The 288,358-nt window shown below is 38.2% G+C and overlaps 1 protein-coding gene across 2 annotated transcripts; it reads left to right on the top strand.

Annotated features, from left to right (window-relative positions):
• Nucleotides 1-1,749: 1,749 nt before the first annotated feature.
• Nucleotides 1,750-227,776, top strand: ZNF804B (zinc finger protein 804B). 2 transcript variants are annotated; one of them, XM_054639562.2, is made up of 4 exons: nt 1,750-2,106; nt 195,380-195,523; nt 217,469-217,599; nt 220,147-227,776. In XM_054639562.2, the coding sequence occupies exons 1-4, from the start codon at nt 1,750-1,752 to the stop codon at nt 223,814-223,816; spliced, it is 4,302 nt and encodes a 1,433-aa protein (XP_054495537.2). In that variant the 3' UTR covers nt 223,817-227,776. The 2 variants fall into 2 exon arrangements, with proteins under 2 accessions (XP_054495537.2, XP_077030819.1); XM_077174704.1 differs by having other exon boundaries at nt 1,750-2,061.
• The last annotated feature ends 60,582 nt before the right edge of the window (nt 227,777-288,358 follow it).

Here is a 288,358-nt window from a genome sequence, read left to right on the forward strand (position 1 = left end):
TTCAGAGGTCTTTTACAGGCATTGTATTACTACCAGGCTTCGAAGCCTGATCTGTACTGATTCATGGGACTGTTTAATCTATGATCCACAACACCCTTTGACAGGAGTCTCACAGCTCAACCACACATAATACAAAGAGCCAAGTCCTTTCATTTATTTCACACCTAAATTTTACCAGCTTAATTTGACCCCCATCTAAAAGTTTTTACATTGCAAAACACTGTATGATGGTTAACATATGGACGTTCTTAATATATTACTTCCACCTTTGGTTCAAAATTCAAAATTATTATGTTTTCTTTATAACAGTGTTAATATATTTATTAATAAAATACATAATAATATATTTGACGATTTGTATATACCATATGACGATATGTATACACACATGTAGTAAAACAATATGGTTATGTGAAACACTATACAATGCTCCATACTAGGAGTGTACAACACCAAGTTACACAAACAGTCAAAAAATAACATTTGATTTGTCATGATCTCTTTATCAGTTTGGTGGATTGTGTGAGATTTTCCTTTTATTTTCATTAGGTTCATAGAAAAAAGCTCTTGAGAATCTAAAATTAGAATGATTGTGGCTTATCAGTTTCATTCATTAAATAACTGAAAGCATATGCTTTTAGGAGATTAATTGAAAAAAACTGAAACAATTCTTATCTACAGTTTAAGGCAACCTACTTCGAAGAAATGAATGATCTGCAGGTGACTACTAAGGCTGTGCGATTTTTTGATTTATTTTATCGACTTAGCAAGCAGCAGAGCAGACATGATACTTGTGACCCGATGAGAAGAAACTGAGTCTGCACAAGTGGGTCCGAGGCACCTCGCACCTCCGTCTTGCAGAAGGGGAGAGGAACAACCTGTTCCAGCTATTTACTGGGGGAAGAATTTCATACCTGCGATTCTGTGTAATTCATGGAGGTGGTAAATGACGCCGCGCACCTAAATTCACGCGCTTTCAGGTGGTTCGATGGAGCCGGGTCCAGGCAGCCGGGCAGCTGCGCGCAGCCCCGCCGCAGTCCGGGGCCAGCCCGGGCTCCCGCCCGGCGCGGCGGCGCTTCCCGGCACCGCGCCTGGATGCTGAGTGCCCGTGGCGTTCACGTCCCCGGCCCGGGACGGCCCACGGGACAGCGGAGGGGAAGGAGGGTCAGGGGATGCCAGGGACAGGTGGGAGCGCAGCCGGAGGCGGGCGGGGAAGGGACGTTACCAGCCGACATCAAGGACGGGAAAGTTGGGCGAAGAGAAGGAGGGCGGTCAGAGCGCCCCGCTGCCTTCCCCCACGTTCCCGGCCGCTCCGCCCGGGGTGCCGGCGTTGCTCCCCTCCCCGAGGCGGCGAGGGGCAATGTCCTCCCAGCCGCCGCCGCCCCCGCTCCGGCCCTACCCCTCCTCCGCCCCCCTCGCACCGCCTCCCCCCCCCGCCGGCGGAGGTGAGCGAGGCGCAGCGCCGACTGCGGCGGCCGTGCGGGAGCAGCGGGGACGGTGCCGGCTGCATCCACCGCCCAGCCCGGCGCTGGGGACAGCCATGGGGAGCAGCCGCCGCTCCAGCTGCCGCGGAGAAACTCCCCTCCGGATGTCGGCTGCGGGTGGCCTGGTCTGAGCAGGAGCGGGAGGAGGGAGAGGAGGAAGGGCCGTAGCAGCGGCGGACTGTGCAAGTTGCGCTCTGCCCTTCTTCTCGCCGGCCCGTCTCCCACCCGCGGAGCAGCATGCGGACTGGCCTCCGCGCTCTCTCAGATGTGCTCTGGCTGCCGCCGCCTTCAGTGCATCCTGCTGCTGGCAGCGCTCACCCGGGCGCTGGATGAGACGGGAGCAGGGAGATCGCTGCTGCGGTCCCGCCCGCTCCTTCATGCGGGCTTCTGCTCCGGCGGAGGTCGCACCGCCGCCGCGGAGGAGCCGGGCTGCCCTCCCGCCCCGCGCCCGCCCGCCCGGGGGGCCCGGATGGCGTGCTACCTGGTCATCAGCTCCCGGCACCTCAGCAACGGGCACTACCGCGGCATCAAAGGCGTCTTCAGGGGACCGCTCTGCAAGAAGGGCGCTCGCTCGCCGGTAACTGCCACCTCCTCGCCCCCTCCCTCACTTGCCCCCCGCACGGTAGGAGCGGTGCGGGCGATGCCCACGCTGGGGGCGGCCGGCGCGGCTGCGGGGGGCGCGGGGCGTGGGCGCCGGTTCGGTCCCGCTCTGCGGGGCCCCGGCGTGGGCGCTGCCTCGCCGGGCGGCTCGGAAAAGTTTCTCCGTCGGCTGCCAGCGAGTGGCCGCGGGGACGGGGCTGGGGGCGGTGCTGGCGTTCGGCAGTGGGGCGGGGGGGCCACGGCTTCGCTGGGGTTATCCGTGGACCGCGTCTCGGGCTCGTGCCCAGGGAGAGGTTAATTTCTGACGCTTTGGTGAGAAGTTGGAGGCTGGTAGAGGGGAAGGCGCCGTGTCGGCTCCAGGTGTCGCGGTTTAGTACCTTGTCCAAGGTTTTGACGCGGCGGAGGAGGGAAGCGATCGCTCTCGTGGATTCGTGTGCCAAAAAATGCACTCGCGAGTTTGTCTAAGGCGCGTTGTGAACTAACTGTCTAGACCGACGTCTAGGTAGAGCACGCGTGAAGTTTGGGGGGTCCTGCGGAGACCGCAGACCCGTCGAGCTACCCTAGACGGTGTCCGTGAGTCGCTACAGGCGTTTCGCAGGGGCGAGCGGGAGTCCTGTGCTGCCGGGGGCAGCGGGTGCCGGGGGCAGCGCGCAGGTGCCCAGGCGGCGGCGATGCCCCCCTGCCTCTCTCCGCCGCTCCGCCGTGGCTGTGGCACCGTAAGCGCCCCCGTGGTCGCCACCGAACTTTCCCTGTCACCGTGCCGGGTGTCGGTGTGTGACACACGGAGGGGTACGGACCTGCCATCCACCCAGCCTGCCTTGCACACCCGTGCAAGGGACAGCCTGAGCCCACTGGTGGGGTTCCCTGAGCTTCGGCAATGCCAGGTTGTGCCTCGCAACACACCTGCACCCGAAATACCTTACGGGAACTGAAGTCTGCTTTCTCTTTCTTGACTTCCAATGAACAAAAATGACACATATTTCACTATGCTTCCAAAATCCCTTCTGTGTTGTGCACTAGCACTCTCATAGAGCGCCTGCGAGTTCTTCCCTTGTGCTGCTGTGCCTGTCGTGTGCAGTGTCACACAACTGCGCCGCAGTTCACCCATACCATCGATCAGTCATTGGCTGAGCTGTGCTTGTCTTCTTTGACCCATGGAGCTCATCCACTTTCCACTTGCATGTGTGGAACCCCAGAAATGCAGGCAACATTTACTGAGATCTCTGTTTGAAATTAGGTCAAATGGAAAAAAGATCTCAAAGATGTAAAATGGGAACAAGCTTGATTGTAAATACTTCTGATTTAGCTGAATTCAAACAACTCATATTCAAGTTGAGTAGTATCAGAAGCCTGGGAAGATACTACTCTCTGAATATTATGTTCCAAATCCTTCACTTTCAAATTTCTTTCCCTTTTTAACTGCCTAGTGAATATGCACACCACTCCTCTCCATCTAAATACTTCATGAAATAAATTTGTCTGACTCCACTAACAAATCATCATTTTCAACACAGGTCCACTAAGAAATAGTCATAGTCCTGCTACCAGGTAGGAGCAATTTTTGTTAGTATGTAAGTAACAGAGAAGAAGACCAATGAAAATTCATGTTCCTTATTCTTTAAAGGTGTATTTTTTTAAAAAGGATTTTGTTTTAAATTGAACCATCTTAGTCTTAAGCCAACCATCTAGGGTTTAGTGGAAAAGGAAAAAAGCTATGAAGTTGAAAATTAATCTCAAGTCTCTTTCACTGTAAAGAAATGCTCTTTCATGTGATTTTTCCAAAGTTTGAAAAAAGTAGCAAGGGCACTTTGTATTACTTTTTACTAAGACAGAACATCTTGTTTCCTAAATTTGTATTACCAGGAGTTGCTGTTTTATATGTTTTGGGGCCATTTCTACAGAAAGGACTGAATTTTAGCAATCCTTAGCTTTCATTCTGAATTCTTGAGGGAAAAAATTTACTTCTCTACATATATTTGCTTTTTAAAAATTTATTCTTTGTTTTCTTCTGCCTTTTTTAGTGGCAACTCTTTGAAGCTAGTCAGGCTTTTGAGGTCATTGGCTAAGCCCTTTGAAGAGGGAGTGTTGGACAGCTCATGGGAGTAAAGGTGCCTGATAAAGTTTTATTAATGCTGGGTAACTGTAGCATTTTCATGTGTAACTTTTTCATGTGTTCGATATTTTGAATTTACTATTTGTTTATATAGGCTATTTTCATATTTTGATACGGAAGTTCAGATTTTAGGAGATAAATAAAGGATGCTCAGTTGGCACAGAGGATAATAGCTTGCTATTAAATACTGAAAGCAGTGAGTAATCTGCATGTGTCTACAAATTTATAACTTTCCAGACCATATCCCTCTTCCTTATCAGTGTGCATAAAGTTGGTTACAGTGAATAGCAAAAAACATCACCTGGATACATTGTTCATTATGGTGTGGGAGTCATGCATATTGAGATTTAGTATTGACTGAGGTAGTAAAATTGTTTTAAACATGAAAAAATGCCCCACACAATGCAAACAAACTCTCCAACTATTGAGTTAAACTTGGGACCACTTCCTTAAGAAGGAAGTCTTAGGCAAGTGGCATTTATTTGTATTCCATGTGCTGTGCTTTTATTCAACCCTCCTGATTATAAATTTGAAAGGTACAAGTTATGTCTTGCAGTCATTTTTAAAATGTTGAATTGGAAGCAGCCTTGAAGATTTGATTTTATCATTTGTACCATTAAACAATCTTCTGTTTGTACACTATGAGTGATCTTATGCATGAGTCTATGTAGCCTTTAATGGATAATATGTACCTTTCTATATTTAAAGTATTCTGTATTAACAGACCATGAAATGTCAGTGGACTTAAGGCTATGCTTTGAGAAATGAGAAAAGTGGTGAATATTTTAAATACCTTTATCAAATTTCATGGTTTTATGAACAAGGATTTTTTCAGTCTGGGTGTTTATGTAGTATTTATTTAGCATGCTTTGCTATTATTGTACCAGAAACAATTCTGGTCCTTCTTCCTGGTATGCAGAGAGACCTTTAGCTGTAGCAGTTTGAACGAGAACAAGATACACAGAACTACAAGGATAACACACTTTGGGTATGTAATGAATTTGTCGTGATGCTGTCATAAAATCCTTTAAAAGTTTAACTTTGGCTTTGCCCATTTTTACATATTGGAGAAGGGACTAGCTGTGAATATCGTGAAGTTAGTAGTGATGAATTCAGAAAGAGTAGAATTAGAAGCAGTCACCAGTAAATCCTTTATCAGTGGAGTCTGATGGAGTTACATGGGGAAGGAAATGCTGAGTTTGAACATGAGGCCAACATTACTGAGGATAATGGACAGTAAGCCAATGAAAGAAGCTGATCATTTTAAAACACAGCTGATTCTGTGCTTTAAGCTTTTATATTTTATGCGAAAAGTTATATTCAGGAGCATATTATGAGCAAATTTTCTGTCTCTGAAAATTGCTGTTTAAGGAAATTCATTATGATCCAGAGATATTACTTACACTTCAGAGTGATGATAGGATTTTTGAGTCCTGAATAGATTACATTGATCAGTGTACCGGTTTTGCTTTTTGAAGGCATGATAGATAACACTGTCACACTCACCCGCAGCCCAACCTGCTCAGAGATTTACTGCCATGCTTCACAAGCGTGGCAAAGCTGGCACTGAAAAGGACTTGCCTGCAAAACTTTTAAAGAAACTTCCAGGATGCAGCAGAAAATGGTACTGGGAATTCAGCAGATGGCCCCCTTGCTTCTGAATAATTTCTAAGCCAAGGATGTTATTAGGGTACACTGTTCTTCCTGTGGCTTTTTAAGATAAGATATAAACAAAGTCTCGTTTACTACTCAGTATTTAAAGATCCCCTTGTATTTTGAAGGAAATAGAAAGCTCAGAAGACACAGTGCCTTAGCCAATTTCTGACTTGGCTAATTATTTTTCTTCCGTTGTTCCCTGCAGCTTCAGCTGAATACAGTATTTTTCATGTACTTCTCTAAGCTGTTTTCAAATAAAGCTGTCAAGCAGCTGCTCCATTGCACTCGGTGCTTGCCTGAGTTCTTTGGGTTGTTGGGGGCAGGAAAGGCTTTTCTGTTACACAGAGTACCTTTAAAAAAGCACAGCTCTCACCCCATGTCCAGAGGCTGCTCCAGCAGTTCTAATTAAGTACATTGCAGGTACTTGGAAATAATGATGGTTTAGTAAATACTGAGCCATAAGCAAGCTGTTTTAGCACTACAGCAAATATAACCAGGACTGACTAGCACCTTAGCACTCTCTGAAGCAGGCAACAACACAAGGCACTTGGAAACTTTGAAAACTTAAGTGAGCCTGAGGACTGAATGACTGTAAATAGAGAACAGGAGGGACATGGCATGGGCAAGCTATCTCTGTCTGCCTGAGATCAATGCTAGAAACACAGGCATAGCCAAGCCTACCACAAAGTGACAGTATTGTATTTGCCACCAGCCGGTGGCAAACACGTCCCAGGCACAGTTGTCAGAAAGCAATTTAAAGGCTAGACATGGTGTATGTGTACCATGTGAAATATGGCTTAGGTGGCAGCAGGTTAAAGGAGGAGCCATCATATACCTGGGTGCTTACTGGAAGACCAAAAAACTTGTGCATTTCTGACTGCATCCTTTAGCACTGTGACTGCACTCTCAACAGCACTGAAAGCAGAGAGGAAGGGCATGCTGCAGCATTACAAGGAAAATGCATGAAAAGTAACATTTAAGTTAGGAAATAGAGTCTAAAGGGGCTGATAATAAACCAGCAACTAATAAATAGTCCTACAAAAGGAAAGGGGGAAAAACCCCAACTGCACTAACAAATTTTGTGGAAAGGAAAAAAGGGAGAAATCGTAAAGAAGATGGAAAATTGTACTTTCACTTTTCTGTGCCAAAAGTCTCTGGCAGCTGCCTCCAGCAACAGTGGCTGCCTGCCAGGGGGGATTCTGTGCACTCTTCTGAAGGCTTGGAGCTGGCTCACAGAGGTATCTGCCTTACACAAACCAAGGGCAGGCACTCCTGCTAACTGTTTCTGATCTCATTGATTCCTGGCACTTTGTGTCTCAGAGTGGGCTGAGTGTGTTTCCTACCAGCCCTCCTGTCTCCACTGTGCTGGAGAATATGAGCATTCCTGCAGCCCACATTGCACCTTACAGTGACCTTATTTCCTGATTTCATGGTTCCTATTATGGTGCTTTTTGTGCAATTCTGCAACATGTGAGAGGCAGAAAGAACTTTCAGAAAATGGGAATGTGCTTTGTGCCACATGCAACCTTGCTGCTCATGACTTGTATTAAACCGGGTTTTTGTGGAATCTATCACTTCTGAGCAATTTTGATTCTAATTCAGTGAGTGGGTAGCACTTTGTATGTAGCATTGCAATTAAATTTAATCATCTTCAACCAATTTCTGCTGGGGCCATTTCCTTCACCCACGATTAGCAATAATGTTAAACAGGTGCTTTATGTCTGACAGCACCTTTCCAGCAGTCTAATATTTTTATTGGTCCCTCAACTGAGTTTGTAAACCCAGATCAATTCTCTGTTATTTTGCATTTGGCAATGCTTGTTTGTCCATTAGTTCCAGAATTATTGCCATTACATCCATTTACATTCTCACTTTCAGTTCATATGCATTTTACTCACCCAGAGCAGTTTAGTGAGTTTTCTTATTTTATTTATTTTTTTAAATTCAGAACTGTGTACAAATTTGAAAATGAATGTAGAGACCTAGTGATTGTGAAACAGGTGCTCCCTTGGATGGTGGTTTGAGCTACCCAGGCTCTAAGCATCAAGGGCTGTTCCTCTGCCTGTTCAGCCCTGTTTTCTGGACTCTTCCCCATGTGTGGTGTCCATGGTATGCACTTGCCTGGCTTTGCTGGGGAGGATGCTCCAGTTCCTTCTGTCTAAATGAATGCTTTGTTTCGACAAGTTTACAAGTAAATAAACTGAGTAACCTCAGTTATGCAAATGCTTGCATGTGAGATTAGATTCCTTGAAAAGAAAACTGTGGTAAAAAAAAATAAATCTCATCATCTGAATCTACTTATTCCCTATCAAAGTTTTGCAAAAGTCCCCTGTAAAAAAACACCTAAAGGGAGAAGGAAAAGAAAGCTTTTAAAGGCTGGCCAGAATGTAGGCATTTTCCCCTCCTTGAGTTTTTCTGGTGCATTGTATAGCCTTGGGTTGCAAGGCTTGGGGCTTTTTAGTTTGAGCATTTTTTTCATGTGTGTGTGTGTTTTTGTGTTGGTTTTTTTTTTTGGTTGTTTTTGTGGGCGGATTTTGTTTTGTTTTGGGTTTTTTGTGTTTTTGTTTTTTTGGGTTTTTTTTTTTGTTTGGTTGGTTTGGTTTGAGTTTTTTTTTTTTTTTGTTGTTGTTGTTTCACTTTGTTTTTTTTTTGTTTGTTTTTTGTTTTATTGTTTTTATTTTTGCATTTAACATGAAGAATCTTTGATAAGTCTTTTTATTATGTCACAACTGATCACTTTAGAAGACTCAATCATTACCTGCAATTTTTTACTCACTTGTCCTAGGGAATATGTTGACTTTTCTGTGGAAAAAAAAAAAAAAGACATTCAAAATATTTTTATCTGCATGTTGAAGTGCTTTAATTTTAAAATCCCAATGTGCTACACTGTGAAAGGTTTAGTTTTACTGCTTTATGTGTCTATCCATGAAAAACAGTGTATCACATTTATTACAAAACAGAGCAGAAGCTGTAGACCCAGTTTTAGAGTTCAAGAGTTAGGATCTCACTATCTAAGTTTTGTGCACCTACCATGGTAAAAAAATGGATTAGGAATAACTTGCGTAAAAGATCAATTTAAATTTATTAAATTTATTAACATCAAGTTAATGTTAAAAAGAAGCACAGATACATGCATGCACTTGCAGGAACCAGAATTCCCAACATAACATGCAGTAGCATTGAAATCCAGTTTGACCCTCCCAAGAATTAAATGTTCATTGGAGAATTAGCCATTTTGTAAACACATGTGCGTGCAGCAGTCTATGCATATGAACATATCTGAATAGCAGTAAGAGGACCCTTTAAAAGAACTTTTTAGCATCCACACTGACAGTTGTAAGCACTGTTTTCTGAAGATTCAACCTGCTCTGCTCTTAGCCTTTGAACCTGCCAAACTCTGAATGAAGAGTACTAAAATGATTTGGTTTATGTTGATAATCTGCATAGGTGATATGGCTACTGCAATATTAGAGCCAGATATCTAAAGTTCAGCCCTGGATTTCTGTATTTTGTGTGGGCACACATTACTGCTTGTCTTGTACAATCAGCTGCAGGGCTCAAGTATCAAGATTAGTCATGGGGTAGGTACACACACCTGAAGATGCTCTTCACTGTGCAGAATGTATTGTTCTGTGCCCAGTCATAAGGCACTTTAATGACAGGTTTTTCTTTTTTCTTTTTTTTTTTAAATACTAGACTAAATTTATGTGCATACTAGATAAGATGTAAACATCATCAAAATTTTGTCCCAGTTTCATAGTTATGCATAATGATAATTGGCAAGTTGTTTCAACTAAAGAAATAGAACTATAGCTGGGGGATTGCATACAGTTCTGAAACAATTCATACATTAATCAACTCTAGTTGATATCAATTTTTCAATTGATGTTTTCCCTGGAACATATTCTAAAACAGATTTAGTGCTTTTGTGTCAACAGAAATATTCTATCAATATTCTGCTCAGACTGAACTGGAGAGCTGTATTTGGTGTCTTTGAGAACACTGTCAGTTGTAATCAGCTGTAAATCTGTAGCCTTCATTTCCAACTTAGACTGCAACATGTGAGGAAGGCTTGAGAAACTAGATTAGAAAGTGTAAGAAGAGAATTCCCTAAAATACACCCTTTGATAGCAAAATATTTTCTAGATTATATTTTGGGGTTAAAATTATAACTGAAATCTGTATGAATACTATGATCAGAGGGTCTGCTAGAAATGCGAATTCTAATAGTTATTAAGGTGCTCTAAGTATTTTTTTCAAAGAAAAGTTTTCATATTCAGATATTTATAGCTCTAATTTTATTAGTTTTATGGGTTCCAGAAGTAACCAGTACAAGTTGTTCATCTAAACCAATCTTCATTTTTCTGTGCTAATCATTACATTTTCAGTTTAAATATGACTTCTGTGAGGTGTGTAAACTCTGACCATGGACTTTACTGGGAGACCTAAGAAGAAGCAGAATGTGTATATTTATGCCACCCTTTGTTAGACACTAAAAAACTCAGTTATGATCTTGATGTATTGAGCCTGCCCTTGAGCAGTCTTTGATTGCAAGAAGCTTCTGGTGATGCATTGCAGGTAGACAGAGAATGACTCTGCAGGATCCTGGCTTGGTTGCTTGGTGAACGTTGGGTCCAAATGCTGGCTGAGGCCAGTGGTCGGTGGCCTGGATGATAACAAGGATTCCTCAGCCTGGGAAAGGCCCTGCTGACTTCCACTGATGGCTCCTCTGTGCTGGGAGGAATTATGGTGTAGGAACACAAAATCCAGGATTCCCACCACCCACGTGGCCGCAGGTCTGTGCCAAACAGCGGCTGAGGCATGAGGTGTCTCAACATGGGGAGTGGCTGCCTGGTCTGATGGACACGGATCAGCATCTGCCCCACAGCTATTGAGGACTAGTTCAGGACAAGAAACGAAAAAACATCATCGTGTAGGTCCCCAGAGGGAACAAACTCACAAGGTGATGTGCATGCAAGCAGTTTGTGTGTACCAAATAATAAATAAACATCCCATAAATGTCACTGAGTACATATGCAGCTTCTCCAAGCTGTCTGAATGCTTAACTGCTGTCCTTACAAAGCTGTACTACTGCTCTTCCTGTATAGAAGTCCAAGGCTGCTTGGTTGTATACATCTACAGGCATTTTTTCCCTTTTGTAATGTTTCAATTTACACATACTTCACTTTAAAGAGAAGATAGCAAAACCCATATGAAACAATAATTTAGTCAGAGAAATGAAGAAAAATCAGGTTGATACTCCATACAAAGATTTCAATTTTCATTTGAATGGTAAATGCATCCTTGGCTATTAAATATGGAAAAGAGGCAATATAAGGAGAGGCAATGTTGGAGACACTGCTTATTCACAAAGAAGTATCACTTTTAAAAAGCTCTTTTTCTGGGAGTGAGTGATAAATTTTTGTGATGACTAATAATGGAAAAATCACAGATATGTGTTCTTTGATGCAGATGTATTCATATCCTATAAACCAAAAATTACATTGCAATAAGTATTGAATATATAAACTTGCTGATTTTATACTTTGTTCATCTTCTGCTGAAGACCTATTTATAATCAGTGTATTCTATACCATGTGCAACAGGAGATTCTTATTGTGTATATATACTGCACAATAGATATGTTTTATTGCTTAGCATTATAATAAGCATCTTTTATAAGTTAAACTTCCAAAATAGAGATCTAATATTCTGGTTATTTATCTCAAAAGTAAACCCTTCCCAAAAAATGAATAGAAAATGACCTTCAAATTTATTCCCTAGAGGACATGTCTTATTTGAAGATGATAACACTTGGTGGATAAAGGTATGCCTTTCATTTTGGCTACATTAATAAATCTTTGCACTGGGCTTTTTATTATATAAAGAAGATATGATGACTTGAAATAGAAGGTTGTATCCATATGCCATGTTATTGCTTTTAATGGGGAAAGAATAATAGAGAAAATAAATTCATTGAGTTCTTTTTTCTTTCTTTTGACAGCTATCTGCTGTTTATATTGTTATTTCTTCACCTTACAGAATCACTGAGGTTTCAGGTGATTGAATTTGATTTCTGTGGGTTGTGGAATCAGCCTTTAAATATTTATGTTGATTTGCATATATGACAGCTTTCATCAGTAAAGACCATTATAAACAGCAAATTGGAAGAAGTTAGAAAATTCCTTTCCTTGAAAGGGATTTAAACAAGTTTACAGAATGACTTAACAGAGCTTGCATAATCTTCACAGTCAATAAAAACCAAAGGTAGAAAAATGTGCTTAAAATCTACAGCAAAAATGTTTTGTTTCCACTGTGTGTTCTCGAAGACTTGCTTTTTAAGCTATAGCAAATGAGGATTACTGATTATGTACACTTAGAAACATCCCAGTAGATGAACAGTTTTCAAGACCTTTCTTTTTAAATCTGAAGTTCATCTGTAAACTTCAGTAATAAGGACATTGAACACCTTTTCCCTCTACTGAAATACAGTTCCTTATCCCAAATATTTCCCAAAACATGTCTCGTAGTAATATTTTTCCCTGATGTTCTGACTAGCACTGTTTGAAGAACAAAATTATGATTCAAAAAGTGCTTGAAATATATAATTTTAAAAAAGCTATTTTAACTGCTGTGATTTATTACTGTACCAGGCAGTAAATTTCAATTAAAAAAAAAAAAAAATCCCAAACTCAGCAACCCCATGCTACCCCAAACCATGCCCCCAAGCATAGTAAAATAATCAGCATGTGAGATCACCATGAACTGATGAATCACTGACAGCCTTTCTTCCTATGTCTGCTCAGGTAAAGTTCAGATCTTGACCTTCTGCTCGCCTGGGAGCCATTATAGAAACCATAACGAGCTTCCTGATGGCCTTTTAAGAGTAATATCTGATTAAGTAATTGTAGCACCTTATGCTGAAGTGTTTTAAATACTCAAAGACTTCTGAGCCTCTTCCAACAGAAAAAGGCATGTCTGCTCAAGTTATATGATTAGAAAGAAAATGTTCCTTTTTATCATTGTAAGAGGACTTCTCTATGTTTATTCTTCTAACCTCTGGCTAATAAGGATGGTGACTGCAGGCATTAGACATTAGACAGCCTTAAAAAGATTGATGCTTCTGATTACAGCATACTATAGGATAAATTGTAGGGTTCAAGTCTCTCATGGAGTTAAAAAGGATATGTGGTACCTGAAGAAACATAATGGTGTCAATTTTCTACTTGATGGTACTAATATATTTTGATAAGATCTGCATATTAAGAAGAGCCCTCAAATACATTGATTTAGTACTGCAATTGTACACTACTTCACAGTGAGGAGAGCAAACAGCAAAAATGTGAATCCTTGCCTCTGCTCTGAAGGACAGTGAACAAGGACTGTGGGCATTACAGCTGGCAGGCGTGGAGAGGACTGCTTTCAGAAGTGATTGGTGAGAGGGACCGAAGGGGGATAGTAAATGTGAACAGGGAGGTTAATTGCAAAGTAAATGGGTTTGCTACAGAAAGCACTGAGGCTCAGATCCTCAAAGGCAGTGTGTGTGCATTAGTAAACAACACCAGGGACTGTGCCAGGCATTGGAGCTTAATCAGCTAAACAATGAAATTGTGAGTGTTGTTTCCAGTATGTGCTGTTCAACAAGTAGCACTGCCCCAAACATTTCTTGGAGAGAGTTTGGGAACGAGGGTAAGGCAGAAACATTAACATTGCTGCAGTTTCAATTCCAAGAGAGTTTAACAGCACTGATGAGCTGCTCAGTGACAGGTAAAAGCCTCCTTTTTTTTAACTGACTTTGAAATCCTACCCGTGTATGGAACTGCTAGCCACCTGCAGGGCAAACCTCTCAGACATTGTTGTTCCCAAAACTGTAACTGTGCTTTGAGACAATGGTGGGTGTCATAAGTCAAAATTGTGTTGGGAAGCATTGTGAAAAAATCAGAAATGATGGCACCACTAGTGCTTGAGCCTATGTCTGTGTTCAGTTACCAGAATAAATACAGCCTGGGCTCCAGCTCCATCAAGCTCTGCAGAAAATGGGACAATGTCTTGGGGTGTTGGGACTTCTGAAGATTGAAGGGTAGTGGCTGGATCTCCTGACAGCAGTCTGGTGGTTGGATCAGATGAAGCAGGTGGGTTTCCTCACAAATCCCATTACAAATCTGTGTTGTGCTCCTGACAGGAGCATTCCCAATAAATGTGATATGCATATGCTGACTGGAGGAGAGAAAGTTCAGCTTCACCATTCAGGCAGCAAACTTCAAAGACAAAGAGCAGATGAGAGAGTATTGGTGAATCATAATGAGCTTCTTGGAGTACTTTTTATGGTTTCTTAAAGAGTTCTTAAAATTCACAGGAAGCAGACATGCATAGCGACTGTTCAGGGTGTAATTTTAGCTTATGTAAATCAATCTGTTAAATTGATTACATCTTCTAAGGCTGTTTTATGCCAGCAGGATTTGGTCCTGAGATTTTATTTAGATTTTGTTTAGTAAGTAATGTGGCTCAAGTTAGTGAATACTAGTTGCTAGGACCTCCAGGGTGGAAGCATCACTGTTATTCAGTTCACAGAATTTCAATTAGAAGGAAAATGCAACTGTGCTCTAAACATAAAACCTTGTTTATTTTTGCTGGACTCTAGAAAGTGACTCTCTTTTCTGGATTACTGAAACACAAACAATGCTGGTTAAATACAAACCATACTGCTATAGCAAAGGTATTCAAGCAGTTAATGTAACACCTTTCTCTTTATGGAGCTCATCTTTGATTTGCACACTTCCCTGAGATAACACAGTTTGACTCAGAACTTGCTGCTACATTCCTTATCCTCATAGCAGGTAGGTGTTCATTCAGAAGGACAATTATGAGTTATTCACTGTGGGATGATGGTGTTATACTAGATATTTTAGAGTCTCATCATAAGTAACATTGGGGCCACTTAATTTTAGGATCCCGATTTCTGGTTGAAATTAACCAGATCTTACTAAAATACACAGAAAAATTACTTTTTATCTTTCCAGAAGAAAAAAAGCTCCTCAGAAAGCAGTTGCAACTTTTGCTGGATTACAAATGCAGAGCAGTGCATTCTTGAGATGTGAATTAGTGATCACACTCTATATCTCAATATTAGCTAATATTAATCCTAATCTAGTATTAACTTAATACCTTAATATTAAACTAATATCCAGTTCTCTGCTGTTACAATTTTTGTGCCTGAGTGAGTGACTAGGCTAGTTAACCAGTTAACCTCAGCTGGTTAGTAAAGTGAGCTTTTGAGCTTGGTGCTTTGCTGGACAAAAGGGATTCACCTTTGAGAGGTCTTACTGCTGTCATGTTCTTGATGGCACCATTCAGTTTCTTATGAAGGACAAGTGTCATTTTCAGGTTTAATTTGAAATCTAATGCATTATCCTTTATTAATATAAAATGGATTTTCTGGATTTGTATGTTTAGCTGCCCTGTTAGGGATTGCTGTTTGCTTATTTTCCTTTAATTACAGTGTTGCAATACTGTTAATTTTCTCTAACATAATATATACCAGAAACTTGCCAACAGTCATTGTCTGTAAGGCTGCTTGGGGAAGAATCCTGCTCTTTAATGGCTTCAGTGGGATCCTGTCCTCTGATAAAACAGGAGGGCTGGCATTTATTTCCACATAAGATGCGTTTCTTCACAGGACTAGAGAGTCACTGTGCAGTTTGAGTCCTGCAGGTGAGTGCACAGGAGGAATGCTGTGGGAATCTCTGTGACTGCAGGTCACTGGTTGCTGGGAAGCTTTTGAGCTTGGTGCTTTGCTGGACAAAAGGGATTCACCTTTGGGAGGTCTTACTGCTGTCATGTTCTTGATGGCACCATTCAGCCAGTGAGAGATCGAGATGTCTTGGTCTCCTACCTGAAGATGGTAAATATTTCCATTGTGGTTCTAATCCAGGAAAATGACTTCTGTGGGTATGCCAGTGGACTTGTGAGACTGCTTCAGTTTCTCCAACTGGGATGGATTTATATGATGACTTTCTGCTGGCCCATTTCTTGGTACATCTTCTAGCAGAGTTACACACGTGCACTGTGGTACCTACAAGGCAGTGCTCTGTCCAAAAGTGCAGGAGGAACCAGCATGAGAATAATGAGGATGGAATGGTGAAGGGCTGGGATACTCATCCTGCCAGAGATGCACTTGGAGTTCATCATGGTTCAGCAGCCAGGAGGTGATGTGAAGAACTGCCTTGGGAAGGTGAAAGGGGAAGGAAAAAAAAAAAGGGGGGAAGCAAAATATGAGGAAACATACTTTTTTTTCCATTGGTTTAGTTTTCATAATGCTAGCAAGCTAGCAAAGGTAGCATCCAGAAGGTATTCATCCATGGCCAAAGGTCTGCAACATGATAGCAGATCTAAAATAATTGACACAAAGAAGTAAAAGCTTTGGAAAGCAGAATTTTGGCAATTTTGAATGAGGATATTTTTGCTCTCCCTGTAGCTAGTTAATGAATTAGTCCACAATTGCAGCTGGAAACAAATCAGCTCTTTCACTGTGATATTTAGCCTTCTGGCACTGGTTTAATCTCACCTCCAAAGCAACTGAAACACAGATACAGATTACATAGGATTTTAGTTAATTTAGGTGTACTTACTCTCTGTGTGTGTATAGGTTACAGGCAACGTGATGGAGGGAGGGCTGGTTTTAGTATGCAGATGGGTGAACTGCCTCCCCTGCATCACTGCAATTCCAGTGTTTTTATTAGTATGTGTAAACTATAAACTGTTGCTCTTTTATCACTGTGAGTGGGTTTATCACAAACTACAAGTTGAAAAAATGCAGCTTTTGTCAGGGAAATAAAGAAGAGTTCCCCTCTTCAGGTATGATGCTGAGAATGGTTTTGAGTAAAGGAAGGAATGAATCAATATCTTTTCTAGTTGCAAGACCACACCTTTTCATGGCAGGTACGTCCCTAGGAAGTGTGGTTTTTAGGCAGGCATGTGCAATTATTTATGTCTGAGCCATTAGTTAATATTGGCAAAGTGTCACAGGTGCTCAAGTGCTGATGGCAGGCTGGGGACAAGAAGGCAGCAGCAGGAGGTCGCTGCTTCATCCCTGCACCAAGGGCTGGCATTTTGCACAGCTAGGGGTCAGAAAGGTACATTATCTACCCTGTGACCAGTGCAGGAATGAATTTGTGCTTCCCTGAGCTCTGTCAAGGAGTTTTACTGAGTTTGACTTTCATGATTTTCAGCAAAATCTCTTGAAAAAAAATGTTTATAGAGAATCCTGGCTCCCATGCAATTACTCTGCCATATGCAGTGGCACATCTTACTCATTCTGTGAACGTTTTATGCTCCCAAGGGGATTTAAGAGTAAATACAATCACAAGTAAAAACTTAAAATACTAAATTAATTTTGTGTTATACACACAGAGTGATGGATAATGTCAGTTCAGGGCTTGATCCTGCATATGTTGAAGTTGAGAAGATTTCTTGGTGTTATTTTGGTTTATGATTGGCACATAAAGGTCTTGATTTTTTTTCTAGTTGTATAAACCCCATGCTATTAAATAAATATAGGCATAGCATATTAACAAAAAAACAATGGCAAATAAGGAATGCTTCAATTAATATGTACTATAGAAGAATATAATACAAAATTTGCCACAGCATTTTTTGCTTTCATGGAGAAAAAAATACATTTGCAATTCTATAATTATGTTCTGAAAGAGAAATTCAGTCAGATTACTTTTGGGTCATTATATTACCTGTGTTAGAAAGTGGTAATTGGGGATTACTCAGTTTCTATGAGGTTTGGCTTAACAGCAAACAAGGTTAACATAAGTGGTTGTATAGCCGAGTTAATTTTAAATGATCTTTTGGGCTGAGATATTAAGGCTGAAATGCCTTTAAAGGAAACTAAATGGAGCTTGTGCTTTGAATGTGATCTGATGTATAATTAGATTTCTCCTACAGAAAGCTTAGAAGCTGTAATCCAGTGCTCAGAATCAACAGCAGAACTCTGTCTTTTTAAATTTAGAAATGTATAAAATATAATGCAAGTTGATTTCAAAGATTTACATGCATGTAAATGTGAGAGCATTGGAAGGTACTGTATTTAAAACATGGAAAAGTTGGGATTACGCAGGATATAGTAAATGATGTGAGTTTTTACTCTAGGTGGTTGGGCTATTAAAGAGTGTGTGTTTGGGCAGTTGGTATTGTTAGCACACCAAACATTATCCATATGAGTTCTTTTAAAGGCTGCTGTACCTTTGCTAATATCTTGTAATTTTTGAAAACTGAACAAACTTAACACACTGCAGAGGTTGGTTAATTGATTTATTGAGAGTTTTTGTGACCAATAACTGACTATTTCTCTGTATCCTTATTAAAGAGATTTTTGGAACTACTTTTTTTTCCCCCTTTTTTTTTCTCTCAAAAGAAGGAAGGCTTAAAATGATGGCAGTTTTATATCAACATTTAGGCCAGCTTCTTTTGGCTGATTGTTGAAATGGGGTTGCTGTGTTCACTCATGAAGAGAGAACAATGTCTTTTTCACATGTACACTTCCCATTCTAAGTCATCTTGAATTAAAGTTGCTGAATGTTCTATGGCAGAAAGAGCTTTGAACGAAATTTGATTTTATCTTTCCTTACTGCAGCCTGAGGCTAAGAGTAGGACATGTAGTGTTTTCACAAAATAAGAGAAATCTTGTGGACATTTGGCCACCTTCCTTTCCCTCTGTATTTATGCAATAATGTGGTAAAAATACATTCAGCAAGCATGGAAAAGGGAAAGTCAGAAGAAAAGGAAGGTTCCAATGAATGCTGTATGCAGGAATTGTGTCCATGTGTTTTCCTGATTGCTCCTGGGAAGCTGCAATGTGCCTTTCTCTTGATGCTTGCTGCGTGCTGGGTCAGTGCAGTGTACACCCACAGCCAGAGACTGACAGAGAAGGGCCAAGAGCAGGAGGTCAGGAAAGGAAGGCACAAGGAGGCCAAGATGACCAAGTCCCCTTCCCAAGGGCACCTGTGCAGACAGGACTGCACCATGCAGCAGCTGCAGTCGTTGGGAAGCTCCTCCATTAATCTTGAAGGGAAGCAGGAGGCAAATGGAGGCGGCCTGTTAATGAACTTCTTCCTGTTAATGAACTGCTTGCAGAAAGCAAAGGGACACTGTGCATGGAAGCACTTAACATGATCCAGTTTCTCGGCCACTATATCTAAATACTGCTGATGTCTTTCCAAGATATAAAAATAAAGTACATTTTCACTAAACCTAGCGAAGAAGTGATCTAGTATTCTCCTGATAAAATATGGTACTGTTACTGGAGAGGGAAGAAATGTGTGTGGGGAAATTAATGTTTAAATTAAAAATGTATATTACATTTCTATACATTCATTTTATGTTAATATTAACAAGACTAAAAATTTATCACATTAATATTATGAGAACAGTGTCAGTAATTTTTGCCTGGGTCCACTGGTAGCATATCTGTACTTCACTTGACACATCTTGGCTTGGAAAATTTTAATGAGATTTCTTCCTTTTCCAGTCAGTGAAATTTCTTGTGCAGCTAAGTGACTAGCTGGTACTTGACTTTGGAAAAAAATAATAATACATCAACCTTAATGGAGGAGAATATTCAGGCAGAACTTGGGTGTTAATCACCTGTATTAAGCTCAGGATAATCTAAAAGTAGCAGGCCTCTGGTACTGTCATTAATTATTTGAAGTAACTACATTGTGAGCAGTCAATCTTAAACCAACAGTTTTGAGTTTACAAGGTGAGGTGCAATTCCAGGCTGGGGCCTTTCAGCACAGATCCCTCAGCCTGGGGCTGTCCTTGAACTCAGAATTTGCAGTTGTAGGTGGGATTCACTTGTGAAGGTGCATTTAACAGGGAGTGTCTTTGAGCAGCTTGCTGGGTGAGATCACATGGTATGTAGCATGTGATTGTTCCTGACCATATAGGCATGATTTCATGTTATTTTAAAAAAATCTACTCCCTCTTAATCAGTGGGCAAAAGAGAAAGTAGATTATGTAGTGTTTGCATGAGAATAAGTGAATGGTTTCGTAAAATCTACCAGAATATTTTTGTTGTTGTTGTGATAGGCAATACTTTATTTCTTGCACAAAACAGTAAAAAAAAGAGAGTAAATATTAAAGGGCATTACAACGTGTAAATGGATTGTTCATATAATGCTACATGACACCTATCCTGGAAATGAAGGGACAGGGGTATATTTTCTAATGTTATATCCTTAATTCTGTCATTTATAATGATAGGAAAGGTAATGAAAACTCCTTGTTGAAGACAGCTCACAAAAATGATAAGTGAGAGCAAATAGGTGACACATTGGAAAGAAGAATTCCTGGTAGTTAGAGATGACAGAGGAGGTCTTATGTGCACTATCTATTGTGGTTCTATGCCTGCCTCCTGGATAACTTCAGCAATTCAATTAACCGATATGAGCCAGTGTTTCATCATCTATAAGAAGCAGATTATACTTACCCACCTCACAGCATCTTTATAATTGATTTTTGTAAAGTGCTTTGGGCTTCTCAGATGAAAGGCACTTGTACTAGTGTCAAGTATTATTATTATTGCTACTAGTAGTAGTAACAGTACTTGTAATTTATACTGCTCTTGTCTGTTCATGATGCTTTAAGTAATGCATTCCTGCAGTGCTCTATGAATTAGGTACATGTGTGATTTTAGAGATGAAGAAATTCAGCAATCATCATCCAGCTTTGCCATTTGCACAGCGTTCCTAAGATTTTGAAAAAAAAACAAAGGTGAAAAATCCTAAAGTATAAACATCTGTGTCATGCTTAGAGCACTTGTGGGAAGGTGTTGATTAGGTTTGGGACTTTTTTCAATTAGAAGGACAACAAAACACACTGCTCACAATTTCTGGGAAGCTTTTTAACCATTGAAGTCCATGAAAGCTTTCCTTCTCTTCCTGTGTTTCTGAATGCCAAAGCATAGCCGTGTTTCACGGGCAGGCTGGATGGAACTCTGAGCAAGTTGTACTACTGAAAGGTGACCCTTTCAGTGGCAAAAGCATTGGAACTAGATGATCCTTAATGTTCCTTCTGACCCAGGCTGACCTGATTCTATGAGTCTATGTTTCTGTGTGGTTTTTGTGCTCTCACCAAGCCTGCGTTTCCAGGCACTTTCAAGAAATGGTGCCTGGCTTGGCAAACGTGGAGCTCAGCCAAAGGTCAGTGCTGGTTAACAGGGAGTCCTGGGAGTGTTCAGGACTCTTGGCAGTGCTCTTAGATAATCTTGAAGTTCAACACATTTTTGCTACTCCAGGCTTAAGATTGATCAAGAGATTTTGGACTGTCTTCTGGTTGAAAGGCTTAAAATCCATTGAATTCTGTTTTAGATACCTAATACTTTGTGTAGGAGTTGGGATTTTTGCTTTGTTTTGTTTTAACTTTACTAAATCTGTCTTTTAGTAATCATCTGAGATTTTAGATTTTTTTTCTAAATGTACACATTTCTTTAATCTGTGATAACTTGGAAAACTGGATCAAATACCACAGTAAAAAATACTTGTCCTCAGTTCCATTGCTGCCTTTGGTGTGGGCTCAACAGCTACAGATGCCATTGCATCTGGACGTGCTGTCTTCAAAAACAGCTAATTTCTGAGATGGCAAATGGTCTTTGATTCACAGCAGCAATGGGCTTTGAGGCTCAGGCATTCTTCCCATGTTCAGCAGGTGTCTAAATGTCACTTACTGGAACTGAGATGTATCTATTGCTACACACATAGGCAGAGATGATATAAATGCATGGTGTGGACTCAGGCAGCAAGCCACAGTTTTAATGCATTTCAGATATAACTATAATCAAACATAAACTCTGTTCAGTTTACGTGGATATAGCGTGATTATACTGACATACCATAGAGAGTATGAGGTATTCTGGTCTGTGCAGAGACTCTTTTAAGCAAAGAATTGGGATGGATATGTGATCTGCTCTTCAAAAGCCTTTTCCTAAGGCTTCACAGGAGGAGAGCTGCAGTGTGATCATGGGCTACAGCTCATGGCTTTATCCCTTGGTTGCCTCTGAGGACTGCACTGATTTTATGGCCCTGCTATGGATGTCCTCCAGTGAGTTTCTACTTGAAACAGAATGAGGTATAAATAGTTTTCAATGCAAATAGCTTTTGGGGTTTGTTTGGGGTTTTTTTTGCAATCAAAAACTGAAATCAGATTTATCAAGAGAACTTGTTGGCCGCTGTGATCCAGGAGACCAGTTGCAGCTCAGGATCATGTATTTGGGATGTACGTGATTTGGGGAGTCGGGAAAACTTGGTTTTGAAAACAAAAGTTCAATAGTTATTTATATGCAGACAATCTCAATGAATCATTTATGTAGCACATTTGTAAATGAGAGCTAAATGGGACTCAGCAGTTTGTGATAAAAAGCAGATACCCAGAAACATCTCATTTTTTAAGTATCGCATTCCCAGGTCATCTCTAATTAGAGCTTTGGAAATCTGGAAGTAAATGTTTCTTCTTTGAGTCCTAAACAATAAAGGTTATCAATAGCAGCAGGCTGCTGAAGTCAGCTTGTATGGCATAATGCTTTTAATGGAAACAGTAACAGGTAAAAACATCCTGAGTTTGAAATTCAGTGCAGGCACATCCTTCAGGTTTGCCTGAGAGGTGAGCTGTCCAGAGACCTCTGTGTTGGTCATGATGGTGAAAAACTGGAAAATGACTAATCACAGAGCAGGTTAAATGCACAATACTCAGGCTTGGGTTCTGTGTGTCTCTGAGACAATCTTTTTGCTTTCTGCAGACTGGCAGGTCCAGGGTTCTGCTACCTCATGCAGCAGAGAGAAGGGTGCAAGAATTAATGAAGTATTATGCATAGAAAGCATAATATAGAGAAAACCAGCAAGACTGCCTTGTGCACCATGTGGGCTCTGCATCTTCCTGCTTCCTTACTTCTGCTCACCAGTGGAGCAGCTCCATCCACTTCCACTGCCATAGGATTTTACTTTTTGCTTCAGAAAAGGGTGTTTCTGTAACAGGTGGTTGTCACATACTCCCTATGCCTAGTTTTCAGGATACTATCTTACTGTACTTTTTGAAAATAAGATTAGCCTTGAAAAGATTACCTGAATCAATAGCTTTACTGGCACAAATAAAAGTTAAATTATTATTTAAAAGCACATAGTCAATGCGCAAAATCATTAGTTTTGATGTAATCCTCATTTCTACGTACAGCATTTTCCATAATTTCTCTTTAAGGACTAGTTATCTCCTACTTTTTAATCAGATATATGCAAATATGTTTTAAAACAAAGTCTGAAACATTTCTTTTGCATATAGCTTAAAATTAACCAAGTTCTAAAATTGCATACAAGTGTTATAATTTAAATACAATTCCACTTTCAAGCTTGTACAGTAAGGTATTTAAAAATCTCTCATGTATATGGACATACAATGTCAAGGTGTGTCATTAAACTGCAGAAAATTGTATTTGATGCTTTCTTGATGCCACAAAAGATGTTTTAAAACTTGTTTAATGATCTTCAACCTCCTTTCAGGTTTAAACTTTTCAGGACAGTTCGGTGCATTAGATCCCATTTGATGAAGTTAGGTGAAATGGAGCTGCACCAGGAGATATTTCTGTGGCTATATTCTATTGTGGGTTTTATATTTTTATTTTTTAATATGATTTCTCCTCCATATTACCTGAGGAGATTAAATTAAGGCACATATTTCTGAATAATTACTTTTTAAATGTACACCGTGAAGGAAATCTCATGCAGGCCATACTTTAATATACAAGCATCAGTTGTCATCTGAATGTTGAATTTTACATTTTTTTTGTTTTAACTTGCATATGGTTTTAGGGCAGCCTTTCATTTGCTATACCATAAAAATAATTTGTCTTTTGTTTGTAATACAATTCCTCAGTTCATAATTTTTCTATAGGCTAACCAGCACTGTATCTACCTTAATATTGATGAAGTCTGAGTGATTCAGGTGTGGTTGTGATGTTTTATATATTTTCCCTTTCCATCAAGACTTGAAACAGGGACTCACTCATCACTTAAAACCATAATTGCTGAATATACAGAATGTTTAATGGCATGAATATTGAAAGTTTTTTTGTGAAAAATGGTCTAGACACCTAAACTTACAATATTTGGTAGTCATTGGGTTCCTAAAATGAACTTATGTCTAGATAGAAAATACATACCCAGAATCTCATCTTGCTTCCTCTAGTTTTATAACCTTGTAGCTCTGTGGATGTCACAGCTGTTTTTCAAGAATATTATGACTATCTCTTAAGTTTGGAGAGTGTGGCTTGCACCCTACTGATATAACTTACATCAGAGTATTATTACCTGTCCTTTAATCTGGCATACTGGCACCTGTGTAGCATGTGAAAGAATATGGGGTGCTGCTGCTGTGCCATCGTAGTGGGCAGTTTTGCATTTTCATGCAGCGAATCTGTATATCCAAAACATTCTGACTGTGCTGGTTTGGCTGGGGTTTGTTTTCTTCACAGTGGCTAGAATGGGGAGGCATTTTGGGTTTGTGCTGAGAACAGCTGACATTTGGGGCTGCTTTAGTTATTGCTAAGTGGGGCTTGCACAGAGCCAAGGCCTTTTCTGTCTCTCACCCACTCCCCCAGTGAGGGGCTGGGGGTTCATGGGAAGCTGGGAGGGGGCACAGCCAGGACAGCTGATCCCAGCTGACCAAGGGATATCCCATACCATATGGTGTCATGGTCAGCATATAAAGCTGGGGGAGGAAGAAGGAAGGGGACAAAATTTGGATTTATGGCATTTGACTTCCCAAGTCACTATTACATGTGATGGAGCCTTGTTTTCCTGGAGATGGCTGAGCACCTGTCTGCCCATGGGAAGAATGAATTAATTCCTCATTTTGCTTTGCTTGTGTGTGTGGCTTTTGCTTTCCCTACTAACCTGATTTTATTTCAACCAATGAGTTTTTCCCTTTTACCCTCACAGTGTCTCCCCTATCCTGCCATGGGGGAATGGATGAGAAGCTGTGTGGGGCTGAGCTCCTGGCTGGGGTTAAACCTCAGCACTGTGGATAAACTTCCTCTGAATGTGTGTGAATCTCCTGTGCAGTCTGCAACTCTCAGCCACTACCAGGCAGGACAAGAGCAGTGGGCAGATTCTCTAAGGGGTTTAGATTACTCTGGAGCTGGGGAAAGAACCAGCTTCTGCCTGAGGACATAAGTTGGGTACAATGTCCTTTTATGGAATCTTTGTAAGGTGTGATATAGCTGAAGAATATGCAACCTTTTAAGACAGGGTAACATACCAGGAATCTTTTCAAGTGATGGAGACAGAGAATTTTGCAGGGTAGAGGTAAGAGCTGCTCCTCACACCATTTACTGTCAGATTTATAACAGATAACAACATAACCTTTTGGTGTTTTCCAGATGCAAGCTTCCACTATTTACAAAAAAACCACTTGAAGCAATAAAGTCATGATCATAATTAAAAACTGATGTGTGTATTAAATATGTTTTGCAATTAAAAGAAGCAGTTTCAGTTAAGTTTGTCATCATCTGCTAGATGCTAAGAGCCTACATAAAATGCTCTAGTAATTGCAGGCTTATTCTTGTGGACAAATGCTTAGAACTCTAGATTACTGTGCAGCACTAATTGGTCTCCTGACTGGAATAGTGTTGTGAAGAAAATAAATGGGAATAAGGAGTAAAATAATCTCTCATCTCTTAGGTAGTTCCTAATATTCACATATTTATTGCTATCTTTTCTGTGATGGGGTAGAAAAATTTTCAAGCTGTTCTCTTGAATCACTTACATCTGCTTTAAATGTTTACATAGGGGATGAAGTTAGTTATTAGAATCCATACACATAATACAAAAGAAATTTAATACTAAAATGCATATAGATTTTTTTTTCTTTTTTTCTTTTCATTCAACTCAAGGGGTGCTTATCTGACTTATTGCATATTGACTGATATGAAAAGCTGCTCCAATTTCAGGTCAGTCTGATTTTTTTTTTTTAATTCTGTCACTCATGCCTAGTTGTAGAAAATCTATCTCCAGTTACATGCTTGAGAACAGGTTTACTAATCAGTGCTTTGGAAGAACCTACTCTAAGGCATGCTGGGGGTCATTAGCAAACAAACTGTTAAGTGAACTCCTGTCCTTCCTCTCCCCCAAGGTCAGTCTAAGCCAGACACCCAGTCTGCCCCTTCCTAGTCTCCAATTCCTCTATGCCCACTGTAGGTCACTACACTCCATCCAACCCAATTCCTCCAGACAGGCAATGGATGGGGCCTGAGAAAGTCTGTTCCACCCTGGCTTGCTGAGGGAGGTAATTGTTTATTGTGAGTAGGATTGTGCCTACAGAAAGAGGAAAACAGATGCAGACACTACTGAATGGAGTGGGAGATGCTGTTTGCTTTAAACCCAGAGGGTAGGGGTTTTAGGGATATGCAGTCTCATAAGAGAGAGCCATTAATTTTTCTAGGAGTCTTTTTAAAAAATGCATTTTACAATGGAACAAACAAATAGTCTTGTCTTGCAGCACTGCGGAAAAGAAAAAGAAAGGTGAGATCTTTTTTCTGTATCTTTGTGTTTTTCATGTCTGGTAAATCCCATGATCATTATGAAATGAAATACTTTTCCAGTTAGCTATGTTGTGATTCTTTTTTTCTTGCGTTTCTTCCAAGTGATTCTATTATGTACTTGTAGGCAGAGTTAAGCTTTTTGTTATTTTCCATCAAACCAAGAAATTGAAGTGGGATGAAACCAGAATAACATGAGTTTAGTTTATGTATTAAAATAAATAGGAAACATTTTTTGTCTATTAGGCTGATGGCAGGAGTAAAATTAAATTCAGCCATAGAGTGCAGAAGAGCAAGATTAAATCTGTGATGCAGTGTGGTTTGTGAGTGGAAAAGAATGATTCCTGCATATGTTTTACAACATCTGAGTGGAAACACTGATTCTGCAGCTTGGGATAGGAAATATAATCAGTGTAGCTGAAGCCAGGCATCTATTTATCTTAAATTAATCATTCTCCAAGTAGGCAGTTGATATCCTAGTGCTATGTGCCATCCTTTTTACATTCACGCAGCACACATTAAACCAAAGAGCTGTTACTGTAGGAGCTGAAATATATTGCAGAACACAGATAGTAAATGTTTAAAAATACACCAACACTTCTGTATGTTCAGTTGGCAATTAAACTGCATTAATATTTTTTTCTTTTAATACTTACAATTATTAGACACTTGGAAGCAGATATACTTACAAGTTCTAACAGTTTTCACAAGAATAAAAATTAGTTTTATGATCTTTAAATAGAGAAGAAAAGCTATGAGTACATTTCAAGCTAGAATATATTTTGTTTATGCTGTTTAGTTCAATGAAATTTAGTTTCGATTTTCTCCAATACGTCAACAAACAAAAATCTTAGAGTTATTTCTAATGTTTGAATTCACCAGGAGTGGATTGAATAAGAGGAGGACAATTTTTTTTCTGTTTCAGTTTGGATACATATAGTTTAATTTAGGAACAAAATAATTCAGTCAATAGCAATGCTAAAGAGAGAACTGCCTTTGAGGCACAGTTTCTCCAAAGCATTTAAATTTTAATTTCATTCTAGGACAGAGCCTGAGGTTTTGTTGGATTTGACCTCAAATGTCATAAGAACAAATGAAATAAAATTATAATTTACTGTGTCCTACTGCAGATGTAGTAATTAGAAGAAACTAAAGGGAAGAGGAGACTCATCATTAAGTAAAAAGCAGGAAATTAAGCAGACATTTTCTCTTAAAGCATAATTTTCTTTCTCTTAAGTATTGATGACATCTGACAGTAATTGCCTGCCAACAAAAGTATTGTAACTGGAATCTTATTTTCTTTGATTTTGAAATCAACAAATTGATTTTTTTTCACTGAATTCTTTTTTAAATCTTCTTCCAAGTTTTCTTTGTTTCTGGTTTTGAATCAAAGCTACTTAGGAAAAAAGTGATAGTAGGATTTAGAAATCCTAAACGGAAATTTTAAAACATTGTTTTATCTTTTAATATTTTCCGCAGCTTTTTATCTGTGCCATGCAGTATGTATGCAGACAAATTCTCATTTTACAGGGAATTTTGCATTTGAGCTATATAAGCTCTCATAGGTATTCACTCTCTTCCTATCCTGACCACTCTTCAGATATGCCACACTGAAACAGTTTTGAAGGACCTGACACCCCCAGATTTTTAACCTTCCTTGGGAGATTTTGACTGGACATTTGGAAGCATCTCTTTACTCAGAGGGGTTGTCTAACACTGGGACAGTCATCCTAGAAATCTGGTCCCTACCACCATCCTGTCAGTGTTTAAGGGGCATTTGAACAATATCCTTAGCAACACGTTTCAGCTTGGTCAGCCCCTGAGTGGTCAGGACTAGATGATTCTTGCAGTTCTTTCCAACTGAAGAACATTATTCTATTCTATTCTATTCTATTCTATTCTATTCTATTCTATTCTATTCTATTCTATTCTATTCTATTCTATTCTACTCTATTCTATTCTATTCTATTCTCCAGAGTTTGGAAGTAAGTGGAGCTATAAGTGGAACTACTCTATCTGCAAGTATTTGAAAAAATAGGTTGTTTAGAGTTTGATGAAAAACCCAAATCAGTGAGTATCTTTATTTTGACTTTTGGATTTTTTACACATACAAGGATGTTGTGAAAAAAAAAAGAATATGGATTTAAGGATATTTCCATTTGTTAGGAGCATGTGCCAAGGAAACCACCCTTTAGAAGAGGAAAAATCAACAATGGAATTTTATCATCCAGGTAACAAAGCAGGTTACCTTGTGTTAATTGTGACTGAATGTGCAAAGCTGCTTAAAGGTCTGTCATATCTGTAGCTGGTCATTGTGATATTTCTTTTGCTTATTCTGGAGGCTGCTGTCAGAAAAGGTAGAAAACATGCAAAATGCAAGTTTTGATGTCAAAAAAGTATCAAAATGCACCCCTCATTGGGCTGGTCTACTCTCATTCTCATATCTGTACAGAGACACCATACAGTTGACTGAGGCAGAGCAGAAAATTATTATGTACTCAAATTAGTATTGCAATGCCCAAGTACACTTAAAAGGAGATTAAGATACAAGAGATCTGATTTATGAAGATCTACTTGCTTAAAAGACAGCAATAATGAGAATACTTTCACCAGACTTGAGACTTTTGGAAAGAGACTCAAATGGAAATGCTGACAGATTTAACTACAGCAGTCTTGAATGGACCTACCAGGATATAAAGGGTGTCAGAAGTCTGCAAAGCATTATTACTCACAGTGATGCAAAGAAAAAACTTTTAGTATCCAACTCAAGGAAACTCATTCATTTGTAGAATGAAAATCACTTAGCTTTTCATGTGCTTAGAAGCAAACTTTGTTTTTGTGATGAAAATGTAGATTGAATGTGTTTTGCCTACCAATGATACTTTGGAAGCAAAGGTAGATATGTAGACATACATTTTAGTAGCAAGAATATCCTTGGCTGTGAGTCTCTTTCCACTGTATATAATGAAAGATTTATACCTATGTGTTCTTTGGTGCATAGAGGACATCATGCACGTAGAAGACTGCAATATGTCAAAGCAAGACAAGGTTCTGCCAGCCTAGGGAGCTTAGATGGCTCAGGTTAGAGTAACTGCATGGCCACAGTCAAGTCTCACATTTCCAGGGCAACTGATTATAAAGTTTAGAATTCTTACACTAATTGAAGAATTTTTCCTTATGTCTGAAGTATAAGTGAAGACTTGTTCTGTGAACAGATGGAAAAGAAAACTTAGACATATTTACTTCCACAAGTTTTCATTTCAGCTGTAACATTCATTTGTAATTTTACACTCCAAGAAGAAGCAAGAAATGGTTTATTTTGAAAACACCGTATTTACTTTTTGTCCTCTACTACATACCTTTCAGACAAGCACAAGGCAAGGCTTTATACATCCACAGCCCAATTTTCAGAATCAGTGAGTACCATAGATTTCTATGACAACATCTGGAGCTGTATGTCTTAAAATCCCTGAAAAATCAAGCCTTCAGACATTATTGCTTCATTTCCTCAGGCAAATCGTCTCAGAGTACCTCACAAAATGAATCAGAAGCGCAGAGTGCTGCAGTTCAATTTGTACTAACATTTATGTCTTTTGAATGTCAGGATGGCTTTTTAAATGTTTCCTCATAAAACTAAGTCCACTGTCAACAGTATTCCTCACTCTGATTAGAGGAAGTACTTTACAGCTTAATAAAATCCTAAACTAAGCAGAGCTGCCAGAGTTTCAGAAGAAAATATGTGAAACCAGCCTTGCTTTTCGCTGAGCTATAGAAAAGTCATGGTGTGGCTAAATGTGTCTACTGAGTTTGTGAGGCAAGGTTTCAGTGGCCAGGGGGGTACTGAGGTGGCTTCTGTGAGATGCTGCCAGAAGCTTCCCCCATGCCCAACAAAGCAAATGACAGCCAGCTCCAGACCAGACCCATTGCTGGTCATGGCCAAACCCATCAGGTGTTGAAGGTGCCTTTGGTATAACACATGGAAGAAATGGGGGAGAAATTGCTGCACAACAGCAACTGCAGCCAGATGAGAGAGGAGTGAGAATATGTGAGAAAAAAAACAACTCTTCAGACACCAAAGTCAGTACAGAAGGAGGGGCAGGACACGCTCCAGGCTCCAGAGCAGGGATTCTCCTGCAGTCTGTGGTGCAGACCATGGGGAGTCAGGCTGTGCCCTGTGGCCCAGGGAGGTCCATGGTGGAGCAAAGCTCCACAGCAGACCACGGTGGAGCCCATGCCAGAGCAGGTGGGAGTCTGAAGGGGTTTGCCACCCCACAGGAAGCCCATGCTGGAGCAGGCTCCCAGCAGGAGCTGGTGGACACGTGGATAGAGGAGCCCATTCTGGAGCAGGTTTGCTGGCAGGGCTTGTGAGACCTTGGAAGGGACCCACGCTGGAGCAGTTAATGAAGAACTGCAGCCTGTGGGAAGAACTCAGAGAAGCTCAAGGACTGTCTCTGATGAGAGGGACCCCACCCTGGACAAGGGGAAGACTGCGAGGGGTCCTCCCCCTGAGGAGGAAGGAGCAGCTAAGATGCCTGTGATAAACTGACCACAGTCCCCATTTCCTGTCCTCCAGTGCTACTGGAGTGGAGGAGGTAGAGAAAACTGGGAGTGAAATTGAGCCTGTGAAGAAAGGACATTGGGAAAGTTGTTTATCAGATTTAGTTTTAGTTCCCATTACCCTACTCATTGTTAATAAATTCAGTTAATTTCTCCAAATCAAGTCTGTTTTGCCTGTGACAGTAATCAGTGATGAACTCACCTTGTCCTTATCTTGACCCAAGAACCTTTCATTATATTTTTTCCCCTGTCAATTGAGGAGAAGGAGTGCTAGAGTGGTCTTGATGGGTACCGGCTGTCCAGCCACAGTCAACCCACCACAGCATGAGGGTAAGCACTATTCTGTCTTTCACCTTGATGTGAAAAACAGCATTTCATGGTAGGCATGCATGTTTTGTCTCTCATTGCCTGTGGACAAGAAAGGGTAGGTGAACCTTCCTTTGATAAATTTTTGCAAGGCATTAGTGGAACACTTTACACTATTAGAATTTCTGTTACTTCTCATAATTTGATCCCTTTGATATGCCATGGTGTTTTTTTGTTTTTTGGGGTTTTTTGTGGGATGTTGCCCTTTTGTTTTGAAAAAGAGTAAAGGGATTCTTTATTATAATTGTACCTGTGAAGTCTTCCTAAGCCACTGTTTTTTCAGGCAATCAAACTGTTTTGCCAGACAGTGTAACATGCATCAGGAGGTGTCAGGCTCTCCAACTGTCCCAAAGAATAAGTTACAACTTCTGCATCCTGCTCAAGTCAGTGCCATCCACGCAGTGATACATATATAAGCCCGCTCTGCTTTCTGTTAAGGAGAGAAGTAGCACAAGTCCCAAGATGTGTGTGATATATATTTTTCTGTTATAGATTAGGGTTTGCTTATGCTCACTTTTCAGTGACTACATGGGAAACCTTTCCCAGGGTGGCATTTACATTCTCCTGTCTGGTGGCTCAGATTTACTCAGAACAATATGTGAAATAATGGCTTTGGTGTGATTGATCCAAGTGTGGCTTTCATCCCAAGTATGTCAAAGCCTTTGGTACGGAAACTTGACTGTCATGATGTAAACATGCCCCTATTCTGGAGTGGTCCACAGGAACATTGTATCCTGTAGGTTAGAGCCAGTCTGCTGTTGGCTGAATGTTGTCCAGAAAACAACTTTCTCCATTAGATGATCAGTGTAATAGCTGTTTGCATCCTCTCCCTTTCTTTTAAGTGAGCACTTTCTGCCATTGAAAGTCTTTCAGTTCTCATTCTCCAAATTCCCTATTCCGCAGGCTCTGGTCCAGAGCCCCTCTTGAGAATATTTCCAGTGCTGGTAGGAGCACTGACAGTGCTTCTGATATGGCTTCTATACAGAGTTTCAGGGTATCCAAGGCATTAGACCTAAAAGGTCTACAAGGAATCAGGGACAGTTTGGTGCTGTTCAAATAATACTTTCAATGTTAACAGTCACTTCCTTCTGCAAAGTGTCTCCGTTCCCTATATGATATGGGCTTGAGCCCATTACAAAACTCTTGTGATTTTACACCTTCAGTTTATAATATACTTATTGTCAGGCTTGAATCCAGAAATATAATAATGTGGTTTTGTATGTGATACCTTTATTGTTATATATATAAACATAGATTATGTATTTGCTAAGGGTAGAGAGGGCAGAGCTCTAGAGAAATAGAGTGGACATGAATATGCAGCTCTTGTTTATATGACTGAGCATAATGCACCCAAGACATGAGGCTGTGATGCTCTGCTTGTGGTGGAGAATGTATAATGAATATAATGCAAATGTTGTGTGAAGGAAAAACTGTACAACAGCACAATGGTAAAAGTCCTATCCAGGAGTAAGGAGCCACTGTATTGCAACTGAATAAAACATACAGAATTATTTACTGGTACATCAGTGCCTGTGCAAGGGCAAAACTAGCAGGGTTAGGAAAAGGGGGAGAAACTCACACCTTTTGTGAGCTTCTTTGGCTCACATAGATAAATACCGGACTATGATTCCTCTTGTCAAAAAGGACAAAGATTCAGTCAAAAATATCATGAAAGATCACATAAATTTAGGAGAATTGAAGAAAATTGGTAAAGGTACTATTAATCAGTTTATTATGTTGGAAAAAAGCAGATAATGTTTCTGGGGGGAGATCTGTCTGGAACTTCTGCTGCCAACAAATCTAAGACATAAAGTAGGTTTAGCTAATGAGACAACTAGAAAAACAAAAATATCCATCATCTGGCCAATCAAGTGAACTCACCAGAGAATGACTTCTTGTGTTAGTTCTCCAACAAATGGTAAGTGCTCCTTTCTTGTGACCTGTGGTTACATAGGTAAGTGTATAGCCCTGAGTCCTTTAGGAATCTCCAAGACTCTAGATACGCATAAAAGAACATTTATTTGTTAATGCAAAGTCTAACATGGCAGGTTAAAAAAGGTGGATGCAGCTGTTTTTCCAGATGCAAGCTGTGTTCTGTTATCAGTAATGAATTGTGGACTCTGTTTAGATTGCCTAACACTGAATTATAAAGAAAAAAGAATGAATATTCATCCTACCTTTTGAAACTATGATTTTAAAATATAATTGATTGCAGTACTGGAGAGCCCCATTTGAGGAAAAAAAATATTATCTTAGAGGATAGAGACATAAAATTGAGAAACCCACCTGTCAAGTGGGGTAATGGTTATTGATAGTGCACAATGTGATGGCTTCAGGATCAAAGAGTGCACAGGAAGATTTGGTCCCATAAAGTGGGCCTATGTCTGGATGAACCAAGGATGTTCCCCTGCCCAGATGGTCAAAAGCATTCCCTGATTTTTCTTTTTTTTCTTTCCCTGAGTTCCGTTAATAGCCTTGAAACATGTTCTACAAGATGGCACAATGGGGAAGATGGAAAAAAAGGACAGCATTCAAAGAAGGATTTAGAAAGATTCTCTGGATATTAGAAGTATTTTAGGAAGAGCAGCACTCAACAGTGATTGAGGTTTGCCAAGGTATCAAGCAGAGCTACTACCACCAGATTAGTAACACTAACAAGGACTAAATGAGGAAAGTGTGAGCCTGTTGCTAAAAGGGTGGGAAAATTAGTGACAGCAGGCAGAGATACAGCTGAGGTGCTCACTGCTGTCTTTGTCTCACACTGTTCACTGACTTGGTGCTAGTGAAATATAACTAATCCAGCTTTGATGACAAAGCTCAGGATGCAGCTGATGTGGAAGTGTTTTCTAGTGTGAGGAAGCTGTTGCTTTCAGAAGATGGTATCTCACACTCTTTAATAGTGGTATTTTAGTGGATTTTTGTTAAAAAGATGTTGGCAGTACATAGGAATATCTTAATGCTTCAGAGCTGGTGCAGCTGTCAAGGAAGTACTTGAAGAAAACAGCTTTGATTGTTGAAATATACTGTGATGCACTAAACAGAGTATTTGCTGTGCTGTGCATGTCCAATCAACCTGCAAAATACACTTCTATCTGATACCTTTATCTTTTTTCTAATTAACACTATTCTACTTGCTCAGCCTAATGCCCTACCCTGTAGGCACACATGTGTGCAGTAGACACATATTTCTGTAACTCTTTATGGACTATGGTAAGCCATGCAGCTGATGTTTCAGTTGAAGAACTACTTCTTCACTCCACCCATGCCATGTGCAGTGTCCTCCAGATGCTTTACTGAATCTAGCCTAAGGACCACGAGTGTGGATTTGTCACAGGAATAGGTGTGTAGCTATTCCTATTCCTCCTAAACTCAGTTTAGAGACTTGTTACTCTGTTTCTTTAGTGAGGGTGGCTAATTCAGCCCCAGGTTTTCCAATCACAATTACTGCCTTTGCAAATACACAGCAGAATAGACCTGCAGAACCTCGGGGAATCAAATACAAATTAATCAGCTTCAACAAATGTGGTGTATATATGGAGGGCTAAATTCTACTTCATGCAAGTAGTGTGCTCTCAGAAAAGGTTGGGTTAAAAAGAGATCATTTACAGGAGAAAAAAAGGATTTTCAAGTATAAGCAAAATACTGGAAAATGGTAATTAAAGTCAAAGCATAAGGAAGAAACAATAAAAAATGTTAAGAATATGTGGGAATGTAGAAGAAAGAACATAGAAGAAAAAAGATTTTGGAAGGTGCAGGGCTGCTGTAGGAAGTCAAGACATTCCCCTCACATGTATGTGCACACCTTTCTCTCATTTGAATAGCTTGGTGAGCTTGGTGTTAAAAGTAGTATCAGCAAAGGAAAGTTTAATCTGTTCATATGGATAAGCCTTTGAGGATCAATAGCTAAAAAAAGTCCTCTGAAAGGTGAATGCAAATCTTTTACAAGATGTGGGTCAAAATTTGGTTTAGAACTTGATATACTGAGATCTGCTGTAAGACCCAAACAAACGTGGCAAAACACAGGAAAAAAATACAGTATAGTTTTTGGTTTTTTTCTGTAGTACGCTTAAAAATTTCCAATGTAATTTGTTTTTTTAAAAAAATTAAAGGGAGCCTACTCTTGTGATAGTTTTGTAGTTTGCATAAGAGTCATTAATAACTTATGCACCTTCCAGCCTAGCTTCTTTGTCTGACACCTATTCAGCTGTAACTATGAAAAATTACTTGCACACAAAGGCTTTTCAGTCCCTGGAAGTACAGACTGAAGTTGAAACCATTAATTTTTCAGGAAATTTAAACTGACTACTTGGCCATTGCCAGATGTATTTTGTAAGGAAGGCTTTTTTCATGAAAAGTCTAGTATTGCTTGTTCTTTTTCTGCTTTTAGAGTACTTTTTAACACCTACATTCGTGGGCCTATGCTAAAAAAGAAGAAAATGGATTTTTTTCTCCCCTCCATAAAGTATTTAAACAGAATATCTTTTTCTGAATATGTCTTATTCTTTCTCATGGAAATATTGGGCAGCAGAAGCTCCAATGTCTGAACATTATTCTGAATCCATCTTGTCTTTAGGGCTGATCTAAGCTATTACAGAAGATGAAATGGTAAAAATATCACACTATCAGCACCAATAAAATCATTTGTGCTATTCCTTTTTTCTCTGGCAAAGAATTGAATGACAGCACTACCCAGTTGTTCAGGTCTTGAAAAGGTCTGAAGCCTTGTTTTTTGTTTCAAAATAATTTTCCTTGAAATTAATTTTGACTTTGTCTTTATATTGCTGGTCAAGAAAGCCTTAAATTTATAATTCAAGGCTGTAAAGCTAAAATATCTCAGAAAGGGCAAGCACAGAGTTTCATTTCAAAACCTATTGACCATGAATAAGAAATACCTTAAGAAATAAACAAGGATATCCTTTCTCTTTTCTTTGATATGATTTACAAAGGTTTCCAGAAAATCTTTTTATTGCTCTCTCATATTGAAGAAATGTTTTTTCTAGTAACTAAGTTTTTGTCATTTGATTTCACTTTTTATCCACTTTTTAAAGTTACTTTCTAGTTCATAGGTTTTCCCATGATGCAATTAGTATTAGAATTAAAAGTAAGATTATGAAAAATATTAGTTTTTCAGAATTCTTGAAAATTTTTCTTATATTAACTGTTTTGTCAAAACCTTAGAAAAGGGATTAGTAAAAAGGTTTTAATGAACTTTGCACTGACTGTCTGTAAGACTTGCTTAGCAAATTACTCTGTGTGGCATAATTTTCCTTACTTATGTATTGATTTCAAAGTCTGTGAAGTTGAATGGACTTGGAATGAGTGTTGATCTTTTGTAGTGCTCTGTTGAATAGCATCATACAATGTGTTCAGGCAGTTTGGTTCATAGAAGCCTATAAATAAAATACTGCAGTCATCTCAAAAATTAAGTAAGTGCTGAATGACGGAGATTGAATTTAGTTTGGGTTGAGGAAATGTTGAAAAGCAATGCTCAAAAGTTTCTTCATTGTTGATCTTCACCGTGTTCTTAAGAAAGGGAGATCACTTTTTTTATTTCAGGGGTCCCCCTTCCATTCTGAGTTTTTGCTGACTGGATTAAATGTTACAACCATGTGTAGATAGTCAGAAATAAAGTAGTCCATTTAATGTTATAAATGGTAGATTATATATATTCAAGACCAAGCTGATGTGGAAGTGTCTATGTTGATTTTTTATTTCTTTTCTTTTTTTTTCCTCTTTTTTGGATAAAATATTCTGAACTTTATGGAGGACACATTGAATCTTTTAAGTTAAACATAAGACCTGTTCTCTAGCCTGTTGACCTTTCCCCCAGCCTTTGTAACCAAGTCTTGTACTTTTTGTGTCAAGCTCTGCACATATTGGGTGGTGGCAGAGTCAGGGAGATGTGCCAGTGAGGGCAGCATAACTGTGCTTGCCTTACTGTCACTTGGAAAGGCTTCTCCTTAAACGAGTTAACCCAGAAGAGCAGGCTGGGCGGCTAATTGTGTTAAGCCAGCTCAGCTACCACCTCGACTTCATCAGGGATAAAGCCACTGAAATGGTACAATGGCACTGCTCTCTGTGTCCTGCTGAGATCTGAAAACGTGTGAGGAAAAACCTGTGGTCAAAGTTTCAAAAGCCAGGGAGAGTTCTGATAAATGGCCTGCATTAGTTCGCTGCAAAGTGAGCCACTGACCAAAGGAATCAGAATGGTCTTTGAACCAGAGAGAGTTTTAAATCAGATCTGCTTGAGATCAGTGAAATCTCAAAACTGTAACTTTCTCTGTGGTCCTCCGTCTAGAAGAGGGAGCAGAAAATCAGAAGTCCAGCCTCAGAAATATTTCTAAATTGCTAGCAAAGTTGGTGCTTTAGTCCTTCTACTCACAGCTGGGCCTCATACCACATCATCACCAGCCCCTAACTACTCTGCTGCCTTTCTGGTTGGCTGGACCACAGCTCAAGAGAGTAAGAGAGGATGGTTTGCTCTTCAGTGCTTTCCATCACTTCTCACACAGATCTCTAAATATTACATAGGTACTTTAGATAGGGATCTTTAATATAGAAAGTAATGAAACCCCTTTTCTAGAGGGAACACTAAGGCTGAAAAGGAAATGAACTCAAGTGTTTAGAATTAAGTATTTTGTCTGAGTTGTGTTTTTTTCTTAGCGTGAGGGGAGAAGAAATAGAAAACCTGTTTAAACTTCTAGATTGTAAAGCTTAAACAGAAACCTGAATTAGTTGGAATGAACTTAATTAAAAAAATTATAAATAACTGTAAATACAGTGGAAGCTATAGTTCATGTAAAAAGTACTTGAAGTCTGCTGCATACGTAAAACCAATTTGTCAAAACATTCAATCTGTGAAAAATGTCATGGTGATGATTTTACTTGTCTGATGCCACTGTAATATAATGAAATTATAAGAGGAAAGTTCAGTGATGACGCAAACATTTTCAGTAAGAGTTTGTTTATATTTAAGGGCCTATGTTTACAAATATGAATTGTATGAATTTCAGGAAGTCTGAGTGACAATTCTGGTAGTGTGGCAGCAGAACTAGTGTAACTTGATTTACTGCTTTTACGTTTTCTGCCTGCAGGAATAGCAGCCCTGTCTATGTAGCTCTCAATGTGGCTTTTAGTGACAAAATAAGCACTAAAATGAATGTGCCCCCCAGGACAGTGCTGTTCCATATGTTGTGTTGAAGAGCACTTCAAGGCACATCCACCTTTACATTACAACTCTCTTTTGTGCCCCTTTGAACATGACATCTCTGGCAGCATGTTCATTTCATTTGTAGCTTCTAAACTGCTTTCCCAAAGCCTCCCCATGTGTGTGGCAGCATGCATGATGATCCTGTTATTAATTCTGTAAGTAGCATGGCTTATTGAGGCAGTACCAGTATGACCTTATCATGGGTTCTGTCTAGTGGATATTATACAGACACTTCCCTGATGTAGCCACTAGTTTGATTCTGTTTCTAGTGCTCATGGAAGAGTATCCATAGAAAGTAGGAACTGGGTGAAAGATAAGAATATCGTGCATTCCTTGGCAGATTGAGAAAATTACAGATGAATGGATTTTTGGGTACATCCTTTATTTTTTTTCCTCTAAGAGGCAAGAATAAAAGTGCATGTACTTTGTCCTTTGTGTGCCACTTGCACAAATTAGAATTTAAATGTACTTCAATTAGAAGTTTTTCTAGTAATTTAAATGAGTAAATAGAAACTTACATTTTTGACTTAACTCTATCAGCAAGGTTGTCCATGCTATTATGTAAATTCAACACAGGTCGCTATGTGATTTTCTGGTTGAATAAGATGAGCTTATGCCATATTTTTACAGAAGCACAAAGGGAAGAATTGATATTAGAGGCCAAATATTAAGGGCTAAAATGAATGAACTAAAAATAAGCTTCTGGCAATATGGAATCATTTAGTGTATTTTGTTGCATAACAAGGGCTCTAATTTTTGGTGTTGCCAAAATATGTAAAATCTTATGTCCTTAGTAGTGAGTCAGAGTCCTCCTACTAGCCAAAACCTTTCATGTAAAACAAGAAACTTGTGAGTTCAAGGTACATTAGAAACCAGCAAAAGCATCTTAAAATACTGAAGCTGATTCTAAGTAGACCATTTTGCCTAGGAAAATTTTGTCAAAATTAAGTGTTTTCAGTGGAATCTCAAATGGTTATTGTTACAGGCTACTTTAGGATGGTATTTGATATATCCAGTATATTTTGTTTACTGTGAAGTATCTTTCTGCTCAGTTGGTTTATTAAGAAACAATGGATGTGGCATATCCTGTAACTCATACCTATGTTGAATTATATTTAAAATTTATGCATGATTTTTTTGTATTTTTTAATATTATAAAATATTCACCTTTTTTTTTTTTTTCTTGAACTTGCTCAGCACTTTCTGTCAGTACACTTTTTGGACAATTTTTAAGCATACAGAAACAAAAGCATCTTCCACAGGTTTGGTAGTTAGTACTAAATAATGACAAAAATGCTCCCCAAACCTATAAATATTTCAGACATGTCTAGCTATTTTATACTTTTGTTAAATGTTCAAGTGTCACATCTAATGCTGTTTATTGGCTGGGTGCATTTTCAACTTCTTGCATCAAGAAACGTGGTCATATTGTGTGTATTATACCAATTGTGCTACAGATTTTTTTCAAAACTAGGGGAACTGAATTTTTCATATAATGGAATTTTATATTGGGATACTGACCTGAGTTGTTTATAACAGGTATCATATACTGTCTATTTATGCTGAAAGAAGTCTCTGCCAGAATATTTTCCTTCAAATGATTCGGTATTAATATGTTTGGGTTTTGTTTGTTTGTTTTTTCATATCAGCTCTTATCCACTAAACTCATGATATGCAGATAGTATTCTTTTCAGAAGTACCAGCCTAAAATCTGATCTCTTGCTGACTTGAGTCAGCAGAACTGCAATAGTCTCATGTTGTCATTCCTCAGAAGCAGGTAGCAGGGTGTCATCATGTGTAGTTTATTACCTTGCTGATGGCGCTGTATCATGCACTCAAAACTTGAATTAAAGCAAGGTTTTTAAAATATAGTGAGAGCATAATACTACAAGATTTTCCTCTTCTAGCTTCTTAATTAAGCCACCAAGGCCATTTGTACTTCAGTTCAAATTTTAGCACAGACATAAAAGTAGTTTTCTCTTCAAAGCTGCTGAAATAGCACCTTCTCAGATTTTAAATTGTTTTTACCTCTTCTCCACATTAAAAAAATTGAAAATTGTTGTTTAAATTCTGGATGATGCTTTTGTTGCTCCTTCCTCCCTGTTTCTTAGATATTGTTCCTGACTTTGTTCCATTTCATTCTGAAGTTCACAGTGACATGGTAAGCAAGGCTGACAATAACTTGAAGTATATGCGAGCATTAAACTGCTTTAGATTTGTTTTCATTTAGGCTGGATAAAACCTTTCTGTACCTTCTGCACAATTAGCCCTCCTCCTTGGGTACTGTGCTCATTAACATTGCTGATACTGAAATCTAATTGTTGTATTAATTTAGATCTGGAATTATTCTTTCTTCACAGAATTACAGAATCAACTAGGTTGGAAAAGACCTTTGAGATCATCAACCAGCCTATGACCTTGTCAGCTAGACCATGGCACTCAGTGCCACATGCAGTCTTTTCCTAAACTCTTCCAGGGATGGTGTCTCCACCACCTCCCTGAGCAGCCCATTCCAGTCACCCTTTCTGTGAAGAAATTCCTCCTACTGTCCAACCTAAACCTCCCCTGGCACAGCTTAAGGTTGTGTCCTCTTGTCCTATTGCAAGTTGCCTGGGAGAAGAGACCTACCCTCACTGGGCTACCACCTTCTTGAAGGTTGTTGTAGTCTGTAGTAAGTTCTCCTAAGAGCCTTCTCTTCTCCAGGCTAAACATCCCCGACTCCCTCATCTGCCCCTTGTAGGATTTGTGTTCCAAACCCTTCACTTGCTGCCTTTCTCTGGACATTCTCCAGCAGCTCAACATCCTTCCTAAGCTGAGATGCCCAGAGCAGGGCACAGCACTCAAGGTGTGGCCTCACCAGAGCTGAGTGCAGGAGAAGAGTGATCTCCCTGCTCCTGCTGGCCACACTGTTGCTGATACAGGCCAGGATGCCCTTGGCCTTCTTGGCCATCTGGGCACACGGTGGCTCAGGTTCAGCCATCTGTCAGTCAGTACCCCCCAGGTCCCCTTCTGCCTGGCCACTGTCCAGCCACTGTCCCCAGACTGTAGGGCTGCAGGGGGTTGTTGTGGCCAAGTGCAGGACCTGGCACTTGGTCTTGTTGAATTTCATGTTGTTGGATTCAGCCCATCTTTCCAGCCTGTCTGGGTCCCTCTGCAGAGCCCTCCTTCCCTCCTGCAGATCAACACTCCCATCCCACTTGGTGTCATCTGCAAATTTGCTAATGGCAGGCTCCATGCCCCCATCCAGATCCTCAATAGAGACATTAAACAGGACTGAGCCCAACACTGATCCCAGGGGGACATCACTGGTCACTGGCTGCCAACTGGATGTTATGCATTCTAATGTACTGTCATGTCAATAAACGATAATGCTATTTTGCAGAGTAATATTTCTATCTTTGATAGGAAAAATATGTCTTTCATCAATGGCACCTTTACACAATACTTTTTATCCCTGACAGGATTACCCTAATGTTTTTATTATGCTTGCACTAGCTGCCTTGAGGTCTGTATCAGTAATTTGAACACCTCCATTTTGTTACTTTTCTTTTTCAGCACTTCACATACTTCCTTTAGGAACTAGCAAATCTACCTTCTTTTCAACTGTGCAGGCTAGGCCAGCTCATTCCCTTCATTATCTATGTTGATTGCATATTTACTGTTCTCATCCACATTAATAGTTTCCTTCTCCTTATTGCACTTTCAAATTTTCCCTGGTAATCATTCTTCTACTGTCATATTCTTACTCATTTTCCTCTTTCTGTAAACTACAGCCATACACAGACCTTCATCTGCTTTTAGAGCTTCACGTGTTTTCCTTTTTCCCTCCACACTGAAAAACCAAGCTAATGCAAATAAGGCAGATCTCTTTCTAATTTTCCCCTGTACTCCTTAATTTAAAACTCATCTCATTAACCCCACTATCATACATTTCATCTTGATTCAACCTTTTCTATGGATTCACATCCATGGAGCAGATACCCATTCAATCAGTAATGTTTTCTGATGTTTTCTGATCTATTACTATCATTTTTCCACAGCACTAAGTCTTGATCTTCATAATTTTCCTGTGCTTCTTCCTTCATTTGAGAAAAATCACAAGAATTTAAATTAAAATTGCCGAGGATTCCCAATGAGAGGCATCAACAGTAACAGGAGTTTTGTCAGCTGTGCTGATATGGTGGATAGTGAGTGGGTTTTTCTGACTCTCATGGGAGTGTTTTTCAGATTCCCACCCTCCTCTAGTGGCCTTGTTTATGTAGACAACATATCCTTTTTTCCATGTGTGTTATAATGACAAAGCCACTTCTTCCTCCTCATAAGAGCAACACTTACCAAATTAGGCAGCCAGAAAATTGATTCTTTTACTATATTTTTTTATCCAACCTCCTCATGTTTTCATAAACCATTCTTACCATTCTTAAATTCCTGAAGCTCAGGGGCTCATTCTTGTTCCCATACACACCTTGACCTTTCCAGTCCTATTTCCAAGGCAGGGATTTGTGCAGGACTGTGTAATAACATCTGTTGGGTAAAACTTAGAAGTTAATGTTTTTAGAAGGAAAGGAAAGGAAAGGAAAGGAAAGGAAAGGAAAGGAAAGGAAAGGAAAGGAAAGGAAAGGAAAGGAAAGGAAAGGAAAGGAAAGGAAAGGAAAGGAAAGGAAAGGAAAGGAAAGGAAAGGAAAGGAAAGGAAAGGAAAGGAAAGGAAAGGAAAGGATTTTTATGAAGTTAATTCATTCTGCAAACCCAATATGCTCCTGAAACCCCATGCCATGTTTGTGTCATGGTCTTTACTAGGAGCCTCAGAAGCCCTTTGTAGGGAATGGGTTGTTTTCCAAAGAAAAAACTGAAGAGTTAAAAGAGATGTAAAATCCTCATCTTGATCAGCTTTATGAAAAGCTTCATATGCCACTGCAACTGCAGTAGCAGCTGGTTGATTAAGATATTTGAGATTAAATAAATATTTTTCTATTTTATATACCTTTTAATTTTTTATTTTGATTAGATAGTTGTTTTATTTATTGTTATTTTTATTTCTTGCATATTCAATAACTGAACAAACAGTAAACATGACTTCTTCTGTACCTAATAATCCAGTATGGTAAATTGCAGTGAGCCAAGACCTTTTCTTTGGCATTTACCCAACATACAAATCATACTAGGTTTAGTGGGAGACTTATTTATAAGAATGTAAGAGTCTTGGTAAAAACACACTCATAGGAAAATATTTTTAAACCCAATACAAACCCAAAGTTGTTTCCTTTATCAACCAAGAAACAAAAAATTTAAACCAGAATATTATTTTGTGGTGAGGCAGACAGTGCACGATGCAGAGAGATTTGTATTTATACTCCATCATTGGCATCAGTGAAATTCCCTCTCTGATGCTTTTTGTTACAGATGATGTTTAAGTGTATAATTGCAGAAAAATTGTTCAGTTTTTGGTGTTTTTTTCAATTTTGACATAAAAGAAGCCATAATTTTTTCTTTTATTTTTACATTCTTTTAACTTTTTATTTGTATAGAACTTTTAGCTACAGCACCTAACAATTTCAAGACCCTGAAGCTGCCACATAGCATGTGCAGTATATGCCATTATTCACTATATTGGTGGCTGAAGAGTTTTCAAACTTCATATCTAGAGAAAAATCTAGCAATTGATGACCCTTTTGAGGGGCTGATTTACAGGGGGAACCACAGCTACTTTAGTATGAGTGTGATGAAGAGATTGTAGAGGAAGATTTCAAAGTGGCTGGCCAAGTTAAGTGAAACAAACTGCAGGAGTAGGGTCCTCTGATTCCCAATTCTCAGGAAAACTTTATTCCTCTAAGGTACAGAGAATTTCTGCTATTTCATGCTTGGAATATTGCTTTGGGCTTGTTCTTCTGAAGTGTAATCTTTTTTTTTTTTCCATTTTTATCTGGTTGACTAGGCAGAAAGTGCAAAAATCCAATTTTCAATGGATGAAAGTAATTCTGCGCAAGTGGGGAGTTATACCTGCTTCATTGGAGGAGTAAGGACTAAGTTTTTTTATTTGTATCCTTGGGGAGAGTCAGTCACGTAGAGGGTGTTTCTAGTCCTTGGTTAGGGTCCTGTTCCTATTCAGGCTCCACTGGTAATCCATGGAGAGGTTTGTCATTTGGGATGGAGGGAATGGCTGCCTCTGTCAGTGAGGCTGTGTCTCCTTTAATGATGCTTTCACTTCTGAGCAGCCACACACTGCAGTGACCGTTCTGACATTTGGTGTCTGACTTAGTGACTGTCCCTAAGACACCCATATCTGCTCTGGGGTGTGACAGCCTTGTGTTTTCTGCTGTATGCTTCAAAATTACTTTTGGGGTCATGATAATCTTGCAAATGTGTCAGGATCCCAAGCTTAGGCTGTATTTAACTTAATATAAGAAAAACAAGGAGAAGGAGCCAAAGACTGTTATTATATATACATACAGGGCTTTTTTTTTTACCTGAACACCAAGCAAAAACACAGTAGAGACTCAATTGTTTTCTCATTTACTTATATTTATTTACATACTCCACATTATCATCAAATCAATATCTATAATGACTGAAAAGATGTTCTCACCCCATAAGAAGTGGTACCATCACTTATAGAATGTACCAGGTCACAAAGCTGGGATATTCTATAACATGCTGGTGAGAAGACTGCTGGAACATACATGTGCAGTTCCTACAACCCTTTGCAGTGCTGCTGGCTGAGAGAGGAGAGGCTTGAGGGCTGCTCAGCAGAATGGGACTGGGGGTGCTGCTTGGAAGCAGCTGAACATGAACCAACAGTGTGCCCAGGTGGCCAACAAGGCCAATGGCATCTTGGCCTGTATCAAGAATAGTGTGGCCAGCAGGATTAAGAAAGTTATTGTCCTTCTGTGCTTGGCACTGGTGAGGCCACGTTTCAAGTGCTGGGTTTAGTTTTGGGCCACTCACTTCAAAGAGGACCTTGAGGGGCTGGAGCATCTCCAGGGAAGGGAGACTAAACTGGTAAAAGATCTAGGAAATATGTCCTGTGAGGATCAGATGAGTTAGCTGAGGTTGTTTAGGCTGGAAGAGACTTAGGGAAGGTCTTATCAACTTTATTATCTTTACAACTACTTAAAAAGGTTGTAGTGAGATGGGGCTTGGTCTCTTCTGCCATGTCTCAAAATGAAAGAATGAGAGGAAGTTTAAGTTTGTGAAAGGTTCAGATTAGATATTAGAAAAAAAAAATCCAGTGAAAGAGTAGTTAGACATCTCAATGACTCCTCCAGAGAGGTGGTAGAGTCACCATTTCTGGAAGTGTTCAAGAGGCATTGAGGTGTGACACTTGGGGATTTGGTTTAGGGGTCATTTTGGTGGTGCTGGGTTGACAGCTGGACTCGATGATCTTGAAAGTCTTTACCAACATTGATGATTCTGTGATTTTATGATTCTGTATAGTTTGTCTGAATAGTGAATAAAGGCACCAAGAGAAACAGGGATTATGTGAGTACTGGGAGGCAGCAATAATGTGGTTCAATTATTTGCATTTGTTAGGATAAGTACTTACTCTGTGCTTACTGCATGTAATATGTGCCAAAAGGAATGTGACTTGATGTAATGAGATATAATTTAGTGAAGAGACAGTTTAGATCAGTAACAAGACAACTACCTGACATGGAGATCTGTACAATTGTGGAAGAGCTTTTGTAAAAAAATTTAAAAGCTCCATCCTTTAAGACATTTAAAATTATAGTGGGAAACATCAGGGAAAAACTCTATTTTGACAGGCAATGTCTCTTTCTTCTACTTTCATTCTAAAGCACCCAGAAGTATTACTATAATACCTGGGTGCTTTAAGATGGACTAATGGGACTTTTGTCTGTAATTCATATAATTTTCTGATATGGTTAGGCTTTTGAGTGGCCTGAGTACTTTTGTGATATAGCCTGTTGATAATGGTTTTCCTCCACTGAGATAATACTTCCTAAATGAACCCTATTTTGAAAATGCAACACTATGTTTTTATAATTTTCTATCAGAATATTTTCTTGATAAAATTTTCAGTGAATGTGTTGTTTAATTTTCTTTCTTTGCCAAATGTATTTTTGTAAGCATATCAGTTTTGCACTTACAAGCACTGTGAAAAGCAGTAAAAGCAGTCATCTTCCTTTCTTCTTTTTCCTTTTTCTTTCTTTTTTTCCTTTTTATGTGTAGGAGTCTAGTACATGTAAACTAGTAGTGTGTAAATATCAGCATGAGCTACTTTTTGATAGGAAGAACTGAAGTGTTCAGTTATGACTGTTAGGTTTATGAAAGGTTGGACTTGATGATTTTAAGGGGTTTCTTCAGCCTAAATGATACTCTGATTCTGTGGAGAAGTATGAGGAGAGATAATTTCTGTTTATTTCCACTAGGGTTGAGGAAATTAATAAGTTTTTATCCAGAGTCTGGTATTTGTGTGTTTTCATGCAATGGCGAGAAGTTGCCTTGCTTTCGAGGTAATTTTCATCTCCAGAAAACATGAAGAAAAACAGAAGCAGACATAAGGAGAACTTGAATGTAGAGTACTGAAAGTACAGAGGGAAAGCAATGGCAGCATGAAGTGAGGGGCATGGGATACCAAATGTTCTGGAGAAATTCCTCCTTGTATTAATGATACAGCATACACCATCCTGCACACCATGCAAACTGCTGCTTAATTACAGGATGTCTTTAAAATAATGAAACTGTGTTAGTATTGTGACTTCTACAAACACTGGAAGCTTCCACAGAACCAGGTTTAAGCTGAGGATGGGCCATTCCAGCTTGGACAACAAGGGCTGCATTTACCCCGGGGATATTTCCACCACTCTAAGCTTCAGCAGTCAGGAAGACCACCTGCCTCCCTGCCAGCACTCGAGTCTCATACCCCAGCAATCTGCTTCCCCTCACACCACACTCACAGCCATCCTCTGGTTGTTTATGTACTCAGCAGCTTTTCCCTCCAGTTACTCTTGCTCTTAGACCAGGTGCTTATTGCAGTAAATTGTTCCTGTCTCCCTTTCTTCTGTTCAATCCCTGTCCAGCCCTTTCAGCCTGTGAAAAGGGTGACAGAGTTTTGTTCTCTTCTTCAAAAATACATGCTGTCACTCCTTTTTTCTTAAATCCTGCCCAGATGATCAGAATAATGCAAGAATTCTTTATATGGTACTGAATCAGATATATATATATATATATATATATATATATAAAATATATATATATATTATATATATTATATATATATATATATATAATATATATATATTTTTATATATATATAATATATATATATACACACATATATATAATATATATATATATATATACTTTTAGATTAGATTTAGTTTGGTAACTTGTATTGAAGCTCTGAAGAAAAGATGGAGTGAGCTCACCAGTTCATGTACTGATTGTAAAACACTTACTTTAGAAAAATACAGGTTTAAATAATTAAATTTATGCATTTTGCTTCCTGTCATTGTTAAAATATCTGGATTTTGCTGCTTTCTGCTTGGGGTTTTGTTTTTGAGTTTTTTAATTTTTTTTCTGGTTATTTTTTTTTTTTTGTTTTGTAGTTTTTCATCTAGCATATACTTCATTACTTCATCTAGTTTACTACTATCTCAAGAGTAAAAGGAGAATCTATCTGTAATTCCTGAGTCTTAACCTTGATTCCTAATACTGTTCTGCCTGGTTTGTGCAGCATTATTTCAAACATTGTAATAATCTTGCTATGATTAGGTAATCAAAGAAACAGAGTGTACTTGACATACTGTGTTATTACTTTATGCAGTAATGCTACCATATCTTCTGATTCACTACTTCTTCCTGTAGAATCCAATTCACCTTTGCTTTTTCCTTTTTTTCTTGTTCTCATCTAAATGTCCTAATGTTTTCTTTTAGCTGTATGTGTCTGTATCCTCCTGGATTTAAGATATATAATTTTCTATTGTTTTCTGTGTTTCTCTTCTTTGGCCTAGGCTTTGTGTTCTGTCCTCCTTTAAGCTCTCTGCTGTGGGTGCCTTGTCGCTTGCTTTGGGTCTGAATGTGTTTCTGTTTCAATAATACTTTTTTTTTTTTATTTTGATACTAATGAAGTCTGCTGCAGATATTTTCTTCAAAATTGTTAATCTGGCCTTGGTCTAGAGTCAATTCTGTCTTAGAATGGGATGTTTAGAGAAAATCAGGATATCCTAATTGTCATCTTGTTTAAATTTGGCAGTATAAAGGCAGAATGTTGTTTATTAGGATATCCTAATTGTCATCTTGTTTAAATTTGGCAGTATAAAGGCAGAATGTTGTTTATATACTATTAGTAAGTTGTGTTTGGTTTTCAGCTGATAATAAATTATTGATCTAATTAAAAGGACAAATTGAAGAAAGGAGTTGAAATTTTATGACTCTTAATTGCAGGTCTCCAAATATTGATATTATACCTAGAAATGAAGGCATTTCTAACTCATGATAATGCAAGTCCGGCCTTGGGTTTGTATATTTGCTTCATAAGCTTTTATAAGAGCTGTGTCAAGAAGTACTCTGTTAGCTCACAATTTTATATTAGACTAAAACCTAGGGATTTACTAAACCATGGAGAAAACCTTCTGCTGTTCTCTTCTGACTGTGAAATCTGATGTGTTATAAGGCAAAGTCCTGTGGAAGGATGTACTCATAACTAGCAATGAACAAAGCTCTAATCAGTTATTCCAAATAAGATCTCCAGTAGACAGTTTTGTATTACACCTCTAAAAAGGAAGAGTGACATGGAAGGTACAGCTGAATATTTTTCTGGTTTCTGTTTCTGTGGTTCTTTCAAGGGACAGCAAAGGATGAGAAGTGAAAACTCTGTCATGAACCCTGTATTTTTCCTCTCCTTTACACAGAAAAACCTTTGCAGCTTCATGGTGAAAACCGTTGAACGTAATTCAGATTAGGTATTTTTATTATTTTTCAATAATACAATGCAAAAGATATTTTAAAAATAAAACTGCCAGTAAACTTGTAATGTTTCACTGTTTTATATCTACTTATGAAGTTTTAACCTATCAAAATTTAATCAAGAACAGATTTTTGTGATGTTGCTGAAGAGTTTTTTTCTCTTGGGTTGTTGTTTTTATAAAAAGCAGTTTTAGTATATCACCACTGTAACTAGGCATCACTTCTCACAGCATTGTGAGGGTTGGAGAGGCTTATTGATTTTAAGAGTTTTGGGGACTGTTGTGCAAGAAAAAATGTTTATTACACTTACTAAGGCTTTCAGAGGTGTGGAAAATAATTTTTATCAACTCAGGCTAATTCAATGTCATCTTTTTAAGTGTAAGGTACATTATTACTACATACAACTTTCTGTGCTGTTTTCGGTGGATGGTTAATTCAGTTCCTAATACACTATCAAAATAGGTACTGATATCTTTAAGGGCACTGTAATTTATATAGATAATTAGAGGATACCTGAGCCAGTACTGGCATAATTTTTTTAAGAAAGAAACAAAAAAACCCAAGCCATGATCAAATTACAAAATTAATGGAGGAAAGGTGTATAATGGAGACAATATATTTACATTCTAATAGAACATTTGATGATGTCTTTCTCAAAAGCTTATTTCAAAAGGGCTCATTTCAGGTTGCCAGCTGCATTTAAACATAGGGGTGTGGAAATGTGTTTCTAGTTGCTAATGAAGTGGCCAGATAAGTGCTGTGGAACCTTGTGTTGGGGTTTTTAACCTGCTCTCTGTATGGCTCTTTGAAAAGTAGGAGAAGATGGTCTGGGAGCTGCTGAGAAAGCACAGGTGGGTCCCCTTCCCCATTCTGGGGCTGTACAAGGGAGCCTATTCTGTGCTGCATGCAGGTGGTCCAGCACATGCTGGGTTCTCCTGGCTGACACAGAGCTGCTATCTTCCTGACCAGCCAGGAGAGGAAAATAAAGGGAACCAGGGCATTTCAAGTGCATGAAGGTGAGTGGCAGGCTGAAAGTATTAACCTTAGGGCAGGCTTTGGAGCAAAGACAGGTCAGTGGCAACCTGAGCATTGTGTTTGGAGTCCAGGAAGCTCCCTCTGCAGGGAGCAGGCTATTGCTGGCAGCAGTGGAAGGAGGATGCTGGAGGTTCCTTGGCTATGGTTAGGCTCTGCTAGTGAGGGAGAGAAGGAAGGAGCTCTCTTGAGTGCAGTCTGTAAATGGGCCTGAGCTTAATGGAACAATAAATAAGCTATGTCAGAAGCTTTTTACATGGAAGATTAGCCTGAGGAAAAAACCCCAGTGTATTACCTGAATCTCTGTGCTTATAAAAAGTGAGTAAAGGGCATATGTAATCAACCTAGCCCTCAGGGTATGGTTGGCAGTCTCATTGTTGCCTGTGGGGAGTATCCAGCCTGCAGGAATTGTTTCTTCCAGATAGAGCAAGATGAGAAACATTGCACTTGATGGCAGATCTTTAGCTTAATTGGTCTCTAACTAGGGAATTGAGGGATCAGAAGGAGAAACTAGGTATCAGAAAAATAATGCTAGTTGGATATGAATGTCTGATAACTAGTGCTGTAAAATCTTAACAGCTAGTGCTGTAAAAGCATAGAATAGAATAAAAGAACATGGTGAGTTGGAATACATCATCGGGATCATTGAATCCAACTCCTGTCCCTGCACAGGACCCATCAAGAATGACACCTGAGAGCATTGTCCAAACATTTCTTGAACCCTGCCAGGCTTGGTGCTGTGACCATTTTCCTGGGTTGCCTGTTCCAGTGCCCAACCACCCTCCAGGTGAAAAATCCTGTTCTGAAATCCAACCTAAACCTCCCCTGACACAAATTCAAGGTGTTTCCTCGAGTCTTGTCACTGGTCATAAGAGTGAAGAGATCAGTACCTGCCCCTCCACTTTCTCTTATGTGGATGTTGAAGACTGTAGTTGTGTCCCCTCTGTCTTCTCCAGGCTGAACAGCCCAAATGACCTCAGCCACTCCTCACTCAGCTTCCCCTCAAGGCCCTTCACCACATTTGTGGCCTTCCTCTGGATGCTCTCTAATAGCTTAGTGTCTTTCTTATATTGCAGCACCCAGAACTGCACACAATATTCAAGGTGAGGCCGCCCCAGTGCAGAGCGGAGTGGGGCAGTCCCCCCCTTGCCTGGTTGGTGACACTGTGTGTGATGTCCCTCCCTCCTGGCTGCCAGGGCTGACTTGTGTCCAACTTGCCATTGACAAAGATCCCAGGTGCTTTTCCATAGTGCTGCTTTCCAGCTTCTCATTTGTAGTTACCTCAGTAATCCCTTCATATTTTTTCAGGTTGCAGTTGTCTCACATTTAAGTCTGAATAAATGTGTGTTGATTACCACAGAGACCAATCAAAGTAGGTAAACCATACTTTAAGATCTATTTAAGATCTATGTGAAGTATCTCAGGCCTTTCCCACAAAACTTCAGGTCAACATCAGCACCTGTGAGGAGTAAAGGATAAATTCAGAGATTTAAAGCAGAGGTGCTATGCACAGGTGAATAAGCACCTTTGCTGTGTCTTGTGATTTGGTCTGCAGGTGACAAATGACAGAAAGCAGAGAGGCCATTTCAGAGAGAATTTTTAAAGTCATGAAAATGAATCAAATATCTGTTGCTTATTCTTCTTCTCTGAGTACCAGTAAAATCAAATGGGATTAAAAATAAATAAATAAAATTAAGAAATAAAATAAATAAATATGTGTATATATATAAATATATAAATCTAATATATTAAATAAAAACTTCCATGGGGACTGTTTCTAGTGCTGTAAGGACAATATCAATAACTTCCTTAGTGGGTTTTTTCCTGTGTTTTTTGTTACACTGCTGAGGTTAGTATTAAACTGTAGACAGTTGTTTGTAGCTGTGGTTGCACATTAACATTATAGATATCCTAACCATTTTCTGTACTAAATTTCAGTAAGCAGAAGAGTTTCATTTATTGTGTTGCAATTTTAGGAAAAGGCTTTAGTGTTATCATTTTAGTATGCTTAGGTTTTGGAATCTGCACACACAAATGTTTAAAATTGGTTAAATATGCTTTTAATTTTTTTATAGGTTATTAGTTTCCCCATTTAAAAACTGTATTATATATATCTTTTGAGTCCTTGAACACCAGGTTTCTGCCAAAGGCCAGATTTTATGGTGGAGTTGTAATATGCTGAAATGAGAGAATATAATGGAAATGCATATGCATTCTTATCAGTTTAGCTGGAGGATGCACACTTGATTAATTATTAACAAGCCATGTAAAAAATAAATAAGGTCACTGACTAAATGGCATCTAATTCATCTAACTGAGCCCTGTTGCATATTGTTAGTTGAGCTGGTCACTTGTTAAACTGGCCATATTATTCCTTGGATTGGGAATTGTACAGATCCCTGTGGTTTAGTGGTTCAAAAAATATGTCTGGATGAGTTAGCTTGTGGAAAGCACGTGCTTGATCAATATAGGTAGGGGAAATTAACCCTGATTTTCTAAAGTGGTTGGTTGGAAGTTAGTGACAAAATTTGAACACTAACATTTATTTAGAATCTTTTTATTTAAAGACTGGTCAAATATGTAATTTGAAAATAATCTGTACTTTAAGTAGTAATTGCCACAAATTTGGTTCACTGTCTTACAATATTTGTGTCTAAAATAATTTATGTAAAAGCCCTGTATTTTACATGTAAATACCATATTTGCAATTAGTATATTGCAAATACACTTTGCAAAACCAAGGTGTACAAAACAGCAGGCAGCAGATCTGTGTAAGAATTCCTACTCCTCGCCCAGTTTGAGACCATCTAAGAGGAAAAATGACTGGGTGTATTTTCCTGAGATCTCTTTCCCAAAAGAGCTCTCTTCCTCCATTCTTCTCCTTTTCCTTCCCTCTGTCCTGTCCTTCTCCTCCCTGATGCCCATTCCTCCACCCACAGCATCCCAGGTGACACTACAGATGGAAAACTCCGAACTGTATTTCTCCAGGGTATGAAGTGTGGAAATGCACAGATCCTGGAAAAGGCAGAACAGTTCTGCTTTTGCTCTCTGTCTTTCCCCCCAGGTAATGTCCACGTTGAGTTTGCAGCACTAATTCCATGAGGGAAGGGGCCAGCACTGCAGGTGGGCATTGACCTTTCTGCCCTCTGGGGGACAGAACACTCTAAACTAATATCTGCTATACCTGCTAGTGCTGCATGCTAAGTGCATACCAGAGTATTTCCTAATAGCCATGCTGCCACAGGAGTCCTTCCAGGAGAGGTGGGTATAATTGAGCCATATATCATGATGAAATTATGCTGGGGTGGTATTTGTTCATGGGAAGATGCAGTGTTTTTCCTTGAAAGAGCCCATCTGCTTACATCTCTGAGGATTTGTGGTAGATGGGCAATGGGTAAAAAATCAACTGTGTACCACATTTTGTGTTACATGCTTTCACAATATCACATAGCAATATTCAGTGTTTCTCCTAGAGCTCTGGCTATGAAATCAGATTATATTCTGAGAAGTCAAGCTTCTCTAGAAAATAAATAACCTTTGCTATTGTGGAAAATGAAGAATTGTAAGCTCTTTCCAGGGAAGATAAGGGATAGTGTTGATTCTTATCTTTAAATCTCATGATTTTTAGGCCTATGTTTTAGGGGCTGGGGAGACTTGATAGTATTATTGCATGTGGGACTGGCAGTGTAGCAGTCCTTTGATTTTGGATGGTCTCTTGAGGTCTATAGAGAGATAATATTGTATTTCTTCTGCAGAAGCTGCATGGGTTTTTAAGCCCTGTGTCATAATCCATGTTGATATTTGAGGTTTAGTGATATATGTTGTTGTGTTGTTGTACAAGATTATTGGTAGCTATTCTGTGAACCCACTTTTCCCCTGTCTAATGTGTAGTACAAAATACAGTTACTTCAAATGTCACAAATGAACCTGTATGCAGTTGTTCTGGGAATATTTGGCATTATATATTATTTGGGGGTTTATTAATTGCTTATGAACAAACAATACAGCATAAATGAGTAACAGTACTTCCTAAAATAGGAAGATTTTTCAAGAAAGCTAGACATTTGTCACTTGTGGTTTTAATTATGAGATTATTTTCCCAGAGATTTTTGATCCATTGGCAAAATAGAAATAAGAAAATTCACTATTCTTCTTTTTGACTACTTGAAATTTTTTATACTGTTTTGCAGATGTATTGGTAAAAGAAAAACTACTTTTCACTAAAGAAGTAATGTGCTAGAATAAATGCTCTGACTAGTTTTAGCAGTTCAGATGTCACAGAAGAGCCTACTTTTCTGTCTACAGAATATTTGGCTGCTGATTGTGGAGTGTAAACTTCATATTTTCATATTCTGAAATAAAAATAGCAGTTTAAGTTAACTTACTTTTACCTTGCTTTACCTCAGAGATGGAAACTGACCAGCAGTATGTTTCGTTATGAAATTACAAGTACCAATGATAATGTTAAGGGCAAATTAGATATAAATTATCTATATAATTGCTTATTGGTTAGCTGTGTTAACAAATCTTAAATTTACTTTGACTGCCCTGAGAAGGAAGAGTAAATGGGAATAGGGTGGGAGGAAAGATGCAGTGGAGTAGTGGTTTGCACTAGAATGAAATGTTTCAACTTATAGCAGTAGTCTTTAACCAGCCTAACACTAGCATCATACATCACTCTCCCCAAAATGTCTGCTGTGTGCCCTCAGCTTTTTAAGGCTGAATGTGACATGTTTGTAGTATAACTAAGTATGCATCTGATAGTGGTGATGTCCTGCTCAGCTCTTGGTATAGTTTTGGATTTCAATATCCTGCTTTGTGTAGCCTTACTATAGAAGAATTTGAGGATATTCTGATAACTCTATTTGGACTTCCTATGTTTCTTCCTCCAAGGTGAAAGGGAAATATATTTTTCTTGAAAGATCTGTGGCATTTCATCTGGGGTATTTAATAATGGTTTCCAAAGCCAGTCCCTTTCCTCCCCGTTCTCTGTAGGTTTAAGATGCCTGCCCATCCTAAACTCAGTCCATGCTGCTAGCTTCATATTTGGTGTCTGAAATTTTTACTTTCCTTACCTGCTTGACCCTCCAAAACTCCTGTGGGTGATTTGTACCAGCATCATGGTTAGGTTATTGGGAAAGGTAGAGAAACTGGCTGTCCCTTGACAGTGCTGTTTGTGCTCTAAAGAGCAGCTATTTTGCTGGCACAGGCATTCTTATGATTGAGTTGTTTCTGTGCTATGGACCTCTTGTAAAGACTGATCAACCTCCCTAATCTCTTGCCACTGCTGCTGCTGCTGCTGAAGTCACCTTTATGTTTCTTCAAAACAGGTGACTGACTTCCACAGACTCTGCCCATTTTCTGTGCTGCTGCTTCCTGGGCAAGGTTGTACAACCCCTAGAACAATGATTTTTGAAGGTTTGCACACCTTTGTTGAGAACGGGAGCGGAAATCAAGATTGTATTGGACCTAGCCCTGAGCTGCACTGCTGGATGTCAATGTATTAACTTTCCCACCCAGGTAGACAAAGCAAGTCAGCCATATGTTTTGGAATGTTTCAAACTTATTTTTATACTCTGGCCTGCTGGTTATTTGACTGTGTATGGTTCATGTCCACTTTTGTAGCCTTTTGTATCCCTTTGTCCCTTATCAGCAAAAACATTCACCTGTGTGTGTGCGCCAAATCCTGCCAGGTGAGCACTAAATGTACTTAAACTAGTCTTGGGTAAGCTTCAGTCATTAAGATTCTACCCCAGTACCTAATGATCATCTACATGATATATAAATCAGAGTAAAAATAGGCCTGATATTTAAAAGGTCAGGCATACAAGCGTGCATGCAAAAATGTATGCGAATTTGCTTTTATAACTCAATGATATTTTGCTAAGGAACTCCTGTACCAATGATCAGTTTGATAAATTAATGGTTGGTTGACTGTAATCATGGTCATTGTGTATGCAGAGTAAATATGTAAATATATACACAGATTCTGTCTGTGCATTTTCTGCCAAACCTCAAGGAAACCAGACAGTTTTATTTCTCTCATAGATGTCTATTTCTGTCTTAAAGCAGTTTCTCCTTTGCAAATCAAGACACTTCTAAGGGAAGCTATAAAATTTTAAGGAGCATACAATTCCTAATAGAATGATATGAAATAGAATTAGAAAAATTGATTGAAAAAGCTATTTTCTTATGTTTTCTACTTCACCATTAACAGCATTACTTGAATTTTTCATTAAAAAGGGACAAAGATCGTTATGCATCTTTAAACAGTGGAAATGAGGTTCTGATTCTTATTTTTATTGTCAAGAGAAGGTCTGACTACATATTGGTGTGTAGGTTTCTCTGAACTACCTTTTTTCTTTGTAATAATGTAGGTAAATGAATAAAGCAAATTCTAAGAGATTAGCTAAGTTTAATGTTCTGTAGCTTGTAATAGGATTATTTTTATTAAATATCATGATCAAGTTCATCTCTCAGAAATGGTATTTCTACAAGTGTTTCTTACTCTCCTCATTCCACGTTTCTTTTTCAGTTGGATAGCATGTACATCTTATGTAGATCATAAGAGAATTTTTAGAATAATATGGCTTGAACTCTAGACATCGTATGTGTTCCAGAGTGTATTTTGCAGAACGAATCAGATTTGCATATTTGCTCAAATATTGTTTCCACTAGTTAGTGATCCTGTAGGAATATGTCTAGACTTCATGAAGTATAGGAATTATTTGCATAATGCATATATTTGAATATATTTGCATCTCATCCAAGCACATTGGGTCATGTTATCTGGCACAATTTTTCATACAGTACATCTGTGTAAACTGAAGTCAGTAAAAAGAAATGGGGATAAAGTCCTTATATTTTTTTCCTATGTCATAATTTAAAAAAAACAGTGTGATTAAAACTGGAGAGATTTTTTCATTGCTAAGGAAATTCAAACAAGCAAAAATTACATAATTACCTACTGTTCTAAATATGAAGCAAGGCACTTCATCCATATCAAATGAAATTTTGAAGGTTTATACCTAAATAATTTTTGTAGAATGAAAAGAATTTTAGTTAAAAAGCTTGAGAGATATATGTTTTGATTAAAAGAAACTAAATTTTACCCATTTTTTCCCAAGTGAATGAGATGAATATTGTTTACCATTGCCATTTTTTGGCATTTTTTTTCCTCTTCTAGTTACTGCAGATAAACCAGACCAGAAAACTCTCATAAAATGTTTAACAAAGTTTTATAATCTGGAGTCTATTTTTTCCCTTTTTTTTTCCTAGCCAAGATGTGTCACTATAGTAGAGGAAATGTATTTGAATATCTGTACAGAGGCTTTGCCCCAGAGGTCCGGGTTGCCCTTGATGGGCTGCAGCTGTGATGTCCTTAATTGGGCTGCAGCTGTGACCAATGAAGATAACTGGGATAAAAGGGGGGGTGGGTTAGCCAGTCAGGGAGAGCCTTGGACTCCTCCAAGGCTCTCCCTGACTGGCTAACTCACCCCCTTTTATCCATTCTCTCCTGAACGGAGAGAGAGCAGCATGCAGAAGAAGGAGTCAGTGAAGATCTGCAGCCATGAGAATACACTGAAGAGGTATGGACTTTAGAAGTCTGATAATATCATTATGGGACTCTAGAGAAATAGAACAACAACATGTCACTCTACATAGTTGAATGCATCCTTACTAAGTTTTTAAATTTTTACATACCAAAAGTGATCAGATTTAATTTGACTCAATAAATATGTAAGAGTCAAATGTTTTTTGTAGTGAAGGGACCAAAACTAGTACTTTAGGTGTGGCTGCACTGGTGCCAAGGACAGTCACTGCCCTGCTCCTGCTGGCTGCACTATTGCTGATACAGGATAGGATGCCACTGGCCTTCTTGACCACCTGGGCACACCCTGGCTCATGTTCATGCTCACTGTCAACCAGCACACCAGGTCCTTTTTAGCTGGGCCACTTTCCAGCTGCTCTTCCCAAAGCCTGTAGCACTGCATGGTGTCGTTGTGACCCAAGGGCAGGGCTTGGCACTTTGCCTTGTTCAATCCCATATAACTGGCCTTGGTACATCAATCCAGCCTGTCCAGACCCCTCTGGAAGGGAGGGTGGAGCTACCCTCCAATAGATTGACATTCTCACCCAAATTGGTGTGTCTGCAAACTGACTGAGGGTACACTGGATCCCCTTATCAAAATCATTAACAATGATATTAAACAGGTCTGGCCCCAGTACTGAGCCTTGGGGAACCCCACTAGTGACCAGCCACTAACTGGATGTAGCACCAGTTCTACACCACTACATTCACCACCACTCGCTGGGCCTTCACATCCAGACACTTTACCATACCCTTACCCATTAAAGAGGGCACCTGTCCAATCCATGGGCTGCCAGCTTCACCAGGAAAATGGTGTGGGAAGCAGTACCGAAAGCTTTACTGAAGTCCAGGTGGACACATCCACGTTTTTCCTCATCCACTTGGCGGGTTACCCAGTTAAAAAAGGAGATCAGTTGGTGAACAGGACCTGAATTTCCTAAACCCGTGCTGGCTGAGCCTGGTCCCCTTGTTTTCAACCCTCTGAAAGTCCAAGGTAGAGGTTTTGTTGATCCCCTTCCTTACTTCACTGAGAACTGAAAATTGTCATTTTGTGGTGGCTATACCCAAGATGGCCTACTGCCTCCACCTCTCCCACCAGCTCTTCTGTGTTCATAAACAGCAGGTCTAGCAGTCAACCACTCCAGGAAGGCTCCTTTGTCAGCTGTGTGAGGGAGGTTTCATAGAATATGCTGAGTTGGAATACACCATTAGGATCACTGAGTCCAAATCCTGGCCCTGCACAGGATCCCCCAAGAATCACACCATGTGCCTGAGAGTGTTGTCCAAACACTTCTTGAACACAGAAGTGCTGTGGCCATTTCTCTGGGTTGTCTGTTCCAGTGCTTAACCCCCTTCTGATTTTTCAAACCTTTTCCTGATACCCAAGCTAATCCTCCCCTGACTCAGCTTGATGCCATTCCCTCAAGTCCCATCACTGGTCACAAGAGTGATGAAATTGGTGTCAGCCCCTCCTCTCCTCCTCATGATGAAGTTGTAACTGCAGGGAGGTCTCTCCTCAGTCTCCTCCCGGCTGAACAGATCAAGTGATCTCAGCTGCTCCTCTTAAGGCTTCCCCTCAAGGCCCTTCACCATCTTCATAGCTCTTCTTTGGACACTCCCTAATACCTTAGTATCTTTTTTTATATTGTAGTGCCCAGAACTGCCCACAGGACTCGTGGTGATCCTCCACAAACTAATAAAAATTGTTTGCATAGTTTGATATAATGTGGGAGTTTTCCTTTCTTTTTCATGTTCATATTTTTTGGTTGTGGAGCTATGAACAATTGAAGCTGTTTTGAAAAATCAAGAGATAGGAGCATATGGTGAGCATCACTGGGGAGGTTGACCAGATCACATAAAGCACAGAGTCTTGCCATTTGAAGTGAAGAAATAATAAGCATTTGAAAACAATTTAGTGTCTTAAATCTTGTGAAGTATGCTTAGGAATTTAGCCTGAGTGATCTGGTGAAGTTCTCAGATTTCTATAACATGATGAAAAGGTTTGTATCATTTAAGTCAAGTTCCTTTGAGCTATCTGTATTTGCAGCTTTGATCAAAAGAATTAAAATTTTTCTTCTGTAATAAAGGTAATTATGTATGCAGCTGTCTTGATTCACTCTGAACAATAAATCCCACTGGGCTGGGCCTCACAGATGGTCTTGTTCAGGGCAAACTGGATCTTCAGGAAGTACTGTGTGATCAGTCCACAGATGCCAATCTTTATGTGTAAACATGCAAGAAAAGGACAGAACACAGTTGTGTTAAATGAAACAGGTGGTGAAGAAATCAGTTTTTGGATGCACTTATGATTGTCCTTATATGAATACATGATTCACTGAGTATATTTTATATTTATTATAAAAATATATATAATTAAACAGCATGAATAAAGTTGGCCTAGCATTTCAGCTTTCTTTTCTTCAGAGCTTCTTAACTTTTGGCTTGTGATATTTTCAAATTTTCAGTATTCTTTCTGAAATAATAATAGGTATTTGGTTGCTAAATTTATCTTTAAAATTTTTAATTTAAGATGTTATAAATCTTTGTTTATTTGGTCTGAAAAATATTGCAATAATAAAGATTTTCTTCATTGTTTGATCTATTTAGGCACATTTATCTTAAGTGATAAGCACATATCTCAAGTGCCTTTCTTGTTTTACTCTGATCATCAAGTGGGTGAAACTCTAACTTACAACTTCTGAGCAGAAGATTGCCAAAAAAAGTAACTGGCTCTTTTTCAGATCCTGGTATTCACTCATGACTTAAAATTAATCCACTGCTATAATCAGTTGCTTTATCAAGCTGCAAATCCTGTAATTACATACTCTAATCTAGATGCAGTTTCCCAGGATGCTTCTTCCTCTTTAATTTGTTGTTTGCTCTCTGTTCAGATACTCTTCTCTTTTGTTTGCTTTTGAACTTTTTAGTGTTGTCCATTCGCTGCACCTTGATTTGATTTTTCAAATCAGTTTTCATAAGCATATTTATCTCTAAGGCATATTTCCTCTTGCTACTCATTTATCCAATCCTTGTTTACTTATACTGTGTCAATTAAATTAATAAATAAAGATAGTACACTTATCCATTCCTCATTGCTATTTCTGGATCTTTTGTTCTATGTTTCTCACCTGCTTGGTTCTCAGTAGTTTCAGTGGTTGCAAACATAAATACTCAAGTTTATTTTCTCTCTATCTGCAGACCATTGGGTGTATATGGCATATTTCCATGTGTCTGTTTATAAGTTACCAATCAAATCTTTCAGTTAATTGGAAAGAAATTGAAAAAAGCAGTAGTCAACAATTAAACCATTCTGAACAAGTTCATAAAAACCCTCCTGGTATTATAATTAAAAATCTGTTAAAGTTTCCTATTAATGTGGAACCATATGAAAGAACTGTTTTATCTTCATGAGGTAATAGCACAAACATTGGAGAATTATCCCTTCAGACTTAAGGAAAAGGATTTGTCAGTTCATAAGCTGTGAAATTCCTAGGTGCTCTTTCTTCAGTGTGAATGAAAAAGAAAAGCTAATAGCTGTCAGGGCTCAGTTTACCTTCTTTCAAGTTTTACTTCCATGTGAAAAAATTATGCTCTCAGTCCTTGGGTCTGAAAGCCAGCTATAAAGGGATGGAGCAACTCTTTTACCTTGTGTTTCCCTTCTCCAAGTCAAACTAGCTCAAAATGTCAGTGCCTCCAAAGTAAGCCAGTCTGTTCCTCATTCTTAAAAAGTCATCCCATTCAAGGGATGATCAGTTCACCTGAATCCTCAAGATAAGAAGTAATTTCTTATCTGTTTCAGGAATGTGAGATTTAGCATTTAAGATTTATATGAGAAACAGCCTTAAAAAGTTCCAGAAAATCACCAATAATATTGGAAAATTATGTGCTCTTCATATATTTTCAATTACAACATTTTAATTCCAGATTATAGTAAGCCAACTGTTAAAGACTGTTTTTCCATATACTTTCTACTCAGGGCTAGATTGAATTCTGATTGTTTCTGTATATGAATTTTTTTTTGTTGTTTCCATATTAGATATTCCTGTGTATAAAACACCTGAGCCTAGGATAATTGGATTGTACTACTGCCACCCTTGAACGGCAAAAATTTCCTGACAAAAAACTATATTCCCATGGAGTTTGGGATGTTTGCATTACATGTGTAATATTCTAAAACTGCAAACAGATACTTGTAGTGATTGGAAGATATGAAGTATCCAAGTTTAATGAGGGTTTTATGGAACGTTAATTTTTCTGCCTGTTTGCACCTCAGCAAGAGAAAACACTGAAACAACCTGTTGCACTGCTGAGATATCCTCTGCCCCATCAGAAGACCACAAAATAGCACCAGTATATGGTGAACATCTTTTTTTTTTGATTTATGGCTGTGCTACTGTCTCTGAGCATCATCACTTTGTCAAAAGGGAGCTGGTGGAAGAAGTGCAACCCCTGAGCCCAGCCTGAGTGCCCTAGGCTCTGTTCTTGTGCAGCAGGGAGGAGTGGGGCCCTGCTAAGCCCTGCCCTGGTCACCTTTGGACCCCACACCAAACACATGCCTTGGTCAAACTGTTGACACAGTGCAGTGGGGAGAGTGGCTGGAAGAACATCTCTGTAGAAGAGGACGAATGAGATTTTCTTTGATGCTCTGTGGCTGTACCTAAAGCATCTGACTTGAACTGCTGTAGTGTGTCAGGTCTATATATGGTCATTTTTAACCATCTAATTTACTTGGGGTCTAATGTCTTCATACAGAGTCTCTTAGATGTCAATTAATACAAATATGCATTTTTAACTGGGTTGCTACAATAATGTCTCTATTTTTCAGTACATTACCGAGACACTGCTCTTTTCTACTTCCATGTCTCTTTTCATGGCACTCGTAGGAAGTTTTGGCACCTTTACCATGGTGCCAATTTTTTGTTAAGCTTGATCTGTGAGTTCAAATTCGTTGTTAAGAGACAAAAAGTGATATTAGATATGACAGTGTAAGTTTGTCTCCTGTAGTAACCCAAAGTAAAAATCTATATTGAAAAGACATTCAGGCTGTAAAAACATGCCCTCAGAGGAAGGACACAGTGGTACTAAGGTTGTTGAGGAATCTGTAGAAGGAGCTGGATTTTTTTCTTCAGTCATTCAAATCTGTCCTCTTAATGTAATAAGAGGATGAAGAAAATTGGGTGCCTCAGCAAAAGCTTTTCAAAGAGATAATATCAGAAGAACTGTTTCAAATACAATTCTGTGTCATTACTGTATCATACCTTTCCATAACTAAAATTCATAAATGTGTAGAAAGATTCTGAATTATGACTATGTTTTTCTGAAATTATTGTCTTTTCAATATCAATATTTTAATTAAAAGTCACATATTTTGGGAAGAAAATATATATGTTCAACAATATATGTGTTTGTGACAATTTATTTTATTATTTGGGGGACAATTTCCATGAGTATTTTAGCAAAACTCAAACCAGAAACTGCATATTCAGAGACCATTTAATATTAATAAAGACCATTGCCTGTATTTAATAGATTGTTCTATTTTTTGCTAAATATTAGGCAAAAATGGGGAAGCATAAAATGAAAAATACTGCTTTCTTTTCAGTTTTTGCCTTGCATGGATTTTACCCCCTTTGAAGATGCCAAATTCTTCCCCTGGGAGGCTTGAAAAATAGAATGAGAAATGCTATTTATTAACTGCAGCCTTCTGTCTTTTACATATGGTGCAAAAAAATAATAATTGCATTTATAACTGTTTTAGGAAAGGCTTCAGCTAAAAATTAACCTGTTAGCTTCAGAATGGATTTTTCTGTTTCACTGTAAAACTGTAATTTACAATGAAATTGATTTTATTTTGACAGAGCATTTCTCCCAACATTGGACTGGATCACCAGCATCACAAACTCTTGGCTGAGACTTGATTTCACACACAAGTCCCATTGTCTTTGAGATCATCTATGTGTATGAACTTAAACATGCATAATTGTTTGCACTTTTATCTTTAAATGATCTTTTAAAAATAGTCTACTTCTAAAATATTCCAGCATCTTGCTTTGCCTTTGATTAATGTTTTAGTGAGTCCAAAGACTGCAAAACACAAAGTAGAGAAAGAAGATACTGGAATTCAACTTTTCACCTGCAGTACAAAGTTACACACATTGTATTTAGTCTTTGTTGCAAGTTTCTTTACTGTCATTGAAAATTTATTTTCCTGGAGGAAGTTTTAAGGGAAATTAAATCTGGCCAAGAAAAACGGTGATACGTTCTTTCAGAACTCCCAGGATTGCTGAAGGACCTCTGGGGATGCTATGAAACACTCTCTACTGACTCCGTCATCCAAAGGTAGCTACAAGAGGCTTCAACTTGAAAAAGCTCAGTGAGCTCTAAGGAGCTCTGCCAGCTGTCCCTCCCCATGGTGGGTTTGGGGCTCTTGCTCCAGCTGCCTTCTAAAGAGGGGGCTGGAGGATCCCTCCCCTGTTGGAGGATCCCTGCAGTGATCCTGGGGAGTGGCCAGCGTAAGAGCCAGGACTTGGCCATCTCCCAGCTCCCAGCTCCCAGCTGCCAGCACCCAGGTAAAGGCCACAGGAGTTTGTACAGGTGGGAGCCTTTGACTTCTGACAGTGGAGGACAATTCCTGGCTGCCTGTGAATCTGTGTCTACTGAGCAGATTCAGTGCCCTGGCTGCAGATGAGGGCCTGGGAGCTGGATGGGATCAGGACAGGGTGGAAACGGAGAGCTGTGAATAATTCCCTGCTATGCAGGATGGAGGCCCAGGTTGTCTGGCTTGATCTGCTATCTAGAGAGCTTGCTGCTTGCTCAGAACTCAAATCCAGGATGTGGAGAGACTTCAGAGGCTTTTCTGGTCTTGGGACTCTGGCACCACTCTCTGCCAGAAGAGATCTGGAGTGTATAAAGCATGACTACAGGGCTCTGGGGTGATTTTCAATGGCATGGGGGCACAGGGGGTCTCTCCTTGATCCTGTTACTGAGGGGCAAGGGCTTCAGGAAATCTAGAAATCTAACAACTGGCTGCACAACTGCTGCTGACACCAGATATTTGGGGGTATATGACCATGGGACGATCTTTGAGGACCAAGGAATTCTAGGAAAAGAAAGAGCTGATAATCTCAGGTCATGGTGACTGGGGGAGGCTTCTGGGGACTCAGACTGTAAATGACAGGCAACAAGGAGGATTTGGGGCCTACAACATAATCAGCCTCACTTGACCTCTGGGAAGCTGATGGAGATGATGGAGCTGATGGAAGCTGGAAACCATTTCCAAAAATATGAAAAAGGGGAAAGTGACTGGAAGTAGTGAGCATGGATTTATGAAGGGCAAATCAAGCTTAACCAACCTGATAAGTCTTCTATGATGAAGTAAGAGTAGGGGATGTCTTTTATCTTGACTTCAGCTTTTATCATCCTCTTAGACAAGCTGATGAAGTACAAACAAATGGATGGTGTTTCTAGACACTTATAGTTAGTTTGGGTAAATACAAGCAAGTAGAAACACTGGGATACTTTGGCAGTATTGAAACTGTATGTGTATAACCTGGATTTTCAGTGATCCTTCTGCAGGATCTTGTAGGATTTTATGTTATTTTCTTTGCAGCAACCTATTCTCTAAGATGTTCCCTGCCTCAGGATGTGTCTGTGGGATATTGCTGAGTTTTGACCTCGTACAGGTCCAAGCATGGAGCAGATTTCAGCCTATGTCTGAAGACACACATTTGATGACATATGACAGTTTTCCTACCTTATTTATGCTCTGCATCCTAAATTTATCTGATATGCTGACACTAGCTTTGATATTTCTGGCTGTATCTTAATAATTTATGACTAGAAGAAACATTCTTCATCTTAATGGTCAGCTGTGGAAATAAGTATGCTTAACTTTCCCATCCTGGTAAGAAGATACCAGGATTTATAGTTTGGAGGACATAGAGATCCTTAGGTTATCTGGAGACAACTCACAGCCATATTCCAAGAAATGCCTTTTGTTCAGCCATAAAATACTGCATTACATTCTGATTGCTGGAGATATGATATTATTTTGGAAGTCTTTGAGGAAAATAGCAATTTTGGATTCTATTCAAAGGTAAGGGAGTTTTCTATTATTATTACTGTAATTTTAATGAATCTAGATTCCTAATCACATTAGTCATACTTGAAACCCTTATGTTGTTGATATGATGAATTCAGCCATAGTATTTCAGCATAAAAGCTACTAATTCACACTCTAAACTCTGACTTTAGCTTCTTTTTGTATTTGTTACCATTGAAAATTGAAAATTGAAAACTATGTTCTGAATTACAAAACACATTTCCTTCTTAGCCTGGTTTTGCTTATTTAAATTAAGCCATCATCAGCTGGGACAGGGAGCTCTGCTTTTTGCTGCATATTGGCAGATGCCAATGAAGATACAAGTTTCTTAGTTTTCACAAAAGATTGAACTTTGCCACTTGGTTTGCCATGACCCTAGTTGCTGTTTCCTTCCTACATTTTTTTCTTCAGATACCTATTGCATTGAAGGAATTTGTTGAATTTCAGAGGGAACATAGAGAGTCTCCGCTGGCCTTATTGAATCTTACTGATCTGCAAGATGGCCAGCAATTTCCCTCTTAGTTGGGCTGGAATATTGTGATGCTTTTTTTGATGGTGGCACCTGCAGAGTTTGGGTTTTTCCGAGGTTTATTTTTCCTCTGCTTTTATTTTTTTCTTTAATGATCTTGTTACTTGAAATAATAAAAGGCTTCATTGCCACATACTGCAATTTAAAATCTACTGTTATTTTACTTAACAATAAGTCAAGACTCTTTTCCCAAAAGTATTCTGATGCATTGGTTGCTTTTGAACGGGCTTGACTCCCTTGTCCATTTACATGTGTTCAAGTCTTGGTGCCTAAGAGTGTATTGGATTTTCAGAGAACTATTAGAATGATGCCTTCCTTTGGATTCTGCTACTTTCAGAGCCATAAAGAATTTTCTGTTGCTTTTTAAATATATTCATTAAATGTACCATTTTTATTATTTGATTCCTTGTATTTTTAATCTGGCTAACCACAGAAAGTTTTTTTGACAAAACAGGGAGGTTGCCTGCCTGTGTTCCAAGGTCCATGTGCTAGTGATTTGACAGTGGTGGATAATTTCATCAGCAGCTGTCGAATGTCCTACCCACTTGTGGATGTTACAATTTGCAGTGGGTGGTATTTTAATAATAATAATAATAATAATATTAACATTGAGTTCCTGTTCTCAGTTTACTGTTGTGGAAGACACTGAAATCTGCCCTTTATTGGTCTGCCTTTAATAGAAGCTTCCAATTCCTTTTCGTTGCCACTGTGCGCCAGCAGCAGTCAGAAGATACAAGTAAACTAGTGTAAAGTTTATTTACACTACTGGTGCCAGACTGGGCCACACAAGACTTTACTGGCATTTGGATTGCTGTCAGCTCTGTGTGTGAGTCTATGAGGAGATCCAGATTCACCCTGTACTTTTGGTGAAACAGCAGGGCTTCTTTAACCCAAATCTTTTCGTACTTCTGGTGAAACAGCTGGGCTTCTTTAATCCAAATCTGTGCTCTACCCATCTTCTGCCTCTGAGTAGGATTCCCCAATTGAGCCTGCTTTTAGGCTGGTCCCTTTGCAAAGCAAAAGGAATTAGATGTGAGCTTGAACTGCTTGTCTGGTACTAATCTTTTTAATTTAGTGCCCCTGTGAGCAAACCTCTAAATTGTGGGGATCTCATAAGGATAAGCAGTCAGAAAGTATGATGTCCTAGCCAAGCTTTGAAGAATTCTTTGATCTCTTTAACATGCTCTTCATGCTTTTAGCATTCCCAAATCCGTCTACTGATTTTAGATCCCAGTTTTTTTCTTGTCCCATTTTACAGACAGTTTCTTACTTTCATCCAAGAGCAACCAGCTTTGATTATCTGGTCAAAGAATTACTCCCTTTGTTGGAGGCCAGACGTTCAGGGATCTCCTCCTTCTTCCTCTGGAGAAAACATGAGAGGGTAGATGTTCAGTAGTTAAAAAACATGGCACTTAACCTGAAGGTCTCCAGAAACCTTCACAACCAGCATGCCTGCTGCCATGAGGGTGTGTAGCCTTTGGTCATACTTTATAGTCTCCTTTATACACTTTATTGTTTGGGTTTAGAGATTTTTAGAGTCCAAACCCCTAGTTTTGAAAAAACTGAAATTTATCACTCCAAGTCATAGTGGGGAATGTCTTACTGGGTGGATGATGAGACTAATTTTAGACTCTGTCCCTTGGGTATATTTAGAAATTATTTCAGGGCTGGACTCTGTGAATTATAGTATGGAAGACAGCAGCCAGAGGATCATTCAGTGGCCTTTATTAATCAGAATGTCAAGCTCGATTTTCTAAGAATGCCTTCTACATTTAAAATAAAAGAAGAGATTAACCTCTAGTAAAATGTAAAAACTTTATTTTAGACACATCTTAAGCCATTCTGTCTCAGTCTGTACTTCTTTAATGCCACTGCAGTGAACAATGCTGGTGTAGTTTGAGAGAACAACATTTGACCTCCCATTTATTGCTTTATAACTCAATTGTAATTCAATTACCACCCTTTGTGTATGGTCTCTGTCACGTTTAATGCTTTAGAGCTGCATGTGTTAAATTGGTATTCTAGAAATCATACAATTCCTGTTAGGTTTTTAAGTTAACCCCTTGCAGTAAAGCTCATTTTATATCAACAGGGCAGCAGATTTAATAAGAAGTTCTGACACTGACTAATACATTTTTTTCTTTTTTTTCCCACTAATTTGATGGAGAAAACTACTGTAGCCTTTTAAAAACTTGTTCATCTTTAGCTGATTTTAAAGGTATGAGTAAACTGTCAAGTTTGGAACCAGAAGGGGGTAAAAAGTTTTTATATTTGACTTGCAAATCAGGACGATTGAAGAGTGCTTTGAATAAGTATTCAGAATATCTGTGCAATGAAGAAATGGATAGGCAAGATAAAAAATTAATATCTACTCACAGCTGTGTCTAGATTTTGTGGCTGGAAGGAGTAGAGAGCTGGGATTGCAGAGAGGTCTAATGTAGCTGGCGGAGTCATTGGAGCAGGCAGAGAAGGGCTGTAAGCCTGGTTTCCTACCCAGCACCTACAGCTTTAGTTCATTTAGACAGGTTCCTTTGAACTTCAGCAGTCTAGCAACAGTCAAATAGCAAGAGTACAGGGTTACTGTAGGATTGCAGTCCATTTAGAGGAAAAGCATTCTGTAGAGCACAGCACTACTTCTGAATGAGAGAGTGAAGGGTGAGGCTAATGATTCCACAATGCTGAATAACAATCTGCAAATGTACATAGAAGCATAGAATGGTTTTGATTGGAAAAGATCTTAAAGATCATCTAGTTTCAACCCCCTCACCAAGGGTAAGGTTGTCACTAGATCAGGATGCTCAAGGTCCCATCCAACCTGTCCAATGCTTCCGGGGATGGGGAAAAAAAAAATATATATATATGGAACAGATGATATGTTACAAAGTTTTGTAAAATGCCCACATTCGTGTAATGTTGTGGCTTGGGTGGCAAGATGAAGTTTTTGAGTCTTACTGTGGGGATTTGCTTTTTAACAGATAAGTCCAGTATTTAAAAAAAGACCCTAAATAGCAAGAGAACTTGTTAGCTGATTTAAGTGGTAGTAACATCCACTGGCTACTTACAGAGTCCTAGTGTGTTTGGGGTGATTACCAAGATCAAGATTACCTTTTTCTTTCTAATAGGTAGATAAGATATTGGATTAGTGGGATAGTGTTGATTCTCCTATGACTGCAGTATAAATAAGCAGTTCTGGGAACTTGTCAGAGCACTGTAGCCTGGGCATTGTGATCTGGAGAATCCATCAGCCTTATCTTTCCTCCAGATCATGTGTCCATATCTTTGAGGATTCTAATGTTAATGTCCAAAAAAATCAGCAACTTAATTCAGGTTAAAATTAAGGGTTTTTTTCTGACCAGATCTAATTTTTTCTGGCCATATCTAATGCTACTACAATTCCCTCCTTGATCACAGCACAGCTTCATAATTGCTTGTGCCAGCAGAAAAAGGTGGGACAACTGTGAATGAGGATGTAGGATCCTTGCAGGGGTGTTGCAGGCCTTGGAACCTCCAGGCATCCTTCTCATGTAAACCTCAAGCCACAAAAACCTGGGAAAAATGCTTTACTGGACTGGCTTGTTCCTATATGGCCATAGACTTGTCCAGATTCCTCACAGAAAGGAGAATGCTTTTCCATCCTTTCACAGGAAGCCCCACAGAATCTTATCTTATAACCTCAAGCCGGGGAATTCACACTGCCCAGCTCTGAAGGCTCTGGAGATCACCTGGTTGTCTATAGAAGCCTAAAAGCTATGATGTGTGGTGTCTCAAAAAACAATTTAAATTAAAGACAATATTGAGAGATACCCACATTACAAACACGATAAAATAAACGGTACCAAAATAATTATTATTGTAATGCTTCCATACATCAGTACAGAACTGAGACTATATTCAGCTTTAGTTTGGGTATTTTCTGACTGTGAGATTAAACTGTGTATGCAGCAGTGTGATACTCTCCAACACTTGGTATGCTACAGTCTGATTCATTACTACAGAAAAATACCCAGGAGAAAGGATCAAATTAGTTTCTATTTTAATATCTATTTGCATTTTCCTGGAATGGAAATGAATGTAGATTCACTGCATTGATTGTAATAAGCTATTTTTCATTAGAACTTTTACTGTCAGGAAATTGGTGTTGATTCCTCAGTATTGTCTCCAACAGCAGGTAATATGGAATATATTTAAAACAATAGGTTTTCAATTATTTGTCCATTAAAAACTAAAAAAATATTAAACATTATGATAATTTGTGTTATTAAAATCTTTTCATTTCTGATTCTTTATGCAGGTATAGAATAGATATGAGAAAAAGTCAATATGAAAGCTTTTTTTTCAGATCTTTTGCTATTCAGCCATAGTGCAATAGTTCTTAAGCTGAATTATTGCATATAGCTTTTATTATTATTATTATTTTATTTATTTATTATTGCATATAACTGTGGGATTTTACCAACAGTATCTGTTTATAACTAAGCTTTTTATTGTGCCTTGAAAGTCTGAGCACATGTAGGTCCTGTTGCAAACATAATACTTCGTAACAAGGCATCTGACACAAGAATTTCCATTCATATTGTGGTTCTCATAGTCTAGGATCTGGCTGAAACAATAGTGTGAAAGTCTTTTTAGAGATTAAGAAGTAGCTGATTGTACTAGTGAGTGACAGGTGAAGTCAACCAGCCACAGCAAAAAGCAAGTATCATTTCTATTTGCAATGGGATTTCCCTGTGAAGCCATAAATCCTTCCATGACAAAGCATAGCCATTGTTAGAAATGCTCTTTTAAAGGTAGCAATAGCATGTGTGTTTCAGGTTGTGCTTTCTGATACATCAACTTTTGGTATAAAATCTTAGGTATTTTAATGCAGTGATTTGACAGGAATGCAGCTGTGGTACACAGGAAATGACTGAGTGGCCAAAACCATGAAAATGAAGATATTTAATGATTAAAACATTTTAAGGTAGACCTCATGAAATAAAAATTGTTGCCAATTAATATTTTCTTCACTGACTTAAATATATCTATTTAAGGAATAATGATCTTAAGCCATATATCATCTTAGGCCATGTTGACTTGGTTATTAACCAAGATACTGTAAAACTATAAATGTATAGAACACTTATTCTGGTAATTGACATAAATTCTGTGAGTTTAAAGTTAAATTTTCCAACACTGAAATGCATACACTATTAGTGAATTATCAAAAGGAAATAAGTGGTGGAAAACATGGTAATTTATAATATAGTCAACCCTTCAAACCTGCATATCCAAGAAGAATTAAACAGCTCCCCATTAAAAGAGAATAAGCAACTATTTACAATTAGCCATACTCATGATCTAGTTAAGAAAACCCTGTAGTCCCATGTTTACCTTTAAAAGGTGTTTAGTTTCATTGTTATTTAGCAGAGAACATAAATGTTCTTTAAATTGTGCTTGTGGATAGTTTTTGTGGATATTTTTCTCTGTGCAGACTCAAAAATTCTTCTGGAGTGCAGCTTCTAGGGAAGGATTGCTGTGACTGACCTTCAAAGATCACGCACTGATGGAGTTGGGGATTATGGGAGATATGGGCCAGGTAAGGAGCAAAATTGGACCCCTGAACTACAAGGAAGCAAGCTTTCAGCTCTTCAAGGAGATGATCAATACAATTCCCTGGGAGACCTACTTTGGGGACAAGGAAACAGAACAGAGCTGGCAGATCTTTAAGGAAGACTTCCATAGAGTAAAAGAGCTGGCAACCCACAGGAACAAGAAATAAGGCAAGGAAGGCAAGAGATGGGCAAGGCTGAGCAGGGACCTGCTGGTCAAAGCAAAGGGAAAGGAGCAAATGCACAGGCAGTTAAAGCTAGAATAGGTGGCCTGGGGAGAGTATAGAAGAGAAGCTTGGTCATGTAAGGATGGGGTGAGGAAGGCCAAGGCAAAGCTGGAACTAATCCTGGCAAGGGACACAAAGAATAACAGGAAAGACTTCTACAGATATGTTAACCAGAAAAGGAAGGTCAGAGAAGGTTTACCTCCTGGTAATGGACACTAGCAAACTGATAACAATGGATGAGAAGTCTGCCTCAGTCTTCATTGGCAAACTCTCTTACCACACCTGTTAACTGGATGGACAGCAGGATGGGGACTGGGGGAGCAAAGTTCCCCACACCATAAGTAAAGATCAGGTTTGTGACCACCTGAACAAACATGTCTGTGGGAACCCATGAGATGCATCCCAAAGTCCTGAGAGAATTAGTTGATGGAGTTGCCAAGTGACTCTCCATGATAATCGAAAAGTCATGGCAGTCAGGTGAAGTCCCAGGTGACTGGAAAAAAGGAAAAGTTGCCATCTTCAAAAAGGGTAGAAAGGAGGAACTACTAACTTGTCAACCTCACCTTTTTGCCTGGTAAAATCATGTATCAAATCCTCCCAGAAGCTATGCTCAGGCACATGGGACAAGGAGGTGGTCCAAGACAACACTGTGCTCTTGTGGAATCCCACCTGGAACACTTCATCCAGCTCTGGAATGCTCAGCACAGGAAGGTCATTGACCTGTTGGAGCCAGTCCATAGGAGGGCCACCGAGATGGTCACAGGGATAAAGCACCTCTCATATGAAAAAAGGCTGAGAGAGTTGGGATTGTTCATCCTGGAAAATAGAATGCTATGGGGTGGTCTGATTGTGGCCTTCCAGGACCTGAAGGAAGCTTACAAGTGAGCTGGAGAAAGCGACAGGACAAGGTGGAGTGGATTTAAACTGAAAGAGAATAGGTTTAAATTAGGCATTAAGAAGAAATTCCTTACAATGAGGATGGTGAGACACTTGATCAGAGGAGTTGGAACTAGATGATATTTTAAATTTCCTTGCAACCCAAACCACTCTGTGATTCTATGATTAAAAATCATCTGGTCCACCCTCCCTTCCATGGGCAGGGACATCTTTTGGTTGAACAGGTTGGTCAGAGCCCCATTCCATCTGGCCTTGAACATTTAAAGGAATGACTGAGCAACCTAATCCAGTGTCTCATCCTCTTCATTGTAAATAATTTCTTCTCTATGTCTAACATAAATTTACCCTCTTTCAGTTCAAAACCATTACCTATTGTCACAGCTTTTTTTGCTGCTTTATTAAAAGGACTCCAGTCATGAAGGAATGCACTAACTGTTCTTGCTTGTATGTACTTTCCTTCTGTACAAGTTCCCCATATCTCAGGGACTCTGCTTTTCCAAGTCTAGGCTAAAACACCTGTCTTCTTTTGAGAGGGATTTTAACTTTGAGGGTTTCAATCACTGGGATCAAAGTTGGATAATTCTAACCTCACTTACAAAGTGATCATGTTATTGTCTTAAGCTATTCCCATTTGAATGGATAATCATTAATATTTAACAGACTTCCCTGATCCCAGCCCTTGAAGATATGTGACACTGACATGTGACTGACATGTGCAATGAGGCACTAAGTGACACAATTTCTTTGTGAGAACAGCTAGAATTCAGAAGGTGAATAAAGAAAGTGTTTCAAATCCTGATAGAAAGCTGAGACCTAGTATTTCAAGGAAAAAAATTCTAGTAGGAAAAAAACCCATAAAAATTAGGTCAAATGGAAAATGGCTTTTTTCAGTGTAATGAGAATATTTTTCTGCTAGTTAGAAATTAAAGAGGAGACATCAGATGCAGGACATATTAAATTCCAATCAAGACACCAATGTTGTGGCACATAGGATGAAAATAATTGGTTAAATGAAAACTAGGGAAAAAATCATATCTGAGGACCAAATGGGTTCATAAAAAGAAGATGGAATAGCTACTTATTACTTGTGTCATGGTATTGCTAAATGCTCAGTTCTTGAGGTAGTGATCAACACTGTATGAAATAATGAACAAAAATAGTTTAAGTCTTCAGATATTTGTATCTGGTGATTTCCAGTGTGTCTCAGTCATCATTATCCCATGTGACTGATGCCTTACTGCATACCTTCTGTTTATCACAGTTCTCTGGTTGTTCAGCTACATGTGGGAACTTAGCAGTATCACATATAAGTACTTATATATATATTTGTATGTGTGTACATGTGTGACAGAATATTTCTGGTGCCTAAAAGGGAAAAAAACCTTTAAGCAGAAAGAAAATATGGAGAGTAAAGAAGAGCTACTGATGAGGTAGAGGAACTTGAAACACAGAATAAAGGTAAAGAGACAGTTAATACTTAAAAGAATATAAATTTTACTTGGAAGACACAAGTTTTACTTGCTGTAGACCAAGTCTCTTTGTGCTTCTGATTGCCACTTGTAAACTGAAAATATTTAGTGACCACTTTGGTACAGTCCTTTGAATATTACTTATTAAAAAAAAAAACAAGTTTGTAATGCCTTGTTCATAAAAGAACATTTCTCCAGGAGGAGTAATGTAAGAGCACAGGGCATGTAGGAAGATGGCTAATGAGTTAGGTGGGTAACAATATCAAAGTTCTATTAAAGACACATGAAGAACAAGATCATAAAAAAGTCAAGAGAAGGGAGAAAATAAGTTAAAGAAAAGAAAATTAAAAAAGAAAAACTGGGAAATAGATGATGCAGAAAAGGAGATTGAACATGAAAAACAAAAGAAGGAATAAGGAAAGGTCAAAAGATATCTTCTTAGCTGGTTTATTTTATTCACATTTTTTCCAAGCTGCCTTCCTAGTCTGCTTTCTGCAACTGATTTACTGTAGAATCTGGTATTTGCAACAGTTACAGTTTTTCTATTCACTCCCAGCAGCAAATGCTTCTAAAAATGCTTCACCTCTAAAGATCCACTGCACTTAAAGGCTAGGCTTTTCCTCTGAAATGTGCCATGAGATCAGGACTGAGTAAAGCTGTATAGAAAAATGCTCACCCCTGCGGCCTGCTTGAGGCATGTTAGCTTGTAAAATTTGCATATAACACAGAAACTGCAAGAATTTCATGTTCCTCTGTAATAGCAACAGGGTTGTCAAGAAAATTAAAGCATTAGAATAAGTGAAAATTGCTTTGTTTTCTCCTATGAAAATGTTAGGTCAGTCAAAAAACATTTGCCATTAATAAAACTTCACACTTCCATCAGTTCAAACTTCATGTTGGGTTGCACAGGATCTACCCTGTGGCATTTACACTCTGTTAAACATGTAGAAATGTCTACCCTCAGCCTCCCACTGTGCTGTCATTTAGCCTTTGCGAGGTTAGAAAATTCAGTCTTTCTTCACAAATTAATCCTACTGGCTCTGTAAGGTCTTCTGGATACTTATTGTCAACAAATTTCTTGGAAGGGCATCTTCAATTACTTCCTTGCCACTTCATCTTCCCTTCCTTAAAAGCTTTCTTAAAAGCTTTTCTTGGAGTGACATCACATTTTAGATTTAAATCTGAATCAATTTGATACTGTTTGATCTGTGTATTGCACGGTTGCCTGTACATTGTCATGGTCCCCTGTACCTTCCCTTTTGTCTTGTCTTTATGAAGTCTTTAAATTTTTACTGTCATCAGAATAGGCTTTTTCAAAGCTGTGGTCTTAAAAATAGGGACTTTTTTTCAGTGTTGCCTCTTATTTTCCCTGTCATATTCGGCCTCTCATATTTAAATATCCTTTTCCTGAATCCCATTTTTTGTTATTCAGCCACAAGGCCCTCAAGCCTTCCCTCTTTGTATCACAGGGATATATTATCTCATTTATCATGCGGCTCACACAAATATTGAAATTCCAATAAATTGCAGTCCTGTATTTAATCTGCTGCCTTTAATTTGTGCATGAAATCCAGCTTAAAGTGTGTCAGGCAATGTGTCATCTGCTCTCAGTTTGTAGTTCATTAAGGAGCTCCTTTGTGCTTTAGATATGCTACTGCTACATCTTTTCATTGGACACAAATGTCAAATTCATTTGTCTTTTCCTAATGAATTTCCTAGTGTATTTTCATTGCAAATTTTTGAATCCCAGAGTTTTATGTATCTTAAACAGCCAGACCAACTGGTAAGAGCCAGAAAGTCTCTTAGAAAGGGTGTAGTTCTGCAAAGGAACTCAGCATTATTAGGCTGTGCCTAGTACTGGTACTGGGATCTATGGCTTGCAGGACATGTGGGCCATAACGTGTTCCAAAAATTCTCATGAAAAATGCAGCCTGTCAAGTTTTGTAGAATGTATGGGCTTCTAAACCACTTTTGATCAGTTAGCTCAAATGTTCTACAAGTTATTTTACTTGGAACATTGTTAATAGGTCAGAACTCAGTAGCTTGAAGCACAGCAGAAGCCCTGAGCCAGCCCTGCTTGGGACGTGTGAAGATGGGGGTAAAGGGGATTTTGAGAAGCACCAGGAGGCAAGAGAGGATGGTGAGATACATGAGAAACAGCAGCATGGGGAGGAAATCTCAACAGAAGTACAACATGCATGCATAACAAAGGGCAAACTAAACTATTGACCTTTCATCAGGCAAAACTCATCTGAGAAACACCTGATGAAAATAAGATACAGCTCTCTCACGGGCAACTAATTTTTTAACATAATATCTAGAATACCATGAAAACAGATAAATTGTAAAACCTATTAAAAAAAAAGGCAAAAAAAAAAGCCTTACATTTTTTCCACAATAGTGGAGAGAAAGATACACGAGGAGGGAACAATTGGAAGCCCTTGCAAGTTTTGACTGCCAGCAAGACAGTCAGAGGGAAACAGGAGAGAGGGACTGCCTCTCTCTGCTATCTCTGACAGACACAGACCTGTCTCATATAAAGTTAATACACCCAAAATTTCATAAGGACCTTGCTGATTTAGATAGATGGACAAAAGAACTTTTGTATATCTTTCCAAGATGCACAATTCTTCTAAAGGCCAGATGTGAGAAAGGGTGCATGTTGCCACACATGTAAAAAAAGTGATTAAGCGATTGATATTCTTGTAAAATAGTATCTTGATGGCCAGTGGGATATTATGCAGTCAGTTACCCATTGCCTTTTACAAATGCTACAGGAAATTCCAGAATTTTTCCCTTTGTTCACCTAGAAATTTAATTTTATTTCAGAAACCTATAATCATGTTCTAATCGTGTTCTCTATTTGCAAATGTTTCAAATTGGGGGAAAAAAAGCATGATCAAGGATTTGCATTTTTTAAGGTCACCTTTTCTGTTCTAGACCTGTAATTGTTCATCATTCCTAATTACAGACTGTAAATTATTCCTAATTGCAGACTGTAAATTATGCAAGTAGCTGCCTATTTTATTCACAAAAACACATGTTCTGTTCAATTGAATTGCACATTTTTGGGACTGTAACCCCTAATCAATAAATGAATGTTAATTTTTCATGCTCAATAACTTATTTCTCTTTTTGAGCTTTTGATTCTCCTCACAAAATATTCATGCAGTCTATACTGAGGCTTTTACTTCAGTGTGAGACATCCTCTATTAACTGTGTAGAAGATTGAGAAGACACATTCCTTGGCAGACCTTTACCTTAAATTCCTGTGTTTTGAGCTTTATGTAGGAATCAGAGAATTTTTTTTCTTAAACTTGATCTAAATTGCAGCATTTTGAGATTTCTGAAGGCACTTCAGATCAACAAGATATAGGTTTTAAAAATGCATTTCAGAGCAACAAGATTACCCTGAAAAATTGCTTTAGGTTTAAAGCTATAGCTTTCCCTTTGATCTCTTCTAAGTATCTGAGACTCAGTGTATGGGGGAACACAGATGCTGCTTGAATATTTTTGAAGTTAAATATTTAGAGGATGAGGAAATGAACCAAGTTGTGGCACTAAAATTAACAGTGTAATGTACTTTTAAATAAACTGAGCTATCAAACTGCTTTTTTGTTAAATTGGGCTAGTCTAGAAAAAATGAAACATCATATAATTTTCATCTGAGAGCAGTGAGAGAAAGGGAACATGTCTTTCCCTGGAAAGTAGCTGTTAATTATTTTGCCTCTTTGTGGTATGTTTATAAAATGTACTCTGGGCAAGTGCAACTCTCTTTGAGCTGACCTGAATTTGTGCAACTGCAGAGATAAATCTAATAATTACTGGCAGGAGAGTTTATCTCAGTTTGTTAGCTTGAGTTTGGAGTTGTGCTACAGTGGTTGCACGGGATTCTTTTGGCTCACAAGAAATTTGGATAAGGTAGTGGCTCTCTTGTTGGACAGTAACATCAGATATCCTAGTGGTGTATCTATACACCAAGAAATGTTTAAAATCTCTGGAATAACACGTCCTACAGGAAAAACAAATTTACAGCATTTTTGAATGCTGTGCTTACATGACTGAAATGCTAAATTAAGATAATATGGTGAACATAACCTTAAGAAGGCATGTTCCTAAATGTAACCTTTCCTTTTCAAGAGCATTAGATGGCCCTACAGGTAGCAGTTAGAGAGGAGCTATGGCTCACCTGATGTGACCCTTTTACATACATGCAAATATGGCTTGCACAAAATACAGAGAACTATGATTTTTGAAAATTATTACTTCTGGAAAATTTACAGGTTTGGTTACACTGCATTGGTGACAGTTATGTCTCCCCAACATTTAATACATCTAGATGTGTGCTTCAGAACTGCTCAGGTTTAGAAAACTAGGATACAGAGGGTGTGGTTTAGGTCAAAGCTTTGACTGCATTGCAAAGAAAATCATCACAATTCTTCAAATGACACGCAACTTTTGTCTGGAATTCAGTGCACGAATCTGTCATAATGAACTGGTTTGGGTAAGAAATGTTGAAAAGATACTGCTCTAATTGTACTAGTAATTAGTGCTAATGTATTTATTAAATAAATTCAGTAACATAATGGTGATAAAAATTAAGAAAAATAATTATGATTGTTTTCATTCATGTGACCTCATTTGCTTTCACTAATGCTGAGGTCTAGAGAATGATACAGTGAATCTCACAATTTAGCCCACACAGAAATGGTGACAGAATTTTATCTATCTTTATAGTGCAATTATTTCCTTTTTGAAGCTCTGAATTCACCACCAGTGAGAAAATTAACATAAAATTTAGCATTCTGCTATTATTTACTATGGCAAACAGCCACAGTTCCACATTTGTATATCTGTAATGCTGAAATGTCAGCTTAGACATTTTTTCTTCTGCCCTATGCTCCTTGAATAATAAAAATATTGGTATTAATACACTGGTCTCACTAAAAGTGCCATATCTTTCAGCTAACATGAGTCACTGACTTTTATACACTGGACATCATATAGCTCTAGAGATCAATTTATATGACAAATTAGCTGTCATTCAAGTAAAAATAAATCTTGGCAGAAATGCCTTCCATGCTCTTGTCCATGTTGACAAGTAATGTGACAGAGATGACAGATAATGTGGGTTCCCATTAGATTTGGATGATGTAGTTGTATCTTATCTTTCAACTTTCTTCAGTAATTTTATCCTATATTCAAATCAGGTTTTACTGTCTCCTCAATATCCACAGCTGCCAGCCTTTGGTCCCTGAAGTCCAAGAGTTACTGTCTGAAGTCAAGAATTACTGGCAACTCTAAGATAAATCCTAACCTTCATAGTAAAATTGCACCTGGCTTTACCCAAGGCATGGCAAGAGAAGCCCTGAGCTCCCATGGGTGAGATAGGCACCTTGTGTGGGAAAATTGCAGTAAGACAGTACTACTCTTGGTGAAATAAATGATGAGGTGTGTCTCCAGCTGCCCCACAGCTTCTAGACTCTTTTCAGAGAATAGAGCTTTGCTGGACATCCTTGTTTGGATTATATTTCTCTTTTCATAGTGAATTTCACTCAATAGTGTTAAATGGTGTCAGTGAGAACACTGGGAAAAATATGTCCTTTAACAGTCAAAAATCATTAGTCAGATATCAAGATATCCTCCCTGTCAGCATGGTACAGGAATCAGCAGAGAACAGACTTGTCTCTAGCAGTGGTGGACAGTCTGATGTCAGAGGTTTCCATTATGATGGTACAGTTGAAGCATGGCCAGAAATTTCTCAAACTTAGCTTGAATACATCTTGTTTACCTGGATAGTAAAAGAAATGGCCAGGACACAATTCAAAGATTAGCAGCTTATCTGAAGTGGTACAAAACATCAATTAAAACTATTTATCTTTAGGAAAGATGAATAAAATATCAAATCTTTTAAGGCATAGGCCAGAAGAAGTAGTCAAAGTACTAGAACAAACAATGAAGTGGACAGTCTGCAAGTTTTTTAAATAGATTAATGCAGAAAGTCTGTATGGATTCATAAAAATAAATCATGTCAAGCTAACTTGAATTCTGCCTTTGATGAGATAATAAGCTTCATAGAAAAGAGGAATAAAGAGGACATATCTCTTGACTTCAGCAGAGCATTTGACATTACTCCACATCAGAAAAAATGTGATGTGGTTAGTGCTTTTGAAATTGTTAGACAGACGGCTGACTAACCACAATTGAAGAGAAATTATTAATGCAGTTCAGGCAAGCTGCATTCAAGGGTTGGTGCTTTATCTAGCATTAAGCAGATACAGATACTCACAATATCCACACAAAAATGGCTGTAGAATGTGCTAGTACCAGCCAGAGGTTTTATGTCACACGGTATGTCCAGTTTCAATCTGTCCAGCACCATGCTACTTGAGATGGCAGATTATAGCAGAGATAGGGGCAGGCAGGTTGGTGAGGCAGAACTGATTAATTATTAATGCTATTGCTAAGCAATCTTTTCTAAGCTGCAGGAGACTACAGCACACATTACTGTAGTTTTCCTAGCAGCAGTTTTAGATCAGTCTTCTGGTTTGCCTATCTACTCACTTCAGTCTGCTCTTCTGCCTTGTCCATTATCTCAGACCCATGAGTTCCCATGAGTTCTTCTTTTCTTGCTGTACCATCATTCATTGTACTTCATTCCTGATCTTTCAATAAGATGTTCTTCTGTCCTGACTTTTTTTCCACTTGGTCGCCTCTAAAGTTCTTCTGTCCCATGAATTCCTGCCTTTAGTGGTGTGTGAGCCTCCTGGTGCGTCAGCGTGCCCTTGTGCTCCTGCTTTCCAGCTGTCTTCCCTGCACCATCTGTGGTGCTCCAGAACCTCCTCCAGGGGTTCAGGGAAGCTCCAGCAGGTCTCCCAAATCAGCTCCACCACCACACGCTGCAGTGCTTTGGGTTAAAGAACTAGATGTTCAGATGTGCTGTTCTGCTTGCTCAGCTGCAGTATCTCTCATCTGAGGCTGGTCCACAGCTTGAAAAGTGCTTTGTCCAACTAAAGCAATAGGAACATAAAAATGTGTTTGTTTGCTATATTGGGTTATATTGCTGAGGATATCAAAGGATACAGAGCTGGTTTCCACAACTGAGGCATGGGTCAGTGTCTTGCACTGTCCAGCAACATTTCTTTTTCATTTCAGTGTGATCACTTTAAATTGTGATCTCCACTGTTACCTCTCATAAGCCTTTAGGGCCAGGACAACTATTCCTCTGGTACCCCATGTATTTTTCATTGTAAGTCAACTTGACATTTTTTTCTCATATAACTTACTACTAGTCCACTGTCACTCATAAAACATCTCAGTCAATTAAAGGGTAGGAAATTTTAATCCTCATCTTTTCTCTAGACACTTTTCTCTAGAAAAACACGTGATTAGGTCGAACATCAAAGGCTGGTGTCGTAAGCCTCTCTTTATTGCTTGTTTTTATGTCACACATTGTAGTTAAACATTTTTCCTCAATAATACCACACTGCAATATTGTTTTACATTTTGTGTTCTGCTTCAACTTTTGTTATGTCCTGCATCACAGCTGTAAATTCATTAAAATGACTGAATGTACAGAGAAATAATTTTGTACTTTTTCCCCTAAGGAGTTTTTTTGTGTTATTGCCCTCCCAAAGATTCAATTTACATGCTTAATGTACAGCATTTGATGAACAATTGATTCACATGAATTCTGAGATAAATAACTGACAGCCTGAGTTGGAGAAAAATATTGAAGAATTCAAGTTTAGTAAAACCCAGTGTACCTTCACATGTGTGCAGATATCAGAGATGTCTATAGGAATGATGTGATGCTCAGTAGATTCACTAAACTGCTGCTCTGCAGACATGAAGAGGGAAAATACTTTTTACATGTGTCTGTGAACTGAACACATCAGACATTAAAAAACATAGTCTATACATTTAAGATGGGCCTGTAGGCACAAATCCTTCTGGTACAGGACCAGAAGTTACTTGTATTCTGATCATATGTCAAATATGGGGTTTGTATTCCTGGTATCGCATGAAGAAATATTTGTCTGGTGGATAAGATTTGAGAAGAATACTTTTTTAGATGTGTTAAAAATCAAAAGTCTTCTCATATTCTGTTAGAATATTGTCCTATAATCAACAACATGATGATATTTATATAATGAATTATTTAATGGTTTTTATTTCAAGATTATTTCCAGTACTCTGTACAAGTGTATTTACATTGATTGATGGAATTTCATTATGTTTTGTCAAAAAAAATGCTTATTGTTGAATGTTGATGATTCTGCCTGCAATACCTTTGAGATTCCGCCCCCTGAAAAAGATTTATGAAATTACATTAAACTGTAGAACTTGGTCTGTGCAGTAGCTAGTTTAAACTATTTTAAACTGAATTTTGGGATTGAAAAGGGGCTAAAATTTCATATAGTATTATTGTGTTCATTCTTCCCTTTCACTTTTCCAGAATTTACAGGCCTCTATTCTCTTGCCTGAAGCACACAACTTCTGTCTGGTATTTACTGTATCATTCTGTTTAGCAGTATCCTTAAACAAGCATTTGATACAACTCACAATTTTTCATCTTTTGATGATGAAGTGTTTCCCAAATAAAGAGGTAAATGCTTAATATTCCACCAGCTGTGCTGGCATCACTCAAAAAAAGCTTTTGTTGCCTGAACCAAATTTAACTATCTAGATGAAGTGCTAAAGTAAACAATTGCTTCCTGGGATATTGGTCAATTACCAGTTTGAGAATTTGTCACTTGTCAAAGTAGCTTGATTGACAGAACTAATATTTAAATAGCAGTTAAACATTTTATGTCCATAATTGCACTATGCTCACATATAAAATTGTCATATGCCAAAGTATCAATTTATGTTTTCACTTCGTATTTAGGATCATGTTGTTGATTTTTATTCAATTTCTCACTGCCTGTCTAGTAGAAAATAAAGAATGGGAATCTTAATGTAGTAAGAACTATGTTTTAAATGCTTCTTGAAAGTTTAATTCACCTTAACTCAAATTCATTTATCAAAAAGTCTTAGAATGCTCAGAGCTTTTAAATAGATTGAACTGTCATTCATGTGGTACTTGGAGTTTAGGTTCACACTGTTTGCTCACAAGCAAGTAACTACTGAATGAACAACATTATTTTGTGATGAAAGAATAATGCCAGTTTTATGAAGGAAAATGAAATTATTATTCTATTAAATATTAAAATATTTATTAAAATAATCTGTAATTTCAATGATACAAGATAAAATTTTTAAAATTTGTTGTAACAGGATAAATAAGGACATGGAAACTTAGATGAGGTTATTACTTAGATTAATACAACCAATTTGATCATGTCTGCTTGATAATCTCTTGTGAGAAAGAATTAATATTAAAGGCTCTTTGCAAAATAGGCCATATATGACCATTTCTATTAAGAAAGTTCATAAAATTTTCACTTTAATTGTTATAGTTTATTTTAAACTGTTAGTCTTACGTATTTCTTTTGGCTTATAACAACTAAGTAAAGCATACTAAGAAAGAGACAGAAAAAAGTGGTATGTGTTTCATCTCAGAAAAAGGAGAGGTGGTCAGTGTCTGGCCTTTTTCTGTAATCCATTTCTCCAGGTGGTGACAATTGTCAACATCCCTGTGAGCGAGTTCTCTTTGTCTGAAATGAGAAGTGAAAGGAGCAGAACTTCTAATCCAGGTGCCACATCTGGGAGAGCTTAGGGAGCAGTGAGGGATGCGGGTGTGGAGGCTCCCTTTGGCTCATCCCACCAAACTGCAGTGGCACTGTCTGCAGGGCAGCCACCTGCAAATGCAGAAATGGACTGCAGCCTTTGTCTCCTGGACCACACACAGAAACTGAGGGCGGGGGCGTTTGAGGATGCTGAAAGGGAAGCCTGGCCAGAGAGAAGGCGGGTGGTGGAGAAAGCAGCTGAGGGACTCAAGTGAAGCATGGGTTTGCTGGCCACAGACCACAGCTAGTGGGACCAGAGCCAGCAGTTTAAACACCTTCTTACAGTGCCTCGTTCCAACACCCACCTGTCCTCCATACTTCCCTGCTCCTGCCTGGACTTTCCCTCCTTGCTTCTTCTTCTGTTGTAGGCAGAACAGAGTAAGGACTGCTGGACCACTCGAGAAGCAGGGTTTCATTTCTATTGTGTTACACTTCCCCATTCTGGCTTAAAGAAAAACCTTCATGGCCATCACTGGCTATGATTTGAGCTTGTTCTTCTCTCTCAGTAGTAGAGCAATGGGAGAAACTTCCTGAGCAACATTTCATATTTTTTTTCCCTTTTCACCTGTGAATACATTAATTTTATATATTTATCTGATTTAGTTCCATGCTTTTTAATGCCAAACTACACTGCCTGACCTCTAGTGAGAAGCTGATCTCTTCCTGGGATTATAAACTACACAACTACACTCTGTATCATCCTTTTTGCAACACTCAATTTTGCTTGGTGACTGGTGCTTTTCCATCTCAGTCCCAGTACCTGTACTGTCATTTATTTTTATCACTTATTGTTTTTTTACAGAATGATGTATGTGGGTGATTTTGTTTTAATATCAAGTCAGAACACTTCAGCCACTGTTCAGCCAACAAATACTTTGCTTCTTTTTATTTGAAGAAGTGAAAGTTGCTGAATGCAGATGTATGTGTCTGATAACATCTTTGCTGTCTGTACATACAGTTAGAAAAAATCTGCTGCCTATGCTATTGTAATTTTTTATTTCCCAGTAATTGCATTCCAGATGCATGTATTATGACCACAGCCAAAGCTGGAACCATTTCCAGTAATCTCTTTTTTAACTGTACATTATCTCAGGCTGGAGTAAATCAATTGCCTATAGGTTTCTCTAAAGCTTTGAAGAAATGAGACCTTCACTGCCAGCTTTTGGGTTCTGCACTACAGTTTGCAGCACAGAGAAGAGAAGAACATTTAAATGATGAATATAGTCAAAGCTATGAATATAAGGATTTGGAAGCAAAAACATTTTTTAATATCTCGATGAGAACGGCAATGTGTGGTCCAGTTTCCATATATTTTTCAAGATGAAAATACATAATCTTAGAATTTCATCTCTGTGAATTTCTAATTCCACAAATGCAGCCAGTCCTGGTTTCTGAAAGCACCTTAGATTCTGCCAATTTATTCTTTTGGTAGAACACAGTCACTACTGGAGAAAAAGCACAGGAAGTGAGAACATTATGTCATGGAGGTTTGAGAGCCAAGTCAAAGCACACAAGGTCAGGTCTTGCTTAAGGCTACCTTCTCTCTGTGAAGATGGATCCTGTTTTCCAACAGGGGTTTAAGGGTCTAATCTAACATCTGCACAGCTATACACTATGCCTACCTCAGCAAGTAGTGAAACAAATGGGAGTGGATTAGAGTAAAGCTACTGGTACTACAGATACAATATCCACACTACGAAAATTTCAGGAATTTTAAAGGATGAAAACCGTAGTTTGTTCCAGTGGGCGTGTTCATCCACTAGAGGTTGGAGTACAATGCAGGCACTCCTGCAATGTGCCTTCAAGTCCATGTGCTTTGAGACTATCACGTGAACTAAAGCTCATTCAGTGACCAGGAGATCTGTTTCGAAAGTGCATTCCTGAACAGAATAAAAACTCTAATGCAGATGCACAGCATGAAATCTTCTACTAGGCCATGAACCTCATAAAGTTTGAGAGCTAATGACATCCTACTATTTGGGGTTGAAGGTGTAGTCTATAATATAGAAGAAACTGAGAGTATACCTTAAATCATGCCACCTCTTGAGTTTCAAGATCATTTTAGAACCTGTACAGTTCATAAGATGCATTTTGTATTGTGCTATATTTTAAGGCCTAATCCATTTCTCCATGGGTGATTTTAAGCAGGAACAGTAATTATGCTAAAGTGCTAGAAGTATTTGAATCACACAGTAGACATTTTCATGTTTTTATGCAAATACAGATCACAACCTATCTCTATAATTTAGAGAACTGCTTTCTTTGCCAAAATGGTTTGGAAATCTGGGACTCCTAATGATACATTTTTTCTGTAATTTGCATTGAGTGTATATGGCATCTTCAGCCCGAAGAAAGAAGGAAACGCAACACTGAGGGCTACCTGAAAATCTGCTCATTTGTGCATCTATTCACATCAGAAATGTCCCCACCCTCTCATCTCTGGTAGGTGAAGGCATACAGCTCATTCCTCTCACACAGGAACTAACATCATTATGGCTCTAGTATTGTCATGTTTGGAGTGCAAATGTGTTGTATTTACAGGTGATCTCTCCACAGTGGTTCATGCCAAGTGGCTTTCATTTCCAAAGTGGTCTGTAAGAAACTGGCGGGGAACTCTTCCCTTTCACCTCAGCCACTCTCACAGGCAGTATTTGGATTTTCTTTTATTCCTGCTAAAGGGATGACAATGGTGGAAGATCAGCCCTCTAGTTCAGTCATGCTAAAGTCTGTGAAATGCACAGTTTAAAGGCAGGAGCAAGGTTGGGAGGGCATAGGGTTTTTGAGACCTGTAAGGCACAACAGATGGGATATGCCAGTTCACACACGTAGTAGCCACAGCAAGTGCTTGCTCCTCTGGCCCCATGCTCAATGCTTGCTCAGACACCAGCTTGCATCCCTGTTCCAAAGACAGGTTGTGTGGGGTCCTGGAAGAAATGCTGGGGGGCACACGTGTCAAATATTAAGAACAGTTCTCCCTCGGACCCATTTAGTCTAAAACATTTGGGATCAATCATGGTGTTTTGGGAAACTGGGTAGGTCTGGGTCTGTAGGGATCCAGTTTTGGTTCTGCACTGCACATGCTGATGATAAAGATGAGGAACATGAAGCATCCTTTGAGCAGACATGTTAGTTTCATAGTAGATGTGTGAGACTTGCTGATGAACAGTCTTTGAGCCCATGTCAATGTTAAGATTTCTCTTCTGGCCAGTGCCACCTTTAGATGAGTTTAGGAGGTGTTTTCCCCTGCTCATCAGTGAATTGGTAGCATTGTGATGTATTTGCTCTTTCACTTCAGAGCATTTTTATCCCTGCTATGAGAAGTTTGAGTGGGGGAGGGTTTCTTGTACACTATTCCAGTTTCATATCCAATTATGGACATTTGCACTTGGGGTGCAGGGTGAACTATGGTCCTTTATATTTCAGCCTTGTGATCGTTGATGAAAATACCGTCTACCTTACACTTGGGATTCCTGTCTTTCCTCACACTGGTACCCAGTCCTGCTGTATAAGAAGCCTTTTTCCATTTATAGCTAAAAATAATAATAATAAGAGTGTTTTCTGTCAAATATTAATGTTGCACAATTCCATCCAATAAGTGCAAATTTATATATGGTTGAATGCTAACTTGATTGCTTTAGATATTTGTATACTTGAACCTCTGAAGTTGCAGGGTTTTTCCACCCATGACCTTGAGGCTTGAAAGGATAATGAGAATATTTTTCTTGCTGTTAGGAGAAGGTTTTCTGAAGATTGTTACTTTTCAAGTTTTTTATACCAGGCTACTTTTTGGAAGTCTTGTCTACACTCACCAGTGTGACTGCTTATTTCCAGTGCTGATCTGTTACAGAATAAGACACAGACAAGCTTGATAAGTTTTTCCAGCTTTAAAGTTTTATTTTCCAACCTGTGTCTTAGTATTCTGCATGACTGGAGGTCTTGACCAGTATTTACAGCCACTTCAGAAGTATGATAATTGAAATTGAACTGAATAATTCTAATTCATACACATTTGCTAAATAGACTTTTGGTTTGTATCTGAATAATGTTTACTAAGTTTTTATGTTGTTTAGCTCTGTCAAGCAGATTAAGACTTGGTAAGATGTATGCACAAATATAACAGCCTTCTAAATTCTTAGGCTAAAATCTGTAAAACAGAGTAACCCACTTTGGTGATAAAAGTGACTACTGAGATAGAACCAGGTTCCTTTGCAAGGTTACTGCCAGAAATTATTTTCAGCTTCTAAGGTGACCAAATAATGTTGAAAAACTCTTAAGAAAATTATTTTGGAATTTTCTCTTTTGTAGTCACATTATGCAGTGAAAAGGCAAGGGTCTTTTTTCTCTCTTCTGGAGAAATAATAATGATAATTGATGGCCCTTAATTATATCCCTTCATTCTGCAAAGTAGTTTTTAAATGGAGAAAACAATCCTATTCTGGCTCATTTGATTTTCATTCTTTTCTAATTTAGTCCTGAAATAAATGAGAAGGACAATGTAGTGAATAGGAGCATGTAGAGTGAACAGAACTAGACCCTTTTTTTCCCAGATATTTTGATTTGGGTAATGCAAAATGTTTTCAAAATGTACACTTCTGCAAATTATTTCGATTTGAAAAGCCTAAGTATTAAGTAAACATATTTTCTAAATTAAATGCTTGAACTATATTAAGAAATAATTTATAGATTAAAACTAGCTGCTGAATGATGTTGACATGCACCAGAAAGTATAAACATAAAAAATGCTTGTTTTGGGTAGAGCAAAATATTTCTTTTGGATTGGCTGTGTTTTAAAATTATCAACTAATCAAAATTATATTCATTGGTCAACCAGAAACAACATTTTGTTATTTCCCTCTATTATTCAAAGGGCTGTTGTTCAATTTCTGTTTAAAAAGTAGACCTGAGTGCCTTCAAACAAGACATATAATTTATTTTCATTACCTTTTTCTTTCTTTTTAAAGAGGAAAAATATCAAGGATCTGTAACTGCCAAGAGTCTTGAACACAGTAATCTGTTAATTCTGTTAATATTTTATGATTCTTAGCTAGTAAATGAAGCAATAGTATATAATACCCAAGAAATGCTTTACTCTGCAAACTACAAACTATGCTATCTAAGTGGGGTAAGGAAAACAATGAAATGTACTTGCTTATTTGGTTTTCAGTTCAGATTACATTACCTCTAGGAGAAATGAAGTTGCAGACTGATATGCCAAGAGAAGAAAGGTGGTAGGTAATGCACGGGTACATTCTTTTACCATCAGTAAAAGTGCTCCTTCACTTTTCCTTCTAGAGCAGATTTTCAAATGCTCTCTTTCACAGCCAATTCAGGGCCTGATATTGTTCTTATTTGAACTACTTTTTCTTAGATGAGATACAGATAATCCAGAGGATTGTATGCTGGTGATTCCTGTTCACCCTTTGACATTCCTACACTGCCATTTCTTCTGTCCTTTTCTCACTACCAAGAAGAGTCACTGAAACCACCTGAGAAAGAAAATAGTGGGAGCTGTGATCATGGTGAGGGTGTGAGAGGCTGCCACTCATCCTTGGTTATGTCTCAGATCCTTCAGCACCATTTTCAAAACATGTCAGATTTTCTCTGGCTTTTGTAGAATATTAATATTGCTTCCAAAGGGCCTCTTTTTTTAATGTATTCAGAGAATACACATGACATATCTTCCTTGAAGAGGATTTTTCTTTTGCTTCTACTTGTGTCAAGCAGTAAAATCAATGAGCCTTATTGCTGCCAAAATCAATGAATGCTGGCTCCTACTGTTTTTTGGGACCCTCATGTTGTTGCAGTTATTGCTGCCCTTGTGACTTCAGGAGCTCTCTACCAGCAGGTAGAGACTGCCCTTCCTAGCATCAAGGGCAGGAGAGCCTTCCTAATTAGACCTGGAAGAGGTTTATTCTGGAAGCTTATTCTGGAAAATATGCTGTTGATGTAAAATATATATAATTTTTTTTTAGTTTCTCCCACTATGGGTTTTTTTTTTCCATTGGAAGAAGCATTATCTTTAAAGTTCTTCTGTCTTTCACTATCCTTGTTTTGCCCCACTTTTACTGAATAAAGCAAAATTTATATTTTTGAGATTAAGGTTTTGTTTTCATGAAAAACACCCCCTTTTTCACTTTTTCATTCTCAGGCTTTCTTTGCTACTGGTAAAAATAACAGAAATAAGGCTTTCAACACACTGTATTTTAATTGGCATCGAGTTCTCAGCACTGAGGAATTCTTACGAATTATATCCCTTCACTCTGCAATGTAGCTTTTAAATGGAGAAAACAATCCTGAGGAATTCTTATGAGTGGGTTACATAGCAAATGAGGAGCTGGGTCCATCCCCTGTCCATCACAGGTAACTGTACAGGAGGTGTCTTGTCCAGAAGGGCTGCTGGGCATGTGCCAGCAGCCCTGTACTTGAAAGGAATGATGGTGATATCATTCTATAAACAAATTGTCCAGTTTTTTAGGTCACTTTAATAAAGAGATGTAAAAAAAGACCTCAGAGTTTCCATAAAGAAAAGGAAAATTATTTTGAGATTTATTTCCTAAATAATTTAAAAGGAATAGGAGGGTTTTTTTTTCTTGTCAGGCTTCTGTGGAATTTGCTTTTGGTTTGCTTTAAAGTTACCATGATCTAGCTTGAGCTACAGCAGCACTGTGCAAACTGAATAGGGTTTAAAGCACTTTGAGTCTTGTGTGAGGGCCTTTCCCATGTGTACCATAAGAACATGAGGTCTGGGCAAACAGCTGGATTATTTGGGCAGTGAGGATAGCAGAGCAGTTCCAGTCCTTCCAAGGCTGATGGTGACAGCAGGGAAGGGAATAAAGATTCTGTCCCCATTAGTCAGAAGGCAGAACTCGTGAGATAAATTATGACTTCAAGGAAAAAATGTGTACTTGCAATGTAAACTGCAGAGACTGTATCCTGGTGGGAAATGTGAAAGTCATTATAAAGCCAACTCCTGTACATAATACATAAATTAATGGATTAATTTAATTATTTATCTTTCAACGTTTTCTCACCTGACAGAATGGAAATGCTGGTAGTAGCTTTGATAAGCACAAAAGAAATCTATGCTATTCTTCCTTTATTAATGACTTTCAGTCACTGGAAAGTCTCAGACTATTAAGATATACAGAGCTATCTTCATAAGAGACAAGAAAAAAACAGAGGGGATTGTTATACATTCATTGATTCAGTCCAAGGCTGATACACATTCTCACATGAAATTGGTACTAATGTTCTAATTCTTCTGAGCTCTTTGAGCTTTCTAGGAATGTTGCTACAATTTTTTTTTCCTTCACACTGTGTTTTGAAAATTGCTCAGTACCAGAAATAACCAATAGCTAAAGAAAAACTCCCAACAGAAGTCTTATATTTCTGTTCATTTTTTGGAGGTTTTTGGTTGCTGTGTTTCAGTTACCCATTCTCCCACTGCTTAGCCCAAATCTTGGAGTCATCATTCCCTCATTTTCTCCTCCAGGGGTTCCTAATGGGATAATTAGCTGGTGTAAAGACTCTGAACACAAACTAACTTGGGTGGGGAGCTGGAGCATGCATGGTGACATCATGTTGAACTGATAATGCTCTGTTGTCACTTCTCAGGTCTGCTCTGAATGTTTCAACCAGAGTTAAAATCTAGAGGGTATTTTTTCTGCAGGACCATGACTTTGCTAATATTCTATGCAGTATTCAATATCCTATAACTGTCTGAGACTGTATAAATAATAGAAGGAATTTGCATGCTGACCTGCAGTTATGTCTGTTTAGAGCAGACAGTGAACTTGCTTGGCTTGTTAATATTCCAGTTCCCCAGCAATCAATCTGCATTGATATTTATGTGAGCCAATAAAGTTTATTTTTCTTGGGTTTTAAATTATGTTGTTGCATCTCCCTTTATATCTCTAAAATGCAGTCTGGCTTGATTTCCATTTGGGTAATAAAATGTGGCTATCATGCCTTCACCTTGCCCTGTAGTTGCTTGCCTCTGTGGGGATGGAGGTTTTACTTTGCTTGCCTGGGCCCTTTGGACATGGTTAATCATTGAACAATTGCAATCTGTTGACCTCCATGTATCCCTTGTGTCTTTCTCAGGATGCTTTCTCCCTTCTTTGGGTTTATGTAATTTAAAGCTCAGATCCTATGTATGGAAATGAACATTTGATACAAAATTGCTACTGTTATTAACAAATACCTCAGCTACTATAAAACAAACAGATAAAAAAATAAACATACTGAGTCAGTGGAAGCTGATAAAGTGCAAACACTGCCTTAGGCTATCTTGTAGGCTTAACCCACCCTTCAGATTTATCTCTTTTTTTTTTTTCCTATGAGGTCACTAATGACATTCTCTGTTTCTAAAAGTAATTTTTGGTCACTGGTGATAATCAGAGTAATCTTTCCCAATATTTCTGGTAGTTTGGAAATTTAACTGGAGGTGCTGGTATGTGAGCAGAGCAGACCTGCTCCTGCTCCCAGAGAGGCAAACTGCTGACTCTGCACCACCTGCAAGCTTACAAGCAGGAGAAGAGGATCCCTTTTCAGACCTTGAACTTTTAATGGCTCTGGGAGGCACTTGAGTAACTGTCTTCTTGCCTGTTAGATGAGATAAATGCTGTGTTTATCTCATTGAAATGTCATATTAGTTTATAATAAATATTTCAACATGCCAACAATTCTAAAGAAGAGTTGGAGAGGTGTACTGTCTGTGATGCAAAAAACGTTTGTATCATACAAGAAAGCATCCTATTAAGTGTTTTAGAGGATGACAACAGGTTGGAAATTGTCCCTCTCTGCCAGCCTGAGGCCTGTGTAATGCTCCTCTTGCACCTTCCCCCCAGCCTTCTCAGGGATGCCTGCAGCAGTCACACTGGGGCTTGGAATGGGTTTGATCCAGCCTCTGAATTTTTGCTCTTATTCTCTTTGTTCATACCTCAGTAGCAGTGGATTAAGTGATAACAGAGACCCCTCTAGAGCAGGACCATGGTGAGAACACACATTTGGGCTGGGCACTCCTTGGAGCTCCTGCCCCAGTGCAAGCAGCAGCTGCTGCCCTGCGTGCTGGGCAGGGCTGGCCACAGCTGAGGGGCAGCTGCCCTGGAAAGGTGTGAGACTGAGGAGCTGGTGACCCAGAGGTGGGATGGAAATGGGCATCCCATCAGCACAAGGAAAGTGCATTTGTGTAAGGGACACAACAGCTCTGCAATTTTCACAGTGCTTATGGTATTTTCCAGGGTCCTCCCAGCTCCCTCTGTACTGGCCCCTGTTGGTCCACCTGTGAAACCTCAGCAGGAAAACAATTACAGCCTGTCTGGATCTTGCTCTCCCCTTTTTCAGGCATGTGTTGCAAACTGGAAATATAAAAGCATTGGTGGACTGTTTCTGTTTTAAGTTCAAAAGAAACAGAGTTTTCTAAAGCTGTTTTGATCTGCCTGGGACAGCATCAGGACAGTTTATTCATCCAGAGGTATGCCTTACACCTTCTCTCAGAGAATTTCTGCTTCCCACATCTTTTTAAACCCCCTTTTTAGTTGTAGAATGACTGAACTGTTCTTTAAATCAGTGGAAAGTTCCCCAAGCAGTTCACTAGAGCAGGGTACAATACTTAGCATCTATTCAAAGACCACAGAAATCACTGTTGTCAATAGAAATCCTATTACCTGCATTGCTGTGCTCCTAAACCCCCACTGGAGAGGAAGGACAGACACTCAGCTAATGTGTATGTAACCTGTTAGGGAAGGAAAGCTTTTGCAGTTTTTCTTCTTTTTCACACAGACTCATTAATTTGCTAAACCAGATGAGCCTGGCAGATCGATTAATCTGTATATTTTCCAGCTTGCCAAACATTAAATTACCAGAAAAGTAAATGGAAGCTCTCATTTACTTCTAGTCTTTAAAATCTCCTAACATGATCTAAAAGTGCTTCAAGCAAGAAACAAAAGGGAATAACCAGAGCCTACAACATCCTTGAGGTTCCATTCATCTCCCCATAAGGGAGCAGCCTTCCTCTTCTGGAGGAGCTGTGTGCACATGTATTAGAGTAATTTCCTCTGACAGTTCTCCTGATAGAGAGGAATATTCCTCCAGTTATCGTATCTCCAGAGGCATCCCTGCATAAAAAGCCTGTCTGCACTATTAGAGGAATCAAGTTAATGGGTCTAAAATGTTTCAGTCAGAGAACTGAAAAATTTAGTGAGGAAGTATAGAAGCATTTTGTTGTTGGGATATGTCCACATGTGAGCTATTGACTCATCTGTGTTTAATTCCTCACAGCCTTTGACTTGAACTTTCACTTGACTCCCTCTCCTGTCATTTTCTTGGAATGAAAAATTTTAGCCTTTCACTTGACCTGTGTGGACTCATAAATTCTGGTTGCTCACACATGTAATCACAGAGCAAACAAAGCAGCTGGAAAAAAGCTCCTGCAGTAGGAACCAAGATTTTTACAGTGCAGAGAGGAGACCGTGCAACATCCTGCTCCCTTCCAGCCAACTTTGGTTTCTCTCACAAACACCCTTCCACATCTCACTCTATGTGCTGTGTTAGGTGCAGCTGGAACAGGCCATGACCTCCCAGTAACCTTGTCAATATATCAATATCTCTCAGTTTAGCCTGGTGTAGTGGTTTTGGTTTGCCAATGTAATTTTTTGGTTTGCCACCCCAGTCTGAAGTATTTTTGAGAGAGATTCTGGGCATTCATTCATCTCTTGGACCCTCTTCTAGACCATACCCTAGATAAAAAGCCAGGAGCATCACCCTTTAAGAAGATATTAGTGTGTATGGTACCTCCCTATTGCTTAAATTGAAAGATGTCCTTTTATTCTGAATTAATTTTTCCTACCTAGTGAATTTTTATACATTCAGGAGTAAAAAAAATCCCAAAAATGTGAGTAAAGAGTTCACAAAAATTCAGAAACAACTGTTAGAAAATCTGTTTGGATTTTCTTCTGGTTGGAAAATTCAGCTGGATAGGCCTATTTCAGTCACTCTTGTCTTCCAGACAAGGATCAGTTTAAAATTCGAGACTGTAATTGTGGTACCCCTATGACCACTGAGCTTACTGGAAACTTATAGAAAAAAAGAAGTTCCAAGAAATATTTGTAGCTATCTGCCTAATTTCTAAGGTTTTTTTATGATCCTTTTCACTGACAGTATGAGACTTGTTATTTCTGCATTTACCAAGTCATTATTTTTAAATTAACACTTCACACAGACGCAAAGGGAGAGGTTGATATATTCAGACCACAAAATAGTTCTTATCAAAAATTAAAGATCAACATCCTTTTCTCTTTTGAAAAAAAAAAAAAAGAAAAAGCTGGCTAATGCATTCTACATTCTTGTATCTTTGCTGTCCAAGGTAATACCTAAAATCACATCAAGCTTTGTGCATTGATTGTCCTGAACTTGCTTGGAAAGGATGGAAACTTGGGATTCATATAAGGAGAGTACTGCTTCTGGGTCCATCATTCATATTATGTGGCTGGTGTTTGTTCTGTGAAAGCAAAAGTCTCATGAACTCTGCAATTTTGGTCTGAAAAATTGTAGCAGGATTGCCTTGACTGCCTAGTGGTAGAGGAGTGAATGAGGAGATTCACTGGAGATGGAGAAATTCAGTTTAGCATGCACCTTGCTCTTTTTCTGAATGAGGCTGCTGGTAAGGACAAGAACATTAATCTTTGGCTGTCACCGTCTAAAATATGCAGATGTAGAAGCCTTAACTTACCATGGGCATTACTAGTTAATTAAGGGGATTCATTGATTTATTCTTGGCAAAGGACTGTTAGCCAATGTTCACTGCTAGGGAATTATTGAATTCAGATAAAGCATAGGACAGGTGAGAAGACATACTTTTCTTCCCTGAAATAATGTTTCTGTCTGATTCTCAAAATAGCAATTATATATCCTTTAAATTATTAAGTTATTAGAATTACTAAATTATTTTAATCTTTAAATAACTGCCTGTAATTTTATAGCAAAATATTAATTAAAATATTTAAAGAAGTATTTATCACTGTTCAACTAAATATTAGTGGGTTGGAAGTAAGAAGTACAAAGACACGAGTCATCTTGCCTCAGGAATGATTTTTGAACCAATCCTTGACACACATTTGGCAGCTCACAATTAAATGTATGCTTTTGAGTGATCTGCTGATGCACAGGACTCCAGATTTCATTGCAGCAATGCCCATGCCTGGAACCCTAACCCTCATGATGCAAAGATGCAAAAATAGAACTAATGCTATTTGTACTGCCTATTTGGCTATGCATGAAATTGTATTGAATAAAAGGCTTGTGTCGAAATCTCTTTCATATTTTCATGGCAAATAATGAGCATACATTAAGAACAAATTATACGTATCTGAACTTAATGGGTGAGTTGACCCAGGCTTTTACAAATGAATATTAATGGCAGGAAGCTGTAATATATATTAAACATTTAATTAACTTTTTGAGCAAGACTGTCAGTGCATGACAGAGTAGAAGCCCATGTAAGAAAAGCAAACAAACAAATAAGACCCAAGCCTGTATTTACAGGTACAAATCCAGAATGGGAAACAAGAGATATTTTAGCAGCTATTTTTCTGCAGAAAATCCTAATACCTTCCTGCTGCAACAGCTGGTACTTACACATGGAAGAAATCCAAATGGGATTGTTCTCCTTTGGCCTCTGTGGCTTTTTTGTTTTCTTTTTCACTAGCACTGGAGACTATGACTGAGATGGCCATAGGTTTACTATGCTGTGCCAGAAGCAAAATTGAAGTGTCTGTCATGTTGTCAGAGGATGGAGCCATAAGGTGCCTGGTTGAGGTCTCTATGTGTATAAATGTACAACCAGAGTTAACCTGCATACAGCGGCCTGAAGTTTTGTAAACCTGCACTGACTGCTGATGCGTAGCTGATATTTTCATCCTGTGCAAGTTGGTGTCATCTGTAAATGGCAGAGAACTGAATTCTGTGTTTGCAAACCCTCTAAATCATTATGAATACATCACATTGTCACAGTAGGAAATGTATATCAAGTACAAATGCTCCAGCTGAAACATTTGACCTCCTGTAAGACCAGCCAGCATCTCAGTGAATGCAGGTGAGCACCAGGAAACCAGATATTTTCCCATGGCTAGGCTAATTCTTCATCATACAAATAATCCATTGCACAGTTTACTATTTCAGTCTGTGGCAACTCAGCCTAAGAAATTTATTTGTGTTGTGAGCAGCCCATTAAGATATCATTAACTAGTATATCTATGACTAGTGATGCAAGAGATCCTTGTAGTGGATCTAATAGGGGACTCTAATAGGGTCTCTAATGAACAATTCTTAACCAGTTCATTACCAAATAGAATATTGTTATTCAAAGAGTTTTTTTCACAGTCCATCCAATTTTTGGCTTAACTACCATTTTTAGAGTTTGTTGTTTGTTAGAGGTGCAATAGTGAAATAATGCCATGTGTTTCTAGGGAATTTTGATTACGTGAGAAGCATGTGAGAGGCAGCTCAAAGACCAAATAGACTGATTACTCCATTTCAAAGCTGAGTTAATCCCCTGATGTTTAGTTGGTGTACAGCTGGGAGTTGATCAGCTGGGGAACTGCAAACAAATGATAAATAGCACCTATTCCTAAGAGCTAAATTTCCTCTCTGTTGAATTTTGTGAGAAGGATTACATTCTCCATTAGTAGCTGTCAATTCCATCTTGGCTCATTTTGTTACATTTGGGAGCTCTGATTTGTGTCTTGGGAGAACAGTTACATTTTGTCAACTATTTCAGAGTGTATGGAGTTTTGGTATAAAGTTTGATCTTTGAATATAGGGTAAACTTCCCATTACGGGTGAGTACACTGTTTGCTGTTGCTGAGTATTCATTTTTGTGCAAAGAAATGTTGGTCTTTTGGGCTCAAACCCCACCATTTTTCGGTTGTGATGACTGTTTTACTACTAATTCAGTAAGCAAAGTATGTCTGCCTGGCCCCACTCCATGTCCTGTAGAAAAGCTGTGTTGGTGTACAGACAGGGAAACAAGACTTTCCAGCCCCAGAGGTCCTTTGTCCTCTGAGGTCCCCTGGTACTTTGAGGACTTGCAGCTTTTGGACTTCCAAACCTTTGCCTGCTAAGGGCTGAGGAGAGGCAAGTCCATCTCTCTGCACTTGTGCCACTTTGCAAACACAAACACACATCCATGTGCACATAAATGGACACCACCTCTCTTTCCAGCTGCTGCACAATAATAATACCACGGACAAATTGCCCTTAATAATCTGCTTCAACATCTGTATAAACTCTACCTATCCTTCTTCCTTGCAAGTGCAGTGACTTGTGTTAACTTTGTGATGTCTGGAGCTTGAACTAAATCTCAGGAAATGTTCACATTTACTGTTCACATGCTCCAGACATAGCAGGTGCTGTAGTCACTGTGGGAAGCAACCTCCGCCCCCAGGGCAGCACTTTCTGCCAGAAATGTGGGTTTGCTTTTGACACATTTGTAAGCTGGGGCACTTGCTGGTTCCCTGTTCTCTTAACTCAGAAAAGGAAAAAAGGTTTTACTTTCTGGCATTAAGTAGAACAAGTCAGAAATGGGATAACACTCAGTTTTTTCCTAGGGTAGGGAAAGGATCTGGTAATTTGCTGAAAACAGTGCTATTCTCCACATCAGTAGCAAGTTTCTAGATACTCATATAGGAATTGGCCCTCAACATTTTCCCATTAGCACATGAGTGTTTGGAGTGAGGCCGAGGGACAGATTCAGTGATTGCAATGAAAATGTTACTGTTGAAGGAGATCACAGCCTCACCACTTGAAATGTGAATTGCATCTTATCAGACTGGCAGAAAAGCCAGCAGATAATAAGTTGCATCCCACTTTGCTTAGCTGGTGGGCAGGAAGCAGTGGTCAGCCTGCTGCCTCATAGCAGACACTTTCTGCAGAATCTGTGGTTTGACTGCCTTTTATTACCATTGGCTTTTCTGCTAGTTTCATAAAATGTGATTTTAAGAGCTTGTGTGACCTCCTTAATTCATCTTGGAGTGCCTGTGTATTTCAGGGACTTCACTATGTATATGTGATCTAACTTGATCAAATACAATGAACTCTAGATGCTGTGACACTTGTGAAGTGGGAAGAAAGACAAATACTGAATGGAAAAAAGAAAGTAAATCAAGTCCCTGCTAAACTGACAAGAGAATTCAGAAAGGGAAAGAAGAAAAACAGTAGAAGGTCGCTTAAAGGGCAAAACTTGCATTTATTATATGCTACAGAGGTCAAGAGGGCAATGATATTTTCATGCGTGAAAATACACATAAAATCATAGTAGAAGGGCTTATTTATTTTAGAAAACTTCATGTTACATTGGCCAGCACAGAGGCTGGAGGAAGATTTCTGTCAGCAAACATGACACTGCTGTCTGCATGCAGGAGTCAGTGCTGGGCTGTGGGAGAGACTGGTCCTGCTGGGCTGTGTGTGCTGCTGGAAATGGTGAGGAGTAGAGCCCAAAGCACCAAAATAAGCCCAGGACTGTACAGCATTTGTCTTCATTGGGAATTATATCAACTTCTGCTGCTAGGTTCAAGCCTTGTGTCAAGACTGGATTTTTCATTTCTCAAATTAAATACTTTCCATCTATAGGTATGCCAGATACTGGCTTAAAAATGTTCCAAACAAGGAAGAACACAAGATGGATTAGAAGAGAAAGTGTAACAGCACTGAGGGAGAAAAAATAGGAAGTAATTGAGTTTTTCCTGTATTTTGAAAGCTGTTTCTTCTTCTAATTTAACTCAGTTAACCTGTGATGAGATGCCTTTGGCTTTCTCTTTCACTGTGAATGTAGAATCCGGTAATATTTCTCCTTCATATAAAAAACATGCATTAAGATTCATTTCAGTGTGGCTTTGCCACATAACTTGTGACTTTCATGGGATACCCCTTAATTTGTGTCATCAAGGATTTTTTTTACAAAGTATTTGCTTAAAATGGTTATGTCAGAAACATTAGAAAAACTTCATTTAATTCCAGCCAAAATATAAACCCAAGCCAAGTAATATCAAATCCAGAACATTTTTACCTTAATGTGTTGAATCATTTAATGTAATGTAATTACACTGTGTGTTGGTCTCCAAAATCTTTACGTTATAATAGGAAAACTTGGTATGAACTAAGAGGAATTTTATAATGTCTATTATTTCAATTAGCATATTATAGTATCATAGAATGATTTGGGTTGGAAAGGACCTTGAGAGGTGATCAAGTTACAAGTCCCTGCGATGAGCAAGGACACCTTGAGCATCTTATTTCACATTGATTTTTTTGTTGTTGTTTTTTACTTCTTGTGACTCATTCTACTGTGTGAAAGTTTGGCATCAAATAACAAAATTATAAAATTGATCAGGTGGAATTTTTCCTATTTGAAGACTATTTTCAGCTGCACTAATAAAATGCCCTAGCCAATAGGAGCTATGGTGTGGTGTAGTAAACAGTCTTGAGAAAGAAGGGTTAATTTAGGATGCAGATGGTGGTGAAAATCAGGTTAAATCAAAGAATCATCAGGAAAAAGCTATTGCTGTTACTGACAAGGTCCCATCTGTGGAACAGAGCTTTTCATAGCACACTATCCCTATTAGCCAGCCACTTACAAATCATGGACATAACAATGGATGGGGCAACATCAAAACAGACTTCACAAGCTGGGCTTGATAAGCTCTGCTCCAGAAAGGTGGGTGCTACCTGGCAGTCAGTAGAGCAGCAGCAGAAAAGGGGTGGCTTCCAGCCCTGAACCAAAGGGTGCCTGATGATCCCCAGGCCCCTGCCCTTCCTATGGCTCAAGGTGCTCTGAGCTCCCCAGGAGACTCTTCCACAGTTTTAGGTGCTCACCCTGCATCCTCAGGCACTACACGTGCTGCTCTCTATGGCTCTGATTCAGCCACTCAATCTGTTGGTTTGAAAGAGAGCTGTGCATGCCCAATCTTAAAATTTCTGGGAGGGCCTTTATTTTCCATTTCAGTAATGGAGTTAAAGTCAGAGTTACAACCTATAAGTGATGAAGATGAGATTCTCACAAGTGCTTGGTATTGGTTTATCCATAACGATGGAAATCAATCTACATTTAATGTTTTCACTAAACAGTGGTGTAGATTTAGGCTAACCCTGAACATCTTTGAAAATCTCAGACATTTTCTGGGAGACAGCATGTTTACTTAGCTTATACCTAAGGTTAGATTCAAAAGTAACTATTAAGAAAATAAAACAAAACTAGCTTGACTTTTCCAAGTCATTGCAAAACCCATTCATTACAGGGTTGTGAAACCCTGTAAAGCAAAGGTACATAAAACCAGAATCCTTGTTTTAGGAAACTGTGTTTGAAGAATATTGCCTCACATCTGTGTACTAAAACACAAAAATGTTTGTTCCAGTAATCTTCTGTATATTGCAAACCATCTTTGAAAAATTTGACAATAAAATAATAAAAAATTAACCATGGGTGCTAGGTTAAATTCTACACAAAAAAATAAAACTGGGCAGACTATCATTCAAATGGTGCAAAAATTCTTGTTGAATTAATAGAGGGCATATCTTGAAGATTTTCTTTCACAGCTTGATGCTCATTTGCAGGTTAACAAACGAGAACAGCTGGGCCCTTCTGCAAAATGTGGCCCTTCTGCACCACATTTTGAACAAACCAGGCTGCTACAGAATGCCTGAGAGCTTGTGAGATACTGTGTGGTGTAGCTAAGTTTTCAGTTGTGGAGAAAGTGACTCCTAGATTTAAAATGCTAATCTGTAGCGTTTTATATCTGTCACAGGGTATCAAATTTTGCCATATAAAAGGCACTGAAGTCCTTAACAAGTTTTACCCTCATTTTGACAAATGCTCTTCTTCTACCTGCTGCTATTTCTGTGTGAAGAGGAAGGTGACAAAATGCTTCAAGTTAGATGACAAAAATATCTTTCCTACTGTTCAGCGACCTCCATGCACCTGGTCTCCATGGTGCTGCAGGATGGGGAGGCCAAGAGGCAGGCAGTTCAGTTATCAGTCTCTTCAGCTTGCCTCTCTGTGTGGAGACAGGGCAGGCAGAGGTTAACCAGCAACATTTCTGCTGCTAGACCAACATCGTTTCCGCTAATGCTTTGGTGTGCAGGTGTCACAGACATCTTTTTGTGAAAATCTTTTCTTTAAGATTTTCCTGCTGAAGCTGAGCAGTTTCAGCAACAAATGTAAACAATTATTATCTGCTGCTATGGAATGCAACAGTTCCACCAGTGACTGGCCCATCTTAGATGTGTATGGTCAGTGGCCAATCGGGGACCGAGCTATCCCAGACGGAGTCCAGGAGAGCTGCCTTTGTTGTCATTCTTTGCTTTTCTATTCTTAGCTTAGCAAGCTTCTGAAGGAACCTTTTCCTTCCTTTTCTTTTTAGTATAGTTATAATGTAATATATATATATCATAAAATAATAAATCAAGCCTTCTGATCATAGAGTCAACATTCTCGTCTCTCTCTTCACCTGCAAACCCCAGTGACCACTGTCACATGCAGGTACAACTGAAGAAAGGAATAATGAAAAGAACCCCAGCAAAATTGTAAAAGCCTTGCAAAGTTCACTTGCAAAGACAGCAAAAGAATCTCTACAATTTGTTTTGCAAAACATTTATAAGAGGAGCCAAATCTTAGAAAATTTCCCTTGTTTTTCACCCCTGTTTGTAGATTGACTGGAGAACAGAGAAGAGGGGATTCTTGGGCTTTTTTCTCCTTTTGAACAAAAGCATTGTCTACACGCTCCTGCATCACGCGCTATGGTTTCTGCATTAAAGTTTTGTTTATTTTCTGCTAAGGTTGGGGTTTTTTTTTTCTCCAAGGCCCTAATGGCCTTTTGTTAATCTAAAATGAAAAGCTTAATATTTACCATCCCGGGGAAGCAGATAGGGCTTATATGGAAGTCACTGTTCCTCAGAGGTACTCACGGCCATGGATGGTGCTGAGTCTCCAGCTCTGATGGAGCACAGCAGATGCATCAGTAGATAATGCAGTTCTGCCAGTGCCAGCCACTGCTTTACTCCCCAAATCCAAACAGTGGCTTGGTAAATCAACTGTGATGCTTATAACTCAGTGGAGGCTGTGCTCCCCTCTGCTAAGCCACTACATCAGGCTGATTTAACTGGCTACTTGCTTTTGTTTTCTTTTTTTTTTTTAAGAATTTCAGCTGTCTTTATTCTGTAAGCTGCATCTACAATGTAAAGGACTCCCAACAGAAGTTGTTTCCTTTATTACATGGGTTATGCTACAAAGTTATTCCTGTCTTCTCAAATTAAACAGAAGGATTGTATGGCAGTTTCCGGAAGAGTAGAAAACATAATTCTATTTTGTGTGGGTGAATTTCCATGGAAGGCAGCTTACTTTGCGTTGGGCAGCATTTGGCAGCATGTTAGTGTCTGTATGGGGAACTTGGCATATATTACCTCTTTATTCACTGGATCTCATTTATAAAAGGGAAAGGCAAGTCCAAAAGCTAATTAAGTCAGACTGAAGTCACAGAGATTGTTTAGATTATTTTAGAGAAGATTCTGTTACAAACTCACATTCCATTTTGGGTTGACATAATATTGTTATATGTTTTCACCATATGTTTATAGTTTTAAACAGCTTGGGGGAAAACAAACAAAAACTATGTCTCCAGCTAGAGGGACCTATTGGCAATATAATCCTGGGCAGAAAATTCAGGTGGTGAATTGTGCCTCTCAGAACATCAGCCCGACCTTTTCTGTAAAGAATGAGCAAACAATTATTTTATTAACTTGAATTTAGTCAATGATTGTGTCTTACTTTCTTAAAAAGAAGAATTCAAGAAACAAATTACCAGTTAAATTGCAATATTTTTTCTCTAATGACATACTTTCTTACTATGCTTTATACTTGTAGTAAGGTTTTTTTTTTAATGTACCATTTTTTACATTCCACACTATTTATGCAGTCCATAATGGGGAACTTATTTTAATTTAAAAATCTTTATGATATACCTCACCTGCCCAAGGAGAACAAAGACAAAAATTTGTATCAGTATTTAGTAACAGAAATACAATGACAGAACTTTTAATCCTCAAACTCTAAATTATCTCTTGAGATTGCTCAGTTTAGAAATTATTATCCTGAGAAACGCTGAGCTATTTTTCAGCTGCATCCCCTCTGTAGTCTTACCTGCAGATGGGATTCTTGGCCAGCTCATCTTATCCCATGTGTCATTGCCTCTAGTGCAGATGCTGTGTCTGGTCCTCACAGAAGTCAAAGTGCTATGCTATACCTGGAGTCACCAGGCAGCTAAACTTCACCTCTTCATTACTTTAAGAAACATTTCCAATTTGAAACTTTTTTTGGTTTTGTTCTGATACTTTTAATGAAAAACTTGCTTGGTTGGAAAACATCTGTAAGTTTTCATCAGCTCAGAATGATGAGGATAAGTTGCACTGATCTACAGAACCCATTCTTGTGAAGCTGGTGTTTCTAAGGGCACCCTCTTCGCATCCTTCTATGCTCACAAAATAACAAAAAATTTAGAGCATTTTGTCATTTTTAATGTCACCTAAATCTTTGCTTGATACTAGAAAAAGTAATGGAAGTTGCTTCTTTGTGCACTATTCCCATTCCTGATGGATGTTTCCTACAGTGGGAAAACAGCTTTGAACAGAGTGTTTGTGCAGTGGGATCTGAAGCAGTGGGAACAGAGAAAACCTTCTTGCAGGAGGGTTTCTACTAAGCTCAGATTAAATTTTCATTCAGAGAGAGTGGGTTTGCTATCAATTTCTTAACATCCCAATTTGACATTACTCCCATGCCTTAACATCTAGAAAACATGTCTGGAGAAAAAAACCACACAGAATTAGGCTTTGGCTAGGAAAGCAGTAAAGGTCCAAGGCAGGAGTTTAAATGCTTTGGAGAACTGGGTCCTTGCAGCAAAGTGCAAATATATACATATAATATATACACACACACACACATATATATATATATATATATATATATACATATTATAGAACTGGAATGCTGTTACCAGGCGCTAAACACTAATTAGCTACAATCATGTACACCTATATTTGGAAAACATACAAATGTGAGATATATAAAACAAGATGGTCTGCCCTATTGACAGACTGTTTCAAATAATATTAGGTGCTCATATCAATGGAAATCAATGTAATAATTAGTGATTCAGAGAAAATTGTGAGAAAATCAGAGTTACTCAGAGCATTTGTAGGGAAAGAATAAAGAACTGAGGTGGACAAATTGCATTTGATGAATGCCACACTTTTCAATACACCTTAGCTGGACTAATAGCAATAAATGAGGCTCTGAGCTCAGAGATTGGTGCCAGGCACTCTTCTAATAACAGTAATTCCAAAATAGTAGGTGAAAATGAGCTTAGAAATAAAAATGGGGAATCAAAATACTGTCTCAATCTTGTTGAAAGAAGTCTTTAGTTTTTTTTAATTTCTAACAAAAATGTTCCCTAAACCAACCCTGAGGAATACAACTTTTTGCTGTATAACTTACCATTCCAAAAATGTGATAAATTTATTACCAAACCAAACTTTGGAGGACTGCAGACTTTGAATCAAGCCTGACAGAAGATTTCAGGGTAATAAATCACTGAGGAGGGTGAGGATCACAGAGGTAGCACCCCTGTGAGTAGCAAAGGGGACTAAAAGCATTAAGAGCATTTGGTGGTCATCAGCAATGTTCTGGCTCTTGGGAATATTTGCATCCAGCTAGCTATTTGACCTGTACTATCCACGTGCTGAGATTCAACAACAATTTTTTAGGGAGTACCTCCCACATGTGGGGGATTTTACAGACAGATTTTGCGGTTTAAAAATTACTAGCCGAAATATTTATGTTCTGCCATTGTACCACAACTAATTTATCAGGAACTTTTGCACAGGTAATAAAGAGATAGGGAGGACATTAACATGTTTCACCTAGCAATATGGTGAATAACTCATCTGCTTTTAGATGCTGTGGATGACTATATTTCTTCCTTAGGTATCTAGTAAATTAAATTGATGAGCATATAACATCTGCTCTACAAGTAAACTTTCATCTGACTGAAAATATTTAGTATCATCACATATTTGAAACAGATAAAGGGTGAAAAGCTGGGGATGTGGGGAGTGGGAATGAATGTGTGTCAGTTGCTGCTCTTCAGCTGCAGATGCAGCACAGGACTGCCCAGACTCCCTCTGTGACAAGGCAAAGAGGAGTTGTTATTTTGATCATCTCCTCTGCCTTTCTGCCCACTCCAGGCTCCTGAATTTCACATTTTGTTCTTTCAGCAAGCCCACAATTTCCCATGGGGTCTGGAGCATTGCTCTAGATTCAGACTTCAGGCTCACCCAGGGTTACCCAGTTTCCCTTATGCTGCTCACTTGGGGAATGCTGCTGCTCCCAGTTTTGTGCCAGCTGGGGTAATGGGGTGTGTTCTGTGTGGAAAATTGTCAACAGAATCTGCACCAGTACATACAGCTTATTCTCTTTACAGATTTTGCTTTTGCTGAGAACAGAATCCTCTCTCTGACTCTTCTTGGGTGAAATTGTGCAGGATTCTTTAAAAAATGTGCTTATTTTGTCCTTGTAAAAATCAACTCTTTTAGGAAAGTAAGTACACCATCTTCAGAAGACACTTCCTGAATGCTTTGTTTCTCCAACTGTTTGAAAAGCCATGATTTACAGTCATAGTGGAATGGCAAATGTAGATAAGGAAACCAGCCTGCAGGCAGTTGCCATCTGCATTTAACTGTAATATAAATGCCAGTTAATGCAAATGATGACAATTTGTTAGATCTTAATACCTATCTGAACAATAACCCAAAAAAGTCAGATGGAACCACATTAAAACTACTTTTTATGTGAGATATAATTCATTGCTTGCACAGAGGGACTTTCCTTCAACAGCCTGGCTATCCTCCAGGTTATGGTTGAGAGGGCTTAGCAGCTGCATTGAGAAGAGGTGGCTGTGAAGGAATAACAGGAGCTGCCAAGTGTGGAAATCTCACAGGTGGAAGGCATTGGTGGGTATTTTCCCACTTGTCCCTCTTTGCTGTCTCTCGGGATACACCTGAAAATACATGGCTGGGGTCAAGAGGAGAATGGATGTGCTGCCCCAGATTCAATTTTTGTAGCAGGAGGTCACAGTCTTTCTGGCTAGCTCTGCAATAACTTTGCTCATAGCCTTCTACCAGTGCTTTTCACTACAGAGAACACTGCTGATCCAGTAGCCTGAGAATGATGCAGAATAAATGGACTTGAGCTGCTGCAAACTCCCTCAGAAAAATACCTATACTGTGTGTAACAGAAGTGCCTGCATGGTTCAGCACTTCCTGATCATGTCAGCAGGGGCTCTCCCAAATCAGAGATACTGCCATAGAAAGGGAGCTGAGAGGGATCTCTCTCTGCAGCAGTGTGGCTGCTGCTGGGTACATTCCACTTTGCTATAGTGGGCAATTTGGAAAAAACAGCAAATGAGAAATCTGGATATTGTCCTCTGTGCTCTCAAAGATATTTTCTGTGTAATCTAGAAGCTCTGAGTATGTGGCTTTGTCTCAGATACACAGGAAGGACAGGTGGTTTAGATTACTAGAAAGAAAAGTGAGTTTATTGAATTAATTTGTTTAGGCCATAGAGGTGTATTGTCACAGCTAAGCTTCATTTAAAAAAAAAACAAAAAAAACCCAAAACCAAACCAGAAGTCTGAAGTAGAGCATCAGTCACGGGTATCTCCCATGTCTTATGTAATCATGTCCATTTAAATTTTACATGCTAAAATTAAGAGATCAAACTCAGCCTGTGCAACAAGCAGTGGTTAATGAGCTCCTAGTACAGAGTAAGCAGGTAGGCTTTATTTTCTTTTAACTACTAACAGTTGTTTTGTCTCACTCCTGTGTCTCGCTCATGATGGAGCAGATTTGAAGCATTGGCAGCTTTTTGTGGCCTGTCCTGTAGCACTCCCTTCATGCTGTCAAATGTGGCATGAAACCAGGCCTCTAGTTTCAGATGGAAGAAGGAAAAGCAGCAGATATACCTAAAAGAGGGGCTTACTTGCTCTTTTTTCTTGTCTTTTGAGGACTGTGGTCACCTATGTAGTGCATATGATGTCAAAATTTTTTCAGCTTATTAAGTCCAAAAACATCAGAGCCTATAGTTAAATGTGCCCATTTAGAGATGCAGGTTTAATTACAACCTGAGTGCATCACAGTAGTGAGTACAAATGGATGTTGCAGGAGGAGGCTGCAGTGACAGACACAGACAGTTTGTCTCCCTCACTTGGCAGCTGTTTGGGAGGGAGCTCCAGGGACAGCAGAGTGTTGTCACCATAGTGTCCTGTGCTGCTGCTAACCCTTAGCCAGGTGGCCTTTGGTGACATGGTGCACAACCAGATGCTACTGGTGAGCAACCCCCTCTGTGCACGAACCTGGGAGAGGTCCCAAGCTCACTGCAGGATAAAAAGCAAATTCAATTGTTTTACCTGGAGCCTGAGGAGAGGATGTGCAAGATCAAAGAAAAAAACACTGCCTTGAAGTTGTGTTTTCCTTGTAGAATTCCGTGACTTGCAGTTGAAGTTACTCCTATCCTAGACCTGGAAGGAATCTCAGAAATGGGGAGCTGCATCTGACTTTGCAATATTGACAAGATAGAACTCGCTAAAACATGCAGCTGTTCTTGGAGCCAGGGCACAGGGAAAATTGCTCTTCTCTCACTCACAGGCAGTGGCAGAAGAAACCTGGCATGCCTTTCTGAGTGGTGTGCTGGCCCTGGGGACCCCAGCCACCAAAGCAGCCAAGTGCCACCCGCCCTCAGCCACACTGGCTGTGGGGAATGCACGGCCTTCATCTGCTGTCCCCTGTGGTGTGAGCTGCCACCACGGCCCCAAGGCTGATTTTGAGAACAGTGACATGTTTCATGAAAAAGACAGCAGATTTAGGCATTTGCTTTACTTAGACATGGCAAAGACAATTAACAATCATGACCTTGCATTTAATCACTGAGGAGGTTAAAAATCCAGTAAAATAAGTTAGATTTTGCAAGAGATAAATAATACAACAAAGAATTCAACAGGTGTACAAAAAGGATCAGTGAGTCTCTATAGAACATTTTTAGATGGCAATAGGTATCATGCACTTGTGGTTATTTTCTCACTTTTTTTCAGTAACTATTATGTTTTGGAGACAGTAAAAAAGCCTTGTATAACATGGCTCCCTATTGCCTCAACACATTATTGAGATTTATTTTTTTGCAAAACCTGGTTGCAAAAGATTAATGCACTAATGGCTGTGATTTGCATGCTTCCTTTTTGAAGTTTGTATTTGATACTGAACCTTGACACAAAAGCAAAAATTGTCAGCATTATGCATTAATCACCATTTCACATATTTGCATTAAAGTAATGTGTGAGTTAATATCATTGCAATTGGTTTATTTATGAGAATATGCTTTTTAATTACAATAAACCTGTATTTTATCTTGGAATAATGAATGGAGATAATTTCCACAAGTCCTACCACAGTTAAGAGTGCCTTTCTTTGTTCTGCATTTTCAGGGGAAAAACTGTGTGGTTTTTACCTCTCTTAGAGAATATATGCCAAAAAAAAATTATTTTCATGATAGTATCATGCTCAGTCCATGAAAAACATTTGTTACCAACTATGTTACCAACAATGTTACCAACTCTTCATGAGTGGAATCTTTGACAAATGCTCTGAATACACTTTTCTGTTTTTCTATGCTACTTATATTTTTTAAATAGCACTACTATCTTGCTCTGAAGATAAAACTCCTTTTCTGCCACACAAGCATAAGAACACAGGTAGATTAACCTTTTCAGTGGAAAATGGTAGGCTTTTTAATCTCACAAGCTGCACAAAGTAAGCCAGTACCTGGAAGCTGTGACTTATGAAATTCAAACTTTAAAAAAGTATTTTTAGCGCTTTTAAAGAAGCAAATAAGTCCTGGTTCCTCAGAGAAATGCTAAATTTTTAGCTGAAAATATGCTCCCAATACAAACAAATGTAATTCCAGGTGTTGGACTGTAGGTAGGAGCTGCACAGGTTCTCTGTGATCACAAGGTTATGCTTACAGATAAGTGAAGGGAGCAGATGACAAATTACTGTGGTTATTACTTTTGCACTCAAATCTATTCATTTATTCTAAGTTCTCAAAATCCTACAAAATCCTTGTAGTTGCTGGTTCTGCTCTCCATTATTCTTTCCTGTGAGCTCTCTAAAGTTGTTAGTTGATCTTTCTTTCTGAAATTTTCAGGATGCAGTGGACTAGACAGCATCCCCAGCAGAGTCAGCCTGGGGATTTTTGTAAGGCAGCTGTTGTTCAGTAGTCAGTGGTTCTTCTATTTGGTTTATGACTTCATGCTCCTGTTTTATATTCTATAGGAATAGATCTACTCAAAGTTGAAGAACAGCTAGTACTTTTTCTTCAAAGCAGTCTAAATGCCATTCTCTAGTGTGATCAGTGACAGTCTGATCACACACTGTCTGTGACTTGTTACATTAGGGGTGCCCAAGCACACACAGCAAGGCAAGGGAGCTCATCATGGCTACTTTGAGCTTGGAAAATTTAAAAAAAATAATCAGAAAAAACAAGTGCTAGTTGAACAACTGGGAAATTTACTGTCTGGTTTGACATCCTTCTGTTCATTACACATCTCAGGGTCTAATATTGTATGTGAGATAAATAGTGTGCAGACTCCTATTTTTTTTTTCCCATACATGGACAATTTTATCATGTGCATCATAACAAGAAAGAATATGAATCACCAGTAAATAACCCCCAATATAATCTAGGAATAAAGGAGGCAGTAAAAGCTTAACATAGCTAAACTGGCATAACACCACTGTAGCATTTGTTGTTTTCATTATGCATCAAATTTGGTTGTTCTTGTGTTATTGCAGATAATAACTGATTGCTCTTGAAAAGTTGAAGAATTTTGAATCTCCACATTGAGAAATAAAGTACACAGGCAGAGGTTTAAAAGGTAAGGTGGATTACTCTGCAGTTGAATTTTTTCTCTACCATAAATTATAGCCATTCCCTATAGCAGTTGCTGCCTCCAGGCCTGAATTGTGCCTGGGATTTGCAGCCTTTCCTGAGGATGGGGTAAGGTCACATTGCTTGGTTTGTCCCAGGCCCCCAGGATTTCACCTCCTCCTCTTGTGCTGATGGCCCTCGTGTCCCTCCCCTCAGCTCCTGTCTGGGCTCTTTTGGGGTCAGGGAGATGCTGGTCACAGCCAGAGCCAGTGGCAGCCTTGTTGTCTAAAAGTTGGTCTCTTTGACAAAAGTCTGTGGGTGTGACTTCTGGGCACACCTAGGAGTCTCAAGTTGGTATTTCTAAGGAAAATTATCTCAATTTTTTTCAGGAAAGAAAAAAAAATATCTTCTGGTAGAAAACTGTAAAGGCACATGTAATAGCAAGGTAGGAAAAACCCTCTAAAAAGTGAAATCTGTGACTGGTTCTGATGATCTATTAGAATGGGCTACTTACATGTTTTAAGAAATTTTGGTAGGTATTTCAATGGATCAGGTCTTGGCTGTGTGTGATTTCTTCTTATACCATTATATTCCTCCCTGTTATTCTTTTATGCAATATAGATTGCCAATAAATCACCGCATTTTCAGTGCCTGGGATTTCATGTGTGTGGAAATGTCAGATTCATAAAACACCATGATAAACCTGCTTTCGTAGATCAATCACAAAAGAGTTTCATTAAGCTCACGGCATTAAAGGAAGGCAAAAGCTTAAAAAGATCCAGTAATAATGAAAAACTAATTGGAAAATATTTGTATGAAAAATGATTAAAAGTCACCAATGAAGTCACCATTGTTTCTTCAAAACACTCCAAACAGACTTTTAGAAACCTGAGAAGTCCATAATTTCTTTTTATTTTTTAAAGCCTCACCTAGAAAGCATCTCGTTCTGTCTGCAGCAGCACTCTTCATTTGTCAGAGTAGCCTGGGATAGTAGTTGGCAGAACTGAAAGAGGAGTTCAGGAAGAAAGTAGTGTGGTGCTATCCAGATTATCATGGCTGCTGAAGTAAAACCGTTTCATTCTCCATTTGTACCACCCGCAAAGCGAAGGATGCTACAGAGCGATACACAGCGCTGTGCTGCTCCCCAGCACTGAAACATCACCATCAGAGACAAGGCTGGGCTTGGTGATCTGCCAAGCTGCAGGAGTTTGCAGCCTGTATCTGGGACCATCTCAGGTTACTGTTTCCTTTTTACAGTTCCTGATGGCTTTGTGGGAGCAGTGGGACCTCGCTGGTGCTAGCCTTTCTGTGAGCCCCAGGGGCTGCACATGAGGTGTAGATGCTTTGTGATATCTGATGTTAAAGTTGCTTTTCTCAGCTTTGCTGGTGGCTTTCCCCCACCTAGCATCCTCAAGGCATTTGGATGAGTACCAATACCTTCTTGTAAGCTGTATCCTGGGCAGAGCTGTCTCAGAGACCAGAGTAGATCTTGAAAACTTCTCTGATCCAGTGAAGGCTTCTCAGGAGCTGCTGCCCCTGGGCTGGGGAGATCATTAGAGGAGTGAGAAAGTGCATACACAGTCCTGTGTCTGTGTGCATAGTCAGCTGCTCTCCATGCTGCATCCATCCTGCTCTGGGTGAGTCTCTGAATTTGGCCCTGTAAAGGTCTCTTTCTATACAACATATTTAATTTAGACTAACGTTTTGTGATAGTTTTTGCAGCTGTACAGGTAAAACCTGATAGTATAAATTTGTGGTTAAAATGATGCAAGTTGTTCACTCTGCAGGATGTACCAGATGCCACAGTCCTGCCTTGGGAAGAGGCAGACTCACTGACCTGATGCTCTGGCTCTGTTACATCTCACTTACATGGTTCTATTTTACTGCACTGAGGGGGGTAGGTTGGGGTCAGATTGTTATCTTGGCTGTCATCTACCTTCCCTTACACAAAAGTAAGCAGGCCCAAGAAATTTTCTGCTGATATTATTATTCTATATTTCAAGCCATTCCACTGTAAGCAGCTCTGAATGTAGCAGTGACCTACTACTTTCAAAATGAAAGATTTCTCAAACCATAGGTTTTTTCTTTATTTTATTTTTTTTTTAAGGTACAGAGATGAAATTAAATTCCCTAAGCACAGCCAGTGTCTTCTGTGCTCCTTTGCACTATTTTCCATTTGGGGCACAAAATAAAAAGTGTATCTTGGCTGTGTATAATTAATGTCATGGAACTGTGATCCTGGCATGACACGAGCTGTATCACTGAGAGCAGAAGGTAAGAAGAAATCATGATTGCTCAGCAATTTACACGGGAGGATGAAGGGGAAAGGCATTTTAAATTAATGGTTCTAAGGCCTTGATGTTGCCCTGCCACATTTCATAAATCTTTTCTGAGCAATATCTCCTGTGAAAAGGACTTCACAGTCACTTAGGGAATACCAAACAGGTACCCATTTCAGGAGGAAACTGTTTTTTTACATTTTGCTTTAAAATGCAACCCATGGAAAGAAGTAGCATCTTATAGAGTAGCACTTAATGTCTGCTGACTGCAAAGGAGAGTCCTGCTTTTCAAAGCCATTTATCTTCCAAGAAACACCTGTACCCTTTGATAAAAGGTTCTCCCTGCTGGGCTTGAGTGCCACAGCAGAGAGTTATCTGAGGGCTGGTCCTGTGCCAGCAAGGGGAAATGCCCAGTGCCATCTCTCAGCCCAGCTGTGAGCTCAGACCCCAGCACTCCATGTCCCTCACTCAGAACATGGGTGGCTCTTGGCTCTGCCTTTACAGGGAGTTCTGAAACTCTGTGTGTCCTGGGAAGTCAGTTCCTCCATGCAAGCACCACAGCCTATCTCTGCCTTCCTTTAAAACCACTGGGGAGCAGATGTGTGTACTTCTAAGGTCTGAGGAACACAGCAGGCGTGGGAAATCCCAGTGTATGAGGTATATTCAGTACTGAGCTTGCATTTGGAGTATTTCAGCAGCAGCTTCTCCATAGTATTCCTCACCCACCCAGCCCCCTGCTGCAAAGCCCCCTTCCCCTGCCCACTCCAAAGCTTTCTTCATCTTCTATCTGGAGTAGATAGCAGGTAACCTTACATGTTATGTATGTTCCTCTCAAAGACTTCAGTGGTGTAGGAGATCAGTCTTTCTGTGAACTGCTTACATTAATTGACATGTACAGTAGTTAGTACATTGTGAGAGAAGGACAGATGAGCTGCCTTAATATATTCAGTAGCTGTTATGTCCCTTATAGTATTGCATCCAATGCAAAAAAAGATTTTACCTCACATAGCCTGCTACTGAGTACTAAAAACACTTGAGTGATACCACAAGTGACTCCCTTACAAGAGTTATTTCCCAAAAATAATTCCTTATGCCTCCCTCCTGACTGTCATTTGCTACAAAATCATTTCCACTATGATCTGTACAGAGCCACTAATGCATTTTGTGACTAAAAGCAGCCACTGCTTAGCACTGAAATCCTGAAAAGATTGCAGAGGAAAAACAAACAGGAGAAAAAGGGCACCATGTGTCCACCAGCAAAGACACAGTGAAGGGGTTGGAATTGGAGGGCAAACTTTCCCCTGAGCTGGCAGGGCTGGCAGCAGCTGTGAAGAAGGTCACAGTGCAGGGGCCAGGGGCCACTGTGCCCTGATGGTCACAGCAGCCACTGCTCCTCAGGGACACACATGGGAGTTGCAGTATCATGCCCAGGAAGGGGAAGGGATACTGAGAGGTTTAATTCATGCTTTCCTGATGAGCCTGGGTGGAAATGGCATGTACCTAACCCTGTACAGCACACCTGAGGGAGAGCACAGCCCTGTCTATAGGTCAGTCCTGCCTCCAGCCATGCCCAGCAATTTCATTTCACCTTCCCACCCTGCTAGCTGAGCAGCTGGTGCAGCAGCTATGGCTCTCCAAATACATTTTCAGACACAATGGAAAAATGATTAATTCTCACTTTATTTAATTGCAGATAAATAAGGTATTGGTTGAATGGTGGTCAATTTGCTCAGTGAATGTTTAATGCTTTCTATTTGATTGAATCTCCATATTATTCACTACCCCCTATTTTTTTCTCGTCAGGCAGCTTTCAGCAATGGCTACCAATCTTTCTGCATTTCAGCAGCCTGCATAATAACAGTCTTAAATAGAGTGATCTGTTACTTGGATAATATACTAATTACTAGTGAAAATTAGGAAGCTTATTTGAGAAATGTGAAGACTATTTAAATAAAATGAACTCCTAAATGAGAACTGGGTTACACATAAAAAATACCCTTCCTTTAAAAGTCAGAATTTACAAAGATACAGAGACTGTAGAAGTTTGATAGGAAAAGTGTGACTTTTACAAGCATATGATACCAGCAGACCTGATTGGGGATGACTGCTTGAGAATGCATTAATACCTGGAAAAAATGAAGTGCAAAACTCCTAGTGCAGGGAATCCCAGGAAACCTTTACTTTTGCTTAAGTGCAAGGGACATTTTGAACCTATGTTGTCTCTAGTAATAACTTCAATGACAGCAGCTAAAATAAGCACTCTGCAAACACAATGGAATTCAGCAGTGTGAGAAGGCATTTGAGTGCAGCATGGTCCCTGTAAATTGGGATCCTGATCTGCTACCAAAATAACTCCCCTCTCTGGTTAGAAAGGCTGTCCCATACTGTAAAAGTCAAATAGATCCAGGGGCCAGTCACTGCCTCTTCCTGAATCTTAACAAGAATGGTCTTAGCAATAAAGGGTCTACAAGGCTGTATAGTCAGATTTTAAGATCCTTCATTGAATATGTAGGCTTTGCCATCAGTATGAAGTTAAGATTTAAAAATAACCTTTTTTTAAAAAAGTTGAAATTGAACATGATTTGGGGATAGTGCAAAAATGGAACAAGAGACATCTTGTGGGAAATACTGTCCAAAATCATAACCATCTAGCTGAGATAAAGTGACTGTGCCAACACATCATGTGGTGATGGTTTTTAACCTGTGACAACACTGTCCAGAAGGAAAATTTTAACAGAATCTCAATGAAGCTGCTGATGAGGCAACATGGAACTCCAAAACTGGCTTTTGAAGGACAAATCTGGATGAGGATACAGATTGGGCTACTCTTAATTCCAGCTTCCTTCTCCCCATTCAGTATTGGTTATGCTGTTCTGTATTGCTCTTCTGAAGCCTCTGCAGGTCCACTGGTGCTTCTCTTGGACCTGGTTACACGAGTGCTTGTGACAGTGCAAGGCTAATGAGCAGGGCTCAAAAAGCCCTGTGGCCACAGCCAAAAAAGCATCCTGCCTGTGCATGTTCCTGGCTTTGGAAAGCAGCTCTGAAAGTCCCTCAGGGTGTACAGCAACCAGCCTGGTGCAGAGGTGAGGGCAAATTCCTCATAGATACTGGAATGAAATGAAGGCAATTGTTTTAAAAATTGTGACCTCTAGAGAAAGCAACATAATTTTGAGGAATTTTATTCAATGCCTGTGATTTCAAGAAGCTTCTGTGGAAAAGATGAAATGGATCTTAAAATTACTATAAAACATTTATAGGAAAATGGAATCTGTCTACATGTACCTTATTAGTAATTAGGAGTAGGAGACTTAGTTAGATGTTTAGATCTACCACCATGCTATCTAAAAACATGGTAATGGTTGATTTTTGAAAGGTTTTCTTTTACCTTCAGTAAAAGGGAGACAATAATGTTCGTGTCATCTCATATGTAGTTTGTTTTCTTTACTGCCTCAGCAGAAGTATTTTTCTTGACTAATTTCTAGGAGCACAAGAACAGAAGCCCTCAGCACTATCACTGTGTTCAAATAATTTATAAAAATAATAGCTCAGATGCTTCCTAATGTGTACAAAGTGAGTTAGTATAGTCTCACGTGAAAAATAATAATGCTGAAAGGCAAGTCTGCAAAAAGAGTTGGCTGAATAATTAATACTTGAATTTGATACATTTTGCTTTTCTCTCCATTGACAGAAAGCCTATATAAGTTGACTATCTCTGCACATTTGTTCTGTTGTTCTATGATTCATTTGCTCTATAGATCTCTTTTGGAGTATTGTCTGTATTGTTTACCTGTGATGGCTGTGTAAGACACATAGTGCTGTTTCTCATTCTTGATAATGAAGCACTAATGTTAACAACCAGACTCTGATACCAATGTTTATAGAAAACAAACATAAAATCCACTTTCTATAAATATTTGAGCATAAAAACTTAGTACTTGCTCTACATGAATATTGATAATAGTAAAATATGGTGTTGTGAGTTTTCCAAATGTTCATGCAAAGTTAAACAAGGTCAAAATCAGATTGCTTGAAAATGTGACTGAACATTTTTCCTAGTTTCAGAGCTCTGACAAAATTTTAAGTAGTGCTGTTGTCAGTGAGAGCTTTTTCTTCTTTCCTCACCTTAATGTATGGTTCTTATATGTGAATGCTGGCATGGGTTTAGAGATGGGTGACTCCACCTCTTAGCACTGATGGTGTAAGGTGTGTGCTAAGGGCACCCAAAACACTACAGCATTAGTTTATATCCCTCAGAGCTGATTTTAAGGAATGGCATGACATCCCTGATGGCAAACTTGCTGCCCCATGTTCCCAGCACAAGCCTGCTGGCAGGTCAACTTCTCAGCTGGAAGTGGACACGATCCCACAACCTTATTGGTATTTTAAGATAACCACTGGAATACCAGCAGTGAGTCACTGGAAAACACATTATGTCTGAGTTCACTCTGTCTATCAGGGGCCCAGGAAGCCCAGCTAAGCTGCTTTTGAAATACCTCCACAAAACCAAATATTTTTAGGTCCCCAAATAGCAAAGCAATTTCAGGAATACAACAAAATAAACAAGGAGAAAAATATGAAAGCAAAACGGTAAGTGTAGGCTGGGTATTCTCTGACAACACCATGTGTTAATCATAGACTGCAGCAAGGAAAAGGGAACCTGGGAAAAATTCTGAGTAGTGACATTTGGTAATTGCAAATGGTACAGTGAGTACCAATAACCTTCATCATACTCAGAAACCTTAGAAACACTGTCTCTGAGTGATGCTTGAGAAAATGAGAAAAAACACTTTTCCTGTAAAATAGAGTGCTTTTCCCTCTTGGTACTCAGCTTCTGCACGAATAGGCTGATGGTGGAGTAGAAGATGCCTTTTGTGAATGTATTTTAGCTCCTGTGTTGCTGATATCATGGAGCAGCATGGTCCAGCTGGCAGCTTCCTGCCTCTGTCTGATGTGCAGAACTCTGCAAGTCTCCCTGCTCACCAGGGCGCCCGGAGAGCAGCACTTCATCTGCTTTAACAGCTGCCCCTGCTGCTGGTGCCCTCACCTGCAGATGGTGCTCAGAGCATGAGCTGGTGCCTTTGTGGCTCTGTGTGTGCATGTGAGTGGTGCAGGGGACAGAGGAGCTCTTCAGGGGACACACATGTTCACACATCTGCCTAGCATCACCAGGGCAGCTATCGCCCCCCTGTCAGTCTAGCCAAAACTGGAGTCTCCTCTTTCTAGAGGCAAAAGCTGCAGCACGTTTGTTCACAAGCAGTATTTCCCCTCAGATGCTTTTCTTAAGGAGAAAAAAAGGTCTTTCTAAGTACACAGAAAAATGAAATTAACCTGAAGTTTTATGTTTTGACCCATGTTATTGGATCTGTGGCGTTTTTGAGAAGTTGCTTGTGGAAACAAATAGGAGCTGGAGGAGCTGACATTTCAAGGATGTCTTTTGTACACATAAGAAATCAACAGTAAATATATTTTGGATTCATGAATTTACATATTAGTAAAAAGATATCTTTCTGATAGAAATATGAGGACAGCAGCTGTATGGATCCTGTGCTGAAATTCAAAATACAGTTTCTGCTGGTGAAGAGCAGGTGCTTTATCCTGTCAAAACACCTGCAGCTTTAGTATGTATGACATTATTGTTCATATTTTGCTCTTAGTTTTTTGTTTTTTGTTTTTTGGGGTTTTTTTTGTTGTTGTTGTTGTTTGCTTATTTGTTTGTTTATGGGTTTTTTTGTGCAAAAGCAGTATGCATTTAAATTAGCATTTTATTTTCATGAAATAATTCCCTGTTAATAATGACAGGGTTACCTGCTCTCTTCTCTAGTTACAGGAATTCTTCCACATTCTAAACAGAAGCTTTTCTCATTGATATAAATACATCAATCTAATTTTAAAAGCCTTAGATAAATTGGCAGAACAAATTAATTTAATTCTGCCCTGCCTTGCAGTTGCAAGGACATTTCTTTTCTGTCAAATATCTATGCATTGCAGGTCATATATCTCGTAAACTCTTTGAATAAATCCTGCTTATTACTAATTACGTTCCCTCTCTCAGTGCCATCAAATTCATTTTCCACTATGATGCTGTTACAAATATTCCATTTTGTTGCTAGCACTGAACATCCTTAAGAAGACATTGTCAGCTTGTTTTTACAGTAACATGTGGCTTATAACAAGATGTCTTATATTAATTTTTGCCATCTTTAAATATCAAGTTGCTTTTACTTTGCCCTGTGTAAGAAACCACTGAATGTAAAGGAGAAGGTTAATGTAATAGGAAAAATAAATCAATTTAATGTTTCAACTAATAGCCTTAATAGTTGGCTAAATGTCATCAAAGTTTTCTGTTTGAGGCTAATTTGATAGTGGGCCTAACATCAAGAAACAATTACTGGCTTGAAAGCGGCTCTTGTTTTTATGTCTCATTTTAGGACACATCAAATGAAAATTAGAAGTAAGGGAGATGGTATAGTTAACAGTAAACTCATAAGCATTTGAGTCAAGTTCAATATGCTTGAATGGCTTGAGAGGTCAATAAAATGTAAGAGCTAATACCTGCCCTTATTGCACTGTTTTTATTAATTACAGTTTATTGGAATTCATATGATTGTTTAGACCAAGAATGGAATGTTTAGAGCTGATGGATCTCTATGTGAGGGAATTTCTTTGTACTTGTTTGAATGTTTTTCCTACAACCAAAGCTGCTAGCTCATGTGTTCTTAAATGGAGACTCAAAGCAAGAAGCTTGTCTAAAATGAGGTATAAGGATATCCCATTTTTGGCTTCATCAAGAAGTTTGCCAGTGCTTTCTCCTGATGAGCATGGTCACCAATCCATGGATGCAGAGAATATTAATTATTTCAGAAATGAACAGATGAGTGTGCAAGAGGTATTGATTTTAACCAGGGACTTGTGTCTCTTCAGACCGTCAGGTGACAGTCCAACTTCCTAGTGCTAGGTGTTCTCTTTAATGATTTTTCAACTTGGTGTTAATTTTCTAGTAAAATGGGTTTTGGGATCTGAATAATGCATAAACAGGAACAGAAACAGAGCTATTTCAGGATCCCCAAAATGGGTGTGCCTTCCCTCCAATGATAAACATCTATCTGTGTCTGTGGAGTTACACACATCAAAATGTCCTTGTGCTGTCTTAAATTCCTAAATTCAAACTAAAATCATACTAATTCTGCAGAGCAGGCAGGATGGGCCAGAGGATCCATTTGTGATTCTGTGACTTGGGCAAAGCATTTGACACTGTCCTGAACATCCTTGTCTCTAAATTGGAGAAGGATGTATTTGATGGAAGGACCACTTGGTGGATAAGGAATTCAAAGGGTTGCACTCAAGGGGTCAATGCTCAAGTGGAGACCAGCGATGAGTGTTTCCTCAGGGATCACTACTGGAATCAGTGCTGTTTAACGTATTTGTTGGCAGCATGGACAGTGGGATCAAGGCACCCTCAGCAAGTTTGCCAATGACACCAAGCTGTGCAGTGCAGCTGATGTGCTTGAGGGAAGAGGTCCCTCCAGAGGGGATTTGACAGGCTGAGAGGTGGGTCTCTGGGAATCTCATGAAGTTCAACAAGGCCAAGTGCAAGGTCCTGCACCTGGGTTTGGTCAATTCCAAATACAAATACAGGCTGGGTGGAGAATGGACTGAGAGAAGCCTTCAGAGAAGGATTTTGGGATGTTGGACAAGAAGCTTGGCATGACCCAGCAATGTGAGCCTGCAGCCCAGAAAACCAACTGTATCCTGGGCAGCATGGGCAGCATGGGCAGCAAGGTGATGGAGGGGAATCTACTCTGCTCTGGTGGGACCCCACCTGGAGTGCTGCATCCAGCTCTGGGTCCCAACATAAGGACATGTTGGAGCAAGTGCAGGGGAGAGTCATAAAGATGTTTGGAAGGGTGGGACGCCTCTGGTATGAGGTGTGAGCATGACAGAGTTAGGGATGTTCAGCATGCTTAGAAGAGAAAGCCCTGGAGTGACCTTACTGCAACTTTTCAGTACCTAAAGGGTCCCAACAAGAATGATGGAGAGGGACTTTTTACCAGGGCCTTTAGGAGTAGGACAAGGGGCAATGGCTTAAAGCAGAAAGAGAGTAGATTTAGATTGACTATTAGGAAGAAATGTCTTACTGCGAGGGTGGAAAGACACTGGAAAAAGTTGCCCAGAGAAGTTATGGATACCCATCCCTGGAAGTGTTCAATGTCAGGTTGGATGGAGCCCTAAGAAATCTAGTCTAGTGGAAAGTGTCCCTGGTCACAGCAGGGCAGCTAGGAATAGAGAATTTTTAGGTCCCTCCTAACCCAAACTGTTCTATGATTCTATGTTTTAACTTGACATATATAAAGTATGGACAAGGACGTGTCACTTTTTTTAAAAACTTGAAGTGTTCCATAACTGATGTGATGAGCCACTGACAATTTTTTTTTTGAGATTTTGAAAAATATTTTATTCTTATTATGATAACCAAATTTGTAATCAGAGTAGCCTTAAAATCTAAGTCCAGACTATTCAGCCATTAATTAAGACCTTGAAAAAAGCAGGAAGGATATAAATGAGAAAAAGGAAAAAGTAGTATACCTGTCAATCTTGAAAGCACAGACAGAAATAGCATACAAGTAGAAGAATCAAAATGAAAATGACAATAACAAAGGACAAAGATAGAAGCTGACTTGGAACTGGTGACAAGTATAATGGAGTCCTACTGATGTTGATAAATTTTTCCCAAACCAGTAAAGTTTTATTTCAGTTCCCAAAGGAAAAGGATAGCATCAAGATACTGCTTTAAGAAATATCCTTTGAAAATTTCTCTGGCATGAGTTAAACTGCAGATCACATTGGATGATGAACCTATCTGACCTTAAAATCTCCAATAGTTCAAAAAAATGTAGTTAAAAAAATAATTGAGGAAATGTGTAAAAGAGTATTACTATGCAGTTTTGCACATTTTTCTTCAATTTAATTTTTAAGGGTCTCTGTTTCACCTCTATAACTGTCCCTCTAGGAGCATGATTCCAACATTTAGATAATTAAAGTTCTCACCATTTGACCTTAGAAGTGCCTCAGTTGTGTAGTGGTCTGTACCTGGTACATCTGCAGGACACCATGCATTACTGCCCTGAAAGCAGTCAGACTCACGTGGAAGTTGCATTGCATCTGAACTAAACATACTACAGGAGTTTTACAGCTGGCTTCATCAGTCCTGTCTCAAGGATTTCTGCACCATCTGTACTACAGGTACTCATGAAATAAGATTTACCTGTTACAGTTTTGGTACTGTAGATGTGTGTGACTAAATCAGAAAAAGTTTAGATGTGGGAGAGAATTTAAATATTTTTATTTGGTTTTATTTTCTGTAGCTATTGCTTTTCTTGTGGTTGTTCATTACAGTTATTCATGATTTACAACATAAGGCCCATTTGTAAACTCTCAGCTTTAATTCTTACACCCAGATTTCAAGAGAAAGATTTGAGGGATGGAAAAATAAAAAAAAAAAAAAAAGAAAACTGCTTTTCCATTCAGGACAGCTCAACAGTTGAGACCTATTTAAAATATTTTTATATAGTCACATACTTTCTGAGTTTGGATAAACAGAGAAAACTGGTGCATATTAACAATAACTTTGAAAGCCTAGTAATTATCACCAGAAATCATCATTAAGCCTCCAGATAAACAATGAAATGTCACTTGGTTTCACAACACAATAGGAATAATTTCTACTAATTATTCCTGTGATGAATTTTGCTCATTATCTTTTACTTGAAGAAAAGAAAACAGAAAAAGCAATATTTCAGCTCACTTTTCTTTAATCTGGGAACTCTAGTTATGTATTTTGCACAGTTTTAAAGGGAAACAGAGGGCAGTCAAGGAGACTAAGAAATATTAAACTTGGAACAAATAGTGATTATCCATAAATGCAGCTGTCATCACCATGCAAACAACTGCTGATTCAGAGGAAATTTTTGTCCCTTACTGTCTTTCTTTAGAGACTCAGTTTTTCCTTTCCCTTAAAATAATCATCTTGACGTCTCTTTTGGATGGATTATCTAGATTAATTTCTGTTTACATTCATCATCCCTTCTTTCTTCCTTTGCTCATATAATGTCTAACTGTAACTATTTTTTCTTCCACATTTGCTATTTAGCTTTGCATTTAGTTTTGCCTTTTTCAATATCATCAGTCAATCCCACCCCTGCTGATGTGAGATCTTTCCTTAGCTGTCTGAACACAGCTAGAAAAGCCAGTGAGCAGCTTACACACAGACATCTTAAGCTGGGCAATCACTTTGGTTGCAAATGTTGGTCAACCCGGTTTTCACTTATACTGAAATTTGATTAACTGGGATGCAAGAGAAGATGTCAGGATTAGGACTGTGATCAGCTGCTTTATGACCTTTAGGGCATTTAAAAGACTCAGTCAAAACATTTACTCCATCTAGAATGTGTAGATGAATTAACGCAAAAATGAAATGCAATTAAGGAAAAAAAAGCATCAGTGCTGTTGAAGGCTAGAACTGATCAGAAATTTTCTGCTGGAATGTTTTGCCCTCTGAAGATCCTGATCTATCAGGAAGAAATGTTCCTATGGATTGTGACACCTGGGGGAAGCCCAGCTTGGTCACCACTGAGCACTTATCCCAACCTCAACCATCTTGATGCTGCCTAGAGCCCCACTTTTTAAGCACATGAGGCTCTGAAATTTTGACCCTGAGGTGAAATTAAAAAAAGTCAAATAATAGGATTGATTTTAGATTATTTTGCTTGTCTAAAGAAAGTTGACTTTAAGTTATGTATAGCAGTCTGTAGTTTTTGCAAAAAATGGGTACATCAGAGAATGGTTTAATCAGTTCTTTTTTTAGGGTACTTTTCTTCAGCAGAAAGAGATCATCCTTTTGGAAAGACTGGTTCCTTCCATTTTTTAGAAAGCCTAAATTAGATTTCAACATAAAACTTTTAGACATGACAGATGGGACAGAAGAATTATTTCCAAAATGACATTTAAAGTCATATATATGTTTATATTTATAATTACTGTTATAGTTGGGTATATGTATACGTATATAAACACATACAAAGATATATACAGAGAGATTAATTCAAATTATGCAAGATATTTTGGTCATTGATTTTCCTTTTTTTTAAGGACATAGTTTGGAAATCTCAATTTCTTGCAAGTGACAGTTAGATTTTTCATAGAACTCTGTGTAAAAGAAATATTTTGCTTTGAAATCTGAAGTCTGCTAACCAGAGATGGGAACGAGGTAGCATTCTAAGAGAGTTTCAGGGAAAATAGAGCATGAAATTCAGAGTATTCCTGCAGTTATGATAGAAAAACAAAACTGTTTTTAAAATGTTGAAAAATAGTATTTTCAAGAGTCATACCTTGCTGACTATATTCAGATATTTTCATCAAAAGACTGCACATACATAGAATAAAAACAACTAAATGCAATGCATATTTTTCAGTCTCACAGTGTGGCTATGATATTATGAGACAAGATGTACACTAATTTTCCATTGCTAGTTGAGCTGTTTCAATGTGACAATAAGTAATTGACCAATAAGTTTGGAAACAGATGTAAAGTGGCAGTGCAAGATCTCCAGTGAGGTTACTACAAAACACTCACTTAGCTTCCAGTATAGACAGCTCTGGACCATATAATCCATCAATGAAATTGTTAACTAAATTAAATCCTGACTCACTTTAGAAATAAAATTTGACTTATGATATTTAGAAGGCCCTTTTAGTGTACTAGCTAAACACCTCACAAACCTCACAGTGGCCTCACTTGCATGTAAGTTGCGAACTGAAAGCTCCTGAGTGAGTTCCCCACACTCATCAAAGAGTTCTGTGACAGAGTGATGCTGAGCTCTCAAGTCTACCTTCACACTAATGGTCTAAGTACAACCTCCTTTGTCTCTACTCCCAGTGGAACAAATATAGTTGCATGCAACTTAAATTTATAGAGAAATTTGATATAGAAAAGTGTAGTAGAGATAAAAGAATCGGTCGGTAAATTCAAAAGCTGAGGTTGTATCTAGGCTGAATATCTTTGTGACAGCAAAGAAAATAACTAGCTGTAGGCAGCTGAAGGACATTCTGCATTTTCAGATATGTATGCTGCTCCAGTTCCCATTCCCAAGGTTGTTTACTATTATGGCACCATGGCTTGTGATATCAAGTCATCTCATATAATGCTACTGACATTTCAGTGCATGTCAAATACATTTTAGGGCTGGATGAAAGCATGAGATTTTCAAAAAACGTATGTCTCAATGTATTCCATTGCATTTCAAACGTCGAGCAAGAGCAGCTTTGGAAATGTGCCTTTGCTACCTTTTAAGAAACAGAAGGCTGAATTCCATGGTTACACCCTGGCATCTGCAGAGTTTTCTCTGCAAGTCTGAGCAAAACTGGGAGCAAAATATTTTAAATCATTTATTGATAACTGGACCATTGTAAGCATTTGGTCCTACTACTGGAGCATAGAGTATGATTAATTGTGCAACATTTGATGCAATCTCTGCCTATTTGTATGCTTATAGCATGGTGAAAATATATGGCTAGATAGAAAAAAGCATCTATATGTCTGATACTTTTGGTTTTTCACTTTTGTGCTTATTTATTTGGCTACAAGTTATGCAATATATTATGATAAATTATGCACACATGACCCATAAATCCATCTCCAGTTGTTTAAGTTATGAAGATCAGGTTAATTAAATTAAATTGTATTCTAAGTTACTATCACAGAATCTCTGAAGTAAAAATCTGTGTAAGGAGGATTATTTTGATTTACCTGAAAACTGATATCTAAAGAGAATTGAGAACAAAAATGTTGTCTTTTGTTGTAATGGCAATAAAAAATCTATGTTTTCAATTGTCTGAATCACACCCACCAGCAGTACTCAGAAAAATGTACAGAATGAGAGTAGCATTAGATCCCAAAGAGCATGTGTTACATATTTTATTTCAGAGCATCAGTTATACTACTGAAGTAGGATATTGAAGTTACCAGCTTATCAATAAATTATGCATAATTTAACTTTTTTGGAAAATTTTGTCTCAGGCCTCCTAGTTAGCTGTTCAGTGACTAAATTTTTAGATTGCTGCCATGAGTTTGGTGCCTGGTTTCAGTACAGTGCTCTAGGAGACATAACTGCCAAATAATGAGATTTGCAAACTGTGCTGAGCTACTTAAGCTAGCCAGCAGGAACTGCTAGGAGCAAAGGTGGGCTTAAGCTGTCCTCCAGTACTTACAACTTTAGTGCCAGTGGGACTCACAAAACTGAAACTCTACTGCATAGGGAGCTACTATTCATTTCTCATGAAATGTATCTGGACAAGCCAATGGTGATCCTCCCATAACCTTTTATCCAATAATTCATGATTAAAGTACTCACCCAGGTTGCAGGAAACGCAGATTCAATTGTCTCCTCTACTTAATAGGATTCAACCCACTCCCCCATGTCCCAGAAGAACATCATAATGGCCACACTATAGGCTATTCTGTGTAAAGGCTTTCTCAGTCCCATGAAAGCTGTTTCATGCTGTCTGAAATAATTGAAACTAGTGCTGGTGCTTTTGCAGTTGTAGTGTTCTAAGAATAATAATGGAAGAAAAGCTTGATGGGGAAAGGTAATGTCTCCTATAAGACCATCCAATGTAGCTGTAACTAAAGGACAAGCTCAGGGTCATCTATGACATTCCCCAGATCTACAGTAGAAATTTAATTTCAAAATAATACATTTTGTGAAAAAGATGTAAGGCTAAAGAGAGAATTATTATGGCACCTGGAAATGCAGACTTTGTTCCTACTCAGTTAAGTACTTAATATCCATCACTTATTCATGGGATTAGGATTTGGCATTTAGATAGTTGAGTTAGATGGCTCTAGCTCCATTGTTGTTATATCCATTCACTGTGTAAAAATGGATAAAACAGGACATGCAGGTGGAAGCTGTAAACTATTACATTTTTTTCCTAGCACAGTTATTAAATAAGCTTCATCCCTGTCAGCACACATAGCTTTATGTCCTGGTAGCTTGGGAAAGATGTCGTCATCAAAGGCAATATGTGAGGTTTGTCAAAGCTGTTTCAGTGAGTTATTTCAGATTGTCTCACCTTTATTTTATGTGGAACACTGTCTCTTTCATGAAATTTCTCACACCAAGTGGCTTCTTTCAGCAAAAAACACCTGTTTTTCACCAGAGTTGCTTGGAAACTGTTTTCTGTTCGGGGCTGGGTGCTCTGGGATCTGCCTTTCTGGGTACTCACCTCCACAGTGGTCACCTGCAGGGCTCTGCAGGTCTGAAGCACCCAGACTGGGTGCACATGGAGCCCACCAGTGTGTCTGCAGGGACAGTGGGTGATGCTCACAGCCCTTTCTCCCAGCTTGGTTCTTCTGATGTCAGTCCAAAGTGGCAGCTGTTACCTTCATCTCTCCTTTTTTCTCCATTATGAATTTTAACTGGAAAATTAAAAAAAGCTCTCCTGTGAAGTCAGAGGCCATGTATGGTCTCCATGAGGGAATAACTCTGGAGGTATTAGCTGAAGTTTGGAGACTACATTCTTACTGTTTTTCAGAATTGCATGGAGAAGGCCAGCTAAACAATGTCCAACAGCCAGGAAAACATCCCAAGGTCTGCAAGTACAGCTGAACTGTTGTCCAGACTGCCAATCCCTCATGTGCTGGTAACAACCTTGTCATTATTGCTAAAAAAATTAACAGTTCACTCTCCTTTATCTTGAAAAAATTGAGTACTCACAGCTGTAGCCCTTAAATTTTTGGGCAACTTATAAAATCAGAGTGAATTCATTAATTTTTGGAAATATATTTTCTCTAGGATTCTTTTATACTTTAGCCTCACTTTTAACTGGTGAAATTGAGTTATATTTGAATTATAAAATTCCTTCTTGACCTGTCCTCTTTTGCCTGTCATTGACAGAAACAGTTATATTATACAAAAAATCACGAGGTGAGGGGAATAAAATACAGATTAGGACAAAACCCAAAAATACTAATTCTTGGTTAATTAGTACAAAAGTTTGGTCAAAAAATAAGGTCATATAGGGAATCTTTTGCTGGAAATTCTATGCTGTAGACCTTTAAAAATAACAGAAAGCATAAAATACAATCAGTTTTGAAGGTCATAATTTTCTTGTTGCAATAGTGCTTGTTACACAAATATTTGTCATTTCTGGTAAGCATTAAAATTAGAAATAAAACTCCATGGATTGGTCAAAAGTCCAGGTAATGTATGTTTATAAAATGTCCAAGGAAGCAAAGAATGCACTTCTGCTTGGCATTGTGGTGTCATTAACAAGGACAGGATTTTGCACAGAGCCTTCTCACTGCTGCCACAGGGCAGCTGTAAAGGAAGAACCTGTTGGGTGGCACTTAACAGTTTCTAGAGTTGGAAACACTTAGGCCACGGGAAGCCTTGTCCCATTCACTTCTCAAAATAATGATACTTCATAACAGGGTGTGATTTCCTGCTTACAGGGATGGCAGATGCAGAAATATTGCCACAGCTTGTGGATGTAGCTAGAGCTGAAACATGCACCAAAAATGGAGTTTTTCTGAGGCAGCATCATCCAGTGCAGGCAGATGCCATCCACACAGCAAAAAGCCTTCTATGAGCTATAACCAAAAATTTTACAGGGAAATGAAGAAACTTTGCACTTGAAAATAGGTTTTTTTGTATTTTTTTATTTCTTATTTTGATCAAACAAGTGTTTAAACTAATCCTCTTTGTACTTCAGAGTGTGTATTAGAGAAAAAAAAATTGCTATGAATCTTCAACTTAATGTAGTTTTATTCTAGTTGCTATATTAGGAGTGTTACACCACATATTTAGAGATGCTTTCACATTGACAGACCACATTGTTCATCTCTATTATAATTTATATTAATTTTTATTTTTCCAGTGCTATTTAAATGCTTTTAACTTTCTGAGATATTTTAACATTAGCAAAGTGTGACAATTAGACAATGATCAAAACAAACAGCTCAATATTTCTGATTCTATATTTCTTGTAGCTTCCATGCTGTGAAAACTGATGATACTTTGACCTTTCTTTCTGATTTAGAAAGAAAACATATTTTTATTTATAAAATTTATTAATCTAAAGGAAACTCCATTTATGTATTGGACCTTGTTGTGACTCATACAATGGGGAGGCAGCTAGCCATCACTTAGAAGAAGCAGACACCTCCAGAAAATGTTTCTAAAATAGGTTTTTCACACTGTTGTGATAAATCATCAGCCAGAGATGATAATTCCCCTGCATTGATTGGGAAATGTGTAACAGCAACTACTTTAAACTTTGGAAGAGCATTTAGTTGTCTGAAGCCTCATCCAAAATGGACCCAGATTCAGAGATAATTTATTTATTTATTACTACTAGAAGTAAGTGACTCTAAGTAGTTACAGTCAAAAAACTATCCATGCCATTGTTTACATTTGAGTAGATGGTGGGAAGGGAGCATTACTTTAATTTAAACTATTTTAGAGTACCCCAGAAGGGTTTCTTTCATTTATTTTCTTTCTATATTCCTTCTATTCCATTCCTCTTGTGGGTTTATATTTTTAAAAATCTAAAACATTGGCTCTCCTGAATCTGTGTTTGCACCACTTCTGATTTTGTCCAAACATCTTTAGGCACATAAATCAACTAATTACCCAAATCCAAGCAATTGCCAGACCTGCAGTAAAGACAGAATTAAGAATCCTGATTAGCTGGTGAGGATGTTGGCTTTCCTGCTTTCTGGGTGTTCTTTAAAAGTGGATTATGTTTCAAAAATAAACAAAGTCATGGGGAGACTAAGCTTTAGAAAAACAGGTTTTCTGATCAATTACTCTTTTCCCAGGAGTCATATATGATAGATGTAATTTTTCTTGAACTGCAGAATCTAAATACCCTTAGCCTTGTTCTACGGCTTCCTCTCTGATTCCATTCAGAAAACTGCTCTGAGTATAATTGGGACCCCTGATGCCACATTGTACTCCAGAGAATTACAGCAAGAACTAAACCTGTGATTTGTACTGTTCTGCATACAGACCGCGTTGTGCTGCGCTATTGTCAGACTAGGACAGCAAAACTTGGGGGTTTTGCCAATTATTTTCTTTCCCAGTTAAGACTCGTGAGTGATCTGAGCTCCTCTGAATTAAATAAAAGATTCCTGGTGGTGACAGCAACTTGGTCCATGGAAAACAGTGCATTCTGTCTTTTTCATATGAGCAAAACCTCACAGCTCCATAAGTCACAGGATTTTGAAGACTTACTTCAGGATGCCACTAAAATATTCTTCTTGATTCAGCCATGCCATCAGCAGTCTGTGCTTCATGAGAAAAGTACATCCAATATTTCATGTAATTTGACTGAGAACACCCGGGGAGAGCAGGAAACTTCTTTTATCTGTGTTTTCACCATTGTTAACTGAAGTACAGAAAAGGTTAAAGATTCCCTATACAGCAAAAGCAGATATACAAATGCTCCAAACGCTGAACCAGGCAGAGTCCCAAATCTGTACAGCTGCATTCCTGTGGCTGGCAGCCATCAGCAGGGCCCAGCTGAGAAGAGGATGTGTCTGGTAAAAGCTTGGTTTCCTGATGGCCAGACTGCAGCTGTGTTGTGGCCCTCAGAGATGAAATATGGACAGAAAAAGACCTGCACTGGCTGCCCTTGGGTCAGCAGCATGCCCATCTGGGATTTCTTAACCACCCACGCAGTCTGTGGAGAATCTGGACCAACTCAGGAAACCTTGTGCTTTGGAAGGTAGCAGTATGCCCATCTGTGTTCATTGAAAGTCTAGGGAAAATTATTTCAGAAAATACGCAGCAACTTTACAGGTCCTGAGAGCTGTTGCAGCATTCATTTCTGAAATATTCTGTAGATGCCCTAATTCATTATGTAAAGCTATAAAAAGCCAGCAATATCAGACACGTGTCAAAGCTTTTAGGCATTTACAGCTCAAATAGAAATGTTTAGCACTGCTCATTAGTGGAGTTACCTGATATGAAAAAGGCAGTCCTGGGGTTCCTTCCTCACATTGCTTGCCTATGATAGCTTGCAAAATTGTTGCTTAAGTAAGCAATTAACTCATTGTGTTTCCCATAATGTGGTTCTAAAATTGAGGGTATACCTGCAGAACAGTCAATCTCTTCCTGCGGAGAGTTGAAATTCTTGAGTTTTTAAGTGGCACTGGGCTCTTGTTTTTCCTTCCAAGACTTGCATTATGTTGGGATATAGCAGCTTTTCAGTGCAGTGGATGACAGGACCATTGTGTTGTGATGGGTGTGTATGTGTGTGTAACCATGGCTACTTGCATTTTTCAGAACATTTTTTTTCTTTTACATCACTGCAGTCATACTTTTTGGGTTACATTATTTGGCTTCATTTCATTCATTTCTGAACAGGAGCCTTTGAAATGGAAGTCTTCTGTGATACAGTTTTCCACCATCTCCTGTCTTCCTGACTTTGTGAAAAGGGGTTAGAGTTGAATTATTTACAATTTGACTGAACCTTTTAAAAGTTGATCACTTCTAGGCAAGTCTCCAGGCTCACATCTGCTGCTGACACTAGGGCTGCTGTTCATGACACCCTTCAGGAGAAGCATCCTTCCTTGAGATAAAGCCCAGCAAAGCCACCTTCACCCCTTTTATCACAGTGTGCAATGGGAGCAGGTCCTGAGCCAAAGTCTGCCAACATCACTTAAATCTTTTCATCTACTTCAGTGTTACTGTTCAAGCCCTACAGTAAGTGAGTCTTTCCCACTGTTAAGCAGCAAGCAGGAGGATCTGAGCTGTGGTAATGCAGAAGTATGGGGATACAGAGCAGTGCTGTGAGGTCTGTCAGTACATTCAGAGGGAATGCCACTTGGGAGACCCTAGCTAAGGGTCTCTTAAAAACTGTTTTTCTGCCTTAGATGTAAAAGACACTGTCACTTATCTTCACCAAAAAAAAAAAAAAAAAGCAAAACCAGTTCTTACAACTCAGTCAAGCAGCAAAACTGTCTAACCTCTGACAGAAAAATACTGAAAGCACTAAAGAAAATTCTGCTGGCTTAATGACTGCCACTGTTTCCTTCAGATCATTTAAATCAGAATGAGACTTCATGTAAACATCAGAGCAAAGCAGTATAAGCCTGCAAAAAATCATCAGAGCTCTTCCAACTGTGAATCTGGCCCCAAAGGCACACTGAAACCAATAACTAATTTTTTTCAGGCTGGCTATTAAGAACAATCTATGACAATGGCTAATGGAAATACCCAGTTCCAAAATGTATTTCCTTCAAAAGAAATTGAGTTAATCAGTTATTACCATTAGCTGCCCTGCTTGGGCACAGCTTCTCCTGGAATGTGCTGTCAGTGTGGATTTGTAAAGCCTACTCTATAAACTAAAGTGCTAAATAGATTGTAGCATCAATTTTCATTCTGTTTTTATAGAGGAATACTTTTTACTTTATTTATACCTACGTATGTTTTATTGATCCCACCTTTTGACAGGACAGATGTCTGTTACCAATAGTTAAAAAACACCATTAAAATATTAGACCAGTAGGAGGTGATAATGTAGCTTATATTGCCTGGCTGTCATACCAGCTTCCTGGCCAGGGACTTGGGAAGATTTGTTAAAGAATAATAATTCTAAATTTGCCATACTCATGAGTGCAATTAACTGAGAACAGACTTCAGGGAATGAGGAGTCTGCTGCTTCTGGCTAGGAAGTGATTAGTAACTGGCATAAAACTTCACTGGTCGGGTAAATACAAGAGTGAGACATTAAAATGCTAGAGCCATCTAAGCTCTCCTTATCACTACTTATGACTACTGACAACAGGCATGTTTGTGATATGACATGAAGCCAGAATTAACTTTACATTTAGAATTTTCTATTCTGCTCACACTTTATGAAGACAGTATTGCTGTCTGAGTGATTGGTTATCAGTGCAGCTTTTTGCTTTGATGCACTCTTCTCAAGTCACATTTGCTTTTCACACAGTCTGTTTTCTCACAGTTCATGCTACACTCATTAGTATTTTAATCAATGCTCAGAAGAAGTGCAGAGGAAACTGCTGGTTAGTTAAAGCTAACATTCAAACACCCTGACCCTGGAGCCATGGTGAATTTGCTTCTGCTGTCCCTTGAGACCTGCTCTGACATTTGATTCCCCAGCAGTACAGACACCTCAGGCAGCAGCCCAGTTGCCTGGCTCTGATGGGCAATGTCCCAGTGTGGTTGCTACCCCATGTGCCCACACATTCCCAGACCCCACCACATCACAACCTCAGAGGCTGTTGAAGGCAGTCTGTGAAGCAGCTGTGGGCATGGAGGTGAAGGAGCAGACTGTGCCCTTACCTCATCTACAAACTGCTCTTCAGCAGTGGTGTGGACAGCGAGCCAAGCAATCTTTTGGCTGTGCTGTAGGTCTGTGCCTCTCTTCCAGAACAATCCTTCTTTGTATGCACAATATCATGCCCAGAATAACGTGCCACTCAAGATGCTATTTTACCTGGTGTTTTATTCATGCTACTGGGGAGCCTTGTTCTAATCCCACTTTCCATAAAAATTCATCCCTAAATATGTTTCTTTCAGCCATAATCACTTCTTTTTTATGTCTTAGTGAGTACCCCATAATTGGGTCTTCTTGCATTCCTTTTTTTTTCAAATATCTTTCTCTCCTTCCTTCTCAGAACAAATTTTTGACTTTTCAGGCACTAGAGACTTCCCCCCTTCCCAGGGTATTTCTCAATATTTTTACCACCATCAACTTTTCTTTCATTTTTCTCTTCCATTACGGAAACTGTCCAATGTTCTTCTCCCAAAGTTTTTTTTTCTCATCTGAGGCTGACTAGACTTTATGATCCGAGGGAAGAATAGTAAATGTTGTGATATCAGAGGGTGGATTGTAATATAAATTTTGAGACAGATGTATCTTGTGAGCCCACTCTGAGCAAATAGGAAAGTAAACACTTATGTGAATAAGCACCAAATTGCCCAGCTTCTTTAAGTGCAAGTGCAAAATGTTTCTGCCCAGATATATGAAAGAATTGTCAGGAGAAACCATGCCAAAATTAGTTCATGGCATGATAAATTACCATTTGTGAAGATGCAGGGACACTAAGGTAGAAAAGTGTAAAGGCAGGCCTGCTGAAGCTGTGATCACCATTTCAGGTGCAGCAGCCTTTTGAATGTGGCTCTGTGCTTGTTGGTTCAGTGCAGACACAAGAAACAGAAACACATCACAGGTAAGCATTGCAGCCCAGCTGGCCCTGAGATTGGGCCAAATGCTTCCTTGCCATGGACTGAACAACTCAGTGTCTGACTGTCCATTCCTGCTACCACACACACATTTTCTGACTAGAAAGCAGCCAGGTAGAGCTTGTAGTGCTGAATGGGCAATTCATTTAGAGCATGACTAATCTATGGGTCTGTGCAAAAGCTTTGGGGAGCATAACTCATTCAGAGCCCTAGTGGATTTGGACACTTGCCAGCTGGATAAATAAATATGTCTTTATGATTGATTTAAGAGTGTGTCTGCTTCTCATTCTTTTCCCCTGCCACCCTTCCCAGACACAACAAATAATTTCCTAAGCTGTCAGGCTAAGTGTTGGCTCTGTCCAGACTACCAGCTGCTGCAAATGGAGACAGTATTTACCCAGGTCAAGCTGCCCCTCTACCTCAGAGGTGCACAGAAACCTTTCAGGAGGGAGAAGTTTCCTTTGGTACACTATGAGGAAGGGGTCAGGTTCTCAGCTTTAGTGACAGTGGCAGGTCACAAGTCTTAGTCTGCCATTCCCACCAGAGCACGGCCAAGGTGAGGAAGGGCAGCAGGGACAAGCAATTCCAGATAAAGGGCAGTGTTATGGGTTTTCCTCTCATGAGAGGTGGTGGAAGCTCAAAGGAAAAGGGTTCTGCAGAAAACAGCCTCAGGAGCATTGGGCTTGCAGTGTGAGAGCCACCACCTGTACAAACCACTCCTGAAATATTTGTCAGTAGACTACTAAGCTAAGATATTTCTCAGTGCAACCAGCTTTTTGTTTCGTAATTCATTAACTATTCAACTATTTTTGGTGCACTGCACTTTGCTTAAAAAGGCATAATTTTCAGAACTCTACTACATGTATTAAATATCAGCTTTTGTCATTTAATTTCCTCTTTTCATACAAGGTGGAGACCTAAAGAAGAGATTGAAATATTACAGTTCTTTCCCTAGAAATCAACAGCCTGTATTATTTTCAATCAATTAATTCCACTGCTCTCTTATTAATAGAATCCAATTTTTTTTCCTAATATTTCCTGGTTTTTAAAGGGAAAAGTCCAGGGAATATTAAAATTATGGAAATTTCACTGAAATTAATAGAGCCATACCACATGTGACCCATAAAAGAACTACCTGCTCCTTTCAGTCCTACAGAATGTCATCAAACATTAAACCTCTTGGGAATACATGAATGATGACAAATTTTTTTATATAGGAAGATGCAAATGTTCAAAGATATTGTCACACATAAGTCCAACCTAAATCAGTAGAATACATGTGTCAAAGCATTATTTGGAACTAGGCTGAAGGGTCAGATCCTGAAATTGTTCCTGGGCTGTTTTCCTCATTTCTTAAGATGACATTATTTTCTCAGAGTAGAGATTAAATAGAAAATCATCCAAAAATTTAAGTATTTTTACAAACTAGGAATTCATGATCATAACTCAAATTCCTCTTAATTGCTACTGGCTTGGTAATAGATGTAATAGGAAAGGATGTCTATATTAGTACCTCTTTAGTCAGTGAATGTAGATGTAGTATAAATTATTACATTTGGAGATACCCTGAGAGTTTATGTGTTTGTAAAGAAAGATATTAATATTTCAGGATCTCTCACAACTTCGCCCTTTAGATCTATACCTGGGTAACTGAGAGCTTGTGTAATACCAAATCATAAAGATGAATCTTGGTATAGATACTAAAAGGAAAAAAAAAATCAAAGTCAGGAAATGCCTTTTACATGGATTTTCTTGGACAGAGAACCCTGCTGCTGCAGTGCAAAATGTGACAGCATGGTCCTCTGTGGCAGCTGCAGCAAAGGTAGTGACACTACAGATCTGTGAACTCAAACAGCTGCATAGGTAATTTCTACAGGGTTTTGTTACAACTGGTCTTTATGAAATGCTTGTCTCAGGCATGTGACATTGCAACAGCTGAGGCCAAACACCCTAAATGCCATAGAGTAGTAAACATGTAGTAAAGGCACTCTGGACCTCAACACTATTTTCTTCACAAAATCTCCATTATGAAAAGTTCAGTAGAACCCTGTGACTGAAGTGACAGAGATAATCAACTCTGAGAGGTAACAACCAAGTGTTGTTACATTGCTGAAATTTGAGACATGGGTATAGAATAGGAATAACAAGAGTTTTAGTGCCACATCATCTCTAAGTTCCAAACTCAATAATTTTCATACTCACCTATCATGTAGATAGAGTTTTCCATCTCCCATTAGAATCTAGGCTCCTCACAATACCTGGAAAGAGCTGGATGACTGGAGAGGAAAGTCTTAGGAGTTTAACTCACCAACAAAAAATGCATTTTGGAGGGATGTTACTTGTGTACTGGCCTCTTTAGGGTGGCAAGATGGTACCTGAGTAATATTCATAGGGTAAAATCTCCTCCACCTAAGATTGCAGTTCTGTCCTCTAACTTGAGTTAGGTGTCAAAGTAATTTCTTTTTAAAAGAAACCTAAAAGAGCAGAAGATTTTTATCCCATGTAACTTGATTAGTACCTCTCTTTGAAGAGGAGTCATAGGAGCAGGTCCTTGCTAGGTCTGATTTAGAGAATGGCTTTGACTCCAAATGTCTCATTTCCCTTTGCTCACTCTCTTACTCTGCTGCTTTTGCCTCCATTATTCCAGGACAGGCCTTACCTGTTCTACATTGCAAATGCAAACCTCAAAAATGAAGGAAATATTTGCACACTGAGGCTGGACTTTCTACTGTGTACCTCTCATTGGTTTGTGTAAATGTTTCCCATTTCCCATGGATGTTCTGCTGAGGGTGTGAAGTGGGAGCAGTGTGTTTAATTTAGGGCTATTAATTACACTGCATCAGAGTACTGAATTTTAAAAATAGGGTTCTTTGTGAATCTTTGACTCTTTAACAGGCTCAGGGAACAGAGCTATTAAGTTCAGGCTTCATATTAGTGAAAAACATGCAATTCACACTGATTTTGGTCTAACGACACAAATGCCAATAACCACCCCCCTGCCCCCAGCCTGTAGCTTGATGAGGATCTTCTCCTTGTGCCCTCACAAAAATTTGAATTAAGCTCTCCTCGCCTTTCAGACAGACAGCTCTGAAGTAGTCCATTTTCATAGCAGAGTTTGAAAAAGATTAAACTTACTGTCTGCTAAAGATCTGAAACATGCTTTAGAAAAAAGTAAATCAATTCTACCACTGCATGCAAATATCCTGTTTAGAAGAAGATAATAGCTATGGATACAGTAAGCAAATCATGTCTTCCTAAGTTTTTAAATGAGAAACTTTTGTTGCCAAGTGCCTATATTCATTTTGCATGTCTCTTCTCATTTGTTTTGACCACCAGCCATTTTCTAAGTATGACACAACATGTGCAAAGCAGCACCAAATTATGGTTTTGATATCAAATCCTAGTTCAGGTGACCAAACTTAAAGACCAAACATGTACAGTAGTTTCCAAGTTAATCATCTACTGTAAAGGGAACATATAATTTCCTTTATGTCAGTCTGTATATGAATGTCAGATTATTTTGAATCAGTGCTTTACAGCTTCTGACATGCAGATTGCCAGGTCTAAGGACTGTTTCTAAATATTATGTGGAGAACATAAGAAACATACCTATTATTATTAGATCTATGTCACCTATTTAGCAGCCTATTTGTTTATTATAAGATTCTTGGAAATGTATGTAATTTTTTTTTGGAAGGCCAGTGTCCAGTCACTTCATCCATGTGCACTGCCAAATCTAAGAGACCTTATGCTGATTTGCACAGAAGTCCTGAGAAACACAAACCAGACATTTTGACCGTGTTTGTACACATACAGAAGGTAGTGTCAGGAAACAGCCATAGGCACTGGATCACAATTATCTCTGCTATTAAATTTCAGAATTATTCCTGGAACACACTTGGGCCCAGGCCAGCTTGCATTTCCCCATGCCGTTCCTGAGCACATTTGGAGAGTTACTGGAAGGAGGAGACCACATTGTTTCTGTCTTGGAAAAGAAGTATTGGTTAATATGGGTATGGGTGGATTCAAGCTAGCCAGTTTCAGTGACAGAGAATGTTCCTACCACACTGAAAGTCATAAACACAGGTAGTCTTTTGGTAGTTATCTTACTTTACTCCAATTTGAGTGAAGTATCCAGTTCCAATCCTCTCTTGTTTATGAGTCTTTGTGTGTCTGATTGAACACCTTTATGGTTTTTACCCTGAGGTGGCTCTCTCCAAATAGCAACAAAGATTACACTTAGGAAAGAGATGTAAATGTCATACATGTTTTTAAGTTCCTACCTCCTTCAGCAAAAAGATTTGACCCTTGCTAGCATGGGTCAAATCTGATATTTATATTGCATATGTTATTTTGGTTCAGATTTTTGTTCTGAGGACACTCCGTTTTCCTATTCTTTCTGAATTGGGTCATAAATAAATTTCAGTTTATAAGCAGACATTTTTACAGTACTTGCATGTTTGTCTATCTTCAGTATTCATGCAATTTGTGCTCAGGTCTTGTATATTGCCCCTCACTTCTGAGCTGTTTTTCCTTTGTAAAACACAAAGAAACACCAGCTTGTGGAGCCAGTAAATAATACAATTTCCATTTGAAAGATGACACACATCGCTACATTAGTTAGAAAGACAAACCACCTTTTAAAATACTTTTAACACAACAATCATACCAAGTTTTGATTATCAAGGCTGTAAATCATAATTTGAAAAACTGCAGTAACAAGAAATTGTGGTTCCTGAAAGGCCACACAGGGAGAAAAGAGGGAGCAGGAGTGGACATTTCAGTAGAGATAAGAGGGAAAGAAAGGCTAGAGGAAGGCAGTTCTTTGCCCTGCATGACAGGATAGCTGTTTCTCCTAAGGTTTGTTACAGCATATGTTGCAGTTGAGACATCCACGATACACAGAGTGTCCTCATAAAATTTCAGAAGGCTTTAAACATTCATCCACACAGAGTAACCACACCTCTTTAGAAGGTTTCAAGCATCTTCCTATGCAGAATCATTTCACCTCAGGAGGCTTCAAGCATCTGCCCTTGTTGTTCTTTAGCCCAGCCTTTTATACCATTCATGTACTGCACCTGTGTGCCCTCTGTTCCCTTTGGTGGCTGGTCAGTGCCCCTGGGCACTCCGTGTGCCATTGCTGTCAGTGCTGCTCACCTGCTCCTCACAGCTGTACCCACTGGGGATGGGGCTCAGTGCCCCTGGGCACTCCATGTGCCATTGCTGTCAGTGCTGCTCACCTGCTCCTCACAGCTGCACCCACTGGGGATGGGGCTCAGTGCCCCTGGGCACTCCATGTGCCATTGCTGTCAGTGCTGCTCACCTGCTCCTCACAGCTGTGCCCACTGGGGATGGGGCTCAGTGCCCCTGGGCACTCCATGTGCCATGGCTGTCAGTGCTGCTCACCTGCTCCTCACAGCTGTGCCCACTGGGGATGGGGCTCAGTGCCCCTGGGCACTCCATGTGCCATTGCTGTCAGTGCTGCTCACCTGCTCCTCACAGCTGTGCCCACTGGGGATGGGGCTCCACTGCAGCCCCACTCCCAATTACCACAAACTGTGTGCCTACAAAGGCTGTCCCTCAAGATTGCAGCTTGCACAAAGGTCTCTTGCCATTTCCTTTCCTCGCTTCAAGCTAAGGACATGCTTGGGACATCATTAAATGACCAACTTAATGAGGAAAAAATAAGACTGTTTCCTTTCATATTTTTGATGGGGTTTCTCAAATATTGACATGTATTATATTACATATGTTGTTTAGCAGTTAGCAAGAAATTTCTGGGTAGTTGAAATGCAAATATGTTCATGCCCAAACCAAAAACAAAGCATAATAGAGCACAGTTTGTGCGACTAAATTTGTTACAATCTATGCCACAGAAAGCAGAGACTTTAAATATCATTTGAACAAGATAAAATTAGTGTAATGAGTTAATAAAATTAATTCTGTGTGAAATTCAGTCCAGGTAAAGGAGCTAAAATAAATCTCTGTTAGTGGTGTACAAGGAGTACATGGGACTTTTGTAGAGAGCAACCTTCATGCCTCGGCAGAATTCAAAGTACTTCAAAAAGATCAGTATTATTCATTTTTATTTATGTTACAAAAGATTACAAAGAGTGTTGAAATATGTGAAGATGTTGTCCTGAGAGGTCCAACCAACAACACCCTGTGCTATCAAGAACAAACTACCAGTAAACAGTGAATCTGTGGCTTAAAAAATGTCAGTACAAACTGAACTATAGAATTCCACACATAGGAAATGTGTAAAAACAAATAAACCCACAACTAATGCACAAAATTTTTTTTCTAAAAATGCTTACAGCTTATACTTCACCTGTTTTGTCAAAGAGAGTTTCCTCTGCAGTGTTACTAAGCTGTGATAGATTTTACATTTTTAATTCTGGAGGGATGAAAAATAATTGTAAGATATATACATATGGGATAGCAGGTTTAGTGATTGTGAAAATACTACTTCTTTTTTTTTTTTTAGCCTGAAAGCACAATATTTAGGTCCACAGGAAATGAACTCCAGATGTACTTGCAGACCATTTGTAGCAATTTGATGTTTTGATCAGGTTCTCTAGGAAAATGCAGTCTTCTTCTAAACATTCTTCTTATTGCACATCTAGAAAATTTTGGAGCTCTTTAGTTCAGTTTTATTCTGTTTATATAATTGCACAGGGTTTCTGAAAGAAACATCTCAGCTTTGGTTGTGTTGTGGAAATTTCCATTCCACAAACTCCTCCCTAAGAATTGGTAAACCAGGTCTTCCTTTGCACAGTAGTTTCTTTAATACATTTGTTATTACAAATTCTAAACACAGTTATTTTTCTAGACTAGTGGGCAACCATAATTATTGAGTGCAAAAGGAGATTCAGAGACATTGTGCGATGCAGTTGTTGTACTTCAGGTAAACCAAAATTTTAAGGTGTAGATATAAAAGTTTCCTACCTAGAAGAGTAACTCAGTATCTTGTGTTCATATTGGAAAAAAGATAGTAAACTCTATAAATTCCTCAGAGGTGATTTTTTTCTTTTGCTGAAGTACACCAGATACTTGGTTAATTTTTGTAGCAAATTAAATTACCTAGAGAAGAAAAGAGACTCCTGTGTTTTGGTTTATGTCTGCATATATAAAATAATTACTGCATTTCTATTGTCCTGTTATGCAAAGAATTTTGTGTGGAAAAGCCATGTTATGTGCAATAATGATAACAGTAGAATCTTTGCATTTCCAGAATTGGTTTGTCAGTCTCAGGACATAAAACAAAAAAGCACATTTTGAAGAAAATCTCATTTTTTTAAAATATAAAAGTTGGAAATACAGATCAGCTTAGGGAGACTGAGCCCTTCTTCAGGAATCCTTCATGCTTATACAGATAATACATTAAGAAGTGAATTATCAAGAAATAGGGCATGTTATTCCACTTCCATTAGAAAAGCTTTTTTGTGTCTTACCAGAATGAACACAATATGTGATGATTGGTAACAAAGTACTCTGTCATAAATTGTTATTATTAATTATTTCTATAGTGCCATAGGTGTGTATAGCATTGTACAGATAAATAAAATCTGACAGATCCTAACCTCAAGGAGCATGCAATCTAAATTGCACATAACACAGTAAGGGATGGCAATAAACAAAGACAGCAGGTGGGGAATGCAGAAGGCAAAACTTCCACGATTGTGAGACATGCATTTCATGTGATACATATCTTGTTTGTTCTTATTTCTTCTTTGCTGTCATCTAAAATGAGTGCATGTGACACAGGAAAATTGTCTGGAATGGCAGCATATGGAAACCATTTGTGTTTCAGCTGGAGAATTCTGGAAGAAGAGATATGAGATGGTCTTTGCAGTAACAAAGGGCAGACAATTTCTGCCCTGGATGCCCTGATCTCTCAGCACAGTGGAGAGTTGTGTTCTTCATGAGATCATGTGTTTGCAACACCTCCTACACCTTCCTGTCGTGTGCTTGGGAGTTGCTTTTGTGCTGAGGGACAGGAAGAGACCATCTAAGCTCAAGAAGAATCAAGAAGAAAGTCTGGCATCGGTGCAGAGAATCAGCAGGTTTCAATAAGGAGCTCCTGACTAAACTGAAACAAAAAAAGGAATCATACAAAGGTGGCAGTAGGATCAGAGCAGTGAGAAGAAAGATAGAGGCACTGTCTGAGCATGCAGGAATGGAGTTAGGAATGGCTAAGCCCACCTGGAGCTGCATCTTGACAAGAGTTATCACAGACACATGCTGGCAGGAAAAGGAAGGCTGGGGAAAATAGAGGCTTCCTGTGAGTGGGCAGTGGTCCTCAGGACAGAGGTCATGCAAAAGGCTGAGGTCCTCAGTGGCCTCCTTTACCTCAGCACTGGTGAAGCCACACTGGAAACACAGTGTCCAGTTCTGGGTTCCTCAGTACAAAAGAGATGTGGACATACTGGAGAGTCCAACAAAGGGACACAAAAATGTTGAAGGGACTGGAGCATCTTTCTCAAGAGGAAAGGCTGAGAGGGCTGGAACTGGTCAGCCTGGAGCACAAGAGGCTCAGAGGCAATCTGATCAATGTGTTAAATACCTGAAGAGAGGGTGCAAAGGTGATGAAGCCAGGGGCTTCTCAGCTTGTGCTCAGTTACAAAGGCAACGGGCACAAACTCAAACACAGGAGGTTCTGTCTGAACATTAGAAAAATCTTTTGTGTGGGTAACTGAGTATTGGCACAGTGATGTCCATCCCTGGACATACTAAAAACCCAACTGAACAGTGCCCTGAGTGTCCTGTTCCAGCTGACCCTGTCCAGAGCAGAGCACTAAATTGGATGGGCTTCATGGGGTCTCCTGGCTTCAGCCCCTCTGTGATACACCAGGCAGCTCTAATGTAGGCAGAATCACAGAGTTTTGTTTCACCATTTTTGGAATAGACTCACCTGTGAAAAGAAAAAAAAAAAAGAGCATAAGTATGATTACTGTTGTAATTATCCATAGAGATAAGATACTATACTATTTGCATAATTAATTTTATGTACAGATGCATCAAAGGAAATTTAGTGTGAAACATTTTATTAGGTTCTGTCAATAGCAATGAAGAGAGTTTTATTTCATTTCACTGCAGTTCAAAAATACTCCTAAGGGTGCTGTTTCTAATTTCCTGTTTGGGAAATCAATTGTGCTATTAGCAAAACAAAATCCTCTATTGTTTTTAGCAGCAATAGTCAGTTTCTATAATGCTTATGTCTTGGGAGATATATGCAGATGTTGAGACGGAGGAGATAAGTCAAGTGACATATAAATCTTCAGAATTAAATCCTGAAAACATGTTTAATGTGATGTTTGCTGTGACACATGGTTTACTGGTGTTTCTAACCTTGTGACACCCTTTTAGTTGCATTCATAATTAATTTGATTTCAGACATATTGTTAGCAGAATTTTATTTAGAAACTATCCAATGAAAATAGTGTTTTATTGGAAAATACAACAGCTCTTCTATCAGCATAGATACTGTAATAATATAAATGTAATTATTTTTCTAAATTAAATGCTAAGGTTGAGAGAGAGAATGACTAAGACATTCTCAGGGTTGGTGTAATTGCCTAGACCAAAAAAAAAATTGAATTGAACCCAATATTTCATCAAAGTGGAAAATTGTTTCTTCTGCATATTTTCTACTGTGTAGATTAAATGAGTGCACTAAAATAACACATTAACATTTGCATACAAGGTAAACAGGATATATATTATATGTATGATGTAGCCAATTTAACAGTGCAGCACGCATATACCAGATATCTATCTGATTAGATATTTAAATAATGTTTGTTTTTATTTCTAGTGCAGTTCTTGAGAGCTAAGTGCACTCAACTGAAGTTTATTTGCTGCTTGAGTCTCTCGAAACTGAATAATTTCTTAGAGAGTGCCTATGAGCTACCCATGCAAAAAGAAAACATTAGTCAGTGTCGGAAAATATTACATGGTAGAATGTTATTTGTCTAAAGACCACGTTGGTGTTTATTCTGGGTGTTTTGTTTGTCTTTGGCTTGTGTTTATTAGGAGATTTTGTCCTTATGACTGTTTTCCTTTAGAGTCAGTTCAGATAAGAATCTTTCTCAGATAATTATGAAAGCTACTGATTAAGTTCAATATAATTTCATTCATAAAGGATTTCTTATTCTCTTGTCTCCTGCGTATCTTCTAAAAGTTGCTGAATTTTTATTGACCCCATGATTATCCAAGCTGTGTATACTTTTGATTTTTTCATACTAGCTTTAGAAAGTGCCCTTTTGAGGGGAGAGGAAATGTACAGTAATATTTTTCTTTCTCCCTTTTGCTTCCTTCCCTTTGTTCTTCCACTATAATTTTTTAGGATAGCAATAAATCTCATATTTAAGCATAAATACATGCCAAGGTCCTGTGGAATCCATTAGCTGTGTGTGTCTGAGTGCTTGTCTTAAGCACAATTAATGTAAAAAATTAAAAATTTAAAAAAACCCACCCAAATCTGATCTTTCAAAAAATGCCCTACAAAATTATTGATAAATGATAAATATTTGCTTCCTTTAAATGCACGTACTACCAATGAATGAAGAATTTGATGCTCATAGCTATCTAAAAGATCTGAATTTGTGGCACTGAATCACCTCAGAAATTGTTCTTACACTTAAGGGCTCTGTTTTGCCCAATTACTAATATAAAATCAGTAAAATTACATAATATTTTACACAAAAATTCTGCCCATTTTTTCCTGCTTTTCGCATTGTTAATGTTTCTCGTTTGAGAATAAATTTTATAAAGGAGAAGTGGCTCAAAAAAACAAGATTCTGCCTTTTTTTTCTGAAGACTTATGAGATTGAATCATGAAAGCCATGACTGGGAGAAGTGAAAATGTTTTGTACTACTTTCAGTTTTACTATGAGTGTGTTGCATACCTTGTGAAATAAAATTTTTTTCTGTCTGTGTTCCTGTCATATTGATTAGGACTTTCACAGGAACCATTTGTTTTATCACAATCCTTAGCCACCAAGAATAAAAAAACCCAGACAATAAAGGAACGGAAAAAAGATGTCAGAAGTATTCCCAGTCTACACTGCTAAACAAAGATTAAGAAACACTCTCTCATGAGACTTGCAGCATTCAAAGCTGTAATTTGACAGACATGGAAGATTCCTAATGACAGCAGATAAAAACAGTTTCAAGGGGGTGATGGCAAGCCTAAAGACCAAAGAAAAGACACAGGGCAAGAAACAACAGTCTTAGGATAAGTATCTTATGGCAGGACCCTGAGGATGCTAATAGAGAAAGTCTAAAGAGATGTTCAGCTGATGGATGTTGAAGGGTTTTGCCTTTTGGGAAAACTCAACAAAATAATCAAAATTATCTTTTCTGTTTCATATTCCAAAGTTGGAGCTCACAGATCCTAAGTTCCAATCTTACTTTCCAAACTCTCACATTATTTTTTTTGCTTCAGAGTCACATGGGTAAAATAACAGAAGAAAAAGTGGTAGAAATAGGAGTAATTGAGCAAAAGAGATGTGATCTCTCTCAGCTCATTTAGAAAAATGAATTATTTTAATTGCAAGCCTGACACATCTTTATTGAGTGCATGAAAATATAGGCCTGGGGATTTTTTTTAAGGTTTGCCTACAGAGGTTCATTCAAATCATTGCTGAACAGCTCACTGAAGCTCTAATTGAAACATTTAATTTAGTACTCCATAAAAATACCTTGAAATACATTTTATCACAGTACCAGCAAATATTAAGTGTTACTTATTACAAGGAGGGAAAAATTATTCTGTGAAAAATTGATTTTTGCTTCAGAGGTGCCAGAAGGAAGCTAATTAACAAAATGCACACTGCATACATGAAGTAAGTCAGTTTTGATTATACAGTGAGATTTTCATTGTTAAAGGACAGTGCATTTTGTCATTGTTTAATAATTCTCTTTTAAGCAGCACGTGGGAGGATCTGTAGCTATCTACATGTACATAATATTGTGCACTCTTTACATAGCAGATATTCATTTAAAACTCAAACAAAGGAATCAAGGACAACTGTACCATAAATCAAGGACACATTGAAGAAAACTGAAGGTATATAAAATATCAGTTTCTTTTTTTTTTCTTTTCTCTTTGTATGTGTGTAATAAAAAATGGCTTTTGAAGAAATTCTTGGTTATGTCTGACATTTCTAGTGATGAATGCTAGTGTTCACTGGGGCATACTAATAGGGAAAACAAGGAACAACTGAATGTCTTGAAGTAAAACGAGGGTCATTTTAAAGATATGCATAGAGGAGTCTTACACACTAATAAATGCAGCCTGTGTAACTCAAGGTTGATAAGAAGATGAAGAGCCACATGTCTGTGAAAGAATGTGCAGAAGTTAAATCCTTCTCCTGCACTAAAATCTCTGGCTACTTTTCCTTTCCCCTAATATTACCACAAAATGTCTAGTCCTGTTCATTCTCAGACTGCTCTGCAGTTTGCTCTGAGCCCAAGAGAGAAATCGAAACAAGACTTTAGTTCTGCAAGCCTGGGGGAGTGTGGGGCTCTGCAAGCACTTCATGAAGGGAGCACATTGCAAAATCACCATTAAAGGTGCCAAGGTGATCTCCTGGAGATGGCCTAGGAACAATGAGTGCACCTCGTTCAGCAATTTACTGCACCAAAATGTTTTTTGTCAGCATTGTCCTGTGAAGTGGTGGTGGCTCAGTCATTCTCAGGAAAATATGTTTTCATTCTTTTTTCATTACAGCAAATTATTAACATTCCTTTAAACAGGTAGTTAATGACTTTGAGGTATTTTCATTCTGCTGTTGCACTTATGAAGATTTACTTAATCAAGTGTGAAATTCCTGTGAATTTTAATGAATTAAAATAGTAATGTTTGACCAATTGATGAGTCATTACTAACGAAAAACAAGAAAGAAACCTTATCCCAAATTGCTTGCTAAAACTCATCAGCTTAAGCCAAAGGATGCTGCAATTGCATATTTTATCGGTATTTCAAAACTGCTTGGGTTAAAATAAGACTGGTGAAAGTAAAAATGAAGAAAATACATTCCAAATTGAAAATAACAAGTGAAATGTCAAATTCCCAGAAAATTTTAACTTAAGATCTTAGAATTGGTTTATTATAAATTTTTACATATATTTATATGGTCAGGAATATTCCTGAGACTTCAAAACTCATAATCTTGCTGTTACTCTGCTTATATTTATCTCAGGTTTTCTGGTGAGAGCATTGTTTATTCTCTACTCTAATATAAGAAAAAAAAATAAGCAGAACGAGCTGATTATGATCAAAAGACATTATTAATTTATGCATGAAAGACTAAAGCTTTAGAATGGCAGGTTTTTTGTTATTTTTCAATAGTTTCCTTTAGACAAGACCAAAGAATTGAACCCTAATATGCAAATTACTGGAACAGGTATAGAAGGTAGTGTATCAGTTAAGTAAAGTATGTTCTGTGAGCAGCAGAATCATGGAAGAATAGATAGATAGATAGATATTGATAAATAGGGTTGAGAAAAACAACAGAGGTTTACATCTTATGTTAAAGAGAAAACTGAAGTATTTTACATTGTTGTAAGCAATCTAGTCTTGAAAAATTTGAAAGTACTGAAATAGCTCCTAAAATTCAAATGGTAAGAGGAACCAGCCACACCAGAATAGCACAAGGCAGGACAAGAAGTAGAAATTGTCAGACATCTAAAATGAGAGGGATAGGGCTATTTTTAACAAAATAAAGTGTAATTTAGTCTTAGAGAAGTTTCAGAAAGGAAGAAAAGTATAACTACAGCCTGCCCTGGTATATCATGCCATCCATTTTTGTGCTCAACTCATGTCAAGATAATAGATCAAGATAAAGGCATGAGTTTTAAGACTGCCTTTTAGAGTTCTTTCACTTTTTTAGGATTCCAGTATGAAAAATCATATCTCTTTATAATAATGAAAATCTTTTACTGTACTCTAGAATTATAGTATTCCTAAAATGAATGTAAATAAAAATTATGGAAAGAAGTATCTACTGAAAATTGAAATATTAATAATGATTTTTCCAGTTGACGTCAAGACCCTAAAGTGATTTTATTTTTATAGAGAAATATTTCCTTTGAAACCATCATAATAATTAAAAATTCTTAGTACAATAATAAGCAATGTTAAATGATTTCAGCTTTTTATTTTAAGTTCAGTAATAAAATTACATGCAGAGGATGCTACACAGGACCATAGATCATACCAAGTAAAAAATGTGTCTCAGTAAGTCAATATAGCAACTCTGAAGCAAATAATAAGTTAAGACTGCTCAAATGTTTCCTGAAAGAGGAAATCTCATTGGTAGTATTCAAATATTGAATCAGAGAATCAAAGAATCATTTAGGTTGGAAAAGTCCTTAAAAATCATCTAGTCTAACCATTAACATTACACTTCCTAAACTTTGTCCCTCAGTGCTGCATCTACACAACTTCTAAACCCCTCCGGGGATGGTGGCTCAACCACGTCCCTGGGAAGACTGCACCAGTGCTTGACAACCCCTGCAGTGAAGAGATTTTTCCTTATATCAAATTTAAGCCTTTCCTGGAGCGACTTGAGGTCATTTCCTGTCTTCTTGTCACTTGTTAGCTGGAGAAAAGACTGATCCCCACCTGGCTACAGACTCCTCTCAGGTAGCTGTAGAGAGGAATAAGGTTCTCCAGAGGCTCCTCCAGGCTCAACAACCCCAGCAACAACCCCAGCTCCATCAGCAGCTCCTCACCAGACTTGTGTTGTCCATCTTCATTGCTCTTCTCTGGACACACTTCAGCCCCTCAATGTCTTTCCTGTAGCAAGGAAAAACCGAACATGACTCGAGGTGCAGCCTCACCAGTGTCCAGTGCAGGGGGACAATCACTGCCCTGGTCCTGCTGGCCACACCACTGCTGGTGATATGACAGAACTCAGAGTATTGTACTAAGATGTGTCAAAATTATATTGGAGCCCACAGGTGAGGAAATATTTTTCTGGTTTACTTTGGTCAATGCTGTTATCAAGCTCTTCGGCTGAAAATTTAAATCAAAATCAAGTAAGTTGTTTTCAGTCTATGGCAAAGTGTTGGACCATTTGCAACAATATGGTAGGACATATGTAAGAATAAGACTTGTGGGAGTCTACATGGGTCAACACTTTGATTTTATTCCTTTTTTTTTTATTAGAAGACAAATATATTACTTTAGATATTTTGAATGCTGTGACAATCTTTAAGAGGCTGCAGTGGAGAAGAAAGTAAAAAACTTATTTGTTCATGTTTGTATCTAAGAAGATAAGCTTAAATTACCACAAAATAAAATACAAGGGAAAAGTGTTCTAAAATGAGTAACCATTGGAATAAGGTTGCTGAAAGAGATGCAATGAGTGATACTGATGGTTTTTGTGATTATAATAGAACAAAACATTTCAGTCATAGCTGCCCTTGTCTTTGAAAAACAGATGAAGACAAGATAAATTATTCTTTTCTGTTCTGGTAGGTCTTACTCCTTCTTTATAAGACATCTAATATATTACAAAGTTCCAGGGTAATTTAAGTATACTAATGACCCCTGTCATGTCAGGCACAATATGTTCAACAATGTTAATAATTTTTTATTTTTCAGGTAGTGTCTGAAAGTGTATTTCTGCTAACACTGATACCAAAGCAATTTGAGAACAACTCAAACTTCTCAGAAAGCCAACATGTAGAAAAACTGTGTTCTGGTATTGCTTTCTATAGCATCAATTTTAAATTAGGCCACCCAAAACCTGTGGGCAAAGAGTAGAAAATTTTTAACATTCTGAAAAGTTTCTAATGTTTCTTTTAAAAATACAGACAAAAACTTCAAGATAGGAAAATGTTATTTTGTTGTGTTTCAGTCCTTAGATGCTATATATCATCTTATGACTTACAGTTTCATGGGTGCTAGAGCTGAATGACTGATCTACCAGTCTGTTCAACTTTTTTTAAAGACAATATATTTCTTTCTGAAAAATGAACATAAACGTTTTCTTTTGTCTTACAATTGGCAATTGAATGTACTCCTGCACAAATTAACAGCTTGAATTTCATATTTTCAAGTGCCTCTTAAGGAATGGTATGTTTTGAACTTCCTCACTTTAAGTTTTATTTATTGGACATTGTGTTTGGGATGGAATTTATAACTTAAAAAAAGAGTTGAATTTTGTTCTGCCACTGCTGCTAGTTAATTTTTCCATCAATTTTTTTATTCTAAAGTATGTATTTTAGCATCAATATCTAACTTCCTTTTTCCTCACAACAATTTTATTAGCCATTAGGCCTTTATTAGTCCACACATTTAGAAGTCTTCTAGCACTGCCCTTCAGTTCAAATAGTTCTTACCTTCCCTTAAGGATATAAACCAGAAAGAAGTCATAATGACTCTCAATTTCTTCCTTCTTGCAACTGAAATGGACAACTTTAATTCTGTCATTCCAGTGAGGTGCCTTGAGGCAAGTAGAGCCTGGCTTTGGGTCCAGGTGGGCTAACCATTGTATGGTCATATAATACTTGACTAGGTGTGACCGTGGTCACAGGGGTTCTTGGATGAGGGAAGCGACGAGAATGTTGACTTCATGATCAGAAGGCTTGATTTATTATTTTATTATATATATATATATATATATATATATTACATTATAACTATACTAAAAAGAAAAAGAAGGACAGGTTTTCTCAGAAGCTTGCTAAGAATAGAAAAGAATGAAAACAAAAGGCAGCTCTCTCAGGCTCTGTCCAAGATAGCTCCATCATGATTGACCATTAATTATAACATCTAAGAGGGGCCAATCACAGGTGGACCTGTTGCATTCCACAGCAGCAGACAATAATTGTTTGCATTTGTTGTTGAAACTTCTCAGCTTCAGCAGGAAAATCCTAAAGAAAAGATTTTCACAAAAGGATGTCTGTGACAACTAGGTCAGCCGAAAACTTGAAAACTTTTTCCTATTCCATTTTTATGTTATCATATCCAAACTGCTGACAAATGTAATGTATGACTATTATTAAACTCTGGCCTTTTTCTTCTGCTAAACTGCTTTGTATAGCATAGCAGTTTTGTTTTTCATCCTGTTTTCAGCTTTCACATCCAAACTGTACAGTTAGGTTGTCCAACTGTACCATTTGGATATTTATTTCATATTATACGCACATGTGGTTTTTACCTGTAATATATGAATGATAAACTTCCAAATTTTCTTATCGCTTGTTACCTGTTGTGTTAAAATTTTCACTGAAAATATCTAACAAGGTCAGGTTTTCAACTGGTCCATCCTGTCCCAGTCTGGAGGGCATCAATAGGCCTGACGTTCCTGCCAAGCTCCTTCTGATGCTCATTTCACTCCCAGAAACATCAGTCCCTGCCAGAGCCACCCTGCAACAGCCCTGGGCTCCTTTTGCTCACAGCTCTGCCCATGAGCCCATATCCCAGCTCAGCCCAGTCCCAGCTCAGTGCCCAATGACTGGGGCAGGGGCCGCCCCCACTGCCCTGCTCCTGTCTGGGGATGGGCCCAAGATGTGGGGTCCTGCATTGCCCTTTCAGAAAAACCCTCATGGCTGCAGATCCCCATCACTCCCAGCCCATGAGCACCCTGAGATTTCCCTAACACCCTCTCTCTAGCCTTGTGAATCCTTTCAGTATAACCATAATGACCACCTTCCTTCCCACTCCATGGCTGTTTTGGCTGAATATTTCTATAACCATCTACAAAGCTACAAGCTTTATAATGCAGTTTAATTTGAAGTTTACCTTGGTATAAAATAGTGTGCTGCCTTTCTCTCCTCTGGGAATAAATCCTGGTCACCACTTTCATCTTGGCTGGCTGTGAACCCCAGAGGAGGAGGACCTGCTGCAAGTGAACCTTCAGAGAGTAAAGGAGTAAAGCTTCTTATGCCAAAGAGCTGCCAGTAACTTTTCCTGTCAACAAAACAAAAAGGCCACATTATGTTAGTCAAAAATATGCTCCTGATGCATTTAGCTTCTGGGTCTCTTTTCAAGCATGGTCCAAAATTGCTGAAGTGATTGGCATTTGACAGGCCATTGCCGAACCTTTTGTTATTTCTTGTCACGCTTCTCTTCTGTATTATATCACTGACTCTCCTGGGAGCTGAAAAAGCTAACCTCCTTATTCTAAAATAAAACTTGATATCAGATATTCAGCAAGAATATTTGGGGTTTGTGCATTTTGGGAAATGGGCAGCAATTCTATGGGCATAACTTAAAAAATGCAAGATGAAATGTCAGTGTTGGAGTGTTTGCATGCTATAGTGGCTATTCCAGCCAGAAAATATTCAGTGTTTCAAAAGTTGTTAAAATCATTATCAGAAAGTTCAGAGAACACAGTTCAGTAAGCATGGTCAAACTAAGTAGAAAAATTGCCTATGGAAGGCCAGAGAATTGGAGTTGGAATAATGTGAACATGGTTTCTTCAAGCTTAAAACTCAAGTCTTTCCAGTAACTTAGCTGATCAGTATACTTAAAATAATTCATGAGCCATCAGAAAGATTTAGGCAACATAATTTTATTGATAACTTTCAAGTGTGATGTGAAAGTCCTTCCAGTGCAAAGTACATGTCTTGAGATGGCCATGTATGCATGTAGGGGAGGATTTATGTAATCTGGATTTAGCCATCTAAAAGTTTTCTTTAGGCATCTCTCCTTCCATGACAATAATGGTGCGAGAGCATTCAAGGGAGTCTTCTTACTAATATTCAAAATCAGTCTTTACACTCAAGTGAATGTTTTTTATTAACTGTAAAGGGGGCACTAATAAATAATAGCCTGGGTATTTATACATTTGTGGAGTAATATTAGGTTAGAAAAATCATGCATCTTGCTGAACACGAAGCTTATCCTCATTGCCTGTTATGCGATGACCCTTTCATCAGTATCACAGTTTATGGGACTGTGATGGTGACAGCAGCACAAGTGTGTTTTATGGAAAGGGACATAAGGAATGGCTGAATTGCACAAAATGTATGGATAAAGATATGCCAGCCTTTAATAATGCATGACAGAAGTGAAATGGTGTGCAAAGCATTTCATTTGCTTGAGAATGACTCATCTTTCCAAAAAATTGCATTGTAAGGGAGACAAATCGCAACCCCAAACCTGAAAAGGTTCATCTATTACAGAATGTTATGGACCATATATGATGAACTTGTTACTGTGTTTGGGACCTCAGTCATCTCAGCCTCAACAGGCTGCTGCACTCTGTTGTTCAGCAAGGAACTTGAAAGGACTGAATTATTTTTCTCTGTTAATTTGTGTGATAAAATTAAACATATGCTCTGCATTGAGACTTTTAGAAGGACAATACTCCTGACTGTCAGGACAAGATAAAATAGCTCTGCTTGCCTGTATCTGTGTTAGTTTCTGTCTTGTATTTGGGATATGGTGGCTGCATTTCGACATTACCTTGCAGTGTGTTCTTGGCATGTCATGGGAAGTCACAAGCACAGTAGGAATATAATAATTAAAGAATAGAAAAGGAAGGAAGTGCTGATCACACTTCAATTTCTTCAAGAAGAGTTGGGACTATCCTCACTCAATTTTTTCCTGTTCAATGTGAAGTTGAAAACATTTACAAACATTATAAGCATACTTCAGTCACCTAGCTAGATATTGAATGGATCTGAAGGCTTTAGATTTGCTTCTGTGTCAACTGTGTGTGGCTCTTGGACACCTGTTTCACTTTGAGTTGCAGTGAAACAGCAGGAAAAAAATCTTCTCAAGCAAAGTTGGACACTTTTAAAATTTGTGAAAGACAGGTAGAGGTTTAATTTCTCACCTTCTGTGTAAAAAATATGACACTTTACTTTGCAAGAAAAGAGTCTGAGCAGTAGATGACAATTATTGTCAGGTGATTTGGCAGGATGTAGCAAAGGTGCTCCAGATCAAAGGATCTTATTCTGACATCCACATAGTCCAGTCATCAACCAACAGTTTCATCTGCATGGGGGACTGCAGTCTGCAGGGTCCTCACTGCTTGGAAGAAAACAGATTCTGCAGCATTCAGCAAACTTGTCTAGTGTGTGGAAATCACCCCACAGCCTGATTGTTTGTGGTGTCCTCAACTCCTTTCCAGACAGGAGGTGGCTTTCACAGAAGTTCAACTTTATAATTCAAATCACTTCTTGTGTACCTGTAGACAGGGTACAATCCAATTGCTGTTAGTGATGAGCACCCTACAGCACTTTACATGTAGATTGTTCTGTAGATTGCCTTGCTGAACAGAATAAGAATTTTTGTCTTTGTATTTGAGATATGTTTGAAGTGCCTGAAAAGGGCAATTTGAGTGGACAATGATGCATGGATAAATAAATATTGATCTAGATTTTCAGTGTAAATTTAAATCTTTCATTATATTTATAAACCATCAGTTAAGTGTTGAGCTTTTTTACTCTTTCATTGCATGCCCTTATATTTTTCTGCTCAAGGAAGGGAAAATGTGTTGAAACACACAAAGAAAGAGCACCTGGTAACTATAATGTGCTAGTGTCTGAAGACATTTTGTGTTGCATTGGCCTGAATATGTCCTTAAGAGACCAGGTTTCTCAAAGCGTTCAGTTAGGACTGAGTAGGCATCTGACCTACAAAATGGCACACAAACTTAAGCAGTAAGAAAAAACATAATCTATAAAAGCCTCTGTATAAATAGAAACTTTAATCCTTCTAAGGTAAAACAAAGACAGAGAGCAAACTGTCTGTCAAAAAAAAGAAAAAAATCTGGCACAGTAAATCTAAAAAGATCTGTCACTGACATTAATCAGATTTCTGGTAGGGTTAAAAAAGTTATGCAACTCTATACTAAAACAATAGAGTGTGTTTTGGTGCATGAACACTGATGTTATGAAAGGTCAAAAAATCCTTCCATCCATATAAGGTGATGGTTATTAAGAGAATTAAAAAAAAAAAGGAAAAAAATTATGAATGAGATAGTGGAGAAAATGAAATATAAACACCCAGGACTTTTCTAGACATTTTCAAATCAAATTGTGCTCCTTGTGAGACTGAGGCCTTATTAGCATCATTTGAAATAATTTTCAATTCTTCGGGATTCATAAAAAATAGTTTATAACTATGATCTGATGTTATTACCATTGCAATTGCGCAAAAGACCAAGTAACTTCCATCACTGAAAGACTGGAACTATAAATCCTCTTTGCCCTCAGTTCTTAGATATTCCTCTTCTCCCGATGCTATTCAAACCATTTCCTATAGGATTAGGAATGAGAAATTGCAGATGGAGTAGTGCAAAATATTCTGATATTAATAACTTTGGCATCAGTAGCAAGGCTGGTCCTACAAAATGCAAAATAATGTTAATATTTTGCAGCAGCTAGGCATAGCTAGACTTTATTCATATCCATGTTATTCATATTCTCACACTACATCCCACACTTTAGTACAATTACACATTATTTTATAATAGGCAGAGACCTCTTATCCTCGCCATTGTTTCAAAAGGAAGTGTGACACGCTAAGGAAAGTTGACATACCTAGACAGGAGAAAGAGAAGCTGCAAAGTGCTTCATTCTAACAAAAGAACCTCCAGAAGCTACTGGAGCACACAGCTTTGATCCTGTTCTATCTGCTTGCTCTGTGTAGTGTATGGAAATCTCAGTGTAGTGTTTGTCTGTGAACCATGTCACACAGCTGAGAGATGTGTTCCTTGCCAGAACTGTGTGACTGTGTTTGTCTCCAGAGACTGGAATGCTGATGAACAAGCTCCTCTAGGCAGTCTGAGAAGACTGTGAACAGACCTCTCTAAAGCAGCTGTGAGAATAGACTCAAAGAGGGAAAAAAGCTTTCCAAAGTTCATGGCATTATATGGTGAAATCAGTGAGCCACGGCAAACAACTCCTGTCCAAGAACAGAGCAAGCAGAACACTTTAAGCAACACAGGAAAGGGGAATTTGGAAGATAATGCATAGGAAAACAAGAAAAATATAACATTGCCTACTGAAAGTATTAGATGATGAGATTAAAGTCAGAACAAAAGACAGAACTCCCTCGGGAATCTTACTTGAATTTATAGCATTCCTTCATTCCCTTTGCTTCTTAGGTGAAGTGGGAGAAAATAATAATTCATAGAAATGCCAGATTTTTTTTCTTTATGCTTGCTGGGAGATGATTAGGGTTAAAAAAGCTTTCTTTTTGTTCATATGATGTAATAGCAAATATTTTATTAAGTGTTTCAGCAAAAATAAATTTATTATTTCTGGTATCATGCAGATATTTTTTCCTATATTTCTGAACTGATAAATTCCCATCCTGGATTAAATACTATGTAAAGAAGCAGGATTCCATCACCTGTTTCAATGCAATACACAGTTCCTTTCAATAGTTCTTAAAATTGGCAATATACCAAACAAATAAAGCATATGAACAACTGATTTACCTAAAATTTAGTCTTGTGACTCACTGATAATCTACAACATATTGATAGGATTTTGCAAGAAAAGATTAGGGCTCTTACTTATACTGGGTTTCAGAAACACAGTTTTTAATGCAGAAAACATATTATTCCTTAGGTAAAGCTGTTTGACCAAAAAAATTTCCCTGAGTGGTGTAAATGCCATTTCTATCTTCCCTGTAGTAAGCCAATTTGCATCAAATGAAAATATTTGCTTTTTCAGATGCCTCTCACAGGAGCAACTATCAATCTTGCAATTGATGTGATTATGCACAATTCTGAATGCAGTCTATCAGCCCTCAAGAAACTTGTGTTCTTTGATAAGGACTGGGAGAACAAAGTATCCTGACATTTATTTATAGAGTGCAGATGGGGATTGGGGTGATGTTTTGTTCATGATTACTCTTGTTTCACCAGGGTAGATTGAAGTGGATGTAATTGAAACATTATGGTGTCTCAATTTTCTCTCTTAGTCGCTACAGGATATTGCAAACTATTTTGCTTGTTTCCAAAATGCAGAATTAGTAGTGGATTAATCAGTTTGGCCATTCATTCATCTATTTAAAGGTGTAGTGCTGGAAAAATCTGGATGAATGACCAAATACTGCCATAATTTGTCTGAGGAAAGGACATATGTGTTTAAGCATGGAATTAAAACATAAATTTCCCATTCTGAAAGTACTTAGAGCAATTTGGAAGCAGCATAAAGGCAATTTGCTAAAGATGATGGAAACAACACAGATGATGGCCACATATTATAAACACATAAAAAAGAAGATAAGCATTTTTACTATGACCTCTTCTTTGGCCTCATCTGCTAAAATTATTAGTGTTATTAATTGTATTAATTATCTAACATTAATTGTAAAAGACTTTTTAATGAAATTTTTTATGTTTATAAACATAAAAATTTGTGTTGAGTTGTGGATGACACTTTCCTTTTCCAAACAAAGGTGCAAATTGGTCTTTTGTGTTCAAGAATTTAATTTCCTCTTAAACTTTTTTAAGTTTTATTTTTTACTGTTAATTATTTTCAAGGTTATTGAACAGGAAATTAATTTGCCTATGCAATTTGCAGAATCCAACATTGGTGGAATGTCCTGCCATGCGAAATATTGTTGCAAAGTGTAGATAAAATAATGTCAAGGAATGAAAACCAGAGCATTTCTACATGCGTATTCTTCTAATATTTTATGTAAATTAAAGGCATTAATTAATACATTTGCAGTTGATTCTATTGCAATTTCTTTCTTTCTTCAGTAAGACTCAGTTTTAAGGGCAATAATAAACTAGAATCAGAATGCTGTAGTTAATTGTGTGTTATGGCTTCTAAAATTGTGTACATGATTCATTTGGAGAACTTACAATGCACTTGCACAAGCCAAATAAATAAAAATAAAGCCCTCCTATTAATAATGAGTTTTTGACACTTGGCACAGTCTTTAGTGTTGCGTGAAAAAATAGACACACAGCTGTTAATTGACAAGAAAAGTAATAATCCTTTGATTACAGTAGCTAAAGGCTGTCCTTTAATGGATTTTACTTGTCACTTTTAATTCTTTTTAATCTTAGTCTGCATTTCATTAGAATGGCTTTATCATTCTGATGGCCCTCCTGTCGTTATTCTGATTGAGTTAATGGGTTGTCGTCATACCACAGAGCTCCAGTATAAAATATAATAGTGTTTTATTTATAGTCTTCAGGGACATTTTAAACATGATTGCTTTGCCAATCAGCTTTTCTGGTTTTACATAGTACATTATTGTAAATGGAGTGCTGTATTTTGCTTTCTCTTGCCTGGTAGGTACTCTGAGCAAAGCTTCTCTCTTAATCTTCCATGACTTAATCTACCTATAAAATTCAACAGCCAGTTGGTGAGGGAGCTAGAAAAGGATTGTTATCATTTTCTGTCCTGCTCTTCAGCTGTGATTTTGGCTTTCTGTTTAAAAGCTACATGCCTGCACTGCAGTTCTCCTACCAGATGATACAGGTACTCGAATATTATTCAAAAATTACCTGTGTTCTCATAATACATCTATTAAAGTAGATTTACTATTGTCTTGTGTGCTCAACTACAACTGTACAGCTGTCTTGTGTGATATTTAGGCCTTTATGCTTCATTTACTTCTCTTTGAAAAAACGAGTGTTCAAGGTACTGTATTTTTTGCTCTATGATATTGAGGAGTCTGATAAACTGCTAATAATTTTAAAGATAATACCATTTAATAATTGTGGGACATGGATTGGGGAGCTCATGATTACTTTTTTAAATTGTAAACTATAAAAAGTATGTTGGTTGCATATAGAATAATATTTGTATGGACAAGAGTATCTTTCTTGTTTTTAGGTTAGAAGAAGCAATATCAGCAAATTATTGTAGAGAATCCATTAATAAAGTATTGATGATTATATTTGTGATACAAATCCAGCTGTGATACCAAGCCATGCTGTTGATATTGAACCATATAATACTGTGGTGCAAAACAGATGTCATAATTAAAATAGGCAATATTTTATGATTTATCTTTGTAAAGTTACTAGAGCATGGCTTATATGACAACCTTGCCAACAAGTTAGGAAATAAGGAAGATATGTGGAAAATAGCTGCCTGAACTCATATACTTTTATGTCAATTTCTGTGTACCTATTTCAATTTTCCCATCTCTGCAGAGACTTTCTAAAATGGGGTGAGGTTTTGCAAGAACATTAGTAGTTATATTTATTGTCAAAAAAAGGTTGATGAAGAATCAAACATATGCTAGCAATATGCTCTATCAGTAGGTCAGATTTTCAGGACAAGAAATAGAAACTCAGAGGAATTTTTAAAAACTGCTTTCTAGAAAGAAAAAATGTATTTTATATTTGAGGTAGTGAGAGTTTGTGGTGTTAACAGCACTTAGAGAGGGATTCTTGCATATCTTGAGTTTCTCAAATCTATTTCTAAGTGTTGTATAAGTGCTGTGTCTCAATATGTATTTATTCATATCTAAATATTGATATATATTTTTATTGCTCACTGCTCTTGCAATTAACTGTTTAATCAGAGAGGGGGAATTAACCATTTATTATATTTTAATAAATTAAGTTTTTCTTTAAGGCAAACTTTCACATTCTATATTATTTCCAGATTTTAGACATAAAACAGGTATGGGACTGTGACCTTTGTTCTTTTGCTTTCCAATGCATTAAGTTGCAGATGTTACAAGCTTGGCAAATCATGTGCTGCTGCTGCTACTTTGCAAGTTTCAGATGCAACTATATTTAACTGTTCTAAGCAGTGACAGAGTCTCCAGAAGAATCTGTATTTTTCTCTTGGAACCCCCAGAGAGCACCCTTGTGGCTGTCTAGTTTTTATCTAATTTCTATTACTATTATTTGCATTCTTATAGTGCCCAGAAACCTGAGCTAGGCAGGCATTGCATTCGAGTTCTCCTATATTAGTCCTGCATAAGAACAATCCACTATGAAATATTTCCAGGACACTTTACAAATTATGTTTCATTGAGTGCAAGAGTAAGATATGCAGGGGTTTTTTATAGTATCCAGTTGTCCCCATTTGAAAACTTTTCAAATATGAATATTTTCAAAACATTATGCTTGGCACCCTGGGTCTTTTCTTCGGTTTTCCCTTATTGGGTAACTGCAGCAGAGTTGCTCACATCAGCATTAGGATATTGCACAGAAGTTCATTTAAGAGCACTCTGATGAATCAAGACATTCTTCAGGTTCACAGGCATTCCTATTCTCTTCTAATTTTTAATGATTTTGAATATTGCACCAACTGTCTAAGCTATTTTCCAATGCCAATATGTCATCAGTTACAGAGATTACTGCTTGACTTGCATGCAATCAGCCTGTCCTGTTTTCTGTAGCTACTTGCTTCAGAAGAGCTGTCTTTATAGCATGCCTTAAGATTGGCACATAGATCTGGATGTATTTGCATTTCTTTCTCTCTGCTATGAATTTGTATTCATGGATGTTGCCAGACTAACTCAGTAAATTTCCTACTTTTCTAGTCTGAGTTAAATGATGGACAAGAGCAGATGATGATTTCATAAGGGAACTATTAAAATGCACTGGTCACAGAACTGTTTTCATTTACCAGAAGTGTTCAAGGAAATAAAATGTCTCCCAGAAATGTTTTCCTGTAGGTTTACTCCACTGAGCTGAACCAGCAGAGAAAAATTAATAAATTTAGAAGTGCTTTATGAAGGATCCACTTGCTCTCAAGAGGTCTGCTGGACTACCCTTAATCTATATCTAAAATGAGAGCTTGTTGACAGGGGTAGGTGAGTGGTGAAATACAAAAGAGACAGGAAAGACAGAATAGACATTTAGGGAAAATTGGAGGCAAAAATTGACAGAAAACAGGGAGGAAGGGGAAAAAAGGAGAAAGAGACTAAATCAAAACTACTTAAAAGTGACAATAGAGAATATATGCAAGTTGAAAACATCAGGATTTTGATTTCAGCTTAGATGGATGGTATTTAATGCCCTAAGTCTCTAGACATCCTAGCAATAGATGGGCTTATCTTTTTTCATCTCTCTCTGATTCAGCACTGCACTATGGGTTATAATTAAAGCTGGTCTAAGATAGCAACAAAAATGAATAAATTATTCATTGAAAACCAGCAACATTTTCTAAATAATGTATTCAATGAATAATATTCAACTAAAAATAGGTGCAATATACACAGTATTCTGTGCAGACTCTGAGCTGGTCCATGGCCCGCATCTTATCATAATGGGTATGATGAAATTGATTTATTTCTTTTTTAGAGGAGACAAGCAAGAAAAAATATTTTTATTTCTAGCCTCATATGATATGCTTTATTAGTGCACTTTGCTGTTAAAATTTTAAAGTTCATTTCAGTATTCTAATGGGCAAAATTAACTAATCCCTGCATGGAACTTAATGGCAGCCTAGACATTCATGATAATGATGATTATGGTAAGAAGAGGAAAATAAAGATAATTCCAACCAGATAAAGGTATATTTGGTGCTTCAGAAAAGCTTTCAACACCCAAAGAAAATAAAGAAAAAATTGTGAGTATCAATAAAATGGTATGTGGAAAATTTTGAGTGTAATTGATATGAAGAAGGATTTGTCTAATAGATAGAAAATTGCATTTCCTTACTGAGCTATCTCTTTCTAAAAGTCCTTTACAGCCCAGTGGCAGTAAAAACGACAGAAATTGTCAATGAAAAGCAATAGGGAGAAAATGGGAGAGAACATAAAAATTAACAAATACACATGGGAGTATAAATTGCAAAGTATTTAAAGGAAGATCAAAGAAGCAGTATAAAAAGCAGTCTGTTGATCTAAGGCCTATGAGATTCAAAGAATACATTATAAGTAAAATACCTTTTGTCCATGTTTTATACCATATAAGTATACAAAAATCGTATTTTGAATATACTTTAAATTTATATAATAAAAAATGATGCAAAGAAACCAAATATAATCAACATGTACTTGAGTAAAACTAATAAGTTAAGTATGAAGTTAGTGAAAGTGAGATAAGAAAGTCTGGTTTTTACCAATCATTAATATAAACATTAAGATATAATCAAAAAAAAAAGAAAAAGAAGAAGAAAAAGAAAGAAAAAAGTATTTTTTTAACCACCCCTATCCTACTCATTGCTAAAAGTCTTCAATCTTGCTGAACCTGTGAAATATTTAAGTAAATATTGGGTGATGAGGGATATTCCAGAAAGCTGGAGGAGTACAGATACTGTGTCAGAATTCAACAAGGCTGATATGTTGTGCCAAAAAAACCTAAGCCAACTTCACTTCTTAGCAAATTAATGTAAAAGCCAGTGTGCAAAGAATTTCATCTCCTCCGCTTTTCTTCTATTTTTCTTTGGTTTCTTTCCAAGAGCAAACATCACTTTGTCCAGCTTATGCTATCACTACAGATTAGCATTCCTTCTTTGTGGTTGCCAGTGCAAAGGAAGGAGTGGTGGAACATATTTTTTTCTTGGTTCTCCTATCCACAGGATGTTTCTGCTTCATTTCTACAGCTCTGATTAGAGAAGACAAGGAATTTAACATAGTAGCTGGGTTAATTATTTTTTTAATCAAGATTTTAAGGGAAGCGCATCAAAGCCAACCAAATTTTTCTTAGCTAAAGGCAGATTTTGCATGTGTGGACATAGAAAACATACAAAGGAAAAAATATTATTTTATCTTGATAGTTTCCTCGTTTTAATTCTAATAAAATATCTTCTTTTTTTACTACATAGGCATGGAAATTCATGTGGAGATAGTTGTCAGTTCTGAATCCCAGTTCTGAATCCCCAGTTCTGAATCTCAGAGGCTGAGATACATAAAGTCATGTTTCATATTATATTCTGATAATTTAGGAGTGTTCAATATACAAGCCAAATGTTAGATATATTTATAACTGTCCCTTTCCCACTGCTTGATAAAAAGTTGGGCATGTTATAACTAGTTTTACATTAAGATTTAAAGTTTAATTACATTACAAAAATATGTGGTTTAGTGCTACCTTAAGTAAATTCATATGTTTAAAGATGCTATCAAAATAATCTTGTTGAAATGTGGGTTGGTGAAGGAGGAGTTATTGAAAATGTACTGAATTTTATTGTCAATTAAGTTGAATACATTGTGGCTTTATTACACAGGAACATAGGTTTCCATAGGTGCCCTTTGGTACAGAAGTCATCACCACTCTACTTGTCAGAACTTTCTGAAATAAAATCTATTAAAAGCAGGAACACTGAAAGTAATTTAGGGAAAATACCTGTGTTTTGGCTCATTCAAATTGCTTTTGTTAAAGCATTTGAAATAAATAGAACCTCTCAAAACTTTCTTGTTCAACAACAATCACTGTAATCTGCACCTATTATAATACTGCGCCTTGTACTCCTTTGACAGCAGAGCTAAGCAATCAATACACTCCTTTTCAGCAATCTCTGCTGAACCAATCTCATATGGCTAATAGCTGGGACAGATGCATTCTATAAGAATTTCACAATTGTACCAAATGCATGTTGGCCTCTTACAGCCTTCTGTTAGCAAGCAATACTGCAATAATGTCTTCCTTAGCTCTTAGAATAATTTAAATGGCACAGCTAAAATCCATATTTTAAATCTAAAAGAAACAGTGGTGTAGAGATGTAGTTTAAAATACATAAAAAGAAATTATTATATAAAACAAGCACTTTCAAAAATCTAAAATGTCAGTATATGCAAATACTTAGCAGAGATACCAAACAAACTGAACTTTATGTAGGCCATAAAGAACACAAACATCCTTATTATATACAGCCTGTGCTTCTAAGTGATAGAAGCACTTTCTTTTACTAATCCATATATCTAGCTAACTGTATTTGTTCCTCTCTTGTGTATAATTTTCCTTGAAGTTTAATTGCCTTTTGTATTTATAATAATGTCTCATTGAATATATAAAAATGTCATATAATAGTTAAGTCTACATAATATATCTGCTCAGTGCTACAGCCATGTGAGGCAGAGAAACTAACCCAAGATGCCCTGAAGTGTTAAACAAGTCTGTACATGATATGTAGAATTGAAGGATTTATCTTAGTTTTAACGTGTTTGATAAATTTTTTATTGTTTCTAATAACTGCATGTGAAGGCTGACATCACAGAATCATAGAACTACAAGATAATTCTGTCTGGAAAAGACCTCAGGAGGTCTCTGGTCCAATCTCCTGCTCACACAGGGTCAGATATGAGTTCAGACCAGGCTGTTCAGGGCTTGTCCATTCTGGTATTGAAAATATCAAAGATATAGAACATTCAACCTCTCTGGGCAGCCTGTGCCACTGTTTTATTCTTTTCATTGGGAGAAAATTTTTCATTACCTTCAGCTTGAACTTCCCTTCTTTCAGTTTATGCCCACTGCCTTCCAGCCTCCCACCACACACTTCCATGAGCAGCCCAATCCATGCCCTTGGTAAGGGCTTTGTTGGGTACTGCTGTTGGGTACCTCCAGTGTGACTGAGCCAAGGCCCTTCAGCTCTCCCTACAGGGAAAGGGGTCCATCTGCACCATCCTGGGTGCCCGCACCCAAAAAGGAAATGTCTTGTAGTTAGGTAGTGCAAATCTTTGGAATTTCCCTGGCAGTGTAACTTGCCATCTTGCTAAGGTATTTTAGCTTTATTATAGAAGGACATTTTGAGAATATTAGCAGTTCTTCCTTTCACTTCTAATCCCTATCCATTGGCTGATGGCTCTATTTGTGATCTTATTTTTCACCTTAAAAATATGAGAAAGAGAAGATTAGAACTGTTTTCAGCAATAACTGGAAAAGAAATTAAGAGATCTTTGGTTCACATTTTGGGCTAAAGAAATCACTAGGGGTGTTATGAATTGTGTAATTTTTATGACAAGAGTAATGTATAAACAATATTGAGTTGCCTAGTGTATTCTGTCTACTAATGCATTTTCACAGGTGAATTACTTATTTAACCTGTTAGGCACTTAGTATTGGGTACACTGAAAAAGTTTTATTTCAATGAAAAATAAAACTTTGTTAAGTATTTTAATATTGAGCTGTACCTTATAATAAAATGATAACCAATTAAGATCATAGCTTCTAGTTTAAGGGTTAAATCAATTTCTTAGTTTGATAGATGAGGCAAAATCATCCTATTCATCTCACAAAAGAATGCACTTCAATGTTCAATGTCTTCTAGAATTATTCAGTGAAGATAGTAATAATTATCATATAATATTTCTGTTTTGTCAAATTTGTGAAATTTACTCTCTGCATAGACCAAATTAATCTTCCCTTTGTTATCCTGGAAAATATTATTTGCCTGATTGAACAGAAGACAGAATTTTTTCATTTGCCACGGAATCCAAATTTTTAAAGATTTTCAGTTTAACTTGGATGTTTGCTGTTATCATTTTAGTTCTGGACATGCCAGACATAGTCTCTGCAAGTCAAATAAAGAAGAATGATAAGCTGGACTGAACTTTAGCTGAGTGCACTTGGACACAAGTTCAAGTCTAGAGAAAAACCCAGAAAGTCATTGAGTTTCTCAAATTCGAGGAACAAGTTTCCATAGTCATTATTCTTTCTTCACAAAATTTACCTAAGCTTTCTTATGCAAGAACACTCTACTCATCTGTGTTTACTCCAGATTTTAATAAAGACTCTTGAGTACTGCTTCAATATAAATAATTAAATAACTAATAATTTTAATTATGCTATTAGTAGAGCTTTGAATGTACAGGTAAGAGAACACTGATATTCGATTTACTGTTGATCTGATTAGCAATCATGCCTTCTGGAAAAAACTGCAAAATGAAAAGTATCATCAATATCACTCTTTTGGCAAAAGAGTTTGTGTTTTTTTCATATTTTCTGCCCTTTTTTGGGAAAAAAACCCTCCCAAAATACTTATTTATTTTACAGTTGCATTTTGTTCTGATATGGCAGCTGCATGAAGGATGAGCAATAGGTTTATGATGTCATGTAAGTCTGGCACCACAAACTGGCGAATAATGTCTATTTTTATTTACTATTTGATTTGCACTTCAATGTGTCACGTAGGGCTTAGAACCAAAATATTTGCACATCTAATTTGATTTGGCAGTTGCAGACAGTACAGATTATGTAAAGAAATAGAAAGTAAGAGTATTGCCAGTTTGGTAAACACTTTTCATGAGAAGTCTCAAAAACCTAATAAATTAATAATGTCAGAAACACAAAAGATTTCTAAATCCAAAAACATGAAATTGAAACTTTAGTCTATGGCAATTGACAAACTACACTATGTAACAAATAAGAGAATCAATGTAGCATTTTTCTCCTTTGAGAATTTCTACTGAGAAAAAATATCTGCCGTTATTGTCATGAATTAAATATTTATTTAAAACTGTGTACTGAAATTAATCTCTTTTCAAATTTTCCTAAAACCACTGGGTAAACTGAGCTATTAAAAATTGTTACAGTGGATTTTAGTTGATTTCAGAGAAGATATTCATTCTGTTAGAGAACTTAATGCTTTGCTGACATATTGGAGTTATGTTTTTGGCCAACTTCCTCAGTAATTTCTAAGCTTTCATGCACTTTTTCCTTATATATGCAAATATTTTCAATAGAAAAAGAGCATTTACATGTAACTGCAGCAGATTATCCAGATTACAAGCTTTTTATTGGTGGAAATAAATATTCCTGGAATTTTAGAGGTCGCAAATAAGTTTGTCATTGCAGCCATCTTCTGTTGGCTCCAAAAATTATAAGGCATGATCAAACAGCTTATTTTCAACAACTTCAACAACAGCAAAAAAACCCCTATATTTCTCTCATTATTAGTAATCTTCATATCATACAGGCCATTTAAAGGAATATCTTTACTATACAACCACTGTTTAATAGCATCTATCAATGTTTTGTTTACCATTGAGTCAAAGAACTAGAACTCATATGCCTATCTTCAAAAAAAATTTCTCCTTCTTTCTGATTAATTTAAAAACAAATTAATTCACAGAAAGTTGAATTCTCTCATTCAGGATGGTGCTTACACACCCTTCTTGATATCCAGTCAAAGCCATATTCTCCTGAATATGTGGTTCTCCTTCCTGTGAACACATCTATGAAGGTGCTGGCAATGTACCAGAATAAATGGGGATGTTCAGTGGGCATTGTCTCAGTCTCAACCTACAAAGGCCATTAAGTTTCCAAATTATGTGTTTCAACCTGTTATCCATGAACTCTTAAATTTTTATCCATTATTAAAATTTTTCCAGTCCTGATATTCAACAATTATGGACCTCAAGGTGTGGACAGAAATGTTGAGATGACCTATGTTTCACCACACAACCATCCTGAAAGAGAGGTAGAAAATTTGGGAGTAAAAATTAAATTTCTTCTCACACAGGAAGAAGCAGGTATAAATCCTTCCAGAGGATCAAAATTAAGTACTTTTAGATTGCAAAACTGGTTGCAAGAGTATTAATAATTTGAAGGTTTACTGAGCTCTAGGGATAAAATATAATTAAAGACTCTACCAGGATAAAAAAATAAAACAAACTGACTGAGGAAGGCAGGTTTGATAGCCATCTATAAAACTTGGCCACACAGTGGTAAACAAAAAGTCACAATTTCCCTATAGAGCATGGTAAACAAAAAGTCATAGTCTCCCCACAGGCCACCCTCACAGCTTGACATTCAGGAGCAGTACTGAAATAGTGGCACAAAGTCTTACACTTCAGGGAAGAGACCAATCCAGACAAACAATCCCAGAAACAGACAATCCCATTTAACTTTAGTTATCTAAAATCAGGTGTCCAATTTTTTCAACCCAGGTCCCAAGCATTAAGAATAGTTTATCTCACCTATTTTAGGACCTCTATTTACAAGGAGCCTTGTTCAGGGGAGAATTATTTCTCCATTGACTGTAAAGGCAGTCTAGAGTGAGTAGTCCAGTCTATGGCCAATTATATTTTTGGATGGTTGAATCAGGGTGGGTAAATCTATCCATTAGTTACAATTCACTTATAGTAGAGCAATATGTTGAATGGATTTTCACCTGTAGGTGTACCATTGAGGGGTAGTTTCAGGAGTCAGCAGTTTCCCATCAGATATGCAGGTAGCAGGTAGGCATTTGTAGGGATTCATATAGGGGAATGTCTGGAGTGGTGCAGAAGCTGCACACCTCATCTGGAGCAGTAAATTCTCATCACACCCAAGGCTCAGGAAATGTGTGTATGTGTATCTTTGTGTGTCTGGATACATACATTTGTGGATAGCCACCTTTGTCTGTCACTTATCATGCACAGTTGTAGATTCAGGAAAAGGCATAAAAATGTTGTAAATTCCTGGTCTCCTCAGAGCATTTGTCTTGACAGAAAAGTCGGATCAATGCTGAGGAAGAGAGTACATCCTGCATGTAGAATTTGTCGCTGATGCCCTGGGGAATTATGAGATTATCTTTATTGTTTTTATTACAGTACCATCTGGGACTACTAGGCTTGGAGCTGGAGCCATCTGTGGCAAGTAACATGCAAACAGCCAGAAGGTGTCTGCCCTGGATTTGTTATAATTTAAATTAAAATAAAAAGGACAGCATACATATATGTAGAGAGAGACAGACAGACAGAAAAAGGAAAATAATTTTTAAAAAAAGGGGGGAGGGAGAGGACAGTGAGGTATTATGGCATTGGTAGCCAAAATATCTGGTTTTGCATTACAGCAAAGGAGAGGCTTCCTGAGGCAAGGATTCTGAATGCTCATAGGTAACTATCTCCCAACATATGGGAGATCCTGAAAGTAAGTGTGAAGGTGTTTTGAAATCCAAGTAACTAATAGATACACATTGATGAGTTCAGAATGTGGCTTAAAGCAAGGAAGAATGAGGTCTCCTGAGGAATAATGCCTAACATGAGCATAAGCTGTGCTGAGCTTTGCCAGTAACAGCAGGTATTTCATGAGGTTCATTCAACTGGACAGATACTATGTTCAAACACATTCAAACAAATGTGTTTATTGCCACATAGTTAGAATTATTTCTTGTCATTCCTTTACTGAAAGAGGAAATCTACCAAACCAATACCTTGAAATCATTTCAGCTTGTTTGTGACTTGAACAACCTCTACTTAGTTACCATGCTCTGAAATTTGTTTTGGGGAAATAAAGAAATAGTTACACAATTGAAGGATGATTAACTGGGCCAAATCCAATAGCTTCATCATAAACCAAGAGTGAAAACATTAAAGGTTTTTAAAACTTACTGAATGTCTGTTCTGGTCTTCAGAGTTTCTTTATAGAAAGCCTAACAGCATGAGAATCCATTTAATGGCCTTGAATTGGAAGCTGCTCCAAAACTGCTAGATTTTTGTGCCATTTAATCAGTTATACCCTCAAGAACATCCTGCAACATAAATGACACAAGGTAATTCAAAGCTGTTAGATAAGGGGATCCGGGGCAGTAAAAGCTTGGGGCTGAATTTTTAAAACATGCCTCTCCTATGTGTTGGACTATTTTGACATACAAAGCCATGCACAGCTGGAAAAAGGGAATACAATAGAGGCCCTTCAGAAAATTATAGGCATTGCTCCTGCAGGGTGAGCTGCTCATTTTGTCTCTGTAAGTAAAGCAGTAGATTAGCATGGAATGTCTAATATCAAACTGAATGTAAGGAATTACCTGCTTTACTACCAATGGCTTTAGTACAACAGAGACAGACTATTATACTCTAATAAAATCATAAACAGAATGCATTCTGTTGCCTTTCTTCCTTTTACTTTTCTCTGAATACTTTAGCCTTTATAAATGACAGGCAAAATAGAGGTATAAGATTAGATGTCTGTAAAATGTTAAAACAGACTAAATATTTTTTTATTTCTTTGTAAAAATTCTTCTCTGATAAAATTGTACAAACAATGTGCAATTCAACAAACATGTAAATTGAGCAGCAGTGGCTGAAATAACACTGTCCATTTTGCAGATTGCCATTCTCTCAGTCTGAACTTCCATGGGTCTTTTAAGGGTACTATGTGCTGCTGAAATATGTAAAGTATGATGAAATATTATTTAATTGACATGACTTTTATTAATAAAACTGAAATGTCAAGTTATTTAAGATTAATAAGTGACTTACTTTTCACTGGCATCATCAACAGTAGTTCAAACAGTGAAAGCACTAGAACTTGTTTTAGGTAGCATTTGTCCTCATTTTAAAATGAAAAGCAAATTAAATTTATATTTTCTAGTGCAGTGTAGTTATTTTTCACATCTAAGTGAGGAAGGAAGGTGAAATAAGGAATTCAACAAAGGTGATGAAGACATGTTTGGTTCTGGCATGAACAGAATATGTAACTTAGTTTGCTGTATCTGAGATTCTAGGAAAAAGCAAGTGAGGTCTGTGGACTTGCTGTTCATCATAGAGCAGAATAAAATATATCTTTTGAAGACCTGGTGTAGTTCACTGAATGCCCACAACAGCAAGCAGCTGTGTTAGTCAAGTGAAGGAGCTTCTGCCTGCCAACACAGATGGAGCACCTGACACGCTCCAGCCCATCCCAAGAGTGTGGTTTGCATGTGCTAGAAGAGCCAAAATTACTGACTGGCAGGAGGGAATCGCTGCACATAATGGTCACATTCAGAACTGGATGTATTTCAAGAGACACTGTAGTTAGTAGCATGATCAGATTGTCCCTGCTCAGCTCTTTGTGGAGACTGTGGAGTCCAGGGGAGCTGCAGAGGGAGCTCTCCTTGGTGCCCTGCCATCCTCTGGCTGTCGTGGTGCTGTGGGCCCTGGGTATACACTGTGAAGTGACAGTGGCTCTGGCATTGAGGAGACAAGAAGTTGGCATGAAGAGTGGCATGGAGAAATCAACTATTATTATTTAAAATTTACTTCTTCTTTTACCTTGTATTTATAGGTTTGCTGTTGAATGACCAGAAATAAAAAGAAGTCATGAAATGTAAGCCAAATAACCGAAGACTATACTAGACTGAAATCTCAAATTTTACTTCCTTAAAAGTATTGAATTACACAAGCAACAACTGCTGGCACAATCAATTGATTATATAGTCATATAGATCAATGTCTTACTTGCCATTTAGCATCACTTATTGATTTGACATCATGGTCTTCATAGGCAGTTCTTAGCATTCATCTAATTATAAATAAGCACTGTGGCAAAAGTATACACTTCTGCATATTCTTTGTCATATTAGTAATGGAAAATTGCTGGGTGGTGGATTGCTAAGGCAGCAAAAAATATGGTTTCTATGGCAGCATTTTTTTGCTGCTGGTAGATAGTTGAACAAGATTTGGCTCTGAAGTAACAACATGTATATGAATTACAAGATCTATATAATTTTCTGTACTGGGTACAGCAGTGACATCTGAGTGGGTGAGTATTGAACTGGTAAAAAACAAAAAGGATCAAAGAGCCTACATGGCCATATCATCACTAGGCTTCATCAATTTCTGAACACAACGTTGTGCCTCATATCTTTTAACTGGCTGGAAAAAGACTTTGGACTGCTGATGGTTTGACTTTGTACTTACACAGCAGCAGCAACACATAGCACTGTCCAATGTTTTCACATGTAGGAACTTCCATGGTGCCATTTTGATTGTATTGATGTGTCTGATGTGCACCTAGAGCAGATTAGAAGTACTAAAGAAGTGATGTTTATTAGCGAGCATTTTCCTAGTATTGACTCACCTGAGGTTCCTTAAATCTTCAAAAGTTTCTGACAAACCATAATTGCATTGCTTATGGGGATATTAGCAGTGGAGCATTATGGTAGGCTTGATATTTTCCTGATGCTAGAGAAAAATGTTAAAATAGGGCTCATTTTTTGCAGCCCAAAAAATGCAGGGGACACAAAGCATGATAGGACCACTCTGAATGGGTGTGTGCACCCACTCCTTGCTCTTCTCCAGGAGTATTAAGAGCTGGTTCCTCTGGCACACTGGTAAATGCTGTGTGGAGCACTGTTGTAGGTCACATTTTGGCTTCAGAAATTATTTTATTCTTAGAGCTCTCATGCTTGGTCATTCATCGAAGTTCAGACATGTCCCTTGTAAGTTTGGTGAGCATTGTGAAACAGACAGGAAAAAATGTGCTTTGGCAATGTACTTCTTAGAAGGCAAATAATGCTGTATAGAAAAAAAGAAGATGGAATTATGAAATGCTGTGAGTTTCATAAACTTTATCACCTCAAACCCTGTCTAATCTCTATGAGGAGAGAAGTATTTCTGTATCTCTGTATGTGCTGATTCAAGCACTTTCAGTATTTTCTAAGGTACTAGAGAAAGAAACAGTAGCAATCACTGCATGTTATCATGTTTTTTATGCTAAAACCATCAGAAATCTGCTGGTGTGTAAAATGGGAAGTTTTATTTTGAAAAATATAGCAACAAGGAAGCATTCAGTATATTGATCCTGTCTCTCCATTATCCTTTCTCATAGGTGCTTCTTTCTCTGCATCATAAGCAGTGAAGCACATAGAGACAGTGTCAGAAACATTCATAGTTACTCTAAGACCAAATCCCATGCAAAAGAAGAGATATTGCCATTGGATTTTGGTTTTTGGGGGTTTTTTTTTGGGTTTTTTGGAACCTTGTTATGTTCTGAAATGCAGTTTTTGATTGCAATCTTTATATTAAAATGACCTACATTTCATCAAGTTCATTCTACAAGTAAAAGAGTCTTTTAACACCAAGACCAGTGATTTTTTTCTCTCCCTCTAACCCCCACTACTGCAATGTTCAATCCAGTGATGTAAGGGAGATACTGAGATAGGATAGCCACTGTGAGCAGTCTAAATAAATTCTCCTCACATGTTTTAATAGTTAAATCTACTTTGCTGGATTTATGAACCAGAAAGGAGAATGGGTTCTTTAAAGGGTTGTCCTTAGCTGCATGCCAGTTTTGTAGTCTGCTGTTGGAAATAAACTTTTACTTACATCAAGTTGTTTGCCTAGTTGCACTAAAGAGAGCTGAGAAAATATAAAAATTGGGACCTATCAGTAAGGAAATGCTCATAAGGAGCATCTGAAGAACTGTCCCAGTTGTGATGTGGAGGCAGAATATTCCTGTCTTGGAATCATCTGGAAGGAAAAATGAACCCTCATGAAAAAGGTAGAAAAAAATGCTTGAAAGTGCTGCCATCACAAAAGATTAAATTAAAAAGCATGACAATATTCAGAAGTTTAATAAAATTACTGAGTCAGTAACAGCCCATTTCTTTGATCCTTTCAGTGCATTTCAGTCACTCCCTTTTTAAAATTAGATTATTTGTTTTCTCTCCAGATTTAGCAAATGTCTAGCTATTTTATTATTGAATTACCCTATGTTTGCTAACTGTACTTTTTTCCCAGGATGTGTCATTTACCTTTTTTTTTGTTCCTCATAGAACTTTTTACATTGAAATTTTGTTCCTGCCTCTTGGTAGTAATTTGTGGTGTTTTACATGATCTTTCTTATGTTCTACAAATGGGTATAGGGAGCATTTCTGAAGATATGAGAAATGAGTGGGGCCCAGCAAATTAACTTCACTAATGAATTATTAAAATTTAGGTAGAACTCTATTTGCCATAGACCACTGAAAAGCTCAGACAAAAATCTGTCAGTGTTTAAGCCTTTTGGAGAACCAATTTTGGAAATGCTGAAGCCAGTGTTACTTCACAGCTTGGAAGCCTGAATTCTGAATACAAGCCCATATTGAAGCATGGGATGAAGAAATCTTCAACTTCTCAGACTGTTTTCAACTCCATGTAACAGAATATTTGGTTTTGGGCAGAGGTTCCAGGAAGGAGAGGTTATTTTTCATTCAGAACACAATTACATAAAATTAAAGAAAACTAGAAATAGCATGTCTAGTATTAATCTCTACAGTATAAAATCTATCTGTCTATCTATCTATCTATCTATCTATCTATCTATCTATCTATCTATTTTCTTAACATTTTACATTTTCAAAAGTGGACTAGTTGTTTTGTGTTGTATGTCAGTCTTCATGAAAAAAGAGAAACCATTTTGGATTGGAATGTATTTGAACAAAATATAACACACCGAGCAAGAACAGAATTTTAAAAAATCGAAATGTGGTACTTCTTTCTTGTTATTATAAAAGGAAATTTGACAATGTAGTTTTGAGCAGTCAAGGTGGCTGAGACTTTAGCAGTCCATGTAGACTACTTAGAAAGTAATGCATATGAAATTGATTTTATCTAGACTATTGTAGGTAGTAACTCAAAATTACCTGCCCAAAGCATAATCATCACTCTCTTGATTTCTGCACTGCTTGCAAGTATTCATAGGGATAAATTGCAGGTATGCTGTGTGATTATATAGCACACACTGAACTCTGGCATCCCTCAAACAGTCCAAAGGAACCTCATGAAATATCAGCAAAACCTGTAATTTGTTGAAAGTCCATTATCTTCTTTTAACCAAAATACCCCGTGGCTAGAATACAGCCACACACACAAATTTATCCTTACAGAGAAAAAATTCTTAAGAGTCCCTTTTTATTATCATTTACTTTACTGTAATAGTGATAACATTACAAGCACCTACCCCCTGTATAAACAGGAGGAGTTCTGGACTTTCTAGTGAAAAAATAACTTGCAGAACCAGGTTTCCATATTATTTGAACACTGATGGGGTCACACTGGTCACTCTCTTTTTAATCTAATATAAAAGAGAATTACATGTGGTGAACCAGCTGCAGGATAAGTGTCATCCCTCACCCATTGTTTGGTTGACAGTTCCATTGTCCCTGTGGAAAAGGACTGTCAAGGGACATCCCACCTGGGAAGAGGTGATTGGTCTCTACTGATGTTAAAAAAATCAAAGTAATAAATGACATAAAAATAAGGATTAAAAAAATAAAGTTGTTTTGTTGGATTTTTTTTTCTCTATTCACTGGATAGTCAGAGAAGTTAAAAGGATAGAACAAGAACAAGTTTTTTACTAACATGCTTTACTAGGAATACAGGCACCTGCAACCTAACATAGAAGAGGGTTTGAAGTTATCAAAGTTTGGGAGTCAAAAAATGAAAAGATCTCCAAATCCATGCCCTAATCTGATGGGCCTGACCTCTTTCCCTTGTCAGCTACAAGTGCCAGCAGAAAATATATGAAAAAGTCTCAGTTTTTACCTTCCCTGCTGTAAGCACTGGATCTACTTTCCCAAATTATATTCATCTCCGTACTGAAACATCTAGAAATATCTGTTTTAGAAATGGGCTATTGACAGGATTCAATTGCATGGGCTTCCTCATCTGATAACAATTTCCAGTGCCCAAGGATATTCCATCTGCTTCCCAGGTAGCTCTTCTAGAAAGGTGTGAGTCTTGAGTGGAGTCCAGTGCATCCAACAATCCTGTATGGATGCAATACTACCACAGGAATCTCAAAAAGAACTCAAAGTCTCCCACTAAGCCTTCGGCCATCACAGGCCATGCAGTCTAGAGAGCAGCTCATGTTGCTCTGAAGTGGATCCTGAGTGCAGGACTTCTCACAGTCCATGCTCTGCTGACAAGATGTCAGCTGCACTCACCCTTGAGAGCATCTAAGGTAAAAGCTACTCCACAGGTGGGAGAGAGGATCTAAAGCAGACATGCTCTGACAGAGCAGGACTAAGCACACTTCAGGTAGCAGTGAACGCTTGTGGGCAGCAGAACCAAACCCCAGCACTCGACTCTGTAACAGGAGAGTCTGGGCAGGGCACGTTTCAACACCTCTCCTTAGGGGTCATAGCCATGAAATTAATACCTTTCTAAGGGCCTGCACTTATGACTACACAAGTTTGTGCTCAGTAGGACTATCTTGTTAAAGTCATCTCCTGTTACTCAGCTGCAAGTAATGCTTGGGCAGTCCATGGGAGCAATCATTCTTACAGTGCTCTCTGCATCACTGCTCTTTGGAAAACTTTCCTTGGAACTGGTAATGAGAACACCCTCCAGGATAATGGAAAACTGAGTGTGGAAATGTTCCATGGGTGCCAGAGGTCAGCATCTGTTTTCTAGCTTTTCTTGCCCTGGTATTGAATCTTTAGTTGGATCTATTTGTGCCTAAACTGAGCAAGCTAATGGAACCATGCAAGCTTACTGCTGCGCAAATAGCAGGCGACTACAGACTGATAATGTACTGCAGCATGCTTCTCTGTGGCCTCAGAAAAATCTAAGGATACAATTCAAAGCTGATGATGGCCTTTTATTGGTATATTTTCTATAAATAGGTCTGTATTTTTATAAATTTTTGTAAATCAGGTCTGTGCTGTATCACCTACCCATGGTATGTGTGGTACATCGTTATTTACATCAGAATTCACCCCGGGCAAAACTACAACTAGTGAAAATTCATTCCTATAACTAGGGTAAAACTGGTCTTATACTACCAATCAAATGTCTATTACAGCACTGCTCCAAGCAAGAAAATATTACAGGGATGAATGGGAAACTTAATTTTTTTTCTCATAGACTATAGGTTGATGTTGTATTTAGGGTATATGAGAAGGACATGGACTGTTAGAGTGAGTCCAAGGGAGGGACACAGGGATGGCTGGAGCACTGGGCATTTCTGTAAAGATAATGAGGGAGTTGGGATTGTTCAGCTTGGAGAGGGTTCCAGGGAGTCCTTATAGCACCTTCCAGTACTTAAAGGGGGCTACAAGAATATACGCCATGTTAGGAAAGGGCTTTAAACTGAGAGAGAATAGGTTTAAATTAGATTTAGATAATAGGGAGAAATTCTTTGCAGTGAGGGTGTTGAGACGCTGGAACAGATCATCTTGGGAAGCTGTGGATGCCTTATCCCTGAAAGTATCAAGGTTGGATAATGGACTTTGGTCTAGTGGGTCTGGTCTAGTGGAGGGCGTCTCTGCCCATAGCAAGGAGTTGGAACATTATGATCTCTAAGGTCACTTCCAACCCAAAACATTCTGTGATATGAGGCTATCATATAGCATATCTAGCATATACTAATTTTGTGTACTGTGCAGCAAACTAAGGACACTAAACATAATTTGGTTAATGAGGATTCTGCCTCTAAATGGTTTTTTGTATCGAATCACACTGTATTCAAAATCCAACTGAATCACTTCAAAATCCACCTGGCAGTACAAATTTCCTGACTGCCTCCAAGCCAGGTTGCCAGCTTTGGACTACAGGAAAGCAGTTGCCTGTACCAAGCCAAAGTGTCCTCCTGCACACAGACATCCTGTGCTGGGGAGATTAAACCCTGAGGAAAATCTTTTCAACATTTCTAAAAATAACATCTTGCTTCTTATTCTTCTCTGCCAAAACAAATTACTAGTATTTTCCCTATGGAAAGACTCCAATAGCATTGCTATTGGGAACTCTGCTGCTCTGAATCTAAAAATCCAACCAATAAATCCAATAAAGAAAACCACAGAGGAGAAAAAAAGCAGGTGTTACTCTAATACAGTTCAGGCACATGGCCAGGCAACTTTCATGTAGTTACAGGGAGATGGACAAGATGACCTAGACTATATGTCTTTTCTTCTTTATCAAAAATTGCTATCGTTTTATAATTACATCAAATAAAATTATTCTTTCTTCAGGCTGCAAGTGGTGCCAAATGTTATCAGTATGGAAAGGCAGGACATTTAAACCACTCAAGCAGGTGAAGTCAGTCACTGATATTATTTTCCTGAGTGCTGATAATGGCTGTTCAGCTAATCCGGTTCATAGACTGCTTTGCTATGTTGTAATGATATTTGCACTCCTGGAAGACAGCCACACACTATTGAAATGATGCTTGATAATGTTTCTGTACCAGTTCCACTTCAATTGACCTGACTGCAGTGTTATCAAAATGTTCAGTTTATAGAACCTAAGCTATATTTGTGTCTCCTTGATGGAAAAGAAAAATCAGTCCCTAAACAGAGTGACCTTATTGTGTAAGTTAGAGATGACTCTTTGCTTGAGTGCAATAGGGGAAAAATTCACTTTGGGGGCTCACATTCTTTCCATTGCTATTTTAAAACTACAGGCTGTCCTTCACTTCCACACAGAGCAGCCCTAGTGTTTGACCCCATCTTCTTGATGACAAGCTGAATGCAGGGTGGACTATGGAGTGAGTGTTTTTCAACATAACTCAGCAAGATATTGTTCTTACTTTTAACATAGAGCCCTCAATCTGGAAAGGTAGAGAGGAGTCTAACAACCCAGCTGTCACCCAAGGAAGAGATGTACAATACAATATGTTTACAAATGCCCCACTGGTATGTAGCTAAACCTTTGTTCTTTACTGAGTTTGGGTGAATCAGGGCCAAATGTGGTAGAGAGTCTGGTAGGGGAAGTTACAAAAGCTACATAAAGTCATATAAGCTGTTCTGACTACCGTGGAGCCAGGCTTTGTCTGCATGGACAGTAGTTCCATTTAGTAGGAGTGGATCTGTAAATTGGAAGGGTTGATTTTGAGACACCTACATCCACCTTGTTCAGACATTTTGCTTTGGACAAGATTCAGGCTGCTCCCTAGAGCAGTGGTCCCCACTACACACGAGGATCAAAGATGTTTGCAGGATAAGTTGGTCTGCACTTTTATGTTTCCATTGTAGTTCAGGCACATTTAGTATGTACCCTGGGCAGTTCTTATGCTGCAGTTTCCCTTGAAAGAAAGCCAGCTGCACACACCAGAGCTGATTTATGAACCAAGCCAACCTGCAGGAAAAGAAGAAGGCTTTTGACTTTGCTTCAGAAGCTTGCTACTGCTCTGATCCAAAATACTAAGGCAGAGGTGGCCACAGTCCCTGAAGAATCTCTGCCTGGTACCTGTTTTGGTTTTTTTTATTTTTAGAATAAATAGATTTTAAAAGTAAATAAAAGACATACCCTCAAATATAGATATTTTAAGCTTCTCAAGCCTGCACTGCAATTCATTTCCTTTTGCCTTGAGAATCTCAAATGGCTTGAATGAGGTGGCCTGGCAGAAGTACAGATGGTGTTATACCAGAGTAATGATTAGACTGTACTTAAATACAAGGTTCCAGAATCTGTTAAGAGCATGTGAGCAGCTTTTGTGATCCTAGAGTCAAACCAACCCCAAAAGTCCTCAAAAACTCAAGGGACTAGAAGAAGAAGTCTTATTTCAATGAAATCAAGGTGAATGCAAATATGGAAGGCCCTGTTGTGCATGAGAATTTCAGAATTTCCTTCTGGTTGTTTAGCATGAGTTTGCAAACAAAGGGGAAAATAAGCTTAAACTCCACATAAAGCTGTCTTTAATTCAGACAAGGTCCAGCCTTTGCCTTTCCTCCAGTAACTTTGAATTTTTTTAAATCTGCACACTGACACTCATTGTAAATGGAATTCAACCCAGTGCAGAACACTAGTCAAGCTCCTAAATTTTGCTCAAGGAGGGGCAGAGAATAGTAATTAGGTTTTCTCTGCAGGGTTGAATTTATTCCAAAATTAGATGCCAGTGTCACATCATTACATTTCAGGGCAATACAACTAATTACCAAATACAGGATCTGAGCAGAAATTAAGTCATTTCTGAAAATGTCTTGGTGGCCAATTAGTGTTTAAAAAAACACAGGTTTTTTTTTTTTTGTTTGATATGTGATAACTTTTCTGGGCAGGAATATAATTTCTGAATTAAATAATGCCTGAAATGGGTTGGGTTTGTGTCTGTTGTATGACTATCTTGTTTGCTTTTTCATTTTAATTTTCGATTATTTTATTGTATGCTGACTATTTTTTGTTTATTGAAAATATAAGCATGACATAATTTCATTATCCTATTCTGCATGCAAGCATGTATAACATTTGCAAATGAAGAAGTGGTAAGGAGAAGCAAATTCAGTAAGAGGGTTTATTATGCATGCATAACAAGCAAGTGCTTGTTTTAGAACAGTACATCTTGAACAGTTGTGATAAGGATTGCCAGGATTTAACTATGACTTTTATGAATAGAAATTTTTAAGTATGTACTGAAGAAAATACTTTAGTTCATGGACCTCTGCATGTTTTATCTGGAGTACCAGCCAAAATTGTTATATTTGTTATTAGTTAATTTGTTATGAGTTAATTAATTTTGAGTAAAAATCTGAAACAGAGAAACTAGGGACAAATGTATTATTAAAAGACTTGTCATAAACTCTCATTATTGCAAGTAGCCTTTTATGGCATCCTCAGTAAAATGAATAAAAACTGAAAAAAGATATTTTTAAACATTAACCATAAAATCAAAAAATATGAAAAAAGGATTTTTTTATATTTGAAATAATCTCAAATACTCATTCCCATCAGCTTTGCAGGCTGCTGTAAGTTTCAAGATATTGAAACTATACAAGAAGTGATGGCAACATATGTTTACTTGAAGTGATTTGTGAAAATGCAGGTGATTAGGGGAACCAAATTGGTAGCAGGGACAGTAGCAACACAATTTCTCCTTATAGCAGAGTATAATGCTGAAGCATTATTTAGATTTAGTGATGCCAAGTTCTTATCACTTATATAGAATAATATCATATATAAATTTAATATATTAATAACATAGTAAAAAAAAATCTAGCAACATATTATTAACATTGCTTTGATGTTATATAGAGAATATTTGCATCACTATTTTGCTACTGTTGTCATAGTATAATAACATGATGAATGTAATATATATATATATTAGATGGAATTATAAAATAGTTTTATAGTTATGTTATATATACTATACTACAGACAATAAACAGAAAAATGTTGAAGAATGTATATCCACATGTTGAGGTTTCTTTTCAGTTAGGTAATTAACATGAAGATTTTCTTTCCATCATCTTCCATGGCTATGTTTTCCCTTGTACATTTCCTTGGGTGCTTTGTCATTTGTTCTTTTATTTTCCAACCATCTTCTTTGTCACATTTTCCCATGCTTTCTAGAAATCTTCACTCACTAAAATTATTGAAGATGTAGCCATGCAGTTCACTGGGCTCAGGCTGGAGCATGGGGTGCTATTTCTGGCACAGCCCAAACCTACAGGCAAATCTTATTCCTGTCATTCAGTGCTTGCTTTCACTTTCTCCACAGTGCTGGAAGTGTACAGGGTTGTACTGAACTCCTTTGTCCTCCTGGTGATTAAAAAAGGGGCATGAATAAATGTAGTACCTGGTTCCCAAATTGAACAGAAAATTCACATTTTAGTGGGCAAGACATGAAAGGGAGGCCACGTTTGCAAGGAACGGCTTAGCTATTTAACTTTAGGAAGGTATCCCAATCCCTGAGGAAGGAAATATAAAGGCTGATTCCTTCCCTTGTTATTTCCAAATGATATCTCATTCAACAAGCTGGATTGACACTGGGCTCACAAGAGGCAGCTGTGATGGCCAATGCAGCCCTACAGGTTCCAGGAAGGTGCAGGCAAGTCCAGTGCTGTAAAGCTGAGCATGATGAGGCCAAAGTCCTGGTTCTGTGCTCATTGTGGAAGGCAGTCATGCTTCAGAATGATGTTTTGAATAACAAATATAAGTTTATGCAACCATAAGACAAATTGTCTTAAAGATGAAGACAGAGGTGACCATATACATCACACACGGATATAGCTGCTTTTTATTTCTCTCTGTTAAACATATACAGCAATTAAGGCAAAACTTGTCAGAGTTATTTTTCTAGAACAGCATAAGTATTTTGAATATATATCTTGTATTGAATTCATAAGTCAGAAGTCACTAGAATAGAGGTCACTGAATATGCCTAAGTGTCCAGCATCTAAGAGCTGTGTTCCTCTCAAAAGGGGAAAAAGAAAATTTTCAGGCTAGCAGTAACTGCTGTTATGAAGTTTAAATCTCACTTGATCACACCTGTCATAATGCAAATGAGCTCCTAATTGCTTTTGAATTACTACAGACTTAACTTCCTGAATAAACTAGTCAAAGCCCTAACAAATCAAGTCAGAACTTCTGCTTTTAGAAATTTCCTGTGGCATAGTAGTTGTATCAAAAAGGGTGGAGACTATCTCTAAATACAGGCAATAAGACCTGACAAAAACATTATTTCCTGTATATTTCTACAGTGCACTTGTGTTATTCCCCAAATGTGTGGGACAGGGTTGTGAATTCTTGCACTAGTGGGAGCCTGTCCCATCAGAGAGCTGTTGATATCAGTGTGAGCCAGCTCAGAGCAATCCAGCTGCACAGAAAGGCATCAAATCTCATCATGGTTGGTCTTCTGTTCCAGACAGTATATTGACAGCATAGCAAAAAGCTGATGAGTGATGAAAGTTAAAGGCATTACACCCAAATCACCCACCATGGAAATGCACTAGAATAGGTTGCTTGGAACCAAAATGTAAACAGTGAAGTGTCAATAGGATGGAAAAAAAATAACAAGGTTCAGAAAAACTGTGGCGAGAGAAAGTTTGTGCAGAAGGCAAGCAATTACAAGAAAAGCACCATATAAATTAATTCCTCCAGGCTGATTAATAAAATTGCTATTCCAAGTTGTTGGTAACTGAGATTATATTCATGGTTTTTTGTTTGTTGCATTTTAGTTAATAACAGACAGTTTACTACATAGGTTTCAAATACTGGAAGGAAATGTCTCATCATTAATTCATTGAGTCATCTATTTTAATTAGATCAAGAGTTAGAGAGCTCACACACTTGTATTCATATTCATTAAGGAAATGCACCATTACCTAATAAGATTGTGCATTGTTTCATGACACAAATGGTTGGAGTAACAGGTTATAAAAATCAAAGTTAGGAACTACTATTCACTTATGTTGCATTAAAATTATTAAATATTCAACACAGAATCACAGTTAAAAAATAAAGAAGAATTCAGAGAGTCAGTAATGGATATAAATGCAATCATTTCTTTAAGACTCATTCTTTGGAAATGTGACACACAGCAAGGCAGGAAATTTAATGATGGTAATCTTAGAGCTGAGAACTCCCCCATTTGTATTTATAATAGGTGATGGTGAAGCCAGAAATATTCTTTCAAGTTGAGAGATGTCAGCCTGGCCCAGTTTTCTGAATTCAAGCACCTCTACATTGCCCTATGTTCAGAAAATTCATGGGATTAAAGGACACCCCGGGAGACCTCATTTTACAGCATCAAACAGCAATCAGCTGCTTGAGTTGTTGTCTCAGGAAGCCTCAGGTCTCCACAGCAGCACTAGAAGTGCTCATTATGTGTGGGTAACATATTCCCAACCAAGTACTTGTGACAGAATTAGTTCTATGTTATATAGTTTATTCATTTGAGGGAAGATGAGGATGGATCATCCTTTATTTGTTAAACAAAGTATCTGTTAAGACCTTTTGTGTCCCAGACACTGACATTTTATTTTAAATTGCATGTTGCGTTATACAGCTCTGTTCCTAATACCAACATGATGAATTCAAGAGCACAGTAGATGTTTGTTATCAATTTTGTACCATATTAGTATTTTACTCACAAAATACCACAGCAGGAAAAAAAAATGTAGTCCTTTAAACAGCCATTTTCTCTTCCACATCTTGATTTGTTTTTGTTTTTTTTTTTCCAAATCTGTCTCTGCAAGAATGTGCTCACCCTCTCTTCTATTATTTTTGATAATCTCAGTAAATCTCCCTGGATCTTAATGGTATCTTCCTTTTTGTTTGTTTTGTTTTCCAGTTTATTATGCTTGTTATAGCTGGATCTTACAGCCTCATTAGAATCAGTTTCAAAGCTTCCATCGAGTCCAGCCTTGCTGGGCCTTACCGGAGCCTGGGCTGGAGATGGGGGCAGATACAGCAGTGTTTGTTCCAGCTTCTAGGAACAGACTTCACCAAGACATGAGGATAGGCTGGAGCATTTCAGGCCAACATTTTCTGATAGCCCTTCATGCCCTTTTGCAACGTGTCCTTAACCTGGGTGATAGCATAGAAAGAGAATTTGGTAACTGGCAAGGTGTCACAACTGATCGTGAGCATGGGCGTTTCTCCACATCCTCATGAAGGCCAGGAATTTGCTCCAAAGATATATTCTGGCAACATTTTTTTCTTCCTATGAATAAGTAATCAAAACTATTGCAGACTGACAGTTGGTTAATGAAGATCACTACCAATTATACAGCCTGGTAAACACAGAAACTGGCAGGAAGGACCAGGATTCTGTCTCTTTCTTAAGTTGTTATGTGAAGGAAAGGAAGGACCAGAAAAATTAGAAGGCAAGAGAACAAAAATGCAAAGCCACACAGGATCACCTGTAAATTGAATAGGACACATACATTGATTCTGTTCTGTACCCCTGGAGTGGTTGTACACTGAGCTTGAAAACTCAAAAAAACACTTGGCATTTGAATACAGGGACTCCTTCCAGACAGTTATTTCCTGCATCAAGGCTGAAGAAAATGGGATGACAGAGAGTTTAACTTTGGAAATTGCCATAAGGGTGCCATCAATCTACAAGCTGAGTATCCAGTTGTATTTAAAAATCAACTAATTTTAATTGCCATGTGTGCTGCAGGGTGAGTTTCAAGCCATAAGCACTTGGATAAAATAGAGGTAGAAAAAGTATTCCTTCCTTCCTTCCTTCCTTCCTTCCTGCCTTCCTGCCTTCCTTCCTTTCCTCTGTTCCTGTCACACTCACGTCTTTCATAGCTCCCTCTTTCTGTCCCTTCCATGCATTTTTTCCAATCAGAATGCAAATATTATACTTTCATCTAAATTAAAGGATTATTTTTTTTTTGCTTTAGGTGAGGTCATGGAATTGTAGCTTGTATAAAACTGCAGTTAACAAAAGAAAGTATATAGAATTTTATAACTCACTTGAACTTTGGGGAGCAGAGGAAGGATATGTGTGTGTGCAAATAAACTTTGTGTTTCCATTTGAACTTCATAAAGCAATTTGGAATTCTTTCTTTTTCCCTTGGATAACCTCAAGTTCTGAGAAAAACAAAGCTTACATAAATCAGTGTTCTGGGCTTCTGTTAAAAAAAAAAAACCAAAAAAAACCCCAACAAAAAACCATGAAAAGATAATGTGCAGAAATGCCCTGATTTCTGGTTAAAAACTTCCCATCAAATGCTACACAATGCAACAATGATGCAGTAGAGTGCAATAGATGAGTTTTAAGTGAAGGTGAGTGGTTATAAATATAATTCAAGTGTATGATTAATGCTTACCCTGTAAGACATTTTCTGAAGTAGATTGCAAATATACATAATATAAGAGATAAATTGACCAATCTGGATTTACTAATAGTTTATTAATATTTTATAATAAAATTAAAAATTATTCTCTGTTGCTATGAGCAAAGAAACCCACTGATATGAGATGTATTGCATAATTTATGATATTGACTAAGTCTACAGGAACTGGTTTTAATATTGTGGTATCTGAAAAGAAAGAGTCCAACAATCTTAAAAGAGAGAGATTTAAATGTTTAATTCTATTGTTATTAAAGACTATAAAGTGCTATCTGATATGATTAGCCTGTATTTTGTGAAAAAGGCACTTAATAAAAATGGTTCTAACAGCTATATATGAGTTGTGTGATAACTATTATTATGCTCATATCAAATGCCTAAAATATTTTCTACACAATTTCCTTAACAATGATCAAAATAATTTTTGAAAAGTGCTTTTATCTAGCTCAGATATGAAAGACACTACATATAAGTTATATACATATATATGTATTTTATAGAAGAAGCCTTTAGGTCAAAAGGTACAAAGATCCTAAAAACCGTCAAGTACATTTAATCTGAAAAGAGGTGATAAAGAAATATATCACATCAATCCATGCAGTGCTAGAACATGCATTGTACTCTAAAAATCACAAGTGGAAAAGCGAGAATAGCCAGGCATAAATGGAGGAATAACTCTTCAGATTAATTGATAATACCTCACTCATCTGAAAAGGAGTAAAAGAAATGATCACCTGAGAGGAGGAGAGAGAAAGTAGTATGAATCAGTGAGTAAATTGAAGGAATCGGCTTTGAATGGAAGGCAGACAAAAACGTCACAATCAGATTCACTGAAGGACTCACATTTGTGCAGAAAAGCAGGACTATAAGGAAGAAGTGAATGATGGGTTTTTTCCTTCCTCTTCATAACAGGAACAGTTCTGTCCAACTTTAAAAAAACATTTCTATTCTATTTACATTTTTCCACAGTCATATTGACATGTAAGGTCAGTGAACCATATCTACAGAGTAGCTGGAAATATACTGAGATTTTCTATAATTTTCTATTTTTAATCTTACCCCAAAAGCTTTTAGAATTTTCTTTTAAATGCCTAGAATATAATCCTAACTGTAAGAAACCCACATCTGTTTCCGGTTACCCCAGAAATTGTTTCAGCCTCTACCACCACAAATTTTGAGAGTTCTGATGCCGTTTGTGTTCTCAGGCTGTCCTTGAATCATATTTCTTCATCTTCTTAGAGCTTTTGCTCTAGTTACTAAATTGTAACATTTTTTGTTGTTCTTTAATGGCAGCGTTTATATTTTGAAATTGTTCTTTAATGACTTTATGCTTGGAAACCCTTTCAAAGCAATAAGTCAAATGATAATGCTAGCATTAATATGGGGGATAGATTAACAATGAGGCTCAGAGATGAAAATCAAGCAACAAGCCATTAATCATTAAAAAGATTTAGTGTAACTTAAGATTTTCCCAAATCTTCAAATCAAATTTAGTCAACCAAATCCCATCATATATTCCCCCTCATAAATATATCATGGTTCATCTTAAAATGACACCTTCAACTTCAATGTGAAAATTGTCCTTACCTATTTTCCACTGATGATGAGAAATCCATATATTATGGATTCCAGCCATAATATATGAATATATTGAAATACTAGTGAATATAATAATTTCAATTTCTATTGTATATAAATGAGCTATACATTTATATCTATCATTTGGTCTTTTTGCCTGAGTGTATTTCCCAGTCTGTATGGAAATTGTTTATTTGCTGTATTCAATTTAATTTCGTTTTTCATCTGCATCTCAGTAGTTGCTTAATACATGGGAGCAGATCCTTTATCACCTTCGTTTACAACTGGGGGGCTGTCCTCACTCAGGTGCAGAACCTTACATTTGGCATTGTTGTACCTCCTGAGGTTCACATGCATCCACTTGATCCAAGCTTGTCCAGTTCTCTCTGGATGGTGTTCCATCCCTCAGGCATGTCAACCCCACCTCTCAGCTTCTTGTCATCTGCAAACTTTCTGTAGGTGCACTGGATCCCACAGTGTCATCTATGATGTTACTGAACAGCACTGGCCCCAGTATGGCTCTGTGGGGACACTTCTCATCACTGATCTCCATTTTACCCCTTGGTTTTCCCAAATTGAACTTTCTTTCCATTTACGCTAGTTCCACTCTATTTTTAATATCCTCTTTAAGCTGGCTTTATTTTATAACTCATGTTTCTGCACTGTATGCAATTCCAGGCAGATTTTTCTCAGCTAAATAAATTATATTTTGATAATTCTTCTGTCATGCTTTAACCCTAGTTGAAAACTAATCTACTATGAAGAAAGTTAACTCTATCCCAGTCAAAACCAGTACATATTTCCTTTTAGATATATCCCTTTGCAATATAAAATTGTGCAAATCCTCAAATTTGATTAGTTGTAAATTTTTCTAAAAATTAAACTGAATACATACAATTTTGTATGCAACTTACAGTTAGGTACCTAATTACCTTTGCAGGTCAACTCTTGATCACATTTTCAGAATGTGATCTCAATTCCACCAGTTTCTGAAAATGAGGAGAAAAATGTTGGGATGTTTGAAAAATGCCCTCTATATCCACAACAAAGATTTTTAGTGGCTGTATGATCCATTTATAATATTGAAAATGAGTATAGAAAATCTCAAAGTTCAATTCCTTTCTAAAGTTACTTTCATTTGTCTTAGAAAATAAAAGATTTTCTGAAGGTCTGAATAGATCTGCTCATGTTCTTTGAATTCTTATGTCCTATAAGGTTTGTTCCAATCAGCACTGATGATTTTGATAGTAAATAGGTTAGGAATTGGTCTGCATGTCCTATTAGTCCCAGCAGGGTTGTACTCTGAGAGGTCTGTAGGACCTGCTAAAAGCATTGCACTTCTCAGCATTCTAGTAGCAAATGGATGTGCAGATAATTGAAAATGTTGCAGTAATTGGCTGAGTGTGAAAAATATGAAGATGTATTTATTTTCAGAAGTTAGGTGTTGCCCTCTATGAGTCAGCTGAGAATGGCAGCATTTACTGTCTTTGAAGAAAAAATCCTTTGCAACACATTGCTCTGCAAATCCTCCCTGTAGCTCCCACAGTGGCAGAAACTATGCATTGAGTTTTCAAGGTGGAGAATGGCAGAACATATGTGAGATAAATGGAAGTGTTCTGTACTGCCAGCTATTGCAGCTGAACAAATCACTTGCTTTTTATTCTATCTCCACAGCTAAACTTCCCTAGGAAAGTCTTTAGGTAAGTGAACAGTCTTCTCCAGGGAGAAAAAACAAAAGAGAGCTTTCAGGGAAAAGTTCATTAATTTCAAACAACCTGATGTTCAGTTACATATCTCAATAGCAGGACATTTTTGTGGTACTCAAGTTTCCCACTGCACACAAGTACTTTGATTACTTCCTGCATTCTATCACCTGCCTGCTGAGTTTTAAAGATAGTTTAAAATCTATCTCACTCTAGCTGCAGAAGGAAACATATAAGGACATTAAAATTATGTGCAGGTATCCCTAAAACTGGTGGATTTGGAAGATGTGGTGAATGAGCACTCAAAATGAAGCTTCTACAACTGCTGTTCCTACACATCTATGTACAGGTCCTGACCACCTAGAGATGTTTTGTACCAGCCTAGGCAGTTCTATATATTTCCCTCAAAAATGTTGTTTACAAGTGCTCACACTAATGATCCAATGAAAATATGAATTACAGATTGGATTTAATTTGCCTAATTTTAAACCCCTGATCCCTACACTTCTGCTCGAGGATCTCTCGAGTACATCTATGTCTTTCTCAAATTGTGGGAAGTAAACTGTCTCAAAGGCTACATCTACATTTTGGTCTTCCCCAAAAAGTACATGCATCCCAGGACAAACTGACCATATGTCCATTTTGCCTGAAGTCTCCTCTGTCTGGTACTGTCAGGTGTGTTTATTATATTTGTTTTTTATTTCAGTCTTTATGATGAAGTGTAAGGGCTACATTAAACCACTGCTGGGGTAGTTGATTTGTGACATGATGCTGCATGTTTTCTTATGGCATGCAAATGTTGCTTTCTTTGACAAAATCTTTTGGGTTTTTGCAAGACTATATAGGGCATTGAGAAGTTTGTGGTGTCTCATCCTTCCTGCCTGTAGAGGGTGGTCCCTGCACTGGATGTTATTCTGGAGCTCCAATCGTTTTTATCTCAAAGGGAACTCTGAAATTAAAAAGCCCAGGAATGAACTATCACACACATAATGGGAATGATAGAGGGTCAGATTCTAGAAGCCAAGTTATTTTCTAGTGTAGATGTACCAAGTAGTATTTTACAGCTGACATTTCACCAATACTGAGTCAAGTGGAATAATTACCCTCAGCATCTTACTTATAACATCACTATTAACATGTCAGAATGTGATTTGCCTTGACTTTCATTGTTGACTTTCATTTGGTTTCTTTTCCACTCTAACCCATGGACCTTTTTTCTTGCATTTGTATTTTTTTATGCAGCTATTCCTAATCTAGCATTGATGAACGTGGTTTCCCCCACCAAACTGCAGCACTTGACAAACATCTTACTGAATTTTATCTTGCTGATTTAAGATTATATCTGAAGATTATTACAGTAATTTTGAGTCTTGATTCAGGTCCCTAAAGCCTTTGTATGCCCTATGCTGTTAATTAGTAGAATTCATAGATTTCATAGATAATCACAATTCATTTTGTCATCTAAATCACGAATGAAAATACATTTAAAAGTCTTAGATGTAGACTGTAATCTGTAGCTAATTCATGTGCTTATATTCATACTATTTCTCCTTTAACCTGTCACCTGAGAACCCCCAAGAGGTACCTCAGTAGCTGCATAAGTATTTAAAACTGGCATTCATATCTAATCTGGTTCACAAAATCATATTTAAGTTACCAAACTGATTGCTTGTGTCCCCGAAGAGGAAGCAGTCTGTCACTTACTGAGCTCTGCATTAATGTGAGTTAGCTGTTCTGTCACTAATTTTGCATTCCAATTTAGAAATAGGTATTTAAAAGTGGGCTAATGATGCTATATTTCTCTCATATTCTATTACAAGTACATGCATTTATTCCACTATATTTATAGAAATCCATGGGTTTGTGGAAAATTACCTCTGTACGTTTCATTGTTATCAAGTGACCTACTTTTCACTTTAGCCCATTTGAACATAGCAGATATATTTACTATCAGTTACTGAGACAAGAAATGTGGTATTGTTTTGTCTAGATCAGCATCCTTTAATGGCCATGCAGTCTATTAAATATATATTACAGACTCTAGATTTAATAAATGATTTCTAATTGACTAGATGTCAGTGGCAACATTCAAGAAAACTCAGTTACATGGGATTTTTCATTGATTTTCCCCATATTAGAAAATGAAATGTCAGCTACCATTAATTGAGTTTTCACAATACCAAGCATACTGCAAAAGTAGCTGCTAAGTGAAAGCACTTCTAACCTAACATGCAAGAGAAGTATTTTTTTAAAATTAATCCAATATATAAACAATTATTGCAGTTATGTGCCTCTGTGGGTCAAATTGACATGAATGCAATTAAAATCTATAATATAGAACCATTTTGCAGGCTTCTAGAAAAAATGCATTTAGAGACATATTCTGCACTTGTTTGTCCTTATCCACTTCCCTGCCTGCATCCAGCACCGCAGCAGTTGGCTAATCCATGGTTTCCAGGAGTTCTCACCTCCAAGGATGGCGCCACCCCTTACATGAGCTTGCACCACCGCTGTCCATGACTCGAAGACAGAACTGCTAACTTATATTGTCCTACAAGTATACACATGTCTACCAAGGCTATGTGCCACTACTAAGGACGGTGTGATCCAGAATAAAGTTTATGAGACTGTGACACATATATTCCTTACCATTGAAGATTCAGAGTTCAAAATGTGTTGGTGCATCTTTGCTGCCTGCCTGTGTCTGCATTTGTGTGATCAGGCCTTCATGATCACGTATGCTTTCTACAGGTGCAGCTCCATAGATTTTCTTCCATGTGATCACATTCACCATGCCAGAATTGACCATCAGTCTCTACAATCCTAGTGAGATGATATTAGAAGTCTGGATGTGAAAATTCATTTGACTATGCACAATTTACAGTAGTGCTAGAAGTTCTTATGTCTTTGTAGAGAAAGAAAAAATCCATGACCTTTCTAAAGTATGTAAGTAGCATTCAATTTCCCTGCATCTGATCGATAAGCAAGCAGGAAGTTATATCTTTTGCCATGGTAGACAAGCATAATTAAGCAATAAGGCAATGGAGGTAGTTGTGATTATCTTAGGATGCACCTGGGAGCTGCCTTGTTGCTATTTTAAAACATCTTTATGTGAAGGAAGCTGTATTAATTTCTGCTGAGAAAGATAAAGTCGGCAGTTTGGAATGCTCATGAGCAGCAGTTTCAGCTGTGCTTTACAGACAGTAATGCAGTGCATTAACCCCAAACAGTTGGGCTTCTCCTTCAGCAGAAGGAAAGATGGAGCAGGCTGTAAGCACTTAATTGACAGTTCAGACCAAGCAAAAAAAAAAAAAGCCCAAAAAAACCCTAAACAAACAAACAAGAACAACAAGAACAAGAACAACAAGAACAAATCAAAAAAACCCCAACCCACAACCCCTCCTGCAAAACAGTTATGCTTTGGCTGGCTTCCAGTGAGTGCAAAACTTACATTTTTACCAGTTTAGAATAAAAATATGTTGCCTCCATCACTTGATTTTCAGGGAAAACATCTCTGCATAATTAATACTATTGCATCCACATTCTAATTTATGCATTTTAATTATATCAAAGGCCTGGTGAATAATTAATGCTAGCAAAACAATGGGTCTGAAGCATAAGCTGAAATGTATCACTTTTTAATGGGCTTTGTAAATTTAAATAACTAATGAAAGCTATTTAACTATTTGATTGTGAGTATATTTCTCCCTGATACAATCAAGGATTAAGTACCATAATTGAGCAGCCTCTCAAGTGGAGAAATGTTAGCTCAGGTTAGTTGTTTTTTTTAGTGTACTATAGTATATTGACCCACCTGAGCTATATGCTTGCAGGAAAGAGATTTATTTGCATGTTTCCCCTCTGGGAGGAACTGGCATCATCGATAGGATGTAAAATCAAAATTCTTGGCACAGCTTTCCCCTTTGACCTCCTGTCTTCAAGTAGGTCAGTTCATGCAAGTTTCATGAGGAGATTTAGAATTGAATCTAAAGAAATACAATATAGAATTTATTATCTTTGAGTTCAGCAATCTAAGAATTAAGGATGTAGGCCAGGTTAGTAATTTAGAGACTTGTAGTGGTTGGAGAGAGATAGAACCTCAGGAGAATTTAATCTCATCCTAAAATGGGTTTTTGAAATAGATGGGATTAATAACCATTTGGCAGTGTCTAGCATTTTTCTCTTTCTTACAGAAGAAGCTTAGGACTGTGTCTTACCTGTACACCTAACTTTTAGACAGCCAAGTTTAGATGAAGTTAATCACACCAGCAAAGGTAGCCTCTAAAACTATGGTGTAAAAAAGACCTACTTACAGCAATATGAGGGTGTAAAGAGAAAAAGAGGCAAAACAGAAGGGCTCACAGCACAGAGCTGTGCAAAGTTCAGTGAGTCACACGAAGAACCAGCATCAGTTGCTTGGCCAAGTCTCATATTTGAATCATGCCACTCTTTAAGAAAGTCCCTCCCCCTCTGAAGGGCTCAAAATGTAACTTCATATTAATGTGCCATACCCAACACCAGCCTCCAGCCCTCTCTGCTCCCTGGAGCTGGGCTGGGCAGTGTGATGTGCTAAGAGCAGGCTGTCCCAGATGTGCAGCGTGTCCTGGCTTTCGTGCACTCTGAGTTTGTCACGAAAAGCGTGGTGAAAGCATGAGGACAGCAGGCAGCACTGACTGCAGAGCATGGAGAGCCTGGCAGCAGAAAGGGCTCCTTTCTCTAGGAGAGTAAAACGGTACAGCAAATGATGAATTACTGCAATCCCTGGCAATATATTACATGCACTCAAGAAATATCAGCTTGTCAATATGAATACAAAATGAATTGCTTCTACCAACTTTTTTTTGTTCTTGTTTTCCATATCAGAATTTTGCACTTTAATGCAAAATGTTTGAGGAAGTGTCATAAAAATAAGAGCAACAGGACTTTTAAAGGAAATAAGATTGAGAAAGGCTGCTGCCAATTTTGCATATCTGGCCCTTTATTTAAGGGCATTGATTTGAGCTTAGTAACTTCTGGTTCCTATGTTTGAAATTTTCTCTTTTTTACCTAATATTATGTGTTGAATTGAAGTGTTTGACTCTCCATAGCACTCACTTGTGTCACTGGGGAGATATGGAAGGCAACTATGTAGGAACTAATTGTGTTTTCCCTGTTTTCAGCTGTGTTTGCATGAGCCTGGGCATTAGCTAATGCTCTCCTCAGTGGCTGTGGCCTGTGTCAGGCAAGCAAGAGTTACTTTAACTTTGGTCAGGCTGGATGGTGTGTCCCTTCATGCACATGTTGGGAAGGACAGGGAAGAACAGAAAAGGCTCTTGCAGAGGGGGCTCTACTCCAGGGAAATCTCAGCCAGCCATAGGAATCTGCTGCCGGGCCCAGTGAATATTCCATAGAAGTCAGAAAGCAGAACACAAAATAAAATCTGCCATAATATCAGATTAAACCAGTTTATTTGTTGTGAGCAACAGTACCTGAAAGAGCAGATATTGGGGCAATGTGGGGCTGAGTTAACAGGGTGGCACTGGGGGTTTACTGGTTCTTCACTGCTCAGTTTTGCTGCCCAGGGGCTCGGCAGTATCCTGGTGGTATTCCTCTGCACCCTGTTCCTCTCTCCTTACAGCAGAACCTATGATGAGTAGTAAGAACAATTCCCCAAGAAGCACAACTCTTTTAATGAATCCCATGTAAGACCAAAACCTGCTTAGCATGTTTGGGATGGAATCTGGTGCTCCAGCTGTCCAGGGCTTGCAATGTGCCTGATAAAAAGAGCTGCTGAGGCAGGAGTTCACGGTCTCAGGTGAAGAGCATCCCTTTGCTTCTGCCTTTGCAGGACTACGCTGAGAAGGAGAAAGCTGCAGCTAAGGCCCTGGAGGATGTGAAGGCTAACTTCTACTGTGAACTGTGTGACAAGCAGTACCACAAACACCAGGAATTTGACAACCACATCAATTCTTATGACCACGCTCACAAGCAGGTAAAGCTGATAAATGTCTTGCATGTTAAAACGGTCTCTCTTCCCTCCTCATTGATTATGGGAGGTTTCTAAATTCACCCAAGTAGAAGACAATTCATCATTTGATGTTTTCAACTTTAACATGCTACTTTCCATTAAAATAAAATGGAAAATATTCACTTTTATCACAATTTCTTTTAAGCTACTCTGACTGAAAGACCCCCAGCTGTAGCTTTAGATACATGCTTAATACTGATGTCAGGACTTAATTTGATAAATTTAAATGTGGAATTACTTAAAAAACCACAGGCAGGGGGAAAGACCACTTCCTCAAATGACAAGGTTGTTCTTTTGACCCTCCCAGTCACAGAAAAGCCTCTCTTCTTCATGCTTTTATCAGAAGGCATATGACCATGCTATTTCAAGCTGGTTGTGCTGTTTCAAGGGCAAAAATTAATTTTGTCTATTTTTTTTAAAGCATCTCTTTCTGGAGTTAAAATCTATGTCTCATAATGTTTCTCAGGCAAAATACATTTTTCCTTGCATACAGAACGATATAAAATAATCCTTGATGAGACATTGGATTCCTGGAAAAAGATAATAAATACTAATTTTTTATCACTTTTTTGGTATCAATTTTATCACATTTGTATGTGGTAGGTATATTTTACCCATATGTGCCTATTAACTTTATTTCCCGAGTCCCAGTTTTCCTCCAATTTTAGCAAAATCCATATTTCTATTGGCAAGATGAAAGGAAAATGCAATTAATTCATATAAACACTTCAGAATTTAAAGAAAATGGTTTGTGAAGTCCAGGAGTGAACGTTTCTGAACCTCTGAAGCCAGAGATCACATCTGCTGACCAGGCATGCTAAGCACATGTTACTGGATTCTGTAGGTGGATCTTTTTCTCCTGTATCTCTGCTTGCATTTAAGTGCTCATGTATTGCGTGCATCCAAGCTGCCAGGGAATTAGTGTCCTCTGTGTGATCACATTTGTGGGTTCATGGGGGTCAGGAGCTACCTCAAAAATATGTGAAACCATTAGAAGTTGCAGGTAATTCTGAAGAGAGTATTAGAAATAATAATGTTGAATAAAATGAGCAATGCTAAACTCCTAGGTCTCCCTGAAAGCAATCTTATTGTCTTCTGCAGTATCACAGAGGATGTAAATCACCCTGGAATTTTCTGTGTGCATCTATCACAGCACTTCATTAAAAAACTGCCTAAGGTCTGCCCACACATCAAATGCTGAACCATCCTGGTGAATTCAAGCACCCCAGGCAGCTATCCATGGGTAATAATGGGACTCTTTTGTCCCATCACTCCCAAACTAGAGTTATGTGCTTATGTATTAAATCAAAAACAATTCCCCTTATCACCATTCTTTTAATTAATCCATAATTTTTTTTATAATACAAAACAAACGCTTTTCCAGATCCTAAACCTGTGACTCTAATCCCTATAAATCCCCATTTGCTGCACACAAGATTTTTTCACCTTTCAGCTGTTTTTTTAAGTCACCACAAATGCATCTGAACTCAAATGGAGCCATTTGTGCTCTTTCCTCTTCACACACTCCCCCTGCAAAAAGCAGTTTATGCTAAATCAAACAGCCTGCTTCATGCACCAACTATGATTGGGTTGTTGGGCAGGGGAGGTTTTTGGCAAGTTTCTGTTATAAAAGGGCTTGTTTAAGCAATAAAACTCTTCTTAATTTTCAGATAAATTTACTGCTTTAAAAGCTGCCAGACATATAGTGCTGGAAACTAAGAGTCTGCACAGAAATGCACGACACATACAGAATATCAACTGGCAGTGCAAGCTCACCTCATCCTGCCCTTTCAGATGTAGTTCAGAGGCTCAGTTAGTGCAGGATTAGCTAGATACCCTCCTGATGTGACAGGGTAATTCAGTCTCTTCTCCCCTCTCACTTCTTACCTGATCAGCCAAGTCTGGAAAAAGAATTAGTTTGCCTCTAGGAATAGTGTAGGTGTTTACTCCGACTTTTTATAGTCAGTCACAGAAAAGCCTCTCTTCATAATTTTATCAGCATAATCTTAAAAAAGGTTAATTTATGGTTTCCTGTGGGTTTAGTTAGCTTTGTTTCAAAATGTTTATTCTGGGAGGGACATTAGCCAACACAAGAGCTTCTTCCTCTGAAGGTAGGTTTTCTGTTTCCCAGCAGTAATTTGAGGGTAGCTTTAGTAATCTGCATGGATATGTTCTAAACATCATTCTTCTAATGGAGAGTAAATTAAAATGAGACACTCTTTGCATCTCAGTAACAATACAGTATACTCCTCCCATGTGATTTCCCATTTAAATGCTACTACTTCACAATTTGTATTAAAGTGGAAATGAGGTTTAGAGAAGATAGTAAGGCAGAAAAAAGGATATTGCACTGAGTGCTTAATCATGTCTTTTGTTTGTCTTCCAGAGGAAACAGATTTTATTCAGAGAATTGTGGCTTTAATCTCCAAATATTGTGGTTTCATAAAATTAATTTTGCAATCCATTTTCTTATAGATGATTTCAACCAGTTGTTATAGCAGGAAGTGCTGAGTCCTGGACCCAGCAGCTGGCATACCAGCCATTGCCCTCCCTGTCCTCAGAGGCTGCAAAATGTTTTGATGGCAGTCTGGCCTAGTTTGCATAAATGGTCTTTCTGCTGTCTTTCTGTGTTAGAATATTCTAAAACAGTATACTCAGACATTGCCTCTCTCTCTCTCTCCCTGCTTGCTACATACCTTCAAATTTATAGGCATAAAAATATGATGTATGTGTACATATATATGCATACAATTTTGACAGCCCATCAAAGATCAATGCCTCTATCTTCATTATCTTCTAACACTATAATGATCCTGGAGAGTTCTAATATTATTTATCTATTTTTGAGTAACATTTTCCCACTATTAAGCAATTCTTATTCCTTTGGTTGTTTGTCAGCATTAGTCTCAACATCTTTCCTGACACACTACAAGAATTTTTCATTGATATTACCTGCTATTGGAAATTAATTTCTTTCAGAGCACTGCTGGATAAAGTGAACACAGAAAATCTGTCTGATTGGAAGTTTGCACTTCCACCCAGCTTTACCTGAGCCCTGTGCTGTTAAACCTGATACTTAACATGGCTGGGGCAGGAGTGGGAGTGACTTTCCTGGGAGAACCTAATCTTTCATCTCCGTACAGCCCTGTGCATGCATCTCTCATTGGCCTACCACATATCAGCTAACCCACTTGAAATCACAGCTTTTTCCTTTTGTGTTTTATTCCTATGACTTTCTGAAGTCAGGGGCAGCAGTCAGGGGGTGCAGCCTATTTGATAAATCTGAGTTTCTCTCCTCAAGCATCAAGGTGAAGGACGCTGGCCCTCGCTTGCTCGCTGTGCTCTCTGCAGCAAAAGTTAACGGCATCAGAACAGGGTACCTGGGCTCTGCCAAAGCTCTCTGAACACTGGAAAGCAAAAGGGTCCTGGTGAGAATTCATTTTAAAGTGATCAGGATGTAGAGAACCAACACAGGCTGCCACCTGAAAAGGTAATTTATGTAGGAGTAGGTTAAGCTGAAAATAATGTACAAGTGTAGTTCTTTTTAACCATGTTTTGTGTGTCTTTAAAATGAAGCCAAAGTTGAGCAGAGATGTCTATTTGGTTGACATTATAAAATGGAATCTTTTAATAAGTCCAGGTCATGCACAGTATTCATGCATTCAGTTAACAACAAAGTAGTTGGAGTTTTCAATTTTTTGCACAAATAATCCTTAGCAATGAGCAAGGCTTTTAGATGTCAGCAAATGAGAAAATCACAAATCCGTTCCATGTACTGCAATATAATAATTATGATGATAAAAAAAAAAAATAATAATAGCTAGAAGCAGCAATGAAAAACAAGACTGTATTGCCATCTTGGGGTTTCTGATGACAAAGCAAGCCTTTAGTTTTGTTGTCAAAATTTAACCATACAGTTAAATGCATCACACTCTCTCCTGTGATAAAAAATGCACAAACTAAAAAACCCATAAAAAGTACCCCACAACATAAATTTTAGTGTCCTTGAAGCAGACAGTACTAAGCAAGCGAACAGAAGTTTCAGTCTACTCTGGTTTACATGAACATACCTGTATTTCAGTATTTGCATCCATGCATACTAGCATTTGGTTGTATTTTTGGCATGAGAAACTGATTTAGTGTGTACAGCTGTTGGCACTTACTGTTAAGCCTTTATGGTGCTTGTGGATTTAAACTCTAATTCAGACAGAGATTTAGTTCCTGTTAAACTTCAAAGCTAGCAAATATGCTTACATTTTAGCTAGCATTGCTGCTGCCACCCAGAAAATGTACTGATAAGTTAACTCAGAGAAAGCTCCAGGAATGAGTGTAAATGCTGAGATCTTGTTAGTTCATCTTGAGGGTGTTTTTTCCAGCATCTCTGTGTTTATTGGAGGAAAAGTAAGTCATGTCTTTTGCTGCCAAGGTAAACCTGTATTACCCAAACAATTTTCATTTGGAGGAAAAATAACTGGTTTGGCAATATCTGAGGAATTTCACCTTAGGATCTGGATGTGGGAAATTAGGCAAAAGTGTTTAAAAAGCTTTTTGTGGGCAAAGGAATGCATATTCAGCTGTAAGAGCACACAAATCATAGACAGGACTACACCAGCATGAAGCTCCCCTACTACATGTGCTTGTGTAGTCTCTGCTTTTTTCCCTTGGAAAATAGGTGGACCCATGGTTCCTCTGGTGCTCCCATGAGGACTACAGGTCCTTCCCTGCAGTCCCTGCTCCTGTCCCTCTGCATCAGGACATTGGCTTTTAAAGGGATGACCCTTGAAAAGCAGGACACTGGCCCTGACTTTGTAGGGCCAAGTTTTGCACATGGGTCTGTACTCTGTGGCCTCCTCAAGAAACAACCTGAGAGGTAAAAGACCTCATAATTTCTTGCTTTCAGTTAGCAAGTGGTGCTGTCATCAGGATTCTGCTCCTGTAACTCACAAAAATCGCCTTGGTTTGATGCTTGTCAAGAAACACATGCATACTTGTAATAAGACTTTCACATTCCTCACATCCTTAGTAAGATTAAAAAAAAGAAGTCAAACAAGAGTAACAGTAATATGGTGGTAGATTCCCACAAACAGCTGGTTTATAAGTGGATTTGAAGTGATGCAAGAATTGTGTGTATGTCATAGTTACTGTCCTCTTTTACTACCAATGAATTTCTATGCTGCAAAGCAACTATCACATACACAAATTTCTATATGTGTGCAATTTAGAGGGTTTAAAATTAGGCCCTGTCCTGAAAACTTTGACCTTTCTAAGAAGTAGCCCTATAAGCAGCGCCCTCAAAAAATAAAATATTTAAATGCATAAAATGAAGAAAGCTCATATGTTTTACAAGAGAGGGGTGTTAGAGATGAAATTACATCAGAATATTGACATTATGATTCAATGCAGTCAACAGTTTCACAGGTTTTTTTCTACAAAGCATTCTTTAATTTCAGTGAAATGCCTGCTTATTTCTAACTTTAGACAAATCTATTACCAGTTTATATTTTAACTATCTCTGCTATACAATTATTTAGAATGATCACCTCGTCCAATAAAACATTTGTTTTACTTCTGCTTCTTTGCAACACTTTTTTTTCCTCTTGAATTTGGGGTTATGGATGCTCTCAATTTTGCTTTATTTATTGATTAATCTGCAATATAAATAACAATTTTCTGTGCTCTGTCCTTTTAAGCACCTCTTTCTCTTCCCTTGGATACAGCATACTCTTGACATTTCTAGTCTAGTGTAGATTCTTTTTATATGAAGACCAAAGTTAAAAGCAAAGAATTAATTTCTGTAGTCTATCCTATCATTTCAGTGTCTTTTTGCCTTAAAGACACTTTTTTCTTGCTCATTGTGAAATTAGAGATTTTCTTGTTGCTACTTATTCCTATGCCATTTATTACATTCTTTAATTTCTGTTATAGCTTCACACTTTCTTAGCTGTTCTTCATACACTGATTTTCCGGTGTATATTCTTGTTCATACTTCCAAAAATTACTTCCACTCTGACTGTAACTCTTCCTGAAGAGCAAGTTTTTTGATAGTTTCTTGCTGAATAGTTATGCTTTTCTCACACTGCCTTTTCCATAATTAAATTTAAAAGTTTTTCTCACTCTTTCAGAATTTTTTCATGTGAATTAACCCCTTCCATCCATCATTCTTGTATCTAAACTAGTTTTGATTACAAACTAGATTACCTAATGGTAGTGGATTGTTAGATACAGAACTGATTGTGATGCTTATAATAAAGGTTTTCAAACACTTTGTGTTTCAAGAACAATCTTTCCCTGGCCCTTGGTTATTGGGCTGAAATTTTGCTTATGGATGACAAGATTTAGCAAATTAACAGTAAAAATACATAGTATTTGCAAAGTCAAGAATAAAGAAGTGAGAAGGCTTCAGAATCAATACTTTTGGGACACCCTAAAGTGATATTTTTATGGATCTGCCCTTTAATGAAATCTTTAATCTGAGGTAGCATATTGTCTTCAGTGAGGAAACATCCCTGACTCAGTACTGAAGATGGACTGTACTTTAGAATTTAATCCCTTTTGTGCAAGGGATGCAGCTGCTGTCTACAAAAGAACTGATGATGTGGAATGAGAGGGAAACAGAAGAACATGTGGGTTTGGGAAGCAATTATGGAAATAGGTGAGGACAGAAACTGCTACAACAGCAAGGCATGCAAATGTCACTAAGAAATTAGAAGACAAGGGAGAAGAAAGAGTTACAAGATAAGAAGGACCAGGAGAAATAATCAGTAAATGAGGAGAAATACCAGGATAAAGCACAGCAGGAAACTCTCAGTGTCAGCCACTTAGCACCACCAATGTCTAAATCATTACATTTAGAGATGAGGAATTGAGTGAATAGGCCACATTTCATGACTCTAATTCTGTTAAAGAGAGTACCATAGATACTGTATTGGCACAGTGTTGCATTGAAAAAAATACAAAGGACTTACACAACATAAAAAATGCTGGGCTCTGGAAAAAAAGCAAAAAACTGAATGTATAATGCTGTTTTCATATACATTTTCATCTTTTACTACTGCTAGATAATATAAGACTAAAATTTCCTTGTCCTGAATGCTTTTTTCCTGTTGTTTAGAGACAGAGATATCCTGCCTTTCAAAAACCATGTTTGCAACACATCTGCTGTGCTTCTGAGCACCTGCAATCCAGCAATTTTGAAATGCTGAAGTAGCAGTTCAGGGGAACAGACAATCAGGTTGTGTCACATAACAGAAACTAATGCAAATAAGGGTAACATAAAGCAAAACAGGATGACATCAGCATTTAAGTAATAGTGTACAACATAAGCACAAAAGCAGGACATAAACAATATGATAATTCTGTGGTTTCAGTGAGCTAAGAACATTTATTTTCCCAGTTTGAAATTTTCTTAAAATGAATCCTTGCTTTATAATATCATGCAATATTTTCTTAAATGGTGTGAGGGGAGGCTTGTATTTATAGGTCTGGTAGACAGAAATGCCTCAGCTGCAAACCAAAGTGCATGTACCAGAGTAGCTCCAGAGCAGCAGAAGCAGTATTAGCAAATACCACTGAGCACACTCTGGTGATTAAGAGTGACTCGAGGCAACACATTCCAAAGAAATGTCACCAGAAACAATTCTTTATTTTGAACTTACCAGTCTGTGCAGATCAGTGAGCTTTAAAGAACTGTTAAACCTGCTGCCCTGCCAATGCTCTGCTGTTTTCTTATTACTCAGTGATAAAGTAAATAAATTGGCAGTATTCATCCTTTTTAAATTGCATGTTACTTAGAATAATGAGATTCCTTTCATCATTAGCCCTCAAAAAATTCTTGCAAATAATGCAGAGCTTCTTTTAAATTTAATGTCTTGATAAGCTAAATTGTTAAATGCTAGATGCTATGGAATTACATTTGGTGTTCTTTAGAATGAATGCTAATTAACATGTAAATTAGCAATTTAACCCTCTTTAAATTGGAAAAAAACCCATGGGACACCTAATTTCATAGTTGTTAATGATGGTCCAACGACTGTAGAATTTTTCTTAAGCATTTCATTATATAAGGAATTACAAAAGTGTACTATCTGGTTTTGGCATTTAAGAATAGCAATAACCAGAATGTCAGTTAGAGGAAGTGCTTTTCATTAATGCCTGTGTTATTGTTCTTTCTGTTCTTCTCGATGGTATACTTTTTAATTACTAAAGTTTTAAAAGTAATTTTCCTAGCAGTAGGAATGGTTGATGCAGTGTAATGGATGGCTTATTAAAATAAGCAAGGAATTGTAAGGATTATGTTTATAACAAAACCAAAATGATGATGCCAAGCCACAGAAAAATACAGAATTACCCCTCAAGCCATCATTTTAGATTTTAATTTTGTACAATAAATCCTCACTCAGAGCATGAAGGAATACATTCCTCTTCAATTATATTTAGACTAAAGGTCCAGTTAACCTGGTGGAAACTCAGAATCTCTGGTTCAAATAATTTTCCATTGCTTCAAACTTTGCTCCCATTAAGATTACAGACATAATCCCAAAACTAAATTAATTAAAACATTCTCTTATAACTGTTTTAACATGGCAATGATAACTGAAACCAAAACCAAAAAATTGAAACAGAAGACTTTCTGAAACATTCCATTCAAATTAAAAAAAAAAAAAAGAAAAGGTTTTGACCAGATCATACTTCTTTAACCTAGTGCAAAAAAAGTATTATCAAAATCAACAGATTCCTCTATGTTTCTGGGTTCTGAAATGCTAATACACACAGTACATAGAATATGACTTAATTAAATGATCTAGGCATGTAGAACCTAAATATTTATGTTTAGATTATTATTCCCTGTTAACCTTTAGAAGAGCCAGACTGAAGTCATGTCTGTGTTATTTAATAAATAAGATAGATTATCTTGGGTGTTGTTATCCTTTTAAATATCTCTGTATTCAGGGATACAGAATTTTTACACTTTTAAAATACCAGATATTATACAAAGACAGAAGAAACAGAATAAACAGAATTTGTTCTATCTACTTCTATGTAAAATGTTACCATTCATGTGAAATGTGCTCACAATGAGCTAGCAAGAGCTGGGCAAGACTGACTGCAGATGTACATTCCATTTCTTGTGCCAGCTTCAGAGCACTGGCAAATATTACATAATACTGTGTATAGGCCACATATTTTGCACAGTTGGTTGGGTTTTTTGTGATAAATCAGTAGATCTGGAATACTTGGTGTCATTTTAAGGTCAAGATCTACAGTCTACAAATAGTGAGGTGAGAGAGGCAAAGCACTGCCAGGTGCTATGATTGGCTTTGGTGACCGTGTGCTCACAAGTACTTGAACTCATATTTCTGGAATGACTTTTAGAATAAGGTATTATCCTTAATCAACCAGATTAAGGAACCTGTTCCACAGGATATGCCACGTCTCTACATATCTTACCTGAGGCAGTCCTGTGCCATAATCAGCTTTTTGGAAATACAGCAATTAGCTGTCACAGCAAAATGTTAAATGTTCACAGAAAAATTACATTTCTCTTGGCTTCTGCATAACTTTTGAACTTGCTGATAACTTTCCCTCACCTGAAAAAATGATAATACTTTTAATCCCATTGACATACACAAGGTATGTCTGGCTCTATAAACAACTGTCTAGAATTTTCCATCTATTCCAGCTCTGTTCATTTTTAAACACCTGCTTGCAAGCAGTAATTAATATGCAAGAATGTAGCTGCACAATTGATTCCTGGGGAGCTTTAAGTGATGCTTATCAGCTAGGTCTGTGTTCAAGGAACCTTACAATGTGCCTTGTACATCTTTAAGGGGCATTCCTAGCAGAAACAAATATTTTAAAGCAAAATAGAAACATATCTGTGCATCACCAAGACAGCAGTAAAAAGGGTGAGATTAGTCATTTATCATCCTTACTTAGTTAAATGCATTAACATATTTTAATATGTCTCTAAGGAAAAAAATAAAGGAGGTAACCCAGACTGATTATCATTTCACATTTTTTACAATTTTATGATAATTAGGTTTTATCAGAAATAATATAAAAGGTGAGGGCTCTTTAAGCACCTTCACAGATTAAATTTCAAGGGAATGAATAGAGAAATGTAGGTGACATGCATGTGAATACCAAACAAATGTACTAATGCAGGTGATGGGAGAGTAAAAAATATATATTTCTTGAAAATAAACCAAACCAAAACCAAACCAAACTAAACCAAACCAAATCAAAAAACCCTAAACTCTAATTTTTCAGGAAATGTTTTTAGAGTAGAATAGTTACTCAGGAATGTGATAAGATCAAACTATATTTCATACAGAAAGTTTGCACCATTTAGTTTCAAACAATTTGAAATGGTTCATAAAGATTGACATACTTTGCTTCAGGGTGTTACTTTAGAAAAATAAATTTCAAAATTTCTTGTAAGGAATGTAATAATACTTTCATAATATTAATTATAACATAACCACACCTTTTGTTTGTCATTCTTGAGATACAGAAATTTTGAAAACTGCAACTTTGAGACATTATTTTGCATTGCTGTTTAGATGCATTAACATCTAGACACTTGATAATTTAATTTTTCATATGAGCTTTCCAAATTTTATCTCCCCACTAAGACTAAAAATTAAAGAAATCCCAGATATCAAAGTTTTCTTCATAGCAGAAATTCTAGTCTTTTAACCAGTATGTAAGTATACGGGAATTGACAGACACCCCCTGGAACTCTGTGACATACTTCATGCTTATTGTTAGCATTTCTTGGCTTGTTTTCAGCTCTTAGCATGTTGATGGATTCCAAGTAGTGCTTCCTTCAAAAGAGACACCTAAATACTTGTGTTGAAAAGTCACATTCCATTGATGTGTGTTTACACTTTCCATTTAGGATCTGTGGTAACCAGCATGGTACTAAATCATTTCTGGCAGAAGAAAAACTGAGTATGGCTTGTGTTCTGAGCCTGCCCTGGATCTCCTGTCTTAGCCCAGATTGTGTGAATATCAAATCATAATTAACTGAGAAACTCCAGTAATACCATGTTTGGGGGGTAAACCAATGCAGTTTATGAAGGAACATAATCTCCCCAGGCAAGTGGTCACAGCAGCAAGCCTGGGAGTTCAAGAAGTGTTTGGACAATGCTCCCAGGCACACTCAGGTGTGAGCCTTGGGGTGTCCTGTGAAGGGCCAGGACTTGGACCCAACCATCCAGCTAAGAATATTCTGTGATTCTGTGATAGTTACCAATATTTGCATACAAATATATGGCCTAAAAGGTACAATTGCCTAAAAGGCACTCACCTTTCAAAAGAAATCCAGAATATTCAGATTAGTCCCATCTTTACTTCAAAGCAACAATTAATTCTTCTCATTGGCTCATAATGGCCATCTTTTCTATGTTACTTTTATGTAATTTGATTCTGACTTACACCAAACATTCAATTCATTGACATAATCTTGGCTCTCAAGAACCCATGTCAGATTCTGATTTCCTTCACATTTTGAAATTTAGCACACCATAATGTGAATTTTCCTGGTTAAAAAAAATTGGAAAAAAAATTGAGATTCTGGCTTCCAGTTTGATGATAATGAGAAATTGGAACAGTACACATGTCAAACACCAAGTCATAGCTTAAGACATCTAAACATGGAGTGCACCAGAAGTATACAGCAATTGTTATAGAAATTTTGTTATATTCAGGGAAATGAGCAATGTTTTTTCTTATATAATTCTTTTTATTGTTGCAGAAGGTATCTCTAAAAGCTAAACCAATACATTTTTTCAATACATGGAAAAACAATCAAGTTTTTTCAGAAATTAAAATTATAACATTTAATCCAGCTGTCCTACTTTTCCTTGTCTCCAGAACAGTTTCCAGTATTGTTTTAGCTCACCTAGTCTAAAGAATTTGAAACCACTATCACCATATTGTATCTATATTTGTGCATATTTTAAGATGCTTCTTTTTCATTTCAGTACATGTACTCACAGTATTTCTCTTTTTTTGAAAGATATAATTAAAATCCAGGGGTGTAGAAAAGTATGGATTGCTGGGATAAAAAACATGGTATAAATAAAAGAGCAACTTTGAATTTTACAGGAATGAAAATTTCATGGGAAGGAGTAGTAAAGCTTGCTTAAAAGGTTCTTTGTGTCAAGTGATAGGAAAGAATTTGAAAGCGACATAGTATTTCAGAAACAGTGAGTGATAGTTCATCTTTTGACTCTTAAACAGGCTCATGTCTACATGAAAAACTAGATGTGTTTATAGCACCATTTGATGTGAGAGTAAATAGACATTATCTGGAGCATGGCTAAGAGGATAACATTAAATGTTACCTCCCATAACTCCAGAACTCCAAATAAGTGGGTAAGAGAAGTAGTACAGGATTGCTCTTATAAAAGTACATCATGTTCATTTCTACTGTCTTCTCACAGAGCAGTTTCTAGAATACTGTTAAAAATTTTTAATTATGGCATCACAATTGAAGTGGGTCAAGTTTCAGCTCAGTGACATGTAGCACACCAGTAAGTTCAAGGGGACAAAATACAAATCACAAGCTGCAAATAAATATTTTAAGCACATGGTAATAAAAAGGGAGCTAGATAGGACCAACATATCTTTGCCTTGATAAACTGGAAAATTAGGGCAAACTCTTCATGGTTTGGTCATCTCTTTCTATGACACACTGAATTTGCTTAAGAAGCAACTTATTGCTCTTGTCATTTCAGAAGGAAATTCTGTTTAACTGGGAAGAGAGATGGATAAGCCAAGTAGATGGAAGAAAGGAGACTAACATCAAAGGAGAGAACACACAATAATAATGTGAGGCAAAATTTGGAAAGTGATTAAATAAACTATAAAATATAATGAAAATAATCTTTTTAAATATCAGTACAATGTTCTGGGATGTGTTCTCAGAAGACTGTCTTGGATAATCAAAGGCTAAACCAGGCTCTTGAATTATTATCCCTGAAAAAGAAAAACAACCAATCCCCCACCCCAAAAAAATAAAAAACAACATATGTTCATCTTTTTCTGCAAATAAACCAGAAACTGGAACATAAACTGCTACTCCAATCCCATGCATGAAGAAATTAAAATTAACAGCTCTTCCATCTGAATGTGCTGCCTCTGCGGGTCTCCCTTATGACAAGAATAGCACAAATACACTTCATCCATATTATGGGTCTCTAAAAATAATAACATATGCATTAAATCTGGATCATTAATCTATATATTATTTTTAATCTATAATCTTTAATCTATGTGTCTATATTAGCATTATGATGATCAACACAGACATACGGGAAATAATAAAAGAGAATTGTATATAGCAAATGCAAATAAAATATTTGGATATATCTGTATAAATAACAAACTATAACATAAACTTGTTTTAGGAACTTAGTTTCATAAAGGTGAATGAGCTTGTAAAATGGGCTGGGTGGAGAAAAAACAAACAGAAAGATGTGAGAGAGAACAAAGAAATTTCAAAGAGCACTTGGCAGATGGTTTAAGAACCCAAATCCCAGAAGAGAAAAAGACCAAATAGGTTATAAACAGCTAATCTCATTTAGAAGGAAAGTCAATTCTCTCTGTCTTAAATTTATAATAAAGGAGAGAAAGGAAAAATGGATGGTAAATACTATAAATCACAAGTTTAGAAATTGGAAATGAAGTGATGGAGGAAGTAAAAAGGGCAAAAGAAAAACCTGTAGTCATCAGAGGTGAGGGCAAGAAAGTTTCTGGAAATATATAGAGAACATAAAGTATCTTCTGGTCCAAATAGAAATTATTTGCTTGTTAGCAGTGATATAAAGAAAAAAGACTATTCAAAACAGATTTCTGTTCTATACTTGGAACAATGCCAGATGACTTAGCCACATCCATTATGTTTAGGATGATTGTGAGGTACCACTCTTTTATCAATATTTAAGAAGGACCTTTAACAACATGTTCTAGAAATAAATATTTTTGTCTCAGCTGGTTCAGGCCATAAACTCCCCTAATATTTAATGTTTATTTTTAATGAGTCTCAGAGCACTAGAAGAAAAAGCATCAAGCTAGATGATGCCATGATAGGATTTAAAAGGAATAAATAGGAAAATCTGTCATTTTCACATTAGTGCCAGGGAGAATACTGGCATGACTGATACAGATCTCTATAAAATGTTGAGGAATTTTAATGCAATTCATTTAATTTATTATGGATTATATAAAATAGCTTTGTCAAAGTAACTTTAATTAATTTATTTATCTGGATGTCCCCTATCTTGTGTTAGTGAAAAGATTTGATTGGGTGATTACAAAATTCCTTTGTGGTCTTTTCTGGTTGAGCAAAACTGCAAGGAAATCTCATGTGTTAAAGCTCCTTTACTTGGAGCAGGCAGTTTTTGTTATAGAATTGCTGCTAGATTCCTGGTTACCTTTTACCATCCTACTCCAGAAGAGCTCAGTCTACTTTGAGAAAATACAAGAGAAATAATATTTTGGTTTAGACTGATTAAAAAAAAAAAAAAAGGCGCACTCTAAAATTGTTTTATAGCTAGCTATTATATCCTATTAAAAAAACAATGTCTTACTTCCTTCATATATTTGATGAGGCTTCTGCTTTAAGTCCCTCCAGTATTCTTCACACACATTTGCCCAGTTTGCAACTTTTCATCTAAAGTTCAGTGGCTGGTGACTGTAAGCAAGGTTACATTTATCTCAAGGACATATTAAAATATTTCTTTTTAGTGATGGACTTGAAGTTCTCTTGCAGAGCTCTTCAAAGTCACCATGGGGTGGTTAAGTCAACTTTCCTCTGTGTAAACTATGAACACAGCACAATAATTTGGAAGAGGTTTATCCTTTATGTTCTGTTGTTGTTCCCTCAGCTGTATCATAGTTACCAAGAATCAAAAATTAGGTTTATCAAAATTAGGTAAATCAAAATTAGGTTTAATTCAGGTGAATGACATTTTTTTTCAATGGGTGTACAAAGAGTTAGTGATGATAATTAAACATATATACCTGTAAATGTTGATTCAGTCTCCTCTTTGCTCTTCCCAAAATTCACTCCATCTCTCTATGCCTTCATTTATTTATTTCTAAAATGATATCATGGTAAGGATGAAGTTTGTAAGAAATCTGAGATCTGTCTCTGAAAAGCGTTACTTAAAATCCATGTATGGACATTTCTACTGTCATTTGTTTTGCTCTGAAAACATTCTGACTGCATTGAAGAAAGTTTGAGGCCAGGTTTTGGACTCACCTGAGAATTCTGGGATAATTTAGACTCTCTTTTCATTAAAATGTAAGTGATTTTGCATTCTGCCTGCTACAATTAAAACAAAGAAAAACAAAGTGGTGAGACAGGCTTTAAAAACATGTGGAAAGTCTTAAATAATTTTAAAATAAGATTACAATCAATACTGAAATTTTTGAAAGGCACTAGTCTTGCACAGGATCTCTAATGCCAGTTTCTTTGTTTTTAGCTGCTTAAAGGAGAAGGAAAAAGAAATAAAATATGAAAGATGATGGTTTTGGTCTAAGAGGGGTCCCAACACCCTGACCAGTGAGGTTATATTGAACTTGAAGGGAAGATAAACACCCTGCCCCAAGTTTTTTATCATTGTAATGTGTTGATTTTTCTGGATAAATTGCTCTGCATTCCAAAGGGACACTAAATGTATCTAATCCAAGCACACAGTGTGCAGCCAGCTTGGTGGAGCCCATGACAATGTTTGCTGGAGCTGATGGAAACATGAGTGGGCAGCAGCTCAGGCTTCCACAGGAGTGAGTTGCTGGCAGACTGTGCATGTTCTGTCCTCTTCCCTGTGGAAACAGCCCCCAAATGCATCTGTTTCAACTTTATCTGGGGGATTCTTATGAGAAACACAATTGGATCTTTGAAAATGGAAAGCATCCACAAATGGATGCTTTCATCCAGAAATAGATGAAATCAGTTTAATTAGCAGGAATATTTTCAGGTCTGGTTAAACAGTAAGAGTTTCTCTGAAGACATGAAAAACAAGCCCTCCAAAGGGCCATCTGTAATTTATCCTTCAGGTTAGATCTGTGATCAGCATCTCATTCACTGATAGATGGATTCTCTAGGACATGTCTGAGGACTGAATTTTCCTCCCTCCTGCTGTTATCTCATTCCCTAATCCAATCAGACAAGGATATTTTGTTTTTTGTCTTCTCATTCACTCCCACTACCAATATTAAATCTGTTTCAGCTGGCTATAATAGAATACTCTAACAAATAATTACTTGCACCCACTTCAAAGAGATCTGTAGCTATTTATGGGTAAAACAAATGAAAATTTCAGCTACTTTTTGAGCATCATCTCTTATTGTTAATTTCCGTATATAATAGGTTTTCCAATTTATTTTTAGGATTTTACTTACCATAGTAAAGGCAAATTCTTTCAGTGCTTTTTCCTCAATTTCACTTAGGAAGCTAACACTGTAAGCTTTACATATGGAGTTTAATTATACTCTCTAGTGACTATCATTCTCATTTGAGGGTTTGCAGTATGAAATCATTTTACAAATAATGCATTTGGTTCCAATGTTAGGGTTACAGGCAAGAGAATAATTACTGAAATTAACATTCCTTTCTTCCTCAATTAACCCTTCTATGGTGAATTTGGTTAGAACCTAATTAAGGAGCCTTTTTTGCTGAGTGGGAATAAATCTTTAAAGGAAATCAAGCCCTTAAACACATTAGTTCAAGGACTTCAGTTCAAAGAAGGCTCTCTAAATATAACAGAAGACATATACACCTAGTGTGGTACATACATTTTTACCTGGGGCTGGAATGCATAATGAGTAGTTTGGAGGGTGCATTGTGAATGATATTCCAGAACAAAAACATTCTAAATGTAAGGGGAAAAATAATTTAATTTATTCTGAAATGACATTTTCTAGCTTAATACATAGAAAATTACTTTTTTTCCCAGATACCTTCTATTCACATCCATGCAGTTACACTACTTGAAGAGGAAGAGGATTTGCTACTCAGAATAGTTGCAGCAACACTTCTTCTTCCCAGGATCTAAAGCATGAGAACCCCTGTAAAATCTACATAATGGCACTGCCCATGGCAGAATACTTAGGAGAAGTTATGCTGTCTCCCAGTACCATACTCCTATGGTCCTCAAATTGAGACACTTGCCAGTTAAGAATGAGGCAAAACAGTTGTTGAGTAGCTCAAATTCCTCCTCATTTGTTGTTACCCATTCAACACTCTTGTTTGCTTTCTTTATTTGGCAGTATGTTTTCTTTAACTTTTATTTTCCGGCTGATATTCCTGCTCTCCATATTATTCTTTTCATCCTTTGCCAAGATCAGTTCCAGCTTCACCTTGGCCTTCCTGACTGGTCCTTACACAGCTGAGCAGCATTGCTATACTCTTCCCAGGACACCTGTCCCTGCTTTCACTACCTCTCCATTTCCTTCTTGCCCCTTATTTTGACCAGCAGGTTTTGATTCAGCCACACCCTTCTCCTTTCCTCTTACACCAAAGGATTGGTGCAACTTCCTCAAAGATCTGCCAGCTGGGTTCTGCTCCCTTGTCCCAGAGGGCAGTTTCTCAGGTGGGCCCATTGACTACACCTTTGATTCCTCTCACCATGTTGCAGGGATGGCAATTTGCTCCTGGCTTTCCAGCAGAGCAGTGGGAGGCAGCTCCTCTGGTTTGCCACCCATGCTGTGTGCATTGGTGTAAAGGCACCTCAGCTGGGAGGTCAGCTGTGTCTCATTCATAAAGGAACACCCTGAAGAAAGTAGGATAGACACCTTTAATAACCTCTGTACACAATGAAAGGAAAGAGGAACTTTTCCATTCAACTTTATCCTTCTTGATTTAGACAGCTGCTTTAAAAACTGGTGATTAGGTCCCTAAAGTTCCTATTTCTTCCCAGTGGTTATGAATAAAGGCATCTGAAGTTGATCAGAATAATAGCAATCCAGGAAAACATTTACCTGCACAGGGAAGAGTAGAAATCAGGATCATAACTGGATAGAAAGTAAACTCAGTATTTCAAATGCAGACAGCAGTGAGTATTTAGCTGCTCATAGGTCAGGGCAAAGCAAGTACTGTCCCAAATAAAGTGACAGTTTAAAAAAGAACAAAACACAACCCCCCAAACATTAAGAATGAGAAGAAATTGCTAAATTACTGTTATTTGACCACTGTTATTGGATGTCTAGCAAAGGTAGGCAGTGAAGATGCCATTAACTCATTTAAATCTCCTGGTGATTCATATCAGAGTTCCAGGAGGAAAAGCATAGATTCAGCAGTTTTTGACTGAGTCTTAGACAGAACAACCAATGGGACTCCCAGCAGTTCTACAAGTAAATCTTTCCATGACAATGAACATTATTTTGTAGTCTTCTAATACTCTCTGTGGGTGTATATAAAAAAAGGAATGGTTTATTTTGAAATATGGAAATGTCCACCAACAAGTGTACAAAAAACTTAGAAAGAATAGAAAATTAGTCTAAAAAAGAAATATAACTGCATAACAATTATATTTGTAGCAGATGAAGGAGATAACACAAGAAAGCTATTAAATAAATAATATTTTATTATATGTGCCTGTATTTGCATGCCCATTTAAGTACCTAATTATGTGAAAAATGCAACTGCTGTGTAAAGAAATGTTAATTTTCAAGCACACCTACTAAGCTTAGGGTTGTCATTCAGATATCTGCTCAATTGCTTGCTCTTGTACCCCACCTGCAGAAAATATCTGTGTGCTTGTCAGAAGTCTGGCACAGGTTATTAGTGAAGAAACCAGGGCCTTGCAGGTTCAGCAGGCAGTCCCATGATCTATCCAACATAGCTGACAAATTTCATTATGACTCCTAACTAGAGCTCTGGCAGTGCAGCTTTGTTTTGTTTTGCTGAGGGGATGTGCAGGGAGAGCCCTTTCTCTCCTCAGACTGTAGAGCTTTGGATTTCTTGGATTTCAGCTCCAGTTGATGCTATGCTTCCAGCTCTGCTATGCTTACCTACATTTCTTTTTTTTTTTTTCTCTACTTCTCTGACACTTGCTGCATGCCATTAGAGAGCAAAAAATACTGCTGGAACTCCTATTCTTAGTGTTGGTCCATTTGCTTTTTTGATTATCATCCTAACTGTCAAAGGAACGAAATGGCATTGCTTTGCACTACTGCTCTCCATAGTTCTCAGTTTCACACTGTTCTTTGTTTCCTTGACAGGTAGAAACTGTTTCTGTTTTTCCTCATGAATGCTTTATGTGTGATGCTGAACAGCTCACAGTGACAGCTAAAACATTGCAAGCTGCCCTAAAGGGCATTTCTCAAATGTGTTTCTTTGCCCTTTCTTCACATTGGACATGTTAATAAGGCTCAAGACTACCTATGTTTTTCTGTGGAGAATAGGATCTTTACAGCTTAAATATCTCTACACTCATGTAAATATTACCTAGGTGACAGAACATTTGGATTTTTTTGGGGAAGTTTCTTTGATTTCTTTTTTCAGCTTTGGCTTTAGTGTATTATTTGAAAAGCTTTTTTTTTCTTGAACCAAAAGTAACATTGTCCCACATATTCATCCATTTGACTTTAAATTGCAGACAGTGAGGTTGAGGGAATGGAATGCTATGTGACTGGCCTGGCAGGGGACAAATGAACAGCGAGGGAGGGCACGTAAAGGGACGGGTAAAAGCTAAACATATAGGGAGCAACCATTTATTTCCAAGAAGGTGAAGTCTAAGAGCTTTAAAGAGGACTTTGCAGCTGTCCTGTTTTAGAGTCTAGTTCAATGAAGTACTGGATGTTGGGGCTGATATAAACTTTACAGAGAAACATACAGATTTGACAGACTGTAGATAGTTCTGATGAAATGATTAAGCTTTCATCAGGCACTAGGCAGCATGATGATTCTTGCTGGTTGGTGGTGCACCAGTTGCTCGAGCAACTTCCTGGCTTTCTCATCCCCATCCAACAGAGAGTGTCTGTGCAAAACCTAATGGTTTTTGGGAGCCATCAGGATGGCTAAGAGACAGAAACCCATCTTAAGCTTCCTGAGCAGATGATTTGTGCACAGCCCAGCTCTCCCTGTCTCCAGATCAGTGCTCAAAGGCATTTGTCTTGGGGTCCAAAAGGCTGAGAGCAAACAAAAAACTTCTGCTCTTAGTCTCCCAGCATTTATTTTCTCTCACGGATGTTATCTGACTTTTTAAAAAATCCCATACTTGAAGAACAGCTGATGTGACAGTGGTGAGAGATGCTCACTACAGCTTTCCAGCACTCTTCACAGAAAGAAATTACAGACCTTGTATGGCCTGTTTCCACCAAATGTTTTTCCATGCCTCTCTGTCATATTATGTCTTTGCCACTAACTGGATTCTTTCATCTTAGCTGGACAAAAAAGAACCTGTCGTCTCTTTAGATGGTGGTTTTCATCCATTTGCTTTGTCATAATCTATTGGCAAAAGCTAGACTTCTCTCCAGAAAGCAGTTCTCTCATGCATTTATAATTTTCTTGACCTCTACAAGCTGAGGACTCTTTGCCTTCAGCCCTGTTTTCTCAGAAGCAGGTGCATGTTGGCCAGAGTACAGCTCTGCGCTGTGGCGAGACTGCTCCCCATACCTGAGCTGCAGAAAGCAGTATTTGCTTTTACCATGCTTGCTCAGCCTTCAATTTATCCTATAGATGCATATTGACCTTCTGGGCCTGCTTACAGTGAAACAACAGCATGAGATGAGGGCAGTGATTTGGATGTTGATCTTTAGGTGCTGGTGGACAGTCAAGTAGGCATAGATGCTGAAAGATGAGCAGCAGTTTAAAAATGACTGAGATATCAAAACCTTTCTTCAAATGTACTTTGCAAAAACAGCTCCATGGAAAATTTATCATTGTGGGGTGTTGATACAGTAGCTCTAAATTACACAGATGAGTGTAGCCACCTGTGGACCCAGGGGCAAACAAATGCAGCAGTTTAGTTTCAGCCCTGGTCCTCAAAGCTTCCAGTTTGGGCATCTGGCTGAATACACCAGAGCTCCCTCCCCACTTGAAAACATTTTTTCCCCAAACACTGGAGAAGTGGGGAAGGCATTTGTGCCATGCATCATGGAAGCATGGATCTGAACTGGGGAGTTGTAAGGTTAGACGTGACTTGCTGGCTACTAGAGAGCACAGTGAGCTCAGAGAATCTGTTTCTGCAGAGGATGCTGTTGACACTTTCTAGTTTATGTCTTCCCCTTTTGTTTTCCTTATGTTATCAGTAGTGCAAAATCAGGCAATAAAAAAATATAATAAAGGCAAAGAATTTTTCTCTCTCCAACAGCAATTATCTGGATTATAGATGTGTGAGGTGATTAAAAAAATTGTGAAAATAACTATAAAAGATTTTCTTGATCAAATATTTCAGACAGTGGTTCTCTCCTTGGAGAACACAATACAGCCTTAAAAAGGTACAAAACCAACAGATAAGCCCCCACACATCTGTGTATATATGTCCAAGTAGAGAACTATAAAATATATTACACATTGGAGCTCAGAGTTATTCCAGAATATGCCTGCAGATTACATTTCATCAGGATGAATTAAATAGGAACATGTTGACCTCATTAAATGGATTCTAGTTTTGTATCTGTATTTGTACACAACAGAACATTTTTGTATTCACCAAAAACTAAAAAAGCTGTCATTCATACATAGGCATTATCAGATAAATAGCAGAGAGCAAATTATGCTGTTTTGTTAAGCAAAAATAGCATTTCAACCTCTTCTCACTATTATAGTATTTTAGGTATACTTTTATTCTCCATTTACATACCAACTTCATGAAAAGTGAATAAATTGAGTAAGAAGAACTGTATCTGGTGTGTACATCTCTAATCCCTTCTGTTTATATTCTTTTCATGCAGAGATTGAAAGATTTAAAACAAAGGGAATTTGCTCGAAATGTGGCTTCGAAGTCATGGAAAGATGAGAAGAAACAGGAAAAAGCACTCAAGCGACTCCACCAGCTTGCAGAGTTACGGAAGCAGTCAGAATGGCAAGTTTTTAAAAATCATATGGGGTTTTAATGCCCTCTTTCCTCCCTTCCAGAAGAAATTATAATAATTTTACTCCTACACAAGTAATATACAGAGATTGTGTGTACTGTAACCTGTTTTCAGCTGTCTTCAACTCCAAATGATCCTGTTCTGCAAACCATACATTGAAAACCTCTGCCTTAATTACATGCTGTTTGAAAGTTTGTCATGTTCTCTCATGTAGATATTCTCATGCCTTCTAAATGGAGTGCTTTGAAGATGCTTTTATAATATCACCATTCTACCTTATCCAAACTGATCTGAAGAGATTAGTGTGACTGTCTTAACATTTGATTGTAAGTTAATGGGAGAGGATAAACCCTTTGTGAATAATTTTTACTGCTTTTAAGGTACTGGGATTATTCTCCAGTTTCTCTGTAGGATAATTTGAATGAAAAACAAGTAATTAACTGAATTAAGTTTGTCTAATACTGTTAGCTCTATTGATTAATATCAAGATAGAGGACATAGATCACAGTAGTAAACCTTTACATTTGAGAAATCTCCTTTGTTTAATGACACTAAATGCTTCAGTAGAATAGATTGCCATCAGACCAATTGTTTATATTAATCTATGACCACAATGAGTTAATCAGATAAATAAACTGACATTGTTTTAAATTCATCTGAAGACTACTGTACCCTGGAAATAAAAGCATTCAGAGTTTATTACAAACTCATTTTGGCCTATGTAATTGCTTTTGAGCAATCTGCTGAAATATAACTGTTTAGTGCTAATATATCCCTTTTATGATTACAACTCCATTTTCATACAAATCTGCTGAAACAAATGTAACTGCCTGTGGGAAGCTTCCTTTATGCCCACATACTTGAAGATGTACCCTCAGATAGAGCAATAATACCAGTGATAACAGGAAAGGCAGAACGAATCTGGGAGGGAAAGAGCAGGTTTGCTTTTAGAAAGAGCCAGGAGTCCATAATATTTTGCATAGAGTGTGAAAGGGAAGAGCTTGCTATTCCTCCCTGTGATCACTAATAGGCTCAGGGGAGGCTGAATGCCAGGATTTTGGCAGAGGGGCAGCACTCCCAATTGCTCAGGAAAGACAGAATGTCAGCCTTTGTGAGCAGAAGTCCACACACATACAATTGTTACCATCCCTGAGTACTGTCTCAGGTTCCAACACAGTTCCTTAAAACGAGCTAATTCAATTTGACAACAAAATTATTGTTAATCTTGGGCACAGAAAAAATTTATTTTGCTATTCCAAGAAGACTTTGAAAAGGATTTCTTTATGTTTCTTTATGCCTTCTCCAAGAGAAAATTGTTCTTCATGTACAAATAGGGGTCAATTTGTATCTCCTGATGCTGAATTTCTGGCAAAGGCAAATATATTCTCTGAAACGCACACATATTCTCACATTATGGGTTGACCCTACTCCAGGGAGTCTTTATGTCTTTCCCTTTGTTGAAGATCAATGTATTTTTATAGCATTTATAAAGCATGACTGCCAATAATAGATAGCCTATATGCAGATCTAACAGTTTTAATTTATTTACATTTAATTTAAATGGTTTATATTTTTTTATCAAACTTTTAATTTAATCTGGTTCTATTTTTTTTTTTCTTAGTGTACTGTGGTACCACACTGATAACAAATGTAGATAATTAGTCTAATGAAATGTGTGTTTAAAATATGTCTTAGAAAAACAGTTTATGGTGGCCAGATATATATCACATCTTTAATGGAAAATAGCTACAGTCATTTCAGTATCAGTTAATTATCTGTTTCAAGAAATCAGTGGTTTGCCTTTTTTGCTAAGGCCCTAGAATAGGTAACTTTTTTCTTTAATTACAAGAAAACGAAATAATATTTAAAATCTGAGATATTTTGAAGATAGGAATAATGTAATTAATGGAAGTAAGACACAGTAAATGTAACAAAGTAATTCAAATCATGGTTGATTTGAGAGACCAGGGAAGCTGTGATTTTCTTCACCCCCAATGTTTGCTGACAGTTTTAGTATTAATTTCTCTGAATATTTTGCATAGTCATTTATTGTGGAATAAAATAAGAATCTACTCTTTAAAAAGTGAAACACATTTTTCCCATAGCAAGCAGAATATTTTTCTTTCTCTTCTAGAGTTTGATTTTGCAGATGCTCCAAGTGGAAGCATCTCTTTTTGAACATAGCACAATTTCCTCTGCAGAGGCCTTTCAGAAAAGCAAGACTTACCACAGATTAGGTTAACCTAAATATAAATTTGGAGTAAAACCAATATTTGTTCTGCTTGTACATGGGCGTAACTGAAAAAGAAAATTCATGTGCTGACATTAAAACATTTAATTGCCTATATGTAGAGACTGTCTTACCCATACAAAATTCCAAACTGATGATAAACTGCACATTTGTTGAAACTTAGCTTTACCTTGTAAAAAATTGAGTAACACCCTCCTTCACCAGACAGACACTGTAAAATGCAAGTTCTGTCATAACTTGGTTACTCAATGCAGCTTTCTTTTTTCCTTTATTTTTTACCCTAAAGCATCACTGGGAGTGGACCATTGCTTAAAGCCCCCCGATTAGTCTTGGAAAAGCAGCAATCTCCAGATGGCATTTTCCTGTACAAGGGCAGCAAGTTTGCAGCAAGTTCTCAAAGAACCACTACAAGTGAAGGACAAGGCTTCTCCAAAAGCATGCTAGAGAAACAGCAACTTATAATAAGCAGGCACCACCCTGCAACTGAAAGACACCATGCACTTGGAAACCACGTCTCACAAAAGTTCCCCTACAGCAGCAATACCTCTCAAAGGGCAGGAGTGTCTTTTTCATTCTCTAAAAAGGTCCCTTTGAAGCTTGAGTCCTCAGCATCAGTCTTCAGTGAGAACTGTGAAGAAGGAAATGATTATAGTGAGTCCCCCAACCATAAAAGAAAGCAAACCATTGAGGACTGTCATTCTCTCACACTTTTGGAGGAACAACTGAAAGCAAGTTTGGATAAAGAGTCACCTATTGCACAAGACCAAATGGATTTGGATAATAGTGCATCAAGTCATGTAGGTGTAAAACCTAAAATGCTAAAGGAAAATGATAAAAGTAGTGATAGGGAATCAGAAGAAAAATTTAGAGCTAATCCATCATTTTCTAAAGTCAAAATACCACTTCCAAATTTGAATTTTTCTGCTTCACTGAGAGAAACAGAGCAAGAGAGCAAACTGAATGAATCTGAGCAATTCTTAGAAACTCCCATCTCATCTTCATGCCAAGCTAGCAATTTTTGTACACAGCTGAACACCTACAAGCACAGTAATGCCCACCTGCATGCCCAGTTATCTGGGCTCCCTCGACAGCCAGAACCTGAGCTGACCTGTTCAAGGAACATTAATGACAGTCCTGGAGTGATAAAAAGAGAAAGATCTTTGGAGATTACAGAAATCACAGATGGAAATATGGAAACACTTGAAAAGGAGACCTTGGTTAAAGAAGTTAAGCCCCAGGCATTGCCCTTCCTTCATGTGGTGAGCAAAGATGGCACCACTGCTCTGCAGTGGCCCACAGAATTACTTTTGTTTACAAAAACTGAGCCCTGTATTTCATATGGCTGTAATCCATTGTATTTTGACTTCAGACTCTCTTTAAATCACAGGGAGGGTAAACAGCATGAAACAAACAAAGCAAGCTGTAAAGAGCTCTCTAAAAATAAGACTGCAGATGAATATGAACCCTCAGGTTTAATAAAACACAAGCAAATGTCAAATGAACAAGATAATCAGTTGTTGAAACCAAAGAAGATGAAAGGTTCCCTAAATCCAAGAAAGGCCAAGCAAAAAGCTGAGTCAGACATAGGGAAAGAAATGAATGAAAGAGGTCAAAAATGCATTGCAGATTATTTGAATGAAAATATACCCAAAGTGCCTGCTTACCTTGATGTCTCACAAAAAAATTATGTGACAGAAAAAAGTCTTTATACAACATCACTGAGGAGACCTTTAAAGCATCATTTCCATGGCTGTGAAAGAAAAACTCAGAACATTAGAAATGAAAGCATTTCCTTTTCTGCTTTTATGTCTAGGATTAAAAACTCTAACTCTGAAAAATGTCATTTAATTGATTCGGAAGAAAAATATGAGAACCAAAATGACTCCAGATCCCTTCAAGATGTGGTCAGCTGCAACAGTGACATAAGTGACAGTGGAAAAGACTCTAGTGGAAGTTTCTTTAGTTGTAAATCCAGTTCAAACAGCAAGTATTCAGATACTGAAGGATGTGGAAGCTATACAAGATGCTGGAGATTCCCATCTCCTCAAAAGTCCTCGTCTGGCAGACATTCCAGCTATTCTGACTCTTCAGTTAGCAGTACGAGTAGCTACATGAGTCCCACATCAAATAATCACAGAAGAAATAATTTGCTTTGTTGTTGTAAAAGAAAAAACAAGATAGATAAAAGGCACAAACACAGAAAGCACAAGTGTATTTTCACTTCAGATGATACAGACGAGGATTATCTTTGTCCTAGTAGAAGTCACAGAGCTAGAAACTGTATTCAGAGTGGCACAATTAAATATCGGAGATGTTCAAGACATAAACTTTTACAAATCAGAGACAGGTCTAAACACAGCAGATGTAGACATCAGCATTTTGGCAAAGTGCTTAGTAGGAGTAGGAGCTGCCACAAATCCAAAAGTGGTTCCACTAGTGATTCAAGAAGCAGTGAAAGATCATCTAGCAGCAGAATATCAAGATGCAGCAGTTCAGGATCTGTCTCAAAAGAGACTGACAACTGTGACAACAAAACAAAAGAGGATTCTGAGAGAGGTTCTAACACCGAACCAGGAAAAGCTGAAACTGCACATTCCAGCTCTCTGAAAGTGAATAGTCAATCTAAAAACTTTGCCACCTGCTCTTCCAAAAACCTGGCAAAAGACATATGTGGAAAAAGAAAGTCAATGACAGCCAAGTTACTTTTAGAAAGAGTGCAATCTAAGAAAACCCAGGAACAAACGCATGATCCAGAGAGATTTTCAGTCAGTAGTGGGATAGAATTAAAGGATCACTCACAAAGTCACTTTGCTCTTCAGTTTTCATCAGTAGATGACATTGCAATGTTACCTTTGCCAGAGAAAGTGCTAAGCAAAGGTAAAAATGACATAAGACATAATGAAATCAGTTCGCTGGAAAACAGTGTGAAGAAAAACAACACTGAAGCATCAGAGATAACAAATGTTACTCTTTCACCTGGAACTGATTATGATCATTGTGTTCTTAAAGACATAATTCAAATTGAAACAGGCTATCAGAGCCCAAGCATAAAAAGGAACACAGCAATAAAGGAACAAACCAGTCTCTTCTTTAGTGAAGTGCAGCCCTTTATACAAAGCTGTGATCCAGTACCAAATGATTTCCCTGGTGCTTTTCCCTCTAATAGATATTCTGTTGCTAATTCAACAGAGACCAAAGAAGAACTACATGATGTAAACATGGACTTGAACCGGGCAGAAGGCAGTTCAGACTCTTTTTGTGACAATGCTATGCAGAAGTATGGTGATACACTAAATGACCTAGAAGTGTACAGTAAATCCGTCTCCCCTCCTTTAACACAGCAGCCTGTCACATTTACACCAGAAGAAGTAGACAAATACAGGTTGCTGCAGCTGCAAGCCCGGCAGCACATGCAGAAACAACTTCTGGCAAAACATCTGAAAGTTTTGCCTGCCCCAGGACCAGCTGCCTTCTCTGCAACACCAGCAGTTCCTGCCCTCCCTGTCCAGCAGCAGGCTACTGTCACCACCATCCACCACACGCTGCTGCAGCGCTTTGCTGTCTCGGCATCTGTGCACCCCCACGGCAGCCATCTCTCCCTGGCACCCCTCCACCCCCTCTCTCAGGCACATTTTGCCCCCATATCACTTTCCCCTTTAGCACCAGCCCTTATTCCCACCCACCCTGCTTTGCTGACAGGGCACCCACTGCACTTGGTGTCTGCCACTCCCCTCCACCCTTCCCCACTGACCTTCCCCGCACTGCCTCATGCTGCATATATCCCAGCCTTATTTACACCACACCTGAACACAGCCACACCTTCTGCTATACACCCAAATCACTTAGTTCATCCCTTATTCCAAGGACAAGAGCCCCATCACTATTCTTGTTCTATCCAGACCCAACATTTACCTACAGCAAAAGAAGTTTTCAGTGTTTCTAGCTACTTAAACTAGCCCAAATGATTTCATAATGGCTCCAACCCCAAATTAAAATAAAATAAAGCATTCAGCATTCAATCACCTCTGAGGGGAAATCTACTGTTTTGCTGAGAGCACAACAGCAAAGATTTTAAAGTCCACAATCTGGCTGACAGCATATGAATGTTGATTTTATTCTTGTATCACTGAGGAAAAGCTGCTTTAAAGCCTTTCGTGATACTATCACAAGAAAGATGTGTGGCCAGTGTCATTCTACAGAATGTTTTAAAGAATAGCTTGAAGTGAAGTCTATAGGAAAGGGAAGTCAGTAGGAAAGGGACCACAGCACCCAGACAAAATGGGATCAATATCAACACTGATGAGGGATCTAAAGTAGCACAATTTGAGGCTGAGTAATCTTGACACACCTCAAAGATTTGATTTTCTGAGTTTTTATATGAAACAGTGTCTGGTTTGGTTAAGGTATTTTGGACTGAGTTAAAAATAAGGTATCTGGGACCAGCAGACCCTGGGGCTGTCTCCTGTCTCCCAAAGTAAACTGGGGAGGCTCAGAGGGAGGGGTGATGAGTGAGCACGAGAAGGTGAGGACCACCTTGAAGATACTTTAGTGATTTCATCCCTGCATACGTTGCTTGGACAGTGTGAAGGAGCTGCAGTCAGGTGATGGGTACATAACAAAGCATTCCCTTAGCAGAGGGAGCTCTGTGCTGGCACAAGCAGGCTGCCTCTTCTCTCTGAGCCAAGCATCCAAGAAGGCTCACTGAGAAGCCAAATTTTTGGCACTGCCTGGGCATGACTGTGTCACAGGGCATGTCAGGGTGAGCCACACCAGCCCAGAATTGCCAAGCAGCCAGTGCTGGCTTTGAACCTCAGAGGTACTTGGCCAAAGGTTCCCACCAAACAGAGCTCTGATGTGCGGAAGAGTCTTTTCCAAAGAATGTGTCAATATTTTTCATCCCTTTCACAAACAACAGAAACAATTGGCTGGTCCCATAAAATCATGCATATATTCATAAAGATGCAGAAGTAAAATTCTGATCAAAAACTGGCTCTACAGGTTAAGACTCGGAGAAAAACTTGTTCAAGTACTCAGCATATAAAAGTTTGTTGAATCTAAACAAATATGTCAAGATTCTCGCATGGCTTCCCAAACTCTCAACAAGTAAATTGAAATTACAAATCAACAGGGTTTGAATGCATGTATCCAACCTTCAAGAGTAATGTGTGGCTGAAATTGTTTGTAATAACTGTGTATCTGGAAATAGATGAAGGCTACAGCATCTCTTTGAATGCCATAGTTTGACATTTTTTATAATGTTTCCAACTGAACACAGGATATTTAGCATGAAATTAGTTCATAATTATGGTTACACTGCAAGCATGCTTCCCCAATAAAATTGGACCATGAAGCATCCAACACACAGTACCTGTTTGTTTGGATTAAAAACATTTGAAATAATTTCAATTCATTTGCAATAAGTGCACAAATAGGAATCTTTCAGAATCAATATAAAACACATTGAAAAACTTTTGGGAGAATTTTAATCCATTATATTCAGCTACCTGAGGAAGCTGATTGCAAATAAGTTGTGTCTTTAAAATACAACAGAACCAATTTTCTTAGTTTTAATCAAAATGCATTGATCCATTACAAAAAAAATTGAATTATTTAATTTCTCTCTTTCTGGAGCTTCTTCAGCATAAACTGGTAATATGCCAAGCTTTTTGAGTTACTTTACAAGTTTTGACTGCTAGTTTTGTATTTCCAAGTAGCTTTAAATATTTGATGGTTTAGCTATTGAAAAAAAAGCAGAAAAAAAATTATTGAGACTATGCAGAAGCAAAATATTTTGGTGTCAAAAAAGGTTTGTAGCACCAGCACCCTCAAGCATATTGTGGTTTGATTCCCAAATTATTTTTTAGTCTCATTAACAAAATGGATTCATGCCATTTGGTGTTACTTATCTGTATGTAAGTAGCAATACAAATTATATTTATTTTTCTCATTTAAATTGCAGAGTAATTCTTTAATTGAAATTATTGCTTCAGAATTAAGGAAGTAAAAAATTTTATTTGGGAAGAATGTAGAACTAAATGTTTTCAGAATTTAACAATTCTTTCTTTCAATTTTGGCTGAAAATTTTCCCAAAATAAGACCTGAATTTACATATATTTTCTGTACTTCCAATACTTTATTTTCTGAGAATCAAACATATTTCACTTACTCTGACTTAACACCTCTGAAAATTATGACTTGCTTGGATGGAGGTCACTCACTGAGTGGACCACTTGGACACAATAGTCATAACTCTGTAGAAACATTCTGACTTGGACATCTAAAGTAGCAGGTCAAGCTGTGCCCAGGAGGGGCTGACTGAGCTGTGTGGCCATCACCTGCAGTCCAGGGATAATTCCAGCATAAAAGGTTTCCAGCCCCACAAGCTTTTAAATCTGTGGGTCCAGTTTCATCTCTCTTGAAGTAAACCCAGCTGTTCTCATTCTGTTCATAAGAGTTCATTTGTACCCTAGGTAGATAACACCAAAAGAAAAATATGGAACTGAAGGAATGTTGGGCTAATCTCCTCTTTAATGTGTGTACACATATTTTGTGTTCCCACTTCTACCAAAAAATGTTAATACTATAAAAATTTCTGTGGCAAGAAACCTGACCAAATCAAACTTGACCATATCCTACTACATAGATCATTTATAGAAAATAGAAGTATTTGTTTCCCTTAATGTATGCACCATACAATGGGACTCTAGAATAAATGAAATCATAGGATTCCCATGCATCATTGTACATACCAACATGGTAGGGCAAATAAATTGACAGTGAAGATTAATTTTAATTCTTGGAACAATGGGAATTAGAATTTTGAGATGTATTAATGGGGAGAAAAAGAAAGATTAGGAACAGAAAGAGCACAACAGAAAATCAGTAATCACTGATTACCAAACACAGGCAATGCCCAATATGGTTCTTAGTGCACAGAAGGGATTTTCTTGGAGAAACATAATAAAGCTATTGGCACAGCTGAAATTATATCTTTTTTTCTAATTGCTGCCATATTTTTTTCATCAGTAATGTACTTTAAATATGTCTAATTATAATTATTAAAAGCATTATTGAGCCTGATGTATGGAGCCATGCTACAATTTTGATTCTATTTAAAGATATTTTTAAAAGAGTTATAGTATCCTTATGGCAGTGATATATACACACCAAGTTAATAATCTATTTTAGCTTGATTGTATATTCTTGATACATAATCTAAGGAAAGAGGTCACCCACACCTTAAAATTCCAATTTAAAAAGTTTCCTAAGTCACACCATGATAAACTTTTTTGTTGTTGTTTTGGGATTTTTTTTATCTGATGCATTTCTGGAATGCATTCAACATGTATATTTGTTGTGCAGCTTTGCATAAAAATGCCATTTGATCAGATTGATTTTAAAAGTGTCAAGTTTATATTTAAAACTGGATAATACTCTGGCTAGTATAATATGTAAACTAGTAATTTTGTTTTGTATTCTCTGTATAAAGTGTTTTATATTATACAGTAGCTAAGTGAATTGCACTATTGTACATGCAATGAGACTTTTGTTTTAGCTTATTCAAGGAATCCCTGGGAATGTAGTTTAATGCAATAATATTTTTTTTCAATAAAAAGGCTTACTGGTATAAAGAGTGTCAGTCATGTATTTTTAATGTAAAGCATACCAAAAGGCAGCAACCTAATAAAATGCAGAATGATGCAAACATATTCTGTATTTTAATTTCCAGAACTGAAATACGTTTAATTCATTACTGTGGTTATAATCCTGAAATTTCATAGAATGTTTCCTAAAGATTTTAGTATGTGTTACAAAAGTGGGTTGTTTAAATGGAACTGAAAATAAATATTCCTTACAAAAATTATTCTATCTATGTGTTTTTTCCAAGGACTTTTAATAAATAAGTATCCTCCTGAGTATTTTTATGCACTGATCAGTTTATTTATAATTAGACATACAACTCATCTGTCAGGTTCCCCAAATAATTATATAGCATACAAATGTGTCATTTATTCACTCTTCAATCATTCTTTAAATCTTCAAATAGTTATAATAAGTATCACTTTATCCCATGTTTTCCCTATTACCCTGAATTTTTCCAGTTTGTTTGTTGCATCCTTTTCCATCTAACTTTCATTTAATTTGTTTTCTGACACAAGGCTTTTGGTTGTGCAGGTACTCAGCTTCAGGGCTCCCAGAACTGCTGTACTATTTGCAAGGCTACTTATACCCCTCAGTGTATAGTTTCATATGTGTCCCATCTCCAGGTGAGCACAAAGACTGAAGGAAGGTAAAAACCAAGTGTCTGCATGTCTGTAGTAGATGAAACTCTATCTTTTGAGGTGAGATGTGACAGAGGTTATATTCTGTCCAGCCTATCTGCATAGCTGGAAATACCTTGGCCAATCCCTGGGACCAAACTAATCTACCTTGCAGTGACATGTCATGACTTGGGCATTCTATAAAGTCTTGAAACCAACACAAATCCACGGAGACATAATTGACACAGTGTATCTAATTCCATTCAATTGTGGTTTTCCTTCTAGTTATTTCATAATAAAAACAAAATTCATAATTAGACATATAAAGAGTTTGTATGTCTGAAGGAAATCCCCTGCAAATTAATATCTATGACATTACTGTTAACTCAAATAGGCTTCCAGTTGAGATCAGATCCCATCTGTTTGTTGCTGAGCAAAACTTGGTATAAGCAGGGGAAAAAACAAAAACAAAAACAAAAACAAAAACAAAAACAAAAACAAAAACAAATCACCCACCTTGCTTTGACTGGGATATAATATGTGAATAAATGAAGATGTCCACACCTTACTATTCCTGATAAAGCTAACTATAATGCCAGCAAAATCCTTCCTACACTCTGGTGGGAAGCGTATTATCTTATTATGCAAACTAAGTATCTTCATATGTATTTTATACAGAAATGTAAAGAATCACCATGAGTGCAGCTAATTACCTTTATCTTTCTAGACAGCAGGCACAATGTGTGGGAATAACAGGAATCTGCAAGTCAGTGAACTGCACTGCTGCCATGCTGAGTTTGGGGCATACTGTTGTGATGTGCTTGAATATTTCTCTGCCCCAGGGCTAAGGGGAATTAACTCATTAATATTTCAGGTTATGAAAAACTCTCATTCAGGACCACCAGGATGAGCTGTAAGTCCACATGTTGCTTGTCTATAGAGCATGTGGTTATGTTAACATAATTTTTATTATTCTTCAATGAACACATTATTTTCTTTAACAGAAAACACAGAAGATGCAAAACTTCCAATTACAGAAATTATAGACAGAAATAAATCTACAGTTACATTGATGGGCATTTACTTTAAACATGTACAGCTTAACAGAGACCAATCTGTTTTGTGAATGTGTTTAAAAGCACTCTTGGCTGAGATGTCAAGCACTAGATACACAGCTGTCTTAAAGGAAGATGCAGCCCAAACTAATTTTTTATGACCTAGCTATGAAACCCTCAAAATAAAGATAAGATTGAAAAGCTTGTTAGACTTCCATCAAAGGTATAAGCAGTTCTGCTGCCTCTACTTAAGTGCCCATCTGAAACTTATATTACACAAAAAATCAATATTTCATTCTTATGAACCAATAACATTTTTAGCCCAAATAAATTTGTCATTTGCAAATCAATAAATTAAACATATTTATCAATTTTATATATAAAACTGTTTTGTGTACTCCAAGCTGTGTATAAGTAAAATCAGCACCATTAATAAATAAGTCATCGAGAATGGAATGAGATAATTAGTTTCAGACAGCCATAAAACAACCATTCCTGTGTAAAGCAATATGTTCTATATGAAAATGGTTGAATTATGATTTGCTTTCATCTTTTTTGCAAGTCATTTATGGGCTGTTTTCTGCCAGTCCCAGGGGAAAACACTACCAAATTTATTAGAAATAGTTATGTGTGTGTGTCTTGGGGACGTGGGTGCATCATCTGAAGGTTGTATGGTTGCCTCTAATACAAAGTTGTGCCCCTGACAGCTGAGAGGTAGAGCTGTGCAAACCTCAGGATCTTCAGCAAAGCCAAGTGAAGGTCTTGCACCTTGGTTGAGGTAATTCCAAGCACAAGGATAGGCTGGGTGGAGAATGGATTTAGAGCACCTGTGGGGAGAAGAACTCAGAGGTGCTGGGAGGTGAGAGGCTGGACACGAACCAGCAGTGTACACCACAGCCCAGGATGCCAAACGTGCCCTGAGCTGCATCCAGAGCAGTGTGGGCAGCAGGGCAGGGGAGGGACACTGCTGCTCTGCTCTGCTCTGCTCTGCTCTGCTCTGCTCTGCTCTGCTCTGCTCTGGTGAGAGAGACTCCACCTGGAAGACGGCACCCAGCTCTGGGGTTCTCAGCAGAAGAACATGGACCTGTTCCAAAAGGCATAGAAATTTGCAGTAAATCAAAGATGGTACAAGCAGTTAATCAATTACCACATCATTAATCAATTGCCACATATTTTCGCAGTTGAAATACAGCAGAGTTCTTGAAACAGGAGGGTTTTTTCTTCTGCCCCTCATGCTGAGAAAGTATCAGTTGCTGAGTAAATGCTTGTCTTTCAGCTGTACAAAGCCAAAATGTTATGAATTGGAAATCCTATCTGCATCAGAGAAAGTCAAAACACTAGAAATGGCTGCTTCCTGCTTGCACCAGGATTTCTCTGACAGTATTCTTGAGAGTCCACTCCATTTCTAGTGAATTTACTTTCTTCACAGGGTGGAAACTACAGGTTTGAAGGTGGAGATGCAGAGTCTGTACCACTTAAATGTTTTCTCTGTTAATTTGGGTTCCAAATAAAGACATGTAGATCCAGGGGTAGACAACCAAATTTGATCCAGGGATAGATAACCAAGTTAACACTACATGTTTAATTGCTAGTTGTCCATGGAGACAAGTTGCCAGTTCTCATAGGACTGGATTCTTCCTGTCTTATCCTCTTCCTGTCCTATCCTTAACCAACGCCTGTAATTACCTAGGAGAGTTTTCAGGACTGTTTCTCTCACTCTCTCTCTCTGAGACACTTTAGAAACTGGCTGTGGAAAAAACCACTGATAATAATATGAGGTGATCCTTTTTTGTTTACTGGTAATTTCTTGAAAGATCTCTGTGACTTAAAGCACTTAATGTTTTTATTAATATCACCTGTAATTACAGTACAGATATCTACTGCTGACATAAATTTAATCCCTAGCAATGAGCTTTCCCACCATGAGTCCCCCTCTGTTAGATCTGCTCTGCAACCACGTATTTTCAAATGCTACATTCCCTGATTTTATTTTTGTTAAATGATGTGTTAGATAAACAGTTGCTACATAATTTTTACTGGAAATTAAATGGGTCAGGGTGACATCTAATAATGACTCTTATTATGGATTATGATCAGAGTTTATGAGTTCAAAATAACTTTGTCTTTCATTTCAATGCTTCCAGCCTTCACTAACTGCTCACAGGAGAGATCCTGAGATGCTCAGGGCCACTGAGGGTGCTGAAATGGGACAAGAGAGGGAAGGAAATGAGCACAAGGGCTACCTGCAAATAATAAAGACAAAAGAGTGCAATCTGAAGAGCAATGTCAGATTTGTGACACCTGGAGAAAAGGGTATGTTAATTCCCAAGGGTGCAGAGAACCCCAGGGAAAGGTGAGACTCGTGAGAGATAAAGCTGAAGAGACTTGCAAGCACAGACAAGACCTCAGAGAAGCAGCCATAATTACTGAAATCGATAAAATTAAGACAAACATTTCCAGTAGATTTTTTTACTCATAGTAGGCTGTAACTTTTGCAAAAATATTTTTTTCCATGTCTGCTCCAGTCAAGTCCTAGGACAAACAGCATCGGATAAAGGTGAAAAATTATTAATAACTACAAGCATTCCATAATGTACACTAAGACTTGTTTAGCTACTAGTGTTTCTTCAGTTCTTTTTTCAGAGATCACTCATCTGCATTTAGAAGCAGGAAAAGATAGAGACTTTTGCCAACTATCTATTTTCAAAGTGCCACAGAAAGATTTAACACATAATTCCCATTATAGGCATTGCCTACACATTTGAAAGACTTTGTGACCTTTAGGTTAGAATACATGGGTTAATGTGGAACCTCATTTTTTCAGGAAATTTGCTTTAGAAATTCACTGTAGATACAGGTATGATCAGCAGGATCAGACAGATTCAAACTGAGAAACTTCCTTGGCAGCTTAAAAAACTGAAAGCACTGCAAGAAAATTATAGCACAGTCCTATCTGTCAACTCTTGTTTGAAAAGCTTTAACTTTCTCTGGTAATTTCTTTGGTCTTCAAAAATCCAGGAATGAACTCACCATGTAGCACTCCTGCTGAACAGTTTTCGGGTCTAAGCATAGAAGTACTCAGGACTTATAGAGAAACTTAACATGAGTCAAACACTGGCTCAGCCTTATGAGCTCTGATTACGGGACACCCAAGCCACTGTGCAAGCACTGAAATGCATTGTGGCCTGCAAACTGCCCCAGTATCTGTGTCTGGTTCCTTCCATCTTCATAACCCAGTGCTCAGAGTTTTCCAGATCAGAAGCCAGAGCCACTCTTGCCTCCCGCAGGTGTGACAGAGGAGTGGGAGTACCTCAGTACTCCCTTGACACTCTGTGTTAACAGATCTGCAATGAAAGCTCTCTGCATTGTGGAAATTATACACAATTGACTCATTACATTTAGCATGCAAGAATCTGCCTTTCTAAGTGGGACTGTATTAAATTTAGCTGTCTACTCCTTCCTGTATTCCCCAAAAAAGTGAAGAGCCCTTAACATGGGCTCATTCCACATCCCTCAGGATCTCTAGAATCACCCTTGGTAGGTGATTATCTTTCCACTCTGAGTTTAAGAGGTGGCTGCATGGCAACTTGAGCTACATTTTAGAGTCCAAAATAGGTCACTAGTGTAAGATACATATTGGTTTTTCTTGGACATCTGGAAATTTTTTAAACAGAAAACTGGAATTGTTAAAACTAAGAAAGTTCATCATGATGGAGGTACTACTCCTACCTAAAGAGTCAAAGAGGATAGCATGATGGAAATCATATAAAACCTTTATTTTCAGCTATTTATAAAGAGATTGTCTAGAATTATTCAGCAAAATATTTTGTGAAAAATATAAGAAAATAATTATATTTTTAAGTAACTTATAACCAGCTTATAAAATTAAAAAGCTTAGATTAAAATAGGCTATTTGCTTCATATTATTTGTTCAGATGAAATGACAAATTCATATATATTTGTACACAATACCATATTAATTTCTTGCTTTTATTTTTTTAATTTATGTATTTTTCTTCTTTCTTCACATGCAGATAGAGATACTTATTTCATCATCAGATTGGTTGGCTTTCAGTGCTATTAATTTGTGCTAAAAATTCAGTCATTAGTATTTTGTATGCCACATAAATATTCTCTACAGTATCCTTTTTTCATCAGCTTTATCTGCTAGAAATGAATGAGAGATGCAGCTATGGAACGTTTTGAAAGGTTTTCTCAAAGAAATGTGTAGGAATATCCTTGATGTGAGTCCAAAAACCCATAGTAACAAATGTAGCTAAAAAGATAACCACAGAAAGAAAATGTCAGGCCAAAAAAGGGAGTCTTCAAAGACTCTTGAAAACATCCAATTACTACAGTAAATAATATTCAGATCATGGTCTTTTACTCTCTGACAAACCATTAAAGCATCTTCTACAAAGCCTGGGCACAGGACATGCCAGAGCATGATAGTCATAAATAGACATAAGATGATGATGTGTCATGGTATACAGGATACAGGAATCTTTATTGCACAAATCTGGGGCCCAAGCAACACTGCAAAGGATATTTCTCAACCAACATTGGTCAGCTCTGTACTCTTCCTGATGTAGTTCAGACCACAGGGAATAAAGGGAAAGACAGACCTGCTGCAATGCCTGGACAGCTTCACCGGAGAATGGATGCTTTTAGAAAATGTGAATTCACATTTTCTAAAAGCATCCATTAATCCAGTGAAAGCATCCACTCTCCAGTGCTCCAGAGTCCCCAGGGGAGCAGAAGTCCAGGAACCAAATTTTCGATGCAGTAGGGGAAGTTGAGGAAAGCTCCCAGGCTGTAGCTAATGAGAGGAATGTGCTAAGAGGGGCAGCTGCACTGCTCAGCTTGCATGGAAAAAGGTTTTAAAGGCTGAGCCTGGCCCAACTGAGAGAAACACAGCATGGAGATCACCAAGCAGCTTCTGAAAGCAAATTGCCCTTCAAAAGAAAGATGGCTCATGTTAACCCCCTTTCGTTAATGTGAGCTGCTGTGCTTAAATGAGCATGAAGACACAATCTAAGAGAAGGACAGCTCTCACATCCAAATAAATCTCATGGTGGAGGAGGCATGTAATCAGTGCTGACTGCTATAATGTCTGTGCTTTATTGTAGATGCTGTTCTTTGTATACAGACTTTCTACTGCATTAATTCATTCAACCCCATTTTCTAACCTGGAAATATTACTTTCAGAGCTAAATAACCAGAAGTTTTACCTTTAAACTGTGACACTGAAGTATATAAAAATCCATTTAAGCAACCTACAGAGCTACTTATAAACTGAGTACAGCTGTAGCAGATGGTACTCATGCCAAGGTGGAGAAGACCTTCATTCACTACATGGGACTCATTATGCCTGTCTTGGAAGAATAAAAACAGCAGTTGGATATGACATTAGCTATAGATATCTTCAAAGCTTAAGCTGCCAAGCCATTACAGTTAGTGTCTGAAGATTAAAATTTCTCAGGTAGCTCCCATTAGGACCCAACAATTCATTGGAATGTGCTCATAGCATGTATTACACCACATGAAGTCATATGTTTTGAAATAACTAAGCAGGGTAATTTCCAGGCTCCTAATGCAAAGACATGTAAGCACAATAATTTCTAAAATAAGGTTCAAGCAATAGGTGTGCAACAGAATCCGTGCGGAAAACTTCAGCAATCATAAATGTCAATGTCCATGTGTATGTCTGTGTCTGTTTACAGACATATTTCTGCATCAGCTGAAGTAGATTTCTGTCCTCACCCTGATCTCATAATTTGAATGACTCAACCCCTAGAGTGCATCCTCAGTCATCTAACTAAATCTACACTTCTCACACACTGAGGGAGAATTGACTTTTGAGCCATCTTAGGATGCTGTTGTCCAAACATGATGGGGACAACTCATAAACTCTGGTATATGAGTGCTCTGAACTCCTAGAATGTTCCAGGCACCCACACTGTGCCATTTGCATGGTGGCAGCTGGGCCTGCTGTTGCTGCCACTTTAGGAGTGCAGAACAGACTTACTCAGAATTTAGGGATGTTTGAAATCCAAGACCAGATCCAAATTTTGCAGCTCTACTGAAGTTCTATTTTTACCATCTTAAATTCACTGTGACCAGTTTAAATCCCTGTCCGCCCTGCTGAGTCCCTCGGGAGATCATGTTTTCCACCTGAATAATCCTTTAACACAGACATCCACTGATTCCATCTCTCACTTTCTAGTGTAAATTGTCATAAAGCAAAAATATACAGTATTTTAATTCTATACTTAAATACAAACTGCCAGCTTCTGTCACATTGCGGCCCTAAGGGTTTTTAGGATCAGACTGCTACTGCCGGAAATAGGATGCTGCAATTGAATCTGTTTTTATATTCTACACTATATCAGGCTTCCAAGTTGGGCATATTTACATGTACATTTGATGGCATCTAATGTATGCATGCAGCTAAAATAAAATTTGCATGATGGTAACCGATCACATGCAGGCTTTGATGAGTTCCTTTCCTTCTGCTAAGCTTCACATATCTTGTTGAATTTCTGCATCAGTTCACATCCTGGATCAGAGTGATGCACACATCATATATCTGTGGGTAAGTACAAATATACACTTTTCTATGTCATGAACCATAAATCAACTATGTACGATAGCTAAATTTATGCTACTATATATTAGCTGTCAGATGAAAAGAATATTTTCCATTGCTTTTTTTTAGACCATTTCTGATCTCAATTAAATACAGACTAATCATGTTCATCTGTATTGTGTCAGGGAGTAGAAGTGTTGTTTTAGACTGTGTGTTCAAAGGTATTTGTGTTAGAGACAGCAATATAGATTGGCAGAAAAAATTCACTGACCTAGTACTAAGGCATTATAATGAATCTGCTGTTCATTGACATTAAACAATAAATACAAGAAACAATAGAATTAAGAATTCTTATTTAAAATTAGAAAAACAAGCTTAACTTGTTCTCATAGGAATCTTAATAGTTTTCCTTTTACTCTAGGTAATCATTGGAGAGGGTTGCCTGTGAAGAGGCACTTTAAGTGAGCTCTGAACCTACTACTTAAAGCAGAACAAAGGATCTTCCTTAGCTTCTGCAGAAGAATGAATACTTAAGTGGCACATTTCTGCTCAATAAACAAAACTGTAATGAATTTAAAGGAAATTACAGATTTTATCATCTCCTGCAAAGTCTTACAATGAGCATCTGGGTTTTGCTGGCATGCAGATTATTGATAGCCCAAACTTATTAAGCTTTCTGGTTGCTTTGTTCACACAAGTAAATCAGCACAGCAGAAGGAATTAAAAATAGCACTAAAATAATTTTCTATTGTTTTACTGAAATGCTTTATGAATGCTTATATCTTATGGGCAGATGGAACAATTCTAAGGTCTTATTTTCCAAAGGTATCTCATTATTTTATTGCTCATGAAAACTGCCTTCCTTCCACAACTACTCAGCAAAGAAAGATTTTGCTATGTGCTGTGAACTACTGAGGATGACTCCCAAAGAGGAGAAAAAGATAGAAATATAAATAAATACCTCACAATGGTAATGCCTTGATGGCTCTTCTGATATTTTTCCATTGTTCCAGATGTCACATGCGAACCAAAATTTCCCCCAAGTAATTTTAAACATTTTTTTAAACCTAACACATATGAATACACTGGAAGTTAAAATTAACAAAAAATTGGGGGAGGCAGGGGGTAGGGGTTGTGTAAGTAATTCTGTTTAAGAAGAGGCTACTTAGTAGTAATTTCATGAGCTGCTCAAAAAATCATATTCTTCTTTGAGTATTTTTTTTAAATACAACTCACCATTGTATCTGAAAATTTTCATTTTCTTCCCTCAAGGACATGGCTAAACTTGGGCTTTTTATTCAATTTCCAGAAGACATACTGCTTCAGCAGGAACCTTCCTACTCCAATGATGATGACATGATGAACAATATACCTGAGCACTGCTGGCTGAAGCATGGATTCCTAAAACATGGAAAGTAACCTCTCAAATACAAGGAGGAGGCTGGAAAATAACTCTGCAGGTCAAAAACAGCACTGAAACCCCATGGCAGGGAAGAGTTCCTCTTACAGAAAAGGTTCCTCAAATAGGTACTATGTCTTCCCTTCCACTATTTCAGCTCTTAAATCTAATTTTATTCTATTTTCTTTATCTGTATCCATCTCTTCTAACTATCCTAACAGTATCCTATCTGAACCTTCTGTCCCTTGTTATTTCTGACTCTATTACTCTGTGACATTTTGCTATATATTTTCATCGCCTTTAAGTCTCCACCAAAATAGTATGACTCCAGACACAAGGCCTCTCAAGAATTAGACTATTTGTCTTCTCTAGAGAGAAGGCTGTAGCAACTGAGCAAGTGACCAGGTATTGCAAAAACAGTGATGTGTATGTAGAAGCAAGAATATCCCTGGCATGGCATTAAAAAGGTCATAGGAACCCACCTCCAGCAGAGGTGCTTGTATACTCAGGAGTGCTTTTTCATTTCTTGCATCAGCAGCCAACCCAAGCCTGGACTGGGACTTCTGGTTTACTTGTATCTAGACTCTTGACATGATAGATGAGAGGATAATCTTTCTGCATTCAGTTTACTCTGATCCTGTCTACCAGTCTTTCTCCTGAAAAAAAGATTGATGATTGGAGTATGCACCTTTAAATAAAAGGATTAAAAAAGAAAGAGAATCAAAGACCTTATTTCTTGAAAAAGAGAAAAGTAATTTATTTTTTCTTCTGCAGTGTCTTTGTTACCAATGGCACTTTGTATGAAATGATGGACTATCTCTGTTTCCTTATTTAGCTAGTACAGGAGTGCATTGAACTGTTCTGTGTCACTCTGCAGTGTGCTGTACCTGTAGGATGGCACTACATAATATGATCCAAGGTGGCATTTTTCTCTAGGCTCACTGCCAGTGTCTCAGACAAGCATGTACTAATCACAGAATATTTGAGCTTTATGCACATGGAATGCAGCCTTGAAACTAGTGAGAAATAGTGAGAAAGAAGTGAGAAATACCTCTTTATTTGAGACACTAAGACCATCTGTTTTCTTTTAATTTGTATGGTCAGTTTGACAGCTTTCTCCATGTTGGTATGCATACAGTTTTCCAGTTTCCTAGAAAGTAGCCTATTAAAGAACAAGATACCATAGACACAATCCACATAATTCTTGCTAAAGATGCAATTTTTGAGATAATGCCCTGATACACAGGCCAGAACTGTGGCTCTTTTTTCTTTGTTTTATCTAAAAGGTTATACTTGCTACTATTCTCTGTTAAACATACAAACACAGTCTGGCTTTTTTCTCTCTATTATTCTCCTTGCAGGAGAATAACAGAGAGGTGACTTCAGGTGAAGTCACCAGTTTTAGTTTCTATCACATTCTGAGGGCAAAGTCATGTATCTTTAAGGGGGAAAAAATGATAAAGAGAAGTGTAAGCAGGAAAGAAAGTAGGCAGAGAAAAAAAAATGATAAAGAGAAGTGTAAGCAGGCAAGCAAAGCACTACCATGTTTTTAGATGGGAAGTATTCTATTTCAGAGCAGAATAAGCCCACTGCTATCATGAGGCCAGAGCCATCAGCTGAAAGAAGTATATTTGTCCTATGTACATTAGAGCAAATATTTATTTATTTTCAAATATAAATCCCCAATCCAAACTCACAACTTGTTATATTAAAATGTTAAACATTGTAAACGGGGGTCATAAATCTCTTGTCCATCATTGAACTTTACTCTTAGGAAGCCAGGGTTAGAGGTTCTCATTTGGCCTTCCTGGGGTGAATCATCCATAATGTTCTGCAGCTTTCTGGATTGTGTAAATATAATGGGACACCTAGTCACATTCACATTCTGAGAGCAAACAACTTTATTGCTGCAGTACAGCACAAGGCAGAGACACCACCTTGGACAGAACAAATCTCTCTGTTCACTGCATTTTTACCAAATATGCTAACAGGAGAGGCCTGGCAGGAGGGAAACAAGCATTTTTAAACAGTTCTGAAGAATCAGGGTGCTTGGTGGAGCCCTTGTGCCTTAGGTTAGCTGAACCATCTAACTCCTTTGGGCCAGCCCACATTGCTGCTCCCAGTTAGGAGTTTAGATATGATCATTTCAGCTTGAAGAGACCAGACAATGGCCTGTCTGTGATGGCAAAGGTTAATTTGACAGAATATGTGAGGGATGTGGATAGGTGATGTCATAGTTCTCAAATAATTACTCTTCTGTTCACACATAGGTCACCTTGCCTGTCTAAACTTCGATGACCAAATCATAGTTACTTTCCTTGTAATTTTTTTTAATTATAACTCATTATAAAGTGGATGCATACACTGAACCTGTCTTGCCAGTCAATTAATTTGTCAAAGAATTTTCCATTTGTTACGTGTATGAGCAGCCATCTCCTACAGCAATCAAATCTAAGAACTGAAGCAACAACCGAAATATATTTCATAGCCGTAACACACAAAATGAAAATCTGTACGACTTCTTAATTAAAATTTCTGTAATTGTTGTGCAAACTTATCTAACACAAGAAAAAATGTGCAAAATATAATGGAACCATAATTTGGCTTAGGAAAAAAGTAAGAGTGGAATTCCAAGATGTAAAAAGAAAATAATGTATATTTCTGCAAAGTATCCCACCTGCCACGGAGCACTGCCGTGGTTTCAGGGTCTGAACACCGTGAGTCATTGACCCTTGGCACACACCTGAAAGGCAAGGAGCACAGGTGGATGCTATACTGATAAAACCATAGAATGTTTTGGGTTGGAAGGGACATTAAATATCATCTGGTTCCAACCACCCTGCCATTGGCAGGGATACCTTCCACTAAACAAGGTTACTCAGAGACCCATCCAGCCTGGGCTTGAACACTTCCAAGGATAGGGCATCCACAGCTTCTCTGGGAAATCTGTTCCAGTGTATCACCATCCTCACAGTCAAGAATTTCTTCCTAATAGCTAATCTAAATCTGGTAAATTCTGTCATCATATGAAAAAAATTTCCTCTGACAGAATTTCTGTGTCTTAATGATCCCTACAGAGGCTGAGAACTCAAGCACATTTCTATGCAATCCCCTGCTCCCAACCCTTTTGCCAACTTCCTCTGGACTTCAAACTGTGTATGGGAGGTCCTTGTGGACCCACTCCTGTTGCATTTTGGGAAGATTATAAGTGCCCTGTTTGCATGCAGTTTGATGCAGTGTGTGGATTTTTTTATAGCTATGACAAGTACGAGAGGCACATGATTTTCTAGGGACATTGGCTGCTTCCACCTCTAGATAATTTGACTGAGAACTGCAAGAGTGGGTGGGAAAATAAGGGTCCAGTAAGCCCTTCTGCACTACATGGTTAGAGGATGGCTGCCTTCAAGGTTGATATTAAAGAAATTATACACACAGTCCTTTACCTGGAAATGAACATAAGTGGCATATTTGCTACATGCTGTTGCCTTCTAGATTTGCAAGCCGTTGTTTCTGAAGTTGTCAGGTAGAACATATTTAATGTATGACTAAACCTCATCCATGCAGTTTTAGATCAGTTCAGATCAGTTTCTCTTTCCTACTGCACTGATGCTCAGTTCTGTGCGCTACAATAGACTGGGCACTGCCATTCCAGTGCTCACCAACACTAGGGCAACAGAGCCAGCTTTCTCACTTCTGCACAAAACAGTCTTTCAAGGCTCAGGCATTGTCTCTAGGACTCTCAAAAGCACACAGCATGGGAAGCCAGAATTAGCCAGATAGCAAGGAAGACACCTGACATCAAGTGGAAATGAAAAAGGAAAATCTAATGACCACAGGGTCAGAAGCTCAGTGATTTAATGGTACTCTCCAAGTGCCCATCTTGTTACAGATGGGTAATTGCTGTTAGAACAACATGGCTAACACTTTATTTTTCCTATAGGAGATAATTACTTTGATTGAAAACACTGGCTGTCAGACAAAGGAATACCTACTGCAACAGCTGCAGACCGAGAATGGACAGCTGCATTTGTCTTGTAGCAGTGCTAATCAGGTTCCTGCAACTGCCAGATCTTTGACTGAAGTTGAGGTGACAGGTTGCCATCGTGCTTTTGAGGTCTTCTTTCCTCTTTACTGATTGCTTTAGCTCAGTTCCTCCTTTACTTTTTAAGACTCCAAAACACATTATTGGCAGTAACAGCAAATACAGAGAAGAGAAACTGCCAGACAATCAACTGATAAAATTAATGTACTATTTTAGCCAGCTGAGCTTTTTAAATATATGCAAGATGAACAAAATTAACCCCAAATCTGATCAAATGCTAATTAGCATTTGATACTACCTGCAATGATTATGTGTAAATCCACAAAGGAAATTGCAGACTAGACTAACCTATCATGCTCAGGTTAGCACTTGTCAACTACCCAGTGTCCATTCTCAGCTAAGATAGACATTTTTAACATGCACTTTTTTTCTGGCTTAGTTCACTGTATTTTCAAGCATAATAAATGAACCAATAAATACTTTTTATAAACTGGGTGGAAATCATGAAAGACAAAAACCACTTCTGCAAATAATATGTGTTGTACTGAAGAATTTTGTAATATAAAAAAATGGATGAATATCAAGGGCAAAAATAACCTCACCTTAATCATTACAGTGACAAGCTAAATTTGATGCCAATGGCCTTCTTAGAGGCCATCCTCGAAATGAGCAGCAAGTTTTCTCTAAAGGCCTTGTAGAAGCATGGGCTTATTCACTGTACATAATTGTTTCCCTAGAATAGAAATCTCCAGGGAGGATTACCTTTATCAACTGTAACCACAGCTATATAGTCTTATGTCCCTTCCTTCTACACATAGGTGGAGCGCTGTTTACATTCATCTAGCTTGGCCCTCTAGTATAATGATGAATCATGCTTATAAATAAGGATGTATGCTGGTATTTTCTGGGATACAGTTCATTTGCTTCTGAGTAGCTGGTATGGGGCTGTCTTTTGATTTTGTGCTGGTAACAGTGGGATATTCTCATTATTGCTGAGCAGCACTTGTACTGAGTCAAGGCTCAGTAGAAGTGCTCACCCCACCCCACCAGCTGGGAGCGGACTGGGAGTGCACGAGAAGTTGGGAAGGGACACAGCTGGGACAGCTGACCTCAACTGAACCAGGGGATATTCCAGACCATATGGCATCATGCTCAGCATGGAACACAGCAGTGGGATGTTAGGAGTGATGGTGTTTGTCTTCCCAAGTCACTGTTACATGTGATGGAGCTGTGCTTACCTGGGGATGGCTTAACTGCTTGCCCATGTGAAGTGCTGAATTCATTAATTCCTTGTTTTGTTTTGCTTGCATGTGCAGCTTTTGCTTTCACTATTAAACTGTCTCTCTCTCAACCCATGAGTTTTCTTACTTTTATTCTTGCAGTTCTCTTCTCCATCCCAACACGGGGTGGGGGTGAGCAATCAGCTGCTTGGGGCTGAGCTGCGGTCTGGGGTTAAACCATGAGAGCAAGAGAATTCGTAAGGACAGGCAGTCTGTACTTTGAGAACTTTATAGAAATGTTTCTCTTATCACAGACTCAGCAATCTGAATGATTTTTATTGCTTTAAAATACAGTATGAAGCAAGACTAGAAGACAGGCAGTCAAATAATCATTTGTAAGGAACTGAAGAGGAACCTTGAAGAGTCACTTAAGATTTGCTGCAGATGACAATAAAGTTATGAATTTATTAAAGTTAAATTGCATTTCTCAGCATCCTAGACATTGCAAAAAGACAGATATGACACTTGAAATGTGGTATAACCTGGTGGCAATTACATTAGTGTAGCATAACCAGAAAAGTACATATTTATTATTTGCCCTGCACTTTACTATTCTATCTTCCTTACCCAGCTGCATCTAAAACTTTGAAGCCCTTGTAGAGTCAACAGTGAAGAGCAGGTATTTCTTCACTGTGAATCTAACATAGTTGTCATCCACTTCAGAGGACTTAGATGCCTCATTCTCTTCTGAGATTCCTAAAAAACCTGGATGACAGCTTTATGGAACAAGTCCTGAGGGAGGGAACTGAGAAAGATGCCCGGCTTGATCTGCTGCTTGTCAACAGAGTGGATTTTGTGAGTGGAGTGGAGATTGGCAGCTGTCTTGGCCACAGTAACCAAGAAGAAATCGAGTTAAAATCTCTGTTAACAGGAGGAAAAGTGCCAGCAAAACCTCAGCTCCTCAGGTTATGAGGAAAACAGACTTCAGGCTTCTCAGGCAATTAGTAAGGTCCCCTGGGAACATGTTTTTGCAGATGCCGCAGTCCATCAGTGATGGTGACTTTAAACATCACTTCCTAAGGGCACAGGAGCAGGCAATTCCCAAAAGTCAGAAGTAAAGCAGGTGAGGCAGAAGGCCAGCTTGGCTGAACAGGAGTCTTCTCTTGGAAAAAAAGCAAAAAGGAAGGTGCATACCCAGTGAAAAACAGGGCCAGGTAACATGGCAAGGATACAGAGATACTGTAGAGAGGAAATTCAGGCAGACAATCCTGGAGCTGAAGCTGGCCAAAACCGTGGGGGACAGTAAAAAGATTTTTCAAATATATCAATGGCATTAGGCAGTGCAAAACTAATATCAGCTCATTACAGGATGGTCACCTCACAATCAAGGACATGGACAAGGCAGAGGTTTAACATATTCTTTGCCTCTGTCATCAACACCAGATGGACTAAGGGGGGGTCTCAGTGCCCTGAGTTGGAGAACCATGTCCACAGGAATTGTCAATTCCCAGTCAACCTGGGGCTTCAGCTGGATCCTTACAAATCCATGAAGCCTGAAGTTCTGAAGCCAGCACAGCTTCATGAGATGAAAGTCCTGCTTATCAAACCTGATTTCCTTTTATGACAAGATATCCCACCTAGCTGATCAAGAAAAGCCAGTTGATGTAGTGGTTTTGGATTTCAACAAAGCTTTTGATACTGTCTCTCCTAGTGTTCTTGTACACAAAATGTCCATCTCCCAGCTGGATAAACACATCATGTGATGGGTGTGCAGCTGGCTCAGGGTTCAGGCACAAAGGGTTACAGTGAATAGGGTGACATCAGACTGATGACATGTCACTAGTGGAGTTCTGCAGGGCTCCATCCTCTGCTTTTCTACATCTTCATAAATTACTTGAATGCAGGACTGGAAGGGACACTAAGCAGGTTCTCAGATGACACAAAACTGGCAGGAGCTGTTGACTCTTTCAAAGCCAAGGAGGCCCTGCAGAAACACCTCAACAATTCAGAGGGCTGGGTAACCACCAACCAACCATATGGAGCTCAGCAAGGGAAAATGCTGGATTCTGCACCTGGGATGGGGCAACCCTGGATGTACAGGGGGCAGAATGGGGAATGAGATGCTGGAAAGCAGTGCTACAGAAAGAGACCTGGGGGTCCTGATTGATGGAAAGTTGGATATAAATCAGCAGTGGCAGGCCGGAGGGCCCACCGTGTACTGGGGGGCATCAGGGCCCAGTACATCCAGCATCTCCAGCAGGGCAAGGGAGGGGATTGTCCTGCTCTGCTCTGCTCTGCTCTGCTCTGCTCTGCTCTGCTCTGGGTGCCCTCACCTCCAGTGCTGGGGGCAGTTCTGGGTGCTACAATATAAAATGGACTTTAAGCAATTAAAGACCATCTAAAGGAGGGCTAAGAAGATGACATATTAGGAGTGGCTGAGGGGAGACCTCATTGTAGTCTAGAACTTCTTTGTGAGGGGAAGAGGAGAGGAAGGCACTGATTTTTTCTCTGTGGTGACCAGTGACAGGGCCTGAGGGAATGTGTCATGGGAGGTTTAGGCTGGAAATTAGGAAAAGGTTCTTTACCCCAAGGGTGGCTGGGGAGTGGAACAGGCTGCCCAGGGAAGTGGCCACAGCACCAGCCTGACAGGGTTCAAGATGTGTTAGGACAATAATCTTGAACACATGGTGTGGCTCTTGGGGATGGTGCTGTGCAGGATCAGGAGTTGGACTTGATCATCTCATGGGTCCCTGCGAGCTCAGCATATTCTGTGACTCTGTGAAATCTAATCCAGTATGAAGCAAAATCCTATTGCATGACACTGGGAATGGAGCATGCTTTAACCTAAACTAGCCCTTGGGACTATGTTGCAGAGAAATAAAGACACCCAAGTTTAATTATCCTTCTTCCTCCTTACAAATAATTTGAAAACCAATTAATAGAGCATATTACTGCTGTATGGCCCTTGAGATACTTTCCTTGTTCCTCATTTCTTCATCATTATATTCTTTTATAATTACAGCAGGAAGCTGCCTCTATTGCTCAACATCAGCTCTCCACAAGAAATGTAAAATTAGGAGCATTCAGGGAGGAGAAAAAGAAGGATTTAGACAGATATTGAAATGTTTACTTAATAAAGGCATCTTTTGGTGCACCCACATGTGTCCCAGTATAGGGTAAGGGTTTGTACAGCAAAGAGGAAGGGTAGGATTTCATCCCTCTATTTTCAGGTGAGTCTCCAGAAGACTGTGTGGAATATTGCCATTGGGAGAGGCCTCAAGGATGTCAGGTGTAGTTGGGAAAGCAAGAGAGGGACACAGTTAACACAATTTCACCAAGGACATGGCTCACCTGGAAATAGTCATTAGGATTTCCCGTTGAAATGGCTCAAGAGGGAAAAGACAAAACTAAAGGAAGAAGAACCAAAAGCCTGCAATATTCCCATGAAGAAACACTGAAATACAGTGAGTGTGTCTATGGAATCAGTTTTAAATCCTGGGCTGCTAATGAGGCCAAACCACCTAAATTTTTTACTATCAAAGTAGATGTTTTTCTCTGAGTTAGGGGACAAAGCTGAGGTGCTCTAACATGGGTGCCTGATTTGATGTCCACACTGTTATTGGTTGACCAGGTGTCAGCAGTGACAGTGAGCTATGAAGATTTGTGAAGGAATTTTGAATGAGTTAGAGACAGGACCTCTGAGCTGTTTTTTTTTTTATCTTCTACATAGGCAGGAAGGGTGAGTTCAGCTCACATCAGCTCCTCATGGCTCAGAAGATCCCCAGTTACAAGACCTAGTTACAAGATCTTCTAAGGATTTATTAACCAATAAAACATTGCCAACAAGGATATTTATGCTTTTGACCCAATCCTTAAATATTTAATCTTATGGACTCATGCTACAGTGCAAGCTTTCTTAGCCAATCATGTTATGACACACAAACCTACGGTACTGTACTCTAAAAGTCTAAACCTTTCTCTACTTAGCTTAATGTGTCTCTGCTTTAATCGATAAATCCACATTCTTGCTTCTAGCACCAAAGTTGGGAAGTCTTTTCCAAAGTCTCAGATCAAATCCTGTGTTTAATTCTAAGCTTTGGCTTACAGGCCCAAAGTTCTGAGAATTCTCTACATTTTGGATTCCAACTCTGAACCATCACTGCTCACCTTGAGATGAACTGCTAACCATCCATGCACTCCTCACCAGAGACACAATTCAGGTGAACAAAGCTATTTCAGCTGCTCAAGGGAAATCCTTCTGTTCTCAACTACTGTCCCAAGGACACAGAGCTGCTGTGTTATATCTGACAAGATTCTTCTGGCGCCTTGGATGCAGACATTCAAGACTTACCTAGGTCCTTGTTTTTCACTTGTGAGCTGTAGGAATGGTATTAACATGACCTATTAATCTGAGTCTTCTTTTTCATGATAGATACTCTAGAAATGAGTACTCCAGACTTCAAGACCCATTTGCTTCCTCAGGTTGAAGCACAAGTTTCCTAGACCATGCTTGAGAAAAGTGAGATGTAGAAGATGTCACAGACTCAGAAGCTGAACATGCCTTCAAAATTAATATTTTGGGGACTGATTCTTTGGACACTGTGTCTCAGCTGTGGGAGCTGAACAGATGGGGAAAACAGATGGTCTGGGCTTCCCTGCATGGCATTATTTTGCACAATGGTTGTCCCAGATTCCAGAAACAAAGTAATGCAGAGGTTGTCCTTTTATCTGTGCAAGTGCTGAGGCAGACACACACATGTTGTACAAGCCTAGTCAGAACTAGAAATTTACCTAGCGCACAAGATGTGAAGTAAAATTGTTTCCATTAGTATTTCTAAAAGAAATCATTTCATGAAAATGCTCTGCCTTTTCTAGATCTCACTCTTCCTGTTAAAAGGTTCCATTTCTCTGTAAAAGGTCAAATGAGACCCAGTATAATACCCTCATCAGAGATCAGGAGAGAAAAGAGAATCAAATTTTCACTTGCAAACAATAGGATGAATGGCACAGCTATCTAAGTTGTGGCTCAAAATATGTGGGTCAAATTTACCTATGAGAAATATCTGTTTTAATAATAGTACATGCTACAGGCAATAATGGAACACAAAACTAGATTTCTAAGTCATTAAACATTTCAGTATGTTTCTAAATTAACAACCAATTTTGCATATAATCTCTTCCACCACAATATTTTGTTTTATTCATGTAGTGGTTGATACCTAAGGATTTAGAAACAGTGATTTCAACACCACTTTATTTGGTTACACAAAGATATTTATTTTAAAATAAATGAATTCTAAATAAGTTCTAAATAAGTTCTAAGGGCTTAGAACTAATTAGAAAACTACTTTTCTCCATAAAATTTAAGGTTTTTATGGAAAAATGAAAACACAAAAAGACTAAAGCTTATAAAGCAAATATTTTGATTCCAAATGAAGCTGTGATTGTCTAGTCTTTCTCTTCTCTTCCATCAGAAAAGTTCTTCATTTCATATAGGTGATGATCATAGATATTTGTTCTTCCTCTCTCTAGGAGCTTCGGCAAAGGATTTATGCTTCTTAAATGAGCTTTCTTTTGGTTCTTCATACATCACTTCTTTATTAAACAAAGATTCCACCAATCTGGGATACAATCAAGGAAAATGCTCACATAGTTTATGAGGCAGCCTTTGAAATTCATCAGATAATATATTTGAAAAATGGACTTTCCTAAGATAAGGCCAATATTAGTCACATACTGCTTCTTCCAAATACAGCTGGGCAACAGAAAATACCAAATATTTTTCTGGTCTGGTATAAGTGCGATATCTCACTTGAATTTACACATATTATCATTGGAAGGGGTAGAAGTTTTGGCAGAGGGAATTTGAAATGCCTGTCTTTTGAAAAAAATGCCTGCTCTGCCCAAACCTGAATTGTCAGAGGAGTGCCTCTGGATGGGAGTGCACCACAGGACAGCTTCAAGCCTTCTCAAGCTTTTTGAAATTTAGAAATTGAAAAAAATCAGTGAGCTTCTACTCCCTTGCCAGCAAACACGGAAATCTACAGGAGGCCTGAAACCCTGAAGCAGCTGAGAAAGACAAACATTTTGTTCAATATGTACATACAAAATGCCGATATGGAACATGCTAAAAATGAGGGGTTTTAACCACAGCACATCCAAATGATTGGTGCCCAGTAAAGTTCCTAGTCTTTCCTATATCACCCACCTTTTATTGATGCCTAAAGAGTATAGCTTTTTATGTATTTTTCATAAGTTTTTAGCTTTGAAGACCATTAATACGTGCTTATACAGCTCCAGGTATTTTTCCTACCCTTTCTCTGAGATTTTAGAGTTATAACCTAACCTTATAACATATTCCTGAAATACTTTTTAATCTTATTTTGAGGCAGAGGACCTGAAAGAAGAACATTTTGTTTTCTAATCAGAATCTGAGAAGACATAACAGGAAGTGGGTCAAAAAAGGCCTGGACCAATTCCAATGGGGCAGTACCCAGGGAAAATTACCTAATCAACTGCTCTTCTAATTGGACAATGTCTGTCAGATATGATAATTTGTTACACTTATAAAAATTTTAGAAACCTGTGTGCTCACAGCCCATAACTATGGAGGCACCCAGAATTTTCCAATAAAGAATTTTTTTATCTTTCCATTTTAATACTGTTTTGTCTTTTGATATCAGGCAACATTATGAAGCAAGTTCCCATGGAACTTGCAAGTTGCCTCAGGATTCCCCCTGGTTATTTGTTCAGAGATTGTCTGAAAAGCATAGTTTAAGGTTCTTCAGTGCTACATGCAGGTGTGCAGAGAAAATCTGTGACACTGAAAAGCCAGTGCAGACATCTCAGTGACAGCAGCAGGTATAGAGTGAAGCCAAAACAACCTACTAGGTACTATTACTATCAGCAAAAACAGAGACAAATAATAGATTTTCTGAAGCACATCATATATGCTGGGAATGATTAGAACATATTTATCAAGACTCACAAACTGACTCCAAATGTTTTTTTGCTACATATTGAAGAAGGCAAAGTTCAGCCACTGATAGTAGTGTCACTGAATCTGAAAATAAGAATTTTTTGTTTAACGATGCTCATGATTAGACGGGATGTCACAAAGAGAAATTTTGAAATTTTGAGTACCATTTCAGATTATGTAGAAAAATGCTAAGTATTCAAAATAATTTTATTTTTCTTTCAATGCTTTCCTCAGTTCAACTTTGTAGTTTCACATAAAAGACATGCTGTGGAGTAGAGCTCCAGAAGGATAGGAATAATGGTGAGTTTTGCTGTTTCCAACCCCAATGATGTAAAATTTTACACTCACAGCAATATGAAAAGTGAAATATTTTTTTCTTTTTCTTTTTCCTTTTTTTAAAGTAGATATTGGTGAAGAACTAGGGGAATGGACCACCTGGTGGCCAGACTCTCATATTGACTCTAGAATGAGTTTCCTCGTACCATTGTCAGAGGTAGAGCACTCCTGAAGGTGGATCAAGGTGAAATCCAACAGATCATTACTGGCACTCTTAAGTCTAGGATATATCTCATTCCTACTGCCTGTCCAGTTGCAGTGGGTTGGCAAGAATTTTCTTGATTTCTTTGTTTTGTGAGAATGCAGTGCATTATGATCATTTGGAGTATCCAGTGATGAAGGCAGTCAAATACAAAATAAAACTGCAAATATTTCCAAAGAACATAAGTACTGTCAAGAAGAGTTCTAGACTTCAATCTACATTTTAAGAACCTTTATAATCTCTCCAAACACCAGCCTTCTATATGCCAGAAAAGTTATTTAAATGGGCTTCTCTACCTTGGATAGCAAAGTGACAAATTACTATAGATGTGGAAAAAGGAGTGATAAAAAAGAACAGTTGAATAGCTTATGTGGGAAACTAAATATAATCTTTTAATTGCACAATAACTTAAAAAGTAACGAGGGGTGCGGGGGAAAAGGTAAATCCCACAGTGGCAAATATCAGCTGAGACTTTGTGAAAATAAACAGTTACTTGGTCTATGTTGGAAGGGAAATCACAGACTTGAAGTCTTCTATGTGGTAAAAACAAAATTTCTTTCAGCTGAAAGACACTAAGAGAAACAATTGTAAGAAAATAATCGAGCAAGAGAGAAAAGTCTAATCACAACAAATCATGACCACTTTTATAAGGTTCCTAAGGTGAGAGAGGGCAGAGCACTAAAAAAATGCAGATATTCAAATCCAGTACTAAGTTTGAAAAGATATCTGTAGTTCATTGGCAGGCAGACATCTGAGTGACCAGAAGGGATTTCTACTACCATTGGGAAATATTTAACCCAAGCATCATTAGCTCAAGCTTCTTTTTCATCTGCACTCTCTGCACAAAGTATCTGACAGTGCTTGCATGAAATCCTGCTCTACCCAAACCTGAATTGTCAGAGGAGTGCCTCTGGATGGGAGTGCACCACAGGACAGCTCCAAGCCTTCTCAACCTCTCCAGACTAAGAAAGCAGCCTTTGGGGTGAAGTAAATTACATTCCCAAAGTTTTACAAAAAAATACAACTATAAATGAGATTGTACCAATAGCATCTCATCAGACAGTTCTAATCAGGGATATAAAATAAAAACCAACCATTCATTCACAATTAAAAAATTATGAGGCCATGATTGCAACAAAAGGAAAAATTGATGTCAAATTGTAAACCTTGGAAAATATGATTATGCTATCAAAACAACAGTAAAAATCTGTAACTATTAAATCATAAACAATTCTTCTATAGTTACAAATATTAGGAACAGTAAGAGACTGCATTAAGTGAAGAACTAAGAGAACAGGTATTATAACCCCAGCTGTTTCTGCAAACACTTATATTACCTCAAGAAGCAATGGAATGAGGCCAAAGGGAATGAATTTCTAGAAGATATTTACCAACCATAAACTAGCAAAGGAACAGGGAATTCTAGCTACATTGCAAGCTGTTAAAGTGGATTTTTCTCTCTCTTTTCTCCCCCAAATGGCTGTTCAGTATGAAAAATGACTCTGTCAGCAGACACTCCTCACAACCCACCCTGATCTGCAGCCTTCATTGTTTTATTGAGACAAATGGGCAGTAAGTAGCTATAACATTTCACACACAAGGAGTTAAAAATGCAGAAACAGCATTTTGCCATGTGGCAACAGGAACCAAAGAACAAATCTGGATCCACCCTATAAAACCAATTAGCAATGAGCAGTCCACTCTAAACTATTCCTTGATTCAAGTCCCCTCAGGTGGAGTTGTACAGAATGATTTAAAGACTAAAAAAAATTTTGAATTTATTTAGCCAGTGATTATTGTTACTATAAACACTAATTATTCCTACAATGATCTAATATGAGCACTATTTCTTGGCTATATGATAAACAGGGAATGGTATCACCTTTTCTTAATGATCACCTGTTTTTACCATACAACATCAAGTGTTAAAAAATGTTTACATCAAAAGAATGTGAAGTGCAGTTTATTCAAAGCTTTTTCTAATTTTTCTCAATATTTTCTAATAAAAAAATCATGTACTGCCCATGTTATTTTGTTTCCTCATAATAAAAACTTCAGTAACTCACATCTTATACCATTCCTGAATTGAAATTTGACAAAATGTCTTTCTATGACATTTAAACAGTTTAGTATTTCAGTGATAACCAGTAACCAGTCTCCACCATAAGTCTCTAAAACACTCAGGACTCTGAGTTTAGTGATGTCTCAACAGATTCCCAAATCCTTGTCCAAGACAGATGGTGACTTTCCACTTTTTCCTTCATTTATTCTGTTCCTTTAAAAGGATTAAACACAATAAAAGCTTTGCTTAAGTCCTTGTTTTGAGGCTGGTAGAGTAACTATGAAGCTGGGTACCCAGCTTCCAGCACGATGCAGTATCTCATTGGTGCTGAGCAGTCCTTCCCCAAGCTGCTGCAGGCAGCTAATGTGGATTCAGGTTTCCTGAGAGGTCAGTGAATCATGATCTTCTGCTTCTGCACACTGTGCCTCAACACCAGAACACTGAACAAACACACACCCTTCTACCCTTGCTACCATTTTTGCAGCTCAAGCCTTCTTGACCACCATTAGTTGACACTTTAATTTTTTTTTTCTTTGTCACCAGCCATCTTACCTTTTGAATTTCGTTATTCCTTTTGGCTATTTTTGAATGTTTTTTTTTCTTCTCTCTTTATAGTCAGTTTAATATTTCTTGTCAGATTAAATTTTGGGGGAGTTTGCTGCCGTAGAGGAAAAACCAGGAATAGTCTATTTTTTTCCCCTCAAATGAACAGAAAAAAATCAATTATTAGCTAGCAGTATACAACAAATTGTGCTTCTGTGCTGATTCAGGCTCTCCACAGACAAAGAAAAAAACCAATACTGTACTAAGCTACACAGAGTAGAGCAAACCTGAAATCATTGAAGATTCATGGCTCCAGAAGCACCGAATTTTCCCAACTGAGCTAAATGGAGAATCTTCATTAGTTGTCACTGGGGAGGTATATATTCTCTTTGCAGGACAGCAAATTCAAATGCAATAACTACAAAAACATGAGAAGGACTGAAACTACATGTACAGAAAGGTACAAAATCTGCTTTCCAGCTTTCTTATTTCCCATCTTCCCATTAGGGACTTTCCTTAGAATATGTGTTCTGGGTGGAAAAAAATTCCATTTCACCTTGTGGAAAGATTGCAGAAGAATTTATTTCTATCAGTTTATTGGCTACACCTTCTTATCAGAGCCCTTCTTCCACTAGCTAGTTTCCCCACAGGCCAAAGATTTTCAGTCCCCCATTAACCACAGGAGGGAATGGCCATGAACATTTGTGTCTGCATATAAGTTCACTAATGTGACGCAGACAGAAATACATAAAAATGTATATCTTGCATAGGAAGAACATCTTTTCATCCCTTTAGAAAGTGCTCTGTTGGAATAAAAGTTTTCCCTCATTAAAACCTTTTACTTAAGAAGATTTGCTATGTCATAACCAGTGAAGTAATACCAGAGTGCTGTAGACAACCAAAACTCTTCCCACCCAACTGAAGCAGTGTGAAAATTAGACCAGCTAATCCTTAGAGAGAAAGAAGTGTCAGGACACCAAATATGTTATGCTGAAGTCTCTAATGGTAGATTCACATTCTGTGCAGGTGGGCACAGCCCCTTGCACATATCCCCACCACACCTTGCCCCTACTGCCCTTTCCTCTCTGGGTCCTGACTCTGAGTTCTGCCCTGCCCCAGTGTTTCCCTTTGCTCATGCCTCGTGCCATCAGGCACTGTCCAGCCTGTCCTTTTCTGCCATGAGTTTCCTCCCAGCTTCCATTTCCATTCCCCATACCCTGAGATTTCTTCTCTGAATCCTCACCCCTTCTCTTCCTCACATGTGGACATGGGGTTTGTATTTTTGGCACACCAGTGGCTATACAGCCTTTTTTTTCACCAGATACCAGTTCATCATAGGTTGTAAGTACAGAACCAGAGCACATTATTCAACAAAGCATACTAGTTCTGGCTGCTTTCCAGCATATAAAAATACTAATTTCCAGTAAATTATATACAGTTGTAGGAAAGGTACAACACCCTGTTGGGAATCCAACATGGCTTCTCTCTATATCATTTTTTTCCCTACCTGCAATAAATTGCATTATGTGAAAATATATAGAGCTCTCCAGTATTTTGATATAAATCTACCTGAAGAAAGTTAACACACATCTGAGAACTTGTATACCAGCTGCATATAGCCACAGAACTACTTCCACTTTGAGGTAAAAGAACAAAGTTAATGAGATTAAAACAGTGGTTGCTCGCTCCTTATAATTAAGAATGAGAAATTAATATTACATGAGTAAAGAAACAGATCACAACTTTAATTATATGCTTCCAGATTTATTTTTGCTTACGTATTCTGTAAATGTATTTTCTATAAGAAATGTGATGCTCTGAGAGATGCAAATGTTTGTGGGAGGGCCTCCAGAAGTGAGATGGGTGAAGTGAGTCGGGTTTTGCCAATTTTAGTATATGCAGTTTCAGCCTTCATGTTTTGCTGACTTTTATTTTCATCAACTGCTGCTAATGATGTACAAACTTGCTTTACCTTTACTGCAATTCCATACAATGAGTACATGAACGGTAACAAACATTGTCAGAAATGTAAGCCCTCCAGAAAAATTTCAGGTGTGGGAGTTTGCTAACATGAATGCTCAGCTAATAGAAGTCACTGCTTCTGTCTAGCTGTAGTTTACATGTTTTCTGGTTTGTGTTTGATGGGGAGTAAAGATAGGAAATTTGCTAGCAACAACACCTGTTATTAAAAGTAGTGTCTCTCTGAAAGGTGCTGGCAATTTTTCTATCAGCATTTTCTGACACAGGTATCCCCGCGACCGACTCTGCAGTAATGCATACTATAGTTTCGTTCTTGGAAACATCCTCTAATTCAGAATTTTCCATAGCTTGGTTGCAAAATTTATAGTGCCAATTTAGCCTAATTTGCTGAACCTCATTGTTTGTAAAGTCCTCTTAGATGCGGCAATCCTTCAGAGTTTTCAGGTCTCTTCTCTCCCCAATGACAGTACTAACCTACCTTGCATTATTAAAATACAGTCACACCTGCTTAAGCCACAGCATCTATGTCCACTGATTAAAACTCCTTAGGAAAAAAGCCAGAGAAAGGAGTTCTTCTCAGCTGCAAGTTGCCAAGCTGAACATGTTGACGAAGAGGATACAATGAGCAACGCTCATTTCCTGCTCCTTCCAACATGAGAAAATGTTCTATAAGATACAGAGGTATGGTTTTCCACTGTTGTCTTGAGGAGCCATTGAAATTCCTTTCACCTCACTGAGAAAAGCTGTAATGCCCTGTGATCAAATTGTTTGCTCAGTCTCACAGTCTCTCTTTCCTCTGCTTATATCTTAGAAACTGTTCTCAGAGTCAGGAGCTCCCAATGCACCATGTGCATGAAGTATTCACTCTTGCCCATTTGTGCACATATAAGCTCCCAGAATTAGCCAGGGGTCCTGCTCCCTGGAGGGGACTGCACTGGTTTCCATCACAGCTTCTGCACAGTACTGTATTTTGTCACATAGATGTACCCTCAGTGCTGGTGAATGATTAATGTGATAAAAAGGAGAACATCCTTGTGGGAATTATTTCCTTCAAAGCATGAAATCATTCAATAATGCTTTGACAAGGCTCTATCACAAATACTTCCCATCTCTCTCCTCATAGTATCAGTGATAAAAGCAAGCCAAAATCCTTCTGACAATATTTCTCTGTTCAAAAACTGCATTTCAAGCCTGACCAATCATCCCGTGTGCACTGGTCAGCTGCATGTGAAGATGTAAGTACTCATCTTGGCAGTGTGTGCTATCATCCCCTGCCTTGCTAATGGGCTTTCTACCACTTCTCCTGCTTGCTGGGTGGCCTCTGAGGCTGGCAGGCACCATGCCCACCCCAGAAACAGGTTGGGAAGTTCAGGCCTGACAGGTACTCTTCAGTTACCTCAGAGCCAAGCAGTCCCAAGTGCCAGAGCAGCACACCTGGCATCAGAACTCCCAGATATTTCCAAACACAGGTTTTTTTCCCTGTCCAGAGAAGGAAAAGATGGGATTTCTTACATCTCATTCAACGAGCCTTGCAGTCTGGACTTTCACTGGAAATTTCCTTGTGCCTTCCAGGGGAAGGCTCTGACTAGAGCAACCCAAACAGGCTGAAGAGATAGAAAGAGATGCTGTATGTCCCTGAACAGTGTTATTCCCTTTTCTTAAAAACCTCAAGTACTCTGGTTTGAAATGAGACTCAAGTGCTTGAATATTCTAGCAGAAGGGAAGCTTGTTTCCCACCATTCTCTGTAAAAAAAGAGGAAAATAGCAAATTGAGGTCTCACAGGTATGATGGGTTGACTGGAAAGTGTTTCAACAAAATTATTTTCAAAGGAAATACCTTTTCTTTCTAAATAATATTGGTGTTTTTTCTTGCAAAGCAAAACATTTCTAGTTTTGCCTTTAGCGAATCAGGTTTCATGGATAATGTATTTCATCTGGTTTTCCCCTTTCTGAGATGGGTATCTTCTTCCATATATTCCATGGTTTTGACCAAAAGTTTTAGTATCTAAAACTTAGAACTTTAGTAGCTAAAGTTTTAAAACTTAGTACTTTAGTACCTAAAGTTTACCTTAGTACTAAAGTACCTAAAACTACCTACTAGTTTTAGGTGCTTTAATACCTAACACTGCAGGGGCCTGGCAGGTGCTCTCCATGAAGGGAAACCTGGCACTGCTGGCATTTATTTACAAGCCTCATGACATCAGCATTCCTCCTCTGACACTACTGTGCTGCATAATCACTTTTGATGTCATGGTTGCTGCCATGGCACAAGGAGCTGTTGGCTCCTGTCCATGGGGGCCCACTAGGTTCCATTATTTCCATCAGACACTTTTGCCTTATTAGTTTCTTCTCAAAAAGGTTGATGTGAGATAGATGTCAGGCCCGTCGTGGGTTGCTGTGCACTTACCAGTGAATAAAAAGGGGAAGATTATGCTGCCAGTCCAAGTGCTCCAGCCAGGCTGGACACTGCCACATGCCCTGCTTGGCCCATGGCTAGAGATATCAGGGAAGGAAGGCTATGAATGAGGCCATCTGTGTCTACCTGGGCAAGGCTGCCTGGGGCCCAAGCACTTTGGTTATTTAAATGCCCAGTTTTGGCTCCTCTAAAACACTTTAATCTTTACTCTCTTTACAAAGTCATATTTCTTTTTGACTGCAAGCAATGTCCTACATTTTGTCCTCCAGCATTATAGCTGGCTTACCTTTCTAATCACCTCCAAATGCCAGATTGTCACCTTTTGTCATAAACATTAATTATTCAGGGAAAACAAAACCTTCCAGGATTTGGGGTATTTTTTTCTTTTTTTCTTCCATCTGACCAAAATGACAGAATAGCCTATTTCTATGCACCCCCTAACTGAAATATGTTTGAAACCAGTCTTCCTCCTGGGATGAAGTCAAAATATGCAGAGTCTATAGTGAGGCATTCAAAGAGGCCATCCATGTTTTCCAGGATAATCTTTTTCCTGTTACAGAGCACTGACAGAAAGCTGACAAGGAATGGTACTAAAACCTTCAATGTCCACTCAGAATAAAAGTATTTTAAAGACATTTTCTTAGGAGTGCCCTGGCTCAGAGAAATATCATTAAAAAAACTGCTGAAACAGTTGTTGTTACAGTAAATATGAATTAAGTTTAATAGCATTCTGCCCTCCATTTCAGGCCTCAAGTGCTCTCTAAAGGTCAATAAAACATCCCCTTTATTATAGTCTGTCAAATAATGCAGACAATGCAGGTGAAAGGTTGTCAAATAAGTAAAGAGGAATGTTGTACAAAGCAAGTACACAGGAAGAAACCAAAGGCACGTGACCATATGTGCTCCTGACAGGCTTTGCTTCCCAAGCATTGGGCAAAGCTGCCATGGTTCCTCCTGCCCTGGTGATGGGGTTATCCTCTCAGACTCTTTCTCACAGCTACAAACCAGGCAGGTGGGCTCCACATCACAGTCACGGGCCAGTGGCAGCACCGCCCAGGCAAGGCCTGTGGCTATCATGTTGGTACTTAAAGGAACCTGTGAGCTGCCCTCCTGTGGGTGAGTATCATAGGATGGCTCAGGCTGGAAGGGGCTGGAAAGAAAGCTCTAGTCCAACCTCCTGCTCAAAATCAAGGTTCCTCTGCAGGAGCTCCCTGCCTTCGAGGGGTCAACAGCTCTCCACAGTTATGTCTTTCCAAAATTTGCTTAGTATCCCTTCCAGTCCTGCATCCAAGTCATTTATGAAGATGTTGAAGAGCACAGGACCTAATCCATTAAAATTATGTGTTCTTAGTTTTATATGTATAAGATGTTCTTTCTTTTTGCATATGAGTAAAATTATGACTTACCCCCACTGTCTGTCATTCTCCTACCATGCAACACTGTGAAGAACATCTGTTCATCTTCAGAATAACCTCTTTGGAGGTTTTACATAACAGCTACTTGGTTTCTTACAATGCATCTTTTCCCCAGGCTGAGCAAATCTTGAACTTGCAGCCTCTCCTCACAAGCCAAATATTCCAATCCCCAGCCATCTGGGGTGCCCTTTGTTGAACTCCCAGGTTTCTTTGTGCCTGCCTGATATTGAAGGGCCCCACGCTGGCCTCAGTAATTAAGATGTGGTCTAAAGAGTTCTGAGCAGAAGGGGTGATCACTTCCTTGGACCTGTGCTGCTGTTTGTGTAGCCCAGGGTGCTGTTGATCCCTGATTCTGATAGGGTCATGGGAACTGGTGCAGCTCCTCCCTGCCACATCCTCCAAGGCCGTGTCTGCAGAGCTGCCCTTGCACAGTTAATCTAGAGTATGTAGCACTGTGGTGGGAGTGGGAGGCTTAATCCCAGCTACTCGGCTTTCCATTTGCCCATGCTGAAGTGCATGAGGGTTCCACCAGGCCATCCCTCCAAGTGCTCCTCTTCCGCCCTACTCCAGGTTCTTGATAAAGATGCTGAGCAGGACAGGTCCCAGGATATACCCCTATAGTGCTTCACTTCTACAGATTCCACTTCACTCACTCACTCACTCACTCACTCACTCACTCACTCACTCACGCTGGTTTTCCATCAGATCAGACTGTAAAGCCACAGTTTAAATAAAAAAATACCATGAGAGAATAATAGTTTAAATAAAAAAATACCATGAGTCTTCTCCAGAAGAGTCTCTCTTAGGTCTCTCATTAAGTCTCTCTTTCATAAGAATATTGTTCTAAACAACATTCACTGTTTCCCTTTTGTCTGCAACCCAGTTACTTTGTCATAGAAGGCCTGCTTGGGCAAAGTCTACACTTGGCACATCTGTGATGACTGCTCCCAAATAAAACTGCCTTTGTGCATTCAGGAGTGTGCTCCAAGAGGACACACTCCATCATGTTTCTAAGAATCAAAAGGAGGATGATAAATTTGGATTGGCCACAGGATTTTCTTTTTGACCTGTTTTTAAGATGAGAATAATATTTGCTGTTTTCAGGGTCTCCCCACCCTTCTCAGTCACAATTGAAAGGAGCTGTGCAATGATACCAGACAGGGCTCCCAGTAGCCTTGCCCAGGTTGGATATGTGAGATGAATTTATGGAGCTCTTGCTGAAGCTGACAGGTAAAGTCTCAGTCTCCACTTCTGATGGGCTCTCAGTGCCACCAGTCCTTATGTTCCCACAGGTTTTATGAAAGCAGTACAAAGTTTTGCTACATCTGCCTTAGGAATGTTTCCAACAGAAGTTCTCTTTCAGAGGTCACCCACATTGAACCTGAACCACATGAACAATAGAAAAGGAGTCATAATAAATTTAGGGGGAGCAAGAATTGATGGGAGCCACTGAAAGGGGCTCTGACTGCCTGCTGGAATGATTATGTGGAGAACATGCTGGTGTGGTACTTGAAGGGCCAGAGGGTCACACCTGGCATATACAGACAATTAATGGGCAAGCATTGTTTGCTTGCAGAGAACAAATTTCACAAGTGCTCATTGATGAGTGCTCATCAGGGTGTGGTTATGGCATTATCACACCCCAGTGCTACATCCCTATGCTTTGGTTAAGGGATGATGGGAGAGGGAAGGGAAAGATGGGACAGCACAGAGGAGACAGCAGGTTCCAAGCTTGTTTTTGGGAGAAGGTTTTGTCCCAACAACTCTTCACAAATTTCTCTCTCCAAGCTGTTCCACATAGAGCCTTTCTGTATCCCTCAGCTGAGCTTTGCTCCATCCAAACATTGCTAAACTTGTCAGTGCATTGCTTGTAAGAAGCTGGGTAGATCTAATAAAAATACAACCAAAGTAACTGACTAAATCCATCCACTTAGGCCTCATAGATACAGCTTTGGAGATTATTAAATTTGCTGTGTAAGCCAGAATTTGATATTACTATTTCAGAAAGACTTGTACTTTTGTTTCAATTTGATGAACTGGAAACTACTTATTGGAAAATTATACCAAGAGGTTTTTCATCAGACTGATTCTAGCAGGATTTTATTAGGAAACAGAAAAAGAGAGGTCCTATAAAGCAGAGAATGTTGCAAAATTGTGGATTTAAATGGTTTTGAAGGAATTGGTAGACTTTTTCCACCAAGGAAGTGGTAGAATGATAAATGAGTAAAAAAAAATCAAATAGACAGCAGCCTTCAGAAAAAAAAAACAAAAAACAATATAATGATTTAAACTGTATATAGAGTAGTAAGTATGCACTTGAAGTCGCTGGGGAAATTCTGCCTCTGCTTTATGACAGTATAGAATTTCCAAACATTCCCTTTCTTGTGAAAAGGCATTTTTTCTGAATTACTGCACGAGTGACTCCTGGGCTACGAGTAGAGGCCTCTATGATTCAGCAGAAATGTTCTGGCAATATAAGAGTAAATACAACAGAAAGCTGACTTTCATCCAGCAGGGCTGCTTTGATTTCACCATAAACTGGAACTCTGTTCAAGTAAAAACACCCTCCTTCTGCCTCCCCCACTAATCGTTGTCAGAGAGGGTGTGTTAACTGAGGACTTACTCTCAAGGTATGATACCTTCAGAGTTTTGGATTATCAAAGTGTGGTTTTTATGCCTGAAAACACAACCATCACTTGGAGGAAAATGAGTTCCTCTGTGTAGTGCTAGGGTATAGCTATATACTGCATTGTCAGCTGGAGTGAGCTGTATGCTGATTTACACCTGCTGAGTCCTTCATTTGCCAAAATATTCATAGAACCATGCCCAGAAGCCCTACAGACTGTTAAAAATCTGATATAAACCAATTTTCAAAAAGTTACTCTTCCTGCTACAGTTCTCTCTGGGTGTCACCAACACAGTTCCCTTTACAAAAGGAAGAGATCATCCACAGGGTATATTTTTTCAAGGTGCCCAGGCTCCTTTCTCTGCTCAATCGTATTGTACCATGCACATGTTGCAAATGCTTCTCACTATTTTCTCTTCCCATAACATCATTGGACTCTGTCAAATAAAATCTATTGAAAAGTAATCAAAGTTCATATGAAGGCTGAAATGTGGAATCAAACTAAATAACAAAGATTGTACTTATTTAATTCCATTAGCAGGCAATAGGCCAGAAAATACCAGTTTTTAAATTAGCCAGGACAGGAAAAGCTCTTGGATTTCTATCCTGGAAAACCCTTTGGAATTAACATTTTATTAAGGTATTCTGTCTGTATGTTGGAAAACCAGATGAGGTTGCATAGCCAGAGGTGAAATTGACCTTCAAACAATTCTTCAACAATTTGCAAAGCAGAGCCTTGCGAATTTCTTTCCTGAATGGTTCTCTCTCTTTGCAGTGGGCATTTCAAGCCACATGCCCATATAAAACCAGGATGTATGTTAAGATGATCATCAGTTGAAACACATGCACCTGCCAGAAATTCCCCTTAGTATTTTTGTACAGAAGACAGCAAAGGCAGTTTCTGTAATTTAAATTACTTGAAGCCAGTATGAGGTTGACGATTTTTCAGACTCCAGAGAGGGTTAAATTGAATTGGATGGTACCCATTACTTGAGGAACATGATAAAACAATTCCAAGAAATCCTTCATATAAAGATTTCTTCAACACAGTTAACACTAGCAGAAACTGCCAGGCAAAATTTCATTGAAAAATACTTCTTTTTATCCTAATCCAGTGAAAAAATGGAATTGAAGAGTTATAATAGAAACAGACAAAACAATAAACCACTTAATTTTCTAGACTGGAGAACACTGAAAATATCCAGAGTCATTGACTTGCCTGAAAAAAAAATAGCATATGTGTACCAAACTCCTAATTTCAAAGCCAGTTTTCTCTGGAGTTTTTAAAGAATACTATCTGAAGTTCATACTATCTAAATTCCATACTATCTGAAGTTCACAGGGATGGACCCAATGGAACTGGAAATGCCATTAGTCAAATGCTTTTCCTTCTCTCCACAGAACTCAACTGTCCTAAGCAAGCAATCAACATATTTGAATTCTTGCCATGATGTTATAGATTCCCAAAGACTGGAACGTTTCCACAGGTAGAAAAACCCAGTTGCACTGACCAAAAAAAAAAAAAAATCTCCAGAGAAATGGATGGTTATAGAAATATCCCACTATGACACAAAGCCAATAAAAAGTGTACAAGGTTAGGGAGAAATCTACTCAGCTAAAACTTTTCTTTGCATTTCCAGAATATCCATTCATCTCCTCTGAAGTAGCTGGTGTTGCTTATTATTGGAGACAGAATGCCAACCTAGATGGTCTGATCAGTACTTCAACTCTTATGTGTATTCCAATATTTTATGACTTTTTCTCTATAGGGACATTAAAACTTTACAGCAATCTTTATTAACAAATATTTTTGACAAGCTACTTGACACTACAGGATGAAAAGTGAGAAGTGTTTCCTCCTACTGTCAGGATGCCTTCATGTGATGCATTGAAAGAATAGACACATTATATATATATTAATCTTATATTGAAAAATAAGCCTGTAAATAAAACTTAGTTTATTATCTCAATAAAAAACTAGAGGAACTCAATTAACTGGCTACTGCATTCGTCTAACTTAATTCTGCAAATGGAAATATATCAAAATGCTGTGACTGGAAAATCCTTTTGTTACTCCTTACTGGGTGACTGCAACTAGAGAATGAGCACCTCACTACATCTCAGTCTGGAATCTCAGCAGAGAATCCAATGCCCATACCACTGGGAACAAAACAGTGGCCCTGGACTAATGTCATCAGGTACTATAGCTGTCTCTAATATGTAAAGTCTCCTATGTGACTGGAGCATAAATTCTCATAACAAAAGAGAAACCAAATACATCTTTCACAAGAAAAGGATCATAATATTTTGACCTTGGTGTTGACAGGAAGTATTTCAGTAATAAGGAGCGATGTTTTTCTCTGTGTGCTATAATCATGACTCACAGTAATTTTGACTCATCCTAAGGCACTGTCTTTGGACCCAAAATCCTCCAGCAATTTCATGCAAAATGGGACCATTTTAAGAAGGTATAGTAGAAGCACTTCCTCTTAGGAACAGGGAAGCAGAGTTGGACTTTTCTCTGGCAAGGAGGAAATGTTCATGTTCTACATTCTGAATCACACAGGAAAGTTTACAGTAACTAGATTTCCATGGACAAACTGGGAAGGTCCTTCCATAGATTATTTTAATAGAAGTAAAAAAGTTTAAATTGAGAGAATTTAAAACACAAGTCTAGTCTGAAACCTGGGCTGTATGAATTAATCATCAAACAGAGTCTATAAAGAGTTTATCAGCAGATTTAGTAACTGGTCTTTCCAGTGTAAAATAACCCAGTTTGCCCAAGGTTGGCTTCTAAATTAGCTATTACTAAGCAGGAAAGAAATCTCGAAATTATTGTTTTCTGAAATTTACACCCATTAACTTCATGCTCAGTGACTGGTAAAGAGAAAAGTAGGAATGATAAAGAAATACATAGAGAATTAAATTGAAAGCATCGTGTTACTGCAGTGTGCCCACATCTTAAATGTTGCATGAAGTTCTTGGCAAACCTCTTCTAAAAACTTAATAATAGAGTTAAAAAAGGACAGAGAAAGGCAACAAAGACTATCAGATTTGTGGAATATATTCTACATTATATGAAAGTGTAAATACGAGGACTTTATGGTTTTAAAAAGTCAGTGAAGAGGATATGATGTAGCTTAATAGAATTAGGAATTCTAGGGAGAAGGTCATTTACTGTTCCTCAGAGTATGTGGAAGAAATGGAAATCAGCCCTTTCAAAACCATCAGGTGGCAAATTTAAAATAAGAACTACATTTTTTATATGAATCTATTTAAAATGGAAGCACATTGCCACTGACTTTTCACAGAATTTCTCAGAGTCATAGCATAAATAGTTCAAAATACATAAAACAAATTTATAGAAGTTAAGGTCATTAGTAGCTTTTGAAAACAGTGTTCTAAATGCTATCTCAAGCTCAAGCAGGTCTTTAACTGCTGATTGCCTAAATACATTTTTAAGATATGTAAAGGTCACCTTATTATTATTGGAGTGCTCTGATCTGATAATGTGCTCTAAAAGTGTGCATTTTATTGATCATCCCATTCCAAAGATGCATATTAATCACTAGTCATAACAACACTGAGTTAGTTCTGAGTGTACACAGGTACCTGGAGAACTTTAAATGTGAAAAATAGAGACAGTTCCTCAATAAAACAGTATCTTATTTATTAAGCCTCTTCATACACTCACTTGAAGCATCCTAGTCATTTATTAGATATCACAGGTCCTTTTAGTAGTGAGATTGAGGGAGCAGATTTTAGTTCAGAAGAAATCTGCAAGCTCTCCATGAAAAAAAAACAACAGCAACAAAAAAAAACCCCACAAAAACAACCCCAAACAATTTACTCAAAAAGCACACAGAAAAGTCCTAGATATTTCCATTGAACAAACTAACTACATACATAGTTTCACATTTTTTGTGTAAAGTTCATAGTTTCTTTACCAAAATGTTAGTACGGTGACAGCCATTAATGCCAACTTTATAAGGATTTTTTTCCTCTACTTTCTAATGATGCCACCCCTGTAATGAACTTATAAAAATCTTATTCCTTGTGAAAAATTTTAAGCTCTCCATTGATAGATTTTTCTCTCTTTACTTGAAGGAAACCCAATCCTTAAAATCATCTCATGGAAAAAAAAATAAAGTATCTCACTAATATAGTTCATATACTTTCTCTTGAATTTAAGCTGATATTTGTTTTTCCAAACAGAAGGACCCATTCTCCAGGCACATGGTACAGCATCCTGAAATACAATTTAAACACATGCTTATCTAGAAAATAAAAACATTATTGGAAGAAAGTTTTATGTATTTTCTTGAAAGAAAACAAAACACAAAATCTTAGAGTCACAGCAACTCTTTGCTCAAGTAGATTCATCTAGAGCCAGTTTCCCAATGCTTCATGCAGATTTTGAATATCTCCAAGGATGAAGACCCTACTGCCTTTCTGGACAGCATGTGCCAGTGCTTGATCACCCTCAGCAAAATAAGTTTTGTCTTATGTTTTAACCATTCTTCTTTGTTTCCATTTGTGACCACTGCCTCTTGTCCTGTCACTGGACACCACTGAGAAGAGGATCTCTCTGTCTTCTGTACTCTCCTCTATCTACACAGATGGCGTTCCCTTTCCTGCTGAACCCTCCCTGCTGTCTCACCTGCTCTTTGTACATCAGGTGCTGCAGTCCCTTGAAAATATTTGTGCCCCTTTGCTGATTTTGTTCCAGGGAGTCCATGTCTTCCTGGCAGTGAGGAGTTTGGAACTGGAGTTAGGACTCCAGGTGTCTTTCTCTAGTGCAGAACAGACAGGAACAATCACCTTCCTTTACTTCTAGTGATGCTTTTCCTGATGCAGTCCAGGTGGCTGCTGGTTTTCTTTGCTGCAAAAGCACATTCCTTGCTCATGTTCAATTTGGTGTCCAACAGCACCCCCGGGCCTCTTCTTCAAAGTTACTTTTCAGCTGTCTGGCCCAAGACAGATGAAAGGACTGTATTTTCATTGAACCACAAGATAAAGTTGGCCAGAAAATGGGATTTCAAGAGACTATGGAAAAAATTAAGGAGAAATAGTAGTAGAGAAGAGAGAAGGCAAGGAAAAAGAAAGGATAAAGTCCACTAAATCTTGTTTTATTCCCCTTCTGAAATACAAAATACAAATTATTCTTCTTCCTGGATGTTCATACTTTTTGATCTAAATGTGCATCTCATAGTGTTAATTTCTTACCAGCCTCTGCTTTATTAATCTATTTGTGGATGTTTTTGCTCTCAAATCATGTTATTTCCTCTTCCACTACATTTCCCTGCTAGTTATTTTTTCCCTCCCAAGTTGTAGACTGAGTTGTGTGATTTCTGTGATCATATCTAATACTTTTCCTTCCTCTGATTTTTTCACTCCCATTAATTCTAAACTGTTGTAGCATTGGTCTGTGCCTCTCTGTCCCTTAATGTCCCTAGCAATGGGCATTCCATCTCTGATCCAGATTATTTGCTACAAATCTTTTTCTTCTTTCCTGAAAAGATCTGGTAATTTTTGCTAGGAAAAGGTTATGCTGAAAAATGTTATACATTATGCTAACAAAAGCTTATGGTTTAGTGTTTTCTTTCTTTCTGTAGGTAGGTGGGTGGGTGGGTGGCTAGAAAAGATTATGAACTTCTCCAAAATATTTGATCCTGTCACAGTCTTCTCCAGCTGCACATGTCTTTTTTACTTTAAGCTCCTCTTGCCCTCTCCTCAGTGTGTTTTTCTCAGGATTTGCCTTTTCACCACCCGGTTTTGTGGGGTGAAGCCAGGGGAGAAGGGTCTATTATAGTTCTGTTTCTTTGCTTCAGACCTAACTCAGGTGCTTACATGAGCAGTCTCTCCAAACCATCCAGTGCTGATAAGGAATCAAAATGTTTTCCTTTCCATGAAAACCTGGCAGATTTTTACATCATAATATCTGCTGGTGAAAATAATAAATTCTGACTATTTTCAACAAATTTTACCACAAAACAGTTGAGCTTTGTTCCCCCTTTATCCCTGTACATAATACAAGCATAATAGTATAGTACATAATATATATGTATACTATTATATATATAATATGATAGTATACACATATACAATAATATAAAATAGTATACTATGTATATTATTATATATATAAAATATAATAGTACATAATAGTTTCCAATAGTATTGAAAAAAGATGGATTAATGAAATTATAGCTTCATTCATGTAAATGCTTATCACCATGACTGAAAAAATCTCCATGAAAATGACCAGCAAGAGGACAGTCAGGGAACCAGCACTTTGAGACACAGGGTGGGAAATAATTTATGTGAAGCCAAACCATAGTCCTGTCAGAAGATGAAGACATGCAGACCCTACCCTCCTAGAAGTTCTTTCTTACTATAGATAATATCAAAATAAGTCATAGAGACTTGTTTGCAATCACATCTCATCCATGAGTGGCATTCCTCTGTGGGAGATCCAGTTCTGTCAGAGAACAGTCCTGCAAATGCCACTGCATTCAGAATATTGCAACTCACCACACTTGAAAAATTATCAGCTGGGAGCTTCTTAAGGCATGCACAGATACATATTATTTTTCCCCTAATCTGGGGATTTCTTCATTTCCTTTTTTCCTGATGTAGTCAGGCACAGGATATACACTTACTGAAAATCTGGGAGATAGAAATACAAGGTTAGATATAATTAAGAATACAATGGATGGAATGTTTGAAATCTCTCACTTAAGATATAGTGGCTTATAGCGAAATTGAAAAAAATTGAGATAACACTTGATGAACATTGTGCTATCCATATGATGGTTCTTAGATTGCCATCTAACAAATCAAGCTGATGAACTGAAAGTAAGTTCATAACAGAAAATATTATGTAGGTTCTGGTTCCTGAAGGCAAAATAACCAGAGAGGTTGAAATATAATCTCCTGCAAAAGATTGTAGATGGGCAAGGCACAGATAACTTTGAAATACATTACAGTATTTCTTGGCTTATAAGATTTCTCTTAGAAGTATAAATTATAAAACATCTCAAACAATAGTGGAAAATCTTAGTCTGCAAAAAAAATGTAGTCTGTAAGGGTGATCAATCACATTTTGCTTTCACAATTTTTGGTAATTGATATTGATTATGTAAAAATTGGGCTTTGAGAAATAGGAAAGGGAGAATATTAATTATGCCTTAAATTTTGAAATCTGATTTCAATTCTGAAATCTATGTTAAACTTAGAAACCATAAAAAACTAAACTTCTGCCAGTAACTCCTACACCTATCCCTAATGAGTACTGTTATCACTACCTTTCTGATCCTTACAGCACTATTTGTACTAAAGCATTTCATGTCTTAGCTTTGAACAGTCCATGAGAAATTATTTAATGCACACAGGCACACACACTCACATTTGAAAAATCTGCAGACAACTCTGAGAAATCACCAGGAAATCCTGAACTGGAGTGAGGTGAGACCTGCTCCTTGGATGGAGTCCAGCAGAGTTCTCATGGGGTCTGAGCTGCTCTCACATGTCTACAGCAATCTGCACCTGACCTTTACCTGAGAAAGAAGCAAATATCACCCTTTTATGCCCTCCTAGTCCTCTCTTCCCTACACCACACTCAGTGCACCCTGCCTTGAGCACGGCACTGTGCAGGTCAGACCGGACCACGTCGTCCTGGTCATCCATACCAATGCCATCAGCACTATGGGGGTCCCAATTACAGTCAGTGGGGTTTGATTCTAAAATACTATTTTTTTTGTCAAAAGCCAAAGAATTTTAGAAAATTGTATTATTAACTAAGCTCCTCCTTTCCTCTCAGAACTCTGAAGCTAAAATAATTTATAACACTGACATTTCACCATCCATAATTTTCCAGCCAATTTCCATTTGCCCTTTGCATTACATTTATGAATAGTTGTTGGATTAAGTTTGATTCTTGCCTACTCCACTAACTGCATGAGCAAAACTGTGTTGAGCTGTAATTTGACTCACTGTTAATTGCTGACATATGGCATATTGAATAAGGAGAGGAGGGAAAAGCACTCCTGGGGGGTAAGTGATTAGCAGTCTAAACATGAGCATTACTGACATTCCATTATTTTCTGACAGTTCCTTCCAAAATCCCAAATTTCAGAATGTGCAGATTCTCTGTTTATTTCAAAAGGAGGGTGCAGGAGACACTACAGTGAATTATTTCATAAGAAAGAAGTCAAAAAACTCATAAATCCTGCAAGTAAAGCAATCTGCCAGAGCTGATCATGCATATTTAAAACTATTTACAAATGGGGCAAAGCATGAGCAGCTGCATCCAGTACTTTAATGCTCTCAGATGGAGAACAGATCATTTACAAATGCCAATGAGCATTGCCTGGGAAACATGCTGTATATACACAGTGGACACCTGGAGGAGAAACTCCTCATTTACCACTCACACTTTCTCTAATGAGGAGATTATTTGGAAATGAGAAAATAGTATATCACCTACACTCTCATCTCAAATAGGTTCTGTTTGAAACATCCACCCACTACTAGTCACATCAAGAGCATAATAATGTGAAAAGCCAAAGAGCAATCCTTCTCTTAATCAAGAGAGTCAGTAGCTAGAATATTTTAAGAAATGACTATTTGTTCAGACATTGCTTATCCTTTTGGTGAAACAGTTTAAATGGTAAAACATAGCAGAAGCCTTACAAGCTACTGCTATATCTTGAGCAATTCAGTCTTTAAGAGCTGGGCTCTATCCATTCAGGAAGGATCAGATATACCTGATATTAGGCAAGGATGGGTGTTTTACTACTACAGTAATCATCTGTAACTCTGTAAGTAAAAAACAAAATGGATTCTTCTCTAACGTAATGAAACTGTCCCAGAAATTAACAGTGCTAAAACACTACCAGAAACTTATTTTAAATAAATTAATCCACATTGTTAAGGAAATTTCCTCACATGTATAATGGCTTCTAATCTAAATTCTATGGCCTTCAATTTTGATTCCTGCTGCAGGAAGTTGTCCCTGCCCTGGGATATCACAACTCCTTACTGTCCTTTATTTTCCACAGTTTGAGGAAAAAAATTATCTAAGCATGTTAGAGAAGAAGTGTATCTACAGGTGTGAAGACTGGACATTCAGATCTACAGATAGGCTCTACTAAATTTCATTAGCTTTAGTTCAAAAAGGTTGATAAGAATAAACCAGGTGCTTACTCAAAATGAAGAAGCCAGTTCTGCAGGTGTAATAGGCAATAAGCAGAACTCCTTGTCAGAAAGGGACCTCAGGGTCTCAGGGAAGAGAGGTATTGATATTTTGTTCATCTGCACATATAAAGGAAATGAAAAATAAAGAAAAGAAAAGGCAAAATAGGGAAAAACAAAGAAATATATGAAATTAATATAAAGCAGTCATGAAATGCTTCTTACACTTACAAAGCAGCAGGTTTTTGTCTTACATGAACATAGATAGCCTTCTGGGAACTCCACAGATTCTCCTAGAACAAGATTTTTGAAAACTGGGAGGAAAAAGTTCATTGCCAGACATGTCCTGTTCTATCAAAAAATAATTGGCAAAAGAACCTGTCCCTACTAAATTAAACTCCACAGATTCTCCTAGAACAAGATTTTTGAAAACTGGGAGGAAAAAGTTCATTGCCAGACATGTCCTGTTCTATCAAAAAATAATTGGCAAAAGAACCTGTCCCTACTACCTGTCACCCTACTCGGTGAGCTCCAGTGCCATCACCTTAACACAGGGACAGACACTGGGGTTAATTAAATGCAGGGGTCCTGCAGCCACTTGGCTGAAATCAGACCTTTAAGGAAGAATGTGTTGTAGGCCAGATTTTGGATGATTGATTCACCCTTAGCCCAGTTAATAAGTCTGTGCCTATGAGTGGTTGAAGAGCACAACAGAACTTATCAAGGAAATGCAAAAACATACATACACACAGGCATACATGTATTTTGAGGAATGTATGTATTCAATTCCTCAAAATTTCAGAGAAAAAATCTCTGGAAGATTTAATCTGAGTTTGGAATTATTTCCTGGGTAAAAAGAAATTCTAACAAAGGCATTTTTCAAATTTGCTATTTTCTTATGAACAATTCAGGTCATTTAAAAGATTCTAAACACAAATTTATAATACCTTGGTCTCACAAATACTGTCATTTAACTTTTTTTTTTTTTTTTTTGTTTCATGACCTCACTTGCATGAAAGAATCTGCACAGGATTCCAAATTTTTAGGATTTATTGCATCCTGTCCCTAGCTACATGATGTGGTGGTAGTGTTGTCAAGACAGCAGCAGTCAACTGCTGGCCTTGCAGGTTGTGCTGTGGTTCTGCTCAAGGGAGGTGTCACCAGTGAAGGTACCAAGAGCTGGAGTGGGTGGCAAAGCCCCCAGCCCCTGGGAGAGCCAGCTGAGCTCATTTCTGGGAAGATATCTAGGAAGCAATAATCTCGGAATATGGAGATAAACTTTACATTTTTCAGGATCCCCTTAAATATGTTACTCAATTAAGAGGATTCAGATCAGTAAACCACAATATAACCCTGTTTCTGACTGGAATTTAACTGGAAAAGCCAAATCTACTCCTTTAATACAGCCTGAGTTGGATTTATTTTCCCTTTCAGCTGAAAAGCTATTACCAGTATATATAATCATATGACTACTCTGTCTTGAGCTTTCAGATGCAAAACATGAGTTTCTGCCCAAGTGGCTCTCCTACATATACACAGATGGGAGAAAAAGGAGCTTCTGCATCTAACCCATTGTAAAGCTGAACCTGCCTCTTTCCACCAAGAGCATTTAGAATAAATTAGAAAGCAATATTGAGGAAAGGGGATAAAGCAAACAGTCAAATAAGTGTCCTAGATCTATTAAATAAGCAACATAAAGGAAACAAATTAACTGAAAGGAGATAACGCCAAGGGTTAGCTCTGAGCTCTGTGCCAGCTACAGTCAAACTAAAACATGGCTCCCAATCTTCTTGGATGGCAGAAAAGGACTCAGATGCTGGGCTTTGAGAGATATCTCTTTAGCAGCAGGATCTGACTCACTGGCAGACTTGTTGAACAATTTGGCTGGCAACCTTGAAGCTGCCTCTGTGCAGCAGCACAGAGCTCAGGGCAGGCTCATTTTCCTATACACCAATCCCTAGGACAATGATTGCTCTTTCTGATGAAGCTAAAGCATCAAACTAATGTCCAGTGTGAGCATTTTTTTCTTCAAAGAGTAAAAGCTATTCTTTTGTGAAAGCATTTTTTTGCAAAACTAGACATGATTTTTGCCAGTTTCCTCACATATGTGACATGTTGATTTGCTCTCAAAGTCAGTGACATAACATATACAGGGGCCTTGACTATGAGGTAAATACAGCAAACTATTGTTCTTTAACATCATTTTGGTAACAATCTATACATGATGGAAGTAATGTTTGTGCCAGCTGCAAATTGCATGGAGAGCAACTTCAAGCAAATCCATTACTTTTTTACTTACTGCAAACAAGGAAGAGTACATATTACATTGTGACAGGTGTCCACAAATAACAGTTTGGGTTTCATTTACTTGGTTATTTTTCTAACATCAAAGTGAATATCTAGTTTCATGAAGACACAGTGATCAGCTGATTATACTTTACTAGAGGTGTGAGTTGGCAAAGAGAAAAGCATGTAATCAGCAAAAAGAACCCATTGCAGTCTTTTCTGTTCTTTGACTATGGTCAGAATTAAAATTATTCCCTACATAAAAAACCCCAAATAGCAACTCTCTTACATTTTTCTTTATATAATGTAAGCAGAACACAAATGTAAGGAAAGTAAACTCAATTTTAAATATATTGCTGCTCTTTCTCATGTCTCCTGTGCTGCAAAGTTGCAGACTGACAGACTCTAAATATCATGCAGGATTAATTGCACAGCATTATAGCTGGCTAGAACCTAATTGCCTAGTCTAAGCTGGGCAGTTAGTCTAGTTATCTCTGCTCTCCACAGAGTTATCAGTGAAAGACAGGTACACATCTGAGTGCCATTCATCTGTCTTGCTAGGGTTTAACCTGGAATGGTGTGTCTCCTTCTCAGTGGTGACTTAGAGGAAGCCTGTGTAACTTAGGGCAACATCTACATTTTATTTAGGCAGTTCTTCTCAGATGAGAAGGCCACCAGCTTCCCTCCCACTGGTGAGCTGACTGGGTGGTTATGAAGTGTGAAGTATTTGGAGTGCCCAAGGCTAGGCTGCCTCAGGCTGGTTGGTAAGTTGGTTTTGAAAATAGTAAGGAAGTGCACTGCCTACTTCCAAAAGCAAAAAAAAAAAAAAAAAAATCTGCATGCAGTTGGGATAGAAAGGCACTCCCACATGGGTTTGGGCAGGCATCAAGCCATTTTATTGTCTGGTTTTAAAACCTAGAAGTTATTCAGGACTAGTTAGTGTACTCTTTCTTGCTGCAGTCCTTCCAAAAGGTTCAGCCAGTCACAGCCCACAAGGCAGTCTCTCCAAACAGCCCAGAGAGCTGGGCTCCCACAGGAATCCTCAGACAGGGCTGGTAGCCCAAGAAGAGGCTTCACAGCCCTGAGCATTGGTTGCTAACAACCATGTAGAAGCATGCTGAAGGCATGCTCTTTTGTTTTGTTTTGTTTTATTTCCATTGCAATTTGGGCTCAGGGTGGTTATCATCCCATTAATTCCTTGGATAATCAAATTTTACAGGGAAACTTTGTGTAACTGAACTCTATTTTTACATTGGCTGAGTTTCTAAAGCAATGTGATCACCATCTGCAACAGGAGGGCATTCAACAACGATTTTCTAATGACACTCCTTGAATAAATGGGTTTTAGGGAAAAAGAAAAAACTTCAAGAGAGGACTCTGGAACAAAAACCAAAGGTGAAACAGTGTTCTCCAACAAACTTAAGAAAGAAAAAGGGCCTTAAGATCATGGCCAAAAGACACACTGTGCAAAAAAAAAAAGAAAAAAGCCAAAAAAAAAGGCCAAAAAAACCCCAGGCAAGCAGGCACAGAGATTAAGGATGATAAAACAATTTCTTTCCACCTTGCACTGTGTCCTGGAAGAATCTTCTGCTGGACAGACACACCTGGTTACAATCTGTGCAATAAAATAATTTGTCCTCCACCAGATAAAAAGCAGTAGAGCAATAAATAGCTACTCCTGGTATTGAACAAGAATCAGCAGGAGCTATGGGAAATACCTTTAAGTACTTCTTCCAGCTTCACAAAGTCAACAATAAAAACATAACCATCAAGTCTAAACTTTAGTACGGTCCCAAGTAATTAACAACCTGAACAACCTAAATCAAACCAGTAACAAGAAGAAATTTCTGCAAAAGAGTAAAATGAAAAGAGAGCAGTTGAATAAGCAAATACAGATTTTGAAAACACCCATCTGCTTCAGAGAAAACAGATTATTCTGTAGCCGATTTCCAGACAGAGAATATAGTCAATGGCTTAAAGAACCTTCACTAGGAAAGACCATAAAACCTTGCTGCTTTGACAGGAAAACCTGCACAGTGTTTGGGAGCTGTCCAGACTGTCACACCATGGAGGACATGCAATATATTATGCAGCATATGTGGAAGACTTTAATTTTAAATGGTTCACCCCAAATATAAAAGGAAATGCAAGGGCCTATGCAACTGAATTGTCACTGAACGCAGTAATGATCACAGTGCACTTCTGGACCTCTAGCTACTTCTTAATTGGATGAAACCGTCACTGTAAGTTATTTTATGTATAAAAACTATCTGGGTTTTTTTAATGCTTTAGTTTTTCTCAGTACTTATGAGAAGATTTGACTTTTAAAAGTCATCCCAAACTAAATGCTTTCATGTTTATATTTCAAAAAGAACACTGATTTTTATCCATCCTGTGCACTTACTTTTTCCACAAAAATATTTTTTCCCTGGGCAAAATGCCCTTACTACTGTTCACCAGACACATGCTCTGCACCTTACATTGAACTGTCAAAAGGAAGCATTTAGCTGGGAATTGAACAAAGCTACAAGTCAGCTTGGAAAGTATTATAAGATGTTCTTAAAACACCAATGGCTAAAACAGCTAATAGGGGTTTTTCCATCAGTCTTTCTGAATGTCCAATTTCATGCTCTTTTTCCACTCAGAAGAAAAAAAAAATGCTGTTCTGCTGAAAATTAAATCCAAGACATGTTATTACTTGGCTCCAGAACATTTTAGAACAGCTTAATTTGAGATAAATCTTGATAAAATCATGAGAGTTTGCAATATTGACAGTGAACCTGCAGCCCCTTGAATGTGGGGCTGGTCTTTGATAACTGGAAAAGAGAGATATCTCAAGCTTCTCTCTGTAAGAAAGAAATCAGCCTTGAGCTTTTCAGAGTAGACACAGTGGCTTCTGAGGCACCTTGCAGTGAGTCCAGTATGTTTTGGGTTGAGCAGGACTGAAGTAATTTTCCTAAATGCCTCCTTAGGCAACAAGGAACCAGCAACTGAAGTTGTTTGTCCTGTCTTCCCTCATCATCTTGGTGCCCTCAACCCCAGCCAACTTTAGGGGGACAACTCAGAGAAATTCTTACTTCCAGGTTCAAATACTTTGTCACCTTATAACCATTTGTCTAAAGGCAAACTATATATATTGAGAATATGAGATCAGCTTGAGGAACAGAAAAATGTTTGAAGAGTGTCCTTCCTGTTTTAAGGCTGTGGGTTTGGTCATGACATGAGACTGGGAGAGCTGAGGCACATCCAGTACAGCAGAATTAACTCCTTTTGTTTCTTTACATTTCCTGCCTGCTTATCAACTCTACAGAATTAACAGACAGCCTGGTTAGTTTAGCCAGATAAAGAAGCTTAGGTTTCTTTCTTTATAACATGGCAAATAGGTGTCAAACAACTCTAGTAGCTGGTACAGAAGTTTGTTGCCATGCTGGAGCCATCTGGCTGTTTTGTTAGTTTGCTTTTCTAGCTGGCAGGAACAGAACAAATTGGTAGGTGATACACTTCTATCCAGACAGAGATGATTATGTTCATCCATCATTGCTCTGTCAGACTAGCTCCGACCACATCTTCTGCTGTGCCAGCCACAGAGAAAAATTATCTGACTGTTTTGTTGCAAGCAGTAGATGCAGTGAAAGAAAGATGCCAGGTGGCAAAGCAGTTTAATGCACAATGGCCATTAATGGAGTCGAGCTGACACTATGGCATTAGTAACAGGAGTGGCATCATGTGAACTCAGCAAAAGGGGAAGAACAAATCACAGTCCCCACTGACGCTGCAATACAGGCAAGCATTTAAAATGAAAATAAAATATCTCAGACCTCAAAGAACTGAGAGAAAAATCTCATTTGCCATTCCTTCCAAAATAAATCTGATTCCTTATTGATAAAAGAACTGTATTCTTTTTCTAGTTAGAGGTACATCTTTATTTTCTTTTCAGTTCAAAGCTGTAGAATGTTTCCCTAGTCTCCAAAAGGAAATTTTTATATCAAAAATCTTTCACCTTTACTGCAGCAAGAAATACCAGGCATTGGACACAGCAGTTATCTTCACCTTGGAAAGGACCATTATTTTCTGCTATATCTGCCAATTACACATCCTCCAGATTAACAAAAAAAAAGGGCAATTAAATAGAAATAGCAGCATCTTTGTCTATAGATGACAAAATCACAGAATAATGCCCTGGACAGCACCATCCCTAAGAGTCACACCATGTGCCCAAGCATATAGTCCAAGTGCTTCTTGAACTCTGTCAGGCTTGCTGCTGTGACCACTTCCCTGGGGAGCCTGATGCATGTACCTCCACACAATATTTATTGAATCACAAAGTGAAGTTTTCTGCTCTTGGCCTTTTCAACCAGTGAAACTTGAGCTGAAAAGTCAATTAGCTGACAATTTTGTTTCCAAAACACAGCCTTTCAAAACATCTATGGCTCTGCAGTGGTAGGCCAGAGCAGGAAGTTCTAATTGCATTGCTTGTTTTATGTCAGTTCCTCATCCGTACCCACCTGCAGATTAAGATTCTAGTCTATGTCCCATTACAGCAGCTATACTGGGCCAGGCTTACAAAAGATCAAGGCTTCAAGATTTTTTTTATTAAACTAAACTTTTCTGTTCTACTTTACTTTCTTTTCATTCCTATTAATGGAGTCGAGCTAACACTATGGCTCAGTAAAAAACTTCTCTAGTCCAAGTTGATCCCCTTGATGCTTTTAATGACTGGACATAGACTCACCCTAGTCCATCACACTGGTCCTAAACACCCAAGGGAGGGTGGGATAAACTGGCTTCCTAAGCCCTTTTGTTCTTGGCCTAAACTCTTCTACTGTCGACCAAAGAAAAAGCAGAGAAGCTTAGACTGCAATACACATTTTAGTTTGTGAAAAGAGGCATGATAAACTCTACCTGCTGTTTGTAACCTGCCTCAATCTTTTTTGGTAGAGACTTTAAAACCGAGCGGATTGTTGAGGGAAGGGGTAGAAATAGAGCTAAAAAGGAAACAAAAATCATTGCTGGTAAAGACTAAGTCTTGAGTTTGCTTGAAGAAAAAAGAAAAACCCAACCATCTCTGCTTCTACCCCTTCCAGTCTTCAATTATTCATGAACAGTCCTGAGTAAACTTATTAAAACACATCTATTGAGGAGGGCAACATATGGTAAGATAATTAAATGTGCCTGGAGTTCACCAGAGGTGGTAGATAGAGTAAGAAGAATAACTTAGTACAGGATAGCCTCTGCTATATTATTTTTCATCTCAGAGTTACTCTGAGCTGGAAAAATATTTATAGATACAACCTTCTTTCTGTTTTGGTGAATCTGCACCAACTGTGTCAGCTGAGGATCTGACCCATGCTGAGTAATTTTCCTTAGGCAGTAAGGAAGACAAACTTACCATAATTACCTAATGTGCACCACTTTGTTATTTTGCATCAGACCCATTTAGCCTTCTCTTTCATTTGCATTTCACACAAGAAACAGGCTGTGTTTGATGTTTTCTGGTGCAACAAGCAGAAACTTTGAGGAAACCACATTAAAAAAAATCATGCAGAGTTACTTTACATGCATCTTTGTGCATAGGTATGCCATTTCTTTGGCACTGCCTAATGTGTCATGGCTAAAGTACCATCTAATATTAGGAAAATATGGATATAATTGTCACAGACTGTCAACAAGGATTTCCTACTTGGGTCTAGCCCTCACTCAGCCCCAGACCCAATCCCACCATTCCTACACCCCTATAGGTTACTTGAAATCAGAAGTGTCAAGCATCTGCTCTTAGTCTAGAATCTCTTGACAGCAAAGGGACAGTGACACATCCAGTACTATCTAAAATGAGTGAAAATTAAGTTTCCCAGGTGCCTTTGCAAGTGCCTTTTGAGTGCAGAGGGAACACATTAGCAGACAGTAGTCTTCAGGGCAACTGATGGTAGGATGATGGACCCCAAGCCTGGGAACATTAACAGACAAGCATTTCTCAGGAATATGGCAGATGAGGATCAGTAATTTATTTGTGGCATCTCTCTTTCTGCTGCTACATGCAAATCCCACAGCTTTTCCCTGTTGTGTTGCTGGCAGGTGATATGCAGCATTCCCCTGGACAGCTGCCTCTGCAAGCAACAAAAGTCTTCAAAACTCATCTGAATATTTGAGTAAGAGCTAGCTATCATCTCATAATAATTTTCTCTTACCTTGACACAAACTGTGCTATCCTTTTTCAACTCTATTTCCACATTTCTTTCTTGTTTTCCTTGTGATCTTTTTGTGCTGCTCTAATAGAACCCTAACTGCCTACCATATTACTGAAATTCAGCAGACTGAATATTCTGCATAAATCCCAGTTGGTGAGTTTACCTAAGTAATACAGATAACTGATTTATTTAAGATAAAATTATAGTTTGCATATTAATAAAAATAGCACTCTAATATGCAAAATCAGCCTCAAACACTTATATAACAAGCACATGTATTCCATACAGAAATTAAACTATTGACATAAAAAAAATCTCAGACCCTGTCATTTTTAGAAGGAGAAAAGAAGACTTATTTCAAGCAGACAGGGTTCACTATTTCAGTTGAGGACCAAGAATGTTTTTAAAAATATTAATGTAAGCAACAACAGTTTTTCTGCCACTTATGAACCTAAAAACTAGGTGGCAGCAAGAGAGAGAAAGAGAGCTTTGAAAACTAAGTTTGATCATTTTGGCATCATCCTTCAAATTGCTGTTTTCATAACAAAGACTTAAACCATAACTTGGGAATGTTACAGTGTAAAATTAGAAAGAACTATTACTCACTCAATAAATCAAAGACAAGTCTCTCGAGTTCTCTACTGGCTCTGCTAAAACATTAATTTTAGTCATCTATGGCTCTTTACTTAAAAGCTCCATGTTAAAAAGACTGGTGCATTTTGGGAGGTTTTGACGAGAATATGGCTAGTAGATGCGAATATTGGCTAGTAGAATGAACAGTAATTACATTGAAAATTTCTCTAGGACATGTAGTTTGATAGGCTGGAGAGTTGGGAAGTGCAGGGTTCTGCACCTGGGGGGAATAACCTCAAGTACTACAACAGGTTGGAGCTGACCTGCTGGAGAACAGCTCTGCTGAGAAGGAACTGGCAGTATTGGAGGGTGACAAGTTGATCATGAGCTGGCAGTGTGTCCTTGTGGTCAGCAGGGCCAGTGGCATCCTGGGGTGCATCAGGAAGAGTGAGGCCAGCAGGTCGAGGGAGGTGAGGCCCCACCGGGAGTGCCTTGTCCAGTTCTGGACTCTGCAGTGAAAGGAAGATAAGGAACTATTGGAGAAGGTCACAAAGATCATGAGGGATCTGGAGCATCTCTTCTATGAGGAGAAACTCCTTATGAGAAGATAGGCCTGTTTAGTCTGGAGAAGAGAGACTGAGAAGGAATCTCATCAATGCATATAAATACCTCAAAGGAAGGCATCAAGAGGGTGGTGCCAGTCCCTTTCCAGTGGTGCCCAGCAACAAGACAATTTATGGTAAATACAATTGCCATAAACCAAAACACAAGAATTTCCACCTCAACATGAGGAAGAACTTCCTTATCTTGGGGTGGCAGAGCACTGCCCAAGCAGGCTGCCCAGGGAGGTCATGGAGTGTCCCTCTGGAGACATTCAAACCTACCAGGACACATTCCTGTGTCACCTGCTCCAGGTGACTCTGCCTTGGCAAGGAAGTTGGACTGGATGGTCTCCAGAGGTCCCTAATAACCCTAACAATTCTGGGATTCTGGGATTTTTCTCTAGATAAGTAAAATTACATGCTCATATATAAGAAAATATTTCACTATATAAAAGATTCAGCAGAGGATTGTAGCCATGTTTTCCAGACTTATCATCTAGTATTCCAGTGGTCAAGAAACCAGGCTTTCATTCATTTTTAGAATTATTAGCTAAACAGATATTAAAAACTATTTCTGCAGATTACTTGGAATTAAGTCTTTTACTCCCCAAGGAATTCTGAAATTTCATAACATACAGGAAAAATTAAACACAACTAAATGTCTGTGAAGAATTTGATTAATTAACAAAAGATAGGAATCTAGACAATACCTGAACTTGATGTGGAGGCAACAGACAAACCTGAGTCAGAAAGGCTGACCATCACCTCACAAGTGTGGACATCAGAATATTGATTATAACAAACTCTATATTTGCTACGAAGATATCAAGTGCTCTGCTGACTTATGGTGTCAGGGGTAGTTAAATAATGACATAATCCCAGTCCGTAACACTGAAAAGAGGAACAATTTTATTTTTTTAATCTAACAAAAAAAAAAAAAAAAAAAAAGAAAAAAGAAAAAAAGAAAACCAGAAAAAACCACAGTGGCTGGAGACTAAGGGAAACTAGATTTGGATTGGCAACGAGGCATAAATTTGCAACATTGAAAGTAATTATAAGGGGCAATATAGCATGATTTACAGTGGGTTTGCTACATTAAATCACATTCTAAGCACTAGGCTTTTGCTAAAACAGGAATTGCTCAAGTGACATTCTATTATGTAAAGGACTGAGCTGGAGGATTGTAGCCAGCTCTTTCTAATTTGTAATCTATTACTTCAGCGTTTAAGAAATTGAGTTATTAATTTTTTAATCAACTAGCTAAGAAAGTATTAGAATTTATTTCTGTACATGACTTGGAATCAGTTCTTTCATTCCACACGGAATTCTGAAATTTCGTATTGTTCACTAAAAAAACTGAAGACAAATAAACATCTCAGAAGAATTCAAATAATTAATAAAACCTTTCATTTCAATATTTTCAAAGCATCTCATATTTCAGCATTCTGGTTCAATTCACTTAAACTCCTGTATTAAAATGCTAAAAAGATTGTATTATCTTTACTAAGTAAGTCAAATCAAATTGATATAAATATTTCAACACTGTAAAAGCAAAAAATTAGATATTCCCATGCTCCCATCATAAAAAGTTCCATGAAACATTAGATTTCAAAAGAACTATTGTTCTGGAGAAAGCTGTTCTTCATCAATATTGTCTGATGCAGTTAGTTAACAGTTTATTAAATTCTTGCCAAACCAATACTTTCCAAATCTAACCATTGTTACTGCAGTAAGAGACACTAAGTCTAAGAAGAAATTACATCAACAGGACAACAGAAAAACAATAGACTGATCCATGACTAAAGTGAACTGAATAATTGTAGTCTCCCTTAGTAATTTTCCCTATTTCTTAATTCTTTCTTTTTCTGCATTCCAATGTTTTTCTTTATCTGTAATTTTGTCCTTTTTGCCATTTTTCTATTCTCTAATTATGCAATAAGTCCTAATATATCCTATATATTTCTCTTGCCTACCTGTCTTCCCCAAACACCTTTCCCTTTCCTCCTTTTTCCAAATCTTGTTAGTCTCCTGCTTTCTGCCAACCTTCCCCACTGTCATTCCAGCATTTTGCTTAAATTCCTTCCTTTCCTGCTGTCATCCCACGGGCTACTATGGCATTCCATAGGTTTTCCCTCCTCCCTCTGTGCCAGCTGGTGTCTGCTCTGCTTCCCATTTTCTAGAGGAACCAGTCTGCCTCTCCTGCTGGGCAGCAGCACACCAGCAAAAGAAAAGGCACATAACACTGCTGGTCAGTGACTGGGATAAATACAGTGCTCTGCAGCACAACAGCTTGAGCTGACCTGGTACACATTTATAAACTGACAACCAGCACAGAGCAAAGAGACAAATGTGCTGTTTTCAGGAGCACTAGACAACGGTTTTATCTGAGTGGTTTTGTTGGTTTGGATTATTTAATCTGTTGTTGAATGTGCATCCTGTCCTTGCTGTGTAATAAACACCTATAACCCCTCCCACAAGATCTTGCAGGACAGTATGAGAAGGGCAGCATCAGCTGAGAACATGCCAGACTGCTGTGAGGAGGACAGTAAAGGAGTCAGAAATTATTCTAGAAGACACATTGTATAGATATAAGCAGAAAGGAAGCCTCTGCCATTGTCTCAGAAGTACCTAAAGAATGAGAGGCTCAGCTAAGCTTGAGACTGGAGGGTGCAGAGAGCTCTTGGACAGTACAGGAAAGACACTTGTCTTTCGGAGAAGGATGCTAAAATCCAGGTCAAACTGCACTAAGCTGTTTTGGTGGAGGCCAACCTGTGACACAGGAGACACAAACAGATGGAGGGAGCTGCAGCACAAGTTCTAGTATTGAGAACAAGACCTGAGCTGTGTGATATGAGCGTTTCTGAGGTTGGCTGTAGCTCCTAAATGACCAGCAGGTTCTTAAGGTTTGTTGGTAGCTTGCCCTAGAGGCAGAATGTTTGAAAGGGACTGATACCAGCCTTCAAAGAAGCACAACCACAGCCCAAATAGCTGTTTAGTGATGGTCTGACATTACTGGTAAAGATTCATAAGCAGGTGATAGGTGTCACCAAAAAGAGCAAGGAAGAGCAGGAGCTGAACAAGTGTACTGCTGCTCCTCCCTCAAAGGCAGGGAAGCAAGGCCAGTGTAGGAGCAATTGCAGTTGCATCACTGTTAAAGCAAGCTAAGGATCAGGCAGCAGGTCAAACCAGAACACACTATTTGACTGCCTTATGCTGCTTTTAGGCACCAAAAAAAAAAAAAAAACAAAAACCAAAACCAAAACCAAAACACCCCACATTTATTTATGTCTACAGATTCTGGTTTTAGTTCGAAGCTTGGATAAAGCCTCCTATCAATAAAGCAGAGAAATAAGGTTAAACAAATGATAAATAATGCCTTAGACTTTCCTGTCCTCTAATTAATTTCCTGAGCTTGCTCCTAGGAATTGGTACTACATGGTCCCCAAAGACCTTACCAGAAGAAAAGAGAATAGACAAATGTTAAAACCAGAAGGCAAGACAATGGTTTCACAATATGAGCTCAGGCCATTGTCATGGGTTGACACTGTTAAGATGTGAGGCAATCACCAAAGCCAAATCACCAGACTGAACACCAAGCAGTGTAGAGAGAGTGTACCAAGCTGCTCACTCAGTCCACTCTGCAGCTGGAGAAAATTTAACAAAAGGTTCATGAGCTGAGATAAGAAGCCAGAGAGAGCTCTCATCAAATACCATCAAGGCAAAACAGGCTCAACTTAGAGACATATGGTTAATTTATTACTAACAAAATCAGAGCAGGATAATGAGAAGTGAAATAAGCCCTTATAAACACCTTCCTCCCTTCTCAGCTCTACCCCCTACCCCAGCAGTGCAAGGGGACAGGGAATGGGGGTTGTGGTCAGTTCATGATCCATGGCTTCTCCTGCTGCTCAGGGAGAGGAGTCATTCCCCTGCTGCACCGTGGGGTGGCACAGGAGACAGTTCTCTGTGAACCTCTCCAATGTGAGCTCATCTCACGAGCAGCAGCTCCCTGTGACTGCTGCAGTGTGAGTCCATCCCATGGGGAACAGCCCTCCCCAGGCTGCTGCAGTGTGAGTCCATCCCATGGGGAACAGCCCTCCCCAGGCTGCTGCAGTGTGAGTCCATCCCATGGGGAACAGCCCTCCCCAGGCTGCTGCAGTGTGAGTCCATCCCATGGGGAACAGCCCTCCCCAGGCTGCTGCAGTGTGAGTCCATCCCATGGGGAGCAGCCCTCCCCAGGCTGCTGCAGTGTGAGTCCATCCCATGGGGAACAGCCCTCCCCAGGCTGCTGCAGTGTGGGTCACTCCTCCACGGGGTGCAGCCCTTCAAGGACAGGCTGCTCCAGCCTGGGAGCGGGGCCCCTCTCCAGGAGTCTCCCACAGGATCACAGCCTCCTCCCAGGCATCCACGTGCTCCGGGCTGGGGCTCCCGCAGGGGCTGTGGTGGATCCCTGCATCCCCGTGGCCTCCATGGGCTGCAGGGGCACAGCTGCTGCCCCCTGCCTGCCCCACGGCCTGAGGGGAATCTCGGCCCCGGCGCCTGGAGCAGCTCCTGCCCCTCCTGCGCTGCCCTCGGTGTCTGAGGGCTGCTCCTCTCACGGTCCCGCTCTGCTCTTCTCTGGCCGTAGTTACAAATGTGCAACCACTCCTTGTTTATTTTCCTCCTTAAATCTGTTAGCACAGAGGTGTTACCACCATTTCTCATCGGCCTGGCCTTGCCCAGCAGCACATCCATCTTTGGAGCCACCAGGGATTGGCTCTGCCGGACATGGTGAAAGATTCGGCCGCTTCTCACAAAGTCATCTCTGTGGCCGCCCACTACCATAAACCAGGCCATGAAAAACCAACACAGCCATTAAATCCAGACCCCAAATTATTCCAGATGTTCATGCCCTCCCCTTGCAGCTAGCAAAGAAAAGCTTAGGAAATTTCTTCATTAATGGATTTCAATTGAATGTAAAGTTATTGAGTAGTTTCAGATTTCAGAAAATACTTAAAACCCAACATATTTTTTAATGGAAGAGTTTCTTGCACCTCCCACTCAGCCCCCCTGGAACACAACTAATGTTACTTACAAAAAATTTCACTTCAAAGAATATAATAATAAAAAATATGGTCATGAGCAAGCATATTATTAATAATACCCTTTAAGCTTTTTCAGATTTCTTTCTTTTGCTCATAATACCATTTCTAATGCAATGTATTCATATTTCAGCCAGAAATAAACACTGAGGACAGCTAATAAATTATGTTCTGGAAAAAAAAAATTTATAAAATTCAAGATATACTTTATATGTGAAGGCAATAGATGCAAGTATGATAGCATTTTCTGTAGTTTCTAGCTGATATTTATTGCTTTTCCACAGTTTAGGTAGCATCTTTTATTCAATTTATTTTCTTTTCTTTATATAGTTTAATTATATCTTATAGAACAGATGCAAAATGTCTTTATTAATTTTACTCTTTGCTTTTAAGTAACTCTATTGCATTCCCTTCTTAAAAGACGATTAAAACAAAATGGATGATGAATTGGCCTGCTGGAAATAAATCTCAGCATAGAAACCCACAGATTAAGGCATCTTTAGTAGACAAGGTCAAGGAAATTGAAAGATTCCTGTTTTGCAGTTCTAATCCAGTTAACCTCTATCAATCAAGAAATGGAATTTAGCTATATAAAATCCATTGTACATATTTCTGAAACAAACTACAAGCTTATGGATTTTTATAAACCAGAGTAGTGCTACCAGATGTACTTGTGGACCCAGGTAAGACAAAGGAGAGCATCACTTTCTGTGTGTACAGGCTGTAGAATTTTTTTTAATAATCTGGATTAGAGTATATTCATTAGAAAGCAGTGGATGAAAACAAAGTTTAAAAAAAGCATTCATTTTGAATTGTATCATATCATATCATATCATAGCACATCATATTTCCAAATTTAATTACTGAAATTTAAATGTTCAGCCACTGAAATCAGGCATATCCTCCTGCAGGCAGCTGAAAAGTCTCTTTTTCACTTCGAATTTCTTTTCCCTGTGCAGCAACTGTATGTAAGCACCAGTCTCCTGCAGCCAGCTTCCAGTACCTTTTTGTCAAACTGGTTAGGCTGAACTCTGTAAACTTCACAAGCCATCACAAGGCTTGTTTCCCTGCTACTGAATCCTTTCTTTACCTGACTGTTTACTGAGTGTATTTCTGTGTCTTTCTTAAGGGCTGATAAAAACACTTGGTCTCATTAAGGTTGGGTACAATAGGTATGAATAATTTCAGAATTAAATGCCATACTGCTTTGTGGAGGTTACAAGGCTGATAATGCAAGCCTGTCTTCTGCTTGAGCACTATGTCTCATGATGCAATATTTTTCTTCTCCCTTTTGATCCAAGAGCATGACATGGGCTGGTATCCACATTATTGTTCACCTGTATTACTTTAGAGAAAGTAAAAGCATCTAGATATCCAGCTTCAAATGCCAGGAGGTCAAATTCAGGCATGGTGGTGTTCAATTTTTGATGTTTAGCTGGATGAATAAGGCTGTTTGATTATCTTCAGCCAAACAGAAAATTTATGTCCTGGGATTTTAAAATGCAGAATTTTAATGGCAACATTGCAAGCACAATGTGCCATTACTTTAAAAAAAAAATTAATCAAATTCTAAAACGTTTGTGGGTTTTTTTCCCCTCTTATAAAAATAAGATAAATAACAGACATTTCCTTCTAAATGAAAGGGCTAATTTGTGTTTACAGCTTGTTTCAACCAATTATACTTTAAAGTGACAGCTGCAGTAAATTACTTGCCATGCCCTTCACACATCTGGGATGAAGCAGCACTCCTGTGCACAACTGGTGCAGGACAGCCTCAGTACCAATGGGCACAGAGATTGAATTTTTGTTCTATCTCCAAAGAGTCTCACCTGAAGACACCCATCATTGGCCAGATGTGCCAGATGTAAAATTAGGATAGCTGGGTAGGTTGGTCCAACACAGAATGCAATTATAGAGCCAGTACCATGGAACATGGAGATGCCGGTATGTCCTTACAACAAGGCAACTGCTCTTAATTTATCTTTGTTTCTTATTCCTGTGGGCTTGGTTTTTTTATGCAACAAAGGGATGTGATGCTTTTCATTGAAAATGTGATGAAAAGGTTTGGAAATGCTGGTATTCAGAAGACTATGGGGCTCCTTTGCTCCAGCCAGCTTTCTTTCCTCTCCCACATTGCCTCAAGGATTTTAGCATGAGTGTTTGGGATCCAGGATGAGGGATGTGCTAAAAATAAGGCCAAGCAAAACACAACTGGGCAATGCTTGCAATTTGAGAACAAAAGGTGTGAGGAAATGATAAGCCCATGAAAATCATGCAAACATTGAAAGTTTAAATAAAAGCTAACAAAAATTTTTGCAAATATAGTTAACTTCAAATACTGTGTCCTGTGAAGAGGAATTTTATTCATACTGGAGTATTTTATTTAATTTGTGCAACCAAAATTGTATCCACATACTAGAAATACAATTTTGTCAATATTTACTAACCAGAAACATTTTAAAGTTTCAGAGATTTTAAGAGGGAATGCATACACAAATTCATGCATATATCATAGTATTTAATTCTACAGTATTTCATACCCTGCTGAGTTTTTCCACCACTCACTGAGAAAAGAAGGGGAAAGGAAGATAAAAGAGGTACAATGAGTTTTAAAAAGGCTATTGACCAGACAGCTCATACCCCACAGTTCAAATGCTCATGTACCTATACTCCATTTTCCCTTAGTAAAATGGTGGGTGACTTTGCTGGTGCACTGTCCAGATGCAGGCAGGAGGTCGGGACACATCCCTGGGATCAGATCCCTGTTCATGTCAGGCAGACCCAGAGAAGGGAATAAGGATGTTCTAAGTGGGCCCCAATGTGAGTCTCAAACAAGCAAACAAAAATAAAAGCCAAATTTCAGTCTCTGGCCCATCATTTCATGCTGCTTGAAAGAAGATACCAATTCATTTTGGAGTCCCCATGGACACAGATCTGCCTTATGTGACACAGGCATGCAGGTCTGCTGGGGGAAAGGCTTGGCATGGCTCCATGGGTCCCCAACACTGGGGATAGGCCCACATTATCAGTGCAGGTTTTCTCTGATGAGAAAAACAAAATATGGAGAACTCTCCACAACACATTTTCAAAAATGGAAAGTAAATCAGCACTTCAATTTAGGATAGGCTATATCTGACTTTTTAATAATCTACTTTAGCCCACTGAGACACATAGAACCTTTTGCTTTGTAAATAACAGCTTTAAAAAATGAGAGATTAACTCAAAAATTCATTCCAAAGAGAAGTAAAAACTTTATTTTATATGCAGACAATACATCTAAAGGAAGGTTTTATCTATTTATGGTTCCTGACCTTTAAGCTGAATTACCATTTTGTTTTTAAAAAAATCCTATAATAATGATGATAAAATAGCTAGCAATTTCAAAGAAATTATCGAGACATTGGCAATGCAAAGAAGGTTTTTTCATACAGAATTTTCAGAACACCATCGT

Source organism: Agelaius phoeniceus, chromosome 1, assembly GCF_051311805.1.
Source record: "Agelaius phoeniceus isolate bAgePho1 chromosome 1, bAgePho1.hap1, whole genome shotgun sequence".
Classification (NCBI taxonomy): Eukaryota; Metazoa; Chordata; class Aves; order Passeriformes; family Icteridae; genus Agelaius; species Agelaius phoeniceus.

Coding starts and splice junctions, on each gene's coding strand:
- ZNF804B (XM_054639562.2), top strand. CDS start 1,750: ATGTGCTCTGGCTGCCGCCGCCTTCAGTGCATCCTGCTGCTGGCAGCG. Junction 2,107..195,379: donor CCTCACTTGCCCCCCGCACG/GTAGGAGCGGTG, acceptor CTGCCTTTGCAG/GACTACGCTGAGAAGGAGAA. Junction 195,524..217,468: donor ATGACCACGCTCACAAGCAG/GTAAAGCTGATA, acceptor CTTTTCATGCAG/AGATTGAAAGATTTAAAACA.